The 272,332-nt window shown below is 53.5% G+C and overlaps 21 protein-coding genes and 1 long non-coding RNA gene across 43 annotated transcripts in view; 12 read left to right on the plus strand and 10 right to left on the minus strand.

Moving 5' to 3' along the window:
- Positions 1-6,014: 6,014 nt before the first annotated feature.
- Positions 6,015-27,108, minus strand: HAUS8 (HAUS augmin like complex subunit 8). 2 transcript variants are annotated; one of them, XM_081076425.1, is made up of 11 exons: positions 26,887-27,108; positions 22,271-22,335; positions 19,219-19,274; positions 14,822-14,903; positions 12,245-12,340; positions 12,044-12,138; positions 11,386-11,451; positions 11,123-11,281; positions 9,703-9,844; positions 7,534-7,675; positions 6,015-6,459 (listed from the first exon to the last, which is right to left on the minus strand). In XM_081076425.1, exons 1-11 carry the CDS (start codon positions 26,913-26,915, stop codon positions 6,261-6,263), a joined length of 1,131 nt encoding a protein of 376 aa, XP_080932551.1. In that variant the 5' UTR covers positions 26,916-27,108; the 3' UTR covers positions 6,015-6,260. The 2 variants fall into 2 exon arrangements, with proteins under 2 accessions (XP_080932551.1, XP_080932552.1); XM_081076426.1 differs by lacking the exon at positions 26,887-27,108 and adding an exon at positions 26,516-26,700.
- Positions 27,109-27,291: 183 nt separating this feature from the next.
- On the plus strand, positions 27,292-106,518 carry MYO9B (myosin IXB). Of its 6 annotated transcripts, none has more exons than XM_081077708.1 (41): positions 27,292-27,344; positions 40,658-41,553; positions 65,914-66,008; positions 70,705-70,767; positions 71,273-71,372; positions 71,620-71,720; positions 73,485-73,614; positions 74,571-74,660; positions 76,089-76,205; positions 76,543-76,677; positions 77,757-77,878; positions 79,934-80,075; positions 80,382-80,586; positions 81,130-81,208; positions 83,733-83,846; positions 85,200-85,239; positions 86,110-86,232; positions 87,118-87,198; positions 89,253-89,363; positions 90,870-90,992; positions 92,135-92,284; positions 92,359-92,525; positions 93,222-94,088; positions 94,781-94,853; positions 95,027-95,154; positions 96,699-96,832; positions 97,054-97,244; positions 98,538-98,636; positions 98,743-98,916; positions 99,014-99,055; positions 99,253-99,364; positions 100,302-100,375; positions 100,913-101,105; positions 101,224-101,352; positions 101,611-101,716; positions 101,883-102,014; positions 103,047-103,170; positions 103,641-103,688; positions 104,037-104,180; positions 104,875-105,010; positions 105,119-106,518. In XM_081077708.1, the coding sequence occupies exons 2-40, from the start codon at positions 40,714-40,716 to the stop codon at positions 105,007-105,009; spliced, it is 6,033 nt and encodes a 2,010-aa protein (XP_080933834.1). In that variant the 5' UTR covers positions 27,292-27,344; positions 40,658-40,713; the 3' UTR covers position 105,010; positions 105,119-106,518. The 6 variants fall into 6 exon arrangements, with proteins under 6 accessions (XP_080933834.1, XP_080933833.1, XP_080933831.1 ...); XM_081077707.1 differs by having other exon boundaries at positions 104,875-104,998; positions 105,518-106,518; XM_081077705.1 differs by having other exon boundaries at positions 104,037-104,176; positions 104,871-104,998.
- A 958-nt stretch (positions 106,519-107,476) lies between these two features.
- On the plus strand, positions 107,477-110,673 carry USE1 (unconventional SNARE in the ER 1). The gene is made up of 8 exons (XM_081076288.1): positions 107,477-108,003; positions 108,334-108,383; positions 108,542-108,620; positions 108,708-108,860; positions 109,405-109,417; positions 109,781-109,808; positions 110,061-110,235; positions 110,482-110,673. Exons 1-8 carry the CDS (start codon positions 107,746-107,748, stop codon positions 110,662-110,664), a joined length of 939 nt encoding a protein of 312 aa, XP_080932414.1. The 5' UTR covers positions 107,477-107,745; the 3' UTR covers positions 110,665-110,673.
- Positions 110,674-113,467: 2,794 nt separating this feature from the next.
- On the plus strand, positions 113,468-115,286 carry OCEL1 (occludin/ELL domain containing 1). Its single transcript, XM_081075963.1, has 5 exons — positions 113,468-113,717; positions 113,903-114,045; positions 114,264-114,429; positions 114,657-114,710; positions 114,887-115,286. Exons 1-5 carry the CDS (start codon positions 113,640-113,642, stop codon positions 115,007-115,009), a joined length of 564 nt encoding a protein of 187 aa, XP_080932089.1. The 5' UTR covers positions 113,468-113,639; the 3' UTR covers positions 115,010-115,286.
- Positions 115,287-117,471: 2,185 nt separating this feature from the next.
- Positions 117,472-127,486, minus strand: NR2F6 (nuclear receptor subfamily 2 group F member 6). The gene is made up of 4 exons (XM_081077953.1): positions 126,414-127,486; positions 122,768-122,862; positions 119,532-120,098; positions 117,472-118,216 (listed from the first exon to the last, which is right to left on the minus strand). Exons 1-4 carry the CDS (start codon positions 126,698-126,700, stop codon positions 117,942-117,944), a joined length of 1,224 nt encoding a protein of 407 aa, XP_080934079.1. The 5' UTR covers positions 126,701-127,486; the 3' UTR covers positions 117,472-117,941.
- Positions 127,487-129,691: 2,205 nt separating this feature from the next.
- USHBP1 (USH1 protein network component harmonin binding protein 1) lies at positions 129,692-138,280 on the minus strand. Of its 6 annotated transcripts, none has more exons than XM_081077446.1 (13): positions 137,744-138,247; positions 137,504-137,649; positions 136,840-137,278; positions 135,041-135,166; positions 134,734-134,870; positions 134,418-134,558; positions 133,977-134,147; positions 133,178-133,427; positions 132,404-132,625; positions 131,551-131,654; positions 131,209-131,331; positions 130,304-130,490; positions 129,692-129,776 (listed from the first exon to the last, which is right to left on the minus strand). In XM_081077446.1, exons 1-13 carry the CDS (start codon positions 137,795-137,797, stop codon positions 129,717-129,719), a joined length of 2,160 nt encoding a protein of 719 aa, XP_080933572.1. In that variant the 5' UTR covers positions 137,798-138,247; the 3' UTR covers positions 129,692-129,716. The 6 variants fall into 6 exon arrangements, with proteins under 6 accessions (XP_080933572.1, XP_080933576.1, XP_080933574.1 ...); XM_081077450.1 differs by lacking the exons at positions 129,692-129,776; positions 130,304-130,490 and adding an exon at positions 130,752-130,981 and having other exon boundaries at positions 131,222-131,331; positions 137,744-137,915; positions 138,165-138,263; XM_081077448.1 differs by lacking the exons at positions 129,692-129,776; positions 130,304-130,490 and adding an exon at positions 130,754-130,981 and having other exon boundaries at positions 137,744-137,845; positions 138,165-138,278.
- A 1,761-nt stretch (positions 138,281-140,041) lies between these two features.
- On the plus strand, positions 140,042-147,082 carry BABAM1 (BRISC and BRCA1 A complex member 1). 4 transcript variants are annotated; one of them, XM_081077452.1, is made up of 10 exons: positions 140,042-140,180; positions 140,572-140,694; positions 141,146-141,467; positions 142,264-142,322; positions 143,007-143,127; positions 143,210-143,288; positions 144,062-144,086; positions 145,493-145,622; positions 145,791-145,877; positions 146,578-147,082. In XM_081077452.1, the coding sequence occupies exons 3-10, from the start codon at positions 141,159-141,161 to the stop codon at positions 146,779-146,781; spliced, it is 1,014 nt and encodes a 337-aa protein (XP_080933578.1). In that variant the 5' UTR covers positions 140,042-140,180; positions 140,572-140,694; positions 141,146-141,158; the 3' UTR covers positions 146,782-147,082. The 4 variants fall into 4 exon arrangements, with proteins under 4 accessions (XP_080933578.1, XP_080933579.1, XP_080933581.1 ...); XM_081077453.1 differs by having other exon boundaries at positions 140,043-140,180; positions 141,108-141,467; positions 146,578-147,081; XM_081077455.1 differs by having other exon boundaries at positions 140,050-140,180; positions 140,578-140,694; positions 141,108-141,467; positions 146,578-147,081.
- Positions 147,083-148,798: 1,716 nt separating this feature from the next.
- ANKLE1 (ankyrin repeat and LEM domain containing 1) lies at positions 148,799-152,277 on the plus strand (the record flags this gene model as incomplete). The annotated part of the gene is made up of 9 exons (XM_081076978.1): positions 148,799-148,860; positions 148,937-149,089; positions 149,526-149,631; positions 149,712-149,850; positions 150,073-150,846; positions 150,983-151,160; positions 151,458-151,617; positions 151,724-151,853; positions 152,105-152,277. The coding sequence occupies 9 exons, from the start codon at positions 148,799-148,801 to the stop codon at positions 152,275-152,277; spliced, it is 1,875 nt and encodes a 624-aa protein (XP_080933104.1).
- Positions 152,278-154,407: 2,130 nt separating this feature from the next.
- Positions 154,408-160,137, minus strand: ABHD8 (abhydrolase domain containing 8). Its single transcript, XM_081076737.1, has 5 exons — positions 159,944-160,137; positions 158,012-158,759; positions 156,167-156,337; positions 155,807-156,023; positions 154,408-155,034 (listed from the first exon to the last, which is right to left on the minus strand). Exons 2-5 carry the CDS (start codon positions 158,749-158,751, stop codon positions 154,867-154,869), a joined length of 1,296 nt encoding a protein of 431 aa, XP_080932863.1. The 5' UTR covers positions 158,752-158,759; positions 159,944-160,137; the 3' UTR covers positions 154,408-154,866.
- Positions 160,138-161,925: 1,788 nt separating this feature from the next.
- On the plus strand, positions 161,926-163,163 carry MRPL34 (mitochondrial ribosomal protein L34). Of its 2 annotated transcripts, XM_081076785.1 has the most exons (3): positions 161,926-162,083; positions 162,319-162,546; positions 163,040-163,163. In XM_081076785.1, exons 1-2 carry the CDS (start codon positions 162,010-162,012, stop codon positions 162,530-162,532), a joined length of 288 nt encoding a protein of 95 aa, XP_080932911.1. In that variant the 5' UTR covers positions 161,926-162,009; the 3' UTR covers positions 162,533-162,546; positions 163,040-163,163. The 2 variants fall into 2 exon arrangements, with proteins under 2 accessions (XP_080932911.1, XP_080932910.1); XM_081076784.1 differs by lacking the exon at positions 163,040-163,163 and having other exon boundaries at positions 161,932-162,083; positions 162,319-162,580.
- A 130-nt stretch (positions 163,164-163,293) lies between these two features.
- Positions 163,294-171,153, plus strand: DDA1 (DET1 and DDB1 associated 1). Its single transcript, XM_081076783.1, has 5 exons — positions 163,294-164,144; positions 168,427-168,507; positions 168,729-168,780; positions 169,633-169,694; positions 170,479-171,153. Exons 1-5 carry the CDS (start codon positions 164,142-164,144, stop codon positions 170,587-170,589), a joined length of 309 nt encoding a protein of 102 aa, XP_080932909.1. The 5' UTR covers positions 163,294-164,141; the 3' UTR covers positions 170,590-171,153.
- A 1,870-nt stretch (positions 171,154-173,023) lies between these two features.
- On the minus strand, positions 173,024-182,478 carry ANO8 (anoctamin 8). Its single transcript, XM_081076781.1, is given in 19 exon segments — positions 173,024-173,700; positions 174,532-175,210; positions 175,911-176,021; positions 176,102-176,233; positions 176,354-176,545; positions 176,784-177,136; positions 177,139-177,595; positions 178,375-178,449; positions 178,531-178,586; positions 178,693-178,819; positions 178,935-179,087; positions 179,387-179,548; positions 179,635-179,762; positions 179,840-179,956; positions 180,553-180,649; positions 180,727-180,865; positions 181,046-181,178; positions 181,309-181,419; positions 182,165-182,478. Coding segments are annotated over 19 exon segments (3,702 nt in total). The 5' UTR covers positions 182,271-182,478; the 3' UTR covers positions 173,024-173,326.
- A 2,049-nt stretch (positions 182,479-184,527) lies between these two features.
- Positions 184,528-188,024, plus strand: GTPBP3 (GTP binding protein 3, mitochondrial). The gene is made up of 9 exons (XM_081076782.1): positions 184,528-184,674; positions 184,981-185,228; positions 185,331-185,417; positions 185,505-185,707; positions 185,874-185,946; positions 186,042-186,185; positions 186,369-186,534; positions 186,848-187,126; positions 187,298-188,024. The coding sequence occupies exons 1-9, from the start codon at positions 184,622-184,624 to the stop codon at positions 187,521-187,523; spliced, it is 1,479 nt and encodes a 492-aa protein (XP_080932908.1). The 5' UTR covers positions 184,528-184,621; the 3' UTR covers positions 187,524-188,024.
- A 3,510-nt stretch (positions 188,025-191,534) lies between these two features.
- Positions 191,535-202,530, minus strand: PLVAP (plasmalemma vesicle associated protein). Its single transcript, XM_081076786.1, has 6 exons — positions 202,093-202,530; positions 198,968-199,064; positions 198,155-198,867; positions 196,194-196,251; positions 195,983-196,061; positions 191,535-192,212 (listed from the first exon to the last, which is right to left on the minus strand). The coding sequence occupies exons 1-6, from the start codon at positions 202,450-202,452 to the stop codon at positions 192,206-192,208; spliced, it is 1,314 nt and encodes a 437-aa protein (XP_080932912.1). The 5' UTR covers positions 202,453-202,530; the 3' UTR covers positions 191,535-192,205.
- A 4,415-nt stretch (positions 202,531-206,945) lies between these two features.
- Positions 206,946-212,153, minus strand: CCDC194 (coiled-coil domain containing 194; the record flags this gene model as incomplete). The annotated part of the gene is made up of 4 exons (XM_081075455.1): positions 206,946-209,554; positions 210,107-210,239; positions 210,627-210,723; positions 211,824-212,153. 4 exons carry the CDS (start codon positions 212,151-212,153, stop codon positions 209,410-209,412), a joined length of 705 nt encoding a protein of 234 aa, XP_080931581.1. The 3' UTR covers positions 206,946-209,409.
- A 3,705-nt stretch (positions 212,154-215,858) lies between these two features.
- On the minus strand, positions 215,859-218,057 carry BST2 (bone marrow stromal cell antigen 2; the record flags this gene model as incomplete). The annotated part of the gene is made up of 5 exons (XM_081076671.1): positions 215,859-215,959; positions 216,191-216,323; positions 216,576-216,636; positions 216,892-216,967; positions 217,761-218,057. The coding sequence occupies 5 exons, from the start codon at positions 218,055-218,057 to the stop codon at positions 215,948-215,950; spliced, it is 579 nt and encodes a 192-aa protein (XP_080932797.1). The 3' UTR covers positions 215,859-215,947.
- Positions 218,058-225,247: 7,190 nt separating this feature from the next.
- On the plus strand, positions 225,248-231,344 carry MVB12A (multivesicular body subunit 12A). Its single transcript, XM_081077346.1, has 9 exons — positions 225,248-225,398; positions 225,489-225,587; positions 225,712-225,808; positions 226,792-226,918; positions 227,311-227,430; positions 227,504-227,610; positions 227,846-227,907; positions 228,231-228,287; positions 228,420-231,344. Exons 1-9 carry the CDS (start codon positions 225,315-225,317, stop codon positions 228,480-228,482), a joined length of 816 nt encoding a protein of 271 aa, XP_080933472.1. The 5' UTR covers positions 225,248-225,314; the 3' UTR covers positions 228,483-231,344.
- A 1,243-nt stretch (positions 231,345-232,587) lies between these two features.
- On the minus strand, positions 232,588-238,053 carry TMEM221 (transmembrane protein 221; the record flags this gene model as incomplete). 2 transcript variants are annotated; one of them, XM_081077015.1, is made up of 4 exons in its annotated part: positions 232,588-233,158; positions 233,813-234,043; positions 236,329-236,414; positions 237,542-238,053. In XM_081077015.1, the coding sequence occupies 4 exons, from the start codon at positions 237,859-237,861 to the stop codon at positions 233,097-233,099; spliced, it is 699 nt and encodes a 232-aa protein (XP_080933141.1). The 2 variants fall into 2 exon arrangements, with proteins under 2 accessions (XP_080933141.1, XP_080933140.1); XM_081077014.1 differs by lacking the exon at positions 232,588-233,158 and having other exon boundaries at positions 233,574-234,043; positions 237,542-237,861.
- A 4,057-nt stretch (positions 238,054-242,110) lies between these two features.
- On the plus strand, positions 242,111-245,772 carry LOC308509132. Its single transcript, XR_013995129.1, has 3 exons — positions 242,111-242,678; positions 243,010-243,083; positions 244,470-245,772. It is a non-coding gene; the product is annotated as an uncharacterized lncRNA (long non-coding RNA).
- Positions 242,350-244,787, minus strand: NXNL1 (nucleoredoxin like 1; the record flags this gene model as incomplete). The annotated part of the gene is made up of 2 exons (XM_081076819.1): positions 242,350-242,668; positions 244,462-244,787. The coding sequence occupies 2 exons, from the start codon at positions 244,785-244,787 to the stop codon at positions 242,350-242,352; spliced, it is 645 nt and encodes a 214-aa protein (XP_080932945.1).
- Positions 245,773-249,222: 3,450 nt separating the features above from the next.
- SLC27A1 (solute carrier family 27 member 1) lies at positions 249,223-267,208 on the plus strand. Of its 6 annotated transcripts, none has more exons than XM_081077685.1 (14): positions 249,223-249,479; positions 251,015-251,182; positions 257,790-258,184; positions 258,312-258,473; positions 258,573-258,642; positions 259,546-259,637; positions 259,713-259,822; positions 262,426-262,635; positions 263,364-263,490; positions 263,613-263,750; positions 263,822-263,986; positions 264,375-264,521; positions 265,840-266,046; positions 266,941-267,208. In XM_081077685.1, exons 2-13 carry the CDS (start codon positions 251,016-251,018, stop codon positions 265,995-265,997), a joined length of 1,941 nt encoding a protein of 646 aa, XP_080933811.1. In that variant the 5' UTR covers positions 249,223-249,479; position 251,015; the 3' UTR covers positions 265,998-266,046; positions 266,941-267,208. The 6 variants fall into 6 exon arrangements, with proteins under 6 accessions (XP_080933811.1, XP_080933807.1, XP_080933808.1 ...); XM_081077686.1 differs by having other exon boundaries at positions 249,265-249,461; XM_081077681.1 differs by having other exon boundaries at positions 265,840-267,208.
- A 1,208-nt stretch (positions 267,209-268,416) lies between these two features.
- Positions 268,417-272,332, plus strand: part of PGLS (6-phosphogluconolactonase) — a 5,934-nt gene continuing 2,018 nt past the window's right edge. The window contains exons 1-3 of the mRNA XM_081077687.1: positions 268,417-269,574; positions 271,024-271,131; positions 271,948-272,049. Coding sequence (XP_080933813.1) covers positions 269,287-269,574; positions 271,024-271,131; positions 271,948-272,049 — 498 coding nt within the window. The 5' untranslated portion in view covers positions 268,417-269,286. The remainder of the gene's footprint in view (positions 269,575-271,023; positions 271,132-271,947; positions 272,050-272,332) is intronic.

Raw genomic sequence — 272,332 nt, forward strand, 5'->3', positions numbered from 1 at the left:
TATGTGCCCACCACCCAAGTTAAGGAATTGTCTACTCCATGACTGTAACTTCCTTTCTGAAAGTAACCATAAGTTTGTGTGTGGGAATTGTTGTTTCTTCAGTTCCACCACCCGTCCACGGAGCCCTCACAATATATATTTTTTAATTTTGAAAAATCTGAGTGTCACCCACATACAGCCTGGCTCCTTCCAGCTCCTGATGTTGCTACTGAGAATTCGCACCCCACTGATGTTCATGCCTGTTTTTCTCTCTGAAAGTTTGAAAATCTTTAATCCCCCGTGTTCTGAAATGCATGCTTTGTCCAGTGGGACTGGCAGCTTCTAACATGGTCCCCACTGATTCCACCTCCTGATCTGCATGGCCTTGTTATGCCCTCTCCTCGTACTTTGCTGCTAAGCCACATTGAGGGGGTGTCACTTTCGTTATCAGGATCCTAAAGATGGTCACTGCATCTGACTATCTGACTCCATCTCCTGCTGACTTTGATTACCGTGGTTCCCCGAAAATAAGACCAGGTCTTATATTAATTTTTTCTCCAAAAGACGCGTTAGGGCTTATGTTCAGGAGATGTCATGCTGAAAAATCATGCTAGGGCGTATTTTCTGGTTAGGTCTTATTTTGGGGGAACAACGGCAGATAAGCTTCAGTGCTGGGGAGAGGTGTTTGACATGGAACTGAAGGTGACCTCCAACAAGGGACATCAGCAACAGCCAGCAAGAGGCAGCAGTCTTTGGTGGAACAGCCTTCAATGAGAAACTGAGTCCCACCAACAAGGAGTTAGGTGAACTTGGAAGTAGATGATTCCCCAGTCGAGCCTTCAGGTGAGACAACTCTGGTGTGCACCTTCATTGCAGCTTTTGAGACTATAAAGAAAAGGACTTCAGCCTCCAGAACTGTGAGAAATTAAGTTTCTGTTATTTGTAAGCCACCAAGTCTATGGTATTCGGTTATAGCAGCCTGAAGAGACTAAGACAACCTGTTTTCAATTCTTTGGGATATACGCCTTGGAGTGGCATTGCAAAGGTGTGTAACAGAGGGAGACTGAAACAGCTCTGATTCAGGAAGTGATGAGTGTGGTGGTCAATTTTGTTTCAGGTATGTGAAGTTGTAATGCCCTCTCTCCTTATTGGAAGAGTCTGAAGGAGCTGGCAAAGAGTTTTGGTGTGATGGCAGATTTGGGGCGTGATAGGGAGTGAGGGAGGATGGTGGGGAAGTGAGGGGACGTTACAACACCTCCCCAAATGAGGCCAATCACTTCCTTCCCTACGTGCTCCAGAGAAGAGCTGTGTCACTGTGACGGCATTGCCTTTTGGCATCAGTTCTTTGTTTTGTGACTGTTTGCCCACTCTCAATGGGGGTGTGAGCAGTGCGTTGGCTGCATCTTTTCTCCTGTCTGCTGTGATGGCTTCCCTCAACACCTCCTTCTAGAAGCTTTCACCAAACAGATATAAAAACCAGTTTTTCTAATTGTGGATAGGACACGTGTTTAGTGTAACAGTTGGAAACTGTAGACCAGGAGGGGGAAGTTCTCTCATGATCTGCAACTCAGACCATTGCTGTTGGAGTATTTGGTGTTCAGTTCTAGTCAGTGTGCTCATTTTAGAAGTCTATAAAGGCCCCTCCCTCTGTAGCACTTTGTCCAACACCTCACGTGCCCACCTCTCCAGTAAGAGTGGGAAAGCAACCTACAAAAAGCAAAACTGTTTCTCAGCCCACACCTCCTTGTCCAAAATGGTGATGGCTTTGAGTCCCAGAAAAAAATATGTTCTTTTTCACAAGTTACATTTCCCACTTTATTGTTCAGATCAAGGGTCAGCAAACCACTTCCAAGCCAGATGGTAAGGATTTTAGGCTTTTGTAGGACAGATGGTCTCTGAAGACTCAACTCTGTTTACAGCATGAAAGCAGTCACCAACACATGTACCCAGATGGGTGCAGGTGTATGCCAATAAAACTACACACAGAGAAAGCAGGCCAGATTTGGTTGGAGGTCTGTACTTTGCCAGCCCTGGTTTATGTCTTTGTCAGAATTTGTGCGAATTCTCAGCAGTCATGGTTGAGAAGCGACGACACAGAGCTGCCTTCCAGTTTTTTCTTCAGAAATTGGGCTGAGGTCAATGAATGAAGCTGAGAAAGATGGTGTGGCTGAGGTGAGTGCCAGAGAATGGGCCTGAAGGATCACAGGGGTTCTCACACGGAACAATTTTAACCCCCAGGGTCACTGGGAAATATCTGGACACGTTTTTTGTTCGGGTGGGTGGTGTTAATGGTCTTTAGTGGGTAGAGGTCAGGGATACACTTCAACATCCCTCAATGCACAGGACGGCCTCCATTGCAAGGAATGATCTGGCTACAAACATCAACAGTACCGACGTGGAGACACCATGACTTAAAACACAAGCATGACAATTTAGAAAGCATATTTGCTCAAGTTCCATTGTATGGATTTCTTAGTGAAAATGTGATGCACGCAGATGAGAAAATATTTGACCAGAACGTCAAAGGAGCGTGAAATGCAACAAGAATAATAACAAGTATCCCTAGCCCACCCCCACCATAGAGACAGCTTCTCTCAGCACATTCTTAGTTACTTTTCCAAGCTTTTAGAAATTTTAAAACAAATTGTTATGTACCCTACACATTATTTTGAAGATAGATACAGAGAACATTTTGATGGTTGCGAGATGGGAGAAGGGTTGAGGGGGTAGATAAAAAAGGGAAGGGATTAAGAGTACAAATTGATAGTTATAAACTAGTCATGTGGATGTAAAGTACAGCATAAGGAATACAAGGTGTGGTTAAAAAAATATGGTGAATGTTTAAATTAAAAAAATTTATTTGGCTGGCCCGGTGGCTCGGGTGGTTGGAGCACGGAGGCCACTAGTTCGATTCCCACATGGGCCAGTGAGCTGTGCCCTCTACAGCTAAGATGGTGAAGAACAGCTTTCCCTGGAGCTGGGCTGCAGTGAGCAGCCGGAGGTCAGCGTGAGCTGCCATGGGATGCCGTGAGCTGCCGTGTGCTGCCAGGAGTGGCCGGTGGCCAGCGTGAGTGGCCAGCAGCTGGCGACAGCTGCCATGAGCTGCCGACCGACAACCGGCGACCAACTGCCTCAGCCGGGGGGAGCGCAAGGCTCATAACACCAGCATGGGCCAGGGAGCTGTGTCCTACGCAACTAGACTGAGAAACAACGGCTTGAACTGGAGTGTGGGGAGAGGCAGAAGAAGGGGGAAAAATTATTACAGTAAAAGTCATATTGCCATTAATCCCCCTCAAAATACTTCCCCCTGGCTTCAAACACCATCGTTCTTGCCACTTTCTGAAGCAGTCCTGGAAGTCCTTTCATGCGTGTCTTTAGTTATCTTGTCGTGGCGGCCTTAATGTCCTGAATGGATTCAAAACATTTTCCTATCATGGTCATGTTGACTTTGGGAAAGAGCCAGAAGTCGCACGGTGCCAGATCCAGTGAATAAGGTGGATGAGGACACACCGTAATGTTTGGGCAGAAATTGCTGTACCAGAAGTGATGTGTGACACAGAGCCTTCCCGTCGTGATCACAAAATACGGTGAATGCTGCTGCCAAATGCTATTCGATGGAAAGGCGGGGATCTTCAGTACGGGAAGCAGAGCATCGAACCTTAGTAACAGTGTTGTGACAAGTTACAACTTGTTTGGTGCTGTCAGGTGTGAGTTACCATGGAGAGGTGTGTTTTAAAGTGTGCTGTAAATCATCCTCCATCATGACAACACTCCGTGTCACACATCACTTCTGGTACACGGCAATTTCTGTCAAATAAAAACATTACAGTGTGTCCTCATCCACCTTATTCACTGGATCTGGCACCATATGACTTCTGGCTCTTCCCCAAAGTCAAAATGATTCAGGACATCGAAGCAGCCACAACAGCGCAACTAAAGACACTCACTAAAGAGGACTTCCAGAACTGCTTCAGAAAGTGGCAAGAACAGTGGGATAAGTGCGTTCGAAGTGAGGGGGAATATTTTGAGGAGGATTAATGGCAATGTGTCTCTTACTGTAATAAATTTTAATTGAAACATTCACTGTTGTTTATGATCACACCTCGTATAGTCCTAATATTGTAATAACTATGTATGGTGTCGTCATATGAGTACTAGATTTATCAGGGTGATAGATGGAAGGGGGTTGGGGGCAGGGTGAAAAAGGCAAAGGGATTAAGAATTACAAATTGGTAGTTACAAAATAGTCACTGGGGTGTAAAGCATAGGGAATACAGTCAATGACTGGGTAATAACTATGTATAGTGCCAGGTGGATACTAGACTAGTCAGAGGGAACACTTAGTAAATTATATCAATGTCTAACCACTATGCTATACAGCTGAAATTAATACTGAATGTCAACTGTAATAGAAAAATTTAAAAAGGGAGGGGGAAGGTGAAGAGGTCCAAATTTCCAAGTATAAAACAAGTCATGGGGATGTAATATGCAGCATGGGGACTAGTCAATAATATTGGGGTAGTGTTGTACGGTTCAGATGGTTGCTGGACTTATGGTGATCACTTTAGGTATGTAAATGATGGTATACACCTGAAACTAGTATATTGTATGTTAGCTATGTTAATACACATCTTAAAAAAAAAGAAAAAGATCATGGTGATCCTTCCAGGTGATTTCTTAGTTTTAAGTTGGGTCCCGAGCACGAGTGTATTTGATATGTTCATTGGGCAGCACTCTGGAGCCCCTGCTTAATTGAAGCACGCAATATACCACCACTGCCCATTTTGACAAGTGTGGGTGGGGTAGGGGACCCCCTGCTCCGTAAACAAGTCTGCTGTTTTCATCCCAGTTTGAGGCATTTTTAAAAGCTAGAAGACAAAGATTGTAACAGTGGATGGCAGTTGTTTTTCATGAGTATCTTTCAAATATTTTAGGTATCTCAGGAAGTAAGTTTAGCATTGTAAAAAAGAAAACGAGACTGTTCTTGGAAGAGATGGAGAAAAGCCCCATGATTAGAAATCCCTGGAAGGAGAGTGAGAAGCAAGCGAGGCGGTTCTGGGGGGCTAGGCGGGAACTGCATTGGGCCTGGGGCTGGTTCCACAAGGGCACGCGTTGGTGAAGGCAGAGATTATGGCCTGGAATTATCAGGGTAATTAATGAAGATAATGACTGACAAAAGGACCAGAGTGCATGGGGTGTCCCCTTCTGTAGACCCAAAGCTTTTTGTACAGAAATGGAGGGGAAAACTGATCAGAGACTGGAGAAGTTTCTGGGACTCTGACACAGGAGCTTCATGGAAATCCCTAATGAGGGCTTCAGTGGACTTGGAGAACACGAAAATGAAAGGGTTAATAGGGTGGCTGGAAACTGGAAGGTTTAAACCAGCCTGATGGGAAGAGCGTCCCTTGACCCGCATGTTGTGCGGGAATGGCTATCATGTATGACTGGGGCCTGCCTCCCCTACGTGCAGCTGTAAATCCAAATCTGCTGAATCCAAATCAGCAGGCCTCAGTTAGGAGGGTAAGGATTGGTGGGATTAAGTTGGAAGTAGAACAAAAGTGTGCCTTGTTGAACAGGCTTTATTTAGATCAAGTGGATGCATCTCTCTTTTGGAAATGCATGATGGGGATGGACACTGTGTCTTATTGGGGGCGCTTCCCCTTCCTGATGTCCTAATGCAGAAGGCGTGCCCATGGGACCCACTAGGATCGCCGGGGTCTACGCGGCGCAGACCGGAGCTGGAGGGCTGGCTGGGCAAACTCCCTGCCACACAGTCCAGTGTGGAATGTAGATGGCAGCGATGGCAAAAGCCCGCAGGTGCCTCCCAGCGCCTGCTACTGGGATGCTGGACTCGATGGAGAATTTCCATTTGAGGACCAACTCCTAACTTGCTATCAGATAGTAAATACAACAGCCAGCCCGGGGAGTAAAGAACAGGAATCATCTTGAAAGTGAAATACTCATAATGTCTCAGAAGTTCAGAGGCTCAGAGCCAGCTGTTTGGAAGAAAATGAGACAATATTTGCCTTCTGCTCCCCCCTTATGTAGAAACCAAGGCTCAAATGCCAAACAGTTTTATTTTTTAAATATCAAACAAGATTATCATACAAAAACAGGTACGCTGCAGAAGTGACTAAAGTGCTTCAGTTTCCAGAATATCACATCTGCACAGATGTGCCCTGCACAGATGTGCCCTGCACAGCTGGTACAGAATGTGCTTTCTTCCTGATGGTTTGAAGGAAGGTCCCCACTTGGGCTGGGGACACAGCCTGTGCGTGGATTCACAGTGCATATGGCTTGTCAGCACCGGAAAGGAGGGGGCTGCTTGCCTCTCCCGGAGTTTCCCCGCAGGCGCCCTCCTCACAGAAATACCACTGGCGAGAGGCTGCGGGGCCCTGGGCTTCTTCCCAGACCTCCTGGTTGATTAAGGCTGCCTCTTTATTCACCCCAGCGGAGAGTTCCAGCACCTGGACAAAGCTCCTGTGGGAACAACAGGATGGATGACTCCTTTTCATCCTCTGTGCCTGAGAGCTGGACGAAGCCAAAGCATTTTTGCCTTCGTGGCAGCAGTGTGAAGGCAGCCAGTTCAGGCTGACTCCTCGCAAGTGGTTGTGGGAAAGCGTGGGTCACTAAGCTGTCTGACAGAACTCACACAGGGAAGCCCACAAGAACAGGACCAGGCAGGCATTCAGGAAATATTTAGGGGCATCAGTGCTATGTCAGGAATGGGTGACAGAACTGTGAATGGGACAATATGCCAGCCCCCTCACAACGCAAATGCTGGTGGGAAACAGGTACTAAACATGTTTAACCATTCGAACCTGGGACCTTTGCAATCTGGAACCCTCTGGTGTGTCCTGCTTTCATCCCGGGGTACATACAGAAGCAAACGCCACAGTGGATGGCAGTTGTTTCTCATGAGTCCCTTTCAAATATTTTAGGCATCTCAGGAAGTATGTTTAGCATCGTAAAAGAGAAGAAAACAAAATTCTTTTTGGAAGATGTGGAGCAAAGCCCCATGGTTAGAAATCACCCAGAGGAGAGTGAGAGAAGCAAGCGAGGTGGTTCTGGGGGGCTAGCCTGGGGCTGCGTTGGGCCTGCGCTGGTTCCACAAGGGCACACGTTGGTGAAACCCATCAAGTTGTACCGCTACAATCTGCACCTTTTCTATGTGTATTTATACTTCAAGAAGAAGTTCCAAAAAGATGGCCCCAAGCCCTTACCCTGGAAAACATTTAAAACATGAATAGATGGATCCAAGGGAGTCTGAAGTGCTGTGCTGCTCTGAGGAAGTGCATGAGGGATGAGCCCCTTTCCATTTTGGCTGCTCTGAGGAAGTGCATGAGGGATGAGCCCCTTTCCATTTTGGCTGTTGGAGAACTCCTAGTTCGGCTGAAGGCTTTTTGCCCGTCCCCTCGCCCTGCCTGGTTAGATCCTTGCACCTTTGGCCTCTGCAAACGCCAGAGCTGCCCACTCTCCAGACAGTGCAACCACCAACGACCCATCTCTGCCTGACAGGGGACTATCTTTTTCTTAAAATATGTTCAGAAATACCTTCGAAGCTCCACATCCTTCTTTTGGGTCACTTCCTTGAGTTCGCTCAGCAGGTCCAACACTTTCTCATTTTCATCTGAACTGCCGATCTCAAGTTCTCCCAGCAGACGGAGCGTGGTTGTTAATTCCTGCTGCAAATCATCTGGGGAAACAAAGGGTCGTCACCCATAGGCTTCAAGATGCCCCAAGCAACGCATCACAAGCTCGGTAGCTGACTAGATTTTTCTCATTTTGCTGGAATGCTCTCGTGTGATACTGGAATTGTGAAGAGCTCAAAGACAGAAAGAGTCATGAAGGAAGACATTCGTGCACTGGTACCACCTCTGTGTCCCTTTGCCTGAGGTCACGGTAGCCTGAGACCGTGGGTCAGGTGTGTCTATCATTCAGGCAGTCACAGCACCTAGAATGCCACTCCTGTGCCCTCAACAGAAACGAATGCAAAAGGTGGAGAAAGCCTGTGCTGCGAGGAACATTCAACCCCGTGGTTCCCACTCCGTCCAGCAGCGTACACCCCCCGCCCCAGCAGAGAGCTGCCTACAATTGCACAGCATTCCAGCTGCTCTAGGAAAAGCAGCATCTCTCTGCTCCTGGCACACGTCCCGTCTACCTGCTACACTCTACACACGTCACAACGGTACATTACATAGTAACATTTTGGGAACCTCATAAGGGTTCTTACAAACACCCATTTTTCCCCTCGATGTGGTCTGAATTGTGTCTTCCCAAAAGACATATTGAGGTCCTAATCAATGATGTGACCTTACTGGAAACGGGATCTTTATAGATGTAACTGAGTTAGAATGAGGTCACAGGGTGGGGGCTATTCTAATGAACTGGTGCCCTTCTAAGAGGGAAACTGCGGTACAGAGGCACTCAGGAGACAGGCCAGGTACAGATGAAAGCAGACACTGGAGTAAGGCAGCCAGGAGCCAAGGAAGGCCAGCAATGCCAGAAGCCGGGAGAGAGGCCTGGGACAGATTCTCCCTCAGAGCCTCCAGAAGGAATCAACCCCGCCTACACCTTGACTTTGGACTTCTGGCCCCCTGAACTGGGAGGGAATAAGTTTCTCTTGTTAAAGCCGCCTGGTTTGTGGTACTTTGTTACAGCAGCCACAGAAAGCTCATACAATCCCCAATCCCAACTCCTGGCAATTATCTAAAGAACTTTTCCAAGACAGAGTCCCAAAATTACAGATGTGCCATTCAGTGCAATAACTATACAACCGGAAACCCAGACACAGGTAATCATTCAACAAGGCTCACTGTTCAAGATTCCATGTCAGACATATACTATTTCATGTTGGAAAAAGCTTGATTTTACTAAAAAATCATCTGTCTGGAAGTTAATCAGTGGTTGCTTCAGGCTGAGAGAGAGGTAGCGATGGGAAGTGATAGCTACTAGACAGTATGAGCTTCTTTTGGAGGAAACAAAAATGTCCTAAAATTACACTGCAGTAATGATTGCACGTCCCTATGGATATACTAAAAAATACTGAATTGTACACTTTAAATGAGAGAATTGAACGTATCTGAATTATGTATCAATAAAGCTGTTAAAAAATTTTTAAAAATCATCTCTGTCAATACAGCAACACTCTGTGATCTTGAACTGCGTCTGTGGAAAGTTCTGGAGGGAAAGTCCCCCCGATTTTAGGTGGCAACATTTTACCACATCAGCCTCAAGAAAATGTATCCAGAGGCTCATGAGAGCTCTGCTTAGCAATAATCAGACGCTACGGCAACTGAAACCTTGCTTTGGAAAGATACCTGTTCTAAAGAGAATTTTAAGATCAAGTGCAGCTCTTTTCACACCTGCCAATTTCTTCAACTAAAGGATTAGGTGGGAGCCCTCTCCAGGACAGAGACCCCGCGGCTCTGCGTATAAGGCAGGATGGGGTGTGGGTCAGCAGCCTTATCACTGCCCCAGCCAACAAGGCACCTTTGTAGAGCTTGTCCCCAAGGCTGCGGGATTACAGGCTGCTTCCCAAGAATGCCTTTCAGCAGGGTGGGAAATCAACAGGGAACCCATAGACCTGTCTCGCTGGCCCCCTGCATTCCCTGCCATTTGATGGGACGTGCCATCTACCTAAGAGGCTTGTGAGAAAGACACAAATGGATAAAGGTGCTGGGCACGCAAGAAGTGCCAACAAGCACTGGTGGTCCCTCCTACCTAAGAACTGCTGCCCATCTCCATCCAGGTGGACCGATTTCACGGGCAGTTCATGCCTTGTGGTGTCCAGGGCTGTCGCAAACGTCTTGTACTGCTCCTTAAAGCGTTCGGCCACAGCCTCATAGGGGCTGAGCATCTCAATCTGCAGGCAGGAGGAAAAGGGGCCTGAGATGAGACCCTGCAACCATGGCCCCCGAAGTTTCACTGACGGCGTTTGTGTGGTTAAGACACAGGCTGTTCTTTCGGGATCATCTAGGAAATCCTTCGGGAGGTCCCATGGGTGCAGTGAGCTCTCCCCTAACTCTGGCCACCCTCCATGTCATGAACATGCATCCGCCTTCCAGCACATTCTAGGGCCAGGTCTCAACTGGGATCACAGCAGACCCAAGCATGCTGAGCCTTCCTGCTTTGGAGAATTGAGCTGAAACGCCTGCCCCCTGCAAGGCGGTCCTCACCCCCCGCCCCCCTTTTCCCTCATATACACTATCCAGGTCCTCGCAGGGGTTTGTAAGGATTCATTATTTGTCGTTCATTCCACTCCACGAGGACAGGTACCCCATTCTCAGCCCAGGGCCTGGCTGCAGGGCACACATATATGCACAGTGTTGTGGGCTGAACTGTGTCCCCTTGACTCCCTAATTCCTCTGCTGATGTCCCAACCCCCAACACCTCAGAATGTAACCTGATTTGGAGACAGGGTCTTTACTGAGGGAATCGCATCAAAGTGAGGTCACGGAAGTGGGCCCTGATCAATATGCCTGGTGTTCTTGTAAAAGGGGCAGATTTGGAGGCAGACACACACACACAGGGAGAACGCCAAGTGAAGAGACCCGGAGAAGACAGCCACCACCAAGCCAAGGTGAGAGGCCTGTCACGGCCCTCAGGAGCCAACCCTGTGACACTGTGATCTCAGACTTCTGGCTTCCAGAACTGAGAGAAAGTGTCAGTTGTTTAAGCCACCACTCTGGGGAACTGTGTTACGGCAGCCCCAGGACACGCACACATTGCGTGATGAGCCACACCCCCACTCCATCCTTCTAGGTTCCAAGGGTTTGCTCTATGACCTTCTTAGGTGTGGACGCCTCTGTCCCAGCACTGACCACATGGCACCAAGACTGTGCCTCCCACCAGCACCCTGGCCCCCTGGGCAGGCCTGGAGCGTATCTTCATGTCGCTGGGCACAAGTTGAACGTGCATGTGTGTGAAGGGAAGGGACAAGTCCCTCTTGCTGGTTGGTACTTAACATTACAGGCTCGTCCTCTTATAAGCTGTCACACACCAACAGCCAGTGGTGTCAAAAGCCGAGCACAGATTTTGAGCCAGGCGAGCAGCGACACCCACCGTAAATGCTTCCTCCAAACATCCTTGCCACAGTGACCCTGCTGGGACACGTGGCTCAGAGACCGTGGTCACAACTGACCTGAGCATTGAGGACGGCCAGTAACTCCCGCTTCCTCTGACAGAGGAGAAGTTGGCGCTTCAGCTGGTGGACCTTTTTCTGGAGCTTCTCCTTCTCTTGGCACATCATTAATAAATTCCTTTCGGCCGTTTTTTCAAAGGCAGCGAGACTGTTCTCCATCTGTTAAGTGCAGAACAAGAGCTCAGGATGGAGTGGACTCCATCTCTGTGGCTGACAGGGGCCGCCTTTCCACCCGTATCATGTGTGAACGCGATTGTTTTCACCTTTATGGTTATGAGAGTGAGAAGTAACGTTTGCGATTCCATCATTTCCATTGCTTCGGAGATATCCTTAAGGAAAAGGAAAAGATACTCTGGGTCCTCCAACGAACTGGTATAAATCCAGCCCTCTTCCGTGGGAGGGAAACCACCCTAACTCATACAACTTTTAGTTCAGTAATTCGATAACCCTCTACTGGGTAACAATCTGCTGTATCTATTATCACGTTTAGACTTTTGAGGATCTCTGGAAGGAGGAAGAGGATGATCTGGCCCGCTCCCAGGGGCTGGGTGGTCAAAGGCCAGCTTGAGGGCACCTGCCCATTCAGTTCCACACTGGAACCAGGACTCAAGCCTCCCACCCCAGTCAGGACGTCTTCCCACTGGGGGACAGGGCCTGGCCAAGTGCCTTCCCTAGCATGGCACCGCCAACAAGGCTCCAATCTCATTTTTCACGTGATCCCACATTTCTATCTACTGTACGTGTACTTGGAGAAACAAACTACAAATGATCTAAGAACGTGTGTTGGTTTTTGTCCTAAAAGGCATGGCTGGCTTGTTTGTTCTTGGAGCCCCGGGCCTCACGTGGCACCTGGCATAGGGCAGGACTTAAACCAGATTTATCCACCCCATGAGCAGCTTCCCTGTCATTTCACACACTTACTGGGGTCTTTTTTCGTGAGGCGGAAAACGATGTTGAGTCGGTTTTCTTTGACATTGTTTTTTCTAATTGTGGAGTCTTTCTAAGCATACTCTTCTCTAAGATCAAGAAAAGCATTTTTAAGGTCAGAAGAGCACACTTCAGAAGCCCGCTGAGATACACTGCAACCCCCAGCTGGGAAAAGGGGTGAAACGAACGATTTACCGTTAATGGCTGAGAGATCCAGGTCTGGTGGGGCAGTGCCATGCCCTTCTAGCAACGTGGACTGCAAATCACCTTTGCCAATGATTCCACTGCTCTCTGTGGGCCCAACGACAATCCCAGGAAGTCAGCCGTCACCAAGACACTCTACACCTAAGCCGGGAAGTGGGCAGCCTTTCCGGACAACACCACTTTCTTCCAAAACTCAACTTCTTGCTAGGTAGTAGAGAAGGCTGAAAAACCTTGGGAAATTCCTAGCCATCAACTTGAATACATGTTAAAGGAGAACTGGAAAAGAGAGGCATTCTTTATAAAAGATGCAAATAAGCGTTTCTTCCTAGTTTAATAAAAACTGCTGTGTTCGCGATATAAGACTCTCATACAGGCCATATGCGTGCTCTGCCCTCAGCTCTGCCCTCAGCTCCTTCTCCAGTAGCTTCTGGACTCTTCATCTTCCCCAGGAGTTCCCTCCATTTTTTAGCCTCTATTTAAAAATGTGAAATTATGCCTTACACCATCTAAAATGGACACTGGTGTGCTGCCTGCTTCAATTAAGCAAGGGTTCCTGAGGACTGCAAAGTGAACAGCTGGTATGTCAAATACAATGTCATGTTAAGAACTAAACAGAAAATTATTTCATAAACAAGTATGCGGTTGAGAAAACGACTACGTGGAAACGAAAAGAGCAAAGTCACAATAATGTGTAGGGCATGGTACCACTTGTGTTCAAATTTTTCAAAAATTCTAGATAGATACAAACATCTATCAAAAGCAGCTGCCTTGGGGCAGCCGGTTAGCTCAGTGGTTAGAGCACAGAGCTCTTAACAACAGGGTTGCCGGTTTGATCCCCACATGGGCCACTGTGAGCTGCGCCCTCCACAACTAGACTGAAACAACTACTTGACTTGGAGCTGATGGGTCCTGGAAAAACACTTGAATAAATAAAAAAGTGAAGATAAATAAATAAATACATAAATAAATAAAGCAGCTGCCTCCTGGGTGAAGAGCTGGGAAAGCGAGGTGGGAGATGGTAACTTTTTATTGCCATGACTTTTGTACGGGTCAAGTCATCTTCATGGATAGAAAAATCATTAAGAAAAGCCATTTCCTATAAAGCCATACGATGCAACTGAAAAAGCAGTCCCTCTAAATCATGACTATGCTTGAATCATGGTTCCTCAGCCTTGGCACTGTTGACATTTGGGGCTGGATCATTCTTTGTTGGGGCGTCCCGCACTGAGCAGCATCCCCGACCTCCACCCACTAGATGCCAGCGAGTGGCATACCTCCGCCTTCAATCTCAACAACCAAAAATATCTCCAGACAGAGCCCAGTGTCCCTTGGTGGTCACAATTGCCGTCAGGTGAGAACCCTGATTTCAAAATGCGGCAGGCCCAGTTTCTGACCCCTCGGACCGTGCCAGTTTTCTCAGCTTCATGCATGGTCGTCAACTAATTGCATGAGAAAACACTAGAAGCCTGGCTCTGGTTCCATGTGCCTGCTACTCAATCATGCCTGGGTCAAGGAACAGTGCAAATTCTGACAAACATGTAAATCAGGGTCAGAAAACTTACAGCTCATAGGCTAGACCCGGCCCACTTCCTGTGTTTGTCAATAAAGTTTTATTGGGCTACAGACACGCCCATTTGTGTATGTGTGATCTGGGACTGCTTTCGTGCTGCAAACAGCAGAGTGCGTCTTTGTGACAGAGACTGCCCTGCAAAGCCTAAAATATTTACCATCTGGCTCAGAAAAGGTTTTCTGACCCTTGATCTGAACAATATAGTAGGAAACCTAAGTCGTGAAAAAATATTTAATTTTTTCCTATAGACTCAAAGCTGTCACCATTTTGAACAAGGGGGTGAGGGCTGAGAAAGTTTTGCTTTTTGTGAATGGCTCTCATGCAAAAGAAGAGCTGTCAACTCTTGCTGGCGAGGTGGCACGTGAGGATCTAGACGAAGTGCTACAGTGGGAGGGGACGTCCCAGGTTTCTAGATAAGCACACAGACTAGAACTGAACACCAAATACATCAACAGTGACAGTCTAAGTGGCAGACTGTGAGGGAGCTCCCTCGTCTTGGTCTACATTTGCCATTTTTTTATACTGAACACGTTATGGCTACAATCAGAAAAACTGGAAATATTTCGTATCACTTTGGTGACAGCTTCTAGAAGGATATGGGGAGACCCTTCCAAGTAAGACTCAACCCAAGGCAGTGAGAGGCAGGAGGATGGGCCTCACACCTTCTCTGAGAGTCCTGATCTCAGAGCTCCAGCAGGAAACGATCACGTGATCAAGGAACTGGTCACAAGGGAAAGCTATGATGGAAATTCGGCTCTTCTCTAGGGCCACATAGGAAGGAAGTGACTTCCCGCACAACCCCACCATCCCCTTTCAGCTCCCCACATGTCCCAAGACTGTCCTTACACCGAAACTCTTTGCCTAGCTCTTTCTTCTGACACTTCCCAGAAAGAAAAGAGGAAGTTTTAACTTAAGCGTACTTGCAAATACAATTCACCATCGCTGATCACTTCCTGAGCTCTATAGCTATTTCACACCCTCCCTCCATCGTTAAGTACCTTTGCTCTTCTGGAGTGGGTTGGGTTTCCGTCCACTTTCAGGCATCTTCCCACTGGTCTTTAAAGCATCTGTTGCAAGAGCCTGTTAGGGAACACGTGACATTCAGGGAACAAGACACTTCCCCTTCGTGAGAAGGGGCCTCTTCACGGTCTGCACAGTTTGCATCTGCTCTCACTTTGAGGCAAGGGGATAGCCTTAAGGAGTTCTGACATTTAACTGCGTATATACAGGATGAACTAATTTTGTCAAAAAGGATACCCTCACACGCATAGAATATAGAAAACCACCAAAATGTTTGTCAGTGATTGTCTGACATGACAGATTACAGGTGACCGATCTTCTGCATACATTTTAGCATTTGCCAGTTTCACAGAGCATATATTACTTTGGTCATCAGGAAAAACAAAATTTTTGTGCAAGTATTCATCTTCACAACTTACAAAAACAGCAAGCAAGCCATGGAGATAGCAAGCCATTATAATATAATAATATAAAAGAAAAAAAGAAAACCTTGTTAAGGGTGAGAATATTTCAATGTAGATACCACTCCTATTCAACCTTGTACTGGAGCTCCTACAATAAGAAATAAAAGGCAAACAGGCAGGAAAGGAAGAAATAAAACTATCTTCTTGGCCGGTTAGCTCAGTTGGTTAGAGCACAGAGCTCTTAACAACAAGGTTGCTGGTTCGATCCCCACATGGGTCACTGTGAGCTGCACCCTCCACAACTAGATTGAAACAACTACTTGACTTGGAGCTGATGGGTCCTGGAAAAACACACTGAAAATAAATAAAAGTTTAAAGAAAGAAAGCAAAAACAAAACACCCTCTTCTTGCAGACATGATTCTTCACATAGAAAATTCTAAAACATATTTAAAAGCTACTGAAATTAGTAAGTTTAACAAGGTTGTAGAATAGAGGGTCAGTATTTTTTTTTTAAATCAATCATATTTCTAGCAATGAATGACTTTGGAAACTGAAATTAAAAGAGTACCACATATAGCACTAAAAAACACCAAATACTGAGGCATAAATCTAACAAAACATGGGGAAGGTCTATGCACTGGAAACTACAAAACACGGTTCAAAGAAATCCAAGACGTAAATATTAGGTTGGTGCAAAAGTAACCACGATTTTTGCAATTATTTTTAACATTTTATTTATTTATTTTAAACTGTGGGTTTTTTAAAATTTTATTAGGGAATATTGGGGAACAGTGTCCATCAGCTCCAAGTCAAGTTGCTGTTTTCAACCTTAGATGCAGGGGGCACAGCCCACCATCCCATGAGGGAATTGAACCGGCAACCTTGTTGTTGAGAGCTGTGCTCTAACCAACTGAGCCATCCGGCCACCCCTCCGGCAACTCAGCGGCAGCTCGTTGTCTTCAATTTAGTTGTGGAGGGCGCAGCTCACTGGTCCATGTGGGAATCGAACTAGCAACCCTGTTGTTCAGAGCTCGTGCTCTAACTGAACCATTTGGCCGCCCCTATTTTTAACCTTTTAAACCTCAATTACTTTTGCACCAACCTAATAAATGAAGAGGTACACCATGTTCATGGATTTGAAGATTTGGTGTTTTTAAGATATTGTTCTCCTTAATCTAATGCATATATTCAATATAAGCAAAATCTCAGCAGGAGATCTGGTAGAAAAAGGCAAGCTAAGTCTAAAATTTACATGGAAAGGCAAAGCAACTAGAAGAGTCAAGTAGTTCTGGAAAAGAACAAAGTAGGAGACTTCACACTACCTGATTTCCAGACTTGCTACAAAGCTAACAATAATCTCAGCAGTGTGGAACTGGCCTAAGGATAGACATGTAGAACAATGAAAAAGAACAGGGTCCAGAAATGATGCTTACATACACACGCAATTGATTTTTGACAGAGGTGATGAGACAATACAAGGGGGAAAGGAAAGTACCATTTCAACACATGGTACTAGAACGAGAGAACATCCATACACTTAAAAATGAACTTTAATTTCATCATCGCAGAAGATACCACAATTAATTCAAAATGGATCACAGATATTAGTGTAAAACCTAAAACTAAAAACTCCTAGAAGGAAACATGGGAGAAAATCTTTTTGGTCTTGGGTTAGGCAAAGGTTTCTTAGATAAGACACCAAAAGCACAACCTATAAAAGCAGAAATCAGTAAGTTGGACTTCATCAAAATCAAGAACTTATGCTCCTCACAAGACACTTAAGAGAATGAAAACACAAAGATAAGCCACACACTGAGAGAAAATATTTGCAAATCACTATACAGGGTTGGCATCCAAGATACAGAGAGCTTTCAAAACTCAATGATAAGAAAAACAACCCAATTAAAAAATGGGCCAAAGATTCAAATGGACACATCACCAAAGATAGGAATGGGCCAAAGATTCAAATGGACACATCACCAAAGATAGGCATGGCCAATAAGCACATGAAAAGATGTTCAATATCACATCAGCTGTTATGGAAACGCAAGTAAAATCACAATGAGATCCTACTTCACACCCACTAGTATGGCTTCAATCTTAAAGCATAGACCAGAACTCTCAGTGGCAGGTGAGAATGCAAAAAGGCGCAGCCACTTTGGATAGCAGTCAGGCAGTTTCTTAAGAGTCACACATATGCTTACACTATAACCCAGTAACTTCCCTCATGGGAGAAATGCAAACACATCCGCACAGCATCCTGCACAGGAGTGTTGAAAGTGGCTTTGTTCAAAATCGCCCCAAATGAGACAAACCAAATGCCCTTCACCAGTTGAGCAGCCTGTGGGCCACCCACACAGTGGAATAGTCTTCAGGGTCAGAAGGAACCAACCCTAACTGTTACAGGCAGTCACAGGGAAGGATCGCCAACGCATTTTATGTAAAAGAAGGAAGATACAAGATGCTGCAGCCCGACACCTTTGAAATGACTTTCTGGAAAAGGCAAAGCTACAGATAGGGACAGAAAACAGATCAGGGCTGCCTTGGGTGGGGAGGGGCTGGCTCCATCAGAGCACAAAGGGATTTGGGGGGTGACAGATTGTTCTATCTCTTTACTGTAGTGGGTCCATGACTGGATGCATTTGTCAAAACTCACAGAACTGGACGCTGAAAAGAATGCCTCTTACTCTAAGTAAATTATACAGCAGGTCCTCCAATAACACTGCGTTATAATGTTGATCACATGCCACAGGAACGTAACTCATTTATTACCAATTAGCCTACGGTAAAACTGGTTTCATTACACATCATCTCACCACAGTTCCATGAACCTATTGATGACGTTAAGCGAGGACTTACTATACCTTAATTTAAATGATGAACAGAGAAGCTCTCCAAGATCCAAAATACCACATACAGCATGTAGACACATGGGGGCGCTGTAACCAAGTTTGCAAGGCAACTAAACAAGTTTGCAATTAAAATGACAAAGTGTGGCCTGTGATCCTTTATTGAAAATCACCTCAATAGTGTAAACCACCGATTCTCGGTGCTGATGTGTGGACGTAGGTTCACTGACTGTAATATGCACCACTTTGAAGCAGGACGTTGACACAGGGGAGGCTATGCCGTGGGTGGGGTAGGGGTCTGGGAAATCTCTGTACCTCCCGAGGCTCCATTTTGCTATGAACCTAAAACTGCTCTAAAAAAATTAAGTCTAGTTAAGGAAATCACTCCAAGAAGCGTATCAAACAGTTTGTACAAAGCTATCCTTCTTCAGGCCAGATATCAAGTCACATTTTTAAGAACCTGCCATTCTCCCTAAAAAAGATAGAGGAAATCAGTAAGTTTTACAATAAACAATGATTTGGAAAATAGAGGGATAACACGGCCTTTACCTCACATTCTCAGTCCGTACACAGTGAAACAAAACGTAATTGGGTAATGTACTGACTGCTTTCATTAGGCAGCACACAAAGCATGTTCTCATGTTATTAAGTGCTTCATGCCAACATTTTCAATGATTTCACAATTTTTATGGTGTGACTACAAGTAGTTCATGAAACTCTTCCTCCAGTACTGGGTGATTCAGGCACATTGTTTTTCCCACAGTTCTCTAAAACCCCACAGGTGTTTTTTAAAGACCAGCCACAACCAGGGAGTGTGTAATGGGTATTCGATAAAACTTTTCGGGACAGAATCCAGAAAAGGAATTATTGGACTGAAAGGCAGGAACAATTTTAAGTATCAACAGAGATCATGGCTTTGCCAAAAGGCTTCTCAAAGCGATGAGCGACTCATGACAGACATACGGGACTCGGCAGGAAGAACGTAATAACCCTAAATGCAACTGGGCAAAGTCCCTTAAATGCTGCCTTTGGGAGCAGGCTGTGCCCAGCTCTGGAGACTCGAGACTCGTGTCAGAATTCTGAATTCATCAGAACTGTTTCAAATGTACATTATGTGTTACCTTTTTGGTGGTTTTCTTCTCATACTGCAAGTACCGGGACTCGACCACTTTTCCACCTGTGGGGGACATACTGCTGGTTTATAACAAAACCACAACAGGGGTGTGTGAAGACCCACCAAGCACCGAGGACCCGCATCACCTAGCCCGGAGCTGGGTGCTATCAGCCCTCCCTGCTCAATGGCAGGAATGGGGGAGCTACTCCCCTTTGCTCCTCTCAGATCCTGTCCTTCAGCACCCTTGAGCATGTATGGGACGCCTACTTTGTGCAATATTTATGGGACACCTGCTGTATACAAGAATACAGGGGCTGGAACACCTACCGTGTGCAAGAACACTTACGGGACGCCTCCTATGCGCAAGAACATGTTGGAATACCCACTATATGCAAAAACATGTGTGGGACACCTACTTTATGCAAGTCCCTGGGCTCAGAGCAGAGCCACAGAAACCTACAGGAGCTATGATCAAGGAAGACCAAGGACTATGCTCCAAAGATCAAAGCAGAAAGGGGCCTCAGGCCAGGTAGGGCAAGGAAGAAAGACCTTCCACAGAGGGCCACCTATTTGCCTTGTCCTCCCTCCCCAGCTCACTCCTCCCGGTTGTGACCTGACTGCCCCTTCTCCCAACGTCTTTGACCCACTGATGGTACTACCCTCCACATCCCCTCACCCCACCCCTCCTAGCTCAGGACTCCTCCCCTGGACACGTTCCGCGTCAAGGCCCCTCTCAGACACAGCGTATCCCTTATGACAGCCCAGCCCCAGGTCCCCTTCCACACCTGCCCCTGGGGCACTGAATGTGGATGGAGGAAACCCCACCTGTCCTCCCCACCTCCAGGGGCTCTTGCTGCAGCCCTGGTAGTCACCCACAGTCCGCTGCTCTGTCCCCCACCCCCTCTCCCCGACCTATATTCTCCTCTGGTCAGCTGGGGACCTGTCTCCTACTTCACTGGGAAGACAGTCATGGCCCCAGGAGACGCTCCTTCCTTGGCCCCCAGACACCTCCCCACCCCAGAGCTACACCCTGGCCCTGCCACGTGGAGGGATCTCTGTAACACAGACGTAAGGCTCTGTGTTAGAGCCCGGCCCTCATCCCATACGGAAACTGCCGGCCACAACTCCTTTCCACACCACCCCTGCTCCTCTCTCCCCCAACACCTCGGCCTCACCCCTCACCCCCGCCTCCCTGCTGCCCTTGACAATGCTGGCTCCTCCGCCTCTCCTCCCTCTTCCCTTGATCTGCCCGTCCTTCCCTCCCGCCTGGCTCTCACAGCCACCACCACACAGAAGAAACTCATCTGAGACCTCCACTGCTCCAAGGCCCATCAGCCATTCTCGGTCTTTGTCCTGAGCCATCAGCAGCGCTGGACACAGCACAGCCCGCCCCCTCCTCTGAAAACACCCTGCAGGCCTCCAGGCTGGCTGCCCCGCTAGGCTGCCAACAGGTTGTCTTGCGGGTCCACCAGCTGGTAAAGCCTCAGCGCCTCCAGGTACCTTGCAGGTCTGGCACCACAATTCAGGGCACCCCTCTGACCTCTTCCCCTTCTCACCCCAATCACTTCACTCAATTCCCATGACCATGACCCCCTTTGCTGTTCTCCAACCAGCGGACAGCTCCCACGCTTGCCCTCCTGCCCAGCTCTGCTCAGCCTAGCATAGCCCTTGAACTCGGAAGCTACCCCCATCCTGCTGTTTTATCCACAGCATCTGTCATCCTCCTCCACACCCTGGGTCTCCTTACTGCTCCACTAGTTGCGCCATCTGTGTCCCAGACAGCCAGCTCCCTGAGGGTAGTGATTTGTGTCTGTTTGACTTGCTGCTACATTACACCACCCCCCAGGGAGATGCTCAATGCCTCTAACGCATGACTCTGCGCTTTTTCTAGGTGCTTCAGTGTCTCCCTTTTTATAGAAGAGACCCAGGGAAAGTGACTCGATCAATGTCACATAGCTCAGCAGTTTGGTTGAGCAAGACTGTGATTTCAACTGTGTGGTCACGCGAGGATTTGCACCTTTCATTAGCGAGTCAGGTTGCAGCTGCCAAGGAGAGGAAAGGAGGCATACCCAGTTAACGGGGAACCAGCTCGGGCCATGGACCCATGGACGCAGTGGTCACCCTGAGCTTGCCCCAGGCAGGGAAAAGTGCTGATTACAGGGAGCGTGGGCTCAGACAATAAGGGGGGAGGTACCTAGGGTCGAGGCCAGGACCAGGCAGGGTCCGAGGGAGAGAACCAAGCCGCCCTGAGAATCTGCCACTGGAGCTCAAGGGAAGCATTGGGGCGAAGGGCACCCTTGGGTCCAAGCAGGGGGAGACCATCCTACAATGGGTCTTTCTAATACCCGCAGCAAAGGGGGTCGCACATCTAGTAAGGATCTGAGGCTCTGGGCTCCTTGGACAGTTGAAAAGCAGTTTCAAGTTTCCAGAAAACTAGAACGCACCTGTTTGTTTTCAATGGTGGTGGGTTTTCCACAGAGGCAACACTATTGGGAAGGACGTAATTTGTGTTCGAGAACTAGACCGCATGTCAACAGGAGAGCTGTGACAGACAAGATCCTGCTCTAAGTTCTCTGCGACGCACACGGGCACACTTTAGGAAAACTCTTCATCGTTTCTGAGGCTTGAGCTCCAACGTGGGAGATCCTCGAGTCTGCTGCCCAAACTGGGCACTGCCAAGAGTCAAGGGGGGCTGTTCACGGTGATGCCAGACTCTCAGATGGACACGGGACATGTCCACCCCCGAGGGACTGAGGAAACTTAAATGTTTGGTGATGAACTCCTTCCCCACACTTCCCAGTGACGAATGCTGGGCACAGCCTGTGACCCCCATGGCTGGAAGGGCCCACTGCCCTAGGAGACACCCACCGGGCCCTGCAGCACTGCTGGCTGCAGGCAGGGCTGGGTGACCAGACTTGAAATCCGCCAAGACGTGACCAGAAGATAAAGTCAGTTTCCCTGCTCTGCTCTGGGGTTTTTCTCCCCCAAAAGCACTTACTGGGAAACAAAAATCACTTTGTACTTCACCGGGTCACAAGGGAGATTCTAGCTTGACTCACCTTGTATTCTTCGTCCTTTCGGCTTAGCGCCACCAGGAGTACTGGGACCTCCCATGGAAGGCTTCCTAAAAGAGAGAGGGGGTCCTGTTAATGCGGTGGACAAGCAGCTGAGGGAAGCCAGGGAGGAGCCCGCGCTTCTGATCTCTGCGAAGCTGGGCCACCTGAACAGGCAGAGGGACGTGGAGCCGTTACCGGGGTGACAGAGCAGCCCAACGCCTGAGCTAAGAAAAGCCCAGAGCGAGAAGAGCCAGCATTTTTGCCAAGCCACAAAGACCTCAGCTTAAGTCGCAGGTTCATCAGCTCTGCCCGTGGTGATGTGCCTGTAGTTTGCCAACGGCATGGATACAGAGTGAACGAGACGGAGCTCCTTCCCAGAGACGGAAGAGCAGCATTTTCCTGTCGGACAAGTGTGAAGGGCGCCCTGGACAGGTACAGGGGTGGGGGAGGCGAGCAACAAAGCAGGTACACAGGAAAGGACATTCTAAGACAGGAATCAATAAGGTCAAGGCACGGGGGCAGAGGAGAATGATGTAGAAATAGGAAGTGATCAGCCCTGTGGCTTAGCCGGAGAACACGGCCAGTGATACGGGAGCAGGAGGAGAGAACACTGGGCCAGGCGGGCAGTTTTGAATGCCAAACTTAAAGGGCTCAGACTTGGTCCCATAGCCCAGAGGTCAGCAACCTTTCTCTGTAAAGGGCCAGGCAGTAAATATTCTCAGCTGTGTGGGTCATGTGCTCACAATCACTACTCAACCTTGCCATGGTAGCACAAAGCAGCCATGGACGATGCAGAAAGAAATGGGTATGGCTATGTTCCAATAAAACTTTATATACACACAGGGACATTTGAATTTCATACAATTTTCCTGTATCACGAAACATTCTTCTCTTGATTGTTTTTTTAACAACCACTTAAGACTGTACAAACCATTTTTAACCTCACCCGCCTTACAAAAAAGGATGCATTCTGGCTTTCACCCTTAGGCCCTAGGAAACGAACACTAGCAAGCTGTGTTTCCTGAAGACCACCGGCAGCTGTGAAGAAGACAGGCTCTAAGGTTCTAGAAGGACAGGGACGCGGTCTGCTCCTCAACATTCCCCAGTTCCTAGGTACGCATCTGCTCAAACAGCCGTCACAAAATATGAGACTCACACAACAGACATTTACTTCTCACAGTTCTAAAGGCTGGAAGTCCAAGATCAAGGTGTGGGCAAGGTAGGTGGCCGCCGGGAGATGAGGGCGGGGGACGGGGGCTAGAACATGCAAACAAGCTCTTTAATGTCACTTCTCATACGGACACCAATCCTCTCCGATCAGGGCCCCACCCTTATGACCTCACTTAACCTTAATTACTTCCATGGAAGCTACATTTCCAAATATAGCCAATGGGGACTTAGGGCTTCAACATACGAATTTTGGAGGGGGGACCATAAACATTCAGTTCCTAACAGCCTGGCAGACAGGAAGCACTGGATAAATACTTGTCATACAAATAACTTAGGGGTGCTCACTCGAGGGCAATTTTCACTCCCACAAGATACTGGGCAATATTTGAAGACATCTGTGATTGTCACAGAGCCAGATGCTATTGGCATAGTGAGTCGAGGGCAGAGGTGCTGCTCAACACCCTAGGACGCACAGGACGGCGCCCCTCCCAGATGATCAGGCCCCAGATGTGTACTGTCAAGTTGAGTGCCGCTGGCACATTAAATGGGTGATCAGCAGCATGGGACTGAAGATAGAGAGAACTTAGAACGCTGTTGCAGAATGCCTATCTAAAATAACAAAGAAGGGGGCTGGCCCGGTGGCTCTGGTGGCTGGAGCTCCGTGCTCCTAACTCCGAAGGCTGCTGGTTCGATTCCCACATGGGCCAGTGGGCTCTCACCCACAAGGTTGCCGGTTCAACTCAACTCCCGCAAGGGATGGTGGGCTGCACCCCCGCAACTAACAACGGCAACTGGACCTGGAGCGGAACTGCACCCTCCATAACTACGATTGAAAGGACAACAACTTGACTTGGAAAAAATCCTAGAAGTACACACTGTTCCCCAATAAAGTCCTGTTCCCCTTCCCCAATAAAATCTTTAAAAATAATAAGACAAATAACAAAGCATCATGGAAATGCAACGAGACATCACCCCACACCTGTTAGAATAGCTATTATCAAAAAAAAAAAGAATTAAGTGTTGGCAAGGATGTGGAGAAGTTGGGTCCCAGTTTGGAGGTTCCTCAAAAAAACTAAAAATAGAACAACCACATGATCCAGCAATTCCACTTGTGGGTATTTACCCAAAGCAAATTAAAACACCAACTCTAAAAGGTATCTGCACCCCCATGTTCACTGCAGCATTATTTACAATAGCCAAGACATGGAAAACAAGACATGGACACATTCATCGATGGATGAATGGATAAAGAAAATGTGAGATATATACAGTGGAATACCACTCAGCCTTCAAAAAGGAATCTTGCCATCTGCAACAACATGGATGGACCCTGAGGGCATTATGCTGAGATAAAGTCACACCAAGAAAGACAAATACGGTATAACCTCACCTATATGTGGAACCTCAAAACAAAACAAAACACTGACCTCAGATAGAGAACAGATTGGTGGTTACCAGAGGCAGGGGTGGGGTGTGAAATCGGTAAAGGGGTCAAAAGGTACAAACTTCCAATTTTAAAATAAATAAGTCACGGGGACATAATATACAGACAGCATGGTGACTATAGGTAATAATACTGTATTGCATATTTGAAAGTTGCTGAGCTAAGAGAGTAAATTTTAAAAGTTCTCATCACAAGAAAAAAATTTATATGGCGACAGATGTTAACTAGACTTATTGAGACTCATTGTGATTATTTCACAATATACACAAATATTAAATCACTGTGTTGCACATCTGAAACTAATGTTATATGTCAATTACATCTCAATTTAATAGAAAAAAAATAACAAAGCCTGAATATTATTTGGTCCTAAAAAGGAATAAAGTACTGACGCATGCTAAAACAAGGAACCTCAAAAACATGATGCCAGTGAGTGAAAGAAACCAGACACAAAAGGCCATATAGTGATTCCATTTATATGAAATGTCCAGAACAGGCAAATTCATAGTGACAGAAAGCAGATTGGTAGTTGCCAGGAGCAGATTGGTGTGGACGAAGAATGAGGAGTGACTGCAAACGGATAGTTTCCTTCTGGGCTGAAGAAAATGTTCTAGAACTCCACAGAAATGGTTGCACGACATTGTGAATGTCTTCAGGCCATGGAATTCCTCAATTTACAAGGATTCATTTGAGCTCCTGTGCATGTCACCTCAATTAAAAAAAAAAAACAAAACCTGACGTGACAGGTGACAGGGTGCAGTGCGGCAGGAATCGCTGACAAATCAGCTGGGAGGTGCGCGAGAGTCTGCAATGCCTCCTAGGCTTCCAGTCTGGGTAAACCAGAAGGCGGGGGGGTCATCAGGAACAGAGACCCGCCATGCAGGAGGAGGAGCAGGTTGAGAGGCCAAGCTGAGGCCTAGGTGCTGGGACTCCTGGTGATGTCACAAGACAGGCTCCACCAGTCACAGCAGTGGTGGTCACTTTGCTCACGCATGCATAACGGTTGGCCTGCTTATCCCTGTTTTCCAGACAAGAATGCAAAGCTTAAACAGGTCACCCCTATGAGTCTGAGAGCGAGAAAGGGACAGAACAAGTATTCCCTCTGGGGTCTAAGCCAGGGCTCTGGAGCCAGATGGAATGGGCTCAGGCCAAACCTGCAGGTACCTGGGTTTGGGGTCAGGGGTGGGGGTCACTACACCTGTGCCAGCCTCTGGTACCTCCCTGGTACTGGACTTAGAAAAGGCTCATGTCAATCTCACGGGGCAAAGGGCTGCGGAGGAAACAAGTGATTTCAGCTGGCCTATTTAATTTTCGTTTGCATTCGCACCATGAGCATGGGCCGAATGAACAAATAAGAGAAAACACAGTTCTGGAATCACGCTTGGCACTGGGTAAGTGTTCCCGGTCTGTCTTGTTCTTGCTGTGTGACTCTGGGCAAATGGCCTAACCTCCCTGAGCCTCCATCGCCTCATGTGTAAATGGGAAGCATAGCAATAGGCGGGTGGCAGGATTAAAGCAGATAATTTGGTGGCCCAGCACTTGTCCACTGCAAAATGATCACTCTAACAGCGACAGTTAACATTTACAGGCCAGGCACTGTTCTAAGCGCTCTGAAGCCTCACACTGAGACTTACAGGTTGAACAGCGAAGTCATCAGCCCCGTTTCGCAGCGGAGGAAAGCGAAGCACAGCGGTTAAGCCACTTGCTCGAGATGCCCCGAATCGAAGCGGTGGACCTGATACTATTGGACCCGGGACCCCGCGGACCTTAACTATTGTAAATAATTCGCGGTCTCAGTCAACACCCGCGCTCCGAGCATGCGCAGAGATCGCACCCCGGGGCCTTCCAGATCCTGCGCATCCTCAGAGGCTCCTAGAGAGATCGGGTCTGGACTCACCCTTCCATTCCCCCGTTTCTCAACTCTACTGCCCCTCCGCCCCTAGCCTTTGCCCATGGCCTTCCTGCCGACACCCACAAAATCCAGACGCACGGCGCCTTAACTCACCCAGCCCCGCGCCCCGAAGACTCCGCCATTTTCCCGCCTTCAACTCAAAGGCCGAGTCTTCAAGTTCGGGTCCCCGCCCCCTCGCCCCAGGCCGGACCACATTGAGGCGCCGCAGGAGGGGTGGCCGCAGGCCGCAAGGGAGCGTGACTACGAGAGAAGCCGGCGACCCCTGCGCGCGCGCCTCTCGGACCTCCCCTCACACTTGGTTTCGCCCACCGGCTCAGTGGGCAGTGGCCCAGGCTCTGTGGGAGGGGGAGGAGGGGCTTATTTGAGCCCCGCCCCTGAGGCGCGCTGGCGTCACGCCCCCGCCCCCGCCCCTCCGGAACCCGGAAGTGGGAGTGCGCAGGGGAGCGGCGGGCGCGGCGGGGCGGAGCGGCCTGAAGAGCGGCGGGCGGGAGGGCGGGCGGGTGGCCGGGGACCCGGCCCGGGACCGGCGGCGCGTGGCGGCCGAGGCCCAGGTAAGTGCCGCCGACCGCGGGTGGGGGACTCGATCTCGAAGCTCACGTCGGCGGGCTGCCTTGTAAGGGGACGGAGGGGTAATGGGGGGGGCGCGAAGGCAGGGATCGAGGGGGCGGGAAGGAGCCTGGGGGTCGCGGAGGGTTGCATGAGACGGCGTGCAAGCGGGACGGAGAAAGTTGATGGGATGGGCCTGGTGAAGGAGTTTGCGGGGGGGTGGGGGGGCAGGTCTTGTGGCTTTGAGCAGCTTCTCCGAAGAGGACGTGGCTTAAGTGGTAATTGGGGGGTCGCAGGAAACGGGGCTGGGAGGGCGAGAGGCAAGGAGGCGGGGCTGAGAGGCCCAGGCTAGGGGAGAGGGGCACAACCGGTGGGGGGGGGTACAGCCAGGGTGCAATCGAGGGCAGGGGTGCAGGACAGCCTGGGGGTGTCTGCCCACGGTTTAGGGGGTGGAGGAATGGTGCCTGAGGCAGGGCGGCGCCGGGCACTCAGTGGGTGTTCATCGGCGAGAGCGGTTCTGAACCCACTGGTATGGTGGCCCGCCGAATTAGGAGAAATGGGGGGTAGAAAGGGATAGAAGCCATGGCCAGAGCTGAGGGCCCGTTCAGGGAGGGCCTGGGGAAGAGGCGCGGGAAGGAAGGAACTATAGTGGCCCCATTCAGACGCTGGGGTGCAGCCCGTGGAGATTCGAGGGGCCCCTCTTGATTCATCTTCCCGGTTGCATCCCCAACCGCTGGGTGACCCTGGGCGAGTCCCAGCACCCTGTGGGTTGGTATTCCGGGATTCCGAAATGGAAAATCACACCACTCTGCTAAGACTGGGCTGGCTGGAGCCGGGGGTCCCAGGTAGCAACGAGCAGCCTGCGGGCCCTCGGTGGGAGCGGAACTGGGTTTCAGAGGGGAGGGAATGCGTGTGCTTGTGTGCTAGGCTGTCACCACCTCCTCAGAGTTGCACGCTTGGACTTAAATGGGTAAAACGACATACAGGAAACCTTTCCCCCGGCGGCTGTGAGCTCAGCTCAAGAGGCAACCCTTGTGTCTGCTTTCTCTCCCTGGTGCCCTGTAGGTCAGGGGTCTCAAAGGGAAAGCCTCTCCCGAACTCATTGCCTGAGGTGGGAGCTGGTGGGGACATTGGGCCTTACAGTTGGAGGATCCTCGCTCCTACCTTGCTGAGGTGTGTGCTGGTCTTGGAGTCTCCAAATTCAAGGCATCCAGGAGCAGTGAGAGGTGACATGGGCAGCTGGAAAGTTGTTTCACTGTGTGATGGGTCCCGCTCTGGTGAGGGCCTTGCACTGGACTATTTCATCAGCATTCATTTCTCTTCTTTCCCCGCTGTGGGATCTTTGTCTGGGATCTGCCAGAAGGCTTGAGAGCTTGGGTTTATAGCTCATGCAGGAAGTGAATCTGGATCACTTAAAGAGGGCCACAGAGAGGTAACCGTACCCTTCCCTTCTAGAATGTTCTGGCCCTTATGGAAGGTGGCTCCAGGACACCCAATCAGAGCCCGCAAGTCATGCCTCCTGCAGACAGTGAGCTTGGGCTTGCCCTGGCCAGGACAGCCCCTGATAAACAGGACCAGGATTTTCTGGTTGCATGGTCCTGGCTGTTTTCTCCTCCCTGCACCAGGAGCATGGCCAGGTGGATTCTCATGGAGGCTCCTGTGTTGGGGATTCTGACCTCTGTCAAGTCTCTTTGTCTGTTTCTTCACCTGTAAAATGGATGGGTTAGCCTCAATCAGCATTTCTCAACTTTGAAATCCAACCCCTCTTGATAATCTTGGCATCTCCAGCACACAGCCCCCTTGGGTTTTATGCAGCCCTCAACTGGTGAACCCCTCCGTGATGCACTGATCCCAGTTTGGTTCAACTTTCCATTCTACAGTTTACATCCAAAAATGATTTTTTTTTTACTGCTGTTTCATGTTCCAAATGGAAAGTTACGGTGCCAAATGTGCTTTGCACATCGTACCTGTTCCCAAAGCTCCGGCTGCTTCCTGTGGTGGGATATCCCTGGGTGAGATTCTCCCCCAGGTCCTGGCCTATGACTTGGAGAAGCAAGTGGAAATGGGAATCTCCCCTTTCTGTTTGGCTGCAGGATCCATTTTCTGTCCCCATCAGGGGCGTGTTAACTTGCCCCTTCCCTCTCCGAGTCTCCTTGAAGTCCTGTGTCTGGGATGGACTCAGCGTTCCCTTAAGCCAAGACTGATCGTGCTGAGGGCTGGTTCCAGGGGACAGAGATAAGCCCTTGTGCCCTGGAGGGGGGACATTCTAGTGACCCCCCCATCGGAATAATAGAATGAAGGATGACCAGTGCCAGCTTTGGGACTTGTGAGTTCCTGCAGTTTTCCTCAGAAGAGGTGGCTGGGCCCAAGCCAAGCCTTGAAGGACATGGAGGTGTGCAGCCACGCCGGGAAGAGGGATTTGTACCAGCAGATCCCTGCGTGGCTCTGTCCTTTATTGAGCACCTTTTCTGTTAGATGCTTTTATACCCAACTCTTTCATTCTGCCAACCAGCAGCAAGGAGGTCCTGGTTTCTGTTTTTCCCAATATGGAAACTGAGGCTCAGAGAAGGATGACTTCAGGGATGACTCCCTGGGTGTTCTAGAAACTCGAAGGATCATTCACCCAGAAATGGGTGAAGACCAAATCTTAAAGCAGAGTCACTCAACTGCAGCACTATTGACATTTGGTACTGGGTCATTCTTTGCAGGGGGGGTTGGAAGGTCCTGTGTATATAGGATGCTGAGCAGCATCCCCTGGCTCCATCCACCAGATTCCAATAGCACCCACCCCCCAAGTCACGACAACCAAAACTATCTTCAGTTGTGGTTTTGTGTCTGCTGGGGGCAGAGTAGCCCCCAGCAAGAACCTCCACTCTGTAGTATAAAGTCTGGCTCCTGCCCCTGGCCCACCATTGCCTCAGTGGGTCTTTGGTGTAAGTTGAGCTCCTCGTGAGCTGCTGCCAAGAGCAGGCATGGGGAAAAAAGGCCAGCAGTTGAATTCTGCCATCCGGTCAGTTCTTAATCTGGAGTCCTGATAAAAAGGAGGCATCACTGCAAATAGACCGAGGGGGAGTTGGACAGTGCGTCCCGAGAATGGACAGTAGAGGAGAAACAGGAGGTGAGTGGGGTGATTTGCACTCGCTCGGACAGCCATGCCTTTGTCTTTCTCTTCTTTGTCTTACCACTGACCTGAATTTCTGCAGGAATCGTCCTTGTCTTGGCACAAATTGTTGCTTTTCTTCTGAGATTAAAGGTATTCAGTTCTCTTCTCAAGAGCTACTTTGGAGGTGGCCCCGGATCAACGTGGCTCTTGAAGCCACATTATCTTCCCCCGTTTGTCCTCTTGGCTCCAGATGCCAGTCCATCCTCGGGAAAAAAAAAAAGAATTAGACAGATTGTCTAACTTTTGTACCTTGTGCATGCTTCTTGGCTTCTTCCATGACTGTGATATTGCTGTTTTAATTCCATGGGAGGAAACTCACATTCTGGGGCCTTCCAACCCCTTGTAGGCACTGTCCCTCCTCCCCCACTCCTCACCCACCAGCCCTTTGTGCATCCCCAAGTCCCCAACCAACTGTGCCAGGCAGCCCCTGCTCGGCCTCCCCGCAGAGCAAGACAGGCCCCTCTCTCTGCCCTCATCCTGGACGGAGAGAGTTGCAGAACAAAGGGCTCTGTCTGAGCACTGCCGGGCCCCTGAAGAGCCAGCCTGCTGCCGGCCGCTGCAGAGCCCCGTCACTTCACCTCTCCAGTTTTCCTTTTGGCCCAGAAAGGGCCTCAGAGATTAAGCATGTCTCAGAAACGCAGCGATGAGTTTGGGTTCTACTCATTTCCTCATCAAGACTTTTCTGAGCCGGATCCCGATGATAATTAAAATAGTGATTCAAGTGTTGGGCCTGTGGGTTAGTCGGAGTGATGAATAAGCTGTCCTCGTCTGACTCATTCGTTTATATCCCAGCTCTGCCCTGCTTCACGATGCTATGTGTGCAAGGGGGAACCCAGCCACAGACATTTCAGTGCTGTCCCTGCGGGGTGCATGCGTGTCCGGGGCTGCTGTCACGAAGTACCGCAAACCAGGCGGCTTAAGTAGCAGAAATTGATTGTCTCCCAGATATGGAGGCCAGAAGTCCACGATGAGGGTGTCAGCAGGGTTACTTTCTCCTGAGGCCTCTCTCTTTGGCTTGTGGGCGACCATCTTCTTTCTGTGTCTTCACACTGCCCTCCCTCCACAGGTCCAGGTCCAGGTTTCCTCTTGTAAGGGCACCAGACCTGTTGGGTCAGGGCCCACTCTCATAACCTCCTTTTAACTGAATTACCTCTTGAAAGGCTCTGTCTCTGAGGTCCTGGGGGTTAGGACTTCAACAGAATGAACGGGAGGGGTGGGCATACACAATTTGGCCAACCCTACTGGGTAAAGGGCGAATATTTTATTTTTTATTTAGTAAAGGGACTTTGGACAGTCATACCAATAGAGTGAGTTCATGTGTTTTATCTCACTTAGGTAAACATTTTAGGGGAGGTGGACAGGTCGGCCACATTAACTTGGGAAGCTCCCTGTTGGGGAGTTTTCCAGATCTTGCACATGTCCTTACCCTTGGAGTGACTGCAGACAGGCAAGGACCTGGCTTAGGAAGGAGCAGATCCCGTGGGACTCTACAAGGGGCATGTTTAAAGCCAGGCGTGAAAGGCTGTAGACGCATGCGCTTGTGTCCCTACAGCGGGGCCGGCTGAGATTTATAATTGGGGCAGATGGGGTCCCTATTCTCAGTATTGCCAAGCCTACGGCCAACCTTCAAGGACATCTTGATCCTTTGCCTCTGCCACGATGTGTGGATAGGCTGGGAAGAGAGACGATTGGTGGCCGGGACCAAAGGTATTGACAGGGCAACCATGGCCCGCCTCGGTGACTGGAGATGTCATTGGGTCTGAAAGTGAAACCAGGTCCTTGTGGCAGACACCGAGCAGGGGTTGGGCTTCATGACCAGGAGCAGGAGGCCTTGCCCATGTGAAGGCCATGAGGCTCGGGGCCACGGGTGGATGGGAGGGGGTGACTCTGGGGCAGAAAGGACCCCACACTGCTGGGGTGGGGCAGGCAGCAAAGGCAGGTTCCACAGGAATGGAAAACAAGGATGGATACAGGGGTCTTGTTAGGACAACAGCACAATGGCTAAAGGATTCAGTCTCTTTGAGATGGTGGGAATGTTCTAAAACTAGAGTCCAAGGATGGGTTATTGAAGAAACTGGAATGGGGGCTCTTGGTGGGAGGCAACCAGTGCTTTGTAGTAATAGCTCATCTGCTCAAGAGCTTAGAAACTGCCAGTATTTATTGAACAGCTACTTAGTTCCAAGTTCCAGGCATGAGACTAATTGCTCCATGGTTGCCCAAATCCCACATTGCAACCAGTGAGGCAGGACCTGCTCCCCAAGCAAGGTGTCCTGGAGACCTGTGAGAGGGGTTCCACTGGGACATGTCTTGGGTGTGGGGGGGTTTCCATGGACCAGAGCGGCTGACCCACATTGAGCAACTGGGCTGGCACTGAAGCACCGCCCTTCCCCAGCCCTACCCGGAGTTCTCAAGGATCCAAACTGCCTTTAAAAGCAGAATGAGTCTTCCTTGTTCTCCAGGGACTACGGAGCCACGGTCTAACGCAGGGCTTTTGTGTGTTGTCACTGTAGCTCTGTCTGCAGGAGGTTCTCAAGGTGGCTTTCCATCTGGGCGTGACAATAGGTAGACTGCGTGATTTGGAGAGGGGGATCCCAAACAGGTCTCCTCTGCCCATCCAGACCCTCTGCCCCAGTGGCCTTCTGTGTCTTTACGAGCCCACCAGCCACCAAGGAAGGACCCAAAGCCTGGCCCCTGAAAGTCCCTGATCTGCCCTCCCCTTGTAACCAGAACCCACCTGTGTCCCACGGGCCCAACCCAAGCCACTGTCAGTCCCCCCTCCCCACCCCCAAAGCCCACCTGTCACACAGTCTAGCCGACCCCTTCCTGGTGTCACTCAAGCACTCAAGTCCTGGTGTTCCCTTCCCCCAACAGCCAAGGCTCCCCTTAGACATGCATGAAAATTTAAACACCATCCCACATTCCCCAGACCCTACTGGATGGGATCTGACCTCCCTGACCTCAGCCCCTCCCCCTCCAGCCTCCCTCTGCCCGCCACACTGGTCCCCTTGTTCTCAGGCTGCCCCTGCCCTTGGCACTCACCGCCCTCGCCTGTGCTTCCATCACCAAGCGTGGGCTGTCCGCCCCTTCTCACTTGTCCAGGCCTCAGCAACTGTCCACTCTGAGCGCTTCTCTGCCTCCTGTTTTAAAATGACCGCCTTGCCCTGATCTGTTTCTGTCCCCACTGAAGCACCGTTGACCAGGGGCTGGGTCATTCTCTGCAGTGGGGGCCACGTTGTGCACTGGAGGGTGTTGAGCAGCGTCCCTGGCCTCCACCCACCGGATGCCAGTAGCACCTCCCCTCCAGTGGTGATGACCAAAAATATCTCCAGCCATCTCCTTGTGTCCCCTGGGGTGGGACAAAATTGCCCCTAGTGTGACTCATCATTGTGGGAAATGCCTCTTTGCTCATAGGTTGGTTGGTTGTCAAGTTCTCTGCAGGCCAGACACCTCCAAATCCTCCCTCTCTCCTGTGCCCGGCACTGGCCTGGCTGAGGGTGGGCATTGGAGAAACATTTGCTGGACAGATGTTGAAGGATGTAGCCACAGACCCCAGGGGAAAGGATGGGTCTTGAGGGGCAGGAACCTGATGGAGAAGGTGGCCTGGCCACTGCCCCAGTGCCTGCCTGGGGGAGGGGCTTTTTCCAGGGCTCAGACCAGTTGGGCCAGACTGGAAGGCCTGGGGGGACATCTTAGTAAAGAAAGGGATGCATTCAGGCAACAGTCCTGAGAGGGTGTCTGTGCTTGAGGAATCCAGTACCCTCTGTACTAGGCACCTGGATTCGTGTTGGAGGCTGCTGTAAGCTGATACTCCAAATTGTGGGCTTGAACAATAGAAATTCATTCTCTCACCATTCTGGAGGCCAGAAATCCAAAATGAAGGCATGAGCAGGGCCCTAGCTCCCTCTAAAGTCTCCAGGGGGGACCCTTCCTCGCATCTTCCAATTTGGGGGCTCCAGGGGTTCCATGGCTTACAGCCATATCACCCTAATCCAAACCCTAAATTGTCCTCCAGCTCTGAGCAATCTTAACCAAGAAACGTACTTCTTTTGTAGCTGTTTCTTAGCACGTCCATCTTCCAGATAACTTCGCATGACCATTTCTTCCTAAAAAGCCCAGTGGTCATGCGCCTGGGAACATGGAAACATACTGTGTTCTAAGTGGTGCCTCCTGCATGATTCTATAGTCATGCCAGCCTCCTCCTTTTAGCTTGAGAATGATTTCATCCGATAAACATGTGGCTGCAAATTACGGCCTTATATAAACGAAGCGGCTACACCACGCTTTCTGGAGGCCCCATCTGCCTTATTTTCCAGTAAAATCCCAATCGCTCGCCAAACCAATAGGCAGAACCTTGCTTTTTCGTGCACGAGGCCTCAGCCAGGCCTCGAGAGTGGCTCCTTCACATTTGTCCACTCACTCACCCCTGGGGCCGAATTTGTGGTTGCCTTCCCCTCCTCCCTGCACCTTCTTTCTCGTGAAAGAAAGGCCCTGAATTGAGTTTCATGTCTTCTCCGAGTGCAGAAAGTATACCGGGGTGGCATTTGCAAAGCCTTCATTTTTCACAGTTCAGGTTTTTCAGTGGAAATTCTTTTTATTGTCGTAAAATGCACATGGGATTTATCATTAGTAACATTTAGTGCATTCTCAATGTTGTACAACCAGCACTTCTATCTATTCCAAGACATTTCCATCACCCCAAATGGAAACGCCATCCCCATCAGCAGTCACTCCCCATCTCCCTCCCCCATTCCCTGACAACCACCAATCTGCTTTCTGCCTCTAAGAATTTGCCTGTTTTGGGCATTTCATATAAGTGGAATCATACACTACGTGGTCCTCTGTGTCTGGCCTCTTTCACGCAGCGTGTTTTCAAGGTTCACCCATATTGCAGCGCGTGTCCGTGCTTCATTGTTTTCCATGGCTGAGTAATACTCCACTGTGTGGGTGGACCACATTTTGTGTATCCTTCATCCTCTGACAGGCATTTCACTTCCACCTTTTGGTTCTCTCTGCGGGAATTTTATAGCCTGCCAGCTTGATTTCCATTTGGTAAGAGGACATAGTTCTCCCCTGAGTCCTGGGGAAGACAGACCCCATCAGTGTGGGGTGGTGTTTTGCTTCTGCTCCCATTGTGTGCATTTCCATGAACATTACTTGGAGGGCAGAATGGGCATTTGGTAAAACGATTTGGATGGAGGACGGACACACAGGTTTTTCAGGACCTGCTGTCACTGACACATGACTGCCTCCTGCGATGGCCACTTGACTGAGCTGTGTTTCCCCACTCACCCCCAGGACTTGCTGCCCCTGGTTCCCCAGCCCCAGACCTGCTTCCTTTCATTCTAGACACAGCTGGGGGATTCTCGAGGCATAGGTTTCACATCCACTTGGGATAAGGACCTTCAGCCACAGCGTGACTAACATGCAGGTCTCAGGCTCTGTTAAGACTCAATGAGGAAGGTGTGCTTAGAAGCCAGAGAAAACGGCTGAGCCCCACCAAGGGAGACGTCGTCGTTTAAGAACGATGCATTATCAATGAATTACCAATTATCAGTGAATTATCACAGCTCTGGAGCTATGATCGTCAACATCATGGCAGCCCAGAGGCCGACCCGCATGTGTCAAATAATTTCATCTACAATATTCAACAAACAAATATGGCTTTCTAGTTAGGGGAGAGAAGGATTCTTTAATAAAAGGCATTTATACAATTGCTCCGCTCTTTGGAGAGGAGCACCTGAATGAATCCCCATTTCACCTCCCACACTTGAGTGGGTTGACTAGTGCCCCCCAAATTCATGTACACCTAGAACCTCAGAATGTGACCTTGATTGGAAATAAGGTCTTTGCAATGTAATTATTTAAAGGATCCCAAGACAAACTCATTCTGAATCCAGTAATGGGAGTCTTTATAGGAAGAGGCAAGGACACAGACAGAGAAGGGCACCATGTGACAATAGATGAGAGGGAAGCATTTATAAGCCAAGGAAGGCCAAGGCTTGCCAGCAGCTACCAGAAACCGGGAGAGAAGCCTGGGACGGATTCCTCCCTCAAAGCCTTCCGAAGGAGCCAGCCCTGCTGACACCGTGATTTTGGACTTTTCCAGGACTGTGAGACAAATTTCTGTTGTTTTAAGCCATCTGGTTTGTAGTACTTTATTGCAGTGGCCCTAGGGAATACATACAGTCTCCAAAATAATTTTCAGATGGATAAAGGCTTAATATAAAGAATCAATCTGGGAAGGGAAGATGTGGCCCCATGTTAATCAGATCTAGGAGAGGAATGGGCTGGGCAATATATATCATAAAAGAAATGACCCATAGATCTGACTGCCTGGAAGTTGTAATATTTGTCTCAAAAAACACCATATGCAAAAGAAAATTGATACAAATTAGTTTCATCAAACATGGCAAAGAGTCGATAGCCTTCCTATGCAAAGAGCTCCTTCAAAACAATAAGTTAAAAAATCGTTGGGCTTCCATGGGAACACATGAGCAACAGACATGAACAACTTACGGAAGCAGAAAGATAGCTACTTGATAGACATAATTATCAAAAAAAAATCCAGCCTGACAGTTAAAGAAACGTTAAGTGACAGGACGTTCTTTTGTACCCAGTGAAGAGTCTGATTAGCCGAGTGTTGTAGATAAAATGGTGCCACCTATGGAATATGGAATGAGGGGACACTGGGCCTAAGAGGGTGCACCCTGAGATTTTGTACTGGGAGCAGAGCTGCCTGTGATCCAGTAGAGGGGTTTGAGGGGCATTTCATCCCCAGGACAAGAAGGAGGCAGCAGGGTGCGGCCGACCCCCATCTGCGATGCGGCTGTGAGAAGGGGAGGGCAGGGTCTGGGGTAGGTGGGTGGCTGGCCAGCCCACTGGGGACGCAGCCCAGCTGGGGAACTGGACGTCCTCCTGTGGGTCGGGCTCTGGGCAGCTTCTCCCTGGTTGGACTGGAGAGGCCCTGCAAGGTCTAGCCTATTAACCTGGGCGTGGGGAGTGGCCACAGTATGCCAGTCACCAGTGTGGGGACCGAGGGGTGGTCACGCTGTATTGGGCCTGATGACCAGGGGCTCTGAGGGCTGACCCTGGGGGGCCCCAAGGGGCTTTGCACTGGGACACCCACATCTAGACCAATGGGAGGCCCTCCTGACTGGCTGGTGAGAAGAGAGAGCAGTTCTGGGGACATGGTGACAGCAGACAGGATGTGGTCAGTGGGAGGGGCAGGGAACGAGCCTTTTGGGCGTTCAAAGCCAAGGGGGGCTGGAGGTGGGGCAGGTGCCTTTGGGCATGAACACAGCCCCTGAGGGGGTGCCATACAGTGGATGCCCCAGGAATAGAGCCTGGGGGTCTGGGCAGGAGGGGTCCCACTGGTGACGCCACTGTCCCCAGGGCTGCAGAGCAAGTGAGCAGTACCGAGACAGGCTGTTGGGCAGCGGGTGTGACTAGCAGGAGCTTGGTGGCATCTTTTGGGGGAAGGGAATAGTGGTTTACATGGCATGGTGGAGAAATGGTGGACCAAGGGCCAAGTGGGAGTGAGAGGGGCTGGCTCCAGGCTATGTGGAAGTGAAGAGGTGACCGGGCTCTACGCAGTGATGGAGAAGGATTTATTAGTGTCTCTGGTTTTAAGGTACATGAGCTGTTCCACAGAAGGGTCCTCCCTGGCAAACAACCAGGGAAGGGAGTAAAGGCGTTTGCTCTGGAAAGAGAGTGTGGGTCCCTGGGGACAAGGGCCAGGTGAGGCCAGGCTGGGCAGGGAGGCTCGCACGGCCAGGTCCAGCAGAGGAATTTCCCAGGAATCAGACGTGGTGGGCCTGAGTGTGTTCCAACAGCTGGAGGGTCAGCTGCAATAGTGAAGTCAGGTGGACGCTGCAGGGACTCCTCCCAGGGGCCCCAGCTGGGTTTGGCCCCGCCCCTCCTCTCTGGCCGTCCTCCTCCCTGCAGTGTTGGCCTTCAGCAGCGTCCTTGAGCAAGTCTTATCTACTTCCTCCTCATCTGGGATGGAGTGTGCATCAGCTGGTCCTGTAATTGGCCCTCCCCTGCCCCCCCACTTCTCTGAACCCAGGGTCTCCTGCTTCCCCCACCAAGGGGCCGAGAGCTGCAAATGTCCCCTGCACACCTCTGTTCACAGTGGGCTTCTGAGAGCTCCTGATGATCAGCTTTCCCTGGAGAACGTGAGGTGATTCAGAGAGCAACTGGCTGCAAGGCCCTCAAGCTGTCCAGGCTTCAGCCAGACCCTCATCAGGGCCGGTGGCAGAGGCCACAGGAGCAGGGTGACTGGGCTCTGGTGGCCTCTTGCTTAGGTCAATGTCCGGGGGAGAAAGCAGGGACATCCATGTGGCCTCCGCCGCCTGTGTCTAGGCAGCTGGGGCGTGAGACAGTTCGAAGCCCCCCGCCCGTGCGCTGGATCACGCCTCTGGAAGTTGTGGTGCACATCAGCCGTGTCTCCATACGGCTGCGAGTCACAGGGCCAGCTCTGCCTGAAGCGCTAGCTCTGCACGTGTGCCCGTGTTGGTGTGTTCTGTGTGTGCATGCATGAGTGTGGGTGTATCCATAGGAAACCATGTGTGTGTCCTTTATGTGCTTGCATGTGGTACACACGTGCATGTTTGCGTGCATGTGCTTTTCATGCATGTGCCTGTGCGCATGCAGGTGTGTTCTGTGTGTGCATGCATGAGTGTGGGTGTATCCATAGGAAACCATGCGTGTGTCCTTTATGTGCTTGCATGTGGTACACACGTGCATGTTCGCGTGCATGTGCTTTTCATGCATGTTCCTGTGCGCATGCAGGTGTGTTCTGTGTGTGCGCGGGAGCGTGGGTGTGTGTGTATGAAACTGCACGCACGTGTGTCCATGTTTGCATGTGTGTTTGCATGTGTGCACAGGTGTGGGTGTGTTCATATGAGAGTGCGTTCTTGCCCATGGGTCTCTGTGCTTTGTACGCTTTCACATTGGTTTGCGTATCAGTTTCTCTCTCTGGGCTTTGAGCCAAGGTCTAATCATCTTTGTATCCTCAGCCATGCTTGGGTGGCACACAGTGAGCCCGCACGTGACCCACATGCATTTAAGCCTCTTACTCCAAGACACAAAATTGGCTGTCGCCAGCATCAGCTGCATTTTCTCTTTTTCCTACATCTTCAGAAGCAAATGCATTTTTTAAAACCAAACTTTTTCTGTTGGAGTCATTTTAGATTTACAGAAAAGTTGCAAAAACAGTGTAGAGAGTTCCCTGTACTCCTCACCCACCTTCCCTTATCGTGATCATCTTATATTTAACGCATTTGTACCACTAAGAAATTGACGTCGCTGCGCTGCTATTAATCAACCTCCTGACGTTATCCAGATGTCACCAATTCTTCTCCTCACGTCCTCTCCCTTGTCAAGGACCCCATCCAGGGGGCCCCATCGCATTTAGTCATCACGTCTCCTCTGGTCTGGGATGGCTCCTCGGTCTTTCTTTGTATCTCATGATCTTGGCAGTTTGGGGAGGACTGGCTGGGCATCTGATGTTCTTATCCACAGAAGACGGGCGTAGTGGGTTCTAGAAGCACATGCACTCTGAGCAGTTCTCTTGAGCGAACTTTGAGGAGCTCTACCGGACTTCATTCTACTCATTGGAGTTTTGGGGACATTGTTTCGGGGTCCCTGGATTTCAGGGCAGGTCCATTCTTGTTTAGCCCCTCACACGTCTCACTGCCCCTGGTGTATTGTGGGGACATAACCGAGGCGTGTGAGGCTGTCTTCATCTGCTTCGGGAGCTGCCAGGGGAGGTTTTATCTGTCCTAGGAGAGGCGAGGAAGGATATGGGCCGGGCAAGGCTTAGGTGAGACATGGCTGTGGCTATTGGACTTGTAGGTTGAGAGGCTGACCCTGGGTGGGGAAGAATGGGGGCTGGGACTGAGCAAACTCCATGGGAAAGGTTTGCCCTTGGGGGGTGGAATCTGGTTCCTGTGACTCTGCAAGAGCCACAATCCTTGGGTCAGAGGTCATGTTTAAGGACAGGCGGAAGCTCTTCCCACCCTTTGGCTTTTCGGAAGAGCCCTGTTGGGGCAGGGGATTCAAGCTTCAGGTCTGAGGCTGTCTGTCCTAGGTGGGCATCAGACACCCCTACCACCACCCCCTGCTACTCTGACCATGCCACCCCCTCCCTTCCAGCTCCAGGACGTGCGCCCCAAGCCCGGGAGGCATGCTGAGGCTAGGCGGCCGGCAGGATGAGTGTGAACGAGGTGGGCAGCTCTGGCTGCCGGAGGCAAGCGGCCTACCACCTGCACATCTACCCGCAGCTGGCCACCAGCGAGAGCCAGGCCTCGTGCCGTGTGACGGCCACCAAGGACAGCACCACGTCCGACGTCATCCAGGATGCCATCGCCAGCCTGCAGCTGGACGGCACCAAGCGCTATGTGCTGGTGGAGGTCAAGGAGACAGGTGGGGAGGAGTGGGTGCTGGACGCCAACGACTCGCCCGTGCACCGTGTGCTGCTGTGGCCACGCCGGGCGCAGGACGAGCACCCGCAGGAGGATGGTTACTACTTTCTGCTGCAGGAGCGTGACGCAGACGGGGCCATCAAGTACGTGCACATGCAGCTGGTGGCCCAGGCCACGGCCACCCGGCGCCTGGTGGAGCGTGGCCTCCTGCCCCGGCAGCAAGCAGACTTTGACGACCTGTGCAACCTCCCCGAGCTGACCGAGGCCAACCTCCTGAAGAACCTCAAGCACCGCTTCCTGCAGCAGAAGATCTACACGTATGCAGGCAGCATCCTCGTGGCCGTCAATCCCTTCAAGTTCCTCCCCATCTATAACCCCAAGTACGTGAAGCTGTACGAGAACCAGCAGCTGGGCAAGCTGGAGCCGCACGTGTTCGCGCTGGCCGACGTGGCCTACTACGCCATGCTCCGGAAACGCATCAACCAGTGCATCGTGATATCGGGCGAGAGCGGCTCGGGCAAGACACAGACCACCAACTTCCTGATCCACTGTCTCACTGCTCTGAGCCAGAAGGGCTATGCCAGTGGCGTTGAGAGGACCATCCTGGGTGCCGGCCCCGTGCTGGAGGTGAGCAGCGCTGTTGGCAGGAGGGGCCCTCTGCCTTCACATGTGGGTTTTATTATCACCTCCGCCATGGAGAAGATAGTTTGTCACACTCACAGTTCCCTTGAGATAGAAGGCTCAGCATGTGGCACAGGGCCACAGTGGGAGGTACCGGAAGTGCGGGGAAACCGTGGGCAGGAGTCCCCGTTGTGGTTTTCACGGGAAGAAATGGATGAGGCAGGGGGAGCAGGTTTCAGACTGGAGGGTTTGCATCATTTCAGGGCTCTGGGGCGCCGGGTACCTGGTTATCTGGAACCTGGTCCTGAGGTATCGGCATGTGGACAGGGTCCTACGTGTGAGAGTTTGTTAGAGGAGGTGGTGGCAGTGTGGGTTCTGAACAGGCTGGTTTGCAGACGGAAGATGCTCTCACAGGCAGGTCCTTTGCCCTCTTTAGGAATTGGCTGATCCTGGGAAGGGCAGCCCCTCCAGGGTCCGCCGGGCCTGAGACGTCAAAGCCTCAGAATATGGAAAACAAAAAGCCCTGATGAATGGACTGTTGATTAATAGACTCTTAATATAATGTAGGTTCCAGAAAGAAAAGGATGGCTTGTCCAAACGGAGCAGTTCGTGATGGGGCATTGCTGGTGGGGCTGCAGTGTGAAAGGAAGCCTGCAAAGCCTAGTACAGGCCTAGGGCCTGGGGGACATTGAGGCAAGGGGAAGGGGCCACCTGGCAGTGCCGTAGAATCAGTCAGGGAGGAAACACCCTCGGCCCTCTGGCCAGCATTCCTGTTGGCCAAACCCTGTGGAAGCCATTGATGTGTCGCTGTGGGTGAGCCTCTGGATGCAAGAGCAGCAGAAGTGACCCGAGTGTCCCTCACTCTCGGTGTCTTAAGACAAGAGGCATCCACGTCTCAGAACATAGCGTAACTGTTGTCACCTGGTGAGGGCTGAGGCAACGTGTGGGCCCAGAGGTCACGCCTTGGGTTTGGCATCTAGGACTCCGCTTTCTTTCCTTTTTAAATAAGATTTTACAATAATTAAATAATGATACGTAAGTAATTTTAATAGTCGTAAGTAGTTAATTTTATTAACTGTAACAATAGAAAGTATTACATGTCTTAGAGCAGTTTTAGGTTTATAGAAATACTGAGCTGATAGTAAGAGTTCCCATATATCCCCCTGACCAATGCATGCTTTCCCCTATCGTTAGTGTGTTACATTGGTTGGAATTGAAGAGCCAGGGTTGACACATTATTTTAACTAAAGTCTACCGTTTACGTTTGGGTTCACTCTGTGTTGTACATTCTGTGGGTTTGGACAAATGTAGAGTGGTATATAGGCACCGTTGCAGTATCATACAGAGTAGTTCCCTTGCCCCCCAAAACCCCCTGTGCCCCGCCTGTTCATCCCTCCCGCCTCCAAATCCTGGCAATTACTGATCTTTTCACTGTCTCCATATATCAGAATATCACAGGTGGAATCATACAGTCCGTAGCCTTTTCAGACTGATTTCTTGCACTCAGCGATATACATGTAAGATTCCTCCATGTCTTTTTGTGGCTTCAGACCTCATTTGCCGAGTTAACACCCCTTATCTGGAGGTGCCACAGTCTGTCCATCTACAGGACCCCAGACCACCCCCGCCACAGAGTTAGGGATATGGGGATCGTGCCCGCCTTGACTTCCAGCTTCTGCCAATGCCCCCAAGCTGAGGGCCTCCTGCAGCCACCTCGGAGGGCTGCTGTGCAAATTCACTGAAATCACATCTAGGCTGCGCCTGCTGAATGAATACATTTCAGTTCCTCTTCCTCCCTGATGATCGCTGAGATCATCAGCAAGACATCCACTGGGGCTGCACAGCCTGTCCCTGGGTCAACACCGGGAGCCGATTTCTATCTTCTCCTACATAGATTGTCATTTCTTGTGCAAATGTTTTGTGTTTTTGTTTTGTTCTTTAATTGGGGAAGGGAACAGGACTTTATTGGGGAACAGTGTGTACTTCCAGGTCTTTTTTCCAAGTCAAGTTGTTGTCCTTTCAATCTTAGTTGTGGAGGGTGCCATTCAGCTTCAAGTTGTTGTCTTTTCAGTCTTAGTTGTGGAGGGCGCAGCTCAGCTCCAGGTCCAGTTGCCGTTTTCTAGTTATAGGGGGCGCAGCCCACCATCCCTTGCGGGAGTCAAACTGGCAACCTTGTGGTTGAGAGCCCACTGGCCCATGTGGGAATCGAACCGGCAGCCTTTGGAATAGGAGCACGGAGCTCCAACCGCCTGAGCCACCGGGCCGGCCCTTGTGCAAATGTTTTAAAAACTACTAAGTAACCGAGCCGTAGATGGACATTTTTCTCTATAATGCTGTGTACCGTGTGTGCATTCCCTCCTCTATTCCAATCATCTGTTCATTCTGCAACTATTCCTCACACAAGTCTGCCGTGTGCCAGGCGCCGTTGTTGGCACTGGGCTCTGTGGTGGTCAAAGAGGACATAGGCCTGCCTCTACAGAGCTGTCACCATGGAAGGAGGGCACAGCCAGTGCAAAGGCCAGGAGGCTAGACCACGCGTGGTGTGTGGGAAGAAAGGCAGAGGCCCTGGAGGGCACAGGAAGAGGCTAGAGTGGAGTGAACAAGGGGCAGAGTGGGAGATGGTGGGGACAGAGAGGTGACAGGCAAATCATTCATGGCCTTGTGAGCCGTGGAAAGGGCCCTATGGGATGTAGGAGCCAAGAAGGGTATCCCAGGTTTGATTGGCCTCATCACAGCTGTGAAGCCACTGGTGTCCCCACTCTGGGCCGTGGGCCACAACAGGTGCTCTAGGCCATTGCATGGGTGTGTGGCACTGCAGTCCCAGGTAAAATGGTGCAGGTTGTCAATGACATTAGAAATTAAGAACATGAATGAGAGGGCAGACCCAGTGTTTAGCTAGTGGCCATTCACCCCTCACAGAGCCAGCAGGCAGGTGGGTGGTCCAGGCCGTGCTCGATGAGGATGCTGAGCCCCAGGTCTCAGGGAGACAGCAAAGAGGCAGGGTTGGCACCGTGGCGTCGTTTCCTGTCCTAGCTGGGGACCACCCAGGATACCCGGATGAAGTGCCGTGACTGCCATAATCAAGTACCACAGACTGCGGGGCTTCAAACACCAGGAGCTTACAGGTGTTCCGCGGTCTCCATGGGGGATTGGTTCCAGGACCCCCTCGGGCACCCCAATTCCCAAATAGTCAAGCCCCTTGTATAATTGGTATAGTAATTGCAGATAACCTGTGTTTGCTCATAGGCTACCGCTGGGGGTGCCTACACGGCACTTCATTCCCAGGGATGTGGCAAATTCAAGGTTTGCTCTTTGGAACTGTCTGGGATTTTCTTTTCCCTGGTATTTTTGATCCTCATTTGGTTGAATCCCAGCGGCAACTCCCATGGATCCAGAGGACCAAGTGTACTTTCTCGCAGCTCTGAAGGACAGGTGTTGGAAGGAAGGGCCACGCTCCCGCGGGAGGCTCTAGGGGAGGACCCTTCCTTGTCTGCTCCAGCTTCTGGGGCCTCCAGGTGTTCCTTGGTTTGTGGCCTCAGCACCCCAATCTCTGCCTCTGTTGTCACGTGGTCTTCTCTTCTTATCAAGACACCAGTCATTGGACTTAGGGCCCATCCTAATCCAGGATGACGTCATCCTGACTAATTATGTCAGCAATGACCTCATTTCCAAATTAGGCCATGTTCACGGGTTCTGGGGGTTCTGGACATGTCTTTTGGGGGACACAAGTCAGCCCACAATAAGCAGCCCCATAGAGTGACAGCTGGTGGCGTCTGCTGCCTTCTTCCCTGAGGGCCACCCCAGCTCAGCCATCCTCCTGGACGCCCACGTCCTGAAGGCCTCCTGGTTCCTCCCCTGCAGTTACCCCTGAGGGATGCTGGCACATTCTCTGAGAGCCGTTAGTCACCCTCCATGGCAGGCGTCTGCTCCCTGTGAGTCAGAAGCCTCTGACCTCGCCTGGCTGCCTCCCTCGAGCCTTGGTGAGAGTCGGCAGGGCCAAATTACCCCGATGGTTAGGATCTGCTGGAAGGCGGTGCCCACGCCAGCTTCCAAAACCGGCTTCAGCAAATCCACGTCACAGCCATATACAAGCTTCCTGGGGCAACCTTTTGGAAAGTGAGAAGATTGTTTTCATGTAGAGCTGGGCTTCCCAGTTGAGGCACCGCTGGCATCTGGAATCTCGTCTCTGAGGTAGGACCGTCCTGGGCACTGCAGGGTGTTCAGCAGCTGCCCTGGCCTCCACCCACTAGGTGCCAATAGCACCTCCTCCTCCCAGTTATGACAACCAAAAATGTCCCCAGACATCAAGTGTACCCTGGGGGCAGAATCTCCCTCCAGGTGAGAACAGCTTTCTTGGAGTCACAGCTTGTGATCCCACGAGACCCAGTCCCCATTTCTTTCAGAGGCTGACTGTTGACACACTGTCCGTCGGTAAGTCCCAGCCATTCGCAGCTAAACCAAGAGGCACTTTCTCATAACAGAAGTCACTCATTCTCAGCCTCTGGGCCCATTTGGGTGTCAGGGTGCAGGTGCCAGTTTCCATCTGTCATGTCATCTCTGAGTCCTCACAACAGCTCTGCTCGTTTTAAAAAGGAGAAAACAAATATATGGTGATGGAAGGAGAACTGACTCTGGTGGTGAACACACAATGGGATTTATAGATGGTGTAATACAGAATTGTACACCTGAAATCTATGTAACTTTACTAACAATTGTCACCCCAATAAATTTTTAAAAAGAAAAAAAGGAATGGGAAAACAGCCGCAGGGAGGCTCACGGGTGTACCAGTGTCCTGAGGCTGCCGGCACAAAACACTACAAACGGAGAAGCTTAAAACAACAGGAATTTATTCTCTCACAGTTCAGGGGACCAGAAGTCCGAAATTTTAGTTGTGGGCAGTGTTGGCTCCTTTAGGAGGCTGTGAGGAAGCATGGGTCCCACGCCTCTCTCCTGGCTCCTGGGGGCTGCCAGTAACCTTTTGGCATTGCGTGGCTTGTGGCTCCGTCCCCACATGGCCTTGTCTCTGTCTGTCTCTAATCTCCTTTCTCTCATGAGGACATTGTCATTGGATGTAGGCCTCACCCTCAATCCAGGATGATTTCACCTCGTGATTCTTACCCTAATTGCATCTGCACAGACCCTGTGTCCAAATCTGGTCCCATTCACAGGTTCCGTGGATTGAGACTTGGATATATTTGGGGGGAAGGGAGGATATGTCAACCCACTCCAGCCTGGGCTCCCCAGGCCACCCCACAGGCAGCTATGTCCTGACCACGGCTGGAAGCCGGCTGGAGTACGAGCCTAAGTTCACGATACCTCCCTGCGTCTTTGTGAAAGATTTCCTCTCTCACCTCAGCCAAAGACCGGCACCACTGGTGGTGTCTGGGACTTTTTCTCAGCTCCCAGAAAGGAGAAGTTGAGTTGTTTTGAGGTTTGGGTGTCGCTGGGTGCCCCCACCCCCACCCCCACCCCCGGACGCAGGTTGCAGCCTTGCTGTGCAATTCTGACCAGAAAACAGGAAGGGGGCACGGTTCCAATCAGCTGATCCGTCGCCTGCCGCAGTTAACTGCTGCTGTCAGTTTCACACGATGTCACTTGGCTGTGCTGCAGCCTGCCCTCTGAACCCCCTCCCTCCCAAAACGCAATGTGCGTGTGGGACAGTTGCCTGAGCTCAGAAAAACTGAAGGTGCACATGGCAGGCTCACCAGGGTGGCGTGTGGTCTGGGGTCCTCCTTCCTGCATGCTGGGGTCCCTTCTCGAGTGCCCTCAGAGAACCTTGCCACTCCAGATACAGCAGCCCAGGGCCCAGACCTCAGCATTGAGGCTGAGGATGGAGGGGCGTAAGGCCCAGGTTCTGTTTGTCTTTCCTGAACTGGAACAAATGCCACCAGCGTTCACAGATGCACATAGGATTTTAATTTCGAAAGCAGAAATGAAACGAGGATCCTTGCTAACTGGGTAATTTTCCCAAGTGGCCAGAGGCTGCTGTATGCTAGGGTTTGGGGCCTTCATGTAGCCTCCATGCCCTGGCCCACAGAGAGTGGAGGCTGAGAGACAGTGATGCCCCAAGCCACCTGACACACCCACAGGAGGCCAGTGACCTGGGACAGCGAGACACAGAACTTGCTGCTGCCTCTGGGAGCCCCAAGGTACTGGGATCTGTGCCAACCTCAGTCCTAAGCACCTTCCCCCTGATGGCTCCACAAACCCAGTCTCCCATGACCCCAGACTTCCCCTGGTCCCCTCCACGAGCTGGGCCTCTGGGTCTGTTTCCACTACCCTCCATCAGCACCAGGCCACCCGCCCAGGCAGGTCACCCAGAACTACACGTTGTCATCTAACCTTGACCTGTGCCCTCAGGGACACCTGCCTAGGCCACATCCTTCCCTCCCACAGGGCACCGATTGGCCAGCCACTGCCCGGTGTTAGGGTCACCCAGGCAAAGTCACTCAGCTAGGATGGCAGATAGAAGGTTCCAGAAGGAGGAGTGTGCCTCTGCAATTAGAGTTTCTGTTTAAGAGCTTTTCTGAGATATAATCCACCCATTTCAAGTCAACAGTGTTTTTTAGCGTATTCACTATGTTGTGCAATCCGCACTTCTATCTAGTTCCAGAACATTTTCATCACCCCTAGAAGGAAACCCCATTAGCAGCCACTCCCCGTTTCCCCTCCCACCAGCCCCTGGCAACCACCAATCTGCTTTGTAGAGCTCTCAGAAGTTGTTCCTCACCCCCTGGTCAAGGCTCAGGCTGGCCTGGGCCATCCTGGAGGCTGGGCAGCTGACTAGAAGGTTGGCAATATGAATATCAGGGTCACCCATCGTTAAGAGAGGGAAAACGAGAGCCCAGGGTGGGATCCAGGTAGAATGGACAGTATAGGGAGATACGATGGTTCAAGAATTGGGAGGAGAAGGTGCCATGGGGTGTGGAAGCCACGCTACTGAGAGCCCACGAGGGAGGTAGGCTGCAGTGGCCAGGAATAGAATCTCTGGCTGCTTCTGTCCCTGGCGTGGCCTCCCAAGATGTTTGAGAAAGTAGTTTGGGGGGACCTTGGGTTGACAGAGCAGCCCAAAGGAAGGGTAGGAGCTGAAGCTGGAACCCTGGGCAGGAGGAAGACAGGAGCAGGCAAATTGCACAGAAGACTGGAGGGTGAATAAGGCCACTTGTCGACTTCGGGCCTCACGTAGGGACAAAGGCCGTGCTTCCTCGTCACCGACGTCTGGGCATCGATGGATCCTTCTCTGGGGTGGGACGTCCTGTGTACTGTAGGGTATTGAGTAGCAGCCCTGGCCTCCACCCACCAGGTGCCTCCTCCCTCCCCAGCTGGAACAACCAGAAATGTCCCCAGACATCACCAAGTCTCCCCAGAGGGGAAGAATCAGGCCAACTGAGAATAAGTTTCAGGCCGACTGCATGCAAAGACCGATTTCAGTTTAACAGATGTTCTGCGCCTAAATAGTTTCATATTTTAGGGGGTAACATCTTGCTGTGTTATACCTCAACCCACCTGTATTCAGTGCTGTCTGTTGCATCTCGGGGTGGCTGGGGGTACAGGGAGCAGTCCAGCTGGGGTTCTCATTCACTCTCTGCAAGAGGTGGCCAGTGTTGGTCTTTCCTACCCGCTCTCCACTCCACATCCCCACACCCCCAGCCAGCCACAGCCAAGAGAATGCGCCCTGCACACCCATAACCCGCAACATCCATCACCAATGAAGCACGCTTGGGTGCAAGGTTGGCTTTTCCATCCACGTTTGGTCTTCCAGGAACTAAGTGACATCTTAAAATGTTATTTTGAGAGCTGCTCTTTGATGCCGATTTGAGGACTCCGCCCCCCTCCCCACCCCGGCTGAGAAGTCACATGCTCCCTGCAGGTTTTCTTGTGGACGAATGTAATGAAAGTGCTTCCAGTAGTTTTCTGATAGTTTGTGTTGGTTCTTCTGCACTGGAATTTTGTCACCCCTTCACCCCATCCTCCTGGGGTGACTTTCTGAACCTAACGCCAGGTGTTAGCTATGGTTCTACTGCTCTCCTGTCAGCAGCTCCTCCACAGGAAACAAACCAGGGCCGCTGTGGTGGTTTGTGCTGCCAGGGAGCACACATGGTTATCCGCCCCACTTTGGCAAAAAGGTGACTCATTTTATTATCACTTTTGGATCCACCTGGGTGCTCTTTGCTTTTTTCCTGCCTTTTTCATATTGTTTTCATTTGTTTTTAGCATCTTTCTTATTTGAGGTTTAATTTCTTTTTGTACATACTAGGAATTGGCAGACTACAGCCCATAGGTTAAATCAGTGCCTGTTTCTGTAAATAAAGTTTCTTTGGCACCCAGCCCATCCCTCGTTTACATATTGTCTGGCCTGTTTCTATAAAGTTTTATTGCCTCCAAGTCATACCCATTCATTTACATATTGTCTTTGGCGGCTTTCAAGCCTCAACAGCAGAGCAGAGCAGTTGTGGCAAAGACACCATATGGCCTGCAAAGTCGAAAATACTTACCACCTGGCCCTTTACAGGAAAGGGCCTTCATGCCTCCAAGTACACAGAGAAAATTCCAGAACATTCCAGTTAGTTTCTGTATGCATTCTCCTCACCTTCTGCTCACCTCTCCCTTCCTAAATTTAAAGAAACCAGATTCCCACCTTCATTCCAGACAACTCGTATCACCAACTCAAATCTTTCTGCAGGTGTATCTGTGCCACATTGTATAGACACATGTCTGTAAACATCTCCCCACAGGGGTCTGTAATTTACACATCACACTGGGGGAGTGATTTATCGTAAGAAATATACTTGGGGTTTGGGGGTCCCATTCCCGGTACAGAGCTCCTAAAACCCTTAGAATTTCTTAAGTAAGGAGAGTCATCGAGGTGTCTTTTGTTATGTTAATGAGATGACATAGAAAGCACCTAAGGATGGGTACTGGTTCCGAGGAGAACCAACCATGTGATTAGAGGGTTGGAACTTTCATTCCCACCCCCTGACCTCCCTGGGAGGGGAGAGGTGCTGGAGATGGACTCGATAGCCAGTAGCCGGTGATTTAATCAACCGCCCCTATATAATGAAGCCTCCATAAAAGCCCAAAAAGAGGGAGTTCAGAGAGCTTCTGTGTTGGTGAACACAGGAAGGTGCTAGGGGGGTGGTAGGCCCAGAGCAGGTGTGGAAACTCTGCGCTCCTTCCCCATACTTTGCCCTCTGCATCTCTTCATCTGGCTGTCCCTGAGTCGTACACTTCTGCAGTTAAACCAGCGATCTAGTTAGTAAACTGGTTTCCTGAGTTCTGTGAGCTGCTTCAGCAAATTAATAGAACCCAGGAGGGCATCGTGGGAACTTCCAATTTATAGCCAGCCGGTGAAAAGCGCAGGTGACAACCTGGACACGCCATTGGCATCTGAAGGGGAGGCAGTCTTGTGAAACTGAGTTCACAGCCTGTGGCATCTGACACTATCTCCGAGTTAATTGAGTTAAATTGTAGGCTACCCAGCTGGTGGCAGAGAATTGCTTGGTGTGGGGGGAAAAACCACCCATCGGAATTGGTGTCAGGGTCGTAGGGTGTTAAAGCGGTTTTGGAGCGTTAGAAAAGGAAGCCTGTGATGTCGACCTCCTGGAAGATCCTGGCAGGGTGGGCTCCACCTTGCGGCTCTGTTCCCACTGGCAGCTGGGAGTGTTTTTACAGCTCTGAGTGAGGGTGGTTGGGGCTGTGTGAGGCCCCTCACTGTCTTACGCCCTCACGAGAGGCCCTGGGTGGGTTTCCAGCCAGTTGCACCCTGGGCCCTGAGGCCACCTGCACCCACACAGTTTGCCAGGGGCACAGCAGGATGAGGACACCACCCCAGACCCCAGTGCCTCCTGGACTTTTCCTTCCCCACCAACCTCTGGATCCTCCATGAGCTCCTGGGAGAGGCAGCGTGATCACGCTGGGGGAAGACCGGAAGGACGCACCCGGGGTCACAGCACCCCCAGAGGAAGCTGGCATCCGTGGTGTCGGATGTGTGACCAGCAGCATGCTCTCTGGATTTCACGGAGGGGGGGGGGGGGTGGCTAATGATTCAGCGAGAGAAGGAGCATGAGGACAAGCTTCTCAACCCCCAGGGTTGGGGTGGCAGCGTTCCCTGCCCCAGTGCTAACACAAACCAGCAGGCACAGGTATTCCCATCTCGCCACGGGTATGTCGCAAGACACAGAAAACTGGGGGAGCAACTGTAGGAGCCACGTGGACCAGAAGGAGGGCGCAGACAGGGTAGCAGACATCCAGGAGACTGTCCCGCTGAAAAATGGGGCCACCTCAGAGTGGGAGGGGTGCAGAAGAATGAGAGGGTGTCTGTGGGGTTACAAAGAGGATTGGGGTGTCGAGGGGCTCCTAGGAATACCGGGGAAAGGACGACCTCCCGGAAGGCAGGGCCCACCGCGCTCCCTGCCCCTCCTGGGCTCTGTAGAGCTTCGAAGCCGTCTTTCTGGCCTGCTGTGCACAAGTACCGAGCCCTGATACTTTGCAGTGATCCGAAGCTATTTTAGACAAAGGGAGAAGGTATATTTTTGGGAATGCTACGTCTAAGAGAAGAGTGAAATTATGGGGTATATTTTAGACACCCAGCAAGGCCTCCTTGGAATTTGCAGAAAGAGTTGATTAAAAGGCGAAGCATCGCTTGGGCCTGGGACACCCCTGCCACAGCCAACGCCCTTTCCAAATGTTCTGGACGCTTTGCTGTACCAGGGCTGGGCTGTGAATGGGGGTATCTGTCTGTCTATCAGCGCTATCCACCTTGCAGGGCATTGAGCAACCACAGGGTCTGGCAGCCAGTTTATTTCCCAGCTCTTGTCCAGGATGGAGTGGCTCCCGTACCTGTCCCCAGAAGCACTGGGGAGCTGCTCTCCGAAGTGTCCTTCTGTATCAGTCAGTTGCCCGTTAAGACCCTGGTTACCCAGGTCCCCTGGAGGTGGCCTGTCTTTGGAAAACCAAGGGGTCGAGTGTGAGTCTCGCAGTTACCTGCCCAGCCGCTGCCGGGCCCTGTGACTCTGGCTCATGGCTGCTGACCAGCTGCTCCTGGGTGAAGCAGAGAGTGGCCCCACTTGTCAGTTGTCAGGCACTGAGGCCCAGAGCCTTCCATGGGGTGGGTTCTCAGGAAAGACTAGATGATATCATCACCCCTTTATGACAGAGTGAGTCACAGCAACCTGTGAGAATTTAGAGCCCCATTTAGCCCTTCTTTTTTTTTTTTTTTTTTTTTTTTAAAGATTTTATTGGGGGAAGGGAACAGGACTTTATTGGGGAACAGTGTGTACTTCCAGGTCTTTTTTCCAAGTCAGGTTGTTGTCCTTTCAGTCTTAGTTGTGGAGGGCGCAGCTCAGCTCCAGGTTCAGTTGCCGTTTTATAGTTGCAGGGGGCACAGCCCACCATCCCTTGCGGGAGCCGAACCGGCAACTTTGTGGTTGAGAGGACGCATGCCAACCAACTGAGCCATCCGGGAGCTCAGCGGCAGCTCAGCTCAAGGTGCCGTGTTCAATCTTAGTTGCAGGGGGCGCTGCCCACCATCCCTTGCGGGACTCGAGGAGTTGAACCGGCAACCTTGTGGTTGAGAGTCCACTGGCCCATGCGGGAATCGAACCGGCAGCCTTCGGATTTAGGAGCATGGAGCTCTAACCACCTGAGCCAATGGGCCGGCCCCCATTTAGCCCTTCTTAATGGCACGGGGATCTATAGGAAAGCCAATTTTAACTGAGTCTAAGGTTCAGTTCTCAGCCAGGGGCGATTCTGCTCCCAGGAGATGTTTGGCACTGCCTGGAGGCTGGCATCTTGTGGGCAGAGGCCAGGGGTGCTGCTCAATGCCCTACAGTGCACAGGGCAGCCCCCTCTGCAAAGAATGAGCCAGCGTCAAATGCCAGCGAAGACAAGGCTGAGAAACCTGCTCTAGTTTGGGCACCTTTAGGCTATACCGTTGAAAATCAGACCTGGGGCTCTGGACAGTCTGCAGGGAGCCATGGAGATCCCATACCTGGACAGAGCTGCTCATTGGTGAATTGTTGTGAGATTGTGGGCGGGGAGAGGGGCGACAAGGACACGCAGCCCCTGAGGGAATAGCTCCACTTCTGTCAAAGTGCCTGAACTAGTTCTCAGTACTCAGCATGTGACCACACCCCTCCCGCCGGAATTTACCACCTGCAGGACCTCAGGGCCAAGAGCTGCCCCCTGCCAAAAAGTCAGGAGTGGGACCAAGCAGCCCATCTCAGCTGCCCGCGTGCTGTGTGACCTACAGCAAGTCAGCCTCTCTGCTGCCTGATTATCTCCTGCCCCAGGGCCTTTGCACATGCTATACTCTCAGTCTGGCATGCTCTTGCTACCATCATCTAGCTAAGTTCCTCCCCAAGGCCTATTGGGAGAGGCAGAGGACAAATCAGGAACGTCCCATGGTCAACAGAGCCAGCACACATTGTGGCTCCTGCCACCAGGTACGCTGAGGCTCTGAGGGGCCATTTGCTGTTCAGGGTCCGTTGATTTCTTCTAGCAAGCTAATCTAGTTCAGCAGCTCTGGGTGTCAGCTGAGGAAAGGACAGGGAATGAGTAAGTGCTGAAATGAGGTCACGGTGGCACCAAGGTAAGGGGGACACCTTGTTGGGAGCCCAGGGTGGCCCTCCTGTGCATGGTTGGATTTCCATGCCCTTTCTAGAGCTGCCGGGGAGGGACCCTCCAAAGAAGCAAAGTCTAGAAGCAGGCCTGTGCTGGGAAGTCGAGAGAGTTGCATCCCCCCGAAAAAGAGGTGGCTGGGGGTCCCTTACTCTGACCATTGCGGGTATCACAGGGCCTTTGTATCCAGCGGTCCTCCTAGGCTCAGGTCAGCACCAGCCGTGGCTCCCCCAACTCAAGGAGGATGGAGTCCCCCACAAGGCAAGCAGGCTGTTGCTCCTGCTGCCCCTTTTCAAGGCAGAGTGGATACAGTGGAGATTACTCAGCGATAAGTAATGAGGACACATGCTAGGATGTGGATAAACCTCAGAAACATTATGTTGAATGAGAGAAGCCAGACACAAAAGGTCACCTAGTGTATGATCCCATCAATATGAAGTGTCCAGGACAGGTAAATCCATAGAGACAGAAAGCAGATAAGTGATAGCCAGGCGCTGCTCCTGGGTACAGGGTTCTGGGCTGATGAAATGTTCTGGAACTACATAGAGGTGACAGTTGCACAACATTGTCAACGTGCTAAATGCCACCAAGTGGTACGTTAAAATGGTTAAAATGGTGAATTGTACGTTCTATGAACTTGAGCACAATTAAAACAGAAATACAGAACAGGCTTTACACATCTGGAACACTCCCTGCTGGGACCCAGCACATCCAGCTTTCAGATTCTTTCCCATAGATCTTGTCTTGCTGCTATCAGTAGCTAGAGACGGGAGGGTTATAATGAATACAAGTTTCAGTCAAATTCTGTCACGTGCGCCATTCGAGGTGTGATCGAAAAATACAGTGAATGTTTAAATAAAAGAATTATAGCAAAAGACACATTGCCATTAATCCCTCTCAAAATACTCCCCCTCGCTTCAAACACACTTATCCCATCATTCTTGTCACTTTCTGAAGCAGTTCTGGAAATCCTCTTTCGTGAGTGTCTTTACTTCATCCTCCATCATGACAATGCTCCGTGTCACACATCACTTCTGGTATACGGCAATTTCTGTCAAATAAAAACATTACGATGTGTCCTCATCCACCTTATTCACCCGATCTGGCACCGTGTGATTTCTGGCTCTTCCCCAAAGTCAAAATGACCATGAAAGGAAAATGTTTTGAGTTGATTCAGAACATCGAGGCAGGCACAACAGTGCAACTAAAGGCACTCAGGGAAGAGGACTTCAAGAACTGCTTCAGAAAGTGGCAAGAACGATGAGATAAATGTGTCCAAAGTGACGGGGAGTATTTTGAGGTGGATTAATGGCACCGTGTCTTTTACTGGAATAAATATTTTTATTTAAACATTCACCGTATTTTTTTTTTTTATCACATCTTGTATCAGCAGACAGGAGCCCAACTGTCCTAAAGTTGGTTCTGTCGGCTCTGGCCTCTTTGGTGGGCCTTGGCACCATCTCTCAGAGCCCAACAGGAGCCCCTGATCCAGCAGTGGGACACGGGACTGGGTTGGGGTCCGACCTAAGCCCTGTCCCTGAGGAGCAGGCCGTAGATGGAATTTGCCCAACAAGGGTAGCAAGTGTCTCCAACATGTTTTATCCAACCCACGTGTCTTGAACATGACCCTATCCATCCATGGAAGCCCATTTGGGACATTCATTATGTTCATTGATGAAACTCCTGATGTTGAGTGATCAGATTAGCCAAAGTGGGTTTGCAGTAGCCATTCCTGAGGTATATATCCTGGGTTAAGCAATTTAAGCTTAAACCCTTATCAAGTAGCTTAGACCAGGGATCTGCCAACTGTTTCTGTAAAGGGCCACATAATGAACATTTCTGGATTTTAGGACCATGCAATCTCTGTTGCAACAACTCAGCTCTGCATTGTACGTAGAGCAAAAGCAGCCACAAGACAATCTGTAGTGAATGGGTAGGGCCGTGTGCCAATTAAACCTATTTACAAAGCAGGCGATGGGAGAGAAACATCAGACAGACCCAAATTGATGGACATTCTACAAAACACCCACCCAGTCCTCAAAATTGTCAAGGACTCAAAACCAAGGAGATTAGAGAAAAACTGAGGGCATCCAAATAAATAAAGTATGGACTTAGTTATTAATAATGTATCAGTGTATCAATCGGTATTGGTTTATTAGTCACAACAGATACACACTCGTGTTAACAGGAAAGGCTAACTGCCAGGTACACAGGAATTCACTGTAGTCTTCTCACAACTTTCCTGTAAATGTAAAATTAAAAGTTTATTTTTTTAAAAAGGTGTCAAGCTAGACTTGGTCCATGGGGCATAGTTTGCAGACCCCCCAGCTTAGACAAGCTCTCACTACATCGATAAGGTGTGGAAAGCAAATCTCAGGCAGGTGAGGTCGTGGCAAACTGAACTTTGACCCTAATGCACCTCCATCCTCTCCCGCTTCCCCATGTCAGTCGGCAGTGCCATCGTCAGTGGTCTTTGGTCTTTCCTCGCTGTCATTATATCCTGTTGTTTCTTCCTCTGAAATGTTTCCCACCACCGCCTGGGCTCTGGCCATGGTGACCCCACTCGTGTATGCAGGTGACAGCATCCTGACGCTGCGGCGGTGTCCAGAGCACCAATTTCCTGGCCAGGCTGGCAGCCCCTTGTCGGGAAGTTGACTTAGGCCTCTGAGCTCAGTTTCCCCACCTGTCTAGTGGGCAGACAGGCCCTTCTCAGCAGGGCTGTGAGAATGCAAGCATAGCTAAGAGGTGGTTCTCAGCAATGGTTTCTTATTCTGTGTCTGTTTCTGCATCATCATAGGAACCTGGTTTCTCCTCCCTTAACCCTCCACCTTACTGTACCACGTAGGGTCAAGGTGCAGGTGGGGAGCAGCCAGTATTGGTGAGGCCCAGGAGTATGAAAGTTGCCCATCTCACAGGGCTAAGCGTTAGGAAAGCAGTCGGATTAAACTAAGTATATAGAGAATGAAGCTCTTTGCTCTGTCCCACCCTTGACTATCTCAACCCCTACTCCAGATGTTCAAGAGAGAGGGGTGTAAACAGACATCCTCATGCTTTATTTCTCCCCAGAGATACTTCACACTCATAATAAGCCCTAAAGCAGTAGTTCTCACCCTTCCAGGAATCAGAAGAACCCCCTCCAGCTCTGGTTTAAGAATGTAGGTTTTTCAGCCTTTCCATAAATTCTACAAGTGTGGGATGGGGCCGAAAACTATATTTTTAACAAGCCCCCACAGCCCACACTTGGATTCTCAACATTTTCTCTCCCTCACCCCAAACCACGAGAGCTGCACAGTGGTGACTCACTGGAGGGAAGGGGCAATTCCCCTTGGCAATTCCAACTCTCCTTCCCCACTGCTGTAAGTCAGGGTGCCCCAGGATGACTGATTTGCCAACCCCAGTTAGAGAGGGTGCGCTCCTCCCTGAGGGTGTGGGGCTGCAGGAAGGGTCCATCCACCAGAACCCATGGATCCCCTCTCCCCAATGCATCCCACCACACAAATGCAATGCAAACCAGTTGCAAAGTCAGGTTGAAAGTCTTGCAAAGGTGCAGGATTTCAGGCAGTCATCGAAAGTGACCTGGAGCATTGCTCCAATCCCCAGTCTCTTGGCCACACTCAAAAGCAGCAGTGAAGCAGAGCACTAACGATGGATGGAATGAGCCCATGGGCTGCTAAGTTTAAATGAGTGCAATCCAGCTATTAAAAGGAGAAGATTTTCAGCTTGGTTTACGAAGCAGAGTTCAACTCTATGCCTTATGAACAAGACACACCTTAATCAAAGTGGTTCCGGCAGCTAAAAATAAGGGCATAGGCACGGGTGGAACAGGCAGGTAGAAACAGGAGGAACAGAGCTGTAATTCTGACATGGAGAAGGTAGAAATAGGGCCTCTGAACTTTACATGTGACGAAATTTTGTCATAATGCAAATGCCTCAATTTACACTCAAGGTATAATAGTTGTCATTGAATGTGCACCAAACAACAGAGCCACTGCCTTTACAAAGTGGAAATTACAAAAGATACCAGAAGAAACAGATACGTACAAATACACAGCACAAGGCTGGTTGAGTGGACATTAAAAGGCAAGGATGTGTTTAAGGCAGATCTTGTGGCCATATAGCAAACCCTTTGATTTGAGAATAAACCTTAAGTATTCACAGAATGTTCTCAAAATTTATTCCTTATAAGGCCACCGAGAAAGCATCTAGAATTTCCAGAAGTAGAAATATTACAAGCAACATTCTTAACAGTGATAAAACTAGAAATTAATTTTTTAAAGGCTCTTCCACATGGAAAAAAATGTTTTAAAGGAAAAGTAAACTTCTGTGAACTCTCAGATGAACGGGGGGGATCTACAAACCAAAACTACAGATTTTCTAAAAGTGACAGAAACAATATCAGAATCCACAGGATGTTTTTAGAACAGCAATGAGAGGGCATTTCACAGCCATAAACGCTTGTGTCCATAACGAATGAACGAATGAAAATAAGTGTATTACTTTCACAACTCAAAAACCTGAGAAAAAGAACCAAGCAAACCCCAAAGAGAATGAGTTAGGTGTCAAATGGATGGACCCTCAGGGATCTTGATGCATTCCTCAAATATTTTTGGTGCAGTAACAACCAAGCAGGACCCTCCCCCATCAGACCTTGATCTGGTTTTTTATTCCTTCTGTGATCTAATGCATGGTTTGTTTCATCATAACCTAAACCAAAATTTAGGAAAATATGGGATACAATAACTTGTTTCAGACTTGTGGGTTTTTTTTCCTTCTTGTATTTTTTCAAGATTCCCCCGGCCCACCTCCCTTTCACCCCCGCCCTAGCAGGGTTTGTCATGAAACTTTGGCCCTTGGTGAGAATCTGTCCCCTTTCCAAGGGCTTCGTCTTTGCCCCAGGAGCCCTTGCTGCGTTTCCAGTGTTTCTGTCCATGTCTGTAGCTGACAGTCAGTACTATTCTAGAGAAGAGTGACAGAGTCTGTTATGAACTGGGGACGTCAGGTGAGGTGAGCGTCATGTCCCATTGTCACTCGGCTCTCTGCACAAGTTTGCAACATCTGTCTGTCCATCCAGCCATCCAGCGGCTGGCTGTCAAGAGCCTGCTTGGTGCCCCCAGCCCCTTGGGCACCAAGGAAGAGAACAGAACCAGGCCAGAGGCTGGGTGTCAGCCAGGCCCTGAAGAGCCTCTACTTCCTCATCTGTGTGTCAGGGAGCCATGAGGTTGGAGGGGACCCCTCCACTTCTGCCCTGCACCCGCTGTCCCACTGAGCCTGCAGCTGCCACCCGCATGGGTTGGTGGGGTTTGGGGGTCTTGCCTCCTGCCCCATAGCTGCCTCCTTTCCCGTCGTCATTCTTGTCCTCCTCCGGCATTTTCCTTTCCTGGGACAGGCCGCCGCCTCCTAAACCCAATGCTCCCTCCGTGGCAGCTCTGTGGAAAGCGCATCAGCTGTGCTGCTCACTTCCCCACCTCCCGCCCCCACCAGCATCGAGGGAGCAGGTTTCTATGTCTGTCTCTGGCTTCATAGTGTCCCAGCTCTGCCCCAGGGAGACCAGTTAGCCTGTGCCACACTCACCCATCTCATGCTTTCTCATGTTCAGCCATCACGTGTCTCTGTCAGATACCACGTGTCTGAGTGCCTTCCCCCAGCCCCGGTACTGCCCTGGCCCTTTGGGGAGAAGGGAACGTTTAACTGAGAGCCCCCTAATTCAGCAGGGGCACAATTTTCCTGTAAACAGCCCAACGAAGGGTCAGTATTTTCAGTTCTGCCAGACCAGCCTCCATCACAACGACTCAACTCAGCTTTTCAGTCTAAAGCAGCCACAGGTCATATGTAAGCAGACATGCCTGTGCTCCAACAGAACATGCGTAGACACTGAAAGCTGAATTTCATCTCACTTACTTACACGTGTTATGAAATAGTTTTCTTTGGATTTTTATTCAAGCATTTAAAAATGTGGAAACCGTTCTTAGCTCACAGGCTACACCGAAACAGGTGACTGGCCGTCATTTGCCGACCCTGCTGGAAGTTAGTGTCCAAGCCTGCCCCTGCCCCACGTCAGAAGGGCGTCCTTCACGCAGCCACGTCCATTCATGTACAGATCGTCTGTGGCTGCTTCATTCTACAGCAGGGTGGAGCTGTTGCGACAGAGCCCCAATATTTATTACTTGGCCCTGCACAGAACAAGTTTTCTGGCCCCTGATGCACAAGGCAGTCTCCTGTCATCAAACTACTCTGTAAGGCAGGGATTTTCTCCCTAATTTTATAGGGGAGGAACCTGGAACCAGTTAACCCCAGTTAACACCTCCCACTCGGGCCAGGGTTTGTTTCCCAGCATTTCCACACAGGAAAGCCCCAGCCCTGACTCAATGGCCCAGGCCTGTTTGCTCAGCAACTCAGCAGAGCAGATCCTCCAGACTCTTTGGTCCACGTGCCACCTGGGCGGGGGCATGGCCCATGGCGTTCCCACTCCATGCAGGCCTGGCACAGCCGTGGGACACCTCCCGGGCCTCTCCCGCAGGGTCTGACCATCGTCCACGTCCTTACGTGGGCACCATCTATCAGTGGGTGTGGGCTGAGCACTCTCACATAGAAAGGTACCCAGGATCATGGAAAACGCTTGGGAGAAGAACAACTTGGGTTCCACGCTATGGGACTACTACTGTGCCAGCACCAGCTTCCGGTCACCCTTGAGTGTTGAGTTCTCCCCACCAGGCTGGAGTGGGAGGCCAGGAAGCGGGCGGACCCTCTCCCTTTCTCGGCCCATTCTTTAGGCTCTGTCGGGGCCTAGTATTTGCCAATATTCTCTTACAATCTCAGTGTGTCGCGGCAACACCAGTCACTTCTCCATCTCGGTGCCTGGCCCTGACCAGACACAAGATTCCAAAGTCCTGCCTGGCTCGTGGCCTGAGAGGAAGAACAGAGGCTTCACCCAGAGGTGGCATTGCAGAGGGAAGGGCACCATCAAGGCCACAGGAGGCAACAGGCAGCCCTTCCTGCCCAGACCGGTTGTGGATGCTCCCAGAGGCAGTGTCATCCAGTTTCAGCCAAAGTAGATGTTCGGGGCATCCCTGGTGGAGCCCCACAGTGAGGAGTTGTCTGAGGCTAGAACGGTGCCAGGCACGAGCTGCTGATCAGTACATTGTTGTTAAATGAATGAACGAATAAGTCAGAGTGAGTGAATGAATGATATCTCATGAACCACAAACACCTGGGAAGTGAGGTCCTTGTGGATAGAAGATTAGGAAAACAAAGAAGGTCAACCCCACAACCAAGACAAAGCCACTAGAATGACCTAGAACTTTCCTCCAAGAAAGGATGGCCTCAAGTAAATCTGGGGGTGATGGAGTTATCCCAGATCTGGCTCCCTTAGTCTGGCTGGAAAGATGACCACCCTGTGCATCAAAGCTAGGGGACTTCTGTCCAGGGGACCCTGACCCAGGGCTCACCTGTTGACATGAGAAACAGGTTAGTGTTTACTTTTTGAGCTCATTCCACATGCTTGGAGTTCTGACATCTGAAAGCAAAATGTTGTATACCTAATAAAATCCATCTCAAGGCTTGTTTGGTTTTCATGTGGGATGCAGGAGAGGCCAGGTGTGAACTCAGAGAGGGCTTGCGCCAGCGCGGGCAGGCACCCCCAAAAGTTCCGAGCCCGCTTGCCTGGCCCCACGCACTGAGAACAGGTCTAAAGACGGAGCCCAGGCTGCAGGGACTGAGGGCCCAACAGGCGGGGCGTGGGCTAGGAGTGGGGGCGTTGGGTTATGTCCACCACCTGCTCTTAGACTTCGGGGAGGTTAGATTTCTGTGCCTCGGTTTCCTCATCTGGACTGGGGAGGGCACATCTGTTTCTTAGAGAAGTACAAGCAAAAGGAAGAGTAAGAAAGCCCACAACAGGCCTGGTGTGGGTCTGGTACACGCCATGGTTATTGTGTGATGTCATCACCATTCTGTCTAAAATATTTACTGTGCATCCTAACCAAGAGAAGAGCCATCCTGTTTATACAGAACATGCACCTTCTAGAAATTTCTGGCTAAGTAGGAGTGCATTCCTGGATGTCCCCAATTTTAAAAACTGAATCTCTCAAAAGAAGAACCTCAAGGACAAGGGCAGTTAGAAGACAGGCGGATAGCTCCCGCCCAGCTCTCAACATCCGCGGCAGGGTGGGGGGCCACACAGTACCTACCCCCTTGGGCCCCGGCCTTGTCTACCCGTCAGAGGAAGGTGGGTGCAGCTTCTTTGTTAGTTTTACCTAGAAACCACAACCCAGGCCAGGGTTGAATCATAGGGTCGTCTCTGTATGTTTTGTTTTCTTTCTTCTGTGGGGTGAACTTTTAATGTGGTTCTACTTTTTTTTCCCCAAAGTGTACAACTTACATTAGAAACATGTATTTTATATTTCTGGCCTGGTGGGCAGATGGCATAAACATGTGGCTTCCCCAGCCCCAAGGCCAGATTACATCGCATCCTTGCTGGCGCCCGTGTCCTGCTTCCTCCTGTCCACCCCCAGCCCCACATGATCCGCTGGGCACACCAGCTACCTTTGTGCATGGAGGCCATGCAAGTGCCCCTGGCCTGTCCCGGGAGCAGCTACACAATAGCTCCCCTCGCAGGGAGTGCCAGACCAGCGTTTCCTCCTCCTCGGATGTATAATAGCACCAACCGGATATTTTTAGATTGGCTTTGAAAAGTCGCAGTGTGCTGAGATCGCATACCAGACGCGTGAGGTCACCGGGCCCCTCACTAGTAATCGCAGAACCAGAGAGTGAGTGGGCCCCACATCCCCAAGACATTCCTGCTTCTCTACAGGACACCAGGCCTGGCTGTTTCCTTAGAAATCACCACGGAAATTTGTCCCAAGTTCACAAGGGACCACTGTTGCTCTTCGGGGTGCAAATGCGCATTTCCAGGGTGCCTCCAAGGCAGGCCCTGGACCTGAATGCTGCAGGGACCCAGCACAGAGGCCTGTTGACCCAGGATGGAGCCCTACGGGGTCAGGCATTGCTTCACCATCTGCTTGTAGTTAGAACAGGAAGGACTTTCAGGCTCGCCCACAGGAGTTCAGTTTAGCACAGAGCAGTTGTGTCCTCGGCTCCTATGCCACCCCACAGGCTCTGGGGAGTGTGGAATGAAAGAAAATGGATCCACTGTCTTTCCCAGAGCGTACATCGAGAGCTCGTGGGCTTTGCCTGAAACAACAAACACAATTCCGAGGCTGAACTTAGGGGAAACTGGAGATTACACCTAGAAAGACACTTTTCTTCCCCAGCGGAGCCCTCAGCTCCTACAGTGCATGTGGGGGCCCTCATAACAGGAGGAAGAGTCCCACTAAGGCCCAGATGGCCCAGCCCTGCAAACCCGTGTACCTGCATCTGTAGGTAGCAGTGCTGCCCAGCCATCATGGGGGACATTTTTGGTTGTCTCACGTGTTCTTATATCTGGCAGGCAGAGACCTACAGGGCACAGGACCGTCCCACCCCAGAGGGCGATCCAGCCTCGAGTGTCAGCAGTGCCAAGGAAGGGAGCCCTGCACTGGGTTCCAGAGACACTCAGGAAAGCAGGGCGGACCCAACAGCTGGTGCAGTGCAGCCACTGGCCGACAGCTCGGCCACATGCGTCAGGACCTGGTGACAAGCCCAGTGTTTAATCAGACCCTCCAAAGAATTTTTCAAAACCCAGCAAGTGATGGGTCCCAAGGGAGATTTGTGAAAAAGAGGAAGGCTCGGCTCTGTGGCCTCTGTCTGACAAGAAAGTGCCTCCTCAGGCTGGATTACACCCCCACAAGGCCTTGTGGAGCCCCCCAAAATTCCCAGCTGAGGCCCCCTTCCCAGTGCAGGCCAGGTTGCCTCTCCGGGGCTCCCCTTCATTATCACTGCCCTGCTTGGTGACTTTGTAGTCGGCTCGGGTTTTACAGGGAGGTCCGTTCCCTAGGTCTGGAGGGCCCGAAGCAATGAGGCAAGAATTTGCTCATCCCATGACTCCCTTAGCCAGGAGCGTGAGTAGCATGTGGGCCCAACCGGGATCCCATCCTCGTCTCAGGCTCTGCTGAATGGAGCCATTCTCTAAGTAAGTGTCCTGGGCCTTCTCACAGATGCTTTTTTTAGACGGGCTTCTGCCTTCCGGCTGCCCCATCAGGAGTTCTCATCAGTGATCCACCTGCACCCATCCCGTGCAGAAGGAGGCCTTCCAGAAAACCCAGTCTCTCCATGCCGGCACGTCTCCCCGTTCCTGACTCCCCTGCGAGCCTGGCCACCTCTCTCTGCCCTGCCCTCAACCCCCCAGCCCTCCATCAGATCTGGGCGGTAGCTTTACCACCTCCTCCCCACTGCCCTCACCCCCCACACCCTCCCCACACAGCTCAGCCTCCTCAGAGGGAAACACTGTCAGTCTGACACTCTTCTTGCTACTGCCAAGCTTCCCTTTCCTCGTGTGACTCGGGGGTGTCACCCCCCATGTCACTCTTTCCCTGGCCCCACCACCCCCACCTCAGCCAGCCTGTGTCCTTGAAACAGGGAACCTCACCCTCAGGCACCAACCCTTCCTCTAGGCTTCATCGCACCCTCTCCCTATCTATTAATCCCTTGGGCAGTGGGTACCAGCTGCGTGAGAAGGGCACCCTGGGAACCTGGGTGGGGGATAATCTGTGTGGTGGTTACATGGGAGGCCCCAGGAGGAACCCCACCATGCTGCAGGCTTATGAACTACACATACTTTCTCTTCCTGTTGGGAATGAAGGCCTGATTCATGCCACAACACAGGTGAACCCCCAAAACATCAAGATGCAAAAGACCAGTGTATGCCCCCACTCATGGGAAATGTCCAGAACAGGCAAATCTACAGAGACAGGAAGCAAATTCGTGGTTGCCAGAGGCAGGGGGAGGGGAGATGGGCAGTGACTCCTAATAGGGCTGGGGTCTCCTCCTGGGGTGGTGGAAATGTCCTGGAACTAGATAGAGGTGGTAGGAAGGTACTAAATGCCACTGAATTGTTCACTTTAAAATGGTTAGTTTTATGTTGCACCAATTTTTCCCCCAATTAAAACAGTTTGCTGTGAACTGCTTGTCATCCCACAGAATTGCATGATCTCTCCAGGGTGAATCCTGCTCCCTCACACCCAATCTGGTCCCTGGAGGCAGAAGCTCATATCAGCCCAGGGTCTGGCAAATTCCTTCTGGAAGGAGCCAGATAGTAAATATTTTCGGCTTTGCAAGCCAGACAGTCTCTGTCACAGCCACTCTGCCGTCGCAGCACAGAAGTAGCCGTAGACGATCTGTAAATGAATAGGACTGGCTGTGTGCCAGGAAAACCTCATTTATGGACACAGACGTGAATAGAATTTTCACATATCAGGAAATATTACTGTGCTTTGAGTTTTTTTCTTTTAAACCATTTACAAATGCAAAAACCACAGTTGACTCATAGTAAGCAGTACAAAAACGTGCAGCAGACTGGATTCGGTGTACAGGCTAGAGTTTGCTATCTGAACCATTGTGACTAGGAAACAATTCTGATGACTGACATTTTTCACGTCTGAGACTTAAAATGGGAGACCCTCCCACAACCCAAACAGAGATGAAGAGTGAGTATGTTGGAGCGCAGCTGGGCTGCACACCTTTCTGTTCTCCAGTTGTCACCTGGGCCACTGAATGCCTTCAGTACGCGTGTCTGTGATACCCAAGGGAGCTCCGAGGCTGAGGCCTGTAGAAATTTCCTCCTCACCGTCTGAAAATCTATTTCTGTTTTCCTCGCAGGCTTTTGGGAATGCCAAAACAGCCCACAACAACAATTCCAGCCGATTTGGGAAGTTCATCCAGGTCAACTACCTGGAGAGTGGCATCGTGAGAGGGTGAGTTGGCAGCCACCCGCACTGCGCACGCCAGCTTTAGTCCAGGGTCCCGCAGGCCCATGCCCAGGAGAGCCAGCCCAAGCATGGACATTTGGGAATCGTACAGGGAAGCCCGTGGGATGTTAAGTCCTTGATGTGAAGGTCTGAGCACTGGGTCCAGGTGGGAAGTGGAGGTGGAGAAGAGGCAGCACCTCCGTAACCAACCCTGCCGTCCCAGGGCCTTGAGCATGGACCCAGGCCCTCATGGAGTGACCACAGTGAGCTGGAGGTGCCAGTGTGCTGGGGTTTACCAAGAACGGGCAAGGACAGACCAACCTGTTTCCTAGTCTTGATAAGGTTTCTAGTTTGGTCAGTCTGGGTTGCCGCAGGCAGAGTCAAAACTCTGGCATTTGCCAAACATGTGCCTTTTCAGGCAGGACATGTGATACTGATACCATGTTTCCCCGAAAATAACACCGGGTCTCATATTAAGGTTTGCTCCAAAAGACGCATTAGGGCTTCTGTTCAGGGGATGTCATCCTGGAAAAGCATGCTAGGGCTTATTTTCTGGTTAGGTCTTATTTTCGGGGAAACATGGTAGCAAAGTGAGGCAGTTGTCCAGAGAAATACTAACAGGCGGATGGGTTGCTGGGTGGGAGGATGGATGGATGGATGGATGGATGGATGGATGGATGGATGGATGGATGAGTGGGTAAGTGGTAACTGGATTGTGAAGTTGGTTGCCTGGTAGAAGTGAAACAGACCAACATTTTGTGCGAGAAATGTGAGTTCCTTAGGTGTAGGCACAATTACTGCTATTAAATGTAACATTGAAATTGTGTTCATTTGCACTCCGGGCAGTAGTTACACTTATGAAAGTATCTGACAGCTTTGTGCAATGAATTAATGTTATAAGGAATTATCTATGTTGTCATAATTTTTAAACCATAACATTTCAGAATTCAGTTCTGTAGGATTTTTTGTCTTTAAAAATATATATTCTGTGCAGTTTCAGTTGGTTAAAAAACTGTAATTGTGATTGAATACTGCATAGTGTTTTTGGTGTTTTGTTTTGGTTTTTTTAATGCAAAGAAGGTCTTATGAGCCAATAAGACTGTTTCAAAGGAAACGGGGAAAAGGCATATTGGCAAAATCCATTGACTGGTTACTCAAAGAAATCCTGCCCCCCTCCACAACCTGGTGTGAGAGTCTTCAGTGGCAGTGGGATTTGTAAAGGTTTCAGTGAGGCTCTGAGCAACAAGGTGAGAAGCCCTAGATGCTGGACAGACCTGAGCAACACGCACCTGCGGGCCGAGAGAAGGCACTAGCGTTTCAGGAAGGAGCAGGTCCTCAAGTGTGATGGGGAGTTGAGGGTGATTCCAAACTGTCTAGATTTTCCTGTCATCTAATGATTGTTCCAGTTGACAGTTCCTATTCAAAATGTGAATGTTGTTTTCACAAATTCTTTGGCCTCGGGCTTCCCTTGTTCCTGCTGCCCAGGCTCTGACAGGCAGTGGTGTGGAGAAGAGGCCTTTAGTAAATGGCCTACTCCGGCCCCTCAGTCCTTCTGGGTGCTAGGAAGCTGGTGATTCTCCTCACGGCCTCAGCCCTCCCCTCAGGCCATCCAGTGGATCCTCCCCAAGCGCTGCTGGGCCCCAACTCAGCATCTGTGTGGGCACTACCACCCACCCTCAGGGTATGCCACCCATCGTTAATCAGAGACACCTGGAGCCACCCTGTCCTACAGGCCTCGGCCTCTTCTTTACACCCTAACCCTTATTTAAAATGTTTTCTGTCCCACGGGTCCAGTAGGGGATGCCCAGGATATCTGACTGGGCAGCCAACACAGAAACGTACAATTTCTACAGTTCCAGGGCCTCCCTTGCCGAGAGCAGAGAAGCCAAGAGGCTGCTTCACGTTTTCCCGGGCTGGCGCTGCAGGCCAGACAGACATCAGGGCCTTTGCTCCCAGTGGGCACTGCTGCCCTCTTCCTTCCCCCAACTCTTCTTCTCCATGTGGCGTCCTAGGACTGCTGAAGCAAAGCGCCACAAACGGGGTGACTTAAACCAACAGGAGTTTCTTCTCTCACAGTTCTGGAGCCCAGAAGTCCGAAATCAAGGTGTGGGCAGGGCCACACTCCCCCCAGATGCTCTAGGGCAGGATCCTTTCTGTCTCTTCCAGGTTCTGACGGTCTCAGGCATTCCTTGGCTTGTGGCTACATCACTCTAATCTCTGCCTCCACCCTCACACAGCCTTCCCGTCTGTGTCTCTCTGTGTCTGTCTCTCCTCTTCTATCCTTTAGGACACTTGTCATTGGATTTAGTACCTGTAATAGATCATCCAAGATGACCTCATCTTGAGATCCTTCACGTAATTATAGCTGCAAAGACTCTTTTTCCAAATAAGGTCCCAGGTACAGGTTCCAGGTAGACATATCCTCTGGGGACCACTGTTCGACCCAGTACACCAGCAAGGGCTGGTCCTCAGCCAAATAGACGCCATGAAGCTCAGGGCCAGAGGCCCTGAGTGGCCACATCTCATCCACCAGCAATGGAGAATCATGTCTGTGGCCTTGAATTCAGGAAAGGAAGTCCCCTCTTGGCCCATGACCATGGCCTGCCCACGCTTCAATGAGGGAGGTGCACTTCCTGTCCAGGGAGCAGCTACAGCCAGACCTGGTTCTGCTTTTGGGCAGGTGACACTTCTCGGTGCTGTTTCCTGCTGCGGCCAAGGGTCAAGGGCAGTCTAAGCCTTCCCCCAGTTCCCCAATTTGCAAGGCTTCTTCTTCCTGTGGTTTCAAAGGCTCAGTACCAGGGGATCCCTCGCCCCCTACTAACCCTCATAGGGGCCTGGGCCTCCAAGATGATCTGGAAAAGAAACGGGCTATCATCAGTGAAATGATAGCTCTGGGCTGGCAAGGAGTTGTGTCTGTTCCCATATGCTGACACAGCCCAGGGAATCAGCCACAGGTTGAAATTCCAACAGGAGTCTAATTCTAGAACCAGATGCAGCCTCCCTCCCCAGGAAAACAAACTGCTGCTAACTAAAATAGTTACTAGACGGGTAGGAATAGAAGAAAACATGGGTTTGAAAGAAGGGAAGGCATAGGCGGAGCCCTTGGAAACCCATTTGTGCGTGGTATGTGCGTATGTCCTCTGCAAGACTGCAGAAAAAAGACTGCCATCCTGGAGAGACAGGCAAGCGGGATCCAGCAAGTCCTGGGCCGGGGGCCCCGCCCTGTCACCCCTCGGGCACCAGCTGCCTCTCCCGTAAAGTAGGACAGGCTCAGGTGAGGCTGGCCTGCCAACCTGCCCTGCTCCCACACTTGGTGATAATGGAGCCCATGAGACCAGCCCTTCCAGCGCCAGTGGGTATGGAGGGAGCAGGGCTCATGCCAGGCCCGGGTCCCTGCTGGGCCACCTCCCACCTGTGGGGTCCCCAGCAGCGTGTGACCTCTCCAATTTTAGTACCTCGTCCATTAACAAGAGCCATAGTGCCCACCCCAGAGGGATGGAGGATTCAGGATGTTAAACCCCATGAAACAGTGCCTGGAACATTTGCTGTCACTACTATTAGTGCTGATGGTGTGGCTGCAGAAGTACCTGGCACCTCCCCAGCGCCCGTACAGCCTCATGGACACATGTCCATCAAATGTCCATCAACTGATGAATGGATAAGCAAAATGTGATGTGTCTATATACCGTGTTTCCCCGAAAATAAGACCTAGCCGGACAATCAGCTCTAATGCGTCTTTGGGAGCAAAAATGAATATAAGACCCGGTCTTATTTAGCTATCTACTGTAAGTTTTGCTCCCAAAGACGCATTAGAGCTGATTGTCCAGCCAGGTCTTATTTTCGGGTAAACGGTATGTAGAATATTAGTCAGCCATAAAACAGAATGAAGTTCTGATCCATGCTACAACATGGCTCAACCTATTTCTTTAAAATTCTAGAAAATCCAAACTGATCTGAAATGGGGCTGCTAGTGGCTGTTTGGGGTGGGGAGGAATGACACAGGTCCCAAGGAAGCTTTCCAGGGTGATGGATGTGTTCACTATCTTGATTGTGGTGGTGGGTTCATAGATATTTGCATGTGTCCTAACTCATCAAATCGCACACTTTAAGTTTATTGTGCATCAATTACACCTAATAAAGCTGTTCTTAAAAAATACGGATTATGAAAGGATCCAGTGAAAACTCATCACATTGCATACCTTACCCTACATCAAGAATCAATAAAGCTGTAAAAAGAATAGAAAAATAAACCTGTTGTCATCTTCTATTTATTAGACTGTCAACTGGAGAAACATTTAATTACTGAGGAGCTCGTGGGAGCAGGGGGGATCCCTTCCTATATTGTCCATGGTACCATCGCTCCAGTTCCCGCCTCTTGGGAGGCAGGTCCCACCCGGGATTCTGTGCAGCGGTCAGCCCGAATCTGGTCTGTGGAGCAGAAGTGGCCAACCCAGGTTCCTTATCTTTTTATAGATGGTAGTCAGGGCAAGGCTACCCTATGGTAGCCTTGGGGTGATTGTGTTTACCACACTTGAAGTGATTGTGTTTTTGCCTTTTAGGGTGATTATAGCTGTGTCCCTGTATTTACCTTGTGTTTAAGGAAGTTAACCCACAACTAGCTTTACCATGGTAACAAATTAGTTCTTTAAGGAAACAGTATTCAAATGTAATGCTTTATCCCTTCTTTTTTTTTAAATGACAGAGCTGTTGTTGAAAAGTACCTGCTTGAAAAGTCTCGCCTGGTCTCTCAGGAGAAGGATGAGAGGTAGGAGGAGATATCCTCGGTGAGCCCCGACATCTGCCTTCCCTCTGGAGGAGACAAGCGGGTATTCTGAGATGGAGGAACTTTCCCTGGGAGCCATGGCACAGCTCTCCAGGGAGCGGGGCCTGGCCCCAAGCTTTGTGAGGCTAAGGCACCATTTTGTGTTTATTTTTGTATCTCCCTGAGGCTTTTACCTGGAGTAGGTACTCAGATTTCTGCCAAAATGGGGTTAGATTAGAGGCATCTCTGATTGACCAATGAGCGAGACATATACCCACCCACCACCCGACCCCCTGAGAAATCTGACTGGAAAATCTGATGGGAGAAGCCCATGTTTTGGGAGGTGGGAGGGTTTAAGACATAATAAGAATTGACTTATTGTCTCAAATTTGTACATACTTGAGCTTTTTCCTCCCTTGTGTGGTCTCCAAAGCAATATTAGTAGTGGTTTGAAGAGTAGCTGTTTGGCCTCCAAAAATGACTTTTTTCCCCTAATTTTGACTCACAGGAATTACCACGTGTTTTATTATTTGTTACTTGGCGTCAGCAAGGAAGAGCGACAAGAATTTCAGCTCAAGCAGCCTGAAGATTATTTCTACCTCAACCAGGTAAACAGCCTAGCCGGCCACAAACACCACCTCTGTTTCCCTCGGGCTGTTTACATGCTGCCGGAGGTCAGAGGCTGTCTGCCTTGGCCCCCTCCGGCCCCAGACCAACTCCAAAGAGGCAGCATAAAGGAGCCCATTCATTCCCCATGTCCTGCGCCCTGCCCCATCAGTTCCAGCCAAAATCATTCTGACATGCCACCCTCCCTGGCCCAGAAATACCCAACGTGTTGCTGACTTTGTTTTTCAGCATAACTTGAAGATTGAAGACGGAGAAGACCTGAAGCATGACTTCGAAAGACTCAAGCAGGCCATGGAAATGGTGGGCTTCCTCCCTGCCACCAAGAAACAGTAAGTGGGCTAGCCAGCCATCCTGCCACCTCCCACATGGGCACCCCCAGATCTTACCGGTCACTCTCTAAGATCTGACCAACACCCCAGAAAGAATTTCTCTAACGAATGTAGCCCAGTGATGATAAGCACGTGGAAAGAGACCCTCATCATCAGTCATTAGGAGATGCCAGTTAAAACCACAGGGGTTTTTTTGCCCAATAATGTTATGTATGGAACATATAGAACTTAACACTTAATAATGGTTACGATGGCATATTTTATACGATGCGTATTTTACCCCCCATTGACATTTTTTGCTTAATTTTTGAAAACCACACTTGGGGATGGCCAGTTAGCTCAGTTGGTTAGAGCTTGGTGCTAATAACATTAAGGTTCCTGGTTCAATCCCCGCATGGGCCAGTGTGAGCTGCGCTCTCCTTAAAAAAAGAAAAAAGAAAAAAAAAGGAAACCACAGCTACCTGTTTAGCCAAAATTCCAACAGGAACACTTGCACACTGCTGAGAGGTTGCACAGGCCAGCCCCGTGGGAAAACCATTTGGTTGTTTCCACTACAGCTGTGGGTACACAACAACACATGCATTCGCTCACCCAGTGACACGCACACACAGCAGCAGCCTCCTGTATGACAGGCCCAAAGCCTGGAAACACCCCCAGATGCCCACCAACAGGAGATTAAACAAATTGCGCAGGGCTCAGCAAACGTTTTGCAGGAGGCCAGACAGTAAATGTTTCCAACGTCGTGCTCCGCGGGGTCTCCGCTGCATGTTCTTCTCTGCATCTCAGTTTGGTTTTTAATGACCCTTTAAACAGAACAAAACTTAGTTCGGGGACCGTACAGAAATACTCTATCCACAGCAGCGGCTCTCATCGGGGAGTGGGGGAGGGTTCTGCCTTGTCTGAGGACATCTTTGGTTGTCGCACTACCTGTGTGTGGGAGGCGGGGTGAGTGGACACTGTTCAACATCACACAGCGCCCAGGACACCCATCCACCCCCACCCCAGCAAAGAATAATCCAGCCCAAGGTGCCAGCAGTGCTGAGGCTCAGATACACTTGTCTAGGACACCGAGAATGAACAAACCGAGTCTGTGTACAGTAATACATCCCACGTATTCAGTGACAGGCCAGATACAAGTACGTACAATGTCATGGATATCAAGTTCACAGACAATGTTAGACCTCAGGACAGCAGTTCCTCTGTAGGAGTGGGCGGTTCCATGGCCTGGAATGTTCTGTTCCTTGGTCTGAGCGCTAGTTTACGGGGTTCTGTACCTTTTGTGACAATTTGTCTCTAAACTTGGGAATTGTGTGTTTTTTTGCATGTGCTTGTTATGCTCTATAAATAAAATAAAACAAATTAAGCTCCCCCCTTACCAAAAATAAAATAGAGATATCTATCAAGTCACATTCCACACAGAGTCTCCCACAGAGGGATTTGACGTCTTTCAGGTTTCATGTGTTCTGACTAGAATTTAATGGTCTTATAGGAGGCAGCCAGTTATCTCAGTTGGTTAGAGCACAGTGCTCTTACAACAAGGTTGCCGGTTCGATCCCCCACATGGGCCACTGTAAGCTGCGCCCTCCACAACTAAATTGAAACAACTACTTGAGTTGGAGCTGATGGGTCCTGGAAAACCACACTTAAATAAATCAAAGTTTAAAAAACAAAAATGGTGTTATGAATTCAGCCTAGTTGTCTGGAAGCTTCTGCCGTCTCTCAATTGTGGAAACCACCCCAACTGAGGCTCCTTTTTCCTCCCAGGATTTTTTCTGTCCTCTCAGCCATCCTGTACCTGGGCAACGTCACGTACAAGAAGAGAGCCACGGGCCGAGACGAAGGTCTGGAGGTTGGGCCCCCCGAGGTGTTGGACACCCTGTCACAACTCCTGAAGGTAACATTTCCTGTCCTCAGCTACCGTGGAGCATGCTGGGCCGCCCCAGGGCCTATGGCCTCAAAGGACCCAGAACTTCCTGCACTGACCGAGCTTCTGTAAACCGGGGCCTGCGCCTGCTTCCTCCCCACCATCTCTGCTACAGCCCTTCCTCATTTCTGAGGGACTGCCTCCTAGGCACGGACGCCTCCTGCCTCAGCCCCTCATGTGAAAGGCTCTTTAAAACCATAGTTCGATCAGAGAGGTCCTCTTCTCATTGGACCTGCCATCCTTGTCCACTAGTTCTTAACCCCAAGGGCAATGTCTGGAGGCATTTTTGGTTGTTACCACTTGAGTGTCTACTAGCTAGTGGGTAGTGGCCATGGATGTTGCTTGATATCATATAATGCACAGGACAGGCTACCACAGCAAAGAATGACTCAGCCCCAAAATTCAGTGGTGCCAAGGCTAAGAAGCCCTGCCCTCAGTCTTTCTGTTTTCTAAGCACGTATTCCACCTGTGGCACTTCTTAAAGAAGGAGCCCCAGCTTCTGTTGTGTTCATGCTATGAGTGAGCACACCTTCTGGGAAATTCAAGCAGCTTCCCTGCCCCTACTCTTGACCAGCACTGGCTTGTGTAGGGGCTTTGGCAGTGAGGAAGGAAAGCGCTTCCCTGACCCCTGCACACAGGCTGGAAATAGCTATACATGCAGGTCACCAGGCCTGTGCAACCATACACCCAGGGCTGTGAGCCATGGGCATTGAGCAAGCCTGAGGGTGTGATGGTTCTGAAATGCACTAAGCATAGCAACATTGTGGTTTGCAGCCCTGAGGGTGGGTTTTGGGCCCACTTCCGGCATTGCCACTGGTAGGTTCTTCTGCCTTCCTCGGGCTTCAGGCCTTGTCTCAATGACATCAGAACTCACTGGACACGTTTGTCACCCTTCCTCCCCCTCTCCCTCCTTTACCTTGAAACAGGTGAAGCGAGAAATCTTGGTGGAGGTTCTGACCAAAAGAAAAACGGTGACTGCCAATGACAAACTCATCCTTCCCTACAGTCTCAGCGAGGTGAGCACTGCCCTGGGCTTTCGCAGGGTGCCAGTCCCCACAACACAAGTGGAGGGAGGTCCCAGCACGGGTGGTCTTTTTCCTGCCCCGAAAGTGACAGAGGAGAACCCTCGTGGTGCCTGTGGTTCTCACATGAGCTCAAGCTCAGCACAAACCAGTGTAGACAGCAAACGGCAGCCTGAGTCAGAACTTGGACCACAGGTGTTCACCTCTTTGTTCCCGGCTGCTCCACGGGCATGCTGGTTCTTACCAGCAGAGGAAGTGAGACCTGCAACCCACAGGCCAAATCTAGCCCACCACCTGCTTTTGTAAATAAAGTTTTATTGACAAGCAGCCATACCTATTCGTTTACATGATGCTTTCCTGCAATAACACAGAGCTGAGTAGTTGCAACAGAGACCATCTGGCCCGCAAAGCCGAGAATGTTGACTCTGGCCCTTTCCAGAAAAAGTTTGTCAATCCAGAGCTAGAGCCTGACCTTTACAAACCTTGTGTGGGTCCTGTGTAAATCTTGATAAGGTGCCTCTCTGTGGCCGGTGCCCCAACCTGGATGTTTGTGGTGTATTTTTCATGCATTTTATATCTCAGGATCAATATGATTGCAACTTAAAGTTTGGACAGCAGCAGGAAAGTACCTAGCCATTGGGGATTTTTAGCTGGTGGTAGAAGTTGCTTGGGCATCTCAAACAGGCACCATGGACAATGTAAGCCCCCAGAGGCAAAGGCACCCTGCAATGTTATGTGAAAGTTGCTGAAGGACCCCTGAGGCCCAGCAGCATGGCTGCCCCCCAGAGATGCCATACTAAATAAAAGACATGGGGCATGGGGTTGCATCCCTCATGCCTCCTTTTCCACGATTTCCCAGGAAAGGCAAAACCAGAGGGGTGTGTTCTGGATCGTGATTGTGACTGAGTATGGTTTCATAATTTAGATCTGAGCACATAAAAAGGAAGAGTCTTACATGTAAACTGGACCTCCATAAGCCTTTTAAAAAATTGTTAAAAAAAAAAAAAAATTTGTTAAAGCCATTCCTGCTTTTATGCTGTTGGCCCCGTGGTGCTTCCAGAACAGCAAGGGGCCTAGTTTTGAACCCAGCTCGGCCTCCTGGCGAGTGTTCCCACATGGGCAAGCCTGGTACCCTCCCTGAGCGTGTGATCCAGCTTCATCAGCCCCCAGTGGCTCTGAGAAGTGAGCTGGCATGTAAGAAAGACTTGGCTGAACCCCAGGCCGCTGGGTCCAGGTTTCGCGGTACCTGCTTCAGTGTACAAGGGCATCCCGGCTGACAGGACGGAGTGCAACGTGAGAAGGAGCATGTCAGATGAGTCGGGTGTTTAAGTCCCTGCCGCGACTGCCCCTGTGTGCTGACCTCGGGGTGGTGCAGTGTGAGGGCTACCTTGCTGAGGTGTGACGCCCATTCTGTCCCCACAGGCCATCACCGCCCGCGACTCGATGGCCAAGTCTCTATACAGCGCCCTGTTCGACTGGATTGTGCTACGCATCAACCATGCCCTCCTCAATAAGAAAGACATGGAAGAGTCCGTCTCGGTGAGTGCCTCATACCCGCCGCACCTGCCACGCTGGGCCTGGAGAGACTGTGTCCTCAGTGCCACACAGGTGGATGGATGGCCTGTGCCGTCAGGAGCCCAGGCAGATGCAGCCAGTGCCAGGCAGGAGGCCAGTGCCTCCCAGCCCAGGGAACAGGACAGGACAGGGTACAATTCTCAGGATCCAGCACAAAATGAGAACACGGGGCTCCTGTTCAAATATTACAGGTTCCAATGCGGTGACAGCAGAGCGTTCAGCCAGGTGCAGGGCCCTCATGACCAAAAAAGTGTTCCCACGGGAGGACCCACCATAACACCCGTTTTTTCTGTCTTCCCAGTGCTTATCCATTGGGGTCCTTGACATCTTCGGGTTTGAGGACTTCGAGAGGAACAGTTTTGAACAGTTCTGCATCAATTATGCCAACGAGCAGCTCCAGTATTACTTCAACCAGCACATTTTCAAGCTAGAGCAGGTAAGGAAATGCCATCATCACCCTTCTAGCCCAAAGGAGGACAGGATGAGCTAGAAACGGGATCTCCCTGGGGGTCCAGTTTGTCAGCAAACCTGCCCCAGAATTTTTCTCTGCAAAAAGGGAAAGTCCAGGAAACTCCCACCCAGCCCAGGATGAGGCAAACTATTGGGTGTTTTTGGCCACAGGTCAATTTTACATCTTCTCTCTGCTCAAACATGAAAGTCCCTTCACGGGAGAGAAACGGAGTTTCCTTGTAAGGATTTTCTTTGGTCAATGATATTGATAATCTATATTATGTGTCTTTTCACTACTAAATACTACTAAATCTTGATGTGTTACCCTTCGTGTGGATGACTCTGACAGGAAAAAAAAACCGATGGGGTTATATAAATATTTAGCTGACTTTACTGTTATATTTTCTGGCTGTTGTCAGTCCAAATTGAGTTAAAAGGGAAGAGCAAAATATACAGTGAATTGCAAAGGTTTGGGTAGAGGGTTAAATGAAGTATATTATTATCTTCACCTGTTTTGTTTTACATTTTAAAATTTAAAGTTATGTAGGTATTGTACATTGTATAGCTATTATAGATATTGCAGTTCCAGAGTGGGGGTCCATGGGTCAAATCCGGCCCCTCTGCTTGTTTTTATAAATAAAGCTTTATTAGCACATGGACACCCCCCCCCCCTTTTTTTAAAACATAACATCTGTGGCTGCTTTCAAGCTACAGCAGCAGAACTGAGTAATTGTGACACCACCTAGCTTTTAATGCCTAACATATTTACAATCTGGCCCTTTACAGAGAAAGTTTGTTAACCCTTGGGTGACTTTAAGTGTGATTTTAAGCACCTTGCTATAATAGATGTTTAAGAATGTTTCATGTTGCTAATTATTAACTTATATAATAATCTTAAACAATTAATGCACTTCTATTGATATAATCCCTTTTCTGTTATTTACATGTCTATATATAAATATGTCTGTGCATACTAAACATAACCTGTTTATATGTAACATGTGCTATGTAAACACGAACAGCCATGAAATAATGAATTGATTGGCTATCCCCCTGACCATGCAGGAGGAGTACCAGAGTGAAGGGATCTCGTGGCACAACATTGACTACACAGACAACATTGGCTGCATCCATCTAATCAGCAAGAAACCCACTGGCCTCTTCTATCTGCTGGACGAAGAGAGCAAGTGAGTGTCCACGGCCTGGTGCATCCACAAACCCACGCGCTTAGTCCGGTTCTGCAGCCCTCAGAGCCTCACCCAAAATGCACACATCCTGAGAACTTAAGAGTTTCTCAGACTCACTTGGCCAGAAATCCTGCCCTCCCATTTGCAAAATGCATGTACCATTCACCATGGAAATACCGTGTTTCCCCAAAACTAAGACCTAGCCGGACAATCAGCTGTAATGCGTTTTTTGGAGCAAACATTAATATAAGATCCGGTCTTATGTTAGATGAGACCCGGTCTTATATTATTTTAAAATAAGACCGGGTCTTATATTAATGTTTGCTCCAAAGGACGCAGTAGAGCTGATTGTCCGGCTAGGTCTTATTTTCGGGGAAACACAGTAGTAACACATGCAGTAACTGAATTCTGAAACACACCCGCCCCCAGAGTTCTTGGAAGAGGATTGTGGGACCTGAGTCTGGAAACTGGGAACCCGTTGGTGCCTCTTTGCAAAGGGCAGCGTGTGGTATCAGGTCCAGACACCGGACTCTCTGCCAAGCCTGGCATCCCTTGCCTGTAGGCCGTGGTGAAGGCTGGAAGGGTGCCTCGTGCTTATCCTGCACCTGTAGTCACTGGAATCGTGGAATCGCAGTCACTAAATTTCACTTAATGAATTAGTTTCCTGCAGCTGCTGTAAGAAATGCCCACAATGGGGGGAGGCGTAAAACAACAGAAATGTATTCTCTCGGGGTTCTAGAGGCCAGAAATCCAAAATCAATATCAGTGGGCTGAAATGAAGGTGTCAGCGGGGCCACACTCCCTCCAAAGGCTCTTAGGGAGGATCTTTTTGCCTCTTCAGCTTCTAGCAGCCCCAGACGTCCTTGGCTTGTAGCTGCATCACCCCAATCTCTGCCTTTCTGATCCTATCACCATCTCTTCTTCGGTCTGTCTCTGTCTTCTCTTCTTACAAAAACCCCAGTCCTATTGCCCACCCTCCGTGACCTCATTTTAAGTTGACTACATCTACAAAGACCCTATTTCTAACTATGGTCACATTCCCAGCTTTCGGGTATCAGGACACGTTTTTTTTAATTAACACCTCTTTATTGGGCCTTTGTGTGCTGTGGTCCGTGTGAGACGGGGGTAATTAGGCTCACCTCCCGCCTTACACCAAGTCCCCATCCAGGATGGGGACAGACAGATCCGTTCACACCAGAATCCAGAGAGAGAACTTTCAGACAAGAGAAAGGGCAGGGCATGAGGAAGGACTAAATTGTCACTCCCAGGAAACTCCCAGAGCCGTATCTGGAGGAGGCGTGCAAGGCAGGGCCAGGCCCAGCAGGGTTGGAATAGTCTTTGTTTAATATCTGGCCATTTTGATTCATCGTGGATTTTTTTTCTCCATTGATTTAGATTTTCTAAAATAGTTTGTTAAAATGTTGTTTATCCTGACGACCACATGAGCAGGTCCCTCACTCTCCACACCCTTTCCCCGACCATGGAAACAATGTGCTTCATAGCTACAGGATCTCCCCTTTGGCCCCCACCCCCATTAAGTCGTGGGCGTTGGGGATTCAGAGGCATGTTGCACTGCTGTGTTTGTGGTGAAGCTGGGCAGAGGCACAGGCAGAGTGTGCCAAAGCAGGCTGTGACATATCCTTCCTGGGAGGCAGAAACAGCCAGGTACAATGGCTGCCTTATTCTGCCCCTACACCCCTTCCTCTAACAGGGGAGCCCGGGCAAGACCCCCTCCAAGACACAGCATCCAGGTATAGACAGATCCGAGGTCAGAAGTCTCCCCATCCTGGGGTCATTCCTGGGAGCAGCCCCTTGTGGGCCCAGATCCTAGTCTTACTGCTCTTCCCACGCTGGGCTCACTCCTCAGCCCTGAATGCGTCCCTTCGCTCTTGGCCCGTTTATACCAGACAGCAGGTTCCCGGCCCTCAGCCTCACCGCCCAGAGCAGCCTGAGCACCACTCGCCCACCATGGCAGTGGAGAGCCTGCAAACTGCCATGCAGAGCAGGTGATTAGCCGCTGTTTTTACAGCTAACCATTTCGAATCCTCTTTCCAGCTTCCCCCACGCCACGAGCCAGACCCTGCTGGCCAAGTTCAAACAGCAGCACGAGGACAACAGGTACTTCCTGGGCACCCCCGTCATGGAGCCTGCGTTCATCATTCAGCACTTCGCAGGGAAGGTGAAATATCAGATCAAGGTATGCGTCGGGCCCTGGAGGCAGGAAAGGGATCACAGGGGTGACGTGGAAGCCCCTTCCCTCTGGTATTTGGCCAATCCATCCCCTTTATCGGTTGTGCTAGGAGAGGTGCTAGGGTGCTCCGACTCAGCCGTGAATCCCCAACCCCGAATCTCCCACTCCGAATCCCCAGTCCCAAATCCCCGGCCCTCAATCTCCAGCTCCACAGGTGGGAACCACTCTCTGTTGTCGCAGTGGGCCCTGCCCCACCACCAGCCCTTCCTGTGCTGGCATCGAGTGACACCCCCCCACCTCTTTTCCCCCCAGGACTTCCGGGAGAAGAACATGGATTACATGCGACCAGACATTGTAGCCCTTCTGCGGAGCAGTGACAGCTCCTACGTGCGGGAGCTCATTGGCATGGACCCGGTGGCCGTGTTCCGCTGGGCTGTGCTCCGGGCAGCCATCCGGGCCATGGCCGTGCTCCGGGAGGCCGGCCGCCTGAGGGCCGAGAGGGCTGAGAAGGCTGCAGGTAGAGGCAAGGGGCAGGGGACATATCACCTTCGAGAGGGGGACACTCACAGTCCATTTTGAAGTGCACCTTTCAGTGGCATTTAGCGCATTCATAATGCTGCATAACCACCACCTCCACCTAGTTCCAGAACTCTTTCATCGTCCCAAACAGAAACTCTATCAGGTGTATAATTTAATCTCGTCCCCCTTACAAAGCAGAAAGTCGTGTCTGCGTTTGTCTGTGATATCCTGGGGTCCAAAAGGGCTAAGTGGCTCTCTTAGGGCCCTTGGGCTTCAGACAACAGCCATGAGCTCTATTTTATGATGGGCATTGATGAAAAGGAGAACCAAAAGGATAAGACCTTTATGAGAAGTAGGAATAAATGGTGCTGTTTGGGTATTAGAAATTTCCCAGTACCCTGCTCTACCTGCATTTGAGTATCAGGCTGTTTTTTTTAAGGTGGGTTCAAGTCAAGATCACAGCCGCCTGGAAGAGACAAGGGCCTTCGAACTGCAGGCGACTCTGAGCCCCCCAACTCCATCTTATCTGTGTCCCTGGCAGGTCTGGGCAGCCCGGGTGCCCGAAGTCACCTGGGAGAGCTGCAGAAAGGAGGTAGCACCCCATCGGAAAAGCTGTACCGGTGAGCAAGACCTTGATTTGTCCCAACTGAAGCCAGTAGGCAGAGCATTGTTTAAAACAGGGCCGGAAACCCCACACACTAAACCCAGGTTGGGGTTGACCTTACACGGCAGCCGCTTGAACCGAAAAGACCCAGAAGCAAACAACATCTGGCTGCCACTTTTCTGCACCGAGAAAGGCAGGCCTCCCTTGGTGTGTTGTCTGCTTTAGGAAGATTTAGGGTGGCTCAGTTTACAAAGGATCCTTTTCATGGCTGGGGTGGGTGGAGCCAAAGGGGCCGCTGGTGCCACAGAGTGACAGGCTTGATTTAAAAGTACTTCCTCCCTCAGCCTAGGCAGGGATTCCCAAAAGCAGATCTGCTAAGATACTTCATTCACAGTCAGAAATGCCAGCACCCCCTCGTTGCACATGAGATGACGTGGGGTGTTTTGTGGCCACTTAGCAATGACCAAGGGCCCTTCATATACTCCAGTTTGTGCTGAGTGTAAAAGTGAGCGGGCACATGCTCCCAGGAAGGTGGGGTAGAAAAGGCCACACCAGACCGATATCTGAGCAATGCCAAAGCCAGAGGAGGGACCAGTTGAGGCAGACAAAGCAGACTGGGACAAATCGCCAAGGAGCAAGAGAGTCACTAAATTTTCAAACACTAAAAAGTTATTTTTGTGACCTTTGTAATAAAAACTTCTTCGAGAGATGCATGTAAGTGTGTGTATAAAGGTAGAACTAGCACCTGGGTAAGTGACTGAATGTCATTTGTCTGAAAGCACAGCGTCTCATTTTCCTGCTTCTGAAAAGGTGCGTTCTTAAATAGGCTTTTTCATCCAAAAGGGGGCAGGAGAAAAAAACGCGTCCCTCCCATTTGCTTGTCGGTTTTTTTGTTTTTGTTTTTTTCCTGCCAAGACTGAAAGGTGGCCCCTGACCAGCAGTTGCTGAAGCAATATCAGACTCCCTGGGGCGTGGCCCCTGGGCTGGGCTGTGGCTCCTGCCCCCCCTCAACTGTGTTGCCCACCCCGGGAACACATTTAGTTTATACAGATTCTCCCTTACAGCTGCTCAATGCTAGATTTCTCAGTTGACGGGTCTGAGGAGTTCGATATTAACGCTTTTGAGGACATCTTTGCTTTCTATGAAAGCAAGAAGTAAGTAGAGCGAGGGCCTTCGAACCCAAGACCAGGGAGGCACAACAGAGGAGCTGGTGTCCCACGGCGCTCAGCGCAGCGCGTCCAGGGCCAGGAGAGAGGGGATTTGGGAGCCAGGGAGCGCCAGGGCCTGCAGGGGGCGCTCTCGCCATATTTGGCGAAGTTAGGGGGTTATGGTCAGAAGTCACGCGTGGGCCTTGTCCAGAGCCCTGGCCGCTGCCTTGACTGCTCAGGATGTGGAGGTAAATGTGACCACTCTGTTGTCTTTGCTCTCCGTGCCTCCCTGGAGGGCGAGGGAACAGAGGTAAGTATGGCCGTCAGGCCCAGGCATGGTGCATGGAACACACGAGGGGCTGCCGGTCGGGGTCTTTCCAGGCCAACTGCCCAGAGCTTAAACATGCATTTGAAATAACTGGAATGAGGAATTTCAAACAAAAACGAAACAAAAAACCTGAATCTCCCATCTTCATCCTGCAGTCATTGCTTCCTCACTTCCCAAAGTTCTAACAACAACATTTGTCATCTAGATGGCCTTGACATGTACCCATTTTCAGAGCATTCGATTTTTGCCTCTTACGCCATTCTCATTGTCACATACTGGTGCCAGCATTTGGAACTAGAACATACTCTCAGACCTGAACCTGAACCCACAGTCATTGAACAAAACAGCGGATAAGTTTAAACGCTTAAGATCTCCTTCAGCCCGGGTGCCCACCCTCAGCTCTGTGCCTGTCACTCTGGGGTGGGGGCTGTCACGAGCACCATAGTAGGTTAAAGAGCTTCTCCGGCCTCCATCCACCAGATGCCAATAGCATGCCCCCAACCGTGCCCCCACTCGTGACAACCAGATGTCTCCTAGTGGGGCGGGGGGAGGAAGGGACAGCATTGCCCCTGTTAAGAACCCCTGTGTGAATTTCAGTTTATTCCTCTCAAGGCGTTTCTTGAAGCCAACAAGGAGGCTGACATGTGGCCACAGAATCATCAAGAGAAACTAATCTGCTTCCCACAGAGACCGACCACCCCCCTCCACCTTCTATTTTCAGCAGCCCCTTGATGCTTTTCACAGATTCCAAAAGGCTCTTCAACATGAGGCCTTTTTCAGTGATCTGAAAAACCATGTTGCAATATCCCTTTGGCCCGAAGTGATCCCTACTGCCCTCGAGGAGGGCAAGCCTCCTTGGGATGGGGGCCACTTCTAGCCAAACCCCCACCTTACATTGGTGCAGGAGGAATAGGCAGTGGTGAGCAGGCTTCCCAAGCTGCATGTTTCAGCTCCAGTGGCCTGGGGACAGTCCCGACCGAGCCAGGGACCTCGAGGTGGAGGGTCCACTGCTCTAACTCTGTCTCCTCTCTGTCACCGCGCCCCCCCCACCCCTTCACTCTCAGAGATTTGCATGACCAAATCATCAAGACCATCAAAGGATTGCCCTGGCAGGGTGACGACCCCCGTAGGCTTCTCCAATCCCTCAGTCGGCTCCAGAAACCCCGCACCTTCATCCTGTGAGTCCCCCAAGGCTGCGGATACCCCCACACAAGTGCAACGACCGCCTCCCCTGCTCCCTGGACAAGTAACCCGCTGAATCAGCTGCTGTAAACGCTGTGCTCTGCCTTGCGGTTTTGTTCTCACACCAGCTGTCACTCAATGGCCCTTGTAATACGCCTGCCCCGGTGTCTGCGCTGTGGCCCAAATCCCTGTCAGCTCCCAGTGCCCAGCACAGCTTCGCAGGAATGCACCTCCCGTGAAGTGTAATTCTCTACCCCCAAACCTGCAGAGCAAGGCTTGCTTTCTTCTCTCCCTCTCCCCTGTGAGCTCCTAAAGAAACCGTCGGAAGTCGGGCCTGTGATTTTTGTGGCCCTGCTTTGTGTGGACAGTGGCATGATATGGTAGGAAGTGCCCAGATGCCACATAAACTGGGTTTGGACCCAGACTCCCTCCTGCTCACTCACCCTGTGGCCTGGTTGCGCCAAGTATTTGTCTTCCATCTGCAAAGCAGGGGTGCTGATTTTCATACCCACAGCACCAGGCAGACACTCAGGGCTGGCCCAGGGCACAGCTTGTAGCCACAAGGGAGCCAGTTTCCAAATTCATTTTTATTAGGCCTTACTCCACCCCATGGGTACTAAGATGAAAGCTGACACATGCAGAAACTCCCAGCCACGCGTTCTGCAGATCTGTGGGGCCCTGTCTCCATCTGGTCTTAAAAGTGTGCCAAGCTGTAATTGTAAAAGTTTTTCTTTTGTTTCTATAAAGTGTCAGGGTGTGGGGGCCATCCCCCCTTCCTCGGGCAAAAGATCAGCTTTCATTTTTAACTTTGCACCAGTGCAAGTCCAAAAGGCACTCCTACTCAGGCCCCGTTTCCATTTTTTGCAGGGCAGACCTCTGCCCTGCTACCAGATGTCCAGCAGGGCTCTGGGCCTGCTTCAAGTTTGCCAACACGTAGCAGACAGAGCTGGGACATCTCATAGATGTTGGAACCTCTTGCAGTCCCTCAAAGCTCTATTCAGGGTATCCCCATCATTTTGTGAAGTCTATCACCCCCACTCCTGGCCCTGTACAGATGCATGTTCCGCCATGTAGGTTACCAGGTTACCCTTTTGCTCCCTGGACATTCAGGTGGCTCCCAGGCCAGATGCTCCTGTCACCTGGGGAAGCCAGTGTGCACAGACCGTAGCAGAAGCACCCCGCCGGGTCCTTGGAGAGGCAGCGGCGGCGGCCTCGTTGCACTTGTGCTTCTTGACTCTCCGCTCTCTGCTCTCGCTCCGTCTAACCCGCCAGGCGTGGCTTGCTGAACTAACCTGGATCCAGACCCTGTGTTCCTTCTGTTCACAAAACCATTTTTAATATTTTGACAGGAAAAGTAAAGGTACCAAACAAAAGCAGATCATTCCGAAGGTAAACACACGCGAAACCATCTAATGCTGCCTTGCTTTCACCTGTCTTAGAGCTCCTGGCTCAAGTCATTTTCTGGAAAACGGGGGCAAGGAGGGGGTGGTTTAACGTCTCTGGTTTCTTCCTTCCTCTTCTCCCACAATCCCCCCCCCCCGCCCCAATCTCCTATTGGAGATGATTTGGAGTTGTCTTTTTTGGGTTTCTTAGGAGCAGAATTTGCAAAAGTGAGGTAGAGGAGAGCTCCCAGGAGAACCCTAAGAGGGGGCAGGGGAAGGACTAAGCAAGGAGGTGGGCTCAGCCTGGTCCACGGAGAGCCCCAGAGCGTGAACAATACCACAGAGCTTATTTGCTCAGAGGCAACGGACCCTTCTGTCCTACCCCACATTGGGGGTCTAGCGACAAGCCACCTCCAGGGGTCGCAGTGCATCATGGGTGTTCAGGGAGAGGAGGTCCTTCAGCCAGAGGGCAGCCAAGACCCCAGCAGCTGGCCATGGGTAACATGCACCCAGGTATTCTGTCTCATCTCCATGGACAGCATGCGGACGGATTTTGAAGTTTATAGAAGAATAAGAGCAGACTCTAGTCTGGTCGGCCGAGGGGACAGTGCAGGTCCCTCTCATTGGCCAATAGTAAGGGTCAGCACTCCTAGGGCTGCACAGAGGGAAGGCTATGCTCCATGGCCCTGGCCTTCCAGGCACTCCGGCCACGAAAGAGGCTGTAATCAGCCCTCCCGAAGCCAGTGTCATCTGTAAAGCACAGTCCTGAGACCTATCCTAAAAGCTGCCACCCCCCGGGGCTTTATCCTGGTTCCGGGATCAATGCCTCCCATTGGGGCCTCCGGAGGGCAGACCCGATCCCATGTGTCTGTCCTAGAACCTCCTGGACTCCAAGTCCCTAAAGCTCATCATCAGCATGACCCTGCACGACCGCACCACCAAGTCACTGCTGCATCTGCACAAGAAGAAGAAGCCGCCGAGCATCAGTGCCCAGTTCCAGGTGGGTGGCCTGACGCTCACATGGCTCAGCCAAAACAAACCCGACCTAGGCAGCTGATCATTACCTCAGGGTTCCTGACCCAGCACTGCTTGACAGTTGGGGTCAGGTCATTCATTCTCCCTGGGGCAGCCATCCTGTGCATTGTGGGATATTAAACATGGCTGGCCTCCCCACGCACCAGATGCCTATAGCATCGTCCAGTCACGGCAACCAGAATGTCTCCAGATACTGCCAAATGCTCCTGGGAAGACAGAATCGCCCCTGGTTAAGAATCACCAAGTTTAAAAAAAAAAAAATCACAAGTTAGCATGTGATTTAATGTAACCACCAAGCTGTGTCCTTAGGTCATGTTTCCCGTTTTTTCCCTGGCTGCCAGGAAACTTGGGGACACTGTTTTTTTAGGGGGTCCAACAGCTGCTGACCATCACTGTTAGGTTTTTTATTCCTTCTCTCTCTCGTCAGTCACAGTCTTCTGTTCCCACTTAGGCTTTTTTTTTTCCCGTCACCTCATGTAGCAGTTCCCATAGATTCTTTTTGGGAACAGCAGAGCACAGACCAAAATCACGGCATCTGCAACACGTCTTTTAAATCCTTAGGAGTTTAGCTGGTTCCACCCCCCATCCTTCCACCTGAGGCAAAGATCAGAGCTGGGTGACCCTAGGAAGATGGCTGTTAGCCACAGAGACCCCGCACCTCCCCTCAGGGGCTCCCTGGGGTAGGACAGCCTCCAAGACAGAACGTTCTGCTGCAATCTCCCATGTCCCATATTACCACAGAACTCCCCCTCCCCTCCCACCATGATGCAGGTGGGTGACCTGGATCCCGTCTCACCAAAAGGGGTGCTGGAGAGGGTCCAAGCAGAGCACCTTCTTTCTCTTTCCCCAGACATCCCTTAACAAGCTCCTTGAGGCGCTGGGGAAGGCAGAGCCCTTCTTTATCCGCTGTATCCGCTCCAATGCTGAGAAGGTAAGGGGGTCCCACATCTCAGGGAGGTGAAGGCCGCACAGTTGGTGGGAGGCAAGGCCTCAAGGAATCGAGTGTTCACAAACGGTGTGCCATAGCTGGCCGGGGGACGTGGGGGAAGGGGGTCTGCAGAAGGCAGCAAGGGCAGCCACAAGCAAGCACGTCATCTGGAACGTGGAAGTACACCAGAGCTTTGCTCGAGGAGGGACAGGTCAGAGGTGCTCTTCAGATAATCCCAAAAGCAGCCAGTGCAGAAGGTACTAGAAGGGAGGGGCGGAGGTTGTGCAGCAGGAGCACAGAGCTTGCTGCTCATCCAGAAGTTTCTGGAAAGACAGCACCAGTAGAGCTCCGACAGCAGCCTCAGCCCTAGCTGCCAGGCTTCTTGCGCCCCAGGCTTCCACTGGGATTTTACAGGGGGCTGTGTGGGGTCTGGACTCCCTCTCCAGTGCAAGTGATGCCTGAGCAGGAGACCCTAGTGGTTCTGTTCTCTCACACTCTATCTCTACTCTTCCTGGTTGGTTGGTTGTTTGTTTTTATTTGGGAACAGTGTGTTTCTCCAGGGCCCATCAGCTCCTAGTCGTTGTCTTTCAACGCAGCTGGGCGCAGCTCAGCTCCAAGTCCAGTTGCCGTTTTTTTCAATCTTAGTTGCAGTGGGCGCAGCCCACCATCCCATGCAGGAATTGAACCCGCAACCTTGTTGAGAGCTGTGCTCTAACCAACTGAGCCATCCGGCCGCCCTTCTGGCAGCTCAGCAGCAGCTCGTTGTCATCAATCTAGTTGTGGAGGGTGCAGCTCACTGGTCCACATGGGAATCGAACTAGCAACCCTGTTGTTCAGAGCTCAAGCTCTAACCAACTGAACCATCCAGCCGCCCATCTCGTCCTGTTTTTCTGCCTCTCCCCTGCTCCTGGGACACTGGTAATGTCCACAGCCAGCTTCTCCCTGCCAGGTGTCATGACTTCCATCCTCTCAGCAAGGACCCCAATCCTGCCCTCTCCTCTTCTCCCTCCTGCCTTCCAGTTCCCCCAGTGGTGTCTCAGAGAAGGTCTATGCCCCGTACTCATCCAGCAGCAGAATGGCCCCTCTTCGTCTATCGGGGATGCTTCCTTCAGCTTTGGGCAACCCAAGAAACGCTCCATCATCACCTGCTCTGGGCAGGGGCTGTACCAGCATGTGGTTCTTTGCCCTAGTGGGCCGTCCTGTGCATTATAGGCTGTTCAGCAGCAACTCTGGCCTCAAAGCCCACTAGATGCCAGAAGCACCCTCACCTGGTCATGACAACCCCCCCACCATGCCGTTCCCTCCCCTCCATCCACTAAAATAACACGAACCAGCATGGAGGCAAGGCCCCTGAGCTTTGGGTTTGCAGCCCCCTGAGCCAGCATCGTTCCCAGCACCTGCTCCCCTCTCCCGCAGAAACAGGCATCTCCCTATATCCCTGTCAGCCCCATCAGCTTCCCTTTCCTTCTCTGGGCCTTTACTCAGCTTTCCCCACCTTCCTCAGCCCTCAGCACTCAGCTTCGGGTCCCCTCTCCTGTGACACCTCCCACAGGGGCCCTGACAGCATCCACCCCCTTAAGGTATGTGTCTGTCTCCCACGTCCAGACCTCTCCTTCGAATCCCTAGTACTTTGCCCAGCATCTGGCACAGAGTATGACGAGTTCAGCACAGTTTGGATTAGGGCCCTTAGGAAAGACCTCTGCAGCACATTATCTTGAATTCGGGTAAGGAGTGGCTGGACACTGTCTGCTGGACACCAGGGATTAGAGCAGATCAGGTTTTGTAGAAAAGACAAATGCCCTAAGCCCCGCTACTGACCAGCCTTATCTCTTTATTCTAAAAAGCATGCCTGGAGCAAGGAAAGGCAGGTGCTCAGGTTCGCACGGCCTCCATGCTCGGGACAGTCCCAGACCAACCAGGAGGCGCATGTGTGTCCAAACCGTGTCCATATCTGGAATCCTGCAGGACCTTGTCCCATAGCGCCCCATCCCCAGCCGACCACAGGCTTTGGCGTCAGGCCTCCGGCACCTGCCCTGACCACGCACATCCCATTTCAGAAAGAGTTGTGCTTTGATGAGGAGCTGGTGCTGCAGCAGCTGCGCTACACGGGCATGCTGGAAACCGTGAGGATCCGGAGGTCGGGTTACAGCGCCAAGTACACGTTCCAGGTAGGCTGAGCACACGTGGCTGCCGTGGCCGGAGGGCCAGCCCCCTCCCTCTGCCAGAGAGAGCAGGGCCCTGGCACAGGAACCCAGAGGGTTACTTTCCACCAAGGCTTCTCTGCCCAGCACCACTGGTATTTGTACCGGATCTTTCTCTGTCAGAAAGGGGGCAAGTTTCTCCGAAGAGGTGGCTGGGCCCAAGCCCATCCTTGAACCACACAGAGGTGTGCAGCCACGCCGGGAAGAGGGATTTGCACCGTCCCTGCGCGGCTCTGTCCTTTACTGAGCACTTTCTGTGACAGACACTTTGGATACCCATCACTTTTATTCTGCTAACCAGTAGCAAGGAGGTCCTGGTTCCTATTTTCCTGATATGGAAACTGAGGCGCAGGGAGGCAGTGACCTCAGCAATGGCTCACTGGGCATTCTCAAAACACAAGGCATCGTGAGTCACCTCAGCTTGGTGAAGACCAAATTGCTAGAGCAGTTTCTCAGTCATGGTGCCGTTGACACTGGGGGCTGAGTGAGTCTCTGTGGCAGGGCCGTCCTGTGCACTGCAGCATGTTGAGCAGCGTCCCTGGCCTCCACCCCGTCAATGCCAGTGGCACATGCGTCCCCTCCTCGCCCCCCAACCAAGTTGTGACAACTCAGGAAGTCTCCAGACCTCACCGCATGTCCCCAGGGATCAGCATGGCCCAGACTGAGCATTCTGGGCTTGTACTCTGAGCTATTTGGTGCTTAAGTGAGCACTGGCCCCCAAGCCGAAGGTGGTGACCCATGGTCCCTGTTCAAGCTTATCCGAATGGCTTTGAGGATGTGGCTTCATCACGGCATGCCTCTTTTCTTATCCACAGACTGGAAATGCCATCTTTCTCAGTGGAAATAGAAAAGGCAAAATTACAGGAAAGGGAGAAAGTGCTAGTGGGGTTTACTAATGCTTGGCTCTTAAAATTTGACACAGTTGTTTACTTAAAAGGCACATGCTTCCAGCTATGATCCAGCCCTCTAACGAGACATAGGCTATAAGCCCCCCCAAGGGCGGCCTCATCTCCTGGGTACCCCCCAACAATGCCAGCACCAGCAGGCCTCCTTATTTTCGTGTTTCCCCGAAAATAAGATCTAGTTGGACCATCAGCTCTAATGCATCTTTTGGAGCGAACGTTAATATATAAGATCCGTCTTCTTTTACTATGATATCAGACCGGGTCTTATATTAATGTTTGCTCCAAAAGATGCATTAGAGCTGATTGTCCGGCTTGGTCTTATTTTGGGGGAAACACGATGGCTACTCAGCAATTGACTGAAAGATCCAGTGCTCTGTATCTGTGATCGTCTTTCTTAAGTTTTATACTATTTCAAAAGGTCTGAGATATTAGCTTCGTCAATACCATTCACATCAACCCAAGTTTCAGCTTCGGAAACCGGCTCGATGAGGGAATTGCCAGAGCTTTGTGTCCCTGTCAGTGGCGGAAATGCTCACTTGGATTCTCTTTCTCGGTCGAAATCACCCAGGACTTCACAGAGCAGTTCCAGGTGCTGTTGCCCAAGAACTCCCCGCCCTGCAGGGAGGTCATCTCTGCCCTGCTGGAGAAGATGAATGTTGACAAAAGGAGTTACCAGATCGGAAAGACTAAGGTCAGCCTTCCCACCCTTCGGGGTGGTCGCACACCTGCACCCTGCCTTCCGTCACACCCAGGACAGGGTCTTCCCATGGCCCAAGGCCCTGAGTCACGTGCTGAAAAGTAAAGGGCTCTGCTAAGGCAGTACGTTTCTTGGGGCCTGGCATGTTATTTCTTCCTGCAAGCATGTTATTTCTTCCTGCAAGGCAGAGGGTGCACCTATGGGGCGGGGGCTCAGGCATCAGGCCTATTTCTCATTTTCTCAAGCACACAGGCTACAAGACGATTTTTCAGCACATGACCCAGGGTGTTCAGGGACCAGTCAGTCACCTTTGTAATGCCTGGCAGGTTGCCTTCACTCATCTTCCCTCCAGAAACCATCTCCCACCTCTGAATGGGTGTTGCTTGCTTGTTATCCAACAGATCCCTGTTGTGGCTTCACCTGATGTGAAAAATCCCTTCATGGTTCCCCAACACATTAGAGTTACCATGTGACCCAGCAAGTCCACTCCTAGGTATAGACCCAAAACAACTAAAAATAGGTATTCAAACAAATCTTTGCACACGCATATTCATAGAAGCACTAGTCACAATCGGCAAACAGATCCTTGGGCAAACCCAAGTGTCCTTCGGCTGATGAATGGATGAATAAGATGTGGTCCATCCACACGGGAATACTATTCAGCCCCGATTCACGCTACAAACTGATGAACCTTGAAAACATTACACTGAGTGAAAGAAGGCTGACACCAAAGGCCACATAGTGCATGATTCCATTTAGCTGAAATATCTAATAAGCAAATCCAAAGAGACAGAAAGCAGATTAGTGATTGCCAGGGCTGGGGGAGGAAGAATGGGGAGCAACTGCTCATGGGGATAAGGTTTCCTTTTGGGGTGATGAAACGTTCTGGAACTAGATAAAGGTGGTAATTGCACAACATTGTGAATGTTCTAAGTGCCACTGAGTTGTTTGCTTTAAATGGTCAATTTTGTGTTATGTAAATTGCATCTCAATACATTTCAAGAAACACTCCCCTTGCTCAGGTCAGTCAGCACACCAGCTTGGTCTCACTCACTCCCAGGCTAGCTGTGCAGACCTCCTGGGCCCAGGGGTTCTTGGGGGCCTCGCTGACCCCCACCTGTGCTCGCGCCCTCCAGGTTTTCCTGAAGGAGACAGAGCGACAGGCCCTGCAGGAGACGCTGCACCGGGAGGTCGTACGAAAGATCCTGCTCCTGCAAAGCTGGTTCCGGATGGTGCTGGAACGCCGGCACTTCCTGCAGATGAGGCGGGCAGCTGTCACCATCCAGGTAATGAATGGGCCAATGGGCTGGGGTGTGGGAGTGGCACATGCCTGGCCCCTGAACACCTGCTCTGCTCTCAGGCCTGCTGGCGGTCCTACCGTGTCAGGCAGGCTCTGGAGAGGACACAGGCAGCCCTGTACCTCCAGGCCACATGGAGGGGCTACCGGCAGCGAGTGGCCTACCAGCACCAAAGACAGAGCATCATCCACCTACAGAGCCTCTGCCGGGGGCACCTGCAGCGCAAGAGGTGAGCAGAACAGGGCCCCACCCCTCAGAATGTTTCACAAGCCAGGAAACATTCACCCAAACACTCACCCAAAAGCTGCCTGAGATACAGGCACAGCTGTCAGGACGTCATTCTGGACGCAGGGAAGCTGGCAGGAATCCAGCCGTCTGGGTACACAGGTCCCATAAAGATGCCCCAGACCTGGTGGCCAGTGCTTATGTGAAGCCCCAAGTTGCCTCCAGCTGCACTTGGTCCCCACCAGGGAACTTTACACCGACTTCCCCCAGCCGGTCAGTGAAACACATGGATTCGGGGTGGGGGGCGGTTCAGGCCACCCTGGACCAGCGCACCGTGGGCTCCCCTTCCACCACACAGGGAGCTTAGGCATCCGCTGGGCCAGGGACCCCAAAGGAATTCAAGGATTTCTTAACAGCTTTCCCATGACAGACCAAATGATGGTACCCCTGAACAGCCAGGCAGACCCAGGGCAGAGGTGGCCATGAGGACAAGGCCACCCTCCTGTTTCCCCTTTGTAGGCTGAGGAGATTCTGCCTACCTGGAAGCATCTCTCAAGGCCAGGGATGGCACCCAGTGCCTGAGCCCATGACAGGAGTCCCACTAGAACATGGCTCCGAGGCCTCTGACGCCCTGGGTGGATTCTAGGGGCCACGGGCACATTGGTTCCTGAACCCTCCCTTTTTACTCTCCTCACACTAGCTTCCGCCAGATGGTCACAGAGAAGCGGAAGGCGGAAGAGAAAGAGAGGGAAGCCCAGCAAGCCGCGAGGGAAGAAACCACAGTGGGCAGGCTAGGCCCAGAACCATCGGAGGATGACACGCATTCAGCACTGGAGCCCGAGGGATGGCCAACCCATGAGCCCCCAGCGGAAAGCTCCCACCCCAAGAAGGAGGGCCCCAGCCCTGAGAAGGTTCTCCCACCCCAGAAAAACGCACCTGAAATTCATGAGAAAGTGTCCAGCAGCCGGGAGAAGCGTGAGTCTCGGAGGCAGAGAGGGCTAGAGCACGTGGAACTCCAGAACAAACACATGCAGTCCTGTAAGGATGAAAACGCCCTCAGAGAACCTTCTGGAAAGGTTGCCCTGGAGCAGGAGGAGCATCTCCCCAAAGACAAAAAGGAGAGCAGAGAAGATGAAGCCCCCTCAGACACAGGAACAGAGATGGAGAAATCTGTTCAGACAAAGCAACCTGAGGGGCCACCACAAGCCACGCCAACCTGCCAGGTCCCCAGAGAAACCCCGCAGGTACCCCAGGGCAGAATGGAACGGCCCACCAGCCTGGCCCTGGACAGCAGGGTTGGCACACCAGCCCCTGGCTCCACCCCCGAGACCCCCCAGGAGAAGAGCAAGCTGAGTGGTAGCCCAAGGGCACAGGACAGGCCCGAGAGCCCTGGAGGCCCCGTCTATATCCAGCGGTACCGGGACCCAGCCTCCGAACGGCTGGCCAGTGCTGTGGAGCTGTGGCGGGGCAAGAACCGGACGGCTACCAGCCCCAGCACCATGCTGAGCCAGTCTCTGGACCTGAGCGAGCGGCACCGAGCTGTAGGGGCCACCCTCACACCCACAGAGTAAGCCCCACACCATCCTTTGTCCAAGCACTGTGAGTGGGCTGGGCAGGGGCCGTGCGGTCAAAGGCCTGACAGCAGGACTGGTCTCACACGACAGCACTTGGGGCCACCTTATTCTCTGCATGGGGCCTTCCCGTATTCTGTGGGGTACAGGTGTCCCCAAAACACACAAGCAGCTTCGTGCCCAAGAGCTAACACGAAGTGTGTGGAGCCCTGAAGAAGGAGGGAGAGGGGTCCGGTGTGGATGAGGCACCTGCCTAGGGCCCCCCTGCTGGGTCCTGGCCAGGACCCTGAACCCTGGGAGCCCCTACTCAGAAAGCCCCTGGGCCCCACACCCTGCCCCACCTAGGCCTCGGTTTCCTTATCAGTGAATGGGGGTGACCACACTGCTCAGGAGCTACCCCCAGCTCTTAACACACACTGCCTGAGCCTCACTTAGCTAAATGTTGGTGACTAGTACCAGCCCCTTGTCCCAGAGGCCCACTTAACTGAAGGGAAGAGTGGAGGAGGACACGGCCCTCTGCACATGGGGCTGCCTTCGGGGTGGAACCATCCTGTGTACGTGGGATGCAGAGCAGCGTCCCCAGGCTCCACCCACCAGATGCCAGTAGAATTACCCTCCAGTCATAACAACCAACACCACCTCTGAACTCTTTCTTGTTGATCAAAGCCACATTTCTGTGATCTCGCAGGGAGAGGCGCATTTCATTATCTACCAGCGACGTCTCCAAGCTCCTCCCAGCCCCGGCCCAGGCCAAGACTCAGGTAAAGCTTCAGGCCTCAGCTCTCAACCCTCAGAGCCCCGGTTCCCTTTTGCCCAAAGGGCAGCTGACAAGAGAAGGGGAGTCGGTGAACAGAGCACATGGCGACTTAAGGACCCCTTGCTTTCCTCCAGTGAAGCCACCTGCCTTTGCTTACCCAGCCCTCTTCTATTGTAGCCTCCTTCGGAAGGTGTGGATGGTGAGCCCAGCACAAAGAAGCCAGCCATCCAGAAGAAGAAATCGGGCGACGCATCTGCCACCGGCACAGATGCAGGACTGTCACCAGGCCCCCAGGCCGACTCTAAGTGAGTGTGGGTGGGGTTCAGGGTGGGCTTGGGCCACAGAGGATGGCCAGGGCCTCTGACAAGACTTAAAGTCTCCAAGTGGCCGGTTTCCAAAACCAACGGCATTTACAAAGCTGAGTCGGGCAAAAGCGTTTCCTCAGTAGCAATTCCATCACAAGAGGCCCCCATGGAGCCCAGGTCCTGGTCATTTTGGGATGAAATGATCCCACTGGAGTTTAGAGCCAATCGGGGTCACCTCTTCTGGGTACAGATGGGTGGGTTCCGTTTGGCTTTTTATGGAACCAGAACCAGCTCCCCCGTCCCTACTTCCAGGAAGTCCTCCTGGGTTCTCGGCCGAGGCTTTGTCTCCAGAAGCTCCTGCCCAAGTGCTACGGCTAGTTTCATCCCAGAGCAGAACAGGGGAGCTCTGATCCAAAGAGACTGAAGAAGGTGAAGAATGAGCTGTAGTGGGAGGCACAGAGCCCCCCACTGTGGGATGACCCCCACCACCAAAAGCAATGAACCACCAACAGGGTGGCTTCAAACAAACTTATTCTCTGACAGTCCCGGAGGCCAGAAGTCTGAAATCCAGGTGTCACAGGGCCTCTTCCACCAGAGGCTCTAGGGCAAGCAACCTTCCTGCTCTTCCAGGTTCTGGGGGCTCCAGGCAGCCTTGGCTGTGAACACAGCCGTTCATTCTTTGCCTCCATCATCACGTAACCTTCTTTCGCCTGTGTCTTCTTTTTCTGTCTCTTATAAGGACACTTGTCGTTGGATTTAGGGCCCATCTGGGTAATCCAGGATGATCTGATCTTGAGATGTTTTACTTAGGGTCTTAGTCCATTCAGGCTGCTATACCAAAATACCACAGACTGAGCTGCTTAAACAACAGGCAGTTAGTTCTCACTGTTCTGGAGGCTGCAAGTCTGAGATCAAGGGTGCCAAGGAGACTTGGTGTCCAATGAGGACGCACTTCCTGGTTCGTAGACGACTTCTGGCAGAAGGAGCCAGGGTGTGCTCTCTGGGGTCTCTTATAAGGGCACTAATGCCATTCATGAGGGCTCCACCCTCATGATCTAATCACCTCCCAGAGGCCCTACCACCTAATACCATCACATGGGGGATTAGGCTTCAGCATATGAATTTGGGGAGACACACACATTCAGTCTACAGTATTTGGTCACATCTGCGAAGACCCGGTTCCCAAATAAGTTCACCCCACACACACCTAGTAGCCACAGTGCACGATTCTGTTTATTCTTTGTGAATTTTTTTCCTAACCTGTGTCATAAAACACATGAAAGGGATCGGATGGTTTTATTTATTTATATATATATGTGAATATATATATATATATGAAAATGGGATCAGCATCTGCTCAGCACCGTGCTTTTTCACTTGATTCCTCCATCAGTTTCACGCAATTCGATCTTATTTTTAGTAGCATTCATTTTCATTAATAATGAAGACGGGTTATTTCTTTATGGTAAGATGACCCTTTCTTTGGGCTCACCTCTGTTTTCATTTCCTGAGACTTAAACGGAACCCCTTATTTTCTCCTTCAGGTCCACATTTAAGAGACTTTTCCTACATAAGAACAAGGATAAAAAGTACAGCCTGGAGGGTGTGGAGGACACGGAGAACACAGCCCCTGGGAATGTTGTGCTGGAAGCTGCCATCATGAAGAAGAATCTAGAAGGTTGGTCACCCTCAACCTCAGGAATGCACAGCAGAGCCACTGGGGCCCCTGGGGCTTTGGGCATACTGCTTCAGGGCTGGTTCCCATCCCTGGTGGCACTTTGTAGGTGTGGGCCCCAGCGTGCCATGTATAGGGTCCTGGCTGTCTGTGACTGCCCCAAGAAGCTGTTCAGCATCCTCCCCCAGAACCTGCCCTTGCCAGCCACTCCTTCTGCCCTATAGCCCCCTCAGGCCACCAGCACCGCCACACTGCAGGCGAGAAGCATACCAAGGAGCCAGGAGGCAAAGGGAAGAAAAACCGGAACCTCAAGATTGGCAGAATCACGGTGTCAGAGAAGTGGCGGGAGTCGGTGTTCCGCCAGATCACCAACGCCAATGAGCTCAAGTACCTGGACGAGTTCCTACTCAACAAGGTGGGGCAATGGGGGTTCAGGGGGAGGAGTTGCAAGTCTTCAGACCTGGGCCTTCCTACAAGGGCTGGCACCATCCAGCAGAGTTTTCTGAGCCACCACATCAGAACCCGTAGCAGAACAGAAAGTCCAGGTGCACAGTTCCAACACACAGAAAATTCCAGAAACATGATGCTTGTTCCTAACTTTGACATTAGCTCTTTTTCTGTAAAACCTGGCGTGGGCTCACATAACACCATTTGTGACCTACATTCATCTCGGTCAGGACAGACACAGTCGTCCCTCAGTATCCAAAGGGGATCGGTTCCAGGACCCCTGCAAATCCCAAAATATAAGTCCCTTACGTTTGCGCATAGGCTACAGCAGGCTGTGTCTACACGTGACCCCTGTGGTAATGTGCTCAGCATAGTGCTCAGCCCGCAGCAAATTCAAGTTTTGGTTTGGGGGACGTTCTGGGATTTCTTTTTTTGTTTGTTTGTTTTCCCGAATATTTTCGATCTGCTGTTAGAAGACACGTGTCTATTGTGTTGCAGTGACGTTGGGGGGTAGTTGCCCCCCTTCTCACACACTCGAGGAAACAAACAGCAAGATCGAGAATAACCTTCCAGGCAGGGCACTGAACATACTTGTGTCCCACCAGGCTTTCTCTAGGTCCTGCAGCCTCACTGTGGCTCCACCATGGCCCAGCCATGCCCCTGAATTTCTTATTTTATTTAGAATACACTTTTACAAAACGCATTGGGTCTTGTGGCCGATGCTAATTGAGCACTTACTGTGTACAGGAGAGGTAAACAAGCCATGGCCTATGCTCCTGGTGTTTACGGCCCCAGCCACAGACAATCCCACAGCAGGATTTGGGAGCTTCTCAGAAGGGCAGCGGGGGACGCTGCAAGGGGCAGACATGTCATAGAAGGACCAAGCAGTTCAAGGCAGCCCTCGGTCCTGGGGCGTGGCCAGGGGTTGAGCACTTGTGTGGCAATTCTGCCCTCCGGGGACACTTGGCAACATCTGTAGACATTTTTGGTGTTCGAGTGAGGGCTGCTATTGGCATCTCATGGGTGGAGGCCGGGGGTGCTGTTCCACACCCCACAGTGAGTGATCTGGCCCCGAATGTCAATAGTTTGAACCTGAACTGAAGGGATGAGAGAAACCAGGGTTGAGTGGAGCGCCCAGATTTTATCCTGCAAGCCCAGGGGAGTCAGAGAAGGGCTCGGGGACAGGGCAGAGTGGTGCCACTCTTATATATGGCCTGAGGCAACACAGGGTCCGTGGGTCTCTCCCCCCATCTCTCTCCAGATAAATGACCTGCGTTCCCAGAAGACTCCCATTGAGAGCTTGTTCATCGAGGCCACCGAGAAATTTCGGGGCAACCTCAAGACCATGTACTCCGTCCCCGTACGTGTAGTCCCCAGCCCCGGGGGAACCTGGCAATCCCTGAGCCTTCCCCAGGACGTCCCCCCCTCTCTCTGTCCAGGGGGGGTCACACCTTCCGTCCCCACAGAACGGGAAGATCCACGTTGGCTACAAGGACCTGATGGAGAACTACCAGATTGTCGTGAGCAACCTGGCAGCTGAGCGTGGCGAGAAGGACACCAACCTGGTCCTCAACCTTTTCCAGTCATTGCTGGACGAGTTCACCCGCGGGCACACCAAAAACGACTTTGAGCTGCCCAAGGTGGGTGGGGGCAGGGGGCTGGCACAGCCTGGGGGGCCGGCTGGAGGCGGGGCTACCCCAGAGGCCCACACAGACCTGCCTTTGTGCTCCCTCACAGCAGAGCAAAGCTCAAAAGAAGAAACGGAAGCAGGAGCGCGCGGTGAGTATGCGTGTATGTGTGTGCGTGAGTGTGCGCAGGTGAGCATGTGTGGTTTTCGCCCAGCCCTGAGGAACCCCAGTGGTGAAGGAGCGGCCCCCGGCCCTAAGATGCCTCCGGCAACATCCATGCTTGGCAGCCCGACTGGGAGGGGTAGGGGGGGCACCCTCGCCACTCAGCCCTGCCTCCTCGGCCCCTAGGTCCAGCAGCACAACGGGCACGTGTTCGCCAGCTACCAAGTGAGCATCCCTCAGTCGTGTGAGCAGTGCCTCTCCTACATCTGGCTCATGGACAAGGCCCTGCTCTGCAGCGGTGAGTGCTTCAGCGCCCCAGCCTCCCACACTGCACGCCCTGAACCCCACTGAAGCCTGCCACCATGTCCCTAACCCCTTGCTGGGCTCCAGGACCTTCACCTCAGCCACAGGGCAGATCTTTCCAGAACACTGTCCTGGCCACATCTCTCCCCACTCAAAACCCAACCTAGGCAGGTGACCCTGTGTCCCACCTCCGGGCCTTTCTACGCATTGTTGCCACTGCCTGAGCTGCTGGCTCTTCCCCTATGTGCCAGGAGAGGCCAGTCAGTCCCCACCCGGGGACCCTGAGAGATGGGCATAGCCCAGGATAGCCCAGATGGCCCTCAGTCGGGCAGCCAGGGGGTAGCCACGCCAAGCCTGGAGATCAGCCGACCCTCAGAGGCCTAGTGAGGTCCAGCGGGCCTCTAGCACTTGCATTTTCATACCAGCACCAGCCAGGCTCCTCTGTCTTTTCAACCCAGGGTCTCCTCCTCTCCCCTGGGGTCCTGTGTGAGGAGCAGCCCCCCTTCCCACATCCGTCATAAATACCCGGGCATGTGTCACTGTTCCAAGATAAGGACATACCCAGATACCACCTCCTCTTTCTCTTCTCTCCATGCCTCATGTCCCCTAGTCTGGGGTTTGGTGTGCTTGGGAGAAACAAAAGCGACATCACTCACACCACTGTTATAGGCCAAGTCCCCAGGGCCTCCTCCTGGCAGGGCCCCCTAAACCCCTGGGGCTGGTTCTCACTGGCCAGGCTGGCTCTGAAGCCACTAACACTCACCAGCTGTGAACACCTGCCCACATGGCTCCCTCGCCTGGGAACCAGGGCAGAGATATGTGTGATGCAAGTCTAGTCAGCAGGCCCCTGGCCATCGGGGCAGGCGGCCCTGGGAGCCGGAGGCCCCTACTGGTCTGCCTGTGACCACCCTCTCCCCCGCCGTGACTCCTAGTGTGCAAGACGACCTGCCACAAGAAGTGCGTGCACAAGATTCAGACCTACTGCTCCTACCCATGCGGAAGGAAGGTGAGCCCACCGAGGCCGGGAACTTTCCAGAACAACACTAGGTTCAGGACCAGGTGCCTGTGGAAGGCAGTCCTGAGAGGTGTGGAGGAGAGGGTGCGCCTGGTGCAAGGCCACGGGAGGGCGTCACGAAGACGCAGGGAGCTGGCGAGGGGGGCTGGGCCTGAGGTGAAGCACCCGGTTCTGCCCGAGCGCCTTGAGACCCCCGAGGCAGGGGCTGGGCTTGTGTGTGCATCTCAGAACCTGGCCCTGCTCCTGCCTCTTGTGGGCGGAGGGAATACCCCTGCTGTACCCACGAGGAAGGCAGGGTCCCAAGTGCTGGAGTGGCAGCAGGAGCCAGGACGGACTGTTCTGAGGGGCCGTGGGTGCTCCTTGCATGGAGCACCTGCCCAGCGGCTACTGAGCTGACTTCCGCAGCCCGGCACAGCCAGACCTGCAAGGGGGGATGTGGGGCCGAGGGACGGAGCCCACAGAGGAGGTCTGAAGGGCAGCTGGGGAAGACAGACCACCCAGGCCTCACGCCCGCCTCCGGCATTGCAGAGCGAGCCAGGTGCCGAGCCGGGCCACTTTGGTGTTTGCGTGGATAGCCTGACCAGCGATAAGGCCTCGGTGCCCATCGTGCTGGAGAAGCTTCTGGAACACGTGGAGATGCACGGCCTGTACACCGAGGGGCTCTACCGCAAATCAGGCGCTGCCAACCGCACGAGGGAGCTCCGGCAGGCGCTACAGTCAGGTGGGTGCTGTGGCAGGTGGGGCCTGCAAATAGGTAGCTATTCCGGCACGTGGGCACCATGAGGGCACAGCCCTCCCATCTGCACTGCGCTCACCAGCCCTGCCCACTTTCTCCAAAGACCCCGCGGCCGTCAAGCTGGAGAACTTCCCCATACATGCCATCACTGGGGTGCTCAAACAGTGGCTGCGGGAACTGCCCGAGCCCCTCATGACCTTCGCCCAGTACAGTGACTTCCTCCGTGCCGTCGGTGAGTCCTGTCATGGCAACAGGGGTGGGCGGGTGGTCAAGATTGGGGTCAAAGCCACAAGCATACTGTGGCCAGCCAGGGACACAGGACCACCCAAGCAGAGCTGAGAAACCAAGACCTGGGGCAGGGCTGGGACCCCTCTGGGACCCTTCATTCTTGCCACACACCCAGCCCAGGCCCCACCCGGTGGGAGGCTTCCCTGTCCCCAAGGGGTATCTCAGTGGGGCCCACAGGAAGCTGACACCTGGGCCTTCCTAGAGCTGCCAGAGAAGCAGGAGCAGCTGGCTGCCATCTACGCCGTCCTGGAGCATCTTCCAGAAGCCAATCACAACTCCTTGGAGCGGCTCATCTTCCACCTGGTCAAGCAAGTACCCGCTGCCACTCTCTTTGGGGTGGGGGTCCCTGCCAGGAGCCCCGCCGCCCATCCCCAGGCGGGTATTCTCGGCGGGTTCTGCGCCAGGATTTGGGCCCATGTTGGCGGGTCGGTGAGGGGGCTCCCGGCCGTCCCTTAACTGCTGCTCGCTACACAGGGTGGCCCTGCTCGAGGACGTGAATCGCATGTCACCCAGTGCACTGGCCATCATCTTTGCACCCTGCCTCCTACGCTGCCCTGACAACTCAGACCCGCTGACCAGCATGAAGGACGTCCTCAAGATTACCACGTGAGTTCGGGGCAGACTTGCCAGGGACCCCCCTGAATTCTTCTGAGGCTGCAGCACCTCTAAGGAGGGAAAGTCAGGGCAAGGAGCGGACGTGGCGCCCGTGTTCAAGCTCTGGTCTCGAGGTTTCTTCTTTCCAGCCGCAAAAGTTCTCCAAAAGTTCTTCAAAAGAACTCAGAAAGTTGTCAGACATCAGTCACTAAGAGCATGTTGGCTTGTGAAGACAAGAACCTGTCAGTGTAGGTGGTTTCACGAGGCAAACACACCAAAAAGGCCTGATCGTACAGCCCTAGGCCATGCTCGTCATAATTAATGAACAATGACAGGCAGCAAGGAGAGGAGCCCGCGGGGCCTGACAGACGTGCTTGCAGCGTCCTCTAGCAGTCTTTGTTCCTGTCCTTCTTACGTGCTCGTGCTGTGGGAACCTTGAGTTGTGACTACTTCTCCGAGGCCGAGTCCCTCACTACGGACCACTCTAGGCTCCGTCCCCCTGAGACTGAGTCCCCCCAAGCACTGATCACTCTGGGGTTGAATCCCCCTGGTACTCCAGGCTGAATCCACTGACCACTCTGGGCTGAGTCCCCTCTGTACTGACCACTCAGGCTGGCTTTGACCACTAAGCAGATGAGCTGCTTGTCAAAGCACACATTCTGGAGCCCTTGGGGCCAACTGCCTGCATTCCTTAAGACAAGTCACCCAGTCTCCTACGCCTCATACTTCTCTGTGAGAGGGAATAATCTCCACCCTGCAGGGTGACTGAGGGGTCAATTCACTCCAATCCTCTGTACATACTTTCTCCTTCAAACAAGGAGATGGAGACTCAGGCTCAGAAAGGTGCAGTGAGTCATTCAAGATCACACAGCAAGTGAGCTTGGGCCAATATGGGAGCCATAGCTGTGTCGCTGGCCCTGCCTGGTTTCTGGGTGGGTCTCTGCTTTGGCCACCATGTCCCAGTCTCCAGCCAGCACCTCTCTGGACACTGGGCCCCCACACCTGCTATCCCTAAGTCACCCTCTCAGTGGGCCTTCCCCACAGGTGTGTGGAGATGCTGATCAAGGAACAGATGAGGAAGTACAAAGTAAAGATGGACGAGATCAGCCAGCTGGAGGCTGCGGAGAGCATCGCCTTCCGCAGGCTTTCCCTCCTGCGACAAAACACTGTGAGTACATATCGTGGGGTGGAGCCTCGGTGGGGGGCGTGGTTGGAGTGTAGCCTGGGTGGGAGTGGCCCTGTAGGCAGGCCTTAGGGGGCAGGGGCGGGGTCGCACCTCCTTTACCACATAAGCCTGGCCAAGGGCCTGTGGCCGACAGGTTAGGGGTGGATTCCCCCCTCAGACAAATGACCACTACCCTCTCTGTTTCATGCCATCCGCCCCTCTCAGGGCAGTGGGGGAGATCTGTCACCCACTTGGTAGTTCTGCTCGTCTTCCAACCCCGGCCCTTGCCGACTTGGGCCCCACCCATAGGAGATTGATCCCACAGAAGTAGCCCCAGAGTGTGAGGGGTAAGGGGTTGGTTCCTGGGCTCCCCTGTCCTTGTTCCTGCGGTCAGATGTGGCTCAGTGCCTGTGACACGACCTGTGACTTACTCATAACACCATGTAGTCATCCTCTGTTCATCTCTCCCCCAGCCATGGCCTCTCAAACTGGGGTTTTCGTCTCCCTATGAGGGGGTCCTGGTATGTACTCGATTGATTGGCCCACCCTGCGTGTCTTTGGCACAGTGCATGCTGGGGTTCCCCTCGGCCCCTGGGATCCTCGTAGGATAGGCCCAGCATGTCCTAAACTTCTGAAAGTGCATGCTGGGGGAGACCCATTGCCTGCTGCCCACTTCTGCTGAGGACAACTAACCAGCTGTGCACCGGCCACTTGGTCCCCACATGGCCCCTGGAGAAGCCTCACTAAGCCTGCCGTCCACGGCAGAACTAACCTCCCCCGGAGCTGTGCACATCACCCTCTCCCCACTCACAAGCACTGACCCCAGCTGCCCAGAGAGGCCGGCCAGACCTGCCACTTCTCTGTTGCAGAACAAGAGCCCCACGGCCCGGGGAAGCAGCAGCGGCCCAGAAGAGCTGGGGGTGCTGCCAGAGGAGGAAGCAGCTGGTGACGACGAGGACCGGGAGAAGGAGATACTCATTGAGCGGATCCAGTCCATCAAGGAGGAGAAGCAAGTGTCCCTCTGCCCCCTTCCCACCCTCCTCTGCACCATCCAACCCCCATCTACTGGTCCCTGCACTATGCAAAGAGGACCTGGACGTTAGGGAGGCTGACAGCCAAGCTCAGTCCCGTCATCCAGGACCCATCTCGTGGAATGCTGTTGTCCTAAAACACAGCTTGGGGCTCCGTTTAAAGCCTATGCTTGACCACAGGGAACCATGGTGGCCCACGGGGAAAGGAAGGGCAACGGGTGATGTTCAGATTTTGTCTTAAAGGTGGCCTTAGCTAGGGTAACCGAATAATTCGTTGTCCAGTCGAAATGTGAGTGTGAAAAGGAGTGCTATTAAAAAATTATGCCAGGAGTACAGGCTTGAGCCAGGGCACCTGGCCACAGTGGTCTTACGGAGTAGGGTGCTCCAGGCAGAGGGAACAGTCCATGCAAAGGTCCTGATGCAGGAGCTCCTCATTTGCTCAGTACAGGGCCAGATGCCTGGCTTCCCTCAGCAACCTGACACCTTCTTCCCATGAGCTTTCAAGGGCCAGGGGCATTTTGGGCCAGGCGTGCTTTGGAAGTGGGAGGTTCTGGGAGCAGGGCATCCCATCCAGTACCAAGATGGCCTGCTCTGTCCCATCATCCGGGCACTTTCCATGGGGTGGTCTTTCACCATTGGGACAGCCTTAGAAATGTGACCCCATCACCCCAGGGAGGACATCACCTACCGGCTGCCAGAACTGGACCCTCGGGGCTCCGACGAGGAGAACCTAGACTCAGAAACATCAGCCAGCACCGAGAGCCTGTTAGAAGAGCGAGCCGGGCGGGGGACCTTGGAAGGTCAGTATTAAGGTAGTGTCTGCTTTTTTCCTTCCCGTGACCATCCCTGGCAGGCCCCAGGGCGAGGGTCCATCTCCTGGCCCTGAAGCTACAGTAACCCTGCTGTCTGTCTCTCAAAAGGGCCCCCCGTACCTGCTCTCCCTAGTCCCAGCACGCCTGCCCCAAGCCCCCTCCCCGAGGTGGCTGCCCCTCCAAGACGAAGGCCGTCGTCCTTCGTGACGGTCAGAGTGAAGACCCCCCGGCGGACCCCCATCATGCCCACAGCTAACATCAAGCTCCCACCCGGCCTGCCCTCCTACCTCCCTGGCCGGGCACCAGGTGCCCTTGAGGCCACCGCCTCAGTGAGGCGCCGGGAGCCACCTGCCCGCCGCCCAGACCAGGTACACTCTGTGTATATCACGCCGGGTGCTCACCTGCCTGCACAGGGCACTGAGGAGACCCTGGACGAGGACAGCCCGCTGCCTGGGGCCAAGCGGAGGTACTCAGACCCCCCAACCTACTGCCTGCCCCCCACCTCAGGCCAGGCTAACGGCTGAGGGTCTGCAGAGCCAGAATCTGCACCTCTAAGGATGGCCCTGTGCCAAAGCTCCAGAGCCAGCATTCATCTCTTCGAGAAGAATCCAGAATGAAAAGCTCCAAGAGCAATGTGAGGTGGGCACCGACTCCCAGTGCAGAGTCCAGGCAGCGAGAGGCCAGCTGGGGCTGATGCCCAACATTGCACAGAGGCACTGCCCAGAGCCCTGAATCCTGGCAGGCAGCCTGGCCTCTCCCACGCGCCTGTTTTTTACGGTTGTACGGTAACTGTTACTTTGTGCCTGGTTTACATAACTTTTAAACTGTAACAGCCTTAACAGAAGACCAAATTGTTTTTTATATGTGTATGTACAAACTTTTATATTAACGCCCTGCCTCACCCTTATAACCTGGACACAAGACTAAAGAGCAAAGCCCATACAAGCCACACCACCTTGAAGGCTCAGGCCCGCGTTGACAGCTCAGGGGACATCCACGGACCAGGACCCTGCAGCAAGGTTTGGACATTTGGGGCACCTGACTGCCCAGAGTCTGTCCAGCGCTCATCCTGTGACCCGACCTGTGGCCGCCTGGCCCACATGCATTCAAAGGAGCCGTAGTCTTCCATGGGGATCCAGGCTGTTGGCTGGAGCCAGGACATAAGGTGGGGGATGGCCTGTACCCAGGGCACCATGGACTTCACATCCAGGGAGACTCGAATGTGGCCATCACCCCACTGTCCACCGTTCCCTGAATAGAGGAAGCTGCCCTTGGCACTGCCCACACCGTATAGTAAAATAGGAGCCTTTGACTCAGGACCACTCACAGGCTGGGAGCGCAAGGCCTGTGTTTGCGTGTCCCTACAGGCCTATAGTGACGGCCTGGGGATCTCTGGAGTAGGGCTCCCCTCTCTCAGGCTCTGCTCATCCCCAGACACCTGGACAGATGGCTCCGGTCTAGAAAGAGGTGCCCCACAAACCATGTGAAATTAAAAAAAAAAGTGCCTGAAAAGTGTTTGCATGTGATTCCTGCTCAGATCTGCTTGGGGTTGGAGGAGCATAGGCCAGCGGGGGGGGGTACACCCTGCAGTCTCGGGGTTGTGGCCTGTCTGAGAGGACCTGCCGTGATCCTCCAGCAAACTGTTGCTGTTAGAATGTCACATAATCCTCACCTGAGCAAGGTGGGCCTGTCCAGAAACCAGGGGGAGCAGGGAGTTCCTGCAGCGGCATTCAGTGAGAAAAGCCTGCTGTCCCAGGAGCTGCCCCCTTGCCGTCTCAGCGCCCAGCTGGGCCATCTGCCCCCGGGCGGAGGTGGAGGGCAGTTTCTGGTGGCCCCACAGAGCCAGGAGCAACCTTCCCACAGGCAGGCTCCCAGGCTGCAAACATGGCTGGGAGATGGCGGCCCTGAGGGTGGGCAGCCAGTGGGAACTGGCTGGCAAGTGCGGGGGAGTGACGAATGGGAGTCCAGACTAGACGTGCGGGAGAGCTGGGGCGCTTTCCAAGGTCACACCACCGGGATGGGGTGTGGCTGGGTTTCGAAACCGCTCGGGCTGCCTCTAGAGCCTTCCTTTATCCACCCTGGCTTTGGTCTCCTTCATTGTGTCCTGCGAGGACACCAGGCCCACTGATGTGACCGGGACGTAGGTGACCTGAGGTCTGGGAAGAAAACGGGGTCGCACGCCTCGCGCATCCCTGTGGAGCCTCTATCTTCTCCCTGCCCACTCCGGGAGGGGGCTCGCAGGACGCGCCTTGGCTCCCAGGGGGCGAGGACTGGGCTCTTCCACGGGGATCTGAGCCTTGGGGGTGACCTGGCCCCACCCCTCGCCCCCAGGGCTAACCTGTGTCCCCTTCAAGCAGACACTGCCCCTGTGCCCATTTCCCAAGGGAGGAAACGCCCAGAAATGGCGGGAGGTGGAGCCAGAGTCAGGGCTGCGACCCGGAAGCTCTTACCCGCGGAAGTTTGGACGGTCCCCTGAGCTTTGGATTCTTAAGTCCCAGGCCCAGGGCTCTCCGCCTAACCCCAGGAGAAACCGGGGAAGGCTGCCTGGATGCGGGAGAGCTCGGTGTGGGAAGAACCTAGACAGGGGTTAAGTGTGGTAGAGGAATTTTGAGCTGGGGAAAGGAATGAGCAGAGAACGCGTCGCATGTGGGCCTGACACCGAATGATCTGGTCCTCTCCACCCTGAGGGGTTAAGATGTTCGCGAGGAAAGCAGGCGATTTGGCCCTAAGTATGGATGGGATGGCCACTCCTTGAAACAAGACTTTACTTAGGCTCCAAAGATGAGACAGAGCGAGCGGGGCACGCCAGCCCGGAAGGAAGTCAAGTAAAGGCACTTCCGCCCTCGCTTAAGATGTCGCCGGCGGAAGGGGCGGGGTACCGCCGGGTGGTGATGGCCGCGTCAAGGCTAGAGCTGAACCTGGTGCGGTTGCTGTGCCGCTGCGAGGCGATGGCAGCAGAGAAGCGGGACTCGGACGAGTGGCGTCTGGAGAAGGTGAGGGGAGCCCGGGCTGCTGCGTAGAGCCCGACTACGGTAGGGTGGTCCTCGGGGTTAACAGCCACTGGGCCGGTCTCCCCCTCCCCACCAAACGCTCTGGTCACGCCCCTTCCGGTCGGCTCCGCCACGTCCACCAGCTACTTCCGCCCTCGTCCCTGGGCTCTTCTGGCCCCGCCTCCTTGACAATTGGCCCCTCCTCTTTATCGGCCCCTCCCCCTTTTCCAGCCCCGCCCTGTCTTAGCCCCGCCTTTTGTTGTCTCTGCCCCTCTTCGGGCCTGATGGGGAGGTATTCGGGGGACCCGGCTAACACCCACTTTCTCTCCCCAGTACGTGGGAGCCCTCGAGAACATGCTGCAGGCCCTGAAACTCCAAGCGAGGTGAGTACAGGCGGCCATAGGGGCTTTAAATCCGGGGTGGGAGCGGAGGCCAGGGGGCCCTCTCTTGTTGGGAGACCCCTGGGCTCCATCCCTGCTGGGACCCTTCTCTGAACTGGGGACAGCAGACAGGTTTCCTTTTTCCACGTCTCGTCATCCAGCAAACCGGCCTCCGAGGTGATCAATGAATATTCTCGCAAGGTCGACTTTCTGAAGGGGATGCTGCAGGCGGAGAAGCTGGTGAGCAGGGGCACCTCTGCTGCCTCGGCGCTTATCACGTTCTCCTGGGTCCCGCCCCTCTGGTGACTCCTCCTCCCTCTTCTGCAGACCTCCTCCTCTGAGAAGGCACTAGCCAACCAGTTTCTGGCTCCTGGCCGGGTGCCAACCACAGCCAGGGAGCGGGTGCCTGCCACCAAGACTGTACACCTGCAGTCACGGGCTCGGTACACCAGTGAGATGCGGAGCGAGCTGCTAGGCACGGTAGGGCTCCCTACATGGTCCCTGGGAACCTTTCAGGCAGGGACAGGAGTTCAGTGCCTGGGGATGACCAGAACAACAAATACTGTCAGGTACAAGGACCCTAGGGGACCCAACAGCCTCTGCCCTAGGCCATAAAACAAGGTTTCCCAAAAGAAGGGCATCGTAGCCAGGGCTTTACTAGCCAGATGAATGAGTTTGTTTGGTACAAGGCAAAAGTGGTACGCATCTGGTTAAGCCACAGAGTTGGCCCAGTGCAAGCCCAGAGTTTGGCTCCTAGCTTCACACTTTCCACAAATAGACAAGATTTTTTTCATCTGTAAAATAGGATGACAGGTGCCTTTCTGAGCACTTTACGTAAATCAGCTAAACCCTTCAAAGTATAAGCTGTTATCATTACCAGTTTATAGATGAGAAAACTGAGGCTCAGAGGGCACAGGACTTGCCTAGGTCCCTGACTACGGGCTCAGAAGTTCTGAGAGCAGAAAGGACAGGTTTGGGAGCATAACAGGGTAGGTGACTTCCTGCCTGTCGCTTTTTCCCACAGGACTCTGCTGGAGGTGAGTCACCCTGAGTAGAACAGGACTCAAGTCCTTAGCTGCTTGGGACAGGACATGTGTCCTTGCTGCCCCCCAGCCCTCGTGCCCCATCTAGCTGCAACAGGATCCTCTGCATCCTAGAGAGACTGTCCCTGGGGGCATCGCCAAGTCATGCCTGGAGGGGTCTGGGAAGAGAGGAGCTGGCCCTCAGAGGAAACAGGAGGGAGGGAGGGACCTGGGGCCTAGGGAAACCCAGATGGGGGTGAAGAAAACATCCCAGACAAGATGGGAAAGGGCCTTATGGGTAGCAGACCCATAATGCTCAGGAAGCTGGAACACAGGAAACCAGTCCTCTCCTTCCTGCTTGGCCTGTTCTGCTTCCAGAACCAGCGCTGGACGTGAGAAAGAGAATGTGAGTATCTTCAGCCCTTGGGCAGAACTGCAGGAGTAGGGGGGCTAGACAAACCTTGAGCCACTGAGGCACCACTACAAGCATCTAAACCACCCATTGCTCTTCCCAGAAACCAAAGTAAAGAAGGGGAAACTGAGCCCCAAGTAGGGCAGTGGCTGTAGCCATCACTTGTGGATTCCTTGGGATCATGTTGGTCTCTTCCCCTCCCCCACACCATCTCATGTCCACCCGTCCACCCGTGTGTGGGGTCAGTGGGGTGGCAGGGCCCAGGCCAGGGGATGAGAAGCAGTCGGCAGCCGAGCTAGACCTCGTCCTGCAACAACACCAGAACCTCCAGGAGAAGCTGGCAGAAGAAATGCTAGATCTGGCCCGGAGCCTAAAGACCAACACACTGGCCGCCCAGAGCGTCATCAAGAAGGACAACCAGGTGTGAGGACTATGGGCATTCTGCAGCCTCTGCCGGGGGCATCAGTTTTCCCAGCAGAGGGGTACTGTGGCTGGGGCTTGGCTGCATAAATAGTAGGAGCTTGGTAGAAAGCAAGAAGTGGTGTTCCTAGCAGAGGAAAGAGCACCAGCAAGCAAGGGCCAAGAGGTGCTGACTTGCCCCAGGGCAGTAGGGAGAGGCCACACTCGATCCCAGTCCTGTTGCTAACCCTCCCCACCTCACCCACAGACCCTGTCACATTCACTCAAGATGGCTGACCAGAACCTGGAGAAGCTGAAGACAGAATCAGAGCGGCTGGAGCAGCACGCACAGAAGTCAGTCAACTGGCTGCTCTGGGCCATGCTTATCATAGTCTGCTTCATTTTCATCAGCATGATCCTCTTTATCCGTATCATGCCCAAACTCAAATAAAGACTTGGCCCAGCCCACGCCATCTGTCCTCTCTCTGCCCTCACCTCTTGTCCAGATGTACCCTTTGGGGTGGACGACAAGATAGGAAGGCCTGTGGAGGTCCCCAAGAGCCAGAGAGTACTTGAGCAGGGGAGGAAGCAGATCAGGCTTTGGGCAGGAGGGGTGGCTCAGCAACCCCCTCCCTATTTTCCCCTGGTACCTACCCCACACTGGACCAGGTGGGGCCCCTAGAGGCCCTAGGAGTCCCCAGTCTGGTAGAGTCAGAGCAAAACACCATGCCTTCAGCCCTGTGGAGTCAGGGTGAGACCTGGAGGGTGGGGAAGGAGTGGGGCCATCTCTGGAAGTCAGCCTGGAAGAGGGACATTGGTGCTGAGCCTTCCTTGCAATTGAAGGTGATAATTCAAGGGCAGCTCTCAGCACAGCCTAAGTTCTCAGGATATTGCAGATGTGCTTCACACAGTTACTCAGCAAGCAGCAGGGTTGGTGGAGGCCCTGCTTTGGGCCCTGCTTTGGGCTCTGCCCAGGCCATAGTCTCATTTCAGCTGATAACTGGGTGGGCACTGGAATTGGGACCCTGGAAAGGATCATGAGTGGGAGTTCAGGGAAACAGTGGGTCTTGGCCTCTGCTCACCCTCACTCCAGACTTTGGGGGCAAAGCCCCCAAAAGCATGCTGACCAAGGGAGCTCAGTGAGGGAGTGTAGACAAGTGCATGGGTATATGTTTGTCCCAGACCCTTGGCAGCATGAGCAAGCACTGTGGGACACACATGAAGGCGCTCACATGGGAGTCCCATCAACACTGGTACAAAACCACCAAGCTTTTTAGAAGCTCTAATGGCAGCTTTTAAAAAGTAGATCACGAAAAGAAGGCTAATGCCTGAAAAAAAAAATAAATAAACAAACAAACAAATAAATAAAAAGAAGGCTAATGCCTGAGACCCAAGAATAGTTCAATATTAGGAAGGCTGTCAATAGCCACCTTAACGCAACAGGAAGCAAAACCATAGAGTAGGCAGGGTGAAATGGTCTTCTGTACTGTTGCTGAACAGTACAATGATCTGTTACAACGATCTCTTTAAATAAGGAAGAGAGAGGTTTTGTCCTCTAACTGAAAAATCTCACGCCAAAAACAGCACTGAGTTTAATGGGCAAATACTGGAAATTCTGCCATCAAAGTGAGGAGGTGGAGTGATGCCCAAGGTCCACTCACATCCCCCAATGATTTAACATTGTCTGGAGATGTTAGTCAATGCAACTGAGCAAGAAACGAGATTGAGGGGCGGCCAGTTAGCTCAAATGGTTAGAGCTCATGCTCTTAACAAAAAAGTTGCTGGTTCGATTCCAGCATGAGATGGTGGGCTGCGGCCCCCGGCAACTAGATTGGAAACGCAACTGGACTTGGAGCTGAGCTGCGCCCTCCACAACTAGATTGAAAACAATGACTTGACTTGGAGCTGATGGGTCCTGGAAAAAACACACTGTTACCCAATAAAATTTTTTAAAACATTATTTCTAAAAAAGAAGGATTGAAAAGTGAGAAAAGAGGCAAAATTATTTGCAGATGATATGATTGTCTATGAAAGACCCAAACTAAAAAGCTATTTTAATAATTCAATAAACTAGTTAGGGACTTGATGAGTATTTAAGTTAGTTTCCAAACAACTTCAAAATACATTGGAAGATCCCGTTCAAAACTAAACTAACTTCAATATAGGAAGAGCTGCAAAAAATCAACAAGAAAAAGAGATTTGCAAGAAATACGAAAAGAAATACAAATTGTTTGTAAACTTTTTCACTCACCAGGTTAGGTGAGATTGAAAACTTTAGAAATACATTTGTGGAAAACCGTAATAACATTAGGGTTGCAAAGGCTTTGGGAAAACCAACGTTTCTTTAAATGCTGGTCAGAGCATCAACACCTCACTGAAGAACAACTTGACAGTATCTTTCCAAATTAAAATGCACAGATCCCTTTGCCAGGCAATTCCACGTCTATGGGTTTATCCCACAGATAATCCTCCCACAAATGGCCAAATAAATTTGCATGTGAATATTTTTGCAGTATTGTCTGTAGTGAGGAAAATATATGTTTGTCATTGAATTAGGATCTTTCCATTAGGAGACACAATTAAGTGCTGCTTCTGGAGACAGGGATGGATGAAAATTTCACTTTTGCCCTATGCGTCTTTTCTATTGTTTGAATTTTCTAAGCATGCCTCTAGTGATTAGAGACATATTTTTAAAACATAATTGCCTTGTAAACTGATTAAGTGCAAGTTCGCCACAACCACCGGTTTTTCAGACTAATAAACTGTGGGCCCGAGAGAGTGAATCACCAGCCCCAAACACAGAGGCGCTCGGATCTCCGCTGGACTCGAATCTGCGCTTCAAGGGTGTGAGTCCACTTCCCCTGTCGCCAGGCCCCGCCCCTCCCGTCAGCCCCGCCCCCGCTTTGCGGAGCAACTCGGCCAGTTGGGTCCAGTCCGCAGTTAACGCACTATCGGGACTCAGGCGGCCCTGAGAGTGGATCCAGACACGGAGCCCCAGACAGACACTGGGACAGGTGATCCCCGACGGGAGTTGTCCAGCCGGGACGGGGGCCGGGGGGCTTCTCAAGGGCCTTGTCCGTGGGCTATGTGCGCCTCATTTGGCGAGGATGCGGCAGCGCTGGGGTTAACGCGAGCCCGGCACGGGATACGCGGAGGCGTCATGGGTCATTTGCATAGCGCTTTTCCGGGTTACTGTGGGCGGGGGCGTGCTCTGAGACCAATTGCGTGCGTCTATGCAAATACGATGGGGCTGGGAACGCGCTCGCGGCTGGAGAATTGGCCGCCACTGGGTTCGCCTCCAGGCGCGTTCTTCTCCGGTGTCCACAGGCTGCCCGCCGACCACACCCGCCACGCGCGGGCCGCGACGCCACCCGTAGGACCTGCCTGCCGGCCCAGGGACGCCCGAGGGGCGCCTCCCCGAGGCAGATGCCCACCCAGGAGCCCCCCAAGACTCGCGGCTCCCGGGGGGACCTGCATACCCGCCCGCCTGACCCGGGGTCCCCGGTGAGTCTGAACGGGAGGAGGGTCCCCAGGCCGAGCCTAGGCAAAGGACTCATTCCCCCCAGTTTGAAGGATCCCGGCTTCTTCATACCCTTGTTAACTCCAAACCATGATTCCTGCGGCGTCTGCAGAGACTGGTACCTCGAGGCCTCAAAACCAGCGTCTCCCGTCCTCTGTGCCAACCCCAGCCAGGAGCCTACAGGGCCCGGCCCAAGAAGATTGTATTTGAGGATGAGCTGCCCTCCAGACCCGTCCTGGGCACCAAGAAGCCTGTTGGATCCATCCTTGGGAGGCATATGCCTAGGCCCCACTCATTGCCGGACTATGAGCTGTGAGTGTCTCCCATGTTGTTGCTGGTGCCTGGGAACAGGAAAGGGACAGAGAGGCTGAGACTTTGACAAGTGAATAAGAGTTAGCCAATTAGTAAGAGAAAAGGGGGGGGGTTGATCAGGGAGCCCAGTATGAGCAAAACAAAACACATTACACTGATTTGGGGAAAGGCAGGGGTTCTTTACACTCAAGCTCTGCCCCACTTTCAACCCCACGCAGAAAGTACCCAGCAGTGAGCAGTGAGAGAGAACGAAGCCGCTATGTCGCGGTGTTCCAGGACCAGTATGCAGAGTTCTTGGAGCTCCAGCAGGAGGTGGGCTCTGCACAGGCAAAGCTCCAGCAGCTGGAGGCTCTGCTGACCTCACTGCCTGCACCCCGAAGCCAGGTGAGCAACCAGATAGAAACCCCTTCCCCACAGCCCTTCCAAGTGGCGGGACTCTGGCCTCTAGCACACCTGTTGGGTCCAGGTTTCCAGGCCACTTCCTCTTCCAGGCTGGGCCAACATCAGCCCTTGAGGTCCTGGTGGGTCACTGTGCCTCTCTGAGCCTCAGTTTCCCAATCCCTCTTTGGGTCCAGCATCCCTGAGTCACCCTCCTCTTTCTCCCCTTGCAGAAAGAGGCTCAAGTCACAGCCCATGTCTGGAGGGAATTTGAGAAGAAGCAGATGGTGAGTCATGGCCTCCTGAGTCCCACAGCCTGGCCTTTGGACCCCCAACACTTCCATGAGTGCCCAGTTTCAAGGAAAGAAAACCAAAGCTCAGAGAGGAAAATCAAAGGGTGGAGCAGCTCAAGGGCTGTAGACTAGATTGCCACAAGAACTTTCCCGGCTCTCGCCCTGCCCAGGACCCCAGCTTCCTGGACAAGCAGGCTCGCTGCCGCTACTTGAAGAGCAAACTAAGGCACCTCAAGGCGCAGATCCAGAAATTTGATGACCGAGGAGACAGTGAGGGCTCTGTATACTTCTGAGCGTCCTGGCAAACAAGCAGAGGGACACATCGGGATGGCGGTCCCACCTTACTCTTGCTTCTCTATCTACCTCTCAGCCTTAGCTCTTACTCTTCCCCCTGATTGCAAATGCCTCAGCTTTTGAGGCTTAGCTCTGATGATCCCTCCTCCAGGAAGCCTTCCCAGGACCTCCTTTGGGAACCCCAGCCCTGACACCATGGGGACCCCAAATCCAGCCCATCCCCTGGAAGCAGGTCTTGCTTTCCCATCCCAGTGGAATAAACATTTCTTAAATACATGCTATGTATAGCTGCTTAATATTCAGTTGTCACCAAAAAGTTGTTCCTTCATTTTCCAGAGGAAAAATATCAAGATTCCGAGATACAGGCTTGTTGTCCATGGTCTCCAGGCATGGTATGAACCCTTGTCTGTCCAGGGGCCTCCCTCTCCTCCAAGAGTCCCAAGTGGCCCTTCTGGTGGGAAGCTGAGGGGCCAACAGCCAGCATCACCTCTTTGGCCAGGCTTGGGATGGTGGCGCCCCAGGGGCCAGGAGTTTCCACAGGTCCAGTAATGGAGACAGAAGACCCTAGCTAGAGTCTTGCTTGGGTAGGGTTCAGAACTCATTGGTGCAATGCTGGGGACCACCTGAAGGCGGCAGACTCAGCCTAGAATCACACAGGAGGCCCTGATGCCAACCAGATAAATGGGTCCCTGTGATTCTCCACTTCTGGGCACTAAAGGCTGAATGGTGATTGACACCTGGCACTGTGTGAGCACAGTTCACACGTCAGGCCCTGGGTAGGGTTGGTTGGGACACCAGTAAGGCCAGGCTCCCTGTGGTAAGCTGACGGTAACCTATGGTGAGCTGATGGTAACCCAGCAGCTGTCCTCTGAGTCTTGGCCTTCCTGGAGGAGCCACAAGGGACTCCAGGAGGCAGACGGCAGGCAGGGAAGACAGTGCCAGCCACTAGGTCACAGAGAGGCCTCCGTCCCCAGATGGGTCCTCATGGAGCCCCATCCCCAGGGAAGACCGCCCTGGGCCAAGTGTGACAGAGCAATAACTGATGGCTGGGTGGCAATCTTAACCAGGGAGGCTCAAGATAACTTCTTGCAGGAAGGGCCATAAGGGTAACTAAGGTTTTATAGAAGTTCAGCAGTCAGGCCTGGACAGACGTCCAAGTCTCTGGCTTGGGAACTGGAAGCAAAACAGGTGCAGTGGTCTTACTCGGTCCTCAGATATCCCGTGAATCTGAAAAATGGGGCATTGCTGCCCAGTCCAACTAAAATGGACACACATTCACTTACCCACAGGACGTCTCAGAAGCTGCTGACCCAGGGCAGGAACCAGTCCACCTTCCGATGGGTTTCCAGTAGCCGCTCCATCCCACTCCCACTCTAGTTCCCTTCTGGGGGCAGGGCATACCCACAAGACCCTCATTCATTCTACAGGAAATGGCCTTACCATCCCCGTCTTCCAAGGCCTCTTCCCAGATGGACATGGGGGAGGCTGAGGTGCTAATGAGGAGCCTTTGGGAGCACTGGGACTACCTTCAGGGTGAGACCCAAGTTCTTCCCTGTTTTCAAAGGGTCATCTTTGATGGAGAGCTTGTCTCTGCCTGGCAAGACCTCAGTCAGGACCAAGTGCCACCCACACCACTATCCAGGCCCTTTCTACCTATTCCCTAGAGCCACAGTCCTGGCAATAACTCCCGTAGGTGCCTTTCCCACCCCAGAGCTGGTCTGCAAACTTGAAGTCAGGATGGCAAGGTCCCTGGTGACTTGTATCACCCCAGATCAACTCAGTAAGTCCACATTTCAAAGTCTGTCCTTAGAGGTCCCCACCTTTCATATGCCAATCTCTGAAACAAGATTTTTAGTTACATATGGACTCAAACTGGCTCAAGCACAAAAGGGGAAGTCTGAGCTCATGGAACTGATACAACCAAAGGTTTCAGGTATGGCTTGATCCAGGGGCTCCAAAGGCATCCTGGGAAATTGGTCTTTTGGCTCTTCTTTGCTTTGATTATATCCTCCTAGGTCCAAAATCTTGCTATCCAATCTCACTGGCCACATTCTCTCCCTGAACCAATAACTGTGGCCAGGGGAATGGAGGGCTCTGTCTGGGCTGAAAACTTGAGATAGAATTAGCCCCAGATGTTTGTCCTGAGGACACTGGGACCCAGACACCATGATTAAGGGCTGACCAAAGAAACCAATGAGGAGCTTAAGGCATGTGTGAATTTATCAGGCTCACTTTCAGAAGCTAGAGCCAGAATTTGAACCTGAGCCATCGGTTGGGCTTAACTCCTACAGACTCATTGGCCAACCTCAGGCCCCCCTCGCTTCCCCTAGCCTCAGTTTTCGCACAACACTGTCCAACAAAAACAGTAAGTAGGGCTCTTATTAGGCTGTGGGTGTTCCATATGGCTGGGAGTGGGTCCCCATGGTAAGGTACCCTCCCCTCAAAAGACGACAGAAGCTGTGCAGGTAGGAAACACCTTTATTATTGGCCTTGATTCATTCATCATGTAGTGTCCAACGTGGATCACGTGTCCAGAGATGCATGGCACACTCGACCCCTGCCCAGCTGCAGCTGTCCCTCCAGTCCAGATGCCAGGCCTCTGTCCATCGTGCCAGGGAAGCCAACCCTACCGTCCCACGAGTTCATGCCTGGGGCGCTGAGGGACAGAACTGTCCAGGATTGGAACCTCAGTCCCTTGCCCAATCCTAGGGTTTCTGGGGAGGACGAAGCTGGAGCCTAGACAATTGATCAGTCATTTTTTTGGTTTCATGATCATTTAAAAAACAGAAAAGACAAACATTTCACAGTCTTTAAAAAATAGGAGTCTGAGGAGAAAGGCTGGGGTCCTCCATGTGGTAGTCGCCCTGAGGCCCAAGCAGCCACAACCCTTGAGGTCTGCAAACCCTACCACGGTGCCCGGGTCCTGTGCAGTCACTGGCCCGAGCCGTAGGGCCAGTTGAAGGTACTTCCGGATAGCAACATGTCTCGGATCAGGGTCTCAATGGGCGTCTTGCCCACCAGGCGCATGAAGAATAGCTGGGAGATGAGGGAGGCAGGGACAGCACGCAGGGCAGGGAGCCGAAGCAGCAGGCGCCCGAAGCGCTGGGGCTGGGACGGGTACTGGGCCCGCACATACTCGGTGAGGGCCACCTGCGCCTTCTCCTGCAGGCTCTCCACATGCGCTGGATCTGAGAGGCCACAGGCATCTGGGAAGACAAGGGCAGTGAGCTGGGGTGGGAGGTGGCGAGAAGACGCAGGGCCCCAAAGGTGACTGGGGACACCACTCAGGGCTGTGGATGTGATGGGAGGGGACCCTCAGGCGATGGGAGGTAGGGACCAGGGGCACAAACAGTGGTATCTAAGGCGGTGTCAGTCCTCAAGAGATAGGGAGGTGGCTTCATCTGAGGCCAATGACACAAGGGTGCAGACAGGGATACCTCAAGGGTGGATGGGGCCCCAACTGAGGCTTTGTCATGGAGAAAAGCTCTTATCACGCTCAAGGGGAAGCGGGGGGGGGGGGGGGGGGGGGGGGGGGGGGGGGCTGAGGGGTGCACTTGGGGAAAAAAGCAAGACCCAGAGGAGCCTGGGGCGTGAGTAAATGTTGACAGCATCTAGATGGGGCCCCATAAAGGTGGGGGGTAGAGGATTATTCTGGGGAAAGGAGCGCAAAGCCATTATTTCTCAGATGAAAGCCACCTCCTAAAATGGCCTGGATCTGGTTCTGCAACCCTGGCCCCAAGAAAACACCTAGTGGGGTCTGGAACCTTCCAGAGTAGAGCCAGCTCTGTCACCAGTCCCTAGAATTAGGAAGAGCTTTGGCTGCTGGATGGCTACAGTTGGCAAGGAAGGTACCAGGACAGCCCCTCCCCTGGATGGGAAAGGCTTCCAAGCCACAGCCCTTCTCAATCCCAGCAGCCCCCCCTCCTGCCACCTGGAGGTCGCCAAGGGGACAGGTTGAGGGCCCTAGGTCAGAGGTCAGGGATCACAGGGATTAGGGAGTGGAGGGCCCAGAACCAGGTGTCAGGGTACCGCTGCCTAGTAGCCCTTCGTGTAAGTGCTCAGTAAATAGGAAGAGCCTCCTGATCTGGGGGGGCTGGCGTCAGAGGGTTTGGGGAGCCAGAGGCCAGGGAGTGGGTGGCAGAGGGACCAGACAAGGTGTCAGGGACCTCCCCTCCCATTCTGCTGGTATGAAGAACACTTTGATGAGGGGATGGGGAGTGGGGGGCCGTCTCAGGGAGCCCAGAAAAAGGAAGAGGTTGTGGGAACCTGCGTCACCAATCCACACCCAGCCTGGGGTCTGAGGGGCCACAGTCATAGCTCTTAGGGAGAACTGGGATCCAGGGTGGGGGCATCAGGACGTCACACCGCCTGCATCCCCTCCTCCACTGCTTCCATCAGCGCTCACTGCGTGTGCAGGGCCACAGGTCTGGCAGGCTGCAGGTCCCTGAGTGGAGGGCTATGGGGTCGCAACCTCCCCTCCCCGCCAGAAACCCCGCAGCCACTCCTTGGAGCGCAGCTCACCGGGCGTGAAAAGCGCGATGGCCTTGAGGCAGCCGTACTCAGCGGAGTCGACCTGCAGGCGGCCAAGCTTGTCCACCTGCTCCTGGAAGGCGCGCACCTGGTCCATGAAAGCCACCGCGCGCTCGGCGGCCATGGGCGCGGCGTGCAGACCAGCCGCAGCCAGCAGCGGCGCCGTGTGCAGGGGCAGCGCCGCCTGCGCTGCGTTCAGCACGAACAGCTCGCTCCAGCTCAGGCGCAGCAGCGCCACCTGATCGGCCACCGGCAGGTCGGGGAAGAAGGGTGCGTGACGCGCCCACTCCACTGTGCTGAACAGCAGCCGCGCTGCCAGCTCACACACGTTGTCGATGCCCAGCACTGCGCCCGCCGCGCCTCCGCCGGCGCCGAAACGCCCAGCTGCAGCGGGGTAGGGCTCAGCGCGCAGCAGCTGCGCAATCAGCTCCGACACTGGCTGCCCTGGGAAGAGGTCCCCGCCCGCCGCAGCTGCAGCCAACGCCGAGCCTTGGGGACTGCCTGAGGAGGCGGCCACAGCGCCGGGCAGCGAGTGCGGGATGCGGCCGCGCTGGACGGCTGGGAGTGGGGATTGGAGATGGGCAGGAGTGAGGGGAAGGGGGCAGGAGGGGAGGGAGGGGAGAAGGGAGACAGGAGAAGGGGGGACAGGAAACCCGAGAGGGGATGAGGGGTCAGGCGATGGGGGATGGAGGGGCGTGGGAGGGCAGAGAAGGGAGGAGGTCAGCCAGGGAGACGGGGTAGCAGGAAGAGGGAGGCGGGGAGAATAAGGGAAAAGTGGGTATCCAGAGTCATAGGGTGCAGGTAGGGAGAAATAAAGGGGGGAAGGCAAAGTCATCAGAGGGTCACTCAACACCTCCCCTCCAAGGCCCACCATACCCAGCCTTTCTCTGGACCCCCAACTCCACCCCCTGGGCACACATCTTGTTGGAGGCCAGAGGCCTGCAGGACCTGTGCCTCCAGCCTGAGCCCCTGTCCCGCCCCCACCCCCACTCTACTTCCTGTGGACAGTCCTGCTGGGTGGGAATGGGACCACTGGGTGAGGGGAAATTTCATACATGCCTGGCCCCCTCCGACTGGACTGTGTGAATTCCATTCAGCAGGAAGGGAGGCTTGACCCGGCAGTCATGTCTCCATATGTCAATCATGAAAGTGCCAGAGCTGAGAATGGGGACAGGGGTACCTTCCCAGGCCTTGGGGACCCCTGGCCAGCCTATCCCTAAAGCAAACGATCTCTCCAATGGAGATGGAATTATTTCTCTAGTTCCCAGCCCATCTCCCAGGTCACGGCCCCCAGGAGCACCTTTCTGGATGCCTGCAGTGGCCCCTGTGCTGAGAATGGGGTCCTGGACAGTAGTAGATGCTCAATAAGCACAAGTAGTCTGGACTGTGAGGAGGGACAGGCCTCAATGCAGGCCTCAGCCAGTGTCCCCAGTGACCAGCGGGGTTGGAAGAGGGGCAAACTGGGCTGGATGCCAGGTAGAGACTAATAAATGAAGTTTAATGAGTTGGCATGCCCTGTCTCGTCCCCTTGATGAACTTCTTGTCAACCTGCCATGGAGCAGATGGGGAAGGGGACGTGGATGGGAGCCCAGGGCTCAGGTTGAGCCTGGCTCTCGGGGGTGGGTGAACCTCCTCCTTCCCCCTTTGCGCACTTGGTTCTAAACACCCCCCCCCCATTCCTCCAAGCCCTGGCCATGTTCCCACCTCAGGGCCTTTGTACTTGCTGTTCCCACTTCATGAGCACCCTTTCCACAGCTCTTCCTCCTCATTCAATCCAGACTATGTGGCTTCAAACCCAAACCACCACTCTGCTGCTCTAAGACCTTGGCAACTGGTCTTACCTCTCTACTGCCTGTGCTCAATTTCCCCATCTGTCAGATATAGGTGATAATAATAATAATGATGACACCAGTCACTGAATTACATAAGAATCTATCTCATTTGCTTAGAACAGCACTTGGCACATAATAAGGGCTAAATGGATAACAATTCAAGCCAAGAAACATTTATTGAGCAACTTCTGTATGCCAGGACCTGGTCTAGGCACTGAGGATATGTCAGAAAACAAGACAGAAGTCCCTGCCCTCGGGGAGCAGACATTCTGGTGGGGGAGCAAGTAAATTACAGAGCAAGGTAGATAGTGTGAAATCAAAGAGAATGACAAAGGATAATCAGGAGAGCTTTTTTTTCCTGAGGAGGTGCTGTTTGAGCAAACCTTGAAGTGAGATAGGAAGCCATGCAGCTGTCTGGGGGAAGAGCACTCCAGGTAGAGCAAACAGCCTGTGCAAAGGCCCTGAGGCAGGGCTGTCCTTGGGGCATGAGCTGTGATTATGACGATATCTACGCTTGAGACTAGAGATCAGAAGCCCTGATTTGAAATACATCAGCATATTAGGTCAAATGGACAAGTGACGGCAAAGTCCAGGAGAGGGGAGGAGGCAAGAGAGTCACCCCAAACTTAAAAAGACCAAACAGAGTGATCAGATGATTTTAAGAGACACTCTGATCAGCCATTCCCAGCTTTTTCTGGAAGCCCAGCAGAGAAGAAACCAACTTTAGACCGGGAGAGACTCAGGGTAGATGGAGTGAAGAATTGCTGGCCTAGCCCGTGAGAGTCCAGGCAGACATGATGCCCAGCAGGGGGGCCAGACCCGTTCTCGAGCCCCCAGGCTCTGCCTGGAAGTCTCTGGGTTCCACTTCATTTCTAAGGGTGGAGATCTAGGCCCAGCCGCCAGCACATGTCCACCCAAGTCCCTGGGGCAGGGACAAGAGGCTGCGCCTCCCTCTAAGCTCCCAGGGCCCGGGGTCAGGCGGAAGGACAAGCTGCCCTTTGACTTAATCGGGTGAGTTCCTGCCTTGGGCAAACACAAAGCAGGGGGTGGAGGGGAGAGGGAGGGAGAGCAAGTCAAATAAAAAAATACATCCTTGTTCAGAAAGCCGTGGCCAGGAGGCAGAGGGCATCATTGAGCCAGAGCACTGCCTCGGAGACTGGGGTCTGGACAACAGTCCTCACGGGGGCCCACGTCAGGGATCCCTTGTACTATAGCTCCAGCTCCAGCACAGCCACCAGGAGGCCACAGATAATCGGATTCCTCCAGCCAGGGCCAGACTGAGGCCCATAGGATCTCGGATCAGTGGGAACAAGGTTAGCAGGAGCCAGACCCCAAGAGAGGGAGTGAAAGACGGGTTGTTTGTCTACGCCCTGCCTGCCCCACCCCAACACTCACCCTCCTTCCTCATGCCCACCCGGAAGCACTTCTTGAGGCGGCAGTATTGGCACTGGTTCCGGTGATGCTGGTCAATCTGGCAGTCACGGTTGGACCTGAGGGCACACAGAGGGCACCGTGGGGGTCACCATGACACCCATGTCCTGCTCCTTGAGCCACCCTGGGAGCCTCCTCTGAAGATTGCACCTGGGAAATACCAGTGTCCCCCCACCCAGGGCTGGACAGGTGGCCCCAAAGGGGTGCACCGGCTAGGCCTACAGAGCTGCAAAGAGGAAAGGATGACAGTAGCATGAATTGGAGTCTGTGGCAAAGTATGTTAGCATATTGAAATTGGGTTTTGAAGGATGAACAGTTCCCCAGGTGAAGGCAAAGGCAACTCCAGGCAGCGTACAAGGAGATCAAAAGGTTGGAAATGTGAATATATGGAGGCCTAAGCAGTTTAATTTGACATGGTCATTGTCAGGCTAAGGGGCGAGGTCTTTGTCCCAAGGGCAATGTGAGAGCACAGAAGGTACATAGTCAAGGAGCGGGGTGTTGTGAATTGACTAAGAGAGTAGAAGCCAGGCCAGTCCTCTATGGGGTCACAGCACTGTAGGGCCCTATCATAACTGCCGTGTACAAGGCCACTGGCAATGAATGAATGAATGAACAAACAAACGAACAAACTCCTGCCCCCACTTTAAGACCCCATAGCTACATCCCTTCCTCTGGGAAGACGTTCCAACTCCTAAGTGAACCCAAGAAGCTTCTTCCTGGAGGCCCCCAGAGAAGGGTTGGGATGAAACAGGTGGCCCCGCCCTGCAAGGCCATGAGCTCCCTGTCCAGAGTCAACCCCAAGCAGGAGGATTCAGGTGCTTGTTCTTCAAATGTCCCTAGCACGTTTCCCCTGGGCCCCTGCCCTTCCATACTTCTCTCCACCCTGGGTTCAGGGCTCTTTGAAGCCCGGACCTAGGACAGAAACCCCTGGGATTCCAGCTGGGGACCAAGAAGGTCACCCAGAGACAGTAACAGAGTGAAACACTCGATAAAGTTAAAAATCAAATACATCTCAGCTGGGCATGCAGCCCTGACCCCGGGATGGCAACTTCTCCACCAAGCCTCAGTATCCTCATCTGGAAAAGGGAAGCCAGATACCAGCTCCATATGGGATGTGTTGGGTCTGAGGGGCTCTGAGGAGGGCATCGGACCCAGGCCCCAGCCAGGGGTGCCAATGGCAGCTTTAGGAGAGCTGAGCCTCTGGCGGGGGCGTGGGGGCTCTGAGTGCCTAGATCCTACAGTGGCCTCTGAGCCCAAGCCTCTGGGCCTTGCCCGGCCCCAGCCCCCAGAAGGAGGCCCTTCTAGGGCAAAGGGAGCTCAGGCAGAACCAGAACAAAGCCCAGCAGGCAAGCAGTGGGAGGGTCCTGGGCAGCCGGCTGGAAACAGCCAAGCCTGGGGTGGGAGGGTAGGCAGGGGCCCAGCTCAGGGCCCCATGACCTCAGGGGAGGCCCTAAGCTTCTGCCTCAACTTCCCCAGCTATGGAGTCACGACAGCTCTCCTAGCCCTCCACAGGGGGAAACAGAAAGTTCTACCTATTATCCCACCTAAAGAGTGCATGCTTGGCCCAACCCCAGGACCCAACTCAGCCTCCTCCCTGGGCTTCTGGCTTCCAGTTCAATTTGGTCAGAGCCCTCCCTTGCTCACACATCCTCCATGACTCCCTGTGGCCCTCAGTCCAGCATTTCAGGCACACTCAGCTCTAACTCCTCCCATGCCTGGGGTAATCTCATCTTACAACACTGCTCTCCCAACTTGCCACTGGGCATCTGCCTGGGCCAAACCCCTCATGATCTAAGGCCCACCTGCCATGGTCCTCCAGGCAGCCCTCCCTGACCGGCAGGCAGAGCCCCTCGCTCCCTCCTGGGATCGCAGACCAATCCCTTCCTCTGGCTGAGCCCAGACCCCAACAGGCTGGGGGAATAGGCATCTCACTGTGTCTCCTCCAGACTGGGAGAACTGGGCTTGGAGCTTGGGTCTCTCCAGGAGGCTGGCATCATACCACCCAGGCTGGGCCCTGAAGGAACTTTGCTGAATCAATCTGAGGCTCAGAGAGGGGCAGTGACTTCATCTGGTGACACAGCACAGAACTTCTGAAGAAACTGCTAGCCCCTAAGAATGCCCCCTTTCCACGTTGGTGATCCCTGTCCCCGCTTATCAGGGAGCCTCTGGGACCCCAAAACCTCCTGAGCACCTCCCTTACCCTCCCCAAAGACCAGGCCAGAGAGCAGACAGTTATTCCAGCAGCAAGAATGAGGCCAAAGTCTGGTGGCCCAGTTAGCACTGGAAGAGGCAGGAAGCCAGCTTACACAGACACACACACACACACACACACACACACACACACACCACACACACACACACACACACACACAGGCCCTGACCCCGGACCTGGGGCCAAACTCTAGGTGCCCAGGGCCCAGCCCAGTGGCCTCACCAATAAGCCCTCCCGGGGGTGGACCCTGATCCTGACTTAGCCGCCTCCCTTTTCCTCACCCGGAAGTCCCCTTTGCTAAGCCCCAACTAGGGGAGGGTCTCTCTCTGGGTAACCCAGGACAGACACCAGGCCCCCTCTGGGCCACAGTTTTGCACATATGGAAAATGGGGCTCCCCATACTTGCTCTGCAGAACCCAGGCATGTTCGTGGGGGACGATCATGAGTAGGGGCTTGCCCAAGGAGCCAAAGGATGCTCTCCCACGAGTGGTGGGAAGGGTGCCCTGGGCTGGACACCTAACCCCAGCTCCAACTAGAGAAGCTAGCAAGGCCCCTCCCTGTCAGTGGGGACTCCAACCTAGCACAGCCGAGGCCTTCTTGGAAACATTCACCCCACCCTGTCTCCTAGCCACCGAAGTTTCAGGGATTTTCCAGGAGCCCCAGGTCTGCTCCCACTCCTGGCTGCGGGGGTGGAGCAACAGAGGTGCGGTCAAATCCAGCCGCCCTCCCCGTCCTCCTCGCCCTCCAGCGGCAGTTTCCGGTGACCCAAGACCCAGGGTGAGCCTAGGGGGGTGCCCACCTGATGGACAGCCCAGCTGCCCCCCACAGCAGGGCCCCCCATGCCGAGGCGGCCGCCCTGTGCCACCTCTGTCTTGCTCCCGCCTCCGCCTCTGTGGCCAGAGCGACTTTGGAAGTGATGTTTGACCCCAAGGGCGCGCCGTATTGATCCGCGCGGCCGCAGACAATGGCCCCTGGACGCTGCAAGCTGCACAGTCCATGTTCCACGTTCGATTCCCGCGGGGTCCCCGTGCAACGCCGTTCCCAAAAGGGGTGTCCTGGGGTTAGGGTCCCACCCTAGCAGCACCCCAACCTCTCCCCGTACAGGAGATGTCCCCTCTCGGGAGAAAACAGAGAGGGAAGAGGAGCAAGGAACTGGGGCTGAAGGCGCAAGGGACCACCTGATGGGGGTACCTGCCCCATACAGGGGGTACCTATCCATACAGTGCCGACTGCGTACGCAATTTCAGGAATAAAATGGAGAGGAAAGGGGGCTGTACCCGTATCTCAGAGGGGGAGTGGAGGCCCAAGGAAGGTCAGCGCCAGGCCCAAGGTGACCGAGCAGGTCAGGGCCCGGGCCAGGTCGGGGACAGGCGGCGGGGCGCGGACAGGGGTGCTCACCGACAGGTGTAGCTCAGGTTGCGGCGGATGCTCCGCTTGAAGAAGCTCTTGCAACCCTCGCAGGTGAAGACGCCGTAATGCTTGCCGCTCGACTTGTCCCCGCACACCACGCAGTCCACCTGCAGCCCGGGCCGCTCCTCGTCGCCCGGCTCCGCGTCGCTGGCAGCGCCGGGGGGGGAGGCCGAGTCTTCCTCAGCCGCGCGCGGGTAGCCTCCCGCCTTGTCCACACCGTTCGTGTCGCCGCCGCCGCCGCCGGGGCCGCCCCAGCCGCCGGTCACCATGGCCATAGCCCCGGGGCAGCGGGGCCGGGGCGCCCCCTCTGCGCTCCTCCCTCCGGGCACCCCTGTCGGCCCGGGGGACTCTACCCGGTGCGCATCCGGCCCCGGCGCGCGGGGGGCTCCGGCTGCACCCCCCAAAAAAGTTTTGCAGCAACTTCCTGCGGCCGGTCCGCGCGCCCGGACGGAACTGGTCGGGCCGGTTCCAGGCCAACTTTCCCACGCGTGCGCGGGGCCGGGCCCCGGGCCGGGGGGGCACGCTAGAGGCGCGAGCCGGGGGCCCGGAGGACTCGCGCCCCGCCGCCCTGGGGCACCGGCGGGGGCGCGCGGGCCATGGCCCGGCCCGGGCTGAGCGGGGGGCGCCCTCTGGCCTGGCCGCCGCTCGGCCCGGGGCTGCGGCCAACTTAGCGGGCCGCCATCCGGGTGCCGGAGGCCTGAGGGAAAGTTTGGCCGCAAGTTGCGCGGCCGCCCGCGGCGAGGGGGAGGGGCGGCGGGCGCGCGCCCGGGCCGGTCGCCGCGCCCCCTGGGTCCCCGGCTCCCCCAGGTGGCTGCTCTGGGCCTGCAGCGCCGCGAGCCGGCGCTTCCCGAGCTGCTGCCCCCGCTGCGGCCGAGCCTGCCAGGCCTGGGCCTGCACCTGGGCCCAAGCCTCGCTCTCGCTGCCGCCGCCGACCCCGCGCACCGGCCTCGCGCTGCGGCCGGTTTGACACACAACGTTCCATTCGCGGGGCGGGCGGGGGGCGGGAGCGGGGGCAGGGGCGCGCGCCGCGGGCTGGGGGCGGGCGCTCGTTGCCCCGGCGACGGCCGCCCTTATAAGGGCATGGGTGGCCGTGCGCGGCGCCGGGTGCCCTGGCCGGCGGGAGGGGCGAGGGCGGAGCGCGGGGCCGCTGGGTCTGACCCTCCCCCTCCCCCCGACTTCCCCCACCATACCATCCTCGGTTCTCGGCTGGGATCCAGCCTTAACCCCTGCCGGGCCGCGGCGGGAACCTGGGCAACCGCTGCCCTCTGCCCTTCCGCAGCCTCGCCAAGATACCTCCTCTCCAAGGCCCTCCCCTCCACCTCCGGCCTTGGACGTTGGGTCGCTCTACCGCCCTCGAGGCGCCCCTCGGACGCCCCCTATGCCGGACAGAAGCGATAATGGGGGTCCAGTTGCACCCGAGGGGCATGGCCGCACGCAATACACACACGCGCGCGCGCGCAGTCTCGCGTCCACGCACCCAGGGGCATTGCCTTGCACAGTTGCAAGATGGATTGTGTTTGCTTCCCCTTCCAGAAAGTCGCTGCGTCCGACCCCCACCCACCCTCTCTCTGCTTGGGCGAACACCTGGTGCTCGGAATCTCCAGGGGGAAGGGACGTGATGGTCTGCGACTGGCGGGGGCGTGAGGTCACGGGGCCCCTCGCCAGAATTTCAGGCCTCTGGGGGCAGGGCGTCCACACGCCGGAGAAGTTGGAGGCGACAGGAATGCCCACCACCCCTGTCGGGGCCTGCCCCTTCCCCTTTAATTTCCTTTTCTTTCTGTGCTTTATAGAAAGGGCTTGGCCAGGAGGCCGGCTGGACTGCAGATGTCTATTCCAGGCTCCCGGAGCTCTCCTCCCAGCTGCCGCTCGCCTGCACTCCCCGCCCCCGCCAACCCCACCCAAACCCTGGGCTAGAGCCGACCAGCATTTATTAAGCACCTTTTATATGCCCTCCACCCCCACCCCCGCCGTCCTGGCCTTAGAAGCTTGAGCCTCTGGCTCAGGGCCTGTTAACATTTAACCGGCTGGGAAAGCCCTTCCTGTGGTGACCTTTCACCTTGGAGTCCCCCAGGTCCAGTCGCCTGGCCTTATCTCCTACCCTGCCCTGAGGCCGAGGCCACGTGGCTGGGCCTCTGAGGGCTGCGGGCAGGAGAGCAGTGCCCTTTGCCTATGAGACTCCTATGTACTCCTCTCTCAGGAAGGGGCCTTGGGAAAAAGCACCCCCTCTCCAAATGACATCTGAGGAGGCACGGGGGCGGGGCGGGGGGGGGGGAGGAGGAGTGCTCTGAGGGTGGGAGATGCTTAGAGATCAAGAAACACTTAAAAAGGATACGGAGGTTCTGGGAAAGCCATCATAGCCAGGCACAGCCCTGGGACTCTGCGCCTTCCAGGAAGGGTCTGGCTGGGTGCGAGATGGCGAAGGTTTTAGCACGTACAGAGAGCTAGAAGAGCTAGGGTTAGACATGAGCAGGACTTTCCATGGGTCTGACTAGAATGGACTTCTGTCCTGTAAGCCCTGCTGGGGATGGGGACCCTTTGGTTCTGCTGCTGCCTGAGAATGTGGGGGTGGTGGCTATTATTTGGGGTGAGGACTGGGGTCCTAGGTCCCTGGCCTGAATCTTCCAGTACCCTTGGTGGGGGGAGAGGGGTCTCAGAAAGGGAGACTTAGAAAGGAGAGGAGGAGGCTGGGGGAGGGGAAGAAGCAGGGAACTGGGGTTTGAAGTACACAAGCCTAGGGTTGGGGGCTCATAAGTGATGGGCTGGGCTGGGTTAGAGACTAGGGGAAGAAGGTCCGCCTCGGATCTCACACCCCCGAGTTGATCCAGATCCCGGGCGGCTGCCCCGCCCCTTCCCAGGAGCTCCACCGCCCCAGCACTCCTTTGGGCCCCCCTGCGGTGAGGGGAGTCGAGGTCCGGCTCCACCCCCATGACCCCTGCCCGCGGCCCCGCGGTGACATTTGACCTTGCGGCGGCCGCAGACTGGGGACAAAGAGGCCTGGGCCCATCTGCCGCTGGGGCACCCCGTGGGAACGGCCAGACCCTGCTCGAGTCGGCCTGAGAACTGACCTCTGACTCCTCCACCAGCAGGAACTCCTTCCCCACCTTCCAACAGGTGACCTTGTCCCCTTTTGCTCCCCTCCCCCCACGGGCAACCTGGTGGCACTGGCGACTAAGGTCAGTCTTAGACTCAGGAGGAGGGTAGAGGGACAAGAGAGAATAAGGTCGGCTCCTCTGACCCCCCTCATGGGCAACCTTGCCTGCCTCAGTTTCCCTGTTTTCTTCCAAGCCGGCCTCAGTCCACAGAGTGCACGGGGGTGCGAACGTCACCAGCGCCAGCACTCTCCCCAGGCGTCTGTGGGTCAGGAGGGCCGGGTTGAGGCCAGGCGGCTGACCGGCACTGAACTCAGGCCAGTCTTGCCCTACCCCGCTAGAGGCAGCCGCCCAACATACACCTGTACAGGTGAGGCCTGGTAAACGGCCCCACCACCAGTGTGGGAACGAAAATATTGCTAAACACCAGCTTGAGTTTCAGCTACTGTCCAGGAGGGGACAATTGGCCACTAAGCCGGGCTGCTGGGTTCGCCCAGCCTCCGTTTCAAGACCCAGCCTGAGTGGGTTGGAAGGACGGGGGTATGGCCTATGCAAATGACATGCTAATCCGATGCCTGTTATTAACCTGACACACCTCCCAGTTTCCATCGCCTGATGGTGAAAGCCAAAATTTAGCCCTTGCCGCCCGAGTGTGCCTCATGCACACCATTAGCACCCACTCTGAGTGACTCAGCATCTGTAGCATAGACCCCTGAGTTTCTGCTTGCAGGTTTTTAAGCCCTTTTCCTTAGCTCCACATTCTCTGCTTGCAAGTTCTTCCTCCCCTACCTGCAACCAGAGAGAGCACTTGCCCTTCCAATTATCGTTCCACACCCGGAACTGTGGGGGCCTCAGTCTTCCTTCTGGGATACAGGCATCTTCCTCTTGGAAGCATCTGCCAGGCCAAAACCAGCATCTCCCTGGGAAGTGGGGCAGGGTTCGGGATGCAGGAGAAGGTGTGCCCCTCCCTGGGCTTCTGGAAACAGGTGAGAGTTGGAATTTCAGTTCTGGCTATATATATAGCCTCACTGACCCAGCCCTGGAGACCCTATCCCCACAGCCCAGTCTGCCTCTGGCATGACCCTACTGACCCCGTTCACGTGCCACATGGTGCTGGACCAAAGACACCAAATCTTTCTCAAACGCCCTGCCAACTCCCCATCAGGCCCAAGAAACCCAGGCATTATCAGCCCCCATCACGTCGAACATGCCTCAATATGCAAAGTCATACAACATGACATCACTCCAGGACAGTTTATGACAGCCAAGTACAGAGCCTACAGTAAGGTCTCCCCTGGCCGGGAAGGTGGATGGGGTGGCCTGGGCCTCCCCAGGGTTCTTGCTGTGGCTTCTAACACAGCCAGCTCCTCTGCCTGTCTGGCCTCCATTAGTGTCACCTGCTGTTCCAGCTTCCGCCGTTGCTCTTCCTGCTTCTGGTGGGCTCCCCGAAAGGCCAGAACCAGGGTGCTAGAGGGGGTAAGGGTACTGAGCCAGGAAACAGCCCCCCACCCTACCCAAGACAGGGGCTGTGTACTCCCAGATTTGGTCTTCCTGGGGTCCCAGCATCTCTCAGCAGGGGCTGACACACATCAGGCACCAAAGAAGGTATGGGATGAAACACCTTATAGGAGGGAAGCTGAGAGCCAGGGATGTTCCTGTGGTCACCAGGGGAGGTGCAGGGCAGGGGGACCCACCTGTGAGCCTTACATAAATCACTGTTCAGCTCAGCACTCTGAACACGTCTGGCTCGCCCCTTCTGAGCCACCTGTTCCAGCTCCTGCCGCAGAGACTGCAGCTGCTCTCGCAGGCCCAGGGCCCTGGTGCAGGTGTGGGGAGAGAAGGGCTGATAGCCATAGCCAGTCCTATCTTCCCTCCCTCCATCCACCTGCCCACAGTGTTTCCATGGGTGCGTACCTGTACATGGACGCACACCCAGCCTGGTGCTGCTGCATACAACACCCCCAAGGACTCTCACATATGCACCACCATCACCACCCCCAGGAACATATCCCCCAACCCAGGATCCAGGAACATACCGGGTGAGTGATGCCGACAATTGCTGAGCTAGCTCCTCTGGATCTTGAACTCTGCCCATCTGATCTCCACCAGTGCCCCTACTGCCACTAGGGACAGCAGGGCCCTGAGGGAAGCAGAAGGAAGAGAAGTGGCATTGGCCAAGGCCAAGTATGTGCTCAGGTCAAGCTGAATGTTGAAGATGCCTAGACAGTGGCAGCCTTGCCCTCACAGACACCCCAGTCTAATGAGATATCCCAATGAAGACAAAATTACCCTCTAACCAGGGAAATAAATAATGGGATCTCATTTGAAGGCAATTCAGAAGGGCTTCCTGAAGGAGGTGATGTCTGAGCTCAGAGCTGCAGTAAGTCAAAGACTTAACTAGACAAAAAGGGAAGCGACCAATGATCCCGGCAGGGGCACAGCAGGTACAAAAACATGAAGGTGGGAGAGATGATTCAAAGGAGGGCTGCGAAAGCCACTGAAGGCTTTAAGCAGAAGGCAGGCATGGTAATACAGCAAGGGGCAAAAAGGAAGGACTCAGGGAGGCATCTAGAACCAAACTTTAGGAAAAGAGGAAGCATGGGCTGGGGCTATTGGAGTAGAGAGGGGGTAGTATGAACAGGCCTGGGGGCTAGGAAGGAGTTACAGGCTTAAGTGGAAGACACTAAATCCTTTGGAGTTTAACGAGCTCAATACCCTCGAAGAAAGAAAGCCCAAAGTACAGAGTGTGAACTTTGACCTGCAGCTTACCATTTAACTCATTTATTTGTGCAGAAATGGAAACTGAGGCTCCGAGGGGGCTGTGCTTAGCCAGAGCCACCTAGCCAGTAGTATATTGCTTCCTTACCAGGTCCAAGCAGAGTCGCTCACCTGGGACCATGCCTCCTCATCTCCACTGCTTCCGCCGCCACTGCTGTCACCACCACTGCTGTTGGCCCCACCCGTCCGGAGCTGTGCCCGCTCCCACCGCAGCTGCTCCAGCAGGAGCACATGGGCTGGGCCCTGGGCTCGGAGGGCAGCCTCCCGCAACTCTAGACCCCGCTTTTCCCGCCTCACCAGCTGTAACCTCAGCATCAGGTCTTCCAGCGTCTCCTGAGAAACCAAGGCGGGCAGAGAATTTGTGCCTTTAGGGTCAACTGCTAGGAAAACTGCAGCCTCAAGAGGCAGCCACTGAATGTGGGCAAGAACTGAAACCCTCACCATGATCTTGTGTGGTGGAAAATATCATCCTCTCATTAAAAACTACAACTGTAGATAAACGGCAGTTCAGAGAGGGTGTGTATCTTAGACAAGGTTAAATAGCAGCTCAGTGAAAGGGTCTGGAGTTTGTCCAACTCCAGAACCTTACGTCTTTCATGCCAGGCTACAAACCTCGGATTTTGTGTCCCCTGCCCCATTTCTTTTCCATAGGAAGGGTAGTTTTGAAAGCTAGATTCAAAGTCTTATGAGAAACTGAATTCCAAAGGACAAACTCCTCTTCATCCCTCAAAACTCCAGCCCCAATTCTCCTCCCTCAGGAAGCCTGATCCCAGCCCAGCAGAACGCTCCTTTGGTACTTAGTCCCCCAATCACATCCCTCTCAGCCTCAGCAAAGGGTTTCGTCCCACCAGGAAAGACTGTCACAGTCACCACCCCCGTGTGTACCCGTGTGGCCACCAGGTCCTGCTGGATCTGCATCTTCTCCAACCTGGGTAGGACGGGGCCAGGCTGTGTCCCCAGAATGGCCTGCACCATGGCTTTTGCACAGGGCACAGTGGGCATGGGTGCCAAGGTCGGGCCAGGCTCCGGGGGAATCTTCACCAGAGCACGGCGCTCCTGGAGACGCTGGACATAGCCTCGGAGCTGGGTAGCTAGCTCCTGTGATGTGGGCCTATCCACACTGCTGCCCTCAGGGCTACAGAAAACAGAAGAGGGCTGTCAACACTAGCAGGCATGGCTGTGCTAACTTCATGCCAACCCTGGTGGGCTCCATCATCTTCCATCTCACTGACCACAATGGGTCCTATGCCACCTGTTGTGGGTGCTGTCTCACCAACATGGAGGGCACCATAATATAAACCCCAATGGGCACCATCATCCATAAAGAAAACGTAGTGAATACCATCACACCAACGGGCATCGTCTCTCATGCAAACACAGTGGATGCCATCACACCAACCCAATGGGCATCATCGCTCGGCTTACCAGCCCTATTTGACAGCATCATGACAACCCCATTAAGCACCTCATGCCAGTTCTAATCCGTGAGCCATCATCCACCTTCATGCCAACCCTGGTGGGTCCTATATACCAACCCCAATGGCTGTCAACGACGATGACAAATTAGTTGAGTAGTAACCAGCCAATTCCAGTCAGGTTTCCACAGGGCCAGCTCTGGGAGTCCTGTTCTCCAATCAGGACCCCATTCCCTGGCCCGCCCAGTTTCCGGGGTCCCTAGAGGTACCTTGGCTGGGGACCCCACAGTGTCCCTCCATCCATGGCAGACTTCTCTTGGGCCAGCAGCCTCTGAGCCTCCTTCTCAGCTGCCTGCAGGTCACTCTTGGGGACTTCTTCTGCTCCCGAGTACACATCCCGGAGAGTGAGCAGAACTGCATACGCGTCTGCACAGTGCTCACTGTGGGACACTGGTTCTGAGCCTCCAGGACACCCCGCCCCACCTTTCTACATAGGTGATATTTCCACTTGCTTTCCCAGCCCCACCCCAGGGAGGGCATGCAAAGCCCTTCAGCACCCTTGGACTAAAATTGCCTTCAATTAATTTCTGTGGTGGGGGGAAACGCTCACGTAGCGGGGGGGGGCCCTGCCTTTCTTGGTGGATGAGCAGCGTTCTCTGCGCACACCCATTCCATTCCCGGCCAGGGACATAACGAAGGGGGGCACCGACCTGTACTGCAAGGCCAGATGTAATGCTGTGGCCTCAGCCTCCCGCTGGCCCCGCTGCATGCTGAGGCCCTCACACCAGCCCTTGTATCCCTGGAGTACAGCTGATAGCAGACGGTTGAAGCATTTGAGCTTCTGGATGTTCCTGACTCCAAAGGTAGGGAAGACGGAAAGAAAGAGGACTCGTCAGGCAGTCAGGATCCACTGATTTCCACCCTCCTCCCCCCTCTCCAACCCCCACTCTAGCTCCACATTCTCGGGTATACATCCCAGCGGAGGAGGCGCCGTGCCCTTACGAGCTCCGCATTTGTGGCTCTTACCCCTGGAGCTGCTCTATCTGGGCTTCCATGATGTGTGTCTCGGGGGCAAGGGGCTGGGTGGGAAGAGGCCCATGGATTTGGGCACTGGAATCACTCTGGAGGCGCTGGAGCAGGGGGTGAGACAGGGAGAAGGAGTCCTGCAGCAAGAGGGGACTTTGATTCACCCAGATTGTCATCAACAGCCCAGCACCATGGGTTTAGGCTTTCCCAACCCCAGAAGCTGATGGATCGCATGACCAGGACTTGAGTCTCACGGCCCCAAACCCTAAGGATCTCAAGATGGTGGTTTTGAGTTTCCCACACTCACCTGAGTGGTCCAGGGCTCTGTGTCAGCCCCAGAGCTGCTGGAACCACTGCCTGAGCCACCTGCTTGGCCGTAGGAGGGAGGTGGGAAGGGCTCCATCCTTAACAGGGAATCCTGCAGCTCCTGAACCTGGGGTGGATGGGGGATGTCAGGCGTGAGGTCTCTAAATACTCATTAGCCCTCCCTAAGATCTGTTCTTGGGGAAGTGGCAAGAACCCCATCTGGAAGGCAGGAGCCCCAGATACTCACTGCGCCAAATCCCTCACTATGTGACCTTGGGCAAATCACATAGCCACTTAAGATTTCTCTTTCTTTAGACATACCGATAGCCCACAGGACGTGAAAAGGTGCTCAACATCACTAATCATCAGGGAAATGCGTATCAAAACCACAATGAGATATCACGGACACCTGTTAGGATGTCTATTATCATAAAGACAAGAAATGACAAATGTTGGTGGGGATGTGGAGAAAAGGGAACCCTCGTGTACCATTGGGAATGTACATGGGTACAGATACTGTGGAAAACAGTATGGAGGGTCCTCAGAAATTAAAAATAGAACTACCATTGGATCCAGAAATCCCACTTGTGCGTGTTTATCCAAAAGAAACAAAAAACACTAATTCAAAAAGATGTGTACACCCCTCTGTTCATTGCAGCATTATTTACAATAGCCAAGATATGGAACCAACTCACGTGTCTGTCAATAGATACATGGATAAAGAAGACGGAGATATACAAAGGAATATTACTCAGCCTTGAAAAGGAATGCAATCCTGCAATTTATGGCGACATGGATGAACCTTTAGATCCTTATGCTCAGTGAGATAAGTCAGAAAGACAACTACTATATGATCTTACTTTACGTGGAATCTAAACAGAAAACAAAACACCGAACTCATAGGAATAGACTGGAGGTTGTCAGAAGTGGAGAGTGGGGGTGAAATTAAAAGAAGAAAAAAAAGCCAACTCCTCTGTCCAGCCAGGAAATGGGCCCTACTCTGTAGGGGAGTGGGCCCCACCCCTTGCTCTGGGCTCCCAAAGCCCCAGTCTTGCCTCCTGGAGATGAAGGCCTGCTCTCTGCAACCTCCATCAGCCACATGGCTTTAGATTCCATCCACATGCTGAGGACTCCTCTCGTCTTCATGCCCACACCTGCCAGCTCCACCTTCAACGTCACCCAGAATCTGCCCACTTCTCACCACCTCCACAACTTCCACCATCTGGCAATGGGACCAGGGCCTCCTCCCGAATCTCAATAATTCCACCCTCACCCCCACACCCTGTTCCTCCATGGTAGCCAGGGGGTGGCCTTGAACACCTGCATCAGGTCGCCACCCTCCCCTGCTCAGAGCACTCTGAAGCTCCCACCTCACTCCCAACAAAAGCTCAAATCCTCCCTACAGCCCTCAAGGCTCTGCAGGAACTGCCCTTTCGTCTTCCTGCCCTAATCTCCTCCCACTCACCCCCATACTGGTTTCCTCACTGCTTCTCAAACACACCAATCACACTCCCACCTCAGGGCCTTTGCCTATGCTGTTCCCTCTGCCTGGAATATTCTTCCCCCAGGTCTTTGCATGGCTCCTCTATCACCTCCTTGTGGTCCTTATTCAAGTGTCACCTCATCCGTAGGCCTCCCTGATCACCTTGACTAACATTGCAAGGGACCTGCGTCTGTTGGGGCTCAGACGTCAACGCTGCATAAACGTTTTTCAAATGAACAAGTGATTGAACATCACTTATGCCAAGCTGCCTCCTCCCTCAGACAGGGAGCCCTGGGAGGCAGGGCTGCCCCACTCACCTCTCTTTGCAGCATCTCCTTCTCTGTCTGGATGGCCTCCAAGGAAGCCTGCATGTTGATTAGCTCGACCTCGCGATTGCCCAGGGCCAAACGCAGCCAGGCGTTCTTCTCAGCCAGACAGGCCACCTCCTGCTGACAGCCTCCTGCCCCCTCCTGCTCCAGAGAGGGACTTGGTCCACCCTCCGTTCTGCCCTCTGCCTCTGTTGGCCCAGGACAGCTCAGGGTCTGGCAGCGCCAGGCAGCAGCTGCCGCCTCCAGTGAGCTCAGAGCATGCTGGAGAGTCTGAAAAACGTCAGTGGCTCCAGGTCCAGAGGAGACAGTCTCCCCATCCCATGGGGCTGTCTCTGGGGCTTGGTGGGCTTCTTCTGCAGGCTCATGAGGGCCCTCGGGGGCTGGAGCCAGGCCCCTGTTAGAGTCCCCATCAGATTCTTTGTCAGTTCTGTGAAGAGGTGAGAAATGGAAGGTTCTGGAAATGGGGACATCTGAGGTGGCTGGCACACAGCAGCTGTGTCACAGTCAGGGCTGCATCATGTAGGGGCTTGTAAGTCAGGCTGATTAGGGCAATGGGGGGCCCTGGTGTGTGTGTGAGCAGGGATGGGGGGAAACACATAGAGCTATGGGTGGGAAAGAGCCAAGTAGAGGCAACAGACCAAGAGGGCCTTACCTGCTCCCCAGGCCCTGCTCACTCTCCTCCTCAGGGCCCAGCAGCTCCGGATTGCAGCTTTCCTGCGATGGCACAGGGCCCAGCTCAGAGTTTCCACTAGCTGCCTCGGCCTCCTCTGTACTTTCTGCCACAGGGTCCAGCTCACCCTGCAAATGACCACTTGTGCTGAGCTCTGAGCCAGGCAGGGCTGGGTTCTGGGGTCCCACTGAGCTGGCTGTGGCAGGGAGGGAGGACACTTACAGGTGGAGCATGCCTCCCTCGCCGGCTCCGGGGCCGTGTGGCTCTGGCACTCATCGCTCTCCAGAAATCAGTGTTCTTTGAATCCTCCTCCTTCGTTCCCCACTAAAACCACAACCTGATCTCAGCTCTTGCCTTTGTTGTCCTGGGCAAACGACAGCCTCAATTTCCTTTTCTGTGAAATGGACATTGATTTCCCCCCTTCAGAAGAGATCTTGAGTCGTCAACGTTGATTTAACACATTTGAATGCCTCCGTTGACAGACAGCTCACTACGTCTCAAGATTGCCCTGACCTCCCCTTCCTCCTCTGTCTCCTTTATCTTTCACTGCTTTGGTGTCCCCTCCCTTCCCTATCTGAGCCTAAGACAAGGACTTCAAGAATGTCCTCTCCTCCCCAGGGCTCCTGAACCAGAGGTCCTGAACCTGGAGTTGGTTCCCCTCAGCTGGCTCTATTTCTCTGTTCCTCTGGTAGCATCTTGGTCAGAGGCCTGAGTCCATGGACACTCTTGGGGTCACTCTGGTTACTGCCTGCTCAGGACAGGGCTGGCCAAGGCTGGCCTGGGAGGGACCGGGAAACAGGAAGCCCCCTCCTATGGTCACATGACTTGTTATTGTGTAGTTTCCTCCTCAAGGACAGCGCCTTCCTCCTGTAGTCCCAGTGGGGGGACACGTGTCCAGCTCCCGAGATGTCCATCCCTCTTCACCTCAGGCCCTAGCTCTTCCACCTCTGAGCCTCAATTTCCTTATCTGTAAATTAGGGGATAAAGACAGCTTGTTTCTACAGTGTCTTGGGAGTTTTCACAAGCAATTTGCATACGGCCAGGCACCATAGGAGAACTGAATCATACATAACATGCACTCCTTGTTCCCTATTACCTATCTGGCAGTCCTATCTCTGCTTCCTCTGCTAGCTGCTGTTTCTCCTACATAAATGCTGGATTCCTCAGAGCCTTAGATAGTCCTTACATCCTGCCCATTTTTCCTGCATCCACCTCTAATGGGCTTCCTTGTTTCCATCCACAGTCACAGCCCAAGCCGGTACTGTCCCACCTAGATGCCAGCCCATACCCCTCTCTGGGCTCCCGTCCACTTCCTTCCCCACCCAGGCCCCAGAGACAGAGATCTTATTATTTCCCTCCCTTGCTCACACACACTCCACTATTCCCTATTGTCTTCGGGAAACATTTCAAGCTCTTCAACCTGACGTTCAAGGCCCTTCAAAATTATGCCTGCTCTTGCACCCATGTATCCGCCACACTGTAGCCATAATGGCCCCCTCCATGAACAGCCGAAGGTTCTCAATTCTCTCACGCTCCCAGACCTTTGGCCATGCTCTAACCTCTGCCTGAAACACCCTGTCCTTCCTTCTGCACTTGGATTAACTGTGCAGAGACTGGAGTAACCGGAATCTTCCAGGTCCCACTGACAGACCCTATGAGGCTGAATCTTCCTGCTTACGGAGGGAAAGAAATTGTACTTTACTGACTTGGGGTTCGAAGGGGCATTGAAATCCTCACTCTTAGCTTTGCTTCAGCCTTATTAACCTGTGAGAAGTTCTGTCACTCCAAGGCTCTTCCGAGCCTCCAGACTTTTGCCCAGCCAGTTCCTTCTGCCTGGAATGCCTTTTCCCCTCTTGTTTTTCCAGCAAATTCTCCATCCTTCAAGGCTCGCCTACACAGCCCCTCCCGGCTGTCATTAAATCAGAGCTTAGCAGATGCGGGCAAGCTTAACTCTTACAAATAAAGAAACTGAGGCTCAGAGTGGTTTTTAAATAATTATGGGGCTAAGGGGAGAAGAGTGCATGAAAAAGGAAAGATGGTTTGAAATAGTTTGGACTTAGTATTTTTGATTTTTGCAAATATATGTAAAATAAGAATTAAGTAATTGGGAGGGGCTTTGGGGTCTGGACCACTCCCACCTCAGTCCGGAAAATCCCACCCCTCACTGAGGTCCAAGTCAGCTCCACCCATCACCAATCAACCCTCTTCTTCCCCTAAATCCCGCCCAATTCTGTCCCACTCAGTTTATCACATTGCAAACGAGGCCTTCTCCACCCTTCTGAGCCTAGTCTATCGAAAACCCCAGTCCACTCGGCCTCGTCTCAGCCTAACACGGTAGAAGCGCTGACCAGAGTAGTATGATTCCATCAGAAACATAAAAACTCTGCCTCATCTTGCTTTAGCCAATCACATTCCAGATCCATCCCCACTCAGCCCCACTCCCCTCCATCACCTTCCAAACCCCACCTCCTAGCGCAGTCCCAGCCTATCAACTTCCAAGACTCTCCAGCCTCGTCCAGTTCGTCGCTCGGCTCTCCCTGCAGCCCGCTGAACTACATTTCCCAGGAGGCGTCGCGGCTACCGCGGCACCACGTCCGGCTGCGAAGATGGCGGCTTCCTAGTGATTCGGCAGCCAAGTTGGAGCGAGCCTCAGGCTACGGTGAGCAGAGAGTTGGGTGGTGAAAGCCTGCGGCTCTCGTCTCCAGAGGCCCAGGTCCTGTAACCCCAGAGATCTAGCCCCTCGCCTCCCTTGAAGCTTCCGCCTTCAGCTCTGGTTTTTCCTGCATTCTGGTCTCCATCCCTCTTGCTGCAACTAAGGCTTTGTTTTCCTTAGAGGCTGTGGGAGCTGCAAGGCGCTCAGACACCATCCCGGGCAGCCCGCACCCCTTGCCCAGCTAGGCAAGCCGTTCCATTGGCGTCCTCTCTTTCCTCAAAGAGACCTGTAACACCCAGATCTGCGCCCTTCCCTTTTACAGACACCCCTTAGGCAGCCCAGCGCCCACTGAGAAGAAGCCCAGACGTTATTCCTTTGTTCACCAAATCATTTTCAGTTTCAGGTAACAGAAAACACAACTCAATCTGGCTCAAGCAAGAAAGGGAAGTTAGTGGCGTATCGGACTGGTTCCAGGCATAGCTGGATTCAAGTGCTCAGAAGTCTGTCTGATCTTTTCTGGGTGAGTATCACTCAGGCAGGCTTTCTTTCCCCTCTTGGAGGCTAAAGAGGCTCCTGGAAGCTCTCCATTTACATCTTGTCAGCTCTGCAACTCTAACGAGCCCCTCTCCCCTACACTATTGGAAGTCTCAGAGCTGCTTCTCACTGGTCTGTATTGGATCGTGTCCCCATCTCTGAGCCATTCACAGTAGCCACTTATGCTCATTGACCAAGGGGCAGGGATGGGATTGGCCCTACAGAAAAATAAATAAATAGGAGACTATTACCTTAAGTCAGTGGATGCCAGAGTGATAAGTGTAAAGCACCCATTCTACCAATGAGGAAACCGAGGCCCTGAGAGGAGTGACTCTTATAGTCAGTAAGCAGCTTGTGCCCTATCCTGCCTGGTAATCAAATGTTTCTGAAATCCCCAAGGGAAGGATTCTGGTTTTATCCATCCCTGCTTCATTCAGCCACTCAGGAGCCATGGAGGTGGTGGAGCCCAGCAGCCCCACTGAGGAAGAAGAGGAAGAGGAGGAAGATGAGGAGGAGGAGGAGCAGGAGCAGTCAGTGGAGCCAAGGCCCCGCACGCGCTCCAACCCTGAGGGGGCTGAGGACCGGGCTCTGGGGGCCCAGGCCAGTGTGGGCAGCCGCAGTGAGGGTGAGGGTGAGGCGGCCAGTGCTGACGATGGGACCCCCAACCCTCCGGGAGCTGGCCCCAAGCCCTGGCAGGTGCCCCCGCCAGCCCCTGAAGTCCAGGTGCGGACACCAAGGGTCAACTGTCCAGAGAAGGTGGTAAGTGGGAATTCAGCCATCAACTCTGAGGCTTTGGGGAACCTTGTAAGTTTGCAATGGAGGATATGCTCGATCAAGGTTAACATTCTTGTCTTTTGGGATTCACTCTGCAAACAGTCGTTTTGTATGGGTTTCCTAGGGCTGCCACAACAAAGTACTGCAAACTGGGTGGCTTAAAACAACAGAAATTTATTCTCCCACACTTCTGGAAACCAGAAGCCACAACAATGGGTCACATTCCCTCCGGAGGCTCTAGGGGAGGCTCCTTCCTGCCTCTTCCCATTTCGGGTGGCTCCAGGCATCCTTGGCTTGTGGCTGTGTCACTCCAATCTCTGCCTCCATCTTCACATGACCTTCCCCTCTGTCTCTGTATCTCTTCTACTGTCTCTCATAAGGACACTTATCATTAGATCAGATGATCTTATCTCAAAAATCTTTACCTTAATTACATCATTAAAGACCCTAATTCCAAATAAAGTCAGGATTCTGAGGTTCTAAGAGGATGTATCTTCTGAGGGCCACAATTCAACCCACTGTACGCTTGTTTCGTTGTTTCTGTGTCAGATGTTCTCTGGTTGACTTAGTTACGCATCAACCTAGACTCCTAGTCCAGTGCTCTTTCCCCTTAGCCATTGCTTTCCAAAGTGGATGGCGTGGCTGGGAATTGGGGACCATCCTAGCTCCTTTTCAGACAGGGCTGCTTAAAGAGGGCCAAGTGTGTGGGGACTGGTGTTAACATCCAGTCACCAGGCACTGCCTGTCACAGTGCCCTCACTACCCTCCAACTTCATTGCAGATCATCTGCCTGGACCTGTCGGAGGAAATGTCACTGCCAAAGTTGGAGTCATTCAATGGGTGAGAGGGACATTTTGGGGCTTGAATGTGTAACCACAGCTGGGAGGGGCCCAGCCTGAACAACACAAGACCTTCTCTCTGAGACTCACACCATAGTGGTCTGGCCTGGGGCCTGGTAGTATCAGAGTGTAACAACAACAACTGGTAATGATATAGTGGTGGCCCATTGGGTTCTGTTCCATGTGCCACCCATGTCACAACAATGACTTGGAAACTCAGAGAAGCAAGTGACTTGCCCAAGGCATCACAGCGAATAAAAAGAGCCAGGATTCAGACTCAGGCTTGGCTGACCTGGAAGTCCTTGCCCTGAGTAGCTAGGTCTCTGTGGGGTGGGGTGGCAGGGCTTGGAGAAGGCCCAAGGGGCTCTGGGAGATGCTTAACACAAGCCTGCCTTCCCCTTGCTGGCACTCCTGACCACCCATGACTGAGTGAAGGTATGTAGGGGCCTCATGAGGGTCAGATATGAGACCGAGGCTGGCCAGAGAGGAACCCATTTGGAGAGGGCAAGAGCTGGAGATGGTCAGCTTGGCCAGATATGCTGCCCTCTGCAGCGTGACCTGGGTCTCAGGGCTTTGTTGTGGGGCTGGAGGGGGGGTTTCCCATGATAGACGGGTGAGAGAACACTCCTCCCCCGATCAGCAGACCTCTCCTTAACGAGCCCCTTCACTCTCTGTCCCTCCCCAGCTCCAAAACCAATGCCCTCAACGTCTCCCAGAAGATGATTGAGATGTTCGTGCGGACAAAACACAAGATCGACAAAAGCCATGAGTTTGCTCTGGTGGTGGTAAACGATGACACTGCCTGGGTGAGGCTGCGGTGGGGCCAGGCTGCCCTGCGATCCCTGGGGGTGAGGGGAGCACCTGGCTGAGGCCTGTACTTCCCCACAGCTGTCTGGCCTGACCTCAGACCCCCGTGAGCTCTGCAGCTGCCTCTACGACCTGGAGACAGCTTCTTGCTCCACTTTCAGTATCCTTCCAGGCAAGGGCGCCCAGTGGGGGTGGGGAGGGCTGTCCTGTCCTGCCGTCCCCAGAACCTAGGAAGTCTGAGCCATGAAGGGGGCCAGCTCATGCTGCAACCCAGCTCTGCTGCAACAGGCTTGGGCCAGTCACTTCTCTGTCCCTCAGTTTCTTCATCTGTAAAATGGGAGGCAGACAACCTCCTATCCCATGAGGTCCCAGTGAAGTCGTAACACAGAAGCAAAACCAGCTGATTTGGACTCTGGATGTCAAAACTGCACCCACAGGGGAGCACTCCATGAAGGGCCAGTTATACACTCAGTGTTCAGTAAATGACAGTATGTGACTGAAAAATCAAAGTCACAACTGTAGCACATTTTATGCTAATTTGAACATGAAATGCTCACATGCAGAACTTAAATAGAATATGATCCCTGTACTTAGAAAACTGGTGAGTGTTGGGAGGAGGGGAAAGGGACACCCCTGGTTCTTTGCTTGTGAGGCGAGCAGCCCCAGCCAGCCCTGAGGGAAAGGGGGGCTTTGAATCACCAAGGGTCTTCAGGGCCTCCAGTGCCGGCCCCCTAGTTTGTGATCTGTGCTGAAGGAAAACAGGGTCAAAGAGGGCAGGTGACAAGGCCAGGGTCACACAGCACATTTCCCACACAGTGGTACCTAGCACCAGGCTCAGAGGTGCCAGGGCTCTCTTGGCATCAGGATGAGGGAAGCCACCCACCCCTCCCACCTCTTCTCTGTCACCAACCTTCTCCTTAGCACCCCCACCAGATTTGGAAGGTCTCTTCAGCCTCATGTAAGTCCTCCCTTCCTGCATCTTACCTTCCTTGTTAGGCCTTTGATGATCCCATGGTGCTCCAGTCCATTGTTTTAACCTGGGGGGTGGGCAGCAGACTTTTTCTATAAAGGGCCAGACAGTAAATAGTTCCAGCTTTGAAGACCATATAGTCTCTGTCGTGATGACTCTGCTGTCGTAATCGGAAAGCAGCCACAGATCATAGGGACAAGAGTGGGCATGGCCGAGTGCCAGTAAAACCTTATTGATGGAACTGAAATTTGAATTTTATATCGTTTCCACATGCCATGAGATAGTCTTTTGCTTTTTTTTCTCTCTCTGATCATTTAAAAATATAAAATCCATTCTTAGCTTGTGGGCCCCACTGTTCCAACCCCCATTATTACCAGCCCCTGATTGTGGGCACATAGCTTGTGTTGCCTTTACCATCATGATTAACTTGGTACAAACATCTCAGCAAATTTTGCAAGTGAACCTATTAGGTAAATTTGCAATGGAGGATATGCTCGATCAAGGTGGGGAAGTGGTGTTTTTAATTTCACTAGACATTGCCAAAGCACTTTGCCAGAAATGAACTCTGTTTACCTTTCCTGGCACCAGGATTGATCATGTTGCTGAAAAGCTCTATCTGTGTCATAATGGAAGAGGTCACATGTTGCTGTGTTTTTCTTTGAGTCTTTTTTTAATTCATTTTTTTTTACATTTTAAAATTCATTTTATTTCCATAAAATTTTATTGCATAAATACATAAAAAATTAGGCTAATTTTGAATGTGGCTTTATATATCTTTTTTTGTTTAAATTTATTTTTTTTATTAGTTTGAAGTGCACAAAACAATGTAATAGTTAGACGTTTATCATTTATATCCCTCACATTTTTAATTCATTTTTAAGGTATTTGATATTCCCTCAGTGATTTGTCTGTCCCCTTTACTTGTTTTTCTGTAAGGATGTCTTGTTGATGATCAAGCTTGCTTTTTACATAGAAAGGACCTCAGCCCTTGACCTAGTGTAGTCTGCCTAACATGAGGTCCATCTGTGGCCACGTAGGGAAGTGTGTGCTGACTTAGCATACAATACCAGGTCCCTGCCTAAGAGTCTCCTGGCTTGGTGGGGCAGGGCCAACTCCACATAGTAATGAACGAGGGGTGGCTCAGGGTGGCCAGAGCAAGAGCAGGCCCCAGCTTTGGGGTTAGCAAAGCCTCCCTGATGGAACAGGAGAGGTCAGGCAGAAGGGTGAGGCTGGGGAGGTGCTCTGGGCAGAGGGAACAGCATGTGGGAAAGCTCAGAGGCAGCACTGAACTTGGGAGGGCTCAAATGGGGCCTTGTGTGCCCCTCAAGAGTGATGATGCGGGTGGGGGAACCCCCAGAGTGTGCTCTGACTTATTCCCTCCCCCCACTGTGCAGCCAACAGAAAACCGAGCTGCCAGTCACGGAGAATGTACAGACGATCCCACCCCCATACGTGGTCCGCACCATCCTCGTCTATAGCCGCCCGCCCTGCCAGCCCCAGTTTTCCCTGACTGAGCCCATGAAGGTGAATGAGGCCTGGGAGAGGGTGGGGAGACACCAGGAGGGACTTCCTGAGCATAAGATCTGGGGCGCCTACAGGCAGGTACCCAGAGTCCAAGACAGAAGTTGAGGAATTGTGGCCATGGGGGCATGGGGTAATCTGAGTCCCAAAGGCTAGTGTTCTTCCCTGCAGAAAATGTTCCAGTGCCCGTATTTCTTCTTCGATGTTGTTTACATCCACAATGGCGCTGAAGAGAAGGAGGAGGAGATGAGCTGGAAGGTGAGGCTGTGGCGGGTGTGGGTGGTAGGTGGGTATAGATGGGATGTCTCCGAACCCACCTACCCTGGGCCTGGGGGACCCTACCTCCTGTATCCTGGTCACTCAGTCATTCAACAATCATTTCCACATGTCTGCTGGGAGCTCGTGGGAGCTGTTTGAACATTGGCCCTGAGAACACATAGGATCCTGCCCACCTCATCCCCAATATCTGCTTCTCTCTTTCTGTACCCTCTGCTTGGAGCACCCTTCCATCCCTACCTCTCCAGGTCCTGCTGGGCATTCACATCCTAGCTCTGAGCTATCTATGGGACCTCAAGAGTGAACCATTTATGTCTCTGAGCCTGTTTACCCAACTGTGAATAGAGGGAGTTGAGACCAGCTTCTATTCATATCTCAGTACCTAAGCCAAAAGTCTCTACCCTGGGAAGCCTTCCCTCCTCCTCAAGGAAGATCAGCATGGGGGCTGGGGGGGGGCAGTCTGCATCCAACTGTCTCCATAATGGGGGCTCCAGGACTGAGATCTCCCGGTGTCCCTAACACTGGGTGGGTGGTAAGGAATGATTTCTGTCTGGCAAACTTTTCTTCACCCTTCAGAACCCACCCCTGATGTTCCTTCCTCTGGGAAACCCTCCAGGGGCAAGGAGGGCCTGTTATGGGAGCTCTTGCCTGAAGAGCCCCTTGCCCCTTCCTGACCCCACAGGACATGTTTGCCTTCATGGGCAGCCTGGATACCAAGGGCACCAGCTACAAGTATGAAGTGGCGCTGGCTGGACCAGCCCTCGAGTTGCACAACTGTATGGCCAAGCTGCTGGCTCATCCACTGCAGCGGCCCTGTCAGAGCCATGCCTCCTACAGTCTGCTGGAGGAGGACGATGATGCCACTGAAGTGGAGGCCACTGTCTGAACCAGCCCTGTGCATCCAACCTTCTCATACAGTTAAACCATTGGCCTGGAGTGCTGGTTCTCAAACTGGGCCCCATGGAACCCCTGGGGAGGGAGCTTCAAGGAGGTACCCAGGGTACTTGGGAGCCCTTGAAGGAAACCCAAGATTCCAGCAAGCATCCCAGGGACTGTGGGCCCCCATTCTCCATGTTTCCCAGCCCACATTGTGCTCCCCAGTTTATCAGTTGTAATTTTTGTTCTTCCCTGTGTGATTTTGTCATCAGAATAAAAATCTGAGGAATCCCTAAGCCAGGTCTACACCAATCACCTTGTGTTAATTGGGATCTTGGTTGCAAGTGACAGAAAACCCACCCACTGAACAGAAAGGGAAATGGCTTGGTTCTTGTGGAGAAGCCAAGGTGTAGCTTCAGGAATGGCTCTATTCAGCTGTTCAGACAACATTGCCCTTGGGATGGACTGAAATACCCTGCATGGTTGGTGTTCAGGGTGTCCTGCTTTCCCCCCAATCTGTAGAAAGGGATGAGATGGCTGTGTCGACCCCAGGAAAGAAAATACCAAGAAGGGTTCGTGGTGGCTGAAAGGACTCAAAAAACAAAACGAAAAACAGAGCAAATGGCCTCACAGCCATTGCTGATTAGGGGCCTCTCATGGAAGCGGGGCTTTTGGGAGAAGCCTGCGCTAAACTGCAGTTTGCACTGAACTGCCTTCCTACATTGTGTTTTTCCTGCTTGAGCCAACCCTTATAAAGGAGTTCCCAGGGATCATATTTCAACTAATAGGACTGAGACGCCCCCCCCATTCTGGCCAATCAGGATAGTGCTCTTTGTACCAATCAAACTAAGGATTTGGAGTCTTCATTTGCATGAGAACTGGCCAATCAGGGACCAAGGGCAGGGAAGACCATCCTCTGTCAGTTACCCTCTGGTTGGGAAGTGCTTATTCCTTTAGCACCAAAGAGTGAATTCCTGGCTGGAGCTGAAACACTGAAAGCAGTTTGATGGAGGGGACCGTGTTGTTCCATATTCAGGTGTTTGCTGAGTTGTTTCCCCCTCCACTGCCCCCCAAATTGGGGATTCTTATTGTCCCTGCATTGTCACCCAATGACCATTGGTTGTATGGCTGTAACAACTCCTCAAACCCCAGCCCAGGTGAAGTGAGGGCTCCCAGCAACCCCATATGGGTCATGGGCCAGAGCCCTGGCGTGCTCTGATTGTCCAGGCAGGCCTGGATCAAGCCTCTTGTGAGGAAGGGGGCGTTACAACTCCACCAGGGAAGAGAGTGAATGCTCCTCAGAAGAAGGGAGACAAGACAGACACAAAAGGTTCATCATTCAACAATCTTCCTGGGTAATGAGCAACTGTGAAAAAAGTTCACCAGCTACATTTTCAGTTTCATAGAAAATGAAATTAGCTTTACTGAGCAACAGCTTTTCTTTCCCACAAACATTTATTGGGCACCTGTGTGCCAGGCCCGTGATGAAATGCCGGTTCAGTATCACCAGCCTGGAAGAGATTATTCTCCCATTTTGTAGATGGGAAAACTAAGGCCCTGAGTGGCCCAGCGCCCCAAAGTCACGGACTCCCAGCTCTCTGAGACTGAAAACGGGCGAAACAGAGCTTCTGGAGGCTGGAACTGTTTAATTGAATGTGCGCGCTAATGGAGGCCACCTCCGTAAAGGGTTCCCCTGCGGGCTCCTCGGGTTTCCCTGAGTCTTAGCTCCACTCTCTCCAGCAGGGTGTGTCGTTTCCCTGTTTTGAGGAGCGATAATGGCCTCCACCCGCCCCAGCCCTTATCCGCGGCCCCAGGCCCTGCGGATCGCGAGCCAGAGCAGCGAGCACTGAAGCTCTCCAACCCCGACGTAGGCGCGGGTGCGTCGCGGATCAGCCTGGCTGGGGCCCCCGTGCGGCAAGCGGCTGCAGTGACTGGAGCAGAGGGGCTGCGTAGCGCGTGCGTAAAAGGGCGAAGCGGGAAGTTTGAAACTGGCAGACGGAGCCGCGGGGCCGAAGGATCGCGTGGGCATGGGTGAGGCTGCGGGCCTGGCACGACAGCTGCGGGCTGCGCTGCGGAAGGAGGAACCGCGGTGAGGGGGGACCCGAAGCGGAAGGGCCCGGGGCGCGGGGAGAGGGTTGCGGTCCACTCTGACACCCTGATCGCAGGGCCGTGGAGGATCTGTTGCGCCGCGGCGCCGACCCCAACCTGGTGCTCGCGGATGGCGTGGCTGCTATGCACCTAGCGGCCGGAGCCCGGCACCCACACGCTCTCCGATGTCTCGAGGCCCTGCTGCGTGGAGGCGGGGACCCAAACGCTCGGTGAGGAGGGACTGGGCTTGAGGTGGAGTCTCCCGCGCAGGGGAGGGGTCTCGCGAGTCCGAAGGCGAAGCCCGGGAGTCAAGGAGAGGGCGTCCCTATGTCCAAGGGTGGGTACTCGATGCCCGGGGGCGGAGCTTGAGGAATTTAGGGAAGGAACCTGAGAATCCAAGGGCGGGGCCTAGGGTCCCTGACAGTGGGTGGAATATGGGATTGCGCTGGGACCCAAGTGGGGATCAGAGGTTCGGATCTCGGGGTAGACTCTCCAGGGTCAGAGAGCAGAGTTTTGGATCCCAGCCTGAGGGCGCAGGATCTGGGTTCTTAGGGTGGTGCCTCAGGCTGGAGGTTGGAGATGGGTGGCTGGGGGCCAAGATTCCGGAGCTCGGGGGCAGAGAGCGAGTTCCCTCCTCCGCTGACCTTTCCTCGGCTTCTGCCCCAGATCGGTGGAAGCTCTGACACCGCTGCACGTGGCCGCCGCCTGGGGCTGTCTCCGCGGCTTGGGGCTCCTGCTGAGCCAGGGAGCCGACCCGGAACTGCGCGATCAGGTGAGGGGCCCCTGCGCGGGGGACGCCAAGGAGGGAGGGAAGAGGGCCTCGGGCGCCCCCTGCTGACCACACCGCCGCAGGACGGACTCCTGCCGCTGGACCTGGCGGATCTGCAGGGACATCAGGACTGTGCACGCGTCCTCAGGGAGCACCAGACGCTGACCAGGACCCCTACCCGAACCCGGGCAGAAACCCAGGAGCCGGAGCCGGAGCCCGGCGGTGAGTGGGGCCTGCACAGCCACAGCGGTTAGTGTGTCTCTGTCACTGATGTCCACTGTCTCCTGCTTGTTCTGTCTCACGTCCAGTGTCTTGGGTCAGCTCTCTCTGCCTTCACTCTCTCTTCTCCCTTTGACTCGAGCCCCCTCTTTCTGGCTGATCTGAGTCCCATCTCTGTCTCTGGCTCCCCCCTCCGTTCCTCTGACTCCCACTTATCTGCTCCAGGCCCAAGCCCCAGGGGAAGAGGGCTGGACACCAGCCCCTCTGGACCTCTTGATGTGACGCTGGACTCCACAGCACTGCGCAGACGTGATGGCAGGGACACGGACCTGGTGGCTGGCCCGGGATCCCCCAGCCTCTTTGCTCACCCTGGGGTTGCCGACAAGGGTGGCAGCTTGGGTCCTCCCCCAGGGCATTGGAACTATAGCTCAGATGCCTCCTTTGTCACGGCAGTTGAGGCCTCTGGATCCGAGGACCCAGTCCCCCACACTTCCCCCTGGGCTGGGTCATTGCCCCAGACCAGGCAGCGACTCCTGCCTCGGGTCCAGCCATCCCAGAGGGTGCCAAAGTCTCCTGGCACCCCACAGCTGGGGCATGGAGACGTCCTGGCAGGCAAGGTGGCTGAACTAAATGCCCATCTACAGTCCCTGACTCTGTCCTTGCCACGTGCCTCCACCTCTCTCACATACCAACCAGATGCAAGCCCAGCCGACCGCCCCCCTCGGGAACCACCGCCTGGACCCTCTGACTTCCACTTCCTAACTGACGACCAGTGGTCCCTCGACAGGGACGTGGCCGCCCTCTGGCTCACAGAGGATGAGGAGAGCTCCACAGGTGTCAGGAACCCTGTTCCCTCTTGCTGGTGCCTGCCAGTCCCCCCCATGTCTGATCTGGAGCTGCTGCAAGGGCTTCGGGCACTTGGCGAGAGCCCAGGCCCCATCACACCCTTCACCCGGCCACACTACCTCCGCCGGCTTGAAGAAGCCCACACTGCTTCCGGTTAGTTCCTTCTGAGCATCCAGAGTTCAAGGAAGTTCCAGGAGTCCCTGGAGACCCCTGGCTCTCAGTCCCACTTCTCCTTTCATCTGTGGGAACCACCCCTTCCTGTCTTCCTTGACTCAGTTTCCCCTCCTAGGCCCAGGCTTTTCAGGGCACAGCCCAGAGCTGGTTGAAGCCCTGAAGACAGGCCGAATCCCAGATGCCCAGGCAGATGAGGATGCCCTTGCTCAGCAGTTCGAGCGGCCGGATCCCAACAGAAGGTGGCGGGAGGGGGTCGTGAAGTCCAGCTTCACATATCTGCTGTTGGACCCCAGGTACTCTGGGCAGTAGTGGGACTCAGTAGTGAGAGCTGGAAAATTCTGGAATTGGTTCTTATATGCTCTGTGTCCTCAAGAAGGGAACTGGCCCTCTCTGGTCATTAGCTTCTTTATCTATAAAAGGCAGCTGGATCTAATTCAGGCTGCTGCAAGTCTTTGGGAAGCAGCCACCACCCTCTGCCCTATAGAATGGGGGTCACTGGATGTACGTTAAGTTTGCTCTAAGACATTAGAGACTTTCTCTAGGACAACTCTTGTCACTTTTTCCTCTCTGATCCACCCCCTTTCATCCAGGGAGACTCAGGACCTGCCAGCCCGAGCCATCTCACTGACCCTAACTGAATGCCTTCGGACTTTTGTTCATGCCATCTTCTATGTAGGCAAGGGGACACGGGCCCGGCCAAATGTCCATCTCTGGGAGGCCCTTGGCTACTGTGGGCGGCCAGGAAAACAGGTGTGAGGATAAGGACCTGGGTCAGAGCAGGGGCAGCCAGGCTGCGGGAAGGTAGAGAAAGGAGGGGATTAGGAGACAGACCCTTGACCCCATCCTGGCCCCCCAGGCCTGCCCCAAGGTGCGCCAGATCTTGGACATTTGGGCCAGCGGTCACGGCGTTGTTTCCCTGCATTGCTTCCAGCATGTTGTCGCTGTGGAGGCTTACACTCGAGAGGCGTGTCTTGTGGATGCTCTAGGTGGGTGCCTAACTTGTGTGGTGGGGGTCACAGGAAGGGCACTTGACCGACCAGTTCCCTCACCCCTTCCCTCCTAGGGCTGTTCATCTATTCATTGAGCAATGATTGAACACTGACTATGTGCCTGCACATGCACATATTTTGTTCTTTGGTTTATCCCTGCTTGAGGGCAATACAATGAGTTCACTGTCACATACTTCTTCGGGGATTCGCTGAGGCTGCCCCTGTGACCTCATCCCCAATCTCTCCAGGGATCCGGACGCTGACTAACCGGAAACAAGGACACTACTATGGAGTGGTAGCAAGCTGGCCACCTGCCCGGCGCTGCCGCTTGGGGGTGCATCTGCTGCACCGTGCTCTCCTTGTCTTTCTGGCTGAGGGTGAGCGAGAGTTGCGACCCCAGGACATCCAGGCCCACGGCTGAGCCCTTGGGAATTGCCCATCCAGCCTGGGTAGAGATCAGGGTGTTTGAATGTTCCACCTGCCCCATGCTGAGAGCAGCCCTCCATCTCTAGCTCTCAAAGGCTGGTGGAGGGGGCAGCAGGACAGATCTCCCCCTCAGACTAAGGGAGGACTTTGTTACAGATGGAACTGCTGGAGAGGTAGTGAGCTCCCCGTCATGGGAGGAGAACAAGTAGACCAGAAGATTCTTTGGAACATTTGGTGCTTTGGAACATGCCAGTGCTTTCACAGTTTGGTCCTGTCTGTGTGGACAGAGTCCACTTTTATCTCCCAGACAAAGGGGACCTACATTGTGGACTGGGGGCTTTCTCAACCACATGAAGGGAATCTGCCCAGCTCAAGAGCTGGGTTCTACTGCTGGCTAGCTGTGGTACCTCAGACCAGTAATCTCTGTCAGAGCTTCAGCTTCCTCAGTTGTACCACGGGGACATTGAGAGGTCCTACCTCAGGTGTCATTGTGGGGATCTGATTAAATGAAGTCATGCATTAGGGTGTGGCTCAGAGCCATGCCCTGAGCCAGAGGTGGTCCAGGTGGAAAGTTTCCCTGGGGAGGGAGGTGCCCTGATGTTCTCCAAGGGCTGTGTGTGGTAACAGGAGGCCAGGGGAAGGAGGGAGTGCAGCAGGAGAGTCGGGGTGGAGTTGGGTGTGAGACGCCAGCCACCGGATTACCGTGCAACGCAAGCTTTCTGGGGTTGAACCTGTTTCTTCTGCCATAAAATGAGTTCCATAACCCCAATTTCTGATGATGACCTGTGATTTCAGACTATTCATATGCAGAGAGCTTCAGTAAAATGCCAGGCTGCGGTGTTGGTGAGGTGTTGGCGGGATCATTTAAATTTTCCAGATGTTGCTTCTTCAAAGTTATCAGTGGGTTTAGGCACTGCGGGAGTTCCGCTGACTCATTGGGTTCACCACCTGCCGGTCTTTGCGACTCAGCCAACCAGATCCTGCAGGGGGCGAGCTGTAACATAGGCGGAGGTACCCCTGCCTCGGTTCCTCTACTGCGGTACCCGTGGCTCTCCCTGGGGAGAAATGGCTTGTTTTGTAATTAGTACCCGGCCTCTGGAGGGGGCCTGGTCTCTCCCACTTTAATTGAACTGAAGAAACCTCTCTCTCTGAGCTTGGCAGCTTCACAGACACCAAGTCTCGTGACAAAGGGACAACAATTAACACAGTGTGCCATCTGCCCAGGAATTCATAAACAGGTTGCTGGGAAGTAACCCCAGAGACCCCCAGAAGTCCCAAAAGAGATGAGATTTGTCTAACAGTTTCCCAACCTTAGCTCTACTAATACTTGAGGCCAAATTATTTTTCGAATGGGGACTGTCCTTTGCATTGTAGGGTGTTGGGCTGCACCCCTGGTCTCCACCCACTAGATGCTGGTGTCGCACTGCCCCTCCCAGGTGTGACAAAACTGTCTCCAGAATTTCCCAAGGGACTGCTGTGTCTTGTGAGAACCCCTGGACTAAACGAAAGGTGGGTCCACACACCAGTGGGGAAAGAACCCAAGAGGCAGCAATCCGGGGAACAATGGTCTCCTCATATCGTCCACACAAACCACAGATATACCTAGATATACATACATTAGGATAAAATATAAAGGACTAGGAGCATGGCTGTGGGGAAGGGAAATCCACCAGACAAAAAGATTGGGTGCCTTCAAAATGAAAATCATCTTTGTGACAAAAGCCACCCTAAATCAAGTTGAAAGATAAAATGGTATGGTAAGAAGCACTGACTTGCTGTGTGACATGGGGTGAAGAGGATTCAGTGACTCGTGGGGCCTTTTATACAGTACTCAGTTGTGGCTGTTCTAATCCCATGCAACATCCAGTGACCCTCACCTCAGCCTCCACATGGACCCCAGTCGGACCACCTTCTCCCCTCCAGGGACTGGGAGCTCACTTCCAGATCCTCTGTCTTCTGCTCTGGGAATACTGCCAAAGTACCTCTGCTTTCTGAGGGGGAGGAGGAAACTCGGGAAATAAGTCTGGAAGGTCCTGAGGGGGTTGGCACCTGCATCAGCCATCTTCAGATGGGGAAGGTTCCGGGTGACACCCCCGCCCTGCCGTCACGCAGCACAGGTCCAGAGGCTAGGATTGTCACTTCTTTTTATTGACTTACAAGTTGAGATGTGCAGGTTCGATGGCGCCAACCCCCCCAATCCCTCCCCCTCTTGGGCAACAATAACTCCAACGCCCAGGAATAGGGGATGAGAAGGGGTCTTGGGCAATGGGGCGGGGCCCCACGGGTCCCTGGATCAAGCATGGCAGACACACGGAAGACAGAGAGCTGGGTGAGCGGCCAGTCTTGGCAGTGGCCTTGGGGGAAGGGGGCTTGTGTACAAGGTCATCCTCCGCGGGAGTCCTGGCTGAAGCCAATGGGCCTCACAAGACACAAGCTGAGAGCGTTGTGCCTACTTGGCTCCCTCAAAAACCACGCCTGGCCCACTGGGCCTGGGAGTGTGGAGGCTGCAGACCGTGCCCTGACTCTCCTGGCTGCCGGCCTCCTCCACCTCCTGCTCTTCGGCGATGCCCAGCTGCCCCAGCAGCTACTTCTCCTCCGAAGACATGGGCAGGGGTTCGGGCAGGGCCTTGGACGAGGGTTCAGGTTCCCAGAGCAGGAATTCATGGAGCAACGTGTTGACTGTCTCTGGACACTCCAGCATCACCATGTGGCTGCCTTCGTCTATGAGCTTCAGAAAAGCCAGGAGCAAGATCTGTGGGGAAAACAGGCTCAGAGAGGCGGGGACAGGCTGCCCTGCGACTTCCCACCAGCCACGCATGACCTGCAGCATTGGGAAGTCCCTCCTGCAGTCTACCCTTCATCCCTCCACTTCCACCCAAGAGGGAGCTGGAGGATGGCGTGTCGCCCTGAGGCATCCCAACCTGGTGTTCATTCATTCCACATTTACTAAGTTCCTACAACATGTCCAGAACAGGATTTCTCAGTCCCAGCATGACTAAGAAATCCTCTGCTGTGGGGCTGGATCCTCTGCTGTGGGGCCATCCAGTTCATTGCAGGGTGTTGGGCACCATCCCTGGCCTTCACGTACCAGATGCCAGTAGCACCTTCCCCTCTCCCCAGAGTCACGACAACAAAAACTGTCTGTAGACATTTCAAAGTGTCCCCGGGGAGATGGTGGTGGCGGCAGAATTGTGGGTGATTAAGAACTGCTCATCCAAGTGCTAAGGATCCCAAGACCCTTTTCTGGCGATCTGATCTGAAGACCATCTGGCCCTCCCTCATCCAAGAATTCTGTAGCCTATCACTGGTCCCTTACACAAATCTCAGCTGCAAAGAGTGCCTTTTTAGGTGCAGGGGGACAGTGCATAATTCTAACAGCTGGCCAGGGCAGTCCCACTTTCTGGATTTCAACTTTGACCCTTGATCTAAACTCCCACATCCTTGGGGCTGGAGAATCCAGCCGAGTACCCTTGGGCTGCAGGCCAGAGATTTGGGGGTATGGTGGCTGGGAGCCACGCCCCTACCTCAGCCATGCGCTGGTCTTCCTCCACTGGCACAAACTTGTCATGCATGCCATGGACGAGCAGGACAGGCACAGTGAGCTCGGCGTGGTAGACCTCATCACCCTCGGGCCAGTACTGGCCGCTCATCATGGCCCGCAGCACAAAGGATGACACGTTGAAAGCATTGCCCTCCTTCAGTAGCTGCTTCTCTTTGGCCCCTTGGCGGGCAAAGCCAGCCCTAGTGGTGGGGAAGCACCACTGGAGCCCTTATGCCATTCAGGCCACCAGGGGTACCCCCCCCATGCCATCCCCAGCGGTACAGCCTCCTATCCCACCAAACTAGGGGAGGTGCCGGGGTCTGCTAGGGCTGAGGTCACTCACTTCAGGAAGCTCCAAGCCAGGCAGGGTGACAGGCAGTGCAGGACACACGTAGGCATGTTGAAGATGGAGCAGAAGCTGGGCTCCAGCGCCGTGGGGCCCCCGCCATTGATCATGATCACCTTGTGTACCAGGTCTGGGTACTCGTGCGCCAGGAACGTGCAGAAGGAGACACTGCCCGGTGGGTGGGTGGTGGGTGGGGTTGAAGGGTGGTAATCAGCGGGGTACAGGCAGTGAGGGGGTCAATACACTCCCTTCACCCCAGAGCCAGGTCCTTGAAGGCCAAGTTTCTTCCCCTGAGGTCCATGGGCAGCAGATGGGGGTAAGGGATGGGTGGGGCATCTTTGATACCCCAAAATTGTGTGTTGAGGGTGGAATTTTTTTTTTTTTTTTTTTGAGAGAGGATCCAAATCTAGAACTTTCATCAGATCCTCAAAGTCACCATGACCTCCAAAGGGGTAAGAATTACTTATTGCCAAGTGTTAGGAAAGCAATCTAATCAAACAAACCTTTTGTCTGCCCAGAGACACTCACTGTTTCCTTTAAGGATCTTCTCTCACCAGGCTCTAGTGTGGCACATCTGCCTGCCTTATACAAGGTGGAAGGGCACAGCCCAAGGAGCCCCCCCCAGTCCAGCTCCTCATTCTCTCTAAAGCTGGGCACTTGTTTTTGTAAACTAATGTTACGATTTTGTAAATTTGTAAAATATTTTGTAAATAAAGTTTTATTGGAGCACAGCCATATCCACTTGTTTACAATTATGGCTGCTTTCCTGCTATAACATTAGTTATGAAGTTCCAAAAGAGACTAATATATGACCCACAAACATAAAATATTTACTATCTGGCTCTTTAAGAAAGTTTGCCAATTTCTGCTGTAAAGAGGGACAATCGGACAGGCAGGAGTCAGGTGGACCTGACTGTGCCAGTCACTCTTTGTGTGCCCTTGGGCAGATTGCTTAACCTCTCTGAGCCTCCGTCTCCACACCAGTGAAAGAGTAACTGTGCTGACCTCATAGCATTGTTATGGGTGATAGGAACTACCTCAGATGGGTGCTCATTTAATTGGAGGAAATCACTGAACATAAGCAGCTAGTTTGGGTGTTGTCATATAAACAAATAAGAGCTATATTACCTCCCAATCTGGTTTCCTTTTTTCCCTCAGAAGTTTATGTAACACTTCTTTTTCTCGTCTAATTGCATTGGCTACAACTGCTAAAACAGTGTTTCTCAACCTGGCTAGCTGATTGGATCTTATCTTTCCTCCTGGATAAAGGCGGGAGTGATACCATTTGATGGTGATCAGGTGCCCAGGCCCAGAACCTTCCATGGAATGGACTCTCATCTAAATGCTAGATGGTATTAGCTGTCACCACTTTAAGGGAGAATGAATTACAGCAAACTGTACCTTGTAAACAGAATTTATGGGACTCCAATTAGCCCTGCCTTAGAGCCCTTGGGATTTTTTAACTTAGTTGAAGACAGTGGTTCTCAGCCAGGGGTGATTCTGCCCATCAGGGACCTCTGGTAGCATCTGAAAACATTTTTTTTATTGTCACAATCATCACTAGACCATTGTGCTAGTGGCATCTAGTGAGTAGAGGTCCGGTGAGGCTCCTAAAGATCCTATAGGGCACATGAAAGCCCCTCACAGAAAAGAATTACCTGATCCAAATGTCAATAGTGAGAAACATTGCTTTCAAACAATGTGAAACAATAGCACTGGTGGTAGGAATCCCTATCTTGTTGCAGATGTTAATGGTATTTTTCAGGGAGGGAAATTAGCCTTTTCAGGTTATCCAGTCCCTGCCAGCCCCCACCCTTTACCCCCATCCCAGCATTGGCTCACCCGTAGGAATGCCCAATGAGCACATTTCGCTTCTTGGCATAGCGCTTGAAGATGGCGCGCATGTCCTCTGCCAGCGCATAGAAGGTGTAGGCTGCGGCCACCTGGGGCGCTGAGCTGGCCCCATGGCCAGCCAGATCAGGTGCCACCACCTCGTAGCCCAGGCGCACAAAAAAGTCCAGCTGCTCCTTCCAGATAGCCAGGGAGCCTCCCACACCATGGATGAAAAAGAGCACCACGTCCGCCTGGGCGCCCTTGCAGCTGGTGATGCGCTTCTCACAGTCAATGTGGATGGTCCGCTTGGGGCGCCGGGCTCGCCGCCGTCGCCCACCACTGCCACTCCCAGTGCTGCCTGGGCCCGAGCGACCATCGCTGCCCGCTGGATCCGCCAGCTCTACCTCTAGAGAGGCCGGCGGCTCCCCGGAGCCATTCTGCCCGTGTAGGAGGTCAGCTCGCGGTGCCTGGCCCAGATTTTCCACCAGTAACCGCCCGTTGCGGTACACGGTGATTCGGCGCTGGCAGTGGACCAAGCCAGATAGGTCCCCCTGAGCGACGTCAGGCAGCGGTGGAGGTGGGGTGGGGGCCGGAGCGGGTCCAGCATGCTTCACCCGCAGCACGCGCCCAGGCTTGACCTCCACGAAGGTGTAGCCATCGCTGGACTCGACGCTCTCCAGAGGCCCTACTGCATTGGGTGGCGCACCCAGCAGGCAGCAGAAGAAGCCATCGGTCATCCCGGTCAGCATGGTGTGTCCTGTGAGTCGGGACGAGAGCCAGCTCAGCAGCCGTGGAAACTGGGGTCCTCCACCCTCACAGCACCCACATCCCACACCTGGATCAGATGAGCCACCTTGTGAGACCACTTCTAAGGCTCCAGTTTTCACAGGACCACAGCCAGCCAAGCACCTAGATGTTCTGTCTGGTCAGTGTCCACGTGGTGGTCAACCACCCTCCTGGGCCAGCCTAGTCTATCCTGGAGAGGACCTGGCTATAGCTGACCCCAAGAGGCATCCATAGGAAAGCTGGTGTAGTCAGGGAGGGCTTCCTAAAGCGGGGGACACTGTGGCAAATGTGGCCTAATACAGAGGACCTCCCCCAGTTCAGATTTATAGTAGCTATGGTTTCCTAAGTCCATTCATCCGTCCATCCATCTATTCATTCATGCATACACTCTTTCATTAACTCACTGTCACTAAACTAGCATGTCCTGAGGGCCTCTGAAGGCATCTAAAAATGTGCAGATCTAAGTGAGCCCCAATCCCAGGTCTCTGAACCTGGCTCTTGAAAAGTGAGGCCCTAGGGAATGGGGTTTGGGACTGAGATCCAGAGGCCCTGTCCATCTCTCCAAGACCATGGGCTGCTGGCTCTGTTTCACAGACAGACAAGCTGTGGCCTGGACACTGGATTCTGGGGGGTCTGACACAACCCCAAATGGTGGAGATGAGGACAGGGAAGGCAGTGCTCTGGCTGGGGGCCTCCAGGCCTCCATCCTGCTTCCTGGGCCATCGCCCCCCCCCCATGGCAACCACAGGCAGTTACATAATTCGAGGGGGATACCCGCGCAGCACACCCCCATTGTCTAGGGCCTGGAGATGGGACCAACCCCTCCCCTGTCTCCATCCTTGGCGCCGCGGGGATAACGCACACTGACGGCTTTTGGTAGCCGGTACTTGCTGATGGAGGGGGAGCAGGCCGCATCCCCCACCTCCGGCGGGGTCCCAACCCGGGATTGCGGAGGAGGGCACAGATATGCCGCCAGCCCCCTCCCCAGAGCCAGACCCCTGTCTCCAGGGTGTCTGTCAGTGCTGTGGCGGGGTCAAGGCCACTGGGGCTCCGCGGCTTCCTAAGAGCCCCAGCGCGGGCTTTGTGGACACCCGCTTCGCAGTAGAAGTCCCGGGGGCCTCGATGTCCCCCTCCCAGGGACAACTGCCCGCTCACCTCATCGAGGGCCCCGAGGCCCGGGGCAGGGCGGAGGGATACCGGGCGGAGAAGCCAGCGTCCTCCTGCGGGGTCCGTTTACATGGTGGCGCGGGATTGGACCGGGCGCGTCTACGAGGGCCGGCGAGGGCCTGGGTCACTCAGCGAGGGGGCATCGCACCGCTGCTGAGCAAACCGTCCCTTTAAGTCGCTCCCAGGAGGGGGCGGAGCCGCGTCCTAACGGACGGGCACCTCGACCAATCGCAGCTGTGGACTGGCCTGGCCTCGTTCGACTATCAATCAGAAGCGGCATCTCCTGGATAGGGGCGGGCTCTGGATGCAACGGCCTAACCCCTTTCAGGGGTTTACAGAGGTGGAGGGAGGGATTGGGCCTGGCCCAGGGCCGAGAAGGGGTCTCAGCCTGGGATTTGCGGAGCTTCTAGGAGGCTGCACCTGGAGCCCCCTCGCTGCGAATAGGACCCCCTCGGCCAGCCCCTGCCTCTGAACTGCCGTGTCCCCTACAAATGAAGCCCCCATGCCCCTCTGTGCTGACCTTTCTGATTGGAGACTCCTAGATCTTTCCAATTTGAGGTGGGGAAACTGAGGTTCATAAAGGGCACAAGGTCACAAAGCAAGTGGAGGGGGAGTCAGAGATGGGATTTGGAATCAGGGCTGTATGATTCACAGTCCTGGAAATGTATTCGTCAAAACTTTAAACAGAAATCTTGCCGCTATGGGAAAGTATGGAATTGGTGTTTCCCAGATCTGCAAATTTAATCGATGACTCTATGGTCCCAGTTGGAGTCAGAGAACCCACGGTTTAAATCTAGCCTCTGCCCTTTGCAGATATGTGACTTTGGACAAGTCACTTTCCTGAGACTCCATTTATTTCTCTATGAAATTAATCCCCTCATGAGATCCTACGCAGGTAAAACAGCATGGTAAACGCTCAATACTTTATTGGCATTATTGTACTGGTGTAGCGTTGCAGTGGTTTGCTAAATGTCGGTGCAAGTAGGATGGACATCGGAGAACAAGGGGTTAACCATTCTTTACCCACTCCCATCTCCTGGAATTTGCTGCCAGGGCTAGATTAGGTCCAGCCACCCACTCCTGCCCACTTGGGGTACTATTGGGAGATTAGTTTATTCTTGCAGCAAACACTCCTCCACTCCTCAAGCTGTGAGATGCTGGGGTGCCTGCAGGAACTGAGCCCCAAGCCTGGCCCTTGAAGGTCCCCTGGGCTTCAAGGAGAGTCTGGGGAAAGTCATGTGGGGTCAGGGTAGGGCCAGAGAGGACAAAGCTGTAGCAGAGACTACCTGAGAAGGGTTTTAAAAAGAGGACTAGGGTAGTACCAGGCAGGAGAGGGTGTGGCTGAAATTTAGGGGTGTGTATGTGTGTGTGTGTGTCTTCACATGCCTGCAGGAGGAGCTGGATATTTCACTTGGGACAATAGGGAGCCATAGAGTGTGTGTGAGAAGGAAAGGGACTTCTTCTAGAGCCTGAATGGAGCACGGCCACGGGCAAGCTTTCAACCTATTGGTTTTACAGACTGAGAAACTGGATCCTGGAGAGGAGCAGGGATCACCCCAAGGACATCCAGCCAACTCGAACTCGGGCCTCCTGGGCTCTCCGCCAAGGAACGGAGACTTGGCTGGGGCCAGAGGAAAGCTGCCAGCCAGCTGTGTGCCATCTGCTGGGCTCCCGCTGGAGGTGGGAGGATCAACCAGCCGTTTCCGGCAGCTGCCACCAGCTGCGCCAAGGCCACCCCAGAGCACCCTCTGCCGGCCGACAGGAGAAGGAACTACAACTCCCAGCAGACCTCGGGACATAATGCTTGTACACACGCGCAGGAAGTGCCGTTTGCCTGCTCCTGCTGGTCCAAGGGAGGATTTACACTCCCCTGCGGGTACCGCGCTCTCGCCTTCGGTGCGCAGGCGTAGAACTACAAGTCCGGGAGGCCCTTGCAGCAATGCGGCCTCCACTGTAAAAGAAACTACATTTCCCAGACGTCTCCGTTCTACAGCTGCGGAGCCTATGGGCTTCGGCGTGGTTGGCGTGGGGGACGGCGTGATCCGCGACTAGACATGGCTGTCTGGGCCAGATCCCCAAGTTGCCTGTTGGGTCCCGTCTGTAGGTCGACGGCGCCACTGGGTATCAGGTGAGTCCTCGGGGGGCCCTCCCCCAAATTTTGGAATTAGGGCGGTATCGGGGGCTGGCGCCAGCTCTTTACCAACCATATGACTTGCCAGTGCCTTGGGCACTTACGGAGCGCCTTTTGCAGCCAGACTTAGTCTCTGCACGGATCGGGAAGCCGATGCTCAGAGAGGTTGAGCGCCAAGCCAAAGTCACACAGGGCCCCTTTGACCTTTCTCGCGGTCTCTCTGCCCCCGCAGGTGGCTCCAGCCCCAGGTCTGGCTGAGGCTCCCCGACGCCTGGGGACTCCCCGCCACGCAGCCAAGCCGGGGCAAGGCGCGCGGGAACGAGTACCAGCCGAGTAACATCAAGCGCAAGCACAAGCACGGCTGGGTCAAGCGCTTGAGCACGCCGCCGGGCGTCCAGGTCATCCTTCGCCGCATGCTCAAGGGCCGCAAATCGCTGAGCCATTGAGCGCAACGCTGCCGGTGCGACCCACATTAAAGCATTTTTCTCGCTTCAGACCTCTCCTGCTGCCTTTTGTAGGGAGTTTGGACGACTGAGTGTTCCTCCAGTTGTGGGGTTGGCCCAGGGGCAGAAGTCTGTGGTCGGACTGGAAAGGGGTGTGGGAAGTCAGACCTTTGCGAAGTCCCATTTTCACACTTTTGAATCAGGAAGAATTTCGAACTTAACGACTACAGTTCATGGAATAGTACAGTGAACCCCCTTGCACCCACCTAGCTCTGACTACCAATTACCCACAAACTGTCCTGCCCCCTCCTGTGTTATTTTCAAGCAAATCTCAGGCATCCAGTTAATCTGTAAATATTTCAGAATGCATCTCTGCAAGATAAGAGCCCTTTAAAACATAACCATAAAACTTTCACGCCTAAAAAAAGTCCACAGTTCCTTAATATCATTAAATATCTACTGAATGTTTTAATTTCCACTTGTCTTATATATATATCTTAATCTTCACAGGTCTGCGAAGGCTTGTGAGGAAGTGGGAGGGTTTTCAATCCTCCACCTGCCCCTTGAGGATGAGCTGTGTGACCTGGAGCAAGACCTCAGCCTCCTGAGGCTCATTTGGCTCCAATAAGTTGAGGTGCTGTTTCTCCTTTGCTGTGTCGTTGGAGTACTAATACTTGGTAGCTTCCACTTAATTTATTCCGTACTTCCTATGTACTGCGTCCTTGTCCTCACCATGCTGTCACTCGAGGGCAGGGTGTGTGTGTGGGGGGTGGCTGTGAGGGCTATGGGACAGGCTTTTTGGACACAGCTGAGTCGGGGCTGGGAGGAGGATTGTGAGGGCTATGGAAGCCCAGAGGAGGCGCCTGACTTGGCCTTAGGAAGAATGCAATCAGAGAAGGATTTCTGGAGGAGGTAGTAGGGTCTGGGAGGGCCCAAAGGGGGAAGGGATTGGACAGAGGTCAGGATAAAAGGTAGACGAGGGAGGCTAGAGGGGCCCAAAATTTGGGGCCGAGGAGGTGGGTTGGATCCTTGGGGCATTAGGGACCCACGGGAGGTGTATGAACAAGAGTGTGATGTTGAAAGAGTTAATGTAGGAGCAGTTTAGATATGCCGAAACCTAGGGTTGAGACCCCGAGGAGGAGGAGGGGAGTGTTACGGTGGGTCCCCCTCTTCCAGGGATGTTGTGGTAACCTGATGAAACACCGTATTAAAAAGCGGTAGCAAACTAGAAGTATCTGCAGAGCCTCTGGGAGTTGGGGACTACAAATTCCAAGAGGCTTCCGGGGCGCGGCCTCCGCCCACTTCCGGGTTTCGCCTCCCCATCCAAGTCCAGGGCGGAGTTTTGCTCTTTCAACCAAACTTGACCACGGAGGAGGAGGCGTGGCGGCCAATAGGCACCTGACTTGTCCGGATCTGGCCACTGGGAGTTCACAGAAGCCGCATATCCTGGGGCGGGGCTAGAGCGCGGACCAATGACGGGAGGGCGGCGGCGCCATCAAGGTGGGCTGTACCGTGGCTGGAAGTTACTGTGCGGCGGCGGCTAAGAAGGCGGCGGTGGTGGCGGCGGCGGTGGCTGAGGCCGTAGCTGAGGCGGCGACGGAGGGAACAGAAGATGGTAAGTGCGGTCACCCTGCCCGTAATCCTCCTCTGCTCGACAAAATGGCGCCGCGGGCCCACCCACCTCCAGTAATCCCCGAGACCCCCACCTCCCTGCCCGGCACCCAGAGGCCCGACCCCGCCCCTCTCTCTGACCTATGACCTTCGACCCCCGAGCCCTGCTGTAAGGTTCCTGCTGACCCCGCCCCGGCTTCGACCCCTAACCCCATCTAGGATTACAGTCTCTGACAACTCATTCATTTCCGGGTCTCGACTCCCCCGGAAATCGCCTGGGGTGGGGATGGGGTCCCCCAAGACCCCCAGCTCGGGCCCCGTCGTGGGCGCGCCGCACCTGGGCCTCTCCAGTTCAGGCGGGTTTGGGAGGCCGGCCTAGGCGGCAGGGCGGGGGAGGGGGCTTGACATCGTGACATGCGGGGCTTTGTCGCCGCCAAAGGAAATGCGACATCGCGGACTGTCTGGTCCCCGAGAGCCCCGACCCCATGCCCTCCATTCCAGGCTCCACCCAGTCCCCAAGAGAGAGCAACTTCATCTTTCCGAGCCCCAGGCGTGGTCATCGTCCGGACCTCACAGGGTTGTGACAATTTAGGGAACTGACGTGCTAAAGCGTTTAGGACAGTGAACACTTGACAGATGAGCTGGGTGACTGGATCGGTGACATCCTCGCCCACCTGTCCCATCTTGAAGAGGACGTAATGCCACCTTGGGAGGTTAAAATCCCCTTTGGGCCGCTCCCTCACTTCCAGCTTGGGTACAGTGAGTGTGCTTTGGTCCCCCGACCTGTGAAGTGGGTCGGTGACCCAGCCCAGTTGGGCTGAAGCCCCCGCTGCGTCCCGTTATTTGGCCTCCCCACGGCTGAAGGGTAATGGAAGCTTTTGTCCGGACAAGTCAAAACCGCATTGTCCCTGGTCCCAGCCCACAAATCACGGCATGTGGTGTGAGATGGGCAAGAGAAGGTTTCTGGTCGGGGAGAAGAGGGGACAGTGGGTTCTGAGAGTGTGGGTCCCCAGCCTGGGTGTTGTGTTTGATTCGTCACTGCAGCCTCATCGCCCACGCCCAGTCCACGGAAGGCTCTGTTGGGTCTGCCTCCAGAGCACATCCTGAATCCGTCCCTAGGTCCCCACCCTGGTCTCGGCGCTGCCGCCTCCTGCCTACACTCCCGCCCCAGCCTCCCTGGTCTCCTTACCTCCATCCTGTCCCCCTGGCGGTTCGCAATTCACCTGGAACCAGAGGGAGCTTTTAAAGACGTGAATCAGATGATAATACTTTCTAATTTATAAAACACTCCCAGAGCTTGGTGATGTAACCCAGATGAAGCCCCAGCTTCCCCCCCAGCCCCCCCAAGGACCCCGCCCACCTCTGTGACCTCATCCTGAACTCCAGCCACACTGACCTTTTTTGCACCTGCTGCTCCTGCTCGGAATGCTCTTCCTCCTGGGAGCGTCACCTCAGAGGGCCCCTTTGTGACTGTAGGAGGCCCAGATGTCTCTCCTCCCTTGGCACACCCCTTTTCTCCATCCTGCTTTGGTGGGTTCACTGGTGGTCGGACTGAAAGGGGACTGGCACACACATGTCCAGTGAGTGTTTGCCGAGGCTGTGGATGACTTCTGGGCCCAGCTGTGGCTGGGATGTGTCTGGCCGAGGGGCGGATTCCTCCGTGTTTGAGGCCTTGTTTTTCTGCCTAGCTGACCGGAAGTACAGGCTGAACCGTCTTCATTTATTCAGCACAAACAGGTTGCTGCTAACAGCTACCTTCCAGGATGCTCTGCAAGACTCTTTCCCTGGGTTGCCTTATTGAGACTCAGAGCAATCCTGGGAGGGGACCCTGTTGGGACCCCTGGTTCACCAGAGGCGGCCAGGCTGGGAGGTCACACAGCCAGGCAGGGCCCAGCCAGGACTGAATGCAGGTCTGAGGCTCTCGAACCTCTCCCTCTGGGTGAGCCGCGTCAGAGCCCAGGGTGGAGTAGCCCTGTCTTACTCTCAGGGATGTGCCAGAGAGGGAGGTGGATATGTCCACAGATGACCTCCTCCGGGTGGTAGAGCCCCCCACGGTGTGGAGAGGGACATAGCGGTGTGTGTGTGGAGGGGTGGGGGTTTGTTGAACTGGATGGAGAGGTTAGCAGGTGTTTCCCACATGGAGAAAGGAAGAGCATTCCTGGACAGTGGCACAGGATGGGCTGAGGGTGTGTATGCCAGGAGGTGAGCGGGGACCAAGCCCAGCCAGAGCTGTCTCCACACTTTGAGCCGGCACAGGGACCCCTCCTCGTGCTTCAGGTCTCATCGTTGCCTCTGGGCAGGCCTCTCTAACCCTCCCAGAGCCGCAGACATTCCCCCACTGTGCTGGGCCTCACATAGTATCTGAGGGCACCCTGTCCTCAGGGCCACTTTGCATTCACTGTGCAGCTCTTTGATCCATACCTGTGTTCTCTGTACTGGGTACTCCTGGGGCCAAGAGCTGGTCTGCTGTGCCCTCTGCCTCCCCACCCACACCGCCCCCAGCCCCTGCGTGCTCTGGTGCCTGGCATGGGCCTGCTGCATAGTAGAGGCCTGAGAAAGCCTGGCTGGCTACATGAAGCTGGCCCCCTCGTCTGGGGCTGAGCTGGGGCAGGGGTCCTTGGTGATGGGAGGTAGGGTTGTGGGGCTGTGAGCTGGCTTTGAAGCAGGAGGCCACCCTGGGCAGGAGCAGGAGGCCTGTCCATGTTCCCACATCCCTGGTTGGCCCATCTCCCCGAGGTCTCGCTAGGGCCACCCCAGAGGTGAGGACGCCTGCTCCCGCCTGCCCCACAGGGTGGTGTCAGATCACCTGAAGAGCAGCTTCACCACGGGTGCAGTGCCCAGGCTCAGGCATGGGGATGGACTCCCCCTTTCCCCTGCTCTGAGGGGGCGTCATTGTAGCCTGCAGGGGCTCTGAGCCCTTGCATTTCAGACAGGGAAGCAGATGCTAAGCGTGTCCCGTGGTAGGAGCTTAGCCTCTGAGGTTGGGCAAACCTGAGTTCAGCTCGGCTTCCTCGTTTTCTCGTTGGAGCTGGGTGACTTCAGATGAGCGCTCTGTGACCTTTCTGCCTCGGTTTCCCCATTTTATGATAGGGTGACTCCAGATTGGGAAGCTTCCAGCCCAGGGTAGGCTATGTGGGGAACCTCTCCCTGGCTCTCCCGCTCCTGGCCTGACCACAGTGTCAAACTCCTGCTCTGCTGGGAGATCACTCCCTGCCCCCAGCTCTAGGCCTTTATCCCTTCCCTTGCATCCCTGGGCTCAGTTTCCTGAGGTGGACACATCTCCTGTTGGCCTTTATTTCCCCATCTTTTGGCTGAGATTCGCAGCGCCCCCCCCCGCCTCCCTCCGCCCCAAATGAGGGTTCTCCTGCTCCACAGCCCTTGCTTGCTGAGCTCACAGCAGAGTGTCAGGAACTAAGGACTTTCCAAGAGTCGGGCTGTGAATGAATCCTGTTGCTGGCTCCTGGGCACCCTGTGGAGCCGAGACCTCTGGCCCCGAGCCCCCGCCCCAGGCCGCAGGCGGCAAGGGGGGGCAGCCTGCTCCCTCTGGGCCTCTCGGCCTCTGGCCCTGGCCCCCAGAGCCGTTCTCCCCTCACAGGGCAGCCTCTGGGTGTGGGGACCCTAGGAGCAGCCCCTGAGCTGACCCTGGTCCACACAGCACTTTCTGAAAAGCCCAGCCAACTCTAGAAAACGGACCTATTAAACTTGGATTTCTGAGTTTTCTTGGAATTCAGAGGCTCAGTAGACCCTGTGCTCCCAGTCCTGTGTCTAGGCAGACCCCTGTCCCAGCCACCTGTCCCCTTCACCCAGGCTCCTTCTCTCCGCCCATGTTTCTTGTCATGCTGGCCCTCAGAGTTTCTTAGGGTGGACAAGCCTTTCTCTATCCAGGTCTCTGTTGAAGGTGGATGAACAGAGACAAAACTGGGAGTTTAATATTCAACAAGCACAGAGGGCAGGTCTGCAGTTGGACAGCCTGGTCCAATCTGACTCCTCTCCCTGCTGCTTGTTCAGGGTGTGACTTGAAACAAGTGGCCTCAGCCTCAGTTTCCCCACCTCTCGGTAGGTTACAGGACTGTTGTGAGGACCCCAAGGGAGAACGGGCACTTCCCTTGGGGTTGGTTACTTTTTTTTCTGGTCATAACAATGTACACATAAGGTGGCTTGTTCAAGCCTGCGTTCTGGGAAATGAGAGAAGGAAACTGGAAGTTGCCTGAAGCCCCGCCCACCATCGCAGGTGCTCCAGGGCTGGTCCCTGCTGGGTTTCTAACTCAACTAATCTTCCCTTTTAGGCAGATTTTTTGAAAGGACTGCCCGTCTACAACAAAAGCAATTTTAGTCGATTTCATGCCGACTCTGTGTGTAAAGCCTCGGTGAGTGCAGGTTTGGGGCACTGTTGGGGAAAGGAGACGGGGGGTGATGTGCACCCCTGATCAGCCTCTTGCTGGGAACAAGGGTTCATCTTCAAGCCTAGTCCCACCCAAAATCTTTGAGCATCTTCCAATTGGCGTTTGAGGGTGGGGACTGAGTCCAATGGTGAAGGGACCTTAGTCATCCTGCACTCTTAACCCCCCTCTTCCTGACCCTCCTGCAGAATCGACGCCCCTCAGTCTACCTGCCCACGCGGGAGTACCCGTCCGAACAGAGTAAGTGGACTCTCACTCTGTCTCATCCTGGTTGTCAAGGGGGATGGCCAGAGGGTGGTGCAGGAGATGACCTATGGGACACCGGTCAGCTCCCCAACCTTGGGGGCCGTGGAGATCCTGGCTTTCTGCGCGAGCTTTCTCATCTCCACATGCTGGCGTTCATATCCAGCCCCAGGGGGCCCCAGTTGACCCTGGTCTGCTGCTCACTGGCCCTGTCCCTGTCCCTTTACATCAAGTTTAGGTGTCCTCTGTCAGCTCCATGTCACAGACCCCGAAACAAGTACTACGGTGCAGGGACCTAGCCCAGCCTGGGGCAGGCAGCAGGGTTTTCCAGGTAGAGAGGTGTGCAGGGAAAGGCCCGGAGCATGCAGAGTGGGAGGTTGTTTATTGTGGCCATGGTGTTTTATTTTAACCACGACAAAGAATCCACATGGATCCTGCTGGATGGCTTCTGTGATCACGGGCACAGCTGTGTAGCTCTGTTCCTGGTTGGCTTGGGAAGACATGTTCATGATCCTGTGTGCTGGGGCTCGTCCCCTGCTCCTGAGTGGAAACCCACATGTGGCAGTGGATTTAGTCTCTCTAAGAAGCAGGGACCCTGGAATAGCTGTCTTAGGCCCCGGCAGTGGCCATGGGCTCAGAAGGGAAAACGCTGGGCTTCCTGAAATCTCCTGGGTTGAGGTGGTGACTTGAGTCCCAGAAAGGCCACTCAAGGCAGAGATGGCCTGGAGGCCAGGAGGGGTGAACGCTGTCCTGGGAAGGGCAGTGCTGGCCAGGTTGGAGTCTGGGCCGATTGCAGCTGGCTCCCTGCAGCGTCTTCCTGTAACTTTGTCTTTCTTCTTTCCTCCTTAGTCATTGTGACAGAAAAAACAAACATTCTTTTGCGCTACCTACATCAGCAATGGGACAAAAAGGTGAGGCATGTGGGGTTCGGGTGCTGGGACTTGGGATATACAGTGCCCAGCACGGGGTTTCTGAGTGGGAGAAGGACATGGGTGACTGGGAAACCAGGGGTTTGAGTGGGGTGTTGAAAACTGAATAGGAGTTCACCAGGCAGTCCAGGAGAGGGAAGAGTGTTGCAGAGGAGGGAATGGCTGTGCAGAAGCCACAGGCCTCTGGTGCTCCGGGGTAGGCAGGGGACTGTCCAGTTGTACCAAGGCCTGAGCACCTCCAAGGTGCGTTACAACGTGGGCAGTTTGTTTCTTCACCTCACATTGAACATCTGACAGCAACCTGTTCTGATCAAGGGTGGAGGGTGACCCCGTAATGAAATGACTGCTCAGAAAACCCGAGCCCCAGGCCCCCGCTGGCCCCCTCCTTAGCCCATAGGCCTTGATTCCCACCAGCGGGGCAAGGAGGTTTACCCAGACCACTTTGCTCTTCTGTGGCAATGTGTGGGTTTCCCTGGAGGCTCCTGAGGATCCTTTGTTCTTGGGCAGGGTACATCACTGCCTGAGCATTTTGGGCTGTGTGTGGGTCATGGTGAGCTGCAGTGACTTCTTGCAGTGTCTGTCACAGGCCCACAGCCCCAGGCCTCGGACGTAGTGGGACTGGTCTGGGTGGTGCGAAGGGCTGTCCAGCCAGGGCCTCTGAGGCCACTGTGCCGCTCCAGGCCCAGCTCAGCCACCCCTGCAGTAGGATTTGGGGAGCTCACCCAAGTGAAGACTCAATGGCTCCTTTCCTTCCTCTACCCCCCAGAATGCTGCCAAGAAGAGAGACCAGGAGCAAGTGGACCTCGAGGGCGAGAGCTCGGCGCCCCCCCGCAAGGTCGCACGGACCGACAGCCCAGACATGCACGAGGACACTTAAAACACACTCCCCCATAGGTGCCTCCCGTCTACTCTGCTCCTCACCCACCTGCCGTGTGTAAGCGCCCCGCCCACCCCGCCGGCCCGCCCACCCCGCCATGCACACCACTTCCATCCTCATAGGAGCCGATGTATTTATTTTCCTTGAGTCTTTATTTATGCTGTAAAATGTACCGAGCGATGGTTAAAGGGGACGTCAGACCCAGTAGTGTGATGTTGGTAGATGCTTCTTACAAAACAACATTGTTATCACCCCCCTCCAGATCCCCCCCTTCTGCCCCTCAGTCCTCCGGAGAACCAGAGCGTGTCTGCGAGGGTCTAGAGACAGGCCAGGCCTCGGCTGGGCGGCTGGGGTGGGACCCTTCTCCCCGCTCCCACTCCACTGGTCTGGCCTTAAACACCTGGCCTTGACTTGAGGTCCACCAAGACCTATTCTGTGCTCAGACCTTGCTCTGAGCTGGCACCACTGGGAGAAGTCGGCCCTTCTGGATCTTTCTCTTGTCATTTTATCATGGACTTGTTCGTGCTCCATGTCCACCCCAATAAAAGGATCTTTCCTATTTGACTTCGAGTCTTTGCTCCACGTGCCTCAGCCCCAGAGGACGGAGCCACTGAGAGTTGTCCCATCATCACCAAGAGGAGCCAAGAGGGCCCCCCCCAAGTGCTGGGGCCCCAGGAGCAGCTGGATTCTCTTGGGAGCCTGCTGTAGCCACCTTGCTCAGAGCTAAGACCTGCCTGGACCCACCCTTTTGCCTCACCTGTCAAGTGTCCCCGAGGATCATGACACCCCCAAGAGAGTCCATGCCACCAATGACAGCTGAGGTGGATGCCACACCGGGACATTCGCAAGCATGGCGGCACGCCCAGCAGCCACTGGAGACCCTAGGTGGCCTGGCTTCAGGCCCCTGGTTCCAAGAGGAGGCACACGGAGTGCGGTGGAACATAGGGGGTGTTCGGGCTCCAGGCAGAAAGTTCCAGGCCCCGGGCACTGGGCCCCGGGCCAGGGGGCATCCTGCTTCTCCCCCAGCAGTCCCGAGCAGGGGCTGCTGTGTCAGAGCTGAGGGTGCTGAGGGGTTGGACCGTGGAGCTGGAGGACGTTCTTGCTCCACGTGTCCCGTGTGAAGGGCCCTGCCTGAGCCAGCTGCAAGGCTCGGGTTGCCCAGCCCCTCCTTTGGTAGAAGTTTCCAGGTTAGGCCCTTCCTCTGTGTCATGGGGCCAGGGGCTTCACCTCCCAGTTAGGTGGTATCCCCACCATGAGTGCAGTGTTGGGACCCTGTGGTGACAAGGCAGGTGCCAGGAAACGGCAGGCTTGACCGTGGTTGTGCTGCGGCTCTCAGACTTGCTGAGAATGCCCAGTCCCAAGGGCTGGGCTGGCCCTGGGCAGGCACATGGCATTGCTGATGGTTAGTAACAGAACTGGCGGGACCAGCTTCAAAGCCACAGCAGAGCAGGAGCAGGCAGTACCTGTACCCTCGTCTTCCCAGCCCCCCATTGCATCCTGCCAATGTTAGCCACGGTGTGGGTGGGCAGGGCTCCTACAACCACGTCCAACCCACACCTCCCTGTGGACTTGGGTGCAGGTCCCGAAACTAGCCTCCACCCACTCCTGCCCTTGTGGCCCCCCCCGTACTCCTCTGCTCTCCCAAATACCTAACTGCCTTTCCACACCTCTGTGCCTTTGCACAGGCTGCTCTCCTGTCTTCAGTGAACCCCTGACTTTCAGAGTCTACTCCCCCCAGTGCCCCTTCTTCATACTTGCTACTCCGGCCCTGGGGCAGGGCCCCATCAGGCTCTGAGACTTTGGATGTGGACACATTTGAGGTTCGGAGAGAGGCCGCCTCCATCCCTGGTTACCCAGGGATGAGTCCCAGTAACTGGTCTGACAGCCACCCCACAGTAGGACATCCTAGTCACTCCCTAACACCACCCCCTCTGTCGGGGGATTCCCTGGAATCTCCCCTCAATTTTTCAATTTGGGCGCAAGGTGCCTTTCAATTTTCAGGCTGTAAGTTCTTGTCATGGCCCCTGGCTCCTCAGATGGCGGCCTGGGAGGCAGATGTGCCAGAAAATGCAGCTGAGAGGACTGTGTCACCCAGCAGGGCAGACGCTGACTCAGGCCCCAGGCCTGGCACCCAAACTGCTGAGTCCTTTCAGCACTTTGAGATTTCTTCCTTTGTCTAGGAGGCTGAAGACGCGGCCTGAGGCTATGCTGCTCCTCCCAGGGGACCCACGCCTGGAGTCGGTCCCCAAATCTGGGCCGTCTCAGAGGCCGCAGTCTGGAGTTTTCCATGGCCTCAAGACCCAGTTCTTAGGAGGAGGCACGAAGGTCACGCGACTGGAGGAGCACTCACCCAGGCCCACCAGGCCCCAAGAGCCAGCACCAACCTCTAGTCAGTGGGCCTTCTGAGCCCCATTTCCACTACTCCATCCTCGGGCACTGTTGAAATATACTTTTTATTGCATTTCTGCCGTTTTACAAAAATATGACAAAATAAATTAAAAACAAATAAATAATCGCTTATTCTGTGTTTTCTGTTTTTTTTTTTTTGGGGGGGGGGTGTTTCCTTTCATTTCCCCCATCCAGTCAAAGGAAAACGGCAGATAAGGATGCCCGGGCCCTTGCCTCTTGGGGGGCAGCCAATACTGGGCGACGGCTGGGCCAAAGCATTTCCTGGGTGGCGGCCGCCCCTCCTTGGCTGCTATTGCATGAGAACAGGAAGGCAGGGCGCCCGGCAGAGCTAGTGCCAGCCGCTGGGCCAGCAAACGGCCTGGGGGCTGGGGCTGGGGCTGGGGCTGGGGCTGGGCGAGGGCGCGGGGGGCTCGGAGGATGGCGGTAGCGGTGGAGGCGCTAGGCTGTAGAAGCTGGTATCCCCCGGCAGGGGCTGGGGGCCAGGCGGGGGCCCGGCCAGGGCACAGGGTGGGCACTCGGTGTCGGCGGTGGGAGCATGGCGGGGGGCGGCACCCTCACCCCCGCATCCCCATGGCCTGTCCCACTGCCAGCAGCCGGTGGGCGGCGTCGGGGGCCGGGGCAGCGGCGTCGGTGTTGATGGCGCGGGGCTCCGGCTGCGGTGGGTGCGAAGGGCAGGGGCGCCCACGAGGGCCAGCGCTGTCCCTGCGGAGGCGAGAGGGGCCGTTCCGGGGAATGCCGCCCCGCCGCCGATCCCGCTCGGGCCCTGCCCGCGCTCCCTCCCGGCTTCCAGGCACATCGGGGCCTTATTGCTCCTAATCAGTGTTGGGGTGAATACCCTGCCTAAGCACGGCACCCTTCCCTCTCCGGGAAGAGGCCAGTCTGAGGAAGTCCCTCTGATTTCAAACCTAAGTCCCTGGTCCTGCAGCTGCCATCTCTTGGGCTCCCTGGTAATGGGCAGCTGGACCCTTGGCTGGAGTTGGGACCAGTGAGGTGGGAGAGACTGGGGGTGAGGCCTGCACCTCTGCTCAGCACAAATTTGTGGGTGCAGCCTGAGACCGATCACCCCAAGCTCCTTAGTTGGGCAGCCCCAGCCTCAGGAAGGCTTCCTCCAACACTAGGCGGCAGGGTGAGGACTTGCATAGAGACGTGGGGGATCCAGTCCCCCCAGAGTGAGCTGGGTGAGGGGTCTCATGGGGGCAGGAGAGGCTGGGCCAGGTGGTGAAGGGGCCTCCCTCGTCTCTGCTGGCACCAGAGCTTGGTGGGCGGGGTGCCCTGGGAGGGCACCGGGACAGGGGGCTTTGGCATCCCTCCCTGGGGTGAGGAGGGTGAGGCACGGGGGCTCCAGGTGCTCGAGGGTCCTGGAGACTGAGCAGGCTTTGATGGAGGCTTCAGGTACCACGGACCCAGGTCCCCAACCAATACCAGAGACTGGGCCTCCTCTGTCCCCTTCAACCCCTCCCTGCAGGCCTGCCCACCCCACCAGACCCCCAAAGCCCAGCCCAGAGTCCCCACCCCCGAGTTAAAGCTTGTGACCTGAGCCTTCCTCTTCAGGCCGGGGGACGTCCGGCTCCTCAACCGCAGCCTCATCCGCCGGCCCACTGCACTGAGACCGGCCACTGGTGCTGCCACTGCCACCGCCGGGGGTCCCATCCAGCCGGGCCTGCCCGCCCGCCCCATTGGCCCCGGTCTCAGCCCGGGCCCCGCCAAAGGGGAAGAGCTTGCCGGCGTGGAAGGCCTTGGGCGGTGAGTGGCTGCGCTCAGGGTCTCGCCGGGTTTCCGGAGACTTGAGGAACTTGAAGCTGAGGAAGGCGGGCAGGCGGGTGTCACTGCCTGTAGGCGACTGGGCCTGGGGCAGCCGGGTGGCGGGGCTGGGCCCCGTGCCTGCCAGGGAGGACGCAGCCCCTGACGACAGGAACTTGCCCTGTAGTGGGATGATCTGCTTCAGCTTCATGACATTGTTGGGTGCCAGCAGAGACCCTGGGCGCTTGGGCCGCTCCGGCCCGTGGCCACCTGCCCCGCTGCCTTTGGCCTTGGCTGAGGCCTTATCCGGGGCAGTGGGGTCCAGCCCGGTGCCCTCCGCTCGCGCCTCCTCCCGGCCGCTGGTGTCCCGCTCCCGCCGGGCGTGATGTTCTGCGTGTCGCTGGCGCTCCTCCTCCTCCCGCCGCCGCCGCTGCTGCTGCTGGTAGCGGTGCTGGGCCTGGCGCTCATGTCTCTGTGGGCAGAGCAGGTTATTACTGGGACTGGGAAGACGGGATGTGAGCTCTCTGTGGGAGTGGGGAGAGAGCTAAACATTTATTGGGCATCAACTGTATCCCCAGACCCATGCTGGTGCTTTCTGAGAATGAAGAACAGAACAAACGTTTACTGGCCACCAACTCTGTCTCCAGCCACATGCCAGACACCGTTTTAGGAATTGGGAGAGTGTAAGCAAATATGGGGCTTTACCTGTTCCCTGCTTTCTGGAGAACCCATGAGAGACAGAGCTGTGACTGGCATAGACCAGAGTGCACACTGGCCAGTCCAGTAGCCACATGTGGCTTTGCCCATGCCAAGTGTGCATGGGCCACCTGTTGTGAGCGGCTCCACGGGCAGTGCAGACACAGGACATCTCCCTCCCCATGGAGAGCTCTGCGGCTTGGTGCTCATGAGCTAGTTGACCCACTCTGAAGCTTTCTGAGGAATGCAGCAAAGGCTGGGCTTCTAGGAAGCAGCAGCCATGTCCCTGAGTCGGAATGGGATGCCGCTGGGGCAACTGGCGGTGCCTGAATGTCCCGAGTGCCAGCCTGCTGCTGGATGTCTCTGGGATTCTGGAAGGGACTGGGCCTGTTTGGCTAAGGCCGTGGCAGCCAGCCAGGTGGAGGAGATGGCCCACCGAGTGGGGGGTAAACTGAGCCCCACCCCATGCCACATACCTTGAAAGCCTCCCGGCGCTGATACTCAAGCTTAGCCATCTCCTCAGCTACCCAGCCCGGGATGTCAGGGATGGCCACGTGGATAAGGTACTTGAGAAGCAGAGCGAAGTGCTGAGGTGACAGAGGAGGAGGCTGCAGGCTCAGGGATACCTGTTCACAGCCCAGCTCCCCCGCACAGCCGCCAGCCCCACCTCGAGCACCACCACGGACACGATGGCTGCCTCTGGGCTGAGCCAGGGGAATAGGCGCTGCAGCTGCCCGCACTGGCCAATGAGATAGCAGTTGACCACGATTGCCAGGACGCCCATGGCCTCCATCACCTTCTGCAAGAGGACATGGTGGGGCTCAGGTGGGGTCAGCCTTCCTCCCTGGGACTCATGCTCCTCCTCAGTGCACCCCGTCTCCCTGTGCGTCTCTGCTTGGAGCCCTTGGCCCTCCCACACCTGCCACTGGCCGATGCTTTCAACCCGCTGCCCAAAGGGCCGCTGCAGCCCCGTGCACAGCTTGAGGGCGTCGCTGCGGATCTCAATGAGGTTGTTGATCAGGGCGCACAGTGCAGCCAGGGGAAAGGCGGACGAGAAGAGCACGACGTAGCCAAACTGCACGAACATCTCCTGGTAGTCCTGGAATGTGTCCTGTGGGCATGTACCGGGGTGTGGCCTCGGGTCCTCCCTCCGACCAGGACACCTCCCCCTTAGAGTACCTTCCTCTGTGAAGCCCACCTCCCTTAGATTATCCAGAATGGACCCAAAGTCTCTCCCTCTGGCAGGCTCCTGATCACATCAAGGGCCCATGACCACCCGCACCCCCACCATCACACTGTGCGCCTGCCCCTCTGATGGCCCTGCCTCCTCCCTCAGATACCCGCCTCACCTCGTACTTCTTCATACAGCTCTCAAGCTCAGCCTGGGTGAGCTGGGGTGAGTGCTCCTCCTCGGGCGGGTCGATCCAAGAGGACCGGTTTTGCCGCCGCTGCCTCCGGGCTGAGTCGCCTGAGCCAGGCTCTGGCTCTGGTCCCCCATATGGCCCCTGGTCACGGCCCTCACCCCTGGGCCGGCGGAGTAGGACAGCTGGGGGCTCCCGCTCAGGGCTGCCAGAAGCCCCCTCCGCCTCATCGTCCTCCTCCGTCAGCGTGAACACACCGGGCTCCAGCCCCTTCTCCACCATTGTGGGGCTCCCCTCCTCCAGGAGGGCTTCCGGGCTTGGGCCAGGCCGATGTCGCCCAGCCCCCGCTCAGCGAAGCTGACCTTCTTCAGACGAAGCCCACAGTCCAGGAGGCCACCCTCCTCGCCCTCCTCCTCATCCTCCTCCTCCTCGTCTTCCTCGTCCTCATCCTCCTCTTCCTCCTCCTTGCCTCCCCGCAGCCTCTCCCCCACCTCCCCTCCCTCCCCTGCTGGCCGCTGCTCCTCTGTAGCCTCCTCCTCCTCCTCCTCAGGTGCCCCGCAGCCCCCGCTGAGACACCTGCGGCTCCCTCCACTACCGCTGCCACCACCCTCTTCGGCCTGGGCTTCAAGGCGGTGGGGTGCAGGGTGCCGGAGGCTGAGGAGGCCAAGCAGGGCCCGGGCCAGCTCCCAGGCGGCCTGCAGGCCAAGCTCGCCACGGCCCAGCCTCTGGTACAGGTGTGGCTGCAGGACCTCGCGAACGTTCTGGAGGAACTGGCGGGTGATCAGCAGAGTGGCCAGCATCTGGGGGCAGGAAGGGGGTGGAGAGAGGCCACGTGGGGAGCAGGCGGGGCCCTGGGCACCGGGACAGGCTGCTAGGAGGCGGCACCCGTCCTCCCAGAGCAAGTTTCCAGACACTCACTCTAAACCCAATTCCTAACTCCTCCCTTTTGGACGTCCCTAAACAGAGTCCCCAGCCTCTGCTTCTATCACCATTCACCTGCCACCAACCACAGCCCAGCCAGCCCCAGCGCTCCTAGCTAACCTTGCTGCAGGTTTGGAGCTGCCCTGCTTGCAGCACTGCCTAGGAGCTCAGCCAGTGCTTGGGACCTTGAGGGGCCCCTGCCACCTGCACCCCACCAGTGGAGCCCCAGCTCCTCACAGCATGCACCCTCGGCTTGGAGTGAGGCCCCCAGCACAGCCACACTGCCCGCCCCAGCGAAGCCCCTTGGGCTCGCCACCTGCCCATACTTTGGCCCGGGCGAGGCGCAGGAGGCCCCGGAGGGAGAGGAGGAGCAGGCGGAACCGCAGGGCCGCGAGCGGGACCAGCACCGCCCGAAGCTGCCGCTCGAGGCTCTGGGACAGGGACAGGACGAGCAGGAGCTGTGAAGGGACCGACGGACAGGTAGACGGACAGATGGGGGGTGAAAGGCAGAGAGAGGACACACGGATGGACGGACGGACAGAGAGGAGAAAAGGATGGAGGAGGGGGGGGAGGGGCTGGAGAGCCCATGGACCCCTTGGGCCAGGCCTGGCCCCCCGCTGGCCGCCGTGGGGAGCACTGCTTCAGGTCAGGGTCTCACCTCTTTCAGACGCTCCATGTCCTTGAGGTAGAAGCCAATGTAGAAGAGGCTCAGGTAGGAATTGACGAACTGGAACTGAGGGAAGCAGACGGGCGTTCACCCTGCCATCCCACCCCAGGACTCCCCACTGGGCCCCACCTGCTGGCCACCACTCACCAGGACGACCTTGATGATGAGGTGCTTTTCGTAGGCGCTTTCCAGCCGGTAATTCTCTGGGGGCCAAGGGAGTGAGTGAGAGTGCAGCCAGGCTCCCCATGGGCACTGGGGATCTTTCTCCCCACGGGCAGGGCAGCAGGGACCTCCCCCTGATGGGCATACCCATGTCGTTGAGCCAGATAGCAAGCTTCTTATAGCCCTCTGCACTTACGCTGACCAACAAGGCCAGCACGACCTTGGGCAGGAAGCGGGCAAGACGAGGCAGCCCTTTCACACTCAGCACCAGCTCCTGCAAGGGCAGGGAGTTCACAGGTCACCCCCAGCAGCTGACCTTGAGTCAGGCTGGACCTAGGTGGGTGGTTACCAAGTCAGGGCTGGGGCCAGGGCTGGGGGCTGGACGTCACCTGCAGTTGGAAGCAGCCGAGCATGAGCAGGAACACGCAGGCCAGGCAGGTGAGGCACAAAGGAACACTCACAAACAGCTGGAAGAACAGCCGCTTCCAGGGTGGATAGTAGAACTCCTCAGCCCTCGTCACAGGGCTGATGCGTCGCACGCCCTGGCAGAGGACAGGGGTCGGGCCCAGCATGAGGCTAAGGGGCTGCCCCTGCCCCACACACCCTTCCCACATCCTTCCCAATTTCCTTCCACTGTGCCTTTGCTTGCACAGTGCCCCCACCTGGTGCACCCTTCCCTGTCTCTCAAATCCAATTTCCCACCCCTCTCCTCTGAGACTGTAGAGCGCCCCCCCTTGGCACACCCTTTTTGATACTGCAGCTTGGTTTCACAGTTCCTGTCTTTGCTCCCTGCCTGCACCCCCATTTTCAGAGTCCTTGGACTTAGCATACCCCTACTTACCCTGAACTGGGGTCGTGGCTCTTCCACGGCTTCCCCAGGTGAATCCAGTGTCCCCCACTTGTAGGCTAGCTCCGCCCCCCTCCGTTTCCACTCCTCCAAGAATAGCGTCGACCAGACCACGTTGAACAGGGCAAAGACCACACAGGATACATCCCGGCTTGTCTGGAAGTGGTGGAGGAGGGCTTAGCTGTTGGCCAGGCTGGCCCAGGGAAGAGGGTGTCTCCAGCAACCCAGCCCCCGCCCAGCACCTGATCAGCCTCTGTGAAGGTATAGAGTACAGAGCCGAAGACAGCTGGGTACACCATTGCCGATGTGTAGAAGCCCAGCCAGGCAAAGTACATGGCAATCTTCACACCAAAGTAGTCACAGATTTCATCTGCCAGGGGGACAGGGGTTCCTGGTCAGCTCTGCCTGCCTCCTGGGATCCCTACCCACCCCTGGCCCAGGCCGCACCTAAAGGCTGGTTTTCACACACAGCCTGCACCCATGACTTCATGAGGCGGTTCAAGATGCGCTGCTCGTGTACCGGGAACACTTGCTGGATAATCCCACGGGCCGCCAGCTCAGGGACTGTTGGGGGACAAGAATGGGTAACCCCCTCCTGTGCCTGGCCTGGCCAGACTGCCTTGGCTAAAACCCAAGTCACAACTTTTTGTCTGCTCTTAAACCTGCAAAAGGTCTTCCCAGGGGACGAGTTCTGGGTGGATGGAATATCTGGTTCTCCTTCAGAATTTAAGAGGTGTGGGCACAGGCAGGGAAGGGTGCAAGAAACCTAGAAGGGTGGGGTCCCAGTAGGGAACCATGTTTTTAAGTAAAGCCATTGGCCTCAGTTCATTGCTCTGAATGTCTGAGGAATGGTACAAATTTGGTGTCAGAAGGTGAACTTGCAGACGCTGGTTTCCTGGAGGGGAAACTGAGGCTTAGGGCCGCCCAGCACAATATACATGGAGTGCTGTCCATGGTCCTGCCCCTTCCTTATCCCAGACTCAGAAAAGGTTCTCTTGAATCTGGCTCCTGGGGAATAAGCCCCACCCTTTGCTAAGGCCACGCCCATTCAGTTCATGGATCTGGTTCCAGGCCCCGCCCAACTCTTCACTAGCCCCTGATTGGTTGGATCTAGGCCCAACTCCCAACATGTGATTGGAGAGTTGGTACACCTCACTCACTAATTGGCTGGTCCTCCAGAAAGCGCACGTTGTGTAGCGCCTCACCCTGCTTGGCACGCAGATTCTGAAGCCAGAAGCGGATGATGCTCTGGCGCTCCTGCAGGGGACAGGGCGTGAGTATAGCAAGTAGCCGCCTGGGTGTTAGGAGTATGCACTGGGGCTGAGCTGGCGCACCTGGGAGGTGAAGAAGCGCAGCTCACTCTCCACATTTTCATAGATGAAGTCCTCCTCGCAGGAGAAGCCGCGGGTACCCCCGCCAAACTCAGCCTTCACTGCTTTGCGCAGACCCAGCTCGTCGGCCCCTCGGAGTAGGCTGCGGGAGGGCAGGGGAGGTGGGATCACGGGGAGACCCTGGCTCTCCATCCTGGACTAGGGATAGTGCAACTGGCGGCCGCCTGGGAGAAACACAGAGCGGCTGGACCTCGTAGTCGGCGCTTGGAAAGGTGGGGAGCTGGGCGGCAGGCTCAGAGAGAGGCCAGGGACAGGGACTTACCTCTCATACGTGGCGGTAACGAAGAAGGCATAGGCACGCGTGTGGCGGTGGTGGCGGACTTGCACAATGAGCTCGGGGATGCCCACGCGGATGTGGTTCAGCAGCCATAGCAGCGTGTGGTCATCCGTTGTGTCTGCCAAGGGGCACAGGGACTGATGGCTCTCGTCACAGAGGGTCCGAGGCCTCCTACAGACAGACTCCTACTCAGGGGAGCCCAGCTCAGGGGAGCCCTGTCTGGGCACTGGGCGGGTGGGCACAGGTACCTGGGAAAGTCATCAGCACGTCGCAGTTCTCCGTGGGCACAGTCTTCATCCATGCTTTGTGGGACACCAGGTATCGACCGGCTTGCAGGAGCCGCTTTCCAAAAAGCTTATCTGGGGGGCAGGCGGGACACCTGGGGTCAGGCCACTCCCTGGCCTCCAGCCCTTACCCCTGCTCACACACTCACCAGGGCTCCTGAGCACTCAGCCTGGCATGCAAGGCCCTGCGAGCTCTAGCCTTGGCTTGTTTCCTTCCCTTCACGTCCTTGCACCAGAGGGCCCTCCTTAGAAATGCCCTTCCCCCAGGCCCTCACTTACAAATCTTACTCATTCTTGAGGCCCAGCTCCGCCTCCAAAACCACAATGGATGGGGCGCTCACTCGCAGCCCTGAGCACTTCACCACAGTATGTCAGCGCATCCTCACAGCTGGGTGCGGTTCTTACCCCCATTTCACAGGTGGGGAAACAGAAGCCCAAAGCATTTAAGTCACGCGCCCAAGGTCACACAGCCAAGCTGGGATTCGAACCCAGGACTGTATGATTCTGTACCCTCTGCGGAGAGCAACTCTCAAGCGCATCCCTGCCCGGCCGCGATCCGGTAGCCCAAGGGGTGACGCGGCTCATCTAAGAGCCTGGGTTCTCGGAGGGGCGTGTCCGTGTCTCTGCTCTGGGACCCCCTAACCCCCGCTGCACCTTCCCGCCCGCGCTCGCAGGGTCGCAGCCGCAGTGTCGGGAGGAGCCTGCCCCTCCACTGGACTCCAGGACGGGGACAGCTGACCCCAATATCCCTTCTCGTTTAGCCGCCGCGAGCAGCCCAGGGCACCTGCAATCCTGACAGATCCAGCCGCCGCACACCTACCCAGAACTCCGGACGCCGGGGCTGCCGGCTCGCCCTCTGGCGGGGGCCTCTTGCCGCGCTCGCCCTCCAGGGACGTGCCCCCGGAGCCAGAGGCGGCTTCGGCCATGGCGAGGACAGGTCAGGGGCAGCGGGCGGCCGGGGCGCGGGGGGACCACGGGAGCATGGGGCGGGTGCAGTCGCGAAGCGCGCCGTAGGAGTAGACAAAGGCCGCACCCGCCCGCGCGGGCCGCCGTCCCCGCGTGCCCGAGCGCTGCTTCTCGTCCTCGCGCGCGCCGAACCTCGAGTCTCCAGCTGGGCCCTGCGCACGTCGCTCTGGGGTTCTCGACTCCGCCCGCGTTATTTTCTGGGTTTCGTTCTCGCCCGCCCACATCGGTTTCTGGTGCTCGTTCCCGCCCGCACCGAAAGTTCATTGCCCGGGTCTCCCTGCCCGCGCCGAATTCTGGGTCTCGTACCCGCACGCCCCGGATTCCCCGCCTGAGTTTCCTCTCTGAAAAGGCCCATTTGGAATTTGAGATGGGTGTGACTTGATTACAACTAGATGTGAGTGAGGAAGGCCTGGTCTGGGAAGATTCCGGGTGACGATGACTTTAACCACCACAGCTGGAATGTGAATAATTATAGCAGGTTCTGCGTCAGGGCTTTAGCATATGCTCTAGGACATTGCCAAGGACACCCTTCACCCCCTTTGTCCAGTTCAACCTGGCATCCTTCAGGATGTAACCTCAGAGAGGACCAGATAGAGTTGCCAATTTAGCAAATAAAAATACAGCCCTCCCAGTTAGATATTGTTACCTTAAAAATAAAAGTCCTTTCAAAGTGAGAAAAAGTGTTTATTTAAGATCAATAAAAACAGCTATTCGGGATGGACTGATTAGAGCAGAAGCCCAAATAATGTTTCAATTAGGAAGTAAAGGCAATGGGTATTTATAAGAAAGGGAAGGGGCACAATTACATCGACAGAAAGAAGGCATTTCTATTGGTGCAGGTAACATAACATACTGATGTTAATGCTAAACAATGTTTTAAATTTTCAGTCCAGTGGTCATAATATCTGCTTTCTTGTTACCTGTGCAAACAGTTCTTTGGGAAACAAGTTTGCTTAGGCCCAGTCTAAAGGTTGTTGTACCCTGTTTTAACGTCCCAAAGATTTGAGGCTTAAGACGTACAGGCAGTTCTTCCGAGATGGCAGCTCTGGCTCCATGTTAAAGTGGCTCCGTTTATATTATTTTTTACAAATATGAATTTTAGATAAACGAAGAAATTTTTAGTATGTTCCAAATATTATATGGGACACAACGTTATTCACTGTTTATTCGAAATTCACATTTAATGGGCATCCTGTATTTTGCGTGTAACCTGAACACCTGCCCATCCTGAGACGCCTCCTCCATTAAAGCCGAGTCAGGGCAGGGGTGCGGTCATAGGCGCTTGATGTATACTTGTGACAAATGCAGCAACTCGGAGACGGCGAATGTCATTGCTCCGCCCTGTTCTACAAATTTAAAAGTTGAGCAGAGCCGGGCAGTGGGGGGAATCAGAACTCTAGCCCGTCCAACAGATTCTTCCCAAAGTGCAAGTGAGCCGCCCGCCCGCTCCGTCCAAGAACCAGAGAATTGGCCATGCGAAAGCGCCCCTGAGACCCCGCCCAGGCAGTGCCTGGAATTCCACCCTCAACGCTTTATTCCGCCTAGATCCTGCGCTCTCCTGGGTTACCCTGAAAGTAATGTCCTAGACTCCCCTTTTTTTGGGGGGGGGGATGGCAGAGACAGACGACATTCAGCTTTGCAGGTGCAGACCTAGGCCAGGGAGGCACAGAGGGAAGAGAGGGCTGTGCTGAGGGTTCCAGGAAGGGTTTCTGGCGGAGGGGACCTTGAGGCCCTGAGGATGAATTTGTCAAGTGAGGAAGGGTATTCGAGGCCGAGGAAACGGCGGAAGGGAAAGCTGGTGAGGGGCGAAAACCTGGACTGTTCCGGGAAAACAAGAAGGCATCTTCCCAGACGTTTGGAGAAGATTTTCCCAGCGCCACTGTGTGGGTTCTGCGGAACTCATCCCTCTGAGCCACTGAGATGCTTTTCCTTCGCGTAAGGCTACGGATGACTAGATCAGTGAACTCTCGCCTCACTGTAATTCCCACCGCCCAGTGCCTGTATTCCTTCTGCTCTTCGTTTCCCGTATCTCGGATCCCGACAGCTCTAGGATCCTAAAAATTCAGTCTCGTGTTGCCAGGGGGTACGCTATTCCGGGGCTTCCCCGCGTGCAGTCCCCTGCCTCTGTCCCTGGACACAGCCAATAGAAACGAAGATCTTCAGTGGGTGGGCGGTACGTCTTTTGGGGGCCCAATGGTAGTCGAGAATCGTTGAGCACTTTGCCAGTCACGCTGCGGAGTAGGCGGGGCCTCCTGCCTGGACTTGAAGCCTCCCAGGAAGGGTGCGCGGGCGAGCGGCTGGCGGGGAACCCATGTGGCGGTTGCTCTTGACCCTGGTAGCCCGGGCGGCTCGTGGGCCTCTCAGGTGGGGTGACCCGGGAAAGGGCTGTGACAGCGTGGGGCGCTTCTTGGGCCCCAAATCCTCTCTCTGGGACCTGGGGGCCTAGTTCCCTGCGGCAGGGCCACCTTTCTAGTTCTTCCAAGCCCCAGTCTCTTCATTCCCCCCGCCTCAGAACCCACATATAGGTTATCTGGCCTCAGTCCTCAATCCAGTCACCCTCTGGCCTCAGGGCCTCCAGTTGGGGTCATTTCTCGACTATCGAACCCTCTCTCCACCTGCCACTCTGCAGCAGAGCCTCCCAGACGCACTGACTCTCCTCTCCTGTCCCAGACCGTGCACGCGCCAGGGCAGCGGCACCCCGGTCCCCGGATCCGGGGCCACCATTTTCGCGCTGAGTTCCGGCCACGGCCGCTGCGGCATCGCTGTGATTCGGACCAGCGGCCCCGCCAGCGGCCACGCCCTCCGAAGCCTCACGGCGCCCCGGGACTTGCCCCAGGCTCGCAGGGCCTGCCTGCGCCTGCTCAGCGACCCCCGCTCCGGGGAGCCGTTGGACCGCGCGCTAGTGCTGTGGTTCCCAGGTGAGGGGCTCCAGATCCTGAACCTCCTGTAGCGCCCGTGACTCAGTTGACCCTCCCAAGCGTTTGCCCAGACTATGCCCTCTTGACTCCTCGCCACATCAGGTCCCCAGAGTTTCACGGGTGAGGACTGCGCCGAGTTCCACGTGCATGGAGGCCCGGCCGTGGTGAGTGGCGTCCTGCAGGCCCTGGGTGAGTCTGCAGCCTTGAGTTAGAGGTCTGGTTCTACCGGGGGCCTGCGTGGGGGCCAGGTGCTCAGTACTTGGGACCGTCCCCCAGGCAGGGTGCCAGGGCTGCGGCCAGCGGAGGCAGGCGAGTTCACCAGGCGGGCTTTCGCCCACGGGAAGCTGAGCCTGACTGAAGTGGAGGGGCTGGCAGATCTGATCCATGCGGAAACTGAGGCACAGCGGCGGCAGGCCCTGAGGCAGCTGGACGGGGAACTGGGTCACCTCTGCCGGGGCTGGGCGGACACCCTCGCTAAGGCAAGGCTCCATTTGCACGGTCTCTGTCTCAGAGACCCCACCTGTCCGTCCCCTGTGTGAAAGCTGGTCTGTGAGCCTCCAATCAGACCCTTAGGTCGGGCTGGACCTGGGCAAATTGGGGGGCTGGGTTCCTGGGTGATCACAGTACCTACCACTCCTCCCCTAGGCTCTGGCCCATGTGGAGGCCTATATTGACTTTGGGGAGGATGACAACCTGGAGGAGGGCGTCCTGGAACGAGGTGGGTCCACCTGGGGGTGGGGGGATGGGGACATCTGGCATCTCAGCCCCCAGGAGACCCCTCACTCCCTCCCCTCTTCTTTCCTCCATCCACAGCTGACAGCCAAGTGCGGGAGCTGGAGGTGGCACTGGGCTCACATCTTCGAGATGCCAGGCGTGGGCAGAGGCTCCGCTCAGGGGCTCACGTGGTGGTCGCGGGACCCCCCAACGCCGGCAAGAGCAGCCTAGTGAACCTGCTCAGTGCGTGGGAGGTGGGCAGGGGGTGGGGCTGGAGCAGGGGCCGGTGGAACTGAGCTACTCAGATGTGGGGAATGGGTTAGGGAGTTAGAAAGCTCTGTTCAGTCAGGGGCATGAGCTTGGGGGAGGTGCTCCCTCCCCTTTACTGACCTCCGCCCCTTTCTCTGACCCTCTCCCCCTTTTCAGGCCGGAAACCTGTGTCCATCGTGTCCCCAGAGCCGGGGACCACCCGAGATGTGTTGGAGACCCCTGTGGACCTGGCCGGGTTCCCGGCACTCCTGAGCGACACCGCAGGGTTGCGGGAGGGCATGGGGCCAGTGGAGCAGGAGGGTGTGCGGCGTGCCCGCGAGAGGTGGGTGAAGTGGGTGGGTGGTGGGAGGATGAAATGAGTGGGGCCTTCCTCTCCCTTTCTACCTGTTGCATTTGTTTTTCTTTCTGAATCAGAAGATTGAGTGGGAACTCGGTGATTTGGGTAGGGCGGCCTTTAGATTTTGGCCTCTGCCCAAATGTTCTGCCCCACCTCTCACGCTCTGCCCCGCCCCTCACGCAGTGCTCCGCCCCCAGCGCTCTGCTTGGCCGGCTCTCTCTCCATTCTGCCCAGTGCCCTTAATTGCTGGGGTCAATTCTGGGGTCACTGCTCAGTTGCTTCTCCCTGCTCCCCCCAGGCTGGAGCAGGCTGACCTCATCCTTGCGGTGCTGGACGCCTCTGACCTAGCCTCTCCATCCAGTTGCAACTTCCTGGACGAGGTTGTCAACCCCGCCGCAGGCCGGAGCCCCGATGGAAACAGCCAACGTCTCGTGTTGGTGCTAAACAAGTCAGACCTGCTGCCCCCTGGGGGCCCAGACCCAAGTCCTGGCCTGCCCCCTCACCTGCTGCTGTCCTGCCTGACGGGGGAAGGGCTGGACGACCTCCTGGAGGCGCTGCGGAAGGAGCTGGCTGCAGTGTGAGCCTCCCCACAACCTCCCTCTAAACAGGTTCACGTGAGGGCTGAGTCACTGGCTCTGGGCACATACTTGTCCACAGGCTCAATTTCTATATCTGCAGAATGGGTATGATTATCCTCTGAGTGGTGGTTGCAAAGGTTAAGAGAGACCATGTTCTTTGTCATTTCTAGGTGTGGAGATCCGTCCACAGGCCCACCACTTCTGACGCGGGCAAGGCACCAGCATCACCTCCAGGGCTGCCTGGATGCCCTCGGCCATTACAAGCAAGCTAAAGACGTATCCCTGGCAGCCGAGGCACTGCGGGTCGCCCGGGGGCACCTGGCCCACCTCACCAGTGGAGGGGGCACCGAGGAGATCCTGGACATTATCTTCCGGGACTTCTGTGTGGGCAAGTGAGGGGACTGCTGAAGCTCAGACCAGGCTGGGTGGAAGCCCAGAAGCCTGGGAGACATCTGGGAGCAGCTTAAGCCAAGTGAGATTCTTATCTCCTCTGGGAAGAACTTGACCCCAAAACAGTGAGTGAACGCCCTGCTGCTGGGGGTGACCAAGCTCTAGCTGGACAGATTGCCTTGCAGGAACTTGCTGGAAGTTCAGGCCCTGGAGTGGAGCTGAACAGAGATCCCTTTGGGCGCCTTATGCTAGGGGAGTAGCAATGGAGGGTTGGGAGGGAGGTAGGAGGGTCTCAGGGGTCTTTGTTTAATAGTTTTTCTTTTATTTTGCAAATTCCAAAGGAATATAAAAACTCAGGTGATCCAGAAATATTTAAATGTAGAAATCTCCCTCCCCCCACCACCCACCACTCGGGTCATGGTTTAACTTGTGTCCTTCTAGAACTTTCTCAGAGTGTTGGCATACTTGTGGATACACCCGTAAAATACCTGTCTTGTATTTTCTATATACATCGTGTGTTTAGTGCTCATTCCTTTTTCAGTGTTAATCTCAAAACTTTGCGTCTTATATCTTAAAAGTGACTTACAAAATCACGGAGCCCTACTCTCTTTCCAAACTTGGTCTTCATTGATACATTCATTCACTCAGTGAATATTTATTAAGCACCCTCTATGGGCTAGAATTGTACACGTCATTTTACTGGATTTTCATACCAGCACAATGTGGTGGGCATTTTGTTACAGTTCTACGGATGAGGAAACAGGATCAGAGTTGTAGTTGGTTGATGAAGGTCCCTAGCTTTGGGATTTGCACATAGGTCTGTTTAATTTGAATTCACTGTGGGCCTTCTGTGCAACCAGCCAAGTGCAGGGTGCTCGGGATATGGATGGGAACAAGCAGCCATCACCCCTGCCTTTGTTAGAGGCACAGCTCCTTCCAGTGAGGTCTGATGGCTGCTGTGCAAACTTACAATGAGGGGACCTGACCTGGTCAGGGACTTGGCTGGCTGCCCTGCAAAGGTGGCGTTTGCACTGATATCTGAATGGTGAGAAGGCGGAAACCAGATAGAGAAGGCTTGTGAGAGTGTCCCAGGCAGACGGCACGGCTTATGCAAAGGTCCCGAGGTGGGAGCATCACGTTATGATCAAGGAAGAGCAAGGTGGCCAGTGTGTCTGGAGCAGAGGGAGTGAAGGGAAGAGAGGAGGGAGGTGAGCTCAAGGAGAGGAAGGGCCAGATTATAGCGAGGCCTTTGATTTTGATCTATGGGGGGGCCTGCTATAGTGGTGATGAACCAGCAGAGGGCGCCTTGCTCTAACAAAGAAGATTCCTTTCCATCAGCGCTCCAGTCCCTTAGGGTCCCAGGGATCCAGGCTTCCTCACCCACCTGGCAGCTTATGAATGGTCAACTTCCCTTGCCAGAGGCGGAAACTGAGTCCTAAATAGGGTCAGGATCTTTTCCAGAATCAGAAAAAGGTCTCCACCTCCAGTGGTTGAATACATAAGCTCTTGGGTTCCAGGGGACACTTGAGCAGAGGCAGGGTGGTGTCCAGGGCTCATGAAGGGTATGAAAGGGTCTTCAGGAGACACCCACCACCCAACTAAAGGGGACCCCCAACTTCGGGTCTGCACAGACTTTACTGCAATATGTCACTATTGGTTGATTTCTTTGCTTATTCAACAGCTGTGGTTGCCCCTGAGGGGTGGGTTCCTGGAGGGAAAAGGTCACTCTTCTAGATGAGTCCATGGATATTACTACTATGCCCATTTTGCAGAAAAGCAAACTGATGTTCAGAGAAGAAAAGCAATATTGAGGGTCTAGTGGAGGTGGGTGTCCAGATATCATAGCATGGGGAGGGTCCAGAGAGCTCCCAGGACTGGTGAGCAGGGTCTGGGTGGGGAGGGAGACTCTTGGGTCAGGATGCCTGGGCCTCCACCTACCTCCCCCTGGACACTGGCACATGGCTGGACCGAGGTCCTTGGCTACAGTCCTTTTTTTCCAAGAAGGGTGAGGCAGTTTGTGGGAAGCAGCCATGGGGGTTATTTATAGAGGTCACAGGAAATCTTCAGAGTCAGAACCTCACCCAGTGGCTGGACTACGTAGGGTTAGGGAGAGGGTTTGCCAATTGCTCCCAACTGGTACTCAGTCCCCGTCTATTCTCTGCCCCCAGGGGAGCCACCAAGCCTGGGTGAGTCAGAGCTACAAGATCAGGGCCCGAAAGAGGGATGGGGCTGGGGAGGCCCCCAGGGGGAACAAGGGCTAGACCTTGGGTCATCCAGGAGGGCTGCCTGGAGGAGGGATCTCTAGGGCTGGGCCTTGAAGGAAGAATTTATCGGGCAAGAAAAAGGTATTTTAGTCTGAGGGCACAGCCCAAATTAAAATAGAGAGCCTGTGAGTCTTAAAAAAAAAAAAAAAAAAAAAAGCTGGTGAGTCTTTAGTCAGAGAATTAAACATCCAAGACAACTGAAGGCCATGGCGGCCCTGTGCATGGGGGGAGGAAGTACAAGAGAGACAGGAAAATGGACTGTGCCCAGGGTAATGAGGAGCCATGAAGGGTGTGTGACAGAGAGGGACGTGGTCGGATCCTGTGATGGAAAGATCCCTCTGGGCCAGTATGGGGGCCATATTGGAAGCAGAGGCTGAGGTCTAGGTGTTAGAGGACTGGACCAGGGCTGCGCATAGGGACTACTTGGAGGGATGACATCCTGGGATGCTCTGGATGAGAGAGACGAACCAAAAGTTACAGACCTGTGCCCATTTCTCAGATGAGAAAATGGAGGCTGAGATGGACTGAGCCAAGATTTGAACCCAAAGATGTCTGGCTCCAGAACCCAAACTCGGCTTCCTGTGGTTGCTGGGACTGGCCAGCGTCTGTGTTTTCTCTAGGACTTAAGGCTGCTCAGCAGTATACTTAGGGTCAGGGACGTTCCCGCTTCCTTGGGTCCTCCAGACTGGCCCCTCTGGGCAGCCTGGCCTTACTGACCCCCCTGCCCTGGCTTGGCGGGGCCCCAGCCAAGTGTTTCCTGCAGCAGCTGTCTCTCACCCCGTGTTTCCTTATCCAGGAAGTATCGCTCCTTTGTCCCTCCAGACTTGCCTGCCCGAAGCTTGTGTTGCCAACCTCATCCTCATGATTCATCCCTCTCCCAAGGGATGGGCTGGAAGGGAATCAAGGGTAAGGGTTGGGGGTGGGGGGACAGGCTGAAATTCTAGATCACAATTTTTAGGTTTTTCAGTCCGTGGCTTTTTTTTTTTTTTCTGGAGTTTTCAGGGATAAAGTCCCAGGAGCAGGGTGACCGAGTCAAAGAGTTAGTGCATCTTTACTTCTATTAAATATCACCAAACTAATTTCCAGAAGGGCCATAATGACATCTTAATTTCTACCAGTCCTGTAGGAAAATGCTCTTTTTTCTACATCTTCACCAGCAGCAGGTATAACGGCTTTTGAACTTTTCCCTCCCTGCTGGGTACCCCCTGCTGGGTACAATGTGATTTCCCTGTGTGCCTCTAATGTGCTTTTCCCCTGCTACCTGCTAAGTTAGTGATGAGGGTTGAAATGCTCCAAAACTGGATGCAGGTGCCCTTTCTGACATCCTATCTCGCCGCAAACAACAAAATAAAACAAATGAGCTGAGACTTTTGTGATGTTGTTCCTGGAATAATTTTGGCGAGGAGGAGTTCCTGCAATTCACGACAGGCCGTGGTAACCTCAGCAATTGTTGACCTGGGGGAATCTTTGCAAATCCAGAAAAATGCAAGCTACAAATGGATAATTTGCTTTTTAAGAAACTGCCTTGTAAATATCTGCTGTGTTACGGGAACAAGAAATCGACAACTATGCCGTCTCTTCCTACGTGGAGATGCCGAGAGATGGGGGAAGCTGGTGTCCCCCATTTGTTCTCGGTTGAAGGGTCTTCTGACCTGGGGATATTGGGGAGGGGTTTCTCCAGCTTTTATCTTTCTAGTCTTTTCTCACTCAAGGCCAAGTGGTGCCTTTTCAAAGCAAAAATCACAACTCTGGTGTCTTTGAAAGGATCGATAACATTTATTTAGTGCCTAACGTTTACAGGGATCATAGGCAGGGCTGGGTATGAAGAGAGGGAGTGAAGAATCAGTGCCTTCACTGGCTATGAGGGGCCGGTGGGCTACATTCCCCCTGGGACCAGATGCTCCCTGACACAGAGGTGGGCCTGGAAACTCCCAGGGATAGAGCTGAATATCTTTCTGTTTTCATTTCCCAGGCCATTAGCACTGGCGGTGAAGAAGCACCCGGAGATAAGGGAATCAGAGGAGGGGGGGTGGCAGCACAGGTGTGCAGATGAGGGCACAGGAGTGTGAGGGGGTGCTATGGGTGCCTTGGCCTGTGCAGAGGCGTGTGACATTGGGCGAGGGTTGGGCAGAAGTGTGTGTGTCATGTTGTCACCGCGTCTGTGTGACATCATTTCTGTGTCTCTGGGATGTCATTGTGGCTGCTGTGGGTGGGGGATTGTGTGGTGCGGGTGTGGGCCTGTGAGAGTATTAGGAGGCATGGGTGGGGCGTGGGGCTCAGGCCGAGGGTGCCCACTGTGGTACATGCGTGGGTTATCGCCTGACTGCCGCCCTGGCTGCTTCTCGTCCTGTGGCGTCTCGCTGCACCAGGTCTGCAGATCAGCAAGTCAGGGCCCCCCTTCAGTCCTTGGGGCCCAGAGCCTCCTCAGCCACTAAGGCAGGAAGGAGAAGGGAATACAATAGTCCATCAGACCGACAGAAGGACAAACCTTCCTTGGGCCTGCCTCTTCCTACCTCCACCCCTTGTTGCTATCAAAGACTCTGGCTCATTGGGGGTTCACCCTCTCCAATACTCTCCTACTTGTGGAGCTTCTTTGGAAGAGGTGGGACTGAGATGTGTGCTTCCTTATGACACAGAAGAAAAGTCAGAGGTTCAGAGAGGCCACCTCCTATGTTCCAGGCCTCTGCTACAGTCTTTCTGAAGGCCCTGGGGATTCTGGGAGATTGCCCCAAAACCCTTGTCCACCCCCACCCCACACACATTCATTCCCAGGAGGGTTTTTCTGATGAGCTGGCCCCTACTCGCTCTCCACGGCCCCCCAGCGCCCTCATGACAAAGCCAGATCCTTTCGACCTGGCATTCAAGGTTCCACCCACTCTGCCCCACTAGGCCTTCTCTTTAGAGACTCAAACCCTGCCACAGTCCCCCCGCTGCCCCTTCAGGAGCCATCCTGCTGCTGTCGGCAATGCCCTTCCCCCACCTTGGCCTGGCAAAGGTTCTCATGAGGGGTCAGGGCTTGGCGCAGAGGCTGTTTCCTGGTCAGGGAAAAGGGGGCTGTGGCCAAGTCCCGCTTCCGTTGGCCCCCTCCCTTCCTTCCCTGGCTCTTCCCTGGGGCCCGAGCCTCACATTCCTTGGCTGGCTCTGGTCCACCCTCCCCGGCTCCAGCCTCTCTGTCTGACATACGTGCTTCACGCACTCTTCCCCGCCAGCCTACAAGGGAGGGTCACCCCTCACCATTTTCCACAGACTAAGGCTCCTAAGCCGTCATTGCTGGCCTGGACCAGTGCTGTCACTCATCACTGGTCCCTGGTTCCCACCTTCACCCCCAACCACAACCAGAGGGCGCCTGTGAACACCCGACTAGGGTCACATCCTCCTCTGCTCACAGCCTGCCCAGGGCTTCCAAAGTCCCCGCAGCACAGAAACCTCCGCGATCTGTCCTCGTCATCTTGACCTCACCTCTTCCCACTCTCCCCCCTTGATAATTCCAGACATACCAGCTTCCTCACTCAAACTCACCTGTCATAGTCCTGCCTCAGTGCCTTTGCGTGGGCTGTCTTCTCCGCCTGGTACACCCTTCCCAGGAACCTCCTTCCCCACAACCCCATGGCTCCTCCCTCACGTCCTTCAGGTCTCTGTTCAAATGTCACCTCCTCAGGGAATCCTGCCCTGGCCTCCTGTGGGAAATTCTAACCTCACACTCCCTCATCCCGAATCTGTCTTGCCTATCACTAAGGGGACCTGCACTGACTCATTCATCTGGTTTATCATCTGTCTCCCCACGAGACTGTGAGCCCCACCAAGAGCAAGGGTTTCTGTGCCTTGTTCCTGCCCGTGTCCTCAGCACCCAGCAATTGCTCGAGAAATATGGGTTCAATGAACAAACAAATCATAATAGTGACGGCAATGCAATGGAGCGACGCACCCTACGTGCGCGGCACAGAGTCAGGGCTGCATTCGCGTCTTCCACCTTCCACAGCGCAACTTTTGCCGCCTCCAGCCACATAGGCCCTAAACCAATATTTACTGAATGTTTGTCTTCATCTCCATTGTGGTTTTTAAAAGATAAATTAAATTGAGCTCCGAAGGACACCCAATCTTACCCAAGTAAAGGTGCACTTGCCATCAACAGAAAATGACTTACAAATGTGCAATTAAGAAGGAAAGCCTCGTGCTCAAGTCATGGTGACACTAGGCCCTGGGTCTGCCCTCGTTTTGTGAATACGGGACAGCAGCAGGTATGGGGGAAGCCTCAGGGCGAGTTAGCACCAGGAGAGACTTTCTTGAGGCACAGAGGAATAAGAAGAGAAAGAAAATCAGCTCCTGGGTAGGGAGATGGGTGATGGTGGGCCTCAGACCTGGCCCCTGCTTGGGTTCATCTAAAATTTGAATGTTGTCATTCTCTTGCCAGTGATTTGCCCACCGTTGCCCACTGAGTGGCTGGCCGAGCCAAGATTCAAGCCCAGAGCTGATGGCCAGGGCCTGCTCATCACCCGGCCCCTTTCTCAAGGGAAGGCTAATTAAGGCTGGAGCCCAGAGGCCCTTCCTGCGACCCTGCAGAGAGAAGCAGGAGGGGCCAGGCTTAAGTGCGCATTTTCTTGGCAGGTCAATGTCATTTGGGGTAAACAATGTCAAGAGCTTTCCGATTCTCAGCTGGGACCCAGACAGGTCTGGCTCTGGCCATGATTTGCTGACGCATGACCCTGGCTGATCACTTCCCTGGAGCCTCAGTTCCCTCTCTGAGAAGTGGGGATAATAATAGAACCTCCTTCCTTGCCATGATGGCTTCAGGCCAAGATGGAGAGAGGAAAACTGTTTACTCAGAGCAGGGGCTTCTCCCTACCCTCTTGCTTCCCTCTCTGCGGGCTGCCCAGGCTGAGGGATTTCACTAAGGCAGAGCCATCCAGAGCGAGGGGACCAGTACCGTAAGGGGGTGAGCTCCCACTGTAAGGGGTATGTAAGAAGAGGCACAGTAGAGATGGAGAAGAATGTGGAGACTCCGAGGCGTTGGCAACAGACCTCTGGAAGTCTGGACCCAAGGCCTGCATATAGCACCCTGAAGCTGAAATAGACCCAGGTGGGCAATAGTCTGGTGGCAAAGTCATTCAAGGAAGCCACAGGCTTTGGGGTCAGAGTGATCTTCAAATCGCAGGTGTCCCCCCGGGCCTCAGGTCCTAAACTGCAAATGGGCCTGACCATCCCCAGGTCCTAAGCCAGCGGTGTGTTCCTGAGTGGGGAGTGTGGCTTCAACCAAGGACGGAGCACAGGGTGTTCTCAGAGTGGTGGCCTGAGTCACCTTCCCTATGACGCACAGGGTGTTGTTGGCCAGATGACCAGGCTCCGGGAGGCAGCGAGGGGGGCACAGGCATCGAGCCATGACCTGAGCGGGTACCAGCACCCTGAGGCTCCCTGCTCTGGTCCCTGGACCCTTGCTCCAGGCACTGGTGGACAGCAGTTTACAGTTGGCAAAGTGTTTCCATGCCCTTGATTTCAGAGGCCCCCATTTTTGCAGAAGTAGAAAGCGAGGCTCACAGGTGTGGAGCAAGAAGCCCAGGGCTACTATTGGACGCTGCTTTCTCTCCCTCCCTTCCTCCATTCCAGCCACCCTCAACCACCCTAGTCCAAGCTACCCAGGCCTGGGTCCTAGCAGTTCGTGTGCTTGGAGCACTGTTCCCCCTGTCCTTCCCAGGCCAGCTCCTGCCCATCCTCTGGCTCAAAGGTCCCCTTCTCACTGAGGCCCTTCCTTGCCTGTCTGGAGTCTGATACTTGGGTTCATGTCCCAGCTCACCCCTCCCTGGGTGTGTTACCTGGAGCACGGTGCATACCCTCTTTGTGCCTCACTCTCTTCATCCGGAAAGTGGGAATAACTGTAGCTCATCAACTGGTTGTGAGGATTGAATGACTTAATAGGACAGAGTGCTCAAAACTGTGCTGAGCTCACACTAAGCACCTAATAATTATAGGCTCTTGGGTACTCTTCTTATCATGGCTCCATCATCGTCTCTCTCTACTTAGGGAGTTTCACAAATGCAACTGCATGTGTCTTGGTCACTCCTGTGTCTCCAGGGCTCAGCATAGGGCCTGGTACACAGTAGGTGCTCAATTAAGGAAGCAGCAAGTATGAGATGAGCCTCCCTCCATCCCCCCATCTTGAGACCAAAGCCCTGGGACTGAACTATCTCAGCCTGCCCAGCTCTTCACCTGGATAGGACTGAGTTGCTTGCAGTAAGCCGCTGGGACTCTAGGATCCTCTTCTTGAATTCTTCCAGGTCACGTGTGTCTAGCAAGAGAGGGAGGGGTTAGGCCCAACCTATCGCCTTAGTAGCCCCTTCACCTGGGTTACGGGTAGGCGGGAAGTCCCGGATATCGCGTGGAGAGTACCCGCCCCATCCCTGGCTCTGGCCTCACTCACCAATGGGTTGGGTGTTGGGGGCAGGGCCAAAAGGTCTTGGCACAAGCATCGGCTGTAACTGTGGGAAGAAGGATAGAGGGAGGTTGGCATAAGCTGGGACCCCTGAACCAGAGTGCCAGGAGGCTCCTGCCCTTCCATGCTCTTGGAGACATGGCTCTGAGGTCATGCCAGGGTGGAGAAACAAACAGGTCCTCATGGAGAAGGACACGTGTTAATGGATGTATAATCATCACGCGTACCCATCTGCCCTCAAATGATTGGGGACCCCAGGGGCTGGCTTCCTTTGGCAGCCCCCCCCCCAGAGAACCTACTCTACAAGGCCAGCCTGCCTCGGTCTCCATCACAGCCTCAGTGCCAACCTGACCCCAATTCATGACCCCACGGAAACCATCCACCCAACCCAGCCCCTCTCCAGACTGAAGCCGACTCACTCTGTAAATCACTGGACCCCAAGTCTCAATGCCATGCCTTGAACAAACCTGAGCCAGTCCCTCCCAATCCTGAAATCCCAAGCCAGTTCTGAACTCAATCACTTAAAATCTGATCCCAACGTGAAAACAGAGACTTCCTCAGAATCAAACCCAGACCTAAACCCAATCCCAACGATATACCTGATCTGACCATAACTTTAGATCTAACTCTGATGCCAACCAGTGCCCTAGACTCAGCTGCTATGAAAAATCTACCCCAACGCCATTCCCCCAACCCCAGCCCTGCGCTCCACCACGGCCACCCACAAACACCTTCCCAACTCAACCTCAGACCCCAGCCTCTACCTGAAACAGAACCCCAACCCAGGCCCACCACAAGATCAGCATCCACACAGCTTCTACTCTAGAACCAGCCTTGAGCCTCACCCCAACCCCACTCTATCCCCACCCTAAACCAGAGTCACCTAATCCTGCACCTCAAATATATCCCAATGCCAACCCAATTCAACCCCCACTCAGCCACCCTAAACCCAACCTCAAATCCTAACTCATAGTAATGCTAATCCCTGCCCCTCTTAATGCCCATGAAATCCTAACTCCACTCTTGGCCCCAAACTTCTAATCATCTCTAGACCACTAGCCACCTACATCCACCCAAGCCTCAACTCCAATTTCAGTGCCTCAATTCAACCCATTCAAAGCCACTGACATCCTAGATTCACTCCTCATCCAACCCTAGACCTAACAACCCACCTGCATGCAACACCCAGCTGAAGTTTTCATCTTTTCTCACAATCTAAACTGCAAACTCAACCCCAATTCTAAGACTAACGAGATGGAAGATTAACCCAAACCAACTCTAGACGCAGCAGTTACCAAGAACTTACTTGGATCCAAGTCTAAACAAATTCAATGTCCACATCAAGTCTTCCTCTCGACCTGCCTTAACCCTCACTCTAATCTAATGTCACTCTCAACGCTAACCCAGTGTCCCCTGATTCTTCAACTCAATTCAGATAACTCCCAATCCTGACACCAATGCTTAATGAATCCCTCCCTAGTCCTCACCCTAAACCAATTCTGAGGCCTATCCAGCTGCCCTAAACTCAACCCCAATCCTTAACCTTTCTTAGTGTCATTCCCAATTTCCAACCACCCCAACCCGAATGCCAATAAAATCCACATGAATAGATAACCATAATTCTTAAACCAACGCCAGACTCCACTTCTTATGTGTGAACCCAGACTCAATTCTAAATCTACCTTCAATGCTTCAATTTAGCCTGACATTCTAGATTCACCCCTCACTCCACCCTGGATCCAACAGCCCCCCGACCTCTGACTCCAGTCTTAATCCCACACTCTTCCTGGAATGCTGATCCCATTCCAGGCTTGGCCCCAATCCTAATGTCAATGAAACTCTCCAGTGAGTCCTCACTAACCCAACCTGAAACCCAAGTTCAACATCACCACCAACTTGGCCTCTAGACCCAACTCCAGTGCCACCTAAGTCTGGGGCTGCCGGCCCACCTTGGCCTTTCTGCAGTCATCCAAACTTGAGCGGCTGACAGCTAGTTCCCTCTTGAGATACTCCATTTCCCGCTTCTTCTCCTCTAGCTCCTTGGCCAAGTTGTCTCGCTCTTTCCGTAGTGCTGCCTTGTCCTCCAGCACTAGCTGGGTCTGCCGGGCACACTCGGCCTGGAGCTTGACCTCCCGGGCCTGGGCCTCCTTCTCCACCTTCTCCATGGCCTCCTGACTGGCCTTCAGGCTCTGCTCAACGTCCAGCTTTTGGCGCTGGAGGTCTGAGTTCTCACGGGCCACACCCTCGATGCCAACCCGCAAGCTCCGGGCCAGATCCTCCACCTTGGTGCTCATGAGGAGAGGCAGGTTGTCACAGCTTCTCCGGATGGACTCTAGTTCCGTGCTGAGGGAATGGTATGGGCTGTAGCCCTGTTTATCCAGAATGCGCGGGATTATGGAATCCCTCCAGAGGTTGCGCATGTCAGTCTCAAACTTGTTCTTGTCCAGAGGGAGGCAGAGGGACTGCACCTTCTGCAGCCGATCCTCGGCCAGCTGTCGCTCCCGCCGCTGCTGCTCCCGGGCCTTGTTGCACTCGGCCAGCTGCTCCTCCATCACCCGCTTGCTCAGCACCAGACTCTCCTTGTCTTTGGTGCATACTGCCTTCTCCTTGGCCAACTCCACCTCGAGCGTCCTGGTCTTCTCGGACAGCATGAGGGTCAAGGCTACAGGTACAGGACAATAAGACTTAGGAGAGTTGAGGGGCTGCCAAAGAACTGGGCAGGGAGACCCCCACCCAAGCTCTCCGCTGCTCAGACCACTCACCATTGCAGCTCTTGTTAGTCTCCTTGAATTGTTCTTGGCATTGTTTCTCGCTCAGGATGATGGCAGCCGTGTACCTCTCATTGTTCGCATGGACTATCTGCCCAGAGGGGACAAGGACAGAGCTCAGAGTCCTGCCCCTTGGGGACTGAGGATCCCCTGGCTGCCCAGACACTCAGGGCTGGGGCCCCAGACCAGCACCCAGATGGACTGTGTTAGCCCAGTTCACAACAGGAAAAGCTGGTTTGATCTTCAAAAGTTGTTACGATTAACACAATTTGGCAATAAAAAGGAAGGCAGAGCTGACGCATGCTACAATGGGGATGAACCTTGAGAACATGATGTTGAGTGAGAGAAGTCAATCACAAAAGGTCACATAGTGTCCAATTCTATTTAGATAAAATGTCTAGAATAAGCAAACCCATAAAGACAGAAAGCGGATTTGTGGTTCCCAGGGGCTGAGGGAGGGAGAGTGGGGGGTGACTGCTAATGGGGATGGAGTTTCCTTTGGGGGGGTGATAAAAAATGTTCCAAAATTAATTGTCATGATGGTTGTACAACTCTGTGAATGTACTAAAAAATCATTGAACTGTACACTTTAAATGGGTCAGTTGTATGGCACGTGAATCAAGTTTTTATGATTCAACAAAGCCTGTGCCTTCCAAACTTTGGAACATAACTCTCCACAGAAATATAACAAGATATGAAGAGTTCAGAGGGTTTGTCTTTCTGCCACTCTTTGTCCTTACTCCTTAGGAAGGCTGGATCCGTGCCAACGCCCTGGGGTTAGGGAGAGCACAAATATAGCTCGGGAAGTTTCAGGGACTTCTGCTTTCAAAGACTTAGCCACAGAAGGGAAAGGTCTGCAGGTGGAGACAAAGTACTGTGTTTCCCCCAAAATAAGACCTAGCCAGACAATCAGCTCTAATTTATCTTTTGGAGCAAAAATTAATATAAGACCAGGTCTTATTTTACTATAATATAAGACCGGGTCTTTAATATAACATAACATAACATAACATAACATAACATAACATAACATAACATAACATAACATGACACTGACTCTTATATTAATTTTTGCTCCAAAAGACGCATTAGAGCTGAAGGTCCGGCTAGGGCTTATTTTCGGGGAAACACGGTAAGTTGGATGAAGTGAGAAAGAGTTTATCTGCCAGTTAGAGCAAGTGTCAGAAGGGGAGCCCAGGATGTCCAGCCACATCCTGAGTAAGGGCTCTGGTGCCTTTTTTTTAGGGCAGACTCTAAAAAAAAAAAAAAATCACTGAGTTCAACTTTCAACTCTCCTTTCTCTTCCAGGGTCTCAGGGACACAAATGCAGTTGCATTTGTAGAAATTTTAAGAAAAATCATGTTTCTTAGCACTTCCAGAACCAGAGAAAGACCAAGATTCATATCCGTTACTATCAGACAGTGGGGCTGCTGGGACAGGGGCTAGGGCTGGGGCAGGTCTGTGGCACAATTTCCAGCCATCAGCACCCCCGTCCTGAAGTGGGGGGTATGGGACCCGGGTCCTCTCAAAAGAAAACCCTGAGGGGTTCCAGCTCAGAGAATTTGTTAACGCAAAGTGGGGATAAAAAGGCATGATTTTCACATTTTGAAGTCATAAAGAGCCAGATTCTTAGATTTCTAAGCTTCTACGACGGGGAGTCAGGATACTGGGATGCGTGTGAGTATCTAACACTTTATGATCCTGATTCCTTCCTATGGCTCCTGGGCCGGATGGTGGTGCGTGTCCTGGATGATCCAATGGGCTAATTCCCAGGAAGTGAGATGGCTGAAGGAAGCCGCAATACCCTGGCAGTCTGAGGGGGTAGACAGCCCTGCCCTGGGAATCTGAGGGGGGATGCACTCCATTCTGGGAGGCTGAGGGGGGATCCGCCCTGCTCTAGGGTCTGAGGAGGGACCTGTCCCCATTCTAAGCGTCTGATGGGGACCCATACTCCCCCAGGGCCAGAGGGGGGAGACCCCCCATTTTGGGGGCCTCACGGGAGACCCACTCTGCTCTGGACTCTGAGGTAGGACTCACTCCACTTAGAGTCTGATAGGGACCCTTCCTTCTCTGGGTGTCTGAGGGGAGAGTTCCCCCTTTCTGGGAGTCTGACGGGGGACACATCCTGTTCTGGGGCTTAAGGGGGACCTGCTCTGCTCTGAAAGTATGAGGGGGACAGCGTGCTTTGGAGTCTGAGGGGGACCTGCCCCCATTTGGGAGTCTGAGGGGGACCTACCCTGCCTTGGGGTCTGAGAAGGGGAGACACTGTCCTGGGGCAGGTCTGAGAAGGGCCTTTCTGCCCAATGAGGAGGCCTGGGTGGTCTTATCCTTCCCCCTGCCCCCATCACCTACCCCAGCCAACCAGGACCCCTCCTGTGGCAGCAACCAAGGCTATCATCACCCAGCTTCCCTCCCTATGCCAGCTGAGGTCAGAGGGGGGCCCCTTCCTCAGTGTCTCTGGCACCAAGACCTCCACAGAGGGGAGCATGTGTGTGTGAGGGTACATGGGCGATTGTCCAGTGAGCTTCACACAAGCTGGGGGTGCTAAGGGATGACTGTCTTCACGAGAGCCCCAAGTGTGCCACTGTGACTTTCCCCCTGAGGCTGCTTTTGCCCCCTTGTGAAAGCCGTCTCCTTCTCAAGCCTCCATTTCCCCATCTGCAAAAGAGTTTAGAGCCTCTCCCTACCTTCTGGGCTTCAATAATGAGATTATATTTCTAAAGCAGATGCCAGCAGAAGGCAAATATAAGCCATTTACACTTATTACTAAGTAAGAACCAAACACTGAGTTTTTAGCCAGTTCTTATGTATTTGCAGTTGGCACATTCTAGGCGTTCCGTGCATATTGTCATGGGCCCAAGGCTGCTGCACAGTCACATTTGAATTCCAGATGGATAACCAATACATCTCTTTTTAGTATAAGTATATCCCAAATATTGTATGAGATATACTTTTACTAACAAAATATGCATTGCTGACCTACATGGGCTCCTCACGCAAAATATGGGGTCTGTGCCTGTCCCCATTTTATGGATGGGAAAACTGAAGCTCAGAGAAGTGAGATGCCTTTCCCAGGGTCCCCAGGGTGAGTGTCATGCCCTTCGCCCTCCCCGTTCAACCTGGCACTGGCGGAAGCTGGCGTTGATCCGGTCCAGGTCGCGGCGGGCGTTCTGCAGCATCTGCGTGATGGTGTCCTTGTCGCGCGCAGTGAGGTTAAGCTCCTTGGACAGGTTGGCCTGGCTGGCCGCGAGCCCCACGACCTGGTTGTACAGGCCCTCGGCCCGGCGCTCGGTGGCCTGCAGGTTGGACTCGGTGCTCACGTGCACATTACCGTAGACCATGAAGAGGACAAGGCCCAGGATGATGAGGAACTGGATAAGCGAGATGAAGAGGAAGACGTAGCGCAGATAATAGCAGCAGTCGCGCTGGCTGCCCCCAGCCCTGGAGTAGGGGCTCCCGTGCTCCATTGCCAGGCCCATCCGTTCCTGGGCTTGCCGCCCGCTGCACCAACACTCCTCAGCTGGCTGGTCTGCTCTGGGTGGTGGCTGTGCCCTTTCTGGACCCTGCGGCCCTCAGGGGGAGTGTTTATATTACTTCTCTTAATACTTCCTCTGCCTGGCTCCTTCCTGGCCAGGAGGAAACGGGGGCGGTAGGTTATCTCAACACTCCCACCCGGGCTGTGAAGGGAAGGGGGGTAGGCCACGGCCTGGCTGGCCTCCCTGATTAACACTTGGTGGGGCACCAGCTGGGTGATTGGCTGTCTTGGCCTCTCTGAGCCTCAGTTTCCCACCTGCCCCTGCTCTGTTCCAGGCGCTGTTGTCAGTACTTGCTGCATCATTGTCCCTGCTGTGTGGAGGAAGAAACTGAGGCACAGGTTGAGGAAAGGACTGCCCCCAAGTCTCATACTGTTGGTTCACTGAACTGGGCTTACCTCCCAGGGTGTTGACTACAGACGTGTGCCCACCTCATGGGGCAGTGTTGATTAAATGAGCTAAATTGTGTGGAATGTTTAGCCTGGGGCTCAGTAATTGGCACATCAGAGCTTCACAGAGGGCTGGTCCTCAGATGGTGGTGGCGCGGACTCCCCAAGTTGTCATTCCACCCAATGCCTGGCCCATGCAGGTGCTTCGTAAGTGCTCTGGGAGCAACAGCGCGAGCAATAATGAACTTGAGGCCAAGGAGAGCTGGCTTGGCTTGTGTGAACTCAGGGGAGGGGCTTCTCCTATCTGTGCCTCAATTTCGCCCTCTGTGAGATGGGGTATGCATGATGCCCAGTCACAGGGCTGTGGGGGGGAGGGGTGGGAAGCTGTTGTTATTATTACTGTAATTTCCTGCTGGAAGCATTATTTGGGGTCTCCGTGAGCTGGTGAACAGGAAGTGTTGGATAGGTGGGGGTTGAGCCTTCTTACTGGGGGTCACCCCCGGGGAATGGAGATTTCGGAAGCAAGGGGCAAAGGGTTCTGGGTCCGCCGTCCTGCCCGTTCCCCCCAGAACCAGGAGATCCAGGGAAACCCTCCATGCTGGGTGATTCCAGGGACCCACAAGGGGCATCAGCCACAGCCAGGCCCATTTGGGAGGGGCCCTCAGGCTTGGGGAGACAGGGTGGACATAGCTGCTAGCCTTATGGCGTAAAGGGGGGACAGGGACTGAAGCGAAAGGAACAAGGAGGTGGAAAGGGGTCTGGACCCTGCATGGGTGACAGTAACACAATTGCTGCCCACTACCTGGAGGGGCAGAGCAGGGTGAAGGCATCGGCAAGGGGACCCATCCCCCGATTAGCCAGTGTAATGGAGTCGGGGTAGTTGACAGGGGGAAGGGGTCCTCCAGGGTGGTGTTCATCAAGGAGGCGGGAGCTGGGTCAGGAAGGAGGAAGTTCCCAGGGGTGGGCAGGAAACCCCTGTCTGACCTTTGGTCCTTGCAGCTACCGGGTGATTCCTGATTCCAGACCCTTCCCAGTGGTTAAGGGAGGAGGGTTGGGGGCTGCAAGTGGTGCCCAACCAGCTACTCCTCTAGGTTGGCCAGGCACATCAGAGTCCCCCCACCTTCCCCCCACCCCCCCAGTCCCGCGGGTGGGAGGACATCTTCCATTTTCTTCGATGGGGGCCATATAGGCAGGGTGAATTCATGGTTACGATTTAGAGCCCTGGAGTTAAGTTTTGGCTGTGCCACCTACCACCGTGTGACCTCAGGCAAGTGATTTCTCCTTGAGCCTCAGTTTTCTCCTATCTAAAGTGGAGGTAACATCACCAGTTGTAAAACACTTATTACAGTGCCTGGCACACATTCAGCCTTAATAAATGGTGGCACTTTTTTAAAGTGAGAGGGGCTGGATCATGGACAGCCTCTGATGCCAAGAGGAGGAACTGAGACACAGGGGAAGAGCACTTCCTCCAGGTATTGTTCCGGGCTTGTGGGAGCACAGGGGAAAGGGAGCATGACAGGAGAAGAGCTCAGGTATGGGGGCAGTGCCTGGGCCAACGCCAAGAGGTGTGACAGTCTTGATATCTTACGATCATCCTGGCTATTCTTCATGATCTATTGAATGTGTTACATATATGTATATATGAGCATGATGTGTGTTGTCAAGGAAAAAGAAAGCAACCACAAACTCCCAGAAAAGTAAAAAGCCACCCTAGATGGTACTGAGGGTGCTACAATTTTGAGCAATTGTTACAATGTCAGAATAAGAGTCTTAATATGCATACTAATGTCTTGTCGAGCTCAAAAATAACGTTCTGTTTCTTTTTGGCAAATTGCTTTTTGGCAATTTAATCCCATATCTTTCATTTGCAATGGTTCTTTTTGGAATAACTTGTTTCAATAGCTAGATTTTTTTTTTAATTAAAAAAGTATTGATGTAATTTCCTCTATTTGCTCAACATCATGTCTTCAGGATCTGTTGATTCCTTTTGCCTGCTGGTAAGGTTTTCACCGCATACAATACCATAATAATTATCAATGGACATTTAGAGTTTTAAAATTTTGTTCCAATGAACAAAATAAAATTTGATATCAAATCCCCACAAATGAAATTAATGCTTCCCCAAGCAGTCGTATTTTACATTTCGACAGCTGTCACCAGTTTGTCTTCCAAAAAGCTTGTTTCCACTGACAGCCCTGTCAGCAGTGTCTAAAATCTCTAAAAACAGACTTTCTGAACACATGTTTGCCTATGCCTGGCCAGAAAAATTCCAGAGGGAGGACGCAAGTGACTGATCCTCAGATTCACACGAGGTCAGTTGTGTTGGCCCTGATATATGTTCGGTTTTTTTCCTGAAAACAATTTGTTATGCTCACAGGAAATTTTGTGCATGAATCTCTCTAAATTCCCTCAGAAGTTCATCCCAAAATTAGACTTTGATTTTAAACGTTTTTCCCCCCAAATTAAAAACAATCAATTTGGTTTTATTTGTTTGTTTGGGCGGAGAAGGGAAAACTGTCATGAAGAAATCAACCCCATTTCACTATCTGAAAATGAACACTGAAGCCCTCCTGGAGAAATGAGACTTCAAAAAGGTGTTTGAGGAAGTGGTAAAGAAAATTTTCAACAAAGTTCAGACCCTCCACATTTACGCCAATGTATTTGGTTTTTGGTTAAATTCAAGTGAAATTAAGTTTTGTAGTTTTGCGGGTGACAGAAGAGGCAGAGAACACTTTGCAAAGGAACAGCCTGTTCTTTCTGGGCCTCTGTGTTCCTAGCTAAAAAAAAAAAAAAAAAAGGTGACCCACTTTCTTAACTGGGGGGCCAACGAGTTCAGGCTGCACTGTCCCAGGTGCCCTCTGCTCACAGCTACTCCAGGGTTTCCCATTCAGTCCTCCCATTCCTGTCTCTGTGGCAGCAGCGGGAGGGACCCAGGAGGGTGTACTGGGACAGGGGTGTGGACACAGAGACAAGGAGAGACTCATAGACAGAGAGATAGAGACTTTGAGTGGCTATTAGACAGGCAAAGAGACAGAGGCAGAACAGTGGAAGGTCAGGCCAGGGGCTGGCCCTGTGGGGTGGGAGGTAGGTGGGGTCTGGGAGGCAGGGCCCACCACGGAGTGCTATTTGTTCCCCTGGACAGCTGGGGAGCCTTGGTGCAGACGAGGCCTTGGCCTGTTCTCCTCAAGTCACCCCCAATCCTACGGGCCTCCCCAGGCGTTCAAAGCCCCCAACCTCTGCCCTCTCTCCCACCCCAACTCTCTGACACCAGATCTGACTGCACCCTTCCTGCTCACACACCTGCCATGTCTCCCCATTTCCATCCATCTCCGGAGCTGAGTTTCCGGGGTCCCGCAGGTATGGTCAAGATGGAGCCAGCAGAATAAGTGAATAATAATGATAATGTTTTAGGGCCGTGTATAGCTTTGAGCCCAGCCCTTTCCAGGGATCAGCCCTTGAATCCCACAGCTGCGTAGTGAGGGGTCTTAAATTAGACAAAGGCTTGTCTCCTGGTCTCCAGCTCTGGCTGACTCCAGAGGGAGAACCATTTCCTGCTCATTTCTGAATTTCCGCCAGTGTTAGGGGGTTCTTAGACCCACCCTTAGCATCAAACTCTGCACCTCAAACAGGCGGCAAACGGGCCGCAGGCTGGGGCGACCCCTGGTGGCCGACAGCAGAACACAAAGGCCAGACCCTCGTATTCCTCCCCTCAGCCTCCCCTCCTCCTGGGGGTCGGGGCTCTCCACTTCCCTAACAAGGTGGGCCCCCCTCTCAGGTAAAGGCCCTGATCAGGCACCTCCAAGCCCCAGGTGAGTGGAGGGGATAATGAGCAAGACTGGCTGAGGGGGGGGGGATCAGAGTTCCAAGGGCTCCCACTTCCCTCCTTACACCAGTCTCAAGAATTTTTCAAAACAAAATTTAATTTTTAAAGGTAATACATGGGCATGCTTTTTAAAATGCAAACTTTACAAAAAAGATATACAGAGAAACATACAGAGACTGCCTCTCCCACCACAGCTGTGGCCCGCTGGTTCCCGCCGCAGAGGCCACAGCTGTGACTAGTGTTTCCTTTGGAAATATTTGAATAAAGTCTCCCGCCGCCTTGCATTTAAAAAAAATGTACACGAATTATTGTTCTTCTGCTTTTTACATTTCTGTGTCTCCAAGAAGATCTGCTTTGGCTTTTTAAATAGTTGTGTAATATTCCACCGCGTGGAAGCACAGACACTCATTTAAAGCCCCCTATTGGCGGACGTTGCGGTTTCCAGTTTTTTGCACTTACCAACAATATGGTAATAATCTCCTCATCCCCTCTCTCCTTTTTAAAAGTACATTTTAAATTTTGGAATAGTTTTAGATTTACAGAAAATTTGCAGAGCTAATACAGAGTCCCTGACTAGCCCGCACCCAGCTTTGTTAACATCTTAACATATACCATGATTCCTTTGTCAAAACTAACAAATTAACCTTAGTAAATTACTATTAACTAAACTCTAGACTTTCTTTGATTTACCCACTAAGTGTTTTTTTTTGTTGTTCCGGAATTCAACCCAGGATTCTGCATTGTATTTAGTCCATCATTTTGTACCCATGTAAATATAGTTGTAGAAAATTACTAGGGAGAACTGATAGGTCAAACAGTATGTGCACTTCGAATTCTGAGAGATTCAGAAAACTGCCTTCTCGGGTGGTCGTACCCGAGCATTTCCACCAGTACTCTGTGAGAGTGCTTATTTCCCCATAGCGGTGCCAACACAGTGTAGTCACAAACTTTTAATTTGTTTTTATTTTTATCTTTGCTAAATTAATTGGTAGAAAGTGATACCACATTATTTCTTCAATTTGCATTTCTTTTCCAGGAGTGAGGTTGGGCACCTTTTTTGGTATGTTTCTACAAACTGACTGTCCATGTTCTTTGTCCATTTTTCTACTGAGTTGTTTTTTGAACTTTTAATTTATAAGAGCTCCTTACATAATATGGAAATCAGTTTATTCCTGGGTATAAAAAAACTATCTGAAAATGGATCTTTCTTTTCTTCCAAAGGATTTTCTAGCTAGTTATTTATGTATAGAAAAGTTTCAGTTAATTCTCTTGGGTTTTCTATATATAAAATCATACCACCAGCAGGTAATACTATTAGGTTGGTTTTTTTCTGATGCATTCCTGCCCAAAATGCCAACCTAAAACTAATCATAAGGAAACATCACACAAACTCAAACTCTTCTGACTGCACAAAATGACTGGCCTTGGCTTTTAAAAAATGCCAATATCATGAAAAACAAAGACAGACTGAGGAATGTTCCAGATGAAAGAGACTTGACAAATATAATGTGTGAGCCGGTATACTCTTTTGTTATAAAGGACATTATCAGAACAGTTGGAAAAATCTGTTTAAAGTCTGCAGATTAGATAACAGTATTTTATCAGTGTCCATTTCCTGATTTTCATAACTGACCATAAGTATGTGAGAGAATTCCTTGTTTTTAGGAAATGCAGCATACTCAAGTATTTATGGCTAAAGAAACATCATTTCTGCAAGTTTTTCGTAAAGAAGAGAGAGGTGCCCAGGAGTTCTCTGTATTCTCCTGCCAATTATTCTGTAAGTCGGAAGTTATATCAAATATACAGGTAAAAAACAAAGATAACATGAAATTGAGCTATGTGAAAGTGTTATTTCAATTAGTTTTGATCTGTATAAACAGTGCTTTCATATGATCCAACCTATGAATTCTCTTCCTCTTTTCTAATATTTGTACCTCATTTCTTTTTCTTGTCTAATTGGCTAGTACCCCCAGAACAATATTAAATACTTGACAGTGGTTCTCACCTTGGCCCCGATTTTGATGGCCTTTTCAGAACTTTTTTCATTTGACCCTTTAATACAGTGAATTTATTAACAAACTGCTGAATACTGAACCATGCCTGCATTTCAGGCATAAGTTCCTTTTGTTGTGGTGTATTTTTAAAAAATGTGTCACTTGATCCTCTTTGCTAAAATTCCATTTGGGAGTTTTGTACCATTCTCACAGGAAGAGGAGTCTGTAGTTTCTCATTGTGCCATCATTGTAGTTTTTGGTGTCAAGGATAAGCCAAATCTCTAAACATGATTCCAATCATTCATTTTACAGACGAGGTAAACTGAGGCCCAGAGAGAAGTGACCTCTCCAGGTCACTCCCCAGCCAGGACTGGACCCTAAGTCCTCATGTCTGTGGGATGAGGACAAAACTATCAGTAGAGAGGACTTAAGTCCCAGATCAGCACTATCTCACTGGATGACCAAATGGGCCTCAGTTTCCCCATCTGTAGTCTGTATAATAATCACTAGATGGTCGGGAAGAGAGGGTCGAGTCTTCTTTCTGCCTAGTTTCCTTCCAGAGTGGTTCCTGAGCGTTGATGGATGTCGACTGGGCATCTCATCCAGCGTGGGCACCTCTAGACATGTTCCCACGGGGCTCCCACAGGATCTGTCCTCCTGGCCTGGAGCCTCCATCCTGGGAGAGGGCTGACTCACCTCATGAGCGCCTCGCCGGCCGTCGGCAGCCCCCCGAGGGTCTGGGGCGAGAACGAGAGCGGGTGTTGGGCCGGGGTCGGGACCCGGAGCGGGGCCGGGGATGCGGCACTCTGCGCTGAGGGTCCATCTCGGCTTCCAGGGCTTTACTGCCGGGGAGGAAAGGCTTGTCAGCACTTGGACTCCCGACCCCGGAGAATCCCCAGCACTGTTCCGCCCCTCTGGGAACCACACTCCCCAGAAATCCCCATCCCCCCAGTATCCCCATCCTTTCTCCACCCCTGGCTATTCCCAGGACCCTTCACCAGAGACTCACTGCCCCTTCCCCAGAAGCTCCTCTCCAGACCCTTTAGCCCCTCTCTCGATAGCCCCTTTTCCTTGCACCCTTCCTTTAGCCCCTTTTCCTTGCACCCTTCAACCACCCTCCCAGGGCCCCCCATATGTGCCCGACCCCAGGGACCCACGCCTCTAGAGTGCCAGCCCCAACCTGGGGATTCCCTCTCCCAGAGTGCCCACCCGGCTCACCCACCCTAGTCTCTAATTACAGGACCCTCACTATGACCCTCCCCTCACAAATCTCCCCAAGGCCCCGCCCACATGATCCCGCCCCCTGTGGTGATTGGGCAAAAAGAACGAAGTCTTGCGCAACCATTGGCCTCTCACTCCGCCCGTCCACAGCCCTGGGCCCGCCCCTTACTCACACGCGCTCGAGCAGCACCGCCTCCCGGGCTGCGCATGCTCCGCCCTCGGCCTCGGCTGTGCGGGCTTGCTGCTGCGCCTCTTCCAGCAGCCTAGCCGACTCGGTGGCTGCCGCCTCCCATCGCGCCAGGGCCTCTGCGGGCGCAGCGGGTGGGGTCAGGCGGGAGACCAGGCTCCCAACCCCGCGTGCGCCGGCGTCTGAGTTTATAGTCTGCCTATTATTTGCGTGCTTTGCTTTATTTTAATTACATTTATGTGCTGTTTACCTGGCCTTTGCGTGTCATTTGCATAGCTTTTCATAGGTTTGCATTGCTTTTGGAACTCGTTTACATAGCGTTTGCGTATTTTGTTGGATTTAGGTTTTTATGACCTTTGCAATTATGTGCATTTCTTTCATAAGTTTTCTCATTCATTTGCGCGTTGTTTGCATTACTTTGTACCTATATGTCGTTTGCATAGCTAGGAGACTTCTAGGCTCCTCCCACTTCTAGCCCTGCCCAGTACCCTTGCGCGCCAACACACCTGTCAGCGCCCCGTTCTCGGCCCCCATCTGGGTCCCCTGTGCCTTGGCTTCGTCCATCTCAGTCTTCAGTGTCATTAGTTGGGTCTGAAGCCGGCTCTGTGAAGTGAAGGGGAGGTGAGGGGTGGTCCGGGGAAGGAAGGAATAAATTGGCCCTGCCCTTTCTAGGGGAGACCGAGACGACACTGAATGTCTTTTGGGGTCCTGTAGTTGTAACAGAAGTGGCTGCTGAAGTCTGGGGTACTGCGTGGTTACAGCTGCCTGCGTGGAAGGAGGTCTCTGCCCAGGTCCACCGGCCCCAACCCCTAGCCATCAAGATATGGAGACGGTTTAGCGCTGGTTCCAAGTCCAGCTACATCTAGACTAGCTGGCTGGGGTTTCAAACAAACACAAGCCCGTTTACTGGTTGACAGTGATTGGGTTGGTGGGGTAAGACTGTCACCTCTGTGAGACATTCTGCAAAACAACTGGCCTGGCCTCAGAGCATCTTCCATCACTAGGCAGAATCAGAATTTGAACCCAGGGCAGGCTGCTTTTAACTTCAGCTGCCCCAGACCCTTCCCTTAGGCGGGCGGGAAAGGGGTAAAGGGTCTTTTTTGATTTCTAAAATTCACACACTTCTCAACCTTTGCTGGGCCCAGTTCAGAGAGGCACACAGTAGTTAATAAATGTGAGTGGGTTGGGACTTTGAGGATAATTCTTCTGCGAGGCTCAGGGCTGGGAAGGGTTACAGAAGGGTTTGAAGGGGGTGGCCAGAAGAAAAGGGAGGACCTGGCTGGTACCTCCTCCAAGAAGCCAACTTTAGCCTCCTAATTACAGGTGACATGAATGTCCCTATCCCGAAATAGGGCTGCTGGACACCGGCTGGGGGGGAGAGGCGGGGGAGCCCTGGGGGCAGGATAAAACAGGGCCTCTGCAGGTAGGCTTAGGGGTCTGGGATCCACTAGACTTAAGGGTCTAGTCACCACCACTTATTTAGCAAATAGCAGAGGACAGTGGGGCCTTTTAGATCAGAAGATGGACTCAAGGGTGAACTGGCATTGTAGGAAAGAGTTGGAAGGTGTTATGGGGCTCTTCTCATTCCTACTGAAGAACTAGGAAAACCAAGGCACGGAGAGGGGAGCAATCCCTGGGTGGGTATGTGCAGGCTCTTTCCCCTCACATTCCGGATGTCCTAGCACCCAGCCCTGCCCACCTACCTGGCGGCCCTCACAGGCCCTTAGCGCCTCCTCCAGCCCCCGACGGGCACTCTCGGTCTGGTCCAGCTGCCTAACCAGAGCCTCTTCGCGTTTGGCAGCCTCTGCCAGCTGGCGCAATAGCTCCTCGATCTCCGGCGCCGGATCCCCTGGAGCCGCTGTGGCATTGGCGCCTGGCTCCCGCTCTGGACACCGAGACCCCCGGGAGGCCGCGGCGGCCAGATTCCAGGCCAGCAGGGCTGCCCCGGCTGCAGCCGCCGCCAGGAACACCGCGGCTCCGCACAGGGCAAGCACCCGCCAGGCGCGTCCTGGCTCTGGCCCCAGCTCGGCCATGCCGCTGTCCACAGCTCTGTCCCCAGACGGCCACGAGTATTTAATTGGCACCTTGGGGATCCAGGACACCCACGGTTCCGCCCAGCCTGGCTGTGGCTTCTCAAGTCCATTGGGAGGGGTTGGGCCCCCGCTTGGGGCCAGACCAGGCTACCCAAGCCCAGGACAGGACTGGGGGTCCTGGGTTCCAGTCCTGCCTCTGCCTCCTGCGTGCAGACCTCTGAGCTTCAGTTTGCCCCTCTGTGAAGTGGGGATGGCAGTAGGTCCTGCCCCACAGGGCTTAGTGGCAATCACATGAGCACATCCACACAAAGCACCCATCAACACTGCTTGGTGAGGGCCTAAGGACATATTGTCCCCATTCTGTTTATGGAGAAACTGAGGCCGTTAGATGAAAGGCTACTCGGCCAACTGAAGTCGGCTTGGCTCAGGGTGTCACACTTTCTGTGACTAGCTGTGAGGGCCAGAGGGTAGACACAAGGGTGGACCGGCCCCATCTTCCTGTTCGTTCTCCACTGGGCAGCAAGGGGGCGATCGTACGACGTGAATCAGATCTAGTTTCCGTTCCTCTCAGAATCAAATCTCTTCCCCCTCCCGGCTGTATCTCACCCTCCTCCATCCTCTTCTTCTTCCTTCCCCTTCAAGCCCCCTATCGTGTCTTTGACGTCATTTCCTCCTCCTGGGCCCCGTCCAGCTCTCACTGTTCTTGGGGGCAAGCGCCTTCATTCGCCATGGCCTTTGCATTGGCTGTTCCCTCTGCTAGAGCGCCTTCCTCTCCTTCTGTACCCAACTCTCCCCCTTTCTCCCATCCACCTGTGTGTCCCCTCCTCCAAAATTCTTCCTTTCTCCACTACCTCAGTCCTCTTTTGATGAGTTCTTTCAGCTCTGCTGTAATTTTCCGTTGTTTTACTGATTCCCAGATGCCTCCCCTAGCAGACTGGGTGAGCCCCTAAAGAGCAAAGCCTGCATCAATCTGATTCCCACTGCCTCAGCCTGGGCCTGGCACCCGGTAGTTGTGTAGGAAAATGTGAGCTGACTGAACACTATAAACTCTCAGTGTCCCCCCATTCTACACGAATAAATAGGAGCCCAAAGAGACCAAGTCTCAGGCCAGAGGCACACAGCAGCCGCTGGTCACTGCTTGATTCCTGCTGGAGCTGGAACCCTGGGGGGACAGAGCCAGGAGTGCAGTTTCCAGGCTCTCGGCCTCACGTGGAAAGGTGCTGGCTCGGGTAGTAAATGTCCATCAACTGTGATTGGATGGCCATCAGCTGTGGCTAGTTGGCTGTCAGCTGTAACCAGTGAGCCATTGGCCACTAATATAACTGCCGTGGCTACGCTAGCTGCGGATGGTGGCTAGCAAGCGGGGATTGCAGTTAGCAGGGCGGATTGCGGATTGCGGATTGCGGATTGCGGATTGCATACAGGCGCAGATTGCAGTTGGCAAGTGAGGTTGGTTGGCAGAAAAGCGGACGGCGGGTTGTGGATCGTGTGGCTCTTGCTTTCTGTGTCTCTAATCCAGCCGCCAGCGAGAATATTGTGGTGTGACTCCCCTATCTATGGCTTTGTGGGTGTTCCTTTTTGGCCTCACCATATCCTGCGTTCTTATGTGGGGAGCAGGAGCTGAGACCACACATGACACCCTGCATGACAAACCCCCACAGACCTTCCTTCTCAACCCTTGGCTCCTGGCTCCGTTGATTCCAGCCAGCAAAGGAAGTGGGGCATTTTTAGAAAGGAGAGAAGTTTATATCTGGGCCATAGTGCGGGGGGTTGGGGGAAGAAACTGAGTAGGTTGAATCCATCTTATTGGGCAAACATATACCCCTTCATCAGTGAAACACAGCCCAAGATGGGAGCGGAAGTGGAGTATGGTGGGGGGAGGGTATTAAGGATGAGGTCGCCTGGTCATGTGCTAAGCGTTTGCTTCCTAGAAATCATAGGAACCTGCTGGAAGCCAAAGGTTCAAATGCCTCAGCAGCTGAGAGCCCTGAACAAATCCAGGCATTTCTCTGGACCTGTTTCCTCATTTATTAGATGGGGCTATTGGTGGCAAATGAAATGACTCAGTCATGGTAAAAGGGACCCCACGAGCTCCTAATGACCCCTCCTGCAAGCTGGGGACACAGAAGTGGGGGGCACTTGAGCCTTGCCCTCTAGGGCAGAAGTTCTCACCCAAGGTGATTCTGACCCCCAGGGGACACTTGGTAATGCCTGCATTTTATGTTGTCGCAACTTGGGGATAGGGGGTGATAGGCATCTAGTAGGTGAAGACCAGGGATGTTGCGTGACATCCTATCCATCTAGGGCAGCCCCCAGTGCAGAGAGCACTCCAGCCCAAACTTCAACAGTGCTGAGGTTGAGAAACCCTGCCCTAGAATGTCAGCGTGAGGCAAGAAATTGACAAGGTCCATGCACAGAGAAATGGTCAGGGAGGGTGGAGCGTGATGAGCAAGGGGGAGGGAAGAAATAAGAGGGCCAGGGGGACCTGTGGCAGGGATGGTGTTTGGGGTCCCTGGGTGAACGGTAGGAGCCATGGAGGAGCAGTCTGTTGACCATCTGGGCTGGGGACCATGGGACCTGAAGGCAGTGCAGAATTCTGGGCAGATGTAAGGATCCTGGTCGCAGGGCGAGGGCCAGGGCCAGGAAATTGCCTGGACAATACAGTGGGACCTCGGTTTTCTAACATAATCTATTCCGGAAGACCGCTCAAATTCTGAAACGTTCGAACACAGCCGACAGCTAGGCCTCAGGATCTTGCACTCAGCGGAAGCTGCTTGATATGTTTGATTTTCGAGGCTTGTTTGAAAACCGAAGCATTTACTTCCGGGTTTACAGAGTCCATAAACTGAAATGTTCGTCAATGGAGACGTTTGAAAACCGAGGTACCACTGTAGTTGGGATTCCAGGAGAACTTAGAGGAAAATAACAAAGGACCAAGAGATTATGGGGCATAGAAAAATTCAAGCAAGTGTGTTAAGGGCCTATCGGGATAGTGGCCCTTCATTTTGGAGAAGCGACTCTCTGGAAGAGAGGTTCCCAGAGCTGGGTACTGCAGGACGAAGAGTGTAGGTGATAAAGGACATTGTGACAAAGGCCTGGCCTGGGTGTGTCTGCAGAGCCAGGTTTGAATTCCAGCCCTGTACTTTCCATGGGAGGGGATTAGGAACCAGGACAAAGTGTCCTTCTCAGCGTAGCCTCTGTTTCCTCATTGGCACCATGGGCATCAGAAGAGTCGTGAGGAGCCCAGAGGAGGGCGCCGAGCACTCAGTGCTCTTGACAAGAATGTACAGTCCTTTAAGATGATCCTAGCGGAAAAGAAGGCTAGTAGGCAGTGGGGTGGTACCTGTCTAAACCCCATGGTTTCCTGGGAACATTCTGGAATGGGGAAAGCTGGGTGTAGATGTCAACGGGTCCCAGATACTTGAGGGTGACACAATGACACTCCAGGAACTTCAGAGTAAGGTCTTGCCCCCCAAAAGTGGTGTTTATTTTTTGGAGCCCCCCCCCAAAAAGACAAAACGTGACCTTCCAGGAACTGTGAGAGCAATACGCAGATGACCTCTCCCACATGACCTCCCCGGCTTGGGGGTAGGGGGTTGGGGAGGCAGCCCTGGGCCAACTCTGATACTTCGCCACCCCCAAGGCTGCCATATAGACCCCTCAGAGCTGTCCCATGAACCACCCTGTCACCAGGCTCCTTCCTCTCCCTCTGCTGTCCCCTCCCCGCAACCGTGCTGCTGTGTGGCCCCTCTGGATTGGGCAGGACAGGGAAGCCGAGCCGGAACCAGACCAGTCTAGGTTGTGGCCTAAGAGACATCATAAGAGGGACTCAGGGCAGACTCGAGGCAGACAGCACACGGGGCCCTGCCCCCCCCCTAAAGCCCGCCCCATTCCAGGGCCCCTCCCTCCTCACTGTGTTTCCTCTCCCTTCCCGAGACCCTTCTCCACGCCAGCACCCCACCTCGCAAGCAGGCCCCCTCCCCAGACCCTGACTATCCCTGAATCCCTCCCTCCTCTCCCAGGTGCCCCCTCCTTACCAGGCAGCTTCCTGGGACCTGAGACCAGCAGAGCCCGAGGCTCAGGGTCAGAAGCACATAGATTACCAGGGGGTTGATGGTGTTTCCGGAGCTGGTGGAGCCATTTCTCCCCTCCGAGGATTCATTCTTTTTCCTGGATTGTAGACAGGAACAACTCAGGCAGCTGCCGGACCTGGCTCCACCAGCTGCCCCTCAGAATCTCTCTTCTTCCTCCACCAAGTCGCTGGGGAGGAAAATGGGCAGCTGCCACCCACTGGGTGCCATGAGAGACAAGGCTGGGACTCAAACTTTGTCTTCAGAGCAATGGTAATTTTCCGAGCCCAGTGGGTCCTGGGTCTTGAGGTAGGATGAAGGGGCGATGGCCAGGGGATGGGAGGATCCCGACCTTAGTTGTTTCAGCTCGGTGGTAGTGTCCTGCAGCTTCTGCTTCAATTTCTCGATCTCTCCTAAGGTGGGACAGAATAGGGGGCGCGACGGCACCGTGGCCATGCCCCTCACCTGGCTCCATCCTAGCCCCGCCCTCATCAGGGCCCACCTTGGAAACTTGGAATGTCCGCTCCCACCTCCACTGGATTCTCCACCGGTCCCTTCTGACCGAAACATTGGGACCGCCCCCCCTTTTCCCTCTACCCCCCTGCTCTTCAATACCTGACCCGCCCCTCCAAACCCGTCCGCGGAACCGGACCTTATGTTTTTCTCACCTTGAAGCTCCTGCACTAGTTTCTGCTGCTTGTGGCCCTGAGCCTTCTCCGTCTCCAGGGAATCCGTTAGAGTCACCTGGGACACGAGGGTGTGGGGGGGTGGTTCTGAAACTGGGTTTCGTCCCTGGCCGGGTTGCCTGCTGTTCCTGGGCCCTGGACGCCCGCCCAGTCCGTGGAATCAGAGGGGCTCAGTTCCAAACTCCTTTCAGGGTTCCCTCCAACCCTCTCTCCACCTCAGTCTCCCACTTTGAAGAATGGCGATAACCTCCCACCCTCCCAGGATCACCCATAAGGATATGATCCTTGAAATGGGAGTTTCAAGGCCCTTCACGTGGAATTTGGAGACTCCCCATGCCCAAACCCTAGGAGAAATTTCCAGATCCCCTGAGTTATTGCCCAAGAAGATGTAGAAGTCCCCGCAAACTCAGAAAACGGGGATTTCTGAACCCAAATGAAATGTCCAGTGGGAGTTTCAAGGACCTCCAACGAAGACGCAAGTGAAAGTTCCAGTCTCTTAGGGATGTAGTGTAAGTATCAAGAGCCCCTGCCTTCTGCAGGGCCTGGTGAGGTCCCCACACCAACCCCCAGAGGGGATTTCTGCTACCCCAGACCAACATCCTGGAGTTGGAGATTCGTCCACATTCTAGTGGGGATACTGAGGCCCCTGATTTGGGTATTCTGGGGAGCTTTAAAGCCCCGCCCCACACTGGCACCCTAGAGAGAGGGTAGAGGTCCCCAAACCCTGGTGGAAATCCAGGCTCCCGATATAGGGGCCCAGGGTCAGTTTCAAGGTCTGTCTCCATCTCTACCTAGACCTTTGCCCCACCCTCCCAAGCACAGGGTCCTCTCTAGGAGTGGCAGTAGCTTACCACAGTCTTGTTGCAAGTGGCAGCCTCGATCTCCATCCGTAGTAAGACGTCCTGGGCTTGGGTCAGCTGGCGCTCCAGAAGGTGGGTGAAGTTTCGACACTTCTGCTCTGCTAGGAGGCCATCCTTGCACGCCTCACTGTTGGCCTTGACAGCGAAAATGCTCAAGAATACAAGCAGAATCACTACCACCACGACCAGCATGATCACCGGCCACCATCGCTGCTTGTGGTCCCCCAACTCTGAATTCAACCTGTCATCCATGGACACCGGCCTGTAGTGGCATGAAATGGGTGCCATCCAGATCTGCCTTGGGATGTAGGGAGCTTGGGTGGGAGTCAGAGGATGAAACTGGAACCTTCTGCCGGATGGGGCTGCCCCCTTATTAGCATAGGAGCCAGCCTGACCAATGAATGACAAGTTCTGAGAGATTACAATCCTGTGCCTCTTCACTTAGAGGTTCTTGTACGGGATTCTGGAGGAAGAGGGGGAAGTTTAGCTTTCAGTTTCAGTTTCCCAGAAAAGAGGTGCGTTGATTCTGCCAAAACAAGTGTGGCTGTTCTGGGCTGAGTGACGGACAACCTGTGAGCTTTTGTGGGAGGGGAGTTGCCTGGGACACCCAATGCAAGTTCTGGCACTTCTCCTTTGTTCCTGAGGGTGACGATTGCAGTTACTGAACAGCTAGGGCATGCCAGACTTGTGTTCCTCTCTACTCCAACTTGAAGAGGCAGAGGCCTTCATTGGTCCAGTCCCCAGCTGGGGAAACTGAGGCTGAGAGGTGGACAGGGGACAGGCAGGGCCTGAGTCTGATCCAAGAGGCTGGGTTTTATGTTCAGAGGTCTCCGTGGTGACCCAGCAGAGGTTCACGTAGCATCCCTGCTGCCACGGAGGGGACCATAGGGAGCCATGGAGTGTGTCAAGGAAGGACTGTAGCCTGCCCAAGCTGGGAGCCGCGTGGGATGGGCCCACGTGACCAATGCTGCAGTTCCGCACTTGGCCACCAGGTGCCGCCCGAGCCAACAAACAAGGACGTCCTGGTGACCTGTGCTGGCTCCTGCTCCCACTTCTAGAATCTGCCCCTGCCATCGCAGGAGGCCAAGTTTCATTATCCAATCGTCTATCGATGGGCATTTCAGTTGTTTCCATATTTTGGCTATTGTGAATAGCACTGCAATAAACATAGGGGTGCTTATATTTCTCTGAATTAGTGTTTTGGATTTTTTTGGATCGATACCTATTGTCACGCAACAGCTGGTGCCTATCCCTAAAGAAAGAAGAGTCTGTGGGACTGTTCCTTTCAGGAATTTTGCTTCACCTTTGTGTGTACACTTCATGCCTCTCTGTTTGGCTGTCAAAAGATGGTTGGTCAGCCAATGATGGGTAAGATTTCTCACGGGAGAAACAACCCAAGCCAGGGGGAACCATGTGGTGACCACCAGGAGAACTCACAGGGTCCATAGCGGTGGGCACAGCCCCCACCTTCCCCTGGCTCAAGAGAACTTCTGCCTTCCCACAACCTGCTTGGGAAGTGAATCAGTGATGTGATAACATCAGTTCCCCTTCCATTCTTAATAAGTTTCAGCATAAAGGTTTTGTCCCTGGGGAGGCACATACCATAATCGTTAAGACATCTTGGGACTTTCGATTCTGGCTGTTTGCAGGCAAGGGTGATTGGTTTGAATCAGTTTTCTGGTATGGTGTATGAGACTCACAGACCGTGGAAAAAACAATGCTACTTCCTTGTATGTTTATCAATAAAAGTCAAAAGGTGGCCTGATTTGGGGCTCACAGTCCTTTGAGGCTGCGAGACCCTTGGCCCTCTGTGTTATAATCTTCTTGATTTCTGTTTCTTTCTTAACCCTGCACCTCCCCTTCTCATTCTCTCACCGCCCGTGTTGCACTGGACGCGACAGATACCCAGGAGTGGAATTACTGAGTCATAAGGTAGTTCTATTTTCAATTTTTTGAGGTACTGCCATACTGTTTTCCATAGTGGATGCACCAATCTGCAATCCCACCAACAGTGCACATCCTCGCCAGCACTTGTTGTTTGTTGATTCATTGATGATGGCCATTCTGACCAGGGTGAGGTGGTATCTCATTCACTGTGGGTTTTTTTAAAAAAAATACATTTTCTTCCCACCTTTACAAATTCTTCTGGCTAGACTAATAATCAAATTGACACACAAGACAGATTAACAGGTGAAAATAACCAACTTTATTACATATGACACATGGGGGTGCCATGAGAATATGAAACCCCAGGACAAATTGGGCAGTTGAGGCTTAGATGCCATCCGGAGCTAAGGTGAGGAAAAGTTGTAGTTTGGACTTCATAGGGGAGGAAAGCAATTCACATGGACATGGAAAAGTAAATGTTTGGGGCAGCCAGGTGGCTCAGTTTGGTAGAGTGCAGTGCTCATAACATCAATGTCTCCAGTTTGATTTCCACATGGGCCAGTGAGCTGGGCCCTCCACAACTAGAGTGAAAACAACAGCTTGACTTGGAGCTGATGGGTCCTGGAAAAACACACTGCTCCCCAATAAAAAATTTAAAAATCTACTCTAGTCTTCTTCTATAATAATAGAATTGAATTGTAGCTGGGACATAGCTGCCCAGCTAGGAATCTCCTTTTAAAAAAAAAGACAAAGAAAAGAAAAGAAAATGTTTGGTAAACAAATGTTTGCTGGGCCTTTTTTTTTTTTTTTTTGTATCCCAGGTTATTTATTTATTTATATCTGCCTTCTGGAAGTGCATTGTTCAAGTTCCACTTACAACTCATTTTTTTATCCCTGGTTGTTGAGTCACAAGATCAATTTGCCTTCACATGGGAGTGACAATAATATACCTTTCAAGGGCTTACCTAGGGCTACCTGCACAATATGTCATGAGATGGTAGCCCAAGATCCATCCCAGTTCTCCTTCCCCACATCAGTAAAGTGGGCCCATCATATTGATGAGATAATGTTGACATGTGAAGACTTGCCTTTGGTGCAGGATGCTCTGCAGACTTTGCTGGAACATCTGCAAGTGAGAGGCTGGGTGGAGAACCCACAGAAAATTCAAGGCCCAGGCATCATCATAAAGTTTCTGGGAGTTGCATGGTTGGGTAAGATGCTCATTGTCCCAGGCTTATCCACCCCCTAAGAATGTGTAAGAGGTGCAAGTCTTTGTAAAAGTTTTTGGGTTTTGGAGGACTTTTATTCTCCACCTGGCACAGTGCCTCTGTCCCTTATACTGTCTGGTAAAGAGAGGACATATGTGGGACTGGGGATCAGAGCAGCAAGCTGTCTTTGAGAAGAAAACAAAAACTAGTGAAGCTGATTGGAACTCTGAGCATCTCCCAAGTAGGGCTACCATTTGAGTAGGATGTATCTGTGACTCCAGAATACATGAGTTGGGCACTGTGGCAGAAACAACAGAAGGAGAGAATGCCCTTAGGATTTTGATCCTAACTCTGGAAGGGGGCAGAAACCTGATATACCCCATAGAGCAAAAGTTCTTAGCAGTGTACACAGCACTCTTGCAAGTGGAGCTCTCACAACGGAACAGCATATGGTGGGAAGAACTTCCCTTCCTACCAAGGGATGGGTTAAGAATGTTTTTCCCTGGGCACAGGAGAGAGTCCACTTCCTGGTAGTAAAAGTTGCCAATCTTCCTCTCCTCAAGGCCAGGTGGGCATGTGTTCTTTTTCCCACCGGCACAATTACTTGGCTGCCATCTTTGTTCCCTCCATTGGTGTGGAGGATATTATAGCACACTTAGAAGCCCTTACTTCATTTACCCGGCAAGACTTCTATGATAGCCAACAAAGCCTGCCCTTACTGAACACTGAAATATCTCTAATGAAAGAAAACAATCCTCCAAAATAGGATGGCCTTGGACATTATTACTGCCTCACAAGTAGGCACCTATGCCATTATCTAATCAGAATGTTGTGTGTTCATATCTGATGAGTCTGCTAATGTATCATTTTTATTAAATCACATGAGGACACAAGTGAGTGACCTGAGCCCCAGCCTAGAGGACTTTGAATTAGTGGTTTGGTTCATGGGGTTCTTGGAAGAAATTATTACTTATTTTGGGAATCATTGTCCTAATCTGCGTTTTCTCTCTCTCTCTCTCTCTCTCTCTCTCTCTCTCTCTCTCTCTTTTTAAGATTTTATTGGGGAAGGGCAATGGGACTTTATTGGGGAACAGTGTGTACTTCCAGGACTTTTTTTGAAGTCAAGTTGTTGTCCTTTTAGTCTTATTTGTGGAGGGCGCAGCTCAGCTCCAGGTCCAGTTGCCGTTGCTAGTTGCAGGGGGCGCAGCCCACCATCCCTTGCGGGAGTTGAACCGGCAACCTTGTGGTTGAGAGCCCACTGGCCCATGTGGGAATCAAACCGGCAGCTTTCGGCTTTAGGAGCACGGAGCTCCAGCCACCTGAGTCACTGGGTCAGCCCTAAATATTCTTCTTTTGATCAATCACCTCATCATTTACAAATATTAAGAATATCCTGAGCTCACAGGTCAGACCAAAAAACTGGCAGTGGGCCAACCCATGATATTGTAGAAAATTGGAAAATATAGAAGAGTAGATAATATTTGGTTCCCTACTTTTCTTTTCTTTTCTTTTTTTTTTGGCTTTTGTTGTATCATTTTTAGTCTAATCAGAAGTTCTGAAAGTACAAGTTGATGGAATTGTTTCATGGATCAGGGTGTAATGGGATCCACCATGTCGCGAGAGGGGTGTTATCGCGACAAACATGGCCGCCACCATGGCGCGAGAGGTTAATCGAAGTAAACAAACCTGGGTGTCGCCATGTTGCGCAAGGGGTTTTCTCGCGATAAACCCCCTATTTTTCCATATTTCCCCTCTCGAAGTATGTAAAAGCACATTTCTGTATTAAATACTTTTATAGCTCATTAAAAAACTAATTGTATCTGTCAACAAGTCCTCAAGTTGTCATGGTGTGGAATTAACCCTTGGACATTTGCAAAAGGTGAAAGGATTCATAGATGCTATAAAGTGGGAGAGTGAAGAAACGTTTTTATTAAAGTTAGGAAAAGAGAAAATGCCCACGGCAGTGTCCACAGATGACAGCTGCCACGGGTTGTAAGGAGAGAAACACCAGCGGGGGGTTGGGGGGTTGCCAGGGTACAGTCCATAGTCTGGGAGTGGACAGCTGCACTAAATTCAGGTTAGCTTTTACTTATATAACAAAGGTGGAGTCGGTCAGGCAGGCTTGAGGGCTGACATCCTTCCTGGGGTCTGGTCTGTTTGAAGACGATGTTATCTCTGGACTCTGGACTCAGACTCGGCCATCAAAGCCTGGGACTTTAATGAGTTATTGATATGGGAGAGCCCCCTCACTACAAAAGTTTTAAGCCTCCCTCACTATAGAAATTTTAAGTCTCCTTTTCCCTAGTTTCTTAACTCCTTAGCCCCTGGTTTTAATCACTCTTCTAATCAGTTTCTAAATCCTAAACTAAAGATTGCTCCTAGCCTAAATCACAGAATATCTCTCACCCCTGCTTAATAACTACTTAAAAGCCTGTGAACTATAATCATGGTACCCCAACATTCCCCCAAGCCATTCCAGACCTAATTCTTGGATAAATAAACGCCATCCCAGAGACCAAATGGGTCTTAACACTCCTCCGGGCCAGTCCAGACCTAACTCCTGGGTGAACAAATGTCACCTGAAATTAAGGTTAAGAAGTTTTGAGTCCCATCCCTGGAGCCAGCGCTTTTAATTTATTAGCTAATATCTGTCTCTTCTCATCTAGGGGCCGTCAGGATACGAATTATGTCCCAGTGTGGCTTCCAGTGCACTCTGACCAAGGAAAAAGAGACCCCTTTTTTTATTATTTAAGGACAGATAGGGTGCGCGTTTCCTGAATACCCATTAGGTAGGGACAGCTCTACCCCCTTCTCACCTTGAAGCGGATACAGAAGAAGAGACCTCCCGTCCCTCAACTGCCCACAGAGATTTATGGGGATCACGTCTCTCAGGGAAAACAAGGCAGGGAGTTAAGAGACAGGTAATTGAGTCTCTGCATTCCTGCACGTCCAACACAATCCATGAGGAGCACCACTTGGAGACCTCTCAAATTCTTCCCTTATCTGCCCTATCCATTAGCTACTGTGAAGAGTCTAAAATAGAATAAATTAGACCGGTTCTAATAGACCAGTAGAGGGCTACAACGACCTCCATCTCACCCTAGCCTCATTATACTATCATTATAATATCATACATATGCCCAGTAGTTCATTAGTATCATTATAACAGACAGAACTCTGGGAAGAGACATGCTGCAGTCTAAGCGGATGAGGTAATAGCCAGTCATCAATCACAGGTGTCAATCAAGTGGCCCCGTGTCTGGAGGGGGACAGCCCATCCCAGAGAAAAAAAACAAAACCGCCAGACCCCCTGTAACAATGGGCCTCCAGCCACTTTTCTTAGTGCTCGGCCCACTCCTAATTTTTTGGAGTGTACTATCTCTTCTAATAAACTTTTCACCACTTTACCTCTGTGTCTCTTTCAATTCTTTGCTCCAGACGCCAAGAACTTGGACACCGCACCAAAGGGGGCCCATCCTTGGATAACGCAGCGGCTGGGATGCCCACCCCTCACCCAGGAGACCCAGGTTCAATGCCCACTGTGGTGAAGCGACCCGACACTCTGCCCGGACTCCACCACGTTTGTTCTCTGGTGTGAGAGCCAAGCCCCGACTTCTCCCTCTCTGGTAACGTTACCAGGAAACGCTGCAAGGGAGTTGTAAATTTGGATTCCAGTGTCTGGGCGCCTGAGGATTAAGAAATTGCTCTTTTCCAGGTTAGGACCTTGTTAATTAACAAGGTACAGGTAGCCTTGAGAAAGGGAACTAATAGTTAATCAGTGAGGGGAGAAACAAAAACAGATACCAGGAGAGATCAAACTGCAAAGTCTAATTGCAAAGTGGCTAGATAGAGAGCTATGTGATGAGTCAAACTGCAAACTAGTTAAGTCTAAGTACGTTATTGAGTCCCTGAATTTCACCCTTACGCAAGTTGTACAAAGATTTCATGGCTTATGGGGCTCGGCAATTTTGTTATTTAAACTAATCGCTGTGTGACACAGGAAAGTATCTTTTGATGACTTCCCAGAACTAGAATTGTAGGGTTTTCATATTTATCCCTTAAATTTTCGGGAAACCTAGAACGTGTCTCTACAGGAGACGCTGATAAAGCCCGGCATCCTGGGGAACATAGCTCCGGTTTGCACCGAGAGCCGGACGCCCGGCGCTGAGCAGATACATTTCCGGCGGAAGTTACTGGGCGTGAGAAGAAAGAGAGTTTTCCGCAAACGTCTCTGCTCACAGGGGCACCTGGGCGACGCATGAGGGGCGTGGCTCCGTGTCCCCACAAGATTGGCCGGTGGCTTCCCGGGCAAGCGCAAATGGCGCATTATGAGCCCCGCCTTCGCAGGGCCGTCTGGGAGTTGTAGTTCAGACTCCTACCCCAACTCGGCAGTGGGACTTTGGCTCAGAAGTCCGAGGCGGTCCACCGCCTTCGGCACTTGACTGGGAGGATGGATCCCGGGCACGACGCGGCGCCGTTGGCTGGCCTGGCCTGGTCGTCGGCCTCGGCACCTCCGCCGCGGGGATTCAGTGCGGTGAGCAGCGTCGGGAAGTGGGAATTGAACCGGGGCTGGGGCAGCTGCGGCAGGGCAGGATCCTGGCGCTGACTCGCTTCCCCCCTGTAGATCTCTTGCACCGTGGAGGGGGCGCCGGCCAGCTTCGGCAAGAGCTTCGCCCAGAAATCTGGCTATTTCCTGTGCCTGAGCACCTTGGGCAGCTTGGAGGTAAGGGGCCTCCACCTCCGGGATCCCCGGGGTCCGCCCACTCTCCCCGTCATTTCGCTGGGCCCTGCGCCAGGTGCGCGGTCCCGGCTGCTGAGTGACTCTCGCCCTATTCTCCCTAATCCAGAATCCGCAGGAGAACGTGGTGGCCGATATCCAGGTCCTGGTGGACAAGAGCCCCCTTCCGCCGGGCTTCTCCCCGGTCTGCGACCCCCTGGACTCCAGTGAGGCTCGCGGGTGGGGGGCGCGTCCGCGTCCCTGTGTGGAGGATTTGGGAGGATGGTGGAGGGACAACAGGCGCGCGATTTCTGAACCTTGGCCGCCCCCTCAATGCTCTGGGTGATGACAGGATTGGCCGAGGACTCGGTGCCCTGTTCTAGGGCGGGGTGACGGACCCAGCCCTGCGTGAAAATGTGCGGTTGGCACAGTCTCTGCCCTAGAATAACCATTGCGACCTATTTTATTGCTGTCACTGCTACATCTTCTCCTTACCCCGTAGCCAAGCTGAACCGCGAGCAGTTCTCTTTCATTTCCAGGCTTTTGCACACTCCGATTCCTCTGCCTGGAGCACCCTTTCCCCACTCGTCTGGTTAGCTAATACTTGGTTCTCCCGACCCCTCTTCTTCTGTCCTACGCAGCCCTGGCGCTGCCCGCCCAGCGGTGAGCGCTCTCTAACCTCGAAACCTGGCTCTCTGAACCTGGCTCTCTCTGCCTCCCAACGTGTCTTGTTATTTATGTTTGATTTTCAGGGTAGATCTATCTATAATGGAACTAACAAACTTTTTCTGTAAAGGGCCAGGCAGTAAATATTTAAGGCTTTGTAGACCAGGTGGTGTCTGTTGCATATTCTTTTTTCTTCTTCACAATCCTTTAAAAATTTAAAAACCATTCTTAGCTCACGAGCCCTACAAAAACAGATGTTGGATGGGATTTGGCTCATAAGCACCCAGTTCTGTCTGATTCCACAATTACCCACTCTAGCTGTGGTGCACATGGTCACCCATGAATGCTCCTCCATGTCACCAAAGAGGAGCCAGCCCCAATGGCTCCGGGAATGGAATGTCTATACCATTTATGATTTCATCACTGCCCTAACACCATCCAGGTGACTGCCTTAAACAGTGCCCTGGCTAGTGTCATCTTGGAGCCATCTTTGGGTCCCTTCCCTGCTTTTCCCTCTTCTCACTCCCCTGCCCCCCACTCCCAGAGGCATCTGTGTCCAAGAAGAAACGCATGTGTGTGAAGTTGGTGCCCCTGGGGGCCGCGGACACAGCTGTGTTTGACATCCGGCTGAGTGGGAAGACCAAGACTGTGCCTGGATACCTGCGAATAGGGTAGGACTGCCCCCTAGCCTCTAGCCTCGTTCCTTGCCCTCCAACTCCCATATGTACGCTTCTGACCCTTAGGGACTCCCCTGAGGTCTCCTATCTCTTCTGGCACCTCTCTGGGCCTCAGTTTCCACATGTTAAAACGGGGACAGTTACACCAGTCTCGGAGGGTCGTCATAAGGAATAAATAAGTTCGGGTGTTTGAAGTGCACAGTGTGGTGATAGGACCCAGCAGTGGCTTAGGATGTGGGCTGAGATGCTGAAAGGAAAACTCCCCAAAAGGCAGGAGTCACCCAGGCAGGAGAGGCCCGGATTCCTCTTTCCTTCTCCTGGCACCTGTTCTCAGCCCTGGCTGCACCTTGCGCCAGAACCCCTTTTTGTTTTCCCTCCCCCTCTAGGGACATGGGTGGCTTTGCCATCTGGTGCAAGAAGGCAAAGGCCCCTCGGCCAGTGCCCAAGCCCCGAACTCTCAGCCGGGATATGCAGGGCCTCTCCTTGGACCCACCTGGCCAGCCCAGGTGAGTCCTGGGCTCGGGGATGGGGGCAACAAAGGGGGATCAGGCCTAACCTGGGCTGTCTGGTCTCCACCAGCAAGAGCGGCTTTCCAGAGCGGACGCTGTCCAGACTGGGCTCACGGGCCTCCACCCTGCGGAGGAATGATTCCATATACGAGGCCTCCAACCTCTATGGCATCTCAGGTGAGTGCAGAGTGGGAAACTGAGGCACGGGGGTGGGGCAAGACTGCTTGAAGGTTATATAGCCTGGAAGGGGCAGGGCCCAGGTTAGAACCAAGACTGGCTCCATGCGCATTCTGTAAAGACGGGGCAGGGGAAGGGACCCTACGTGGTAGGCTTCTGGGGTTACGTGGACAGCAGTGAGGCCCCTAACCTCATTCCCCTCAGCTCCTTACTCCACTCTCCATGCTTTCCTCAGCCATGGATGGGGTTCCCTTCACGCTGCACCCCCGATTCGAAGGCAAGAGCTGCGGCCCCCTGGTGAGTCTAGACACTGGGGAGCCTGGGTCTGCCCTTTCTCATCGCCTTTCTAGCACTGGAATGCAGTGGGTGTCCTCCGTGCACCCCGCCCCCAGCACACGCCCACATTCCTGGGTCGGGGGAGGCTGGAAGCCAAGGAGTTAGGGCTAGAGGGTCTTAGTCTGAATGGGGGAGTCAGGAGGGGCAGTTGGATGCTGGTGGCTAGAGGCTGTGGCAGGAAGAGGGAGAGGGTGTTCAGGCAAATATTGAGGGGGCGGAAGGTAAGGAAATGGGGGTTCCAAGTGGGGATCTGGGCCCCCAACTGACCTGACCCTGCCCACCAGGCTTTCTCTGCGTTTGCTGATCTGACCATCAAGTCTCTCGCGGACATTGAGGAGGAGGTGGGTACGGGGTGGGAAGGGAACGCTGGGGCCTCCCACCTCTCAGGGCTGCAGATCGCTCAGTCCCTAAATGTCCCCCCATTCCTTGGACACCCCGTGGTCCCTCCCTCATTCTGAGCTCTCTCCCCCCAGTACAACTACGGCTTCGTGGTGGAGAAAACAGCAGCTGCGCGCCTGCCCCCCAGCGTGTCATAACCCCTTGCCTGCCCCAGGGAAGAGCCCCCTGCCCGACACTCCCTGGACTGGCAGCTGCCTGCCTCACCTCATGTTGGGGACCTTGGCGACACAGGGTGTTCTGGACCCTCAGCCATGCAGAGCTGCCACCCTGAAGGAGGGGGTGGACCTGGCTGCTTGGTGATGAGGTCTCCTGCCCTGGGCCCTGCAGGGCAGGGGTGGGGGTTGGACGGAAACCAGTGCCTTCAAGTCATTTGTGTCAAAACTCCGGTGCCTGGAGGCCACATGGCATCCTCCTGGCAATAAATACGCACGCTGTCCGGAGTCCTTATCCTGGCCCTGGGTCCTCTGTGGCTCCTGGTCTTCACCTCACACGCGGAGCACCAGCCACGTTGGCTGTGCACCCAGCAAGCAGGTGAAATCCTGGAGGGGAGGTGGCATTGTTACCACCCCCATTCCACAGAATGGGGAACTGAGGCTCAGCCAGGGCCTGAGCCAGGACTCTTGGTCATAGAGAAGATCCTTCCCGCTCTTCTATCCTTGAGCGTAACAGTAATAATAATAACAGCTACCATTGATCATGGGACCATGTCCCCAACACCTGACGCACAGTATCTCACTTAATCCTCCCACAGCCCAGTGGGGATCTCCTACTTTGTCACCATTTTACAGATAGGAAAACTGAGGCAGGGAGCGGCTAAGGTCACAGCTGGGAGTAGAACCCAGAGCCCAGTCCTAATCAGCAAGCTTTTCCTCCTCCTCTGCACCCCTTTTCCTCCACTGTGCTGTGGATACAAATGGGGAGCTCTTATTCGCAGTAATTAAGTTTTATGAAGTCACTGCGAAAATTGACTTAGGAATACTGACTGGACTCTTCAGGAATGCAGGTAGTTTCCTGTAAGTCTCTGGTCAGATTTTTGTGAAGCGATCACTAGATAACCTTGTTTTGTGTGTGTTTCAAGACACCTTGTTTATTACATATGCTGCTGATTTGCTAATATTCAACTCGCTGCCGACTAACTCAGGCCTGAAGAAAGCCCATCGAACATGTACTTTCTCCGAAAGGCACATCACAGCCTTCTTGAGCTTAGAGATACCACACAGCACTTCTGCACTACGCTTGGGGGCCTTTTGCAAACAGAAATATCAAGGAAAAGCATAAAATTGTGCCACTAAATAGATGGCAAGAAGGACTTGTTTACAGTCTTGGAACTGGAACAAGCGGCAGAGTATCACCTTTCCCCCTCCGCTGGGAACGTGCACTTCCTGTGACTCAAAAATTTCCTGCTCTGTGCATGTCCTCCAATGACTACAAAAGCATCAGAAGTATTGATTTTTTGGGGGTGGTTTACAAATAAATTTTTGCTGGTAGGACAATTCACAAATAAGGAATCTGTGAATAATGAAGCTCGACTATTTGTGAAATTAAGTGCCCCAGGCTCACGCTATCTTTCTGCCACGTGTGTGCTTCTCCCCATACCCCCTTTATATTTAATTTTTTAATTGGGGAACAATGTTTTTCCAGGACCCATCAGCTCTATGTCAAGTAGTTTTTTAAATCTAGTTGTGGGGGGCGCAGCTCATTTGCCATGTGGGAATTGAACCGGCTACCTTGGTGTTATGAGCATTGCGCTCTAACCACTGAGCCAACTGCCCCCCCCCTGCTTCTGCTCTCCCACATCTCTGCAGCATCGGGTAGCCCAGGTTGTGCCACCGTTGGGAACGTCCCCAGATCCCTGTGACTCAGAAAGGCTAAGGCTTAGTTTTTGTTCATACCATGTGCCCACAGCAGGGGAGCAGCAGACTGTTGGTTGTAGTTGTGCAGAAATCTCTGACAGTGGGGACAGAAAGGTCTCACACTGTAAATTAAATGCCGTAGCCTGGAAGTACCTCGATCAAGTTCCACTTACAACTCATTGGCCAGAATGGTTCCCATGGGACTTGGAAGGGCCAGCTCACCCTCCTGGGTCCTTGTGTCTATCAATACTTCCCCTGGGACCTGAGGGGGAGGGCTGCCTTGCACAGGGGTCTGAGGGAAAAGGGGTCCCTGCTCTGTGATCCATGGGGTGGTGGGGGAGGTAAATCCCTGCTCTGGGGTCTGAGTGGGAAGACAGCTGTCCTGGAGAGGTGGGTGAGGGGAGACCATGCAAAAGGTACCCCCTCCCCCACACACTCAGTTTGGGAAAACTAGGCCTTGGGTGCTAAGATATCTCCCACATCTCCCCCTCTGGGCACAGCCAGCTCCTGCCAGGTCCAGCCCAGGCTGCTCTGGCGCCGGCCTAGGAATCTGATGCCTTGTGGAAGCAAAGCCCGTTTGTTCTCCTTGGTTTCCTTCTCAGCCTCCCCCGAACCAGCCCTGGATCACTTTCCAGGGTGTCTGTGTGATGGGGCCCCTGCAGGACCTGTGCTGGCTTTAGGTCTGATTGGATTGTCACTATATGACCCTACAAAATTCCAAAGCTCTGAGCCCTGTTGTGAGGGCCTGGACCCTCACCACCTCCCAAAGGGGCAGGGCCACATCAATCTTAACAGCCCCAGGCTGAGCTGACATCATCTTGGGCTACAGAGGAGGGAGCCAAAGTCTTACCTTTCCCTCCTTTTGCTCCTGGGTGCTGAGAGCCAGGCATCACAGAGACCTGGATACCAAGAGGGACATTTCTGGAGAGACGCTGTCCCAGCTCCACTGCTCACTAGCTGGTGACCCTGAGCAGTGACTCAACCTCTCTGTATTTACAGAACTTTTCCGTCACCCCCAAAGGAGACCCTGTCCTCATTAGCAGTCACTCCCTTACCCCCTCCCCCATCCCTTGGCAACCACCAATCTGCTTTGTCTGGATTTGCCTGTTCTGGACATTTCATATAAATGGAATCATACACTATGTGACCTTTTGTATCTGACTTCTTTCACTCGGTGTGATGGTTTCAAGGTTCATCAAGGTTGTAGCGTGTGTCAGTGCTTCGGTCCTTTTTATGGCTGAATAGCCTTCCATTATGTAGATGGACCCTTTTATTCATCCATTTGTCAGCTGATTGACATTTGGGCTGTTTCTACCTTTTGGGGATTGTGACTAGTGCTTCTATGAACATGCATGTAGAAGGATTTGTTTGAACACCTGACTTCGATACTTTCAGACCTCCTTAAATTTTATACCCCCACCCTAGTCCTGTTCCTGGATGAGGCCACGGGGTCCAGTTTCTAGCTCCCCTTTCGAGTCCAGGAGGTGAGGCCCTCTGCAACGGTGTCCAGCCAGCGGTGTTTCCTCCTTGCTCTACTCTCTCCCCCACCCTGAGACCCCAGGACCTGCCCGATTCCAGGGAGTTGTTAGAAACTGGAGTCTCCAGTATTCCTCAGGCACCTGCTCTATCCTGGATCCCTATGGGATGGGGTTTCAGCCATCACTGCCGTGTGGCCTCACTTCTTGGGCCTCAGTTTCTCCATCTGTGAGTGGGGCTGTCTTGAAGATTAACTGAGGCCAGGAAAGCACCTGGTCTGTGCCTGCAACACCAGCATTTGATAAAGACGTGACATGTATGTATTCTTTTTTTATCTTCGTTGATATTCATGTTGCTTGCCAAGAGCCCATGCTTACTGGGCACCCACGTCAGGCACCCCGTGGGACGCTCATGTACATTATCGTACATTATCTCTTGACCCCACTCCACTGGCAAGGAGAAAGTCTGTGTAGCTTCCCAGGGGGCCAGGGAGGAAGGAGATGGCTAAGGCTGGTGAGGCATCCAGCTGGGTCTCTACCTGGGGTCAAACTTGGGAACCAGCTACCCTGCTGGTTGCTGTCATTTCTCTGCCCATTGGGGTCTCGGGGGTCTTCAAGCCACTGTGTGGCTGAGACTACTTTGCTCCTTGGACCCTGGAGTCCCCATGTGGCCCAGGAAGGGACAGGCTGGAAGATTTCCAGGGACATCTGTCCATTTGGGGTAGAGGTGTGGGGGGGTCAGGCCATCCCCACTCCCAGGGAAATTTACATGCATGATTTGTGGGAGATGGGTGCCAGATTGGGGTCTACAAGGGGCATATCCCCTGCCTCCCATTCCTGTTACCCCACCCTTCACCCCAAGCTTGGGCTTGGCCATGCAGCAAGTTCAGATGTGGCTCAAGTGACACAGAAATAGTGAGGGTTGAAGTTTATTTGTGAGTTCTGCAGAAAGGGAGGGGGGCCAGGGCCTCTGAGACATAAGAGTGGAGCCCCCTGGGGCACCAAGCTATCCACTCCAAGCCTTGTCAGTTCCGTGAGCCCCAGAAACTGGCCGTCAACCCCTCCTTTTCCTGCCATCAGGTACTGACTGACAGCAGCACAGCCTGACACGAACTGAGAACATACTGTGAACAGGTTCCTGGAATGGCTTACACAGAGTCTCACAGGAGCCCTAGGCAGAGAGACCGCTTCCATCCCCATTTTATAGACAAGGAAACTGAGACATAAGAGTGGTGAAGCCCTCAGCCATGGACCCACAGCCAGGAGTCTTGGTGCAGCCCTCCAGGGGTGCTGTGGCCCTGGGATGCTCTAAGCTCTGCACACACAAGTTTCAAACGCTCACAGCCTGGAAGGAGTCGCAGGGACTTGCACTGTCAGCAGCATGGGAGTTACAGGACCCAGGTTCAAATCCTGGCTCTGACGCTCAGTACTGGCCGGGGGACCCCTGGTGAGTCACTGCCCCTCTCTGGGCCTCGGTTTCCTCATCTGTAAAATGGATGGAGACATTTAGAGAACTACCACCTAAGCCCCACCACCCCCTCCTGCCTATCACAGGACCTCATTCCTCTGCACAGCTACATTTCCCAGCCTCCCCCTGCAGCAAGGTGTGGCCATATGTCTCTGTTCTGGTCAGTGAGAAGGGTTTCAAGGCCTCCCAGGAAGAAGTCCAAGAGATGCTGAGCCAGCCCTGACCTCTGCCTTTCCCTCCAAGTGAGGAGGTGAAGGCTGGAGCTCTGGCAGCCATCTTGTGCCATGTGACAAACTTGAGGCCAAAAGCCAAGGATGCTGTGAACTCAGAGAGAAATCAAGTTGTACTGCTACTGTAGCTGACCCTGGATCTAGCTCTACAGAGTCCTATTCCTGCTGTGTGACACCTGCTCTCTGTCCCTGATCCCTGGGCTCAGACCAGCGTGGAGTCCTTTCCGGAACCCCCTGGCTTGGGGCTCAGCATGCTGCGCATCTCGTGGCTGACCCCTTCCCAGTGCCCCCCACCGGCTGATAGCGACCGGTGCATTCGGGATGCAGGCAGGCTGCTCTCCCAGCCTCCCCCCACGGCTGCAGGTGCGGTGGCAGTGACTGTGGGTCTGAGGGGGTCCCCAGGTTCTGGGCAAAATGAGTAGGGAGTTCGGTGGTGGGTACCCTGTTGGGGCTGAGCCTCAGGGCTGGCCTTGGAGACTTGCGCGGGGCGGACGGGGTCATCTTCAAAATGCGGCGGGGACAGCTCATGGAGGCCACGGCGGGTGGCCCGGGCGGCCCGGAGCAGAGTGTGGGTCAGCACAGCCACCAGGGCCAGGGCACCCAAGCCAAGGATGGAGGCAGCTGCTGCTCCTGCCTCGATCTCGAAGAGCAGCAGAGCGTAGATGGACAGTGCTGAGGAAGGAAATGTTTCTCATTTATTCAGTCAGCAAATATTTGCACCCCAAGCCCTGGGAGAGGTCCCCAAACGGGGCAGTTATTCAAAACCATATGACATGGTAGGCACGCGGATTAACTAATCCAATCCTTCATACCCCACAACGACATCATGATGTCAATTTTACCATAAACAGGTACGTTTTCTGTTATGTTGTGATGTGTACTTTACCACAGGGAAAACAACCCAGATCTCAGGCTTTCTGAATCCCTGTGATTGGCCTGGAGTGAATCACAGCTCCACTCTGGCCTCATTTTGCTCATCCGAACAAGATGGTTGGTGACTGGGCCTTGAGAACCTGTTCTTATTCTCTGTCACCCTGTCCAGCATCCAGTTGGCACCAGTCTTTACTGTGGGGACTGTCCTATGCATTGTAGGACATTTAGCAGTGTCTACTTACTAGATACCAGTAGCACCTTCCCCCTGCTGTTATTACAACCAAAAATGTCTCCAGATATTGCTAAATGTCTCCTGGGGCACAGAATCAGCCCCCATTGAGAACTGCCACCCCAACCCTGGCTACTGATCTAGGAGCTCTGACCCACCCCTGTGGCATCAGTGATGTGTATGGTACTAGGCTTGGCCAATTAGCATTGCTTCCCCTGGTTGTAGTGATTGCTGCAGGGCTATCACATGACCCAAGCTCAGCCAATCAGATTCCCTGGGGAACTGGTAGCTGAGAAGTCCAGAGCTGACTTCTTGGCTCTTTGTGGGCTGTTTTTATGCTTTCTCTGGCTCTGCACTCTTGCTTTTGAAAATGCCACACTGTATCATGTCTGACATATTAAAGTGAGGCCAAGGACTTTTTTTGCTCTAAACATTTTTGAAAAGGTCTTTATAATTATTTTTTTGGCTCTGGTTAGCAACGAATGGAGGATTGGCTGGACATGCTGGGGAATTCTTGCCTAGTGAGGTCACCTAACCTCAAAAAGAATCTAAATGAGAGCTGCACGAATTCTTAATTTAACACTTAATGAGGCTGAAATAGTTACTTTCTTTGCCCTTTTCTCATATTTTAGAATGAGGATATTTTATTCTCCAAGTTGCCAAGAGTTTTGTCAGCTCATGAAAAGGCTGGAGGTTGTAGGCATTGTGTGAAAAGCGCTCCTCAGTCGTCCTCCTCAGGGGACTGCAGGTGAAGAGGTGAAGCAAGAGGCATTTCTGATGACCTCATTTGAGCACCTGGATCCAGCCACACCTGAAGCCAACAACTCCTGATCTTTTCTGATACACAAGTCACCCCATCCACTCTCTTTTTTTAAAAAAACCCCCACAGCTGGAGTATTTTATTAAGTTCAACAAAAAACGTTATGCAGAGTGCCCTGCACTTCATATACAAGTTCCCACAATGAGCTGTAGGCTCACATCTCATAAGTACGTATTTTAAATATATCTTCTAAACTTCTACTTCTCTACTGTGGGACTCATAAAAAAGAGTGATAGCAAATCCCTATTTTTCATTCAGTTGAATAATTTTCCTTCCAGTAAAACAGATTGTTTATTGGGCTGCCAGGAATTAGTGTGGGGCTCAGCATGAAGTATGCAGACCATCAACAAATTTTTCAAGATTACAACAAAACATAAGACGTCAAGAGTCTCTTTAAAGAAATCTGATGATTTTGATGCCTTTACCCACAGGTGTGGATGAAAGTTGATTTAAGAAAAGTGATTACAAGTCAGGAAAGGAAAGACGGGGGATGGGTCCTCTGGCACCCAGCTAATTAATTATTTTTACTGTGCTTCATGTTTTGGGATTTAAAATTGTACTTCTACTGTATAAATCACATTTTCCCCTCCTTAAGCCATTCTTGAGTTGAAAGGTCTGATGTTTATAACTAAAATAGTTTTTGCGAAGGCTAACCTCTGAAACACTATCTCCAGAAACCACCAAGGACATAGAAACTTTTGTTCAAACCAAAAGTTTCAGTAGAAAACTGATGAATCAGAAGTGTTCTGAGGACAAGTACCATTTCTGAAATTCCCCCAGGGGGGCCAGATATCACAGGGATTAACTTAGAATCCTCTCAGCAATTCTATGAGGCAATGAACAGTTATCATCCCATTATACCAATGAGGAAACTGAGGCACAGAGATAATTTTCCCAAGGCCTCAAAGTGAGAAAGTGTCACAAGAGTTGAATACAGGCAGGATGGCTCCAGAGCTGACCCCATTTATGGGGCCATTACCCTTGGTCACCCCAACCCAGGGCCCTATACCCCACATCCTATCCCCGAGCACACACCTGCTAAGTAGACGGAGACCCCGCAGCAGAAGAGGCCGAGGGCCACATGTCTGAGGAGGCGGCAGTCGTACAGAAACCAGTCAGACCTGGGAGGGAGGGGGCAGGAAGGAAAAGGACTCAAGAGGTGGAGCTGGTGGGGGAAGGCCAGGGAAGAGAGGGAGGGAATGACCCAGTTTTGGGGAAAATGAGATCTATGTGAGAACCCAACCATCTATCCATCCATCCATCCATCCATCCACCTCTCCATCCATCCACCCACCCACCTATCCATCTTTCCAGGTAAATGTCTACCACCATTTACCATCCATCTATTCATCCCCATCAATTATTCAATCATACAGCCACCTATCCATTTAACCATGCTTTATGAATCCATCCACTCATTAATCCATCCATCCATTACCCACCCATCCATGTATCCATCCTCCACCTCCTATTTACTATCCATCAAACTAACCAAACATCCATCTGTCCATCCATCCAACGACCATCCATTCCCCTTCCCCATAACCCATCTGTATACATCAGTCCATGCAAACATCCAACACTCACGAAGTAGCTATTATGTACGGACACTTGCTAGACACCTGACTTCCATTATTTTACAGGCCATAAGCTTATTTGGGAGATGAGGAAACTGGTTAACTTGCCACCAATGATGACAGAAACAGATTCCCAAGAGATGCCCCTGACTGCGGACCTATGTTGGGCCTGGCACCGTGCACCATACTTCCGTGGTGGGCACTTTCCCTTCTCCAGTCCCAAGAGACCAGGAAATACAGGCTCTTCCATCATCACTCACCTCCTACCAGTACAAGGGAAGTGGCCTCCTCCCTGGTCTCCCTGCACTTAGAGCTTAATGTTCCATAAATGACAGGGGCTTTCAACACTAGAGCTAGCTGGCCGGGGCCCTCTCTGAGTCTCAGTTGCCACATCTGTAAAATGGGTCGCAGCAATGGTTGTACCTTCTGTAAATTTTAAACTAATATAGAATGGAGGAAGAGAGGCAGGGATGGAAAATCAAAGAGGGGAGGAAAGGAAGGAAAGATGGATGGATGGAAACAGGAAGAGATGAAAAAGGGGTGGGGGGAGGGAGGGATGAATGGAGGGAAGAAGGGAAAAAACCTCTCCCCCAACCTGAGCCCCAGATCGGGGCAGCGGTTCGCCCAGGCTTGGCCAGTACCCAGCCGGGCGGAGGGTCCAGTCCTCCTACCTGCCGGGGCCAGGCCCCCTGGCCAGTTCGGCGCCCAGGTGGCCGCAGAGCGCGGCGAGCAGCAGGCAGGTGAGGCCCAGCACCAGGGCGAGAGCGGCCAGTGCTGCGGCCAGCGGCAGCAGCGCCCCGGCCGCGTCCTCGGGCAGCCCGGGGCCCGCGCCCAGCTCCGCACCTAGCCCGTCGGTGCGCGGCCCCCGCAGCTCCGCGCGGCCCGCCTGCAGCTGAAACAGCAGCTGCGCGCCCAGAGCCGCCAATACCGCCGCCGGGACGCCCAGCAGGATCATCGCGGCCAGCACCCGGCTGCCGTAAGAGCGGGCCATGGCGGGGGTCCTGCAGCCTTGGGAACCGTCGAGCAGTCAGAGATTTTCGGGGGTCAGGGGAGTTGGGGGGTCCCGAGGGAGGCGGAGTCGCAGGGGTTTCTGAAAGTTGGAAGGCTGCGGGAACCTCGGGATGCTGGTCGCAGTGGGGACGAGGAAGCTCCGTGAAAACTCAGGACAAAGTCTCTTCTTCTCGCTCCCGGGACCCTGCGGGCGCCCCCTCCCGGTCTCCAGGTGCTGGCGGGGCGGGGCCAAGAAGGGGTGGGGCGGCCCCACCAGGATAAAGGGAGCGGTGGTCCCATCCTCGGAGCCCGACAGGTCCCTAAGCTCATAAAAGTACCCCCGGACACACACCGATACCCTAAGCACCTGTTTTATTGTTGTTTTTAAAAAACTTGAACACAACTTTAATTCACTTTGATATTCGGTCTTTACCTGCGGACCTTGCCATCATTTTTGATTTCCATCTGTTCACCTTTAAGGCTTTGCAGAAATGTTGCCTCCTCCGCGGCACAAAATAGAGATCAAATTTACATGGAGTAAAATTCACCATTTTAAAGTGAGCACATCAGTGGCATTTAGTGCATTCACAATGCTGTGCAACCAGCACCTCTATTTATTTCCAGAATATCTTCATTACCCCAAAAGGTGATCTCATCCCCATTAGTAATCACTCCCCATTCTTCTCCCCAAGTTTCCCCCACCCCACCCCACCCCACTCCACCCCACCCCACCGCACCCCACACTAATCTATTTTCTGTCTCAATGCATTTGCCTGTGCCGGACATTTCATATAAATGGAAACATACACAATGTGGCCTTTTGTCTGGCTTCCTTCACTCAGCATAGAGTTTTCCAGGTTTATCCAAGTTGTAGCGTGTGTCAGTGCTTCATTCCTTTTTTATGGCTGTGTAATATTCTATTGTGCGGATGGACCACATTGTGTTTACCCATTCATCCTTTGATGGACATTGGGTTGTTTTCACCCTTTGGTGATTGTGACTAGTGTTGCTATGAACATGTGTGAACTATGATTTTTTTTTTTTGAGTCCCTGTTTTCATTTATTTTGGGTATATACCAGAGGGGAATTGCTGGGTCATATAGTCTTTCTATATTTAACTTACTGAAAAACCGCCAGACTGTTTTCCACAGTGGCTGCACTATTTTACATTCCCACCAGCAGTGCAGGAGGGTTCCAATTTCTTCATTTCCCCACCAAGACTTGTTATTTTGTATTTTTATTATAGCCATCCTACTGGATGTGAGGTGGTATCTCACTGCAGTTTTGATTTGCATTCCCCTAATGGCTTCTGATGGTGCGCATCTCTGCATGGACTTGTTGGCCATTTGTGTATCTTCTTTGGAGAGATGTCTGTTCACATCCTTTGCTTATTTTTGAATCCAGTTGTTTGTCTTGTTTACTGGAAGCACTTTGCATTTCCCTCACTGAAGCATGTGCAATGTCCCCGCTGTCAGAGGCCCCCTGCTGGGGGCTGTTCCAAGACAACAGGATGTCTAAGGGCCCACCAACATGTCCCCTTAGTGTCCAGGACTTCACCCAGCACACAGTAGACCCTCAATAAATGCCTGCTGCATCCGTGAATGAATGAATAAATTGTCTGGTACTCCTGCTCTGGAATTCTTGCAAAGTGTTAAATATCAAACCTGAAAATGGTTTCACGGGTAGCACATTCGTGATAGATCCAGAAAAAGAGTGAATGAGTCAACATACATGGCTTCCTACAATCAGGGCCCTGTCTTAATGCACTCAGGCCTGAAAGATAGCATAGTGATCACCTGGGCTTTACAGATGAGAAAGCTGAGGCACAGAAAGGTAGGCTGACTCACTAAGTCACACAGCTTAGCACAGGCAGGGTGGTATTTGGCTCCTATCCACTGCTCTAAACAACTTCACAAACACACTAGTTTTGAATTTCCAGGTCTCTTTTCTGATTTGGGCGTCGTTTTTTATAGGTTACAAGTGTTTTGGGTCTTCTGGAAAGAGTTTGAAAATGCTGAACCCTCAGCCAGTGCTTTATAAATAAAATGACTCTGGGGAGACAGTGGGGGGGTGAACCTCCAGCTCCAGGTAGCCTCCTCCTTTGCTGTGTAGCTTTGTGCAAGTCCTTTAATCTCTCTGGGCTTCCTCGTCTGTAATGAAAATCATTCATTCCTTCCTTCCTTCATTTATTCAACATGCTTTGACACAACACACCCAGCCTTTTTCTTCAGCACCAAAGTTAGAAGGAATTTTCCATATTGTACAGGTAGGAAAAGTCCCAAATTGGGGTAGCTGGGGCTCAGCGTCTCATTTGGAACAAATCCCCTGCTCTGTTCCGTGTGTTGCAGCTACACAGATGTAAGACAGTTGCCTTTATTCATTTGAAATGCATTGACCGGGAGCCCTCCCGGTGTCTGTTTCCAGGCTTTGGGGATCCAGTGGTGACTAAGGCAGGCCCAGCTTGCCCTTCTGGATGGGGCTCATGGCCTGGTAGGGAGGTGGAAACACATGCTAAACTGGACAAGTAAAGGGACAAGTCCATACAACAGACAAAGGTCATTATAGCGCTGTGTTAGATTTCATCATTATTTGCTGGGGACTTGGGTGGGGGGGGTCACATATACTAAGACCTGGCCCTTCCTTTGGGGTGTGGGTGACTTTCTAGTTTGGGGGTGTGTGGCTTCAAGTTGAAAAGTTAACCCTGCAAGTGGGTAGCACTCTGTGGGCAACACTCTGAGGGTGATTTCATCTGCCTTGGCCAGGTGCCAAATTGTCCCTTCCTTACTATAGCCTGCACAGATAGGGGTGGGGATGGGGGTTATGACTCCTGTTTACTGGGGAGAATGAGACCCTAAGAGGGCCAACCACTTGCCCACATCGCACAGTCTGACTAGATAGGGAGTGGACTTCCTGCCTCACTACCCAGGTGCAGAGGGCTGGCCACTGTGTGCTGGCGAGAACAATAGTAAAGATATTGATGGGTAGCATGTCCTGTGGTTTGCTCAGAAAGGATGTTTTAAGACTTTATTCTAAAAGCTATCGGTGAGCCTGTGACCTAGTATTAGGTACACTGAATTTAAGAGCCATTATCACACAAGGTCCAATGCACAGGTGGGCCTACTGAAGTCCACAAAAGGAACACCATGGCTGGAACCTGAAACAGATGGCATCACTGACATGACCCTCAATGTCGTCACCTGGAGATTGGGGGTCAGGGGTAAGCAGGAAATGAGGCACTTGTCCAGTCCCCAGGCTTCCCAGAACCCAGGAGCACAGCCTCATCTTTCCTGGAGATTGAGCGCAGGGGGAGGGGCTTACATATTTACATATTTGGCTCCGCCCCTACAAGGTACGGCGGCCAGGCAACCCGAGAGGCAAAGCGAAGAGGTTCATGGCTAGGAGAGAACTACAGCTCTGGCTTCCTGGCTGACCTACTAGGTAGGACCTGGCCTTACAGTCATTTTCCAGAAGAAAGAAAGGAGGCTTAGAGAGGGGAGGTGACTGGTAGGAGAGAACTGTCACACATCTGGGCAGTGGTTCCGGACTGGAGGTTTTGATTTCTCAATTCTTCTGTCTTCTCCGGGAATATCCCGGGTTCACCAGAGACAGAGATGCCTGCTCCTCGCCGCCGCGGACCCCAGCATACATGGCATGGCACCAAATATTGAAATGCATCCCATATAAACTATAAATCTGTTGTTAAAGGATTGTTATAATTTTGCATCTGAAATATGTGGGCAACTCATTTAACGTACGGATGGGCTGAGAGTTCTCAGACAGATTATTCGATTTTATTTGCATTTTCCCATTTTGGAACCATTAACCATTCCATCTTTCCCAGGTCTTAAAAATAGTTCTGGGGCCTCCTGCCGGAAGGCTACGCGCCGCTGGAGGACTGGAACAAGCCCTGGGCCCCTTTCCTGCTGGGGGGGTTGTCTCACAGGGAGACCTCCGCCACCCGCACCGCCGTAGGGTCCCACGCTACCCCAGCTCCCGCCCTGCTTTTCCCCGGGATCTCATCACAGCCCCATCGCCTCCTGGGGCGTGGACCTCAAGAAGATTCTCCCTATTTGCTGCCCCTCCGCCTTACCCTGCTTCCGGGGAACTCAGAACAGTCCCCGCCCCCTGCTCTGGCCCAGTGCTGGGGCCCCACCCTCCTGGCCGAAACGCAGAGTGGTCCCCTTCCCTGGCCCGGCTCCCTTCCCTCCAACCCAGTTGGAGTTCAACACAGACTTCCCTTCTCCCGCCAGCTTTCCACCTTGCGGGGACTCAAAGCAGTCCCGGACCCGCCCACCAGCGAGGTGGGGAGGGCACATCATCCATCCGCCCCCGGTCCGTGGGTCCTCTTCCGTCTGATCACGCCGGCCCTCCAATGTCACCGTCAGAGTTTGATTTTGTTCTCAGTATGAGGGGAAAACCAGAAGTCAAAACGGCCCCCCTCACCCTCCTCCTCCTCGGGTGTGTCGTCCCAGAATCCCCACCCTCGGGGTCAGAACAGCCTCCCCACCCGGCTTTCTGCCCCGGGACCGCCCCCTCCCCGCGAGCCGCGTGTCCCTGGCGCCGCCGGGTCCACGCGGTACTTGCGGCGGCGCAGCGGCTCAGTGAGGCTGCGCGGTGCGGGGTCGTCCAGGTCCTCCGGCTGCAGGAAGCTGCGGTCTAGCACCTCGGCCGCCTCCAGCCAGTTGGCGAAGCAGGTGGGGCCCAGGCGCTGTATCTCATCGGTCGCGTCGCGAGTGAGTACGTCGCCGCCCGGCTTGAGTACCACCACCGCCGGCAGGCGCTGCACGGAGAACCGGCGTCTGAGGTCCCTGCGAGAAGGTGGGTCAGTGATTCCAAGCCGGGGAGCCCCATATCCCTTCTAGTACTTACTGAGTGCCTTCTGTGTGCACTGCCTGGGCCGGGCGCTGGGGACAAGGACATGCTGGGCCACACTTGTCTCTGCGCTGTGCCTCCAACACCCTAGATTTGCTCCCACCTCAGGGCCTCTGCATTGGCCGTGCCCTCTGTCTGGAGCGTCTCCCTAGACCTATGCCGGTTAAGACCCAGCCTCAAATCCAAACACCTCCTTTTCCCTCTGCTGTGCAAGCGCCTCTTAGCATCCACCACATTGCATAATTTATTTCTCCTGTTTATTATTTTTCTTCCACAGTGGAATGTAGCTTCTCTAGGGCATGGATTTCTGTCTCCATTCACTGGTGTCCCCTGTGCCTGAAACAATGCAGGGTAGGTACAGAGTAGGTACTCACGAAATGTATATGGGATGAATGAATACTGTTAAATGCCATAAAGAAATATTCATCTGGGTGAGGGACTTGTGGACAGGGAGGGCCTCTCCAAGGAGGTGACCTTTGAGCTAAGAGCTGCAGAAGGAGGAGGGGGAGGATTGGGGGAGGTAATGTCCCAGGCAGAGGGCACAGCCCGTGCAAAGGCCCTGAGGTGGGAGGGAGATTGGAATGCAGCCTAGATCACGTGGGCCCTCCAGGGTCATGGTTGAGAGTTTGGATTTTGTTCTCAGTATGAGGGGAAATCCAGTGAGAAACCATCCACAGCCCCAGGAAACCCCGAACCAAACTCCCTATCTAAGGCCAGAAGCACACACAGTCATCATGCAGTAAAAGGAGCTGCTAGACTGGGCCCATCGCCCAAAGTTCTTAATTTCCGCCCACTGGGTTCTTGGGTGGCCCTTTTCCAGGCCTCCACACAAAGAACACATGGTACTTGCAAAATACCACAGGAGTAGGTTGCCTGACTTAGCAAATAGAAATACAGGACATCCAGTTAAATCTGACAGCAAATATGGCAAAATGTTAACAATGGCTGTGGGTTTTCTTGTGTACTTCTTCCAACGTTTTGGTATCTTTGAAAATTTTCATAATCAAACGTTAGAGTTTAAAAAGAACGAAAGTCTTACTGCAGAAAAGGGGAAAGTTCTAAAATGGCCACAAATTAAAACACTGCTGCTCATTGTAAAGTTTGAATTCAACCACCTCTCTCTGCTCCAGCACCCTCCATGGCTCCCAGCTACTCTTAAGGATCGCATCCACACTCCTTAAGGTGGCATTTGGGGCACTGCTACACATGGTGCCTGCAGACTTCTCACACCTGAAATTACTTGCAGTTCCCTGAATTGGCTGTGAAAGAATTCCCTGAATTCTTTCTCTGACAACCTCCAAGCCTTTATGCTGTGCCCTCTGCCTGAATACCCTCCCCTTTCCTCATGCTTTACTCTCCCATTCTCCCTGTCCTTAGGGGTCTCTCTTTAAAGCTACTTCTTCGGTGAGCACCCCGACCCCCAATCTCAGCAAGGTCTCCTATGGCACCCTCCCTTTGTCCTCTGAAACACTGCTGTACTTTGCTATTATATATTTGAGTCTTTGTTTCACTCTTGTCCCCCTACTACCTTGTAAGCTCCCCAGAGACTGGATGGATACGGGCATGTGAACCCTCCTGTGTATCCCCCTGTTCTCCATACACGGATTGGCACACAGGGGCTGCTCATCAACTCCAGATGGAGCAGATGTATCAACAAACTAATACTTCACTCTCAGCAGAAACAGCCCCTCCTCCAGGAAGCCCTCCCTGACCTCCCCTCCCACCTCACCTTCTCAGGTCATCCTCAAAGGGCAGGAAGAGCCACTTTTTGGGCATGTCTCTGAGGAATAGGTCCTGCTGCTCCTCCGTGGGGTCCTGGGACACGTACACCAGGGCCAGCTGGGCTGCCCGAAGCACATAGAACTCATCTGTGAGCTGCACAAAGAAGTCTCTGAGGACAGGTGCGAAGGCCTGGCACTGTGGGCACGACCCGGCGCCGAAGAACAGCAGCACCAGCCGGTTGTCCAACCTGTGGCTGAGTTCCACCTCTGTGTCCAGCTCATCCTGGTCACTGTTGTTTCGGATTAGGATGTGGCCGGAGAACAGGGAGGACATGGCACTCTGGCTGGGGCTGGGGACAGGGTGGAGGGACCTTGTGTGGCCTTGGGCCTGCTGGGTGGCTGCTGTCCCAGGATTAGGAATCTTAAAGAGGCCAGTTTAGTACCTCACTAATCTGCTTAAACCACCACCTGCTTCTGACGTAATTCTTCAGGTGCTCCCCACAGGGGGCAGCAGCCCATGAGCCTCTTCTCAGGGGACAGCAGCAAATGCACAGGATTGAAAAAGAGATCCGTCAGACTGACATACGAGTTTGAAAACATTTTATTATGTGATGTAAAAATATACACTTCTTTGTGAACACATTAAGTAACCCTGATTCACGAGATCTCTACTAATTACTGCAATTTCCGAGTTGAGATGCGTGTAAGTAGTGTTTTGAGGTGTCTGCCATGACCAGGATGTGATACAAAATTATCTTCAGTTTCCACGGATGACAAAGTCACAGGGCTGGCAAATGCCTGCTTTGTTTGGCAGGATGTGAGAGGACATGCTAAATTCCAGTGAGAAGTTAATGAAAATAAAGTTGATTTTTTCCCCTTGAATTCTGTCTGGGCAGCCCACCTTAAGATCCTGTGGTGTACAGGTTGAAAATCAGGGATACAGTATTTTGCAACCCTTCCATCAAGAAATGGAAACTAGTTTCCCTCTCTTTGAATCCAGGCTACTTTGTGATTTGCTTTGACTAACAGAATGTGGCAGAGGGTGTGAGTTTACAGGATAAGTCTTATCTGGCCTCCCCCTGTCACTTATTTGAAATATTGCCTCAAGATGGGCCTGCCCCAAGTAAGGAAGCCAGTGTAGCCCAGGGGTTGGCAAGACTTTTCTGTAAAGGGCCATGTAGTAAATATTTTGGGCTTTGTATGCCATGGAGTCTCTATTGCAACTTTAAATTCTGCCACTGTCGTGCAAAGCAGCACTAGATAATATGTAAATGAATTTATATGTCTGGGTTCCAATAAAATGCTATTTCTGGATGCTGAAATTTGAACTTCATGTGTCATGAAATATTAGTCTTTTGACTTTATATAATCATTCAAAAATGTAAAAACCATTCTTAGCTCATGGTGTGCCAGGTTTTGCCTGAGCTGCAATTTGCAGACTCCTAATCTATTGGATGAGAGGCCACCTGGAGAACATCCAGCATCACCTGCCACACATGTCATCCTCCAGCCCAGCCACCTGCAGAATGTCACAGAGTGAGTGAGTTGGGTGAGACCAGCAGAGAAAGCGACCGTCCAGGCAACCCATGGGATCCTGAGAAATAACTGATTGCTGTTGTATGAAGCCACTAAGTTTGGGGTAATTTGTTACACAGCAGTAGCTAACCAGAACACCTGGTCTAGAGGATTTTTCAGGGCCTAGGAAAATGTGGGAGACTCTGAAAGGAACTTGGTATTGGCTTTAAATGATAAAAAGAAAACAGCAAAATCCTCGTTACTAAGAGTTTAATGCACATTGCAAAGGCTCCATCCCAGAGGTATCCCTGTTTCACTCCATTTAGAAAAAATCCCTGGACAGATTTTCCTCACTTTAGCAGTACTCTGGGAAGTCAGCATGTTGTAAATTCAAGAGGTCACTGAGAGCAAAATCATCCCAACAGTGGAGACCTCTTCTACAATGTTGATGAGGTGTTGGGGTGCCAGGCTCGTGTCCTCAGAACAGTTCTACAAGGACCATGCAATTTTACCCTATTTTATAGGTTAAGCACAGAGCCTGGGAGAAGCTGACTCATGTAGCCAAATCAACCAGTGTGAATGATGTGTTGGGCTGTCAGCCAACTCCAATTTGATTTAGGCTGTCATCTACTCCATTTTCAAACTGCGGTGCCCTTGCCATTTGGGGCCAGCTCATTCTTTGTGTGGGGGCTGTCTTGTACATTGTTTAGCAGCACACCTGGCCTCAACGCACTAGATGCTAGTAACTTACTCTTCCCTTCCCCAGTTGTGATAATTAAAATGTCTTCAAAAATCATCAAGTGTCCCCAGGGGACAGTCACCTGCTCTAACCCTTTATCCAGCTGTGGCCCCCAAAGAGATATGACCACCTCCTAACCTACAGGACCTGTGACTTGACTTTATTTGGAAAAGGGGTCTTTGAATATGTAATTAAATTAAGGATCACAAGATGAGATCATCCCGGATTATCTAGATAGGTACTAAATTCAGTGACCAGTGTCCTTATAAGAGACAGAGAGAAGACACAGACATGCAAGGAGAAGGCCATGTGAAGACAGAGGCCGAGATTGGGGTGATGTGGCTATAAGCTCACCTGGAGCCTGTGGAAGCTGGAAGAGGCAGGAAGGATTCTCTCCTAGAACTTCCAGAGGGAGTGCGGCTGTTGACACCTTGATTTTGGACTTCCGGCCTCCAGAATTTCAAGAGAAGAAATTCCCATTGTTTTAAGACACCCGATTTGTGGTCCTTTGTTATGGCAGCCCTAGGAAGCTCGTATCCCTATTGTGGTGGGCACTTGACTGGTAGAGAAATCTCTCACTCCCTTATGTTGCTCACGTTCTACCTATCGTGAAATCCCCATGCTACAATATTTAGGTATTTTATTTCAATGTATGCTTCATTTCTCTCCTTCTGGAAAGTTCGAAGAACTCCCTTTGCTGTGGTCCTGGAGTCACCCCAGGAAGGGACATGTCCATCAGGCTGCGCCCCAACACCTACTGTGTATCTGACTCCTTTTTTCTCCAGATGAGAAGCCCCTTGTCTTCAGTCTTTGTGCAGTGGGTCATCAATAAATATTTGATGCACAGTGCCCTGGGAGGCGGGAGTTATCACCCAGAAAGCAGGCAAGGTAGAGGAGAGAGGTGACCTACCCAAGGCCACCCAGCTAAAGAGGAGCAAGAGCCTGATTTAGCCCTACAGCCTGAGTTCTGTCTCCCTCTATACGCCTCAGTTTCTCTTTCAGTCAAGTGGGGATAGGATTATTCCTTAACTGTTCATCCAGAATCCCTGGGGACAGTTGTGTGTGAAAATGAGTAAAGGGAAACCTCACTAAAATGGAGAGAGAGGGCCATAAGGGGGCGCTCTCACACAGTACCACTCGATGTCAATTACAAACGCCAAAAGGAAAAGATGTACATTGCGTCTCTTAGAAGAAATCGACTACCCTAGTAACCCAGCCAATCAGAAACGGTTATCTCCCTGAACTCTCACTTTTCTTCATTGGACTTCCTCTCAAAACAACCCTTCCCAATTTCTTCTTTTTTCTCCATAAAATAACATTCCCTTCTTTTGTGGGACTTGCCTATGGCTTTTGCAATAGCTTGCTTGTCCCAAATTTCAGTTCTTTGCTGTTCTCGAATAAACCTCTTTTTGCTGGTAAAACAGCTGTTTGATTTTTAAGGTCATGTGTTTTGGCATTAGAAATTTTTCGTATCTTAGGAAGTAACTGAGGGCAAAAGCTGCCATGTGTTGCATGACGTCCCTGGGGGAGAGGGGTAGCCCTTATGTAAAGGGATAAAAAGGCATACAAAGCGATAATTGATCAATGGAAACAGCCTGGGTCAGCACAGGGGAAGCGGTCCCTTCACTCTAGTTGTGACACCACCTTAAGTAAAAGTTGGGTTTCCAGAGCCTTTTGGATTTCAAGATTGCGGACAGAGGACTCCTAAGAGTATCTCCAGGAGCTGTGGGTAGAGCTGGAAGAGATAGTCAAGTTTACTATTCAGTCCGGACTTTCAGTGTACTTGGTGAGATAAGGAGAAGAAGAGGCAAAAAGGGGGGGAGAAAAGAAGGAGGGAAAGCTGGAGGGTAAGGGGATGGGGACAGAGAGAGAGGAGAGAAGACAGAGGAGAGGTGAAGTGGGGATGGGAGGACCAGGTACAGAGGGAGCAGAACGGGAAGGAGGAGTGGGTGGAGGAAGGGAAGGAAGTAGGGGAGGGGAACAAAAGGGGAAGTGCAGGAAAGGGGGAGGGGAGGAAGAAACAAGAAGAGGGGGAGGAGGAGAGAGGAAGCCTAAGAAAGGGAAATCAGGGCAAGAGGAGAAGGGGGAGGAGTAGTTTAGGGAGAAGGAAAGGGGAGGAAGAGGAAGGGCAAGCTCTCAACCCACATTTGTGAATTAGTGAATTTCAACTCGGAGCTCTTGGGACAGCTCCAGTCCTCAGTTTCTTTACCTGCAAAATAGGAGTAATCATAATAGTGCTACCTGGCAGGATAAGAGTCCTTGGGACTCCACTGACTCCTGGCCAAGAAAGTAGTGGGCCAGTGGCTGGCTCTGGGCCTGTCCTCCGGATCTGCCTCCTCAGCCCCCATTCCACCACTCTGGGCGGCCAGCAGGAACCAATGACAGCGTGGGGAACGAGTGCCTGCCCAGCCCTGTCCTCAAATGGTGCTGGAAGCAGGCCTGGGCCGCCTCCCAAGAAGAGCACAGGGAAGGTCGGCCAAGCAGGGCAGAAAACAAGCAGGGGTGGGGTGGGCAGGGGACCAGAAGAGGAGGAGCTTGCAGGGAGGGATCCAAGGCTGAGGACCGCGTGGACACAGCCCAGGCACAGCAGGGCTCAGGAGTCTGCAGATACGGAGACCCCCTTCTCCAACGCCCCCACCCCTTAGGGCCCACCTGCTGGGGTTAGGTTTGGGGTTTTCTGTCTTGACCTGGTCATCCGTGCCTGCCTCCTGCCTGAGCTTCTGGGAGCCTGCGAGGGAGCAGCCAAAACTGAGGGTCTGTGAGCGGCTCCAGGTCAGCCAGGGCATAGGGCAGTGTGCAGTCAGGACAGAGCAGGCCCCACCTGATCTGGAGTGAGGCTTTTGGGTCTCTGGGTGAGCATTTAGGACTTTGGGGTGCAAATAAAGGACTCCTGTGGGCGGGTGGGGGCCTGGTGTGTGGATTTTGTTCTCCCTGGTCTCCTGGGGTGTTACATTGAGACTTAACTGACAAGATTTTGGGATTAGATAGATCCTTGAACTATATCTTTCACACTAAGGTGGAGTTTGGATTTAGAAACTTCTGGGACACTAGGGTGTGAGTTTAGAACTGCCTGGGTCCCTGGGATGTAGGTTTAAGATTGAAAAGGCTTTGGGCTTGGATTTAGGACAAGCTGGGGAAAGAATCCAGTACAGGCTGGGCCCGAGTGTGAACTGCAAGTTCCCAGTCCCCCAGGGTAGGAGTCCTGGATGCCATCTAGAGCGGGACTGCGAGCGCCAAGGAGCCACGCCTTTCGGTTGCGGGAAGCAAGCGTTTCCTAAACGCTCCGCGTGGGGCGGGCGAAACTTCGTTGTCATAGAGACAGCGGCTGTCTAAACCGGACCGTTCTAGCCTCGGGGTCTCGTTAGCTGTTGTCTCTCTGGTCCAGGCGCCCTCTCTGTGGTCGTGGCCTCCAGAAGGGGGCGGGCCTCCGCTATGCGGCTGAGAGGCTCTGAGCCAGACTGGTCGGAAGAGGACCTTGGGGTGGACCTGGGCGGGCAGGTGGGGCGGGGCCTAGGGCTCTTGGTGGGCTTGAGGGAGGTCCGGAGGGTGGAGCGGGTGACCTGGGATGGACCCTGTGGCTGGGAATGCCAGCTAGGCCCAGGACTGGGGACGGAGTCTGGCTCAGAACGGGCGGGGCGTGTATTTATGGGCGGGGTCAGAGGCCTATCCTGGGGGTGGGGCCCAATGAGTGGCGGGGTGGTACAGGAGGGACAGGTGGTACAGGTGGTACAGGTGGTGCAGGAAAACCCGGGACCTGTGGTTGGACAGGCTTGGGGTCAAGAAGGGGGATGGATCCTGGAACCGCGAACAGCGACAAGGTCATGGTATAGGGACGGGGTCCGCTGGAGTAACTGGAAAGGGCCTGGGTTTGTGGTGAGAACACGGTGGAGCCCCGGCTTAGGGGCCAAGTCGTGAGGGTGGAGCTTGAGTTCGGGGTCCCACACCTAGGTCAAGGCAAGGGACAGGGCTTGACAGTGACTGACAGGGTGGAAGAGATGTGTATGGGGGCGTGGCCTGTACTAATGATTGGCGGAAAAGCGTGTGTCGGGCTAGGAGCAAGGAGGCCCATGCTGAGCCTTGAACGGGGCGGAGCCCTAGTGGGGGCGGAATATAACCGAGATGTGGCCAATCCCAGGCATGGGGGCGGGGTATGGTTCGGAGCAGGTGGGCCTGAGTAGGGGGCGGGGCCCGGCTCCAAGCGGGCGGCCTGGACTCGCCCTTGGGGGCGGAGCTCATCCAGGGGGTTGAACTAGCCCTGGGGGCGGGGCCGGAGTGGCTTGAGGCCTCAGCGCTCTCCACCTCCCCAGGATGCGGGCTCCGGGTGCGGGTTCGGCCTCCGTAGCCTCGCTGGTGCTCCTGTGGTTGCTGGGGCTGCCGTGGACCTGGAGCGCAGCGGCGGCGCTCGGCGTGTACGTGGGCGGCGGCGGCTGGCGTTTCCTGCGCATCGTCTGCAAGACCGCGAGACGCGACCTCTTGTGAGTGCAGCCCTGGCCTGGTCCCCGGCCGTGCGCCCCGGGGGTTAACACAATAGAGACAGAGTGCGGGGCCCTGAGGGCCTGGGGGGAGGGTTTGGAGATGGGGGCGGGGCTTGGGTGAGGGCGGGGCTACGGGCTGGGCCTGGGCCTGAAAGAGTGACGGGTTGGGGGGTTAGGAGGGGACCTGCAGGGGACGGCTTGAAGGTCTCTGAGGGTAGATGAGTAGGTTTCAGTGTTCTTGAGGCTGTGGCAACAGAGGGCTGGAGGGCACCTTGGGGGTCTGTGGGGAGTTGGTAGAGAACTGGGGCTGATTGGTGTTTGGTTTCATCTGTGGGGTCTTGGTGACTGTGGAAAGCTTCTGTGGGCTCTTCAGAGATTCTGGCAGGTCCCTAGGAGTTCACCGGATTGACCAGTGATCCTTGGGGACTTCCCAAACACTTTGGGTCTATTTAGGGCTTTTGAGAGGATGAAAGGGGTTCTTGGGTTGTCTTCAAAGGACTTTTAAGGTCTTTGAAGGGTGGGTGCCTCTTCTGGGCCATTTACAAGTTTCTCTGTGGCCAGGGGCTCTTGGAGAGTTTGGGGCCTTTGTGGGACTTTGGAGGTTGTTCAGGGTCTCTGGAGAGGTTGTTATGTATTCCAAGACTTGTTTGATGATCTCTGGAGACTGGGATCTTGGGAAGGGCTTCTGGTGTGCAGGCATCTTGGAAGGCCTCTGGGGTGTCTCTGAGGGGTTTGCTCAAAGGAGCTGTTGGGGATCCTCCTGGGGTGAAATAGGTGTTGCTGGGGGTCCCCATAGGTGCAAATCTCAGTAGTAGTCCCCGTGTGGGGGAGTATGTGAGCACTTGCTGTGGGTCTGCCAGGCTTGGTGCCTTTGCAGGCACCTTCTCCTCCTGGGGACACGGGGGATTAACCCATTGTAAGGGGGAAGAAACAAGTTCTATGAGCATCAGGGATGGTGTGGAGCCGGGAAAAGTTCCACTGCAAATTGACTGGTTCTGACCTTCTAGAACCTGTCCTTTCCTCTTCATGCTCTGGCCCATGCCCCTGCAGATTTGACTGTGTTCTCTGTTCACTAATCCTCCACAACCCCCATTTTCTGCAGGAGAAAGACTCAGTCTTCAGAGGTCCTGCTGCCCTATCCCCTGCCCTCTCATCTCTCCCCATAGGTTCACCTGGCCCCCAAATCATCCTTTTTAAAATAAATTTTATTGGGGAACATTGGGGGACAGTGTGTTTCTCAAGGACCCAGCAGCTCCAAGTAGTTGTCCTTCAGTCTAGTTGTGGAAGGTGCAGCCCACTGGCCCATGTGGGAATTGAACCGGTAACCCTGCTGCTCAGAGCTCTTGGTCTAACCAACTGAGCCATCCTCCCCACCCCCCAAATCATCTTGCTTTGTCAGACTCAGGCTGCTCCATCTGCCTAGAACACACTGGGCCTCCTGCCTGGTGCCACTTTATGATATTGCCTCTCTGAGGGGACACTTTGCTGAATTTTCCTGCTCAGCACCCTTCCATGGCTCCGTGTTGCTTTTAGAATCTAGACCACACAAGGTTCCTGATCATGTCTCCAACCTCCTCTTTTTTGTCACTCTTGCAGCTACACTGCTCTCTTTGCTGTTTCTAAACATGCTCGGCTTTGTTTCAGCCCCAGGGCCTCTGCCCAGATCACTCTTCCTCACTCTGCATTTTCATCATGCCATGGCCTAAATGTCATGTTCTCATAGATCCCTTCCCGGACACTGCATCTCAGACCCCCCAGCCCCTCCACACGCATACCTTGTTGCTCTCAGGCAGAGCAGCCAACATTTACAGAGGGCTCCCTTCATGCCAGGTGCTGTGCTAAACATGACTCCTTCAAACCCTTCCAACAATCCCACGCAGTGGGTACTCTGTGGTCCTCATTTTACAGGTGAGCAGACTGAGGTACAACATGGTTTTGTCACTTGCCCCAGATCACACACACAGGTGGCAAGTTCACGGGGATAAGATTTGTACCCAGGCAGTGTGGTTCCAAAACTTGACTTGTAACACTAACAGCATTTATCATTTGTAATTATCTAATGAGCCTGCTTTCTTGCCTTTTAATTCTTGGGTCTCGCTCCCCCTACTAGACTGTGGACCCTGTGGGGGCTCAGGTGGAGACTGTGTTGGTTGTTGTAGCTCTGTGGCCCTGGCCTCCACTCAGGTTTGCACACAACAGGAGCATGGTTGGCAGTCCTTTCCTACCTCCTTGGGCTCACCCAGGCCCAGCTGTGGAGGGGATAATCCCCCATGGAGGCAGGATTATCCATGCCCGGCCCTGTCTCCCCTGGGGACAGGGCAGGAACGGGGTCCACTCCAAGTCCTGTACACAAGGCTTCACACACTTTTCTGTAGGAGGCAGCCTTGCTGATGGCCCCACCTCCTGGTCTTCATGCTCTTACCTGATCCCCTCCTTTTCAGAGTGGGTTGGACCTAGTAACTCACTTCTAATGAATAGAACGCAGCAGAAGTGACGGGATATTACTTTTGAGATTAGGTCATAAAAAGGACTGGCTCCCATCTTGGGTGCCTTCTCTTGGGTAACTCCCTTTGGGAAAAGCTGGCTGCCATGATGTGAGGCAGCCTTGTGGAGAGACCCACATAAATGAACTTGAAAATGAATTCTCTGCTAGTGAAACCTGGAGATGACCACAGCCTCAGCTGACACCTTGATTGTAATCTTACAAGAGACCCCAAACCAGAACCACCCCACTAAGCTGCTCCCAGATTCCTGGCCCACAGGAACTGTGAGATAATAAATACTTCCAGTAGTAATTTGGGGGGTAATTTGTTATGCAGTAGTAGCTGACTAATATAGCTCTCTGTGTACCAGACCTTGTTCTAATGCTCTCCCAGCCCTGTGAGGAAGGAATATTTATGAATCCCATTTTACATGTTGGTGAACCAAGGCACAGAGAGGTGAGGTCATTTGCCCAGGAACACACAGTCAGGAAGGGGTAGGGCTTCAGAGTCTGTGTTCCTGGCCTCTGTGCTGTGCTGGGGTGGTGGTGGGGCCTGCATTTAGACCCTGGATTCAGAAAATATTTAAGCACCCTGCCCCACTTCTCCCAACTTGTCCTGTAATCATGGCATGAAATTGGACCACATTTAACCTTGTTGGTTTCTTCCTGCCCCCGGTGAAAACAGGAGGGGGCAGAGGAGCAGAGGGACTAGGAGAGGTCTTGGGAAGGGCCCAGAAGCAGAGAGTGGCCGCTTTGTCCCCAGGGTGGGGATGGCTTGGGCTGCTGCCCAGGCATGTGGCTGGAGCTGAGAACTGGTGTCCAATGCCTGCCTGTGTGGGTGTGCTCCAGAGAGCCTGGGGACTAAGGCAGAATGGACAGGTGACAGGCCATGAGGTCTGTGCCCCCTGCTCTGAGTGCTCACATACCCGGAATGTGACCAGCTGCAGCCTCAGTTCCTTTTTCTTGCTGTGTCATCTGTGGACGGGGAGTCTCCTTGCAGGGGCTGCTTCCTGCGGTTCCCAACCTCGCTGATGGCCCTCTCCCCATGGCTATAGCACTAGTACTTCTAGGGGCTTCTTGGGTGCTTTATCAGGGAAACGCTAAGGACAGCTGGGCACACAGCAGGCACTCAGATGTGTTGATTCTGATGCCATCGGCCGGTAATGGGTGCCTTGGTGGCTATGTAAGCTGGTGCTTAGGAGCTTGGTGGCTGGACCCAGCATGTCTAGCTGTGGACTTTGGCGGTGCCCCTTCTTGGCCCGTGGACCAATTGCCCTCTGCGTCCCAATTCCTTCATCTGTAAGAATAGTCCTTATGCAGCGCCTCTCCTTCAAGAAGCATGAATTAAGCACCTACTGTGTGCACCATGGGTGCTTGGCCTGCCTTTGTGGCCAGCCTGAAGAGGAGCAGAAGGATTCTGCTTGTTCTGGGTTGTTTTGTCCCTGTCTCTTGTGTGACCTTGGGCATGCTAATTTATTGCTCTGAGTTTGCAGCTCATCCATCATCTGACAAATGGGGATCTTAGGACATGACTTTGGAGAGAAGCCGTAAGGTTAGTACAGTGCCCAGCACATCGTAGGTACTCAAGAAACGCAGAGGCTGCTCATCTTAGCTACTCTAATTATTAGTTGAATGGGTGAGCCATGGGGCTTTGACCAGGCAGGTGGATGTGTAAACAGCTAATTTTTAATATGTTATCTTTACATATTTTTTGTAATAGTTAATATATAATACATGTTACAAAAATCAAATGTTCTAGAGGGTTATGCAGGGAAAATTGCCCCCTCTTCATTGCCCCCAGCCCTGCAATTTATTTCCTCAGTGTCTCTTTCCCAAGGTATGGTTATGGAAATCTGTACAGACCTCGTCTTGTTCTCTGTGCCTAGAAATGTGCACATTTTCCATCCTGTTTCGCACATTTTCCATCCTGTTCCTCACCTGGTGCTCTTTCTTCTTTCCACTTTCACTTGTAATTTTCACTTTTAAATAAGTCACAGAAGCTTCAGGATGAAAGACTCTAAGCCAACTACCTCAAGCAGCAAATGCCTGCCCCACACCCCCTGCCCGCATTTTCCTTTCCATGCTGGGAATGACTCTCACCTCTTGTGTAAATCTGACCCAGTCTGGCCCCATTTGGGGAATCTCTGCTGTCATGGGAGAGCAGTGGGCACAGTGCAAGGGCCGACCCCTGGGAGGCTTTAGGGTGGGGGGCAGGAGCAGCGAGGATGCTGGGAGGACCCCAGTGAATGGGTAGGCATTTGGGGCTACACGTAGCTCAGTGCTGGTGGGTAGCATGTGTTTGGTTGCTGGGGTTCCGCAGGGTCACAAGGACCACACAAAACCCTGGCACTTTCCCAGTATCAGCTGAAGGGGCTTCCAGGGGCCTCCAGGGTAAGCAGTGTGACTCAAGCAGGAAGTTTCATAAATCTCATCAGAACCCTGACCCCTGGTTTTTAAAAACTGCAGATGCCAGAGGCCCGTGTATCCTCTCCCGTAACCAACCCACCTTCCCACCGGGGACCTCATCTCCCTCCACTCCCTCTCACCTGATTCCCGCCACACTGACCTCTGCTCTGGTTCTCAAATGTGCCTCATTCCCATGCCCATTCCCACCCTTGTGCATCCCAGCTTTCCCCGTGGCTCCTCCTTCTAGCCTTGTCAGGCCTTGCTCAGACATTACCTGCCTGCCTGTCTCCAGGGCCACTCCCACTCCTGCCCGTGTCCACGTCACTATGACTGCATGACCAGTCAGGGCCTTGTCACCAGCGAGCACTTCCCTTGGGCTCGTTCATGTATGAGGAGGGAGTTCTCTCTCCTGGGAGGACTGTGAGCCCCAGAGGGTCAGATATGGTCATCTCTGAGCTGAAAACAGTGCCTAGCACACACAACAGATACTGGTACACATCAGCTGCCTGCGTAAATGAAGGAGGGAATGAATGAATGAATGAATGAATGAATGAATGAATGTCAGTGCTGAGGTCTGCTGTGGACATGTTGAGTCCAGGGATATAAGGAAGCCATTGCAGGGATTCAAGGAGGCAGGGGGGATATAGGGGGGATGCAAAGGATGGATTTGATAATGAATTTGACGTTAAAGCTGGTGGGACATGATGGCTAGACGAGGCCTCAGTAGGGGCAAAGTCGAGACAATGCCTATATTGGTTAGGGAAAACAAGCTGCTGGAACAGTCCATTCCCCGATGCCAGTGGCTTAACCCAGCTCAAGGTTACCTCTCAGAGCCAGAGACTCTGGGTGGCGGGACAGGGAGCCATATTAAAGCCTGGGGAGCCACTTGTTTCTTGAGCTGCTGCCCTAAGAAATGCTGGATTTCTTGGTTCTGTGATCTGAAGCAATTTTTGTTTACTTAAAACAACAAAACAGTTCATTTCTTCCTCTGGGATCCGTGGTGGCTGCTTACCTCCTTACCTCCACATGATCATGGAGAGACCTGACGACTTCCAATAGGGGGTCCTGCTCCCTCCTACTGTGTTTCCCTGAAAATAAGACCTAATTTGGGGGGAAACATGGTAGTATCCACTAGTAGGTGGGGAAGGGGGAGTGAGACACCTGCTTCAAACGCTCATCACGTTGCTTCTCCTCCATCTCGCTGCTAACAGGTCTTCTAGCTTCACCTGGGGCAGAGGCCTTGTCCCTGGCCCCTGTGCCTAGTGCCATCGAGTGACTTGAGGGTGGAGCAGCTGCCCAGCTCAGGGCTGGACCCTGGGCCCTGGTTGGGGCAGGTGGAGCATGAGGAGTGGAAGCTGGAGGTGGTGGGGGTTCAGCGTGGGGCACTTGGGACGTCCCAGGGGAGAGCCATGAAGACAGGACTAGGCCCCGGCCCTCTCAGGGTCACCGAGCCAGCTGGATGGAGGAAGGCAGAGCTACTCTGATCGGTACCGCACGGCCTGGCCAGGCCATGTCCTCGGGGCTGGTTGGTAAATGGCCTTTAGTCCCCCGAGAGACCCACCAATCAGAGGGTCCTCTTTGAACCCTCACTGCCCTCAGGGGTGCAGGGACCTTTTTCTCTGCTTTCTCCAGAAGGGGACACGGAGGCTTGGGGGCGGCGGTCATCCCGGGGCTGGGCCTGGTGCCCAGTGACACCACCCCCTCCGTCCCCCCTCCCAGCGGCCTCTCTGTGCTGATCCGCGTGCGCCTGGAGCTGTGGCGGCACCAGCGCGCCCACCACACCATCCCGCGGATCTTCCAGGTTGTGGCACGGCAGCAGCCTGACCGCCTGGCCCTGGTGGATGCAGGCAGTGGCGCGTGCTGGACCTTCGCTCAGCTGGATGCCTACTCCAATGCCGTGGCCAACGTCTTCCACCAGCTGGGCCTCGTGCCAGGCGACGTGGTGGCCATCTTCCTGGAGGGCCGACCCGAGTTCGTGGGGCTGTGGTTGGGCCTGGCCAAGGTGGGCGTGGAGGCTGCACTGCTCAATGTCAACCTGCGGCGTGAGCCCTTGGCCTTCTGCCTGGGCACCTCGGGCGCCAAGGCCCTCATCTTCGGAGGGGAGCTGGCAGCGGGTGAGGCCGGGTGCGGGCATCATCTTGGGAGGGGCGTGGAGCTGCCTAGGGCAGGCAGATCGTGCATCCCAGGCCTTGGGAAGGGCCTGCCCATCCTTGACCGTGCCTTGTCTGTTTGGGGCTGTAGCGGTGGCTGAGGTGAGCGGACAGCTGGGGAAGAGTCTGCTCAAGTTCTGCTCTGGAGACTTGAGTCCTGAGGGTGTCTGTCCAGACACCCAGCTCCTGGACCCCATGCTAAAGGAGGCGTCCACAGCCCCATTGGCCCAGTCCCCTGGCAAGGGCATGGATGGTGAGTCCAGGGTAGGGGCCCCCTCCGCCATTAATGCCCATCCTGTCCCCTCATTCCGTCTGCCCAGCACCCAGTTCCCAACACTCGCATCTCCCACAGATCGACTCTTCTACATCTATACGTCAGGGACCACGGGGCTGCCCAAGGCGGCCATTGTCGTGCACAGCAGGTAAGGGGCCCTTGGGCACTGTCCTCAGCCCAGAGAGGAACTTCAGACCTTCTCTGCAGCCTGACCCCCAAACCCTAGCTCTGGTTGGGGTCTGTGGGCATCTTCATTCCAACCCCATAAAAACCAAGGCCCTTCCCAGGACGCAGTGGTGCCCTATGCCTGGTGCTCTGGGGCTCCTCCTTGCCCCACCTCTTCCCCACATCCAGCCTTTTAGCAGAGCCTGTCCCCTCAATTTGTCCACTTTTTTCCACATACCCCCACTCCACTTCGACCCACCCCAACCCCTCCTCGGCCTCCTGCTGCCCCCACTGTTGTACCTGATGGCTCTGCTCCCCTCAGCAGCCACAGGAGTGTGTAGAGTCTTAAATTATACCTCCCCTGTGCCAAACCTCCCTGTACTTTCCTCAGCCCTCAGAATAAAATCCCCATTTGTTTTGTGTGGCCCTGCCACTTCTCTGATGTCGTTTTCTTCCTCTCTACCCCTTGCTCACTCCCTTCTTGGCCCCTCACGTTTCCTCAGACTGGCCAGACTCCTTCTGGCCTCAGGGCCTTTGCTCGTGCTATGCCCACCACGTGGGTACCCTTCCTTAGCTTGCCTCCTCAGCTTCTTCTGGTTAGGTCTCAGCTCTAGCGTCACTTCTCCAGAAAGGCTGCCCCACCCTCCCTGGCTGTGTCACCTTCAGCCTCTCTGTCTCTAGTCCTATTATATTCCTCAGGGCACCGAACATTATGGAAAGTTTCTCTTTATCTGCTGCATGTGCGTCTCCCAGTCTCCCACCAGCCCCTGGCGAGCTGGGCTGGCTCAGCCTGGCTCCCTGCTGTGTCCCCATTCCCAGCTCTGTCCCCTCACTCCCATACCCTGGGGGACTGCAGTCCCAGCCCCTGCACTCCCTGCACCCACAGGTACTATCGCATCGCAGCCTTCGGCCACCATGCCTATAGCATGCGGGTGGCAGATGTACTCTACGACTGCCTGCCCCTGTACCATTCAGCAGGTACGAAGAGGAGGCTTGGGCAGGGCTGGGTGGGGTTGAGGACTGGGGACCCCTCACCAAGCTTGCCCTCTGTAGGGAACATCATGGGCGTGGGGCAGTGTCTTATCTACGGGCTGACCGTCGTCCTCCGCAAGAAGTTCTCAGCCAGCCGCTTCTGGGATGACTGCGTCAAGTACAACTGCACGGTCAGGCCCCACCCCTTCTTGCGGGTCCACCATGACGGCACTGCCTGCTCCTGGGGCCCCTGGATGGGGACAGAAGGGTGGCCAGTGTTTCTTGAGCATGTGCTCTATATCCAGCGCAGGGTTAAACCGTCCATGTGTAAACTCACTGGCTCCTCATAACCACTTGGAAGTGGGCAAAGGCATCATGCCCATTTTGCAGATTGGGAAACTGAGGCTTGTAACGCAGCTGGGATGGGGCCCAGGTTGCCTGAGTTCCCTAAGGCATTGCCTCCCTGTGCCTTGGGCCCTGTCGGGGAGGGTCTTCCCTGCGGGTGGCTGCATGGAAATGAGACCAGTGGGTGTAATCACTGCCCTGGGCTCTGTAAGGCCACAAGGTTTGGGGGCTTCCAGGCGGGGTGAGCATGAGGCAGAGGACGAGGACATCTGCAGTCCTGGAGAGCAGGTGGGCTAAGACATATCCCTTCCTCTCCTTTCCTCCCCTCGGTGAGAAGAACCCAGGCCAAGGATTTTAGTGCTGTTGGGGTGGAAATACAGGTGCTAGCCCATTTCTCCAGCCGGAAGGAGTGAAGGTTGGGAGAGAATGGGGTGTGCCAAGGGACTGGCAAATTGGAAGATACCACACCCCCCTTGGACAGGTGGGGCCCAGAGAGGTTCAGCCACTTGCCCAGGTCACACAGCTGGGCAGGGCAGGAGCTCTGGGCAGGGCATCCTGGGGTACCCTGTGGGGTAATGACTGTGTTCTGCTCTGCTTTTGAGGATTTATGCTCCACTTGGAGGAGAGGTCTTAGGGAAAATTGCTAATCTGAATCTTGAAATGCAGAGTCTGGTTTTTTAAATGTAATTATTGAGTTACAAATACATAGAAATGTGGACAGAAAAGCATAGGGGATTCCCAAGCACCTGTCACTGGCTCCAGGGGCCATCAATTATTCTGTCCTGCCCCCTTCACCTCCACCCACATTCCTCTTTCTGTATTGTTGTGAAGCCACCAGATAGCAATGTGCTTTTGGCGTAGATGTTTCAGGAAAATTCTCTGAAAAATGAGGACTATTTTTGTTTTTTAAACTGAGGTGAAATTCACATAAAGTTAGCCATTTTAAAGTGAACAATTCAGTGACATCTAGTACATTCAGTGTTGTGTAATGGTTACCTCTATTTAGTTCCAGAAAATTTCCATCCAAATGGAAACCCCCTCCCCATTAGCAGTCACTCCCCATCCCCCTCTAATAACCCCTGGCAACCACCAATCTACTTTCTGTCTCCGGATTTGCCTGTTCTGGACATTTCCTGTAATTGGAATCATACTGTGTGTCTGTTTGTGTTTTGTGAGGACTGTTTTTAAAACAAAAGATTTAAAAGCAGGGTCTCAAAGAGATATTTGTACAGCCATGTTCACAAAAGCATTATTCACAATGGCTAAAATATGGAAGCAACCCAAGTATCTGTCGACAGATGAATGGAAGAGCAAACTATTTCCCCATCCATACAATGAGATATTATTCTGCTATAAAAAGATAGGAAATTCTGACATATGGTACAATGTGGGCAAACCTTGATCACATTATGATAAGTGAATAAGCCAGACACAAAGGAACAAATACTGTGTGATCCCATTTATATGAGGTCCCTAGAGGAGTCAGATTCATTGAAACAGGTACCGAGTTTCCCCCAAAATAAGACCTAGTCGGACCATCAGCTCTAACACGTCTTTTGGAGCAAAAAGTAATAGAAGAGCCGGTCTTAATTTTTGTTCCAAAAAACGTGTTAGAGCTGATGGTCTGGCTAGGTCTTATTTTTGGGGAAACACGACAGTAGAATGGTAGGTGCCAAGGGCTGGGGGAGGGGGAACGGGGAGTTAGTGTTTCATGGGGACAGAGTTTCAGTTTGGGAAGATGAAAAGCTCTGGAGATGGATGGTGGGATGGTTGTTCAACAACGTGAATGTACTTAACGCCACTGAACTGTGCACTTAAAAATGGTTAAGTGAACGTGGTTAAGACAAAGTGCCTTTGTCTCTCCACACCCACTCAGATGTATACCCTGAGTGTACAAAGACACCCTGACACCAGAGTCATAGCTGGGGGTCCAAGGTTGATGATCCCCTCCCAGCTCCTGTCCAGGTGCCCCCTTCACGGGGCACCAATGAGCAGGTGACTCCGTGGACAACTGGGGCTGGGTCTGCTGTCACTTCAGGGAAGCGGCACTGAGCACGTGCCTGACAGTGGTCCCATCCCAGGAGCAGCCTGGACAGCCTGGGCTCAGCTGGCCGGGCTCTGGGGGACAGTGTGGGACAGCAGAGAGCACATGGGCTCTGGGCTGAGGTGGCCTTGTGAGGTGTCAGCAATGTGGCTTGCCTTCCTGCCTTGCGTGGGGTGCAGGAGGTACCCCCAGAAAGCAGCATGGGGATAGAGACCGCAGAGGGGAGTGGGGGGGACCCACTCGCCTAGAAGGCACATCCAGTACCCTTGAGAGGACTGAGCTGTTTCCCCAGTTATCATCCGTAGGGGTGTTTTGTTATAGCACTCAAGGTGTGGGAAGGTGTCCCGGGGTGTCAGCTCTCCTCCAGCTCTCGTGGCCGCTCATGGAGAGCTCCCCCTCTGCCAGGTGGTCCAGTACATCGGGGAGATCTGCCGCTACCTGCTGAAGCAGCCAGTGCGAGAGGCGGAGGGGCGGCACCACGTGCGCCTGGCCGTGGGCAACGGGCTGAGGCCGGCCATCTGGGAGGAGTTCACCAAGCGCTTCCGCGTGCGCCAGATTGGCGAGTTCTATGGCGCCACTGAGTGCAACTGCAGTATCGCCAACATGGACGGGAAGGTGGGCGCAGCGGGGCGCCAGCCGTAGGTCGGGGTATAAGGGTCCCTGTGGCCCCGGGGTCCACAGGAGGGGCCGTATGGGTGGAGGAGGGGGAATCTCCTGGGACTCCTCCCTACCAAAGGCACACGGGGACCCTCCTCCAGCGTGCAGTTAATCATGTGACTGTCGCCCTCACGTTCAAGTCCCTGGTGTGGCTGTGTGCCCCGGGCACGTGCCTCAGCCTTTCTGAGCCTCAGTTTACACCTGGGGAAGTGGCAGGGAGAGCAGGGCTCAGAGTCACTTAGGGTAGAGGTGGGGTGCTGATTCCCTCCTACTGGGCAAGTCTCTCAGGCTCCTTGGGCCTCAGTTTCCTCTTCTGTAAAAGAGATTAACAGCTCATCGGGCGTGTTATGCTTATCCAACCAACTGAGCTCAGTGCCGCAACCCCACTGGCAGCTCTGTGCACAGATGAGCTCTGTCCCTGCCCCCACGTGGCTCCAGGATCACTCCAGGTGCCCACTTCTTGCCAGGGTAGAGGGTTTTATAGACCAGGAAGGGGCGATGGAGGGGGCATGAGTTCTGGGGGGGCATCACTCTACTTAATACCCTTATTTTTCAGATCACCCCAGGTCACTAGCTGGGGTGACACTGGGGATGCTCTTCCAGGCCCTGGGGCAGACGAGGCAAGGTGTCAGGGAGGACAGTGTGTCACCCCAGGGCTCCTTGCCAACTCAGTTGCCTTATCCCAGGTCGGCTCCTGTGGCTTCAACAGCCGCATTCTGCCCCACGTATACCCCATCCGGCTGGTGAAGGTCAATGAGGACACCATGGAACTCCTGCGGGATGCCCAGGGTCTCTGTATCCCATGCCAGGCTGGTGAGTGCACACAACGGGATCTAGAATCACCCTCCTGTGCGATTTAAGCCTGTCCTCTGGGAGCTGGGGCCCTCACCCCCGTCCACCCAGTGCAGCCTGAGTGTAGGTGGCCTTCTCCCCAGGGGAGCCCGGCCTCCTTGTGGGCCAGATCAACCAGCAGGACCCACTGCGCCGCTTCGATGGCTACATCAGCGAGAGTGCCACCAGCAAGAAGATTGCCCAGAGCGTGTTTCACAAGGGTGACAGGGCCTACCTCTCAGGTATGCACACTCTGGGGGCTGGCTGTGGGGATGGTGGCTGCTCTCTCACCCGCCCCTCTCCCCTCTGCCAGGTGACGTGCTGGTGATGGATGAACTGGGCTACATGTACTTCCGGGACCGCAGTGGGGACACTTTCCGCTGGCGTGGGGAGAATGTCTCCACCACTGAGGTGGAGGGTGTGCTGAGCCGCCTGCTGGGCCAGACAGATGTAGCTGTGTACGGGGTGGCTGTGCCAGGCAAGCTGGGCCTTCAGGGGTGGTCCGAGGGTACGGGCAGCCCCAGAGAAGCCCAGTCAAGAGGACCTTGGGAGGACAGGGCCCTTGGGCAGTGCACAACCTGGCCAACTGCAAACACCAGCCTGGTGGGAGTCAGTGGATCCAGAATCTCCCCTCATGTGTGATTCACGCCTGTTTCCCCATCCAGAAAAATGGGGTTATTAAAAGGGACTCTGATCCAGGGTTGCAGGAGTGCAGCCAGGAGCTCAATGGAATGTTTGCTGCTTTGGCCCATGTTAGCCCAGGTGGAAGGGACTGGAGATCGGAGGCCAGGGGCTGCTGTTTGAAGGTATATCTCGTCCCATGGTGGGGTGAGGGATGGTGATCTCAACCGAGCCTCTGTCTCTAGGAGTAGAAGGCAAAGCAGGTATGGCAGCCATCGCGGACCCCCACAGCCAGCTGAGTCCCAATGCACTGTACCAGGAGATGCAAAAGGTGCTGGCGCCCTATGCCAGGCCCATCTTCCTGCGCCTCCTACCGCAGGTGGACACCACAGGTGCGCGTGAACCACCCCCAAGTCTGTTGGTTCAGCAATCATTTACATATTTGTCCTGGGTCAGGCCCCTGGGGTCTGACATATGGGTCTGACATAATGGTTCACAGCCAGCAGGCACTGTGGGCTTGTGCAGGACGCTTCTCTTGTTTTATTTATATAGTTATTTATTTCCATTGCTCACTCCCACCCCCACTAGGCGTCCTGCAGTGTTGTGTGTCTCTGCATTTTTCTGATGACTAGGAAATTTGAGCAAATCATCTCATACCTCTGATCTTTCTCAGATCTTTCATCCATCTTTGTATTGCCTCTCTCTTTCTTTTTGATTTGTGGGAATTCCTCATAATGGTCTGGCTGTTAATTCCTTAGCAGTTTCAGACATTGTAAGTTTCTCCTCCTATTTGGGAGTTTGTTCACTTTGTCCACCATGGCCTTTGTTAAAAAGAAATACTTCGTTTTGACACATACTTATTCTTTAAAAAAAATCTGGGGTGGCCAGTTAGCTCAGTTGTTTAGCACGCGTTGCTACCAACAGCAATCGCGTTGCTACCAACACCAATCGATTCCTGCATGGGCCACTTAGAGCTGCATCCTCCTTAAAAAAAAAAGAAAAAAGAATCTTAGGTTTGTGCCTTTGAAGTTTTGTTTTAAAAAAACAAACCTTCCCAACTCTAGAACGCACAGGTATCCTTCCTCACTTTTTAATATTAATCCCAACCCTTACCTTTCATAAAACTCTTCTTTAATTGTCCACTGAGGGAGTACAAACATTTCCTTAAAGCCTGGATAGTAAATATTTTCAGTTTTGCTGGCCATACAGTCTCTGCCCCAACAACTCAGCTCTGCGCTGTAGTACAAAAGCAGCCAAGACCGTGTATAAATGAATGGGCATGGCTTTGTGCCAATAAAACTTTATCTACAAAAATAGGCGGTGGGCCAAATTTGGCCCACGGCCTGGGCTGTAAGTTGTTGGGCTGTAAGTTGCCCTGGGCTGTAAGTTGCTGACCCCTAACTTATTGTGACAGACCTTGCCCTGCCTTCATCTCTTGGGGAGTGGACAAGTGTCCAGGAAGGGAGTACCCAGAGTTTCAGGCTGTGCCGGGGGTGGTCAAAGAGGCCTCCCTGGGGGAGGGGGCATGAAGCTGGAATCTGAAGGACAAGAGGGAATTGGGCAGGCAACATGGGGAAGAATGTTCTCAGATGAGGGGATGGCCTATGCAGAAGTCTGGAGGAGCAGGAGAAGATGGTGAGTTGGGGGCTCCTGGAAGCCCCCTGCTGAGTCCCTACCCCCCCCCTCCCACCTCTACCCACACCCCCACAGGCACCTTCAAGATCCAGAAGACACGGCTGCAGCACGAGGGCTTCGACCCACGCCAGACCTCGGACCGGCTCTTCTTCCTGGACCTGAAGCAGGGACACTATCTGCCCCTGGACCACGATGTCTACACTCGCATCTGCTCGGGTGCCTTTGCCCTCTGACACTCCTCCTCTGCTGTCTAGAGATTCCTGGTCAGGCCTGGCAAGCAAGGTGGGCTGGAGCCAGACAGCTCTGCCCTGTCCTGGGGCTGAGAAACTGGACCCCGGGAAGAACCCGTGTCTCTCCCCTTCCCTCACTGTCCTCTGCCTGGTCCCCTGCGCTCTCTTCTTGCCCTGCCTTTTTCTGCGCCTGTGTCTGTGTGTCTCTTTTCCTTGCTTCCTGGCCTCAGCCTCCCTGCTGTGCCCATCTGCCCTTACCTCTTCCCTCTTTTCCTCCATCTCTTCCCTTTTTCCTCCCCTGTTCTGTCAAATGCAGAGCAGACATTTCCTGGGAGCTATGGCCTGCATGGGGCCTCCATCTGTCATCCCTATTGGATCTTAGACCCAGAATGGGGCCTCCCCACCTCCCTCTCAGCTGTGCCTTAAGGGCCCCCACCCAGTCCAGGCCTGCTGAGGCTGCTGGGTTCCAGGATGTTGTAGCCCTGTGTGAACTCCAGGCAGGCCCCTGGCCCCCCCAGCCAAATGAAGGAGCTGGGAGTGGTCTTCCCGTCCCACACTGGGTGCAGGAGTCATTGGCAAAGGACCTCCAGGTCAGCTCCTAGGTTGGGCCAGTTGCTTTTGGTACTTTCCATGTCTGGTGGGTCTCCTGTGCCATGTCTGCCTTTCCTGATGCCCTGGAAGCTTCCAGAATCGGTGGACCACTTGGATGTTGCCCTTGTGTAGGTGTCCCTGTTCAGGCATCTTCACGGAGCTCCTGCTGGAGGGGCCCTGAAGACTGTGCTGGGTGGCTGCTTGGCTCACCAGTCAGATATTCATGCTGGCAAGGGCCTCTTGGATGTCCCCATCCAGTGTGGCTATTTTGGGAGAGGGGGGATATCTGCTGTTGGGGGCTTCTGAGATGGCCTCAGCGGTTCCAGCCGTTGAATGTCCCTGCTGGCCTTGATAGGGACAGCCCAGACTGTGTTGGTGGTGACATCCCAGATAAACCAATTGAGATGGCTCGGACATCCCCATCGCCTTTGTTGGTGGCTCATCCCGGACTCCTCCTGTTGGGACCGGCCACCCTGACCACCCATCAGTCCCTCCAGCAGCATTGCCCAGCACCTTATAACAGTGGGTCCAGTAGTGAGTGACCGTGCGTTGTTTCACGTGGGCCTTTCTAAGCACCAAGGTTGTTTCCTAGTTGAATTTAAGAAATAAACCTGCAGAACATCCAGTGCCTGATGGGAGCCCAGTTGTTCGCTGTCCCCACGTGGCACAGAACACGTCTGAGTCTTAGAAGTCAGGACCTTCACTGGGGAGCATGCTCACCAGACACAAGCAAAGCAAACGTGGCCTTTTCTTGTCCCATTGCCTGTTCGCCAACCCTGCACATCCTCTGGGGACATAGGGACTCAGGTCAGCATTCTTGCCACCTTCCTGTAGCCTCTGGGGCCTCACAAAGCCTTGCACTAACCTCAGTGGTCCCAGGGGAGGGATGGGCAGTCTGCCTGTGGGTTTCAACAGCTGCACAGGATGGCCCAGAACAGAGGGTGTGTCCTGGCACATCTGGCTGCCCCAGGAAAGGTTCCCCTCTGTGTATGGGGCCAGCAGGTGTGGCTGTAACTCTGGGTGAGAGCCACTGGGCCTGAGAGGGTAGCTATCTGAACTGGGATTCGAACCCAGGGCATCCAGCTCCAGAGTCTAAACTCTCAACTTCAACCTTCTGCTGTGCCCCCTCCAGTATTAGTGTCTGTCTCATCTTGTCTCCACTTCAGGGGACAAAGGAAGAAAAGTTTGTGACAAGGGAGCATTGGCTGGGAGAGGGTACTGAGAGGGCTAACCTGGGGATGGATGGGGGGAATGTATGGAAGCTTTGGCTGGGACAAGGCTAGATGAACCATTTATGTGTGTGGTGGGTCCTTGGACATCCACAGTCTGCAAGGAGAGGGAGGTGGGGTGGAGCCCTTGAGATGCCCCATGAGGGTGGGTGAAGGGTCTGCTGCTGGTGGGGATGGGGCGCCCCTGGTGTAGTGATAAGCAAGTGCATTCTGGATAACAATCCTTCAGACGTCACAACCACTTCCATAAGTGTCATCATGGTCCCTATTGTACAGTGAGGAAACAGGCATGGGGAGCGAAGGAAGTCATTCCCCTATCAAAATGGCCTGGTGGGACCTTGGAGAGTACCCAGAGCCTGTGACAAGCTGCAAAAGTGTAAGAAGTTCCCTCCGAGATGGGGGAAAAAATCCTGATGACTCTTAGGATCAGGCTGTTTTTTTTTCCTTTTCTTTTTTTTAATGAATAGACTTACAGCAATTTTCGGTTTACAGAAAAATGAGTGGAAAGCAGAGGGTTCTCATCTACCATCTCACCATTATTAACATCTTGGCATTTGTGCTAATTTGTTACAACTGAGTCAATATTGACACATCAATATTAACACAAGTCCACAGTTTATTAGGGTTGTAAGTTCAGTGGGTTTCAACAAATGCATAATGACATGTTTCCAACTGTTACAGTATCATAAAGGATAGTTTCTCCTAAAAATTCTGTGTCCCATTTCTTTATCCTTCCCCCTCCACTGATCTTTGTTCTGTCTCCAGTTTTGCCTTTTCCAGCATGTCATGCACTTGCAATCACAGAATATGTAGACTTTTCAGACTGGCTTCTTTCACTTAGCGAGATGTATTTAAGGTTTCTCCCGTAGCGTGAGCACGCTCCATGCCAAGAGCTCGGGTGGAGGCCTCTCAGGGTCCTCAGAGCTAGAGATCCTCAGGGTGCATTTGCAGAAGGAACTCAACAAGTATGTATTTCAGCCCCCACTCTGCCAGGCATAGCTCAGGGGACTTTCTAGTCATCAGTGAACAAAACAAACCAGGCTCTCATGGAGCTTATGTTTTAATTAAAGACAACTCACGAATATGTTAGAAGGTTCAGGAACTTCAAAGTGCACCAAAATGCGCCCTACTCCAGGAAATCTCTCCTCTCCTTCCTTCACCCCACCCCACGCCCCATTCTTGGGGTCCCCCAGCTCTGGCCTACCCTCTCTGGCCTCGCTCTCACACCACGGCGTTGGGAGCAACTGCGCCAGCTCCAACAGTCCCAACCCAAGGAAAAAAGTCTAAGTGCAGCTTGCTAAGGATCCCTGGGCGCGGCGAGTCCGTCGGCCCCGCCCTGCGCAGGCTTCACTCGTGGGATTGCGCATGTGCCACAGGCGGCCACCCAAAGCGCTGAGCACCGGGGGCCCAGCCGGCCTTAGCGCAGGCGCACTGGAGGCCGCCGGGAGCGCTTCCGCCTCCCCGCCGTCGCCATGGCCGCGCCGGCCCCAGGCTTTATCTCGGTCTTCTCGAGCCCGCAGGAGCTAGGCGCATCGCTGGCGCAACTGGTGGCGCAGCGGGCCGCGTGCTGCCTGGAGGGGGCCCGCGCCCGCTTCGCGCTCGGCCTGTCGGGCGGCAGCCTCGTCTCAATGCTGGCCCGTGAGCTGCCCGCCGCCGCCGCCCCTGCCGGGCCTGCCAGTCTCACCCGCTGGACACTGGGCTTCTGCGACGAGCGCCTGGTGCCCTTCGAGCATGCCGAAAGCACGTATGGCCTCTACCGGGTGAGAGCTACGGAGGCCGCCGGGGCTCACGTCGAGAAGGCGGTGTCCGTCGCCTGCGCGCGCCTACGGGGGCCGCTGGGGGTCACACGGTGCCCTCTGCCTCTCACCGGATGAGAGCGAGGAATGGTCAGCTGGGTGCTCAGAGGTCCCGCCTGGGCTGCATCTGCACTGCCATTTGGGTGGGGCCCGCGAAGTCCCTCTTTGTGCCGTAGGAGGCGGCCGGGCAGAGGGAAAGGCCTGGGCAAAGGCACGGAGGGAAGCAGAGGCGCCCATGCCAGGGACCTAGGGAAGTTCAGGCGCCGCAGCCCTGGAGCGCGCGAGCGCAGAGTTAGGGAAGAGCCAGATAGGAGAGGTCTGGCGTGCAGCCAGTTTCCTACCTACAATCAGGATGAGTTCTCAAAGGCCTTCACGCAGCTTGTGTGCTGATGGCCTCCAAGGCGGGTTGTCACTCACCCTGGGCCCCAATGCCTGTAGAATCAGGGAACACTCTCCGTTTTACAAGCAGGGAAACTGAGGCTTGGAGGAGCCGGAGTCTGCCCTGAGTTTCCCCCGGCTGCGTCTGTGTCCACTCCTGCTCTAGGGGAGGAAAACAACCTGCTCAGGGAAATGGGGGAGGCTTGGGCTTGACCGGGAGCCTGAGGTCTCTTAGATCTTGAGTGTGCTGCCCAAGAAGTTTAAGCTAATGATTTTATGGGGTTTTTGTAATAAGTAGGAATTTTTACTGATTACCAAGTGCTTGATCCACATCATCTCATGAAACCCCACAATAACCTATGAGGCTGTTCGTACCTCCATTTCATAGATGGAGAAACTGAGGCCAGAAGACCGGCGTTTACCTTTCTGAGTCACCTAGTGACCAGTGGGGGAACTGGGGTTTGAACCTGCCCTGCTCAACCCCCAGTGTATAGCGTGTGTACAGGCTGGGGCAGGAAGGTCAGCAGGACCTCATGAAGAGCGGAGAGGGGCTGGGTTTTATCCCAAGGGCCAAGGAACCAAGGGGGCTTTGAAACAGGGCCGTGATGTGGCCAGATAGGTGGAGGCCACAGTCATGACGAATTTGAAAGATCCCTGGCTGATTGACACTGGGATCCACTAGGACAGGGGTGTCCAAACTGCGGCCCGCGGGCCAACTGCGGTCCACAATCCACTGTTAATTGGCCCGCAGCAAATTCCAAAAATATGTTTAGTTTACTTAAACCAGGTGAGGCAATACGTACTTCACCTCAAGTGAGTGGCCCGGCTGTTTGTGTATTTTACCACATATGGCCCTTGGTGAAAACCGTTGAAAAAAGTTTGGACACCCCTGCGCTAGGATTTCAACTTACTCAGGAAATGGGTGTAATGGCAGTTGACTTTTCTTCTGGAGGATCCAGGTGGTCACATATGCAAACCTGCACTGCCTTGACTCTTGTGTTACTGTTGGTGACCCTATCCCTCCATATGTCACAGACTCATCTGCTCTCCAAGTTGCCCATCCCCGACAGCCAGGTGATCACTATTAACCCCCAGCTGCCCGTGGAGGAGGCGGCGGCGGACTACGCCAAGAAGCTGAGACAGGTGAGTGTCTCGGAGCAGCCACAGGGAGACCTCGTCCATGAGATGGCCATTCCCAGCGTGACAGACAATTCTTTTTTTTTTTTTTCTTTTAATTTTATTGGGGAATATTGGTGAACAGTGTGTTTCTCCAGGGCCCATCAGCTCCAAGTTGTTCTTCAATCTAGTTGTGGAGGGCACAGCCCAGCTCCAAGTCCATTCGCCGTTTTCAATCTTAGTTGCAGGGGGCGCAGTCCACCATCCCATGCGGGAATTAAACCAGCAACCTTGTTGTTGAGAGCTCGTGCTCTAACCAACTGAGCCATCTGGCCATCCCTGCAGCAGCTCAGCGGCAGCTTGTTATCTTCAGTATAGTGGTGGAGGGCGCAGCTCACTGGCCCATGTGGGAATCGAACTGGCAACCCTGTTGTTCAGAGCTCACGCTCTAATCAACTGAGTCATCCGGCCGCCCGTGACAGAACATTCTTGTCTGCATGATCATCACTGGCAGAAGCTCCTCTGGGGTCAGTCGCAGACCCCTTTGGGGATTACCCGTCTGAGAGGCCACAGCCCTCACCTGGGGTCCCTAAGGGTGGCCTTGCCTCTGACATCCTGGTAGTGGGCCTGGGTCCTCACATCTTGGAGACAGTTGTGCCCCAGACTCTCACCCAGTCAGGCAGGTGAAATGTGGAACCTTGTTGATTAGAGTCCCTTTTGTGTATATGAGGCTGAGCATTGCTCCTTGTGTTACAGCCGCTTACAGTTCTTTTTCTGACAACTATTTATCCTTTGAGCCCCTCCCTCACAACTTCTCTGAACTGTCTTCTTCCCCCCGCCCAGGCCTTCCAAGGGGACTCCATCCCAGTTTTCGACCTCCTGATCCTGGGGGTGGGCCCTGATGGCCACACCTGCTCACTTTTCCCAGACCATCCTCTCCTGCAGGTAAGTGCACCCACATAGGCACCAATGGCCACACCTGCTCACTCTTCCCAGACTGTCCCCTCCTGTAAGTGAATGAACCTACGAGGGCCCTGCGTACATCTGAGCCCTGGGCTCTACGATCTGGGGCTTCCAGAGGGAAACTAGGAGGTGCCTACAGCAGGGTTCAAGTCAGCCTATGTCAACAGGCATGCCCACTGAGCTTAACCCTTCCGAGCCTCAGTTTACCCATCTAAAAATAGGGGCCTTAAATCGAGTACCACAGAATTAGTAGAGTGGGATGGAA

Source organism: Rhinolophus hipposideros (assembly GCF_964194185.1).
Source record: "Rhinolophus hipposideros genome assembly, chromosome: 16".
Lineage (NCBI taxonomy): Eukaryota > Metazoa > Chordata > Mammalia > Chiroptera > Rhinolophidae > Rhinolophus > Rhinolophus hipposideros.

Excerpts from the sequence above, each read along its gene's own strand:
- MVB12A (XM_081077346.1), top strand. The coding sequence starts at position 225,315 with ATGGATCCCGGGCACGACGCGGCGCCGTTGGCTGGCCTGGCCTGGTCG. Across the intron at positions 226,919-227,310 it reads CCTGGATACCTGCGAATAGG|GGACATGGGTGGCTTTGCCA; the intron begins GTAGGACTGCCC and ends CTCCCCCTCTAG. Across the intron at positions 228,288-228,419 it reads TCGCGGACATTGAGGAGGAG|TACAACTACGGCTTCGTGGT; the intron begins GTGGGTACGGGG and ends CTCTCCCCCCAG.
- OCEL1 (XM_081075963.1), top strand. The coding sequence starts at position 113,640 with ATGCCCACCCAGGAGCCCCCCAAGACTCGCGGCTCCCGGGGGGACCTG. Across the intron at positions 114,046-114,263 it reads TCATTGCCGGACTATGAGCT|AAAGTACCCAGCAGTGAGCA; the intron begins GTGAGTGTCTCC and ends AACCCCACGCAG. Across the intron at positions 114,711-114,886 it reads AATTTGAGAAGAAGCAGATG|GACCCCAGCTTCCTGGACAA; the intron begins GTGAGTCATGGC and ends CGCCCTGCCCAG.
- BABAM1 (XM_081077452.1), top strand. The coding sequence starts at position 141,159 with ATGGAGGTGGTGGAGCCCAGCAGCCCCACTGAGGAAGAAGAGGAAGAG. Across the intron at positions 141,468-142,263 it reads TCAACTGTCCAGAGAAGGTG|ATCATCTGCCTGGACCTGTC; the intron begins GTAAGTGGGAAT and ends ACTTCATTGCAG. Across the intron at positions 145,623-145,790 it reads CCCTGACTGAGCCCATGAAG|AAAATGTTCCAGTGCCCGTA; the intron begins GTGAATGAGGCC and ends TCTTCCCTGCAG.
- MRPL34 (XM_081076785.1), top strand. The coding sequence starts at position 162,010 with ATGGCTGTCTGGGCCAGATCCCCAAGTTGCCTGTTGGGTCCCGTCTGT. Across the intron at positions 162,084-162,318 it reads ACGGCGCCACTGGGTATCAG|GTGGCTCCAGCCCCAGGTCT; the intron begins GTGAGTCCTCGG and ends CTGCCCCCGCAG.
- MYO9B (XM_081077705.1), top strand. The coding sequence starts at position 40,714 with ATGAGTGTGAACGAGGTGGGCAGCTCTGGCTGCCGGAGGCAAGCGGCC. Across the intron at positions 66,009-70,704 it reads GAGAGTGGCATCGTGAGAGG|AGCTGTTGTTGAAAAGTACC; the intron begins GTGAGTTGGCAG and ends TTTAAATGACAG. Across the intron at positions 102,015-103,046 it reads GACGTCCTCAAGATTACCAC|GTGTGTGGAGATGCTGATCA; the intron begins GTGAGTTCGGGG and ends CCTTCCCCACAG.
- ABHD8 (XM_081076737.1), bottom strand. The coding sequence starts at position 158,751 with ATGCTGACCGGGATGACCGATGGCTTCTTCTGCTGCCTGCTGGGTGCG. Across the intron at positions 156,338-158,011 it reads CTCATTGGGCATTCCTACGG|TGTCTCCTTCTGCACGTTCC; the intron begins GTGAGCCAATGC and ends CCCACCGGGCAG. Across the intron at positions 156,024-156,166 it reads CTGGCTTGGAGCTTCCTGAA|GGCTGGCTTTGCCCGCCAAG; the intron begins GTGAGTGACCTC and ends CCCCACCACTAG.
- USHBP1 (XM_081077446.1), bottom strand. The coding sequence starts at position 137,797 with ATGAGTGCCAGAGCCACACGGCCCCGGAGCCGGCGAGGGAGGCATGCT. Across the intron at positions 137,650-137,743 it reads GAGGGAGGCATGCTCCACCT|GGTGAGCTGGACCCTGTGGC; the intron begins GTAAGTGTCCTC and ends GGTCATTTGCAG. Across the intron at positions 134,871-135,040 it reads CAGAGCCCTGGACCACTCAG|GACTCCTTCTCCCTGTCTCA; the intron begins GTGAGTGTGGGA and ends CTCTTGCTGCAG.
- SLC27A1 (XM_081077681.1), top strand. The coding sequence starts at position 251,016 with ATGCGGGCTCCGGGTGCGGGTTCGGCCTCCGTAGCCTCGCTGGTGCTC. Across the intron at positions 258,474-258,572 it reads CCCTGGCAAGGGCATGGATG|ATCGACTCTTCTACATCTAT; the intron begins GTGAGTCCAGGG and ends CATCTCCCACAG. Across the intron at positions 259,823-262,425 it reads GCGTCAAGTACAACTGCACG|GTGGTCCAGTACATCGGGGA; the intron begins GTCAGGCCCCAC and ends CCCCTCTGCCAG.
- HAUS8 (XM_081076425.1), bottom strand. The coding sequence starts at position 26,915 with ATGGCGGAGTCTTCGGGGCGCGGGGCTGG. Across the intron at positions 11,282-11,385 it reads TCACTCTCATAACCATAAAG|ATGGAGAACAGTCTCGCTGC; the intron begins GTGAAAACAATC and ends TGCACTTAACAG. Across the intron at positions 9,845-11,122 it reads TGGCCGTCCTCAATGCTCAG|ATTGAGATGCTCAGCCCCTA; the intron begins GTCAGTTGTGAC and ends TCCTGCCTGCAG.
- NR2F6 (XM_081077953.1), bottom strand. The coding sequence starts at position 126,700 with ATGGCCATGGTGACCGGCGGCTGGGGCGGCCCCGGCGGCGGCGGCGGC. Across the intron at positions 120,099-122,767 it reads GGTGGGCATGAGGAAGGAGG|CCGTCCAGCGCGGCCGCATC; the intron begins GTGAGTGTTGGG and ends CCCCACTCCCAG. Across the intron at positions 118,217-119,531 it reads CATCGCGCTTTTCACGCCCG|ATGCCTGTGGCCTCTCAGAT; the intron begins GTGAGCTGCGCT and ends TTGTCTTCCCAG.
- GTPBP3 (XM_081076782.1), top strand. The coding sequence starts at position 184,622 with ATGTGGCGGTTGCTCTTGACCCTGGTAGCCCGGGCGGCTCGTGGGCCT. Across the intron at positions 185,229-185,330 it reads GCTAGTGCTGTGGTTCCCAG|GTCCCCAGAGTTTCACGGGT; the intron begins GTGAGGGGCTCC and ends TCGCCACATCAG. Across the intron at positions 186,186-186,368 it reads CAGCCTAGTGAACCTGCTCA|GCCGGAAACCTGTGTCCATC; the intron begins GTGCGTGGGAGG and ends CCCCCTTTTCAG.
- PLVAP (XM_081076786.1), bottom strand. The coding sequence starts at position 202,452 with ATGGGCCTGGCAATGGAGCACGGGAGCCCCTACTCCAGGGCTGGGGGC. Across the intron at positions 199,065-202,092 it reads CCAGCTTCCGCCAGTGCCAG|ATAGTCCATGCGAACAATGA; the intron begins GTTGAACGGGGA and ends CCCTCTGGGCAG. Across the intron at positions 196,062-196,193 it reads CCCCAACACCCAACCCATTG|ACACACGTGACCTGGAAGAA; the intron begins GTGAGTGAGGCC and ends CTCTCTTGCTAG.
- USE1 (XM_081076288.1), top strand. The coding sequence starts at position 107,746 with ATGGGATGGCCACTCCTTGAAACAAGACTTTACTTAGGCTCCAAAGAT. Across the intron at positions 108,004-108,333 it reads ACGAGTGGCGTCTGGAGAAG|TACGTGGGAGCCCTCGAGAA; the intron begins GTGAGGGGAGCC and ends TTCTCTCCCCAG. Across the intron at positions 108,621-108,707 it reads TGCTGCAGGCGGAGAAGCTG|ACCTCCTCCTCTGAGAAGGC; the intron begins GTGAGCAGGGGC and ends CCTCTTCTGCAG.
- DDA1 (XM_081076783.1), top strand. Across the intron at positions 168,508-168,728 it reads ACTCTGTGTGTAAAGCCTCG|AATCGACGCCCCTCAGTCTA; the intron begins GTGAGTGCAGGT and ends ACCCTCCTGCAG. Across the intron at positions 168,781-169,632 it reads GGAGTACCCGTCCGAACAGA|TCATTGTGACAGAAAAAACA; the intron begins GTAAGTGGACTC and ends TTTCCTCCTTAG.